Consider the following 288,358-nt stretch of genomic DNA (forward strand, 5'->3'; position numbering starts at 1 on the left):
CCTATACAAAACGAGCATCCAGCTATGGGGAAAAGAGGAAACAAAACAGAAATGGGTGAACTCCCGCTTTAAAGCGGTTGTATGGTCTTCTTTTTTTTTTACTTTTACCCACAGGTAACCGAAAATCGGTCGTTCAGACAGTTCTTTCGTTTTTCGGCCAGTTAATGGGCACAAAATCGATAATCGTTGGGACGTTTTTGAGCCGAAAAAACGAAGGACGCATTTGGAAATTTTCTGCCGAATGAACAATAAAATCGGAAGGTTAATCCGTTTACCATCCAAACTTTCTGCACTAGGCATATGTAAAAAAAAACAACCAATTTTTTTTTTATTTATGTCCACTGAACGATTTATTGGTCATTACATGATGGCACTATCGTTTGCGCTCACGACCGAACGTTCGTTTTTCGAAAATTCGTTCGGACGATTTTTCGTGGAGTGTATGGCCAGCATAAGCCTATAATAAGGCTTACCTGTAGGTAAAAAAAATATCTCCTAAACCTTTAGGCCACGTACACACGGTCGGTCAAAACCGATGAAAACGGACTGAAGGACCTTTTCATCGGTCCAAACCGATCGTGTGTGGGCCCCATCGGTCAGTTATCCTTCGGCCAAAAAATTTAGAACTTGCTTTAAAATTGAACCGATGGACGCCTAACCGATCGGTCAAAACCGATGGTTAGTATGCAAAAGCATCGGTTAAAGGTCCACGCGTGCTCGGAGTCGAGTCGACGCATGCTTGGAAGCATTGAACTTAGTTTTTTTCAGCACGTCGTGTTTTACATCACCGCGTTCTGACACGATCGGTTTTTAACCTATGGTGTGTAGGCACATCAGACCATCAGTCAGCTTCATCGGTGAATTGATGAAACGGTCCTTCAGTCCGTTCTCATCGGATGGACTGATCGTGTGTACAGAGCTTTATGGTTTAGGAGATATTCCCCTCGCAATTAGCCGCTGAATGCAGCGGCGCATGCGCACAGGGGATTTTTGGCTTAAGGCTCAGCAGATGCCGGAAAGAAGTCTCCCACGTGCATGTACGGGAGTGACGACATTGCGGCTCCAGCCACTCACAGCGCTGGAGCCGCGATACCCGGAAGACACGCCGAGGCAACATGTCAGCTACCTCGGCGTGGACCAGGTAAGTTACCAACGCCTTGTTCTAAAATAAGTATTTCATAATGAGCTAGTATGCGGTGCATACTAGCTCATTATGCCTTTTACTTTACAGGGTTAAAAAAAAAAAGTTCAGCGGGTATACAACCGCTTTAAGGGAGAAGGATAAGAAATTAATTAGGGTTGATTAGGGTAAAATAAGGGTTAAAAATAAATGTTAAAAAAAAAAATTGTGCGTTGTCAGGTTCATATCTGGCAACTTAGGATTGGCGGTCAGAATCACCATGATTCTGCCCCCGATTCCAAATCGCACTGCAATAGTGGCAAAATGCATTTCACGTGTTTGGGTACCATTCATTTAAGGCACCTTAAAAGCGGTGCAGTTTTGGCATTATTGTCGTGTGAATTACGCAACAAACCACAACACGCAAAGCTTGTCGTCCAAAAGAAGCTCCTGCTCCTTTTTGGGCGACAAGCTTCATGCAATGAGGATTGCAGCTGGAATATTGTGTGACAATCACGCCAAACCGCACCACATTTGAGGTGCTGGTAAAAATGAATGGCATCCAAATGTGCGTTGTGCGTTTTGCCACTATTGCAGTGCACATGCAGGTGGAAACTCATCCCTTGGATTTGCAAAGGAATAAAATTGAGACGATACAAAAGTAACAATGGTACTTTGTATCTCTATATATTCCGTCTGAACAACATTTATAAACAATGGGGTAGATTCAAAGAGCAATTGCGTCTGCGTAACCATAGTTACGCAGCGCAATTGCTTACCTGCGCCGGCGTTACGAATGCTCCTTATTCAGGAACCTCGTTACGCCGACTGCAGCCTAAGAAATGACTGGCATAAGGCTCCTTATGCCGTCATATCGTAGGCTGCATTCTTACGCAGGCCGCTAGGTGGCGTTCCCGTTGTGGTCAGCGTATAGTATGCAAATTGCATACTAACGCCGATTCACAACCCTACGCGAGCCCTGCGTATGCAGTTTATGTCGTTTGCGTATGTCGGTTTTTGCGTAAGGCTGCTCCTGCTATTAGCAGGGGCAGCCAATGCTACATATACCCGTCGTTCCCGCATCGCGAAATTTGAAATTTACGTCGTTTGAGTAAGTGAATCGTGAATGGAGCTGGACGCCATTCACGTTCACTTTGAAGCAAATGACGTCCTTGCGACGTCATTTACCGCAATGCACGTCGGGAAAGTTTCCCGACGAAGCATGCGCACTACGCTCGGCGCGGGAACGCGCCTAATTTAAGTGATCCACGCCCCCTACGGGATCATTTAAATTGCGCGCGCTTACGCCGGGCATTTTGCCCGAGCGCCCACGCAATTTACGGAGCTACTGTGCAAATCTAACTGAATCTACCCCAATGTTACTTTGTATCTTTCTAATGTTTTTCATATACACTTCTATTTTATTATCCAAACATTTGTGATTCAATCAAAACAATCATAAAATAATCTAATGGAATAGCCATAACTTTCCTGCTGATTGTATTAACCCATTCAGCCCCTTCCGAATTTAACCCCTTCCTGACCAGGCCACTTTTTGCGGTCCGGCACTGCGTTGCATTAACTGGAAATTGCGCGGTCGTGCGACGTGGCAAACAAACAAAATCAACATCCTTTTGTCCTACAAATAGAGCTTTCTTTTGGTGGTATTTGATCACCTCTGCGGTTTATATTTTTTGCACTATAAACAAAAAAAGTGCGCTAATTTTGAAAAAAAAAGCAACATTTTTTTTCTCACATTAGGCCAATATGTATTCTTCTATACATTTTTGGTAAAAAAAAAAATCGCAATAAACGTATATTGATTGGTTTGCACAAAAGTTATAGGGCCAGATTCACAAAGAATTGCCCTGGCGCAGCGTATCAGAGATACGAGATACGATATGCCGCCGTATCTTACCTGGTGGAATTACGAATCCAGGAAGATTTTGTGCTGTAAGTTACGGCGGCGTAGTGTATTTCTCGGCACGTATTTCAAATTGGGCGGGGGCGTGATTAATTTAAATGAAGCGCGTCCCCGCGCCGATTGATCTCTAGCGACGACGTAAGAGAATGCAACGGCACCTTCGTGGATCGTCGGAAAAAGCTAATTTGCATACCCGACGTGGAAAACGACGCGAACTCCACCCAGCGGGCGCCGAAGTATTGCACCTACGATCCGAAGGCGTACGAAGCCGTACGCCTGTCTGATCGAAGCCAGAAGCCGTCGTATCTTGGTTTGAGGATTCAAACTAAAGATACGACGCGGCAAACTTGAAAGTACGCAGGTGTATCAGTAGATACGCCGGCGTACTCTCACTGTGAATCTGGCCCATAGCGCCTACAAAATATGGGATAGATTTATGGCATTTTTTTTTTTATATCAGTAATGGAGACGATCTGCAATTTTTATCGTGATTGCGACATTATGGCGGACACATTGGACACTTTTGATGCTATTTTGGGACCATTGTCATTTATACAGCGATCAGTACTATAAAAATGCTCAGAAGCCACTTTGGCATCATGTGGCAGGTCGCCTCAGCAAGGGCCAAGCCCCACCCTCTCCACCGTATTACCAGAGTCCCAAGATGAGGCGTGGGGTTGGTGGTGTGTGGAATATTTGACTCTAAGATTAGAGTGATGTCCCCTGTGGAGCTGCAAAAAATATATAAATAATGCAAAGAAGGAGCATCTTTCCTTGTTTGATGAAACTGTATGTACTGCTGCTGAGGACACCGATGGGTACATCTGTTTCCTGCAGACAGACCTTTCAAAATGAAAACTGTCCCCAGGAAATGGGAGTGAATGGTGACCCTACTATGGACTAGTTTTATCTCATCAATATCTTTTTTTGTAAGCGAGTTCTCCAGAACTGAACACAGTATTGTAAATGAGGTCTAACTAAAGATCTACTGTAATTAGAGGAGTCAGGACCTCCTTTTTCCTGCTGGTGACCCCTCTAGTTATAAGATCTATATAGAGGAATCAGGACTAGGGAAGAGCTTCATATTCGAGTCGAACTCATGTTCGACTCGAACATCGTATGTTCGATCGTTCGTTGAAATACGAACAAAACGGGTTGTTCGCGCCAAATACGAGTTACGTTTCACAGACCATAATTCACTGCGGTATCGCTGGCTGATGATTGGCCAAGCATGCACTATGACCTGCATGCTTGGCCAATCACAGCTTGCAAAAAAACGGAGAGCCATAATTGGCCAAAGCCAGGGTGGCTTTGGCCAATTATGGCTCAGGGGGTTTAGTACACGCCCCACACTATAAAAGGCCGCCTGCAGGTCGGCCTTGTGTAGTGTGTTGCTGCGGTTAAGAGAGGACAGAGAGAGTGTCATTTTTTTGCAGGTAGATAGAGCAGGCAGGCAGGCTAGTCAGTTAATGTTACAGTGTGTAGAGGATATATATACATCCCAGCAGTGTCATCTTAAGAGCATTATAGGCCCCCGGGCAATACAGTGCACTGGGGCCCTGTCTACACAATTATGCACGAGAATTACTGACAAAAATCATAACATTTACTGGCAGAACCACATTTTTTACTGGCACTGCAAAAAAAGTACCTAAAATTACAGTTTTCAGTGCCCAACAATGCAAATGTCAGTATTTAAACTAGAAACATATAGCTAGTGCTATTAGAAATGTGTTTAAGTTAAACAAAAGTAAAAAAAAAAAAAAATTTCTTCATTGACATGAAGGTCAGGTTACTATAACCCAGCCAGCACAGAGTTTCCTCTTACATCAGAGTCTGCAGGATTCCCCCTTACAGTGAAAGGGAACTCTTATGTAAAGGGGAATGCTGCAGATCATGATCTAAGGGGGGAACTCCGATGTGGAGGGGGGCTATGGTGACCAGAGACAACCTTATATCAGAGTCCACTGCTTTCTCTTTCCCACTTACATCAGGGTCCGCAGACTGAGTTCCCCCTTGCATTGTAAGGGGGAATCCTGCAGACTCTGATGTGTGGGGTACTCTGGAGACCAGAGACCACCTTCCTTAGATTAAATACACTAAGGTAAGGGGGGTCACTAATATAGCAGGGGGAACCTTTATATCAGTGCCCCCTTACATTTTTGCATTCACTCCCCCCTTACATCAGCAACCCCCCGCACTCGTGGAGGACCGGATCTTCTCTGTGATTTCCGCGAACTGGGCATGGGCAGTTCTAACCCGTCACTCTCCATAATTATTTACTGGGGTTGCTGGGCAGCCGGTGGGGCCCCCAGGCAAGCGGGGCCCCCGGGCAACTTCCCAGCGTGCCCAATGGAAAAGATGGCCCTGCATCCCAGGTGTTGTACATATATTTATACACTGTATAGTTTAGCTAGATTAGTTCTTCCTTATTTACTGGCAGGCAGGTGATTGTGCTAGCTGCAGTATTCTTACGTGGTTTATTGCCTGTGTGCTCTGTAGTTTGCACCTAAAGCTCCTTGGTGTGTACTGGCTGTGTGCTCTGTAGTTTGCACCTAAAGATTCAGGAGCAGTGATTTTAATGATGCTTAAATAATAAAAAGAAAAAAAGAAAAATTATTTTAAATATTGTACCTGCTGGGTGTCTATAGTATGCCTGTGAAAAGTCCTGAAAAAAAACGACCGTTTTTAAAACTTTTTTTCCATTGATACATGTTCCCTGGGGCAAGACCCGGGTTCTCAAAGACGTTTTACGACAATAACTTGCATATTAGGCTTTAAAATGAGCACTTTTGAATTCGAACGTTCGAGTCCCATAGACGTCAATGGGGTTCTAAATGTTTGCGCGAATGTTCGGTCCGTTCGAAGGTTCTGGTGCGAACTGAACGGGGGGGTGTTCGGCTCATCCCTATTCAGGACCTGCTTCCTCCTGATTCTGGCAGATGATGGCAATTATAAACAATATGAACATGACCATATATGGTCAATGACATCATTGTATCCCTTGATGTCATTGACCAATATGGTCAATGACCACAATGTTTTGGGAGGGGCCTGACACTTTTTTTTGCACTAGATTCCCCCTTAAAATCCATACCAGGCATGAATTGTCTGGTATAGAATTTGGGGGTCCCCCTGCTGCTTTAGAGGGAAATTTTGCATAGTGTCCCCTTAGCATTCATATCTGACCTAAAGTCACCCTTAAAATTCATATCAGACCTGAAGGGTTTAGTATCAATTGGGGGGAACCCCACACCATTTTTTTTGGCTGTTGATTCCCGGCCAAGTATGTGAATGGGGTTGATGATACAGTTGTATGCAAAAGTTTAGGAACCCCTGACAATTTCCAGGATTGTCATTTATAAATATTTGGGTGTTTGGATCAGCAATTTCATTTTGATCTATCAAATAACTGAAAGACACAGTAATATTTCAGTAGTGAAATTAGGTTTATTGGATTAACAGAAAATGCGCAATATGCATCAAAACGAAATTAGACAGGTGCATAAATTTGGGCACCCCAACAGAAAAATCACATCAATATTTAGTAGAGCCTCCTTAAAGCGGGGGTTCACCCTAAAACAGCAATAGAGCGTTGCATCCAGCATACTGCTGACATGTACAGTATGCTGGATTTTGTTTTTTTGTGCCGCTGTACTTATGGTCTTATGGTATTTTCACGGGGCTTCCGGGTTCTCGCTCCCCCGGGGGCGTTCCTTAGGTGATTGACAATCGGGTAAAGCGCGTCATCGCCCTCCGAAAACATCCGAGGGGGACTCGGCACTTTACGGCACCTGCGCAGTCGGCTCTACACGGCAGGCGCAGGTGCCAGATAGCGCCGTAAAGAGCCAAGTCCCCGTCGGCATTTTCGGAAGGCGATGACGCGCTTTACCCGAACGTCATTCGTCTCCTGGGAGGATCAACACTCACTCCCAGGAGACATTGCGCAGAGCTCCCCATCGGGGAAAAGGAGCGACACGCCCACTCCCCGCAAGGAAGAAGACCCGGAAGTGCGGCTGAAGACAGGTAAGTGTACACATTAAAAAAAATGACAACGCTACAAGACTTTATTAAGGCTAGAGATAGGTTAGCAAAAAAGTTAATTTTGAGGGTGAACCTCCGCTTTAAAGCGGGGTTTCACCCCCAAAACATTTTTTAACATTAGATTCAGGAGAGTTGTTAGAATCACAATCGGGTGTTTTTTTTTAATCGTTTCCGTACATACCGTTTTATAGATATATGTTCACCGCGGCTTCCGGGTATAATCTGCGGGACTGGGCATTTCTAATTGATTGACATGCTTCCGACCGTCGCATACAGCGCGTCACGAGTTGCCGAAAGAAGCCGGACTGCGAGTCGGCTCTATAAGGCGTCTGCGCACCGACGTTTGGCTTCTTTCAGCAACTTGTGACGCGCTGTATGTGCTGGTCGGAAGCATGCCAATCAATTAGGAACGCCCAGTCCCGCAGATTATACCCGGAAGCCGCGGTGAACATATATCTATAAAACGGTATGTACAACAACGATATAAAAAAAAACACCCGATTGTCATTCTAACAACTCGCCTGAATCTAATGTTAAAAAAAATTTTTTGGCCCTAACAAGAACTGTGCCTGTGGACTTCCATTTCCTCACTGTGTTCCTCACTGTGGACACTGACAGCTTATATCTCTGCAATAACTTTTTGTAGCCTTCCCCTAAAACATAATGTAGAACAATCTTTGTTTTCAGGTCATTTGAGAGTTGTTTTGAGGCCCCCATGTTGCCACTCTTCAGAGGAGAGTCAAAGAGAACAACAACTTGCAATTGGCCACCTTAAATTAATCAGGCTGCATTAATGGGCACTGGTGGGGCTGCATTACTGGGCACTGCTGTGGCTGCATTATTGGGCAATGGTGTGACTGCGCTGATGGGCACTGATGGTCACTGGTGAGGCTGCATTAATGGGCACTGGTGTGGCCGCACTGATAGGTACTGGTGTGTCTGTATTAGGCCTTGTACACACGGTCGGACCAAACCGATAAGAATGAACCGAAGTTCAGTTTCATCGGACCAAACCGACCGTGTGTATAGGCCATCGGTCTGTTTTCCTTCAGTCGAAAATTTTAAAACATGCTTCAAAACCGAACCGATGGACCGCTGCCCCATCGGACCAAACCGATGGTTAGTACAGAAAAGCATCAGTTCAAAACCCGCGCATGCTCAGAATCAAGTCGACGCATGCTTGGAAGCATTGAACTTCGTTTTATTCAGCACATCGTGTGTTTTACGTCACCACGTTCTGACCCGATCGGATTTTGGACTGACGGTGTGTACTCATATCAGGCCGTACGGCCACTTCAGAGGTGAACCGATGAAAACAGTCCCACGGACCAGTCACATCGGTTTGGTCCGACCGTGTGTACGGGGCCTTAATCAGGGCCGGATTAACAAGGGGGCTGATGGAGCTGCAGCTCCAGGCCCCTTTCTCAAGATAGGCCCATTTGCCCAAAAAAAACAAAAAAACTTTGGGGGGTTGTAGCTCGACGACCAGAGGTCACAGAAACCCCACATTTGGGGGGGTAAGCAGTTGAAGACCTACCCCACAACTGGTCAAAATATGGGACGGCTATCATTTATGGTTCCGGAGATACGGGCCTGCTTGCACAGCCTGTCAGAAGCTACATTCAGAGCGGCCAATATAAATACAAGCTGACACACTGCAGCAGACTGATAGGATCACAGTGCTTATAATAATTATTTGTATATTACTCATGGTAATTAACCCCTTGCCACCCAGGCCAATTCTGACACTTCTCTACTACATGTAAAAATCATCATTTGTTTTTTGCTAGAAAATGACTCTATGGTGGTCTTTGCACTTTTTATGTTGCACGGTATAGAGCTGCACGATTCTGGCTAAAATGAGAATTGCAATTTTTTTGCTTAGAAGATAGATCACGATTCTCTCACGATTGTTGCGGCGTAACATCATCTTTCACATTAAAACAAAAAAACAAACAAAAAAAAATGGGCTAACTTCACTGTTTTGTTTTTATGGTTTTTATTATTCATTGAAGTGGGAAAATGCAGTGTGACATAACATATTGCAGCAATAGCCATTGTATTCCCTAGAGTCTCTGCTAAAATATATATAATGTTTGGCGGTTCCAAGTAATTTTCTAGCAAATAATATTGCTTTCTAACTTAAGAAACAAGTGTTGGACTTTAAGTGGTTAAATTTAGTTACAATGTTAGTTAGTTACAATGTTTCATTTTGTTTACAAACTTGGCAGACTGCCCAGATTTTTTCTTTACACACAGAAGTTTATCCCTTTGATCTAAGAAGGAAGTGTCAGTTACAATGTTTCCTGTTAAAAACTTGGCAGACTGCCCGGATATTTTCATTTGATAGCTGAAAGTCTCTCCACTTGTTATACGAAAGAATCAGCAAACTCTGCATTGGAGATCGTCAGGGGGGTTTGAATCGAGATCACGATTTTTTTAACGATTAATTGTGCAGCTCTAGCACGGTATTTGCGCAGCAATTCTTCAAAAATGTTTAAAAAAAAAAAAATTATTCATTAAAAAAACAGTTAGTTAGTTAAGTTAGCACAATTTTTTTGGTATCCTAAGCGATGCTTTACATTTTTTTAGGTTACATGTTTAGAGTTACAGAGGAGGTCTAGTACTAGAATTATTGTTCTCGCTCTAACGATCGTGGCGTATGTAACCTGTGTGTATCTGGCTCTGATACTACCCGTGCCTACCCAGCCACTGACTAGTATCTCTCCCCATCCTGTCCCCACACACCCTCTCACCTGCTGACCTGTGGATGGGGGAATCACTCCGTCAGTGTTATTGTGTTCTGCCAGTGAGTACAATGATCAGTGTTGCTAACTATAGCTGGCAGCACTGATTGTTTTGGGAAAAACCTAACAGGCTGGTTGTACTCAAGTCGATTAATAGATTGACTTGTGTAAAACCAGCTAGCCCATACATAGATCGACTATGGCTGGTTTCTGCATATTTGGCGTCATTTCAATCCATGTATGACCCGCTTAACCACTACGCAGTTCCTAAATATCCTTCCACTTCTGTACATAGTGCTCACTGTCATACTCTCCACACTCCTCTCCTGTACATAGTGCCCACTGTCATACTCTCCACACTTCTCTCCTATACATAGTGCCCACTGTCATACCCTACACACTCCTCTCCTGTACATAGTGCCCACTGTCATACCCTCCACACTCCTCTCCTATACAGAGCGCCCACTGTCATACCCTTCACACTCCTCTCCTGTATATAGTGCCTGCTCTCATACACTTCTCTCCTGTACATAGTGCCCACTGTCGCACCCTCCACACTCCTCTCCTGTACATACTGCTCACTGTCATACCCTCCACACTCCTCTCCTATACATAGTGCCCACTGTCATACCCTCCACACTCCTCTCCTATACATAGTGTTCACTGTCATACCCTCCACACTCCTCTCCTATACATATCGTTCACTGTCATACCCTCCACACTCCTCTCCTGTACATAGTGCCCACTGTCATACCCTCCACACTCCTCTCCTATACATAGTGTTCACTGTCATACCCTCCACTCTCCTCTCCTATACATATTGCCCACTATCATACCGTCTACATTCCTCTCCTGTACATAATGCCCACTGTCATACCCTCCACACTCCTCTCCTGTACATATTGCCCAATCATACCCTCCACACTTCTCTCTGGTACATACTACCCTCTGTCATACCCCCACACTCTTCCTGTACATACTGCCCATTGTCATACCCTTCACACTCCTCTCCTGTACATAGTGCCTTTTGCCGTACCCTTTGCACTCCTCTCCTGTACATAGTGCCCACTGTTAGACCCTCCACATTCCTCTCCCTCACCTGCACATACTTCCCACTTATATACCGCCCATACTCCTCCCCTATGTCGCTTACTCACAAAAACAGTTCTTTAAAATTATACTGAATATCCTCAATGTTACCAGCTCTAGAATAGACACACTTTTGTTAGTTTAACTAAAGGAAATCTCAGTTCTCATATTTGTTCAGCCCCATTATTAGTACTCCTTTAATTGTGTGACTACTACTATGATGTATAGAGGAACATCGGGGATCTCAGCTACTCTAAATATAGCACTTATATAAAAAAGTGTCCCTGAAAATATTTTTTAAATGTTGGCAACTGTGCACTTAGGCACTGCCCAAGGGCCACCGTCCACCGGGTCAGTAGGGGGCCCCATGAGAGGCTCCTGGGATCCTGTGATAATAAAGCGGTAGTAAACTTTCCTGACATTACTACTTTTTAGAGGCCCTGGGTAGGTTATGCCACAACGTACAAGTATGCACAGCATATTAGCACATTAGTGTACACTTACATTTTCAGACTGAGCCCTCCAGTGCTGCGCTGTGATGAATCAGGCAGGGCCCGGGCGCTTACATCTTCACCCGGTCTTCCTTCTGGGTTCTGTGCCATTGGTCACTTGCCTTGGCCGGGCTGCGTTCATGTCATTCCCACGCATTTATTTATTATTTATAAAAGGCCCCACCAAAATCCTCAGCACCAGGACTATGATGTTCTTAATCTGGCCCTGGCCTTAATGGGCACTGGTGTGGCTGCATTAATGAGCAGTGGTGTGGCTGCATTAATGGACACTGGTGTGGCTGTGCTGTTGGGCACTGAGCAGGCTGCAATAATGGGCACTGGTGTGGCTGTGCTGATGGGCACTGATCAGGCGGCATTAATGGGCACTGGTGTGGCTGCATTAATGGAAGCGGGTGAGGCTGCATTAATGGGCACTGGTTTGGCTGCACTGATGGGTACTGGTGAGGCTGCATTAATGGGCACTGGTGTGGTTATGCCCTGTCCTATGCCCAACAGTGGAATGTTTTTACTTATGTTTTTTTGTGCAATTGAGTATAGTTTATATGCTGTTTTTGTGCGTGTTTTCAAAATTAAAGTGGATGAAGTCCAGGGAATTTTTTTGTCCCTGTCCAGCCTACTAATGATAACTATAGATCTACACTATATAGGGGAATCAGAACCACTTTCCTCTGTAGTGATGCAAACAAAAGTCCAATTCTTGTGGACATGACGGTGGAAGATACAATCATATTATTACAGACGGCTCTGTCTACTTTTGTTACGTATCTAGATGACTTCACTCTCGTTTTTAGAATTAGCCGTCACAAATGAGGTGTCCCCCTCCACCCCTTATAAAAGGTTTAGCTGCACCCGTCACAGGAGAACATAAATAGAACCTCTTCATAGCTGGCAGATTTAAGAAGTGGACACATCTGACTCTGCACGAAGGTCAGAGACAAACTGGGACATTAACGAGAGCTGATCTCAGCTGTCAGCCACCCAACGCTGCCTGGACCTACAACTTTCCCTGCCACTGTGGTTCTGTTCTCCGTACCACCACATTCACCATGAATGTTGTGCCCTGTGCCCGCTGCGGATATGGGGTGTACCCAGCGGAGAAGATTAACTGCATCGACCAGGTCAGTGCCTGTTCTGGTGTCTCTTCCTCCTATGTATTGGTGACCACGTTGTATGGAAGTGCAGAATTGTATCCACTTGTATCTCCTATCTGAAGTTTGTCTGTCTAGAAATGGTTTAGTGTTCATATTATTTAGAAAGAAAGAAAGAAAGGAAGGAAGGAAGGAAGGAAGGAAGGAAGGAAGGAAGGAGAAAGGAATGGGAAAGGAAGGAGGGAGAAATAAAGAGGAAAGGAAGGGGGATGGAAGTGGGAAGAAAGAGAGAGAGAGAGAGAGAGAGAGAGAGAGAGAGAAAAGAAATGGGGAAGAAAGAAAGAGGAAAGGAAGGGCAAAGGAAGGGTGGCGAAAGAAAGAAGGAAGGAAGGAAGAAGCGAAAATAAAGATAGAAAGGAAGAAAGAAAGAAGAAAGGAAAGGAAGGAAGGGGGAATGAAGGGGGAGAAAGAAATAAGAGGGAAGGAAGGGGAAAGGAATGGGAAGGGAGGGGGAAGAAATATAGAAGGAATGGAGGGGAAAGCAAGGGGGAAGAAAGAAAGAGGGAAGGAAGGGGAAAGGAAGGGGGAAGAAAGAAAGAGGGGAAGGGAAGGGTGAAGAAAGAAAGAGACAAAGGAATGGGAAAAAAGAAAGAAAGAGGGAACGCAGGGGAAAAGAAGGGGAAAGAAAGAAAGAAAGAAAGAAAGAAAGAAAGAAAGAAAGAAAGAAAGAAAGAAAGAAAGAAAGAAAGAAAGAAAGAAAGAAAGAAAGAAAGAAAGAAAGAAAGGAAAAAAAGAAAGAAAAAAAAGAGAGAATGGAAGGAAAGGGGAAGGAATGGGGAAGAAAGAAAGAGGAAAGGAAGGAAGGAAAGAAGGGAGGGAAAAGAAAGATAGAAAGGAAGAAAGGAAAGGGAAAGGGAGGAATGGGTAAGGAAGGGGGAAGGAAGGGGGAGAAAGAAATAAAGAGGGAAGGAAGGGGAAAGGAATGGGAAAGGGAAGGGGAACAAATATAGAAGGAATGGAGGGGACAGGAAGGGGGAAGAAAGAAAGAGAAAGAAAGAGGGAAGAATTGGGAAAAGAAGGGAAGAAAGAAAGAGGGAAAAGGAAGGGAAGGGGGAAGAAAGAAAGAGGGAAAAGGAAGGGAAGGGGGAAGAAAAAAAGAGGAGATGAAGGGGAAAGGAAGGGAAAATAAAGAAAGAAAGAGGGAAGGAAGGGGACAGGAAGGGTGAAAAAAGAAAGAGGAAAGGAAGAAAAAAAGAAAGAAAGAAAGAAAGAGAAAAGGAAGGAAGGGGGAAGAAAACAAATGAATGTGCACTTACTGTTATACATTGCATTGCTCCTAGTTATCTCTGAGGACTACAGAAGACCTCCCACTTATGTTATAGTGATGGGGAGTGGGGGAGGTATTCTGTAGTTCTAACACATGGCCTGTCATAGACTGCTCCCACATAGGTACAGTGAGTGAGTAATGTCAGCCTCGGACATAAACTGTTACTGGCAGAACAAACAGGTAAAATTAAAGGGGAAAAGACAGAAAATGTAGTTGGGTTTAGATACATTGTATAGTGTATTTTCACCCTACCCCTTTAAAAAAAAAGAAAAAAAAAACCTGCACACCTGGTGGTGTGTTGTGCACATTTCAGATATTCATCCACCCACTGTACTGCTGAGATCCTCTTCTCTTCTGACAGCGCTCAGTCCCACGCCACCATGTTTTGGTGTGACATCATTACGAGGCTGCCTCCTGATGACACACCGCTAGGCCTGCCCCCTGCTCCTTTGCTGAATGAAAGGCTATACCTCTTAGGATATGTGATGTGTCTCAGGAGGAAATGGAAGCATGGTGCACATCATTCGCCTCGGAAAGGAGGGGCAGGCTTGACAAATAGTAAAGAAAAAAGGTAATAAAGAAAAGTGCTATCAGTGTAGAGCAGGGGTCTTCAAACTTTCTAAACAATGGGCCAGTATACTGTCCTTCGGACTTTACAGGGGCTGGACTGTGGCCATTGGGAGTAGAAATTATCCTGGTGTTAGTGGGATTAAACAATGCATCATTGGTGTCAGTGGGAGAAATAGTGCCCCATTGTTGGTGTCAGTGGAAGGAATAGTGTCTTGTATCAGTGAAGGAGAAGTGCACCAAGGGCTAGATGAAGGCAAGCAAAGGGCTGCATCCAGCCTCTGGGCCGCAGTTTGGAGACCCCTGGTGTAGAGGACCGGAGGATATATATATATATATATATACATATATATATATACATATATATATATATATATATATATATATATATATATATATATATATATATATATATATATATATATATATATATACTGTCACAGCTGGCCCCTGCTTTTGAAAATGCTAGTTGCCTGGATTTTATTCTGATCCAGTGGTTTGATGCGTCTTGTGTCATTGGTCTAAAATGAGTACAGGGTCAGGACTGGGACTTAGGGGTTTATTTATATATATATATATATATAAAAAAATTGCAGTGCAAATGCCTCAGCAGTCATACAGTCATCACAAATAATCCCCATAATGGCCCGGATTCAGGTAGAATTGCGCATTATTTACGGAGGCGCAGGGCAACGTTTTTGCCCTGCGCCCCCGCAAATTTGCTGCGCTGCCCTTGATTCACGGAGCAGAAGCTCCGTAAATTGCGCGGGCGCGCCGGCAAAATGCCCGGCGCAAGCGCGCGCAATTTAAATGATCCCGTAGGGGGCGGGAATCATTTAAATTAGGCGCGCTCCCGCGCCGATCGTAGAGCGCATGCTCCGTCGGGAAACTTTCCCGACGTGCATTGCGGCAAATGACGTCGCAAGGACGTCATTTGCTTCAAAGTGAACGTGAATGGCGTCCAGCGCCATTCACGAATCACTTACGCAAACTACGTAAAATTCAAATTTTGCGACGCGGGAACGACGGGTATACGTAACATTGGCTGCCCCTGCTAATAGCAGGGGCAGCCTTACGCAAAAACCGCCGTACGGAAACTACGTAAATTGCGTACGCAGGGCTCGCGCAACGTTGTGAATCGGTGTTAGTATGCAATTTGCATACTATACGCAGAGCACAACGGGAACGCCACCTAGCGATCATCGCAAGAATGCAGCCTAAGATATGCGGGCATAAGAGCCTTATGCCGCGCAGATCTTAGGCTGCAGTCGGCGTAACGAGGTTCCTGAATCAGGAGCATTCGTAACGCCGGAGCAAGTAAGCAATTGCGCTGTGTAACCTATGGTTACACAGGCGCAATTGCTTCTTGAATCCACCCCAATGTGTCTAATATGTGGTTTTTCTATGTTCATCAGCTCTACCTAATGGCCATCATGCAGTATTTTGCTGATGTGGTTTTTACACAAAACATCACATTATGGCCACTAGATGGTACTGACGATCATAGGAAATACAATATTAGACCCATTATGGGGATTAATAATTCATTCGTAAAGCAAATGTAATCTATCTATCTATCTATATATATATATACACACTATGGGCCGGATTCACAGACAGCGGCGCATATTTCTGCTGGCGTAGTGCATCTCATATGCGCTACGCCAACGTAACACAGAGAGGCAAGCACAGTATTCACAAAGCACTTGCTCCCAACGTTGCGCCGGCGTAACGTAAAATCGTAGGCGTAAGCCGGCCTAATTCAAAGTAGGTGGAAGTGGGCGTGATCCATTTAAATGAAGCGTGACCCCATGCAAATGATGGGCCGAACGAACGGCCCGTGGACGCATCCCAGTGCATATGCACAGAATCACGTCGAAACTACTCCCTAAGATACGACGGATCAATGCCTACGACGGGAACGTAACCTACGCCCAGCCCTATTCACGTACTACTACGTAAACGACGTAAAATACGACGGCTGTTCCCTGGTCCATACCTTTGCATTAGTTGCGCCTCATAGATGGGGAATAACTTTACGCCGGACGTAAGCCTTACATAAACCGCGTATATTAATGCGCCGGGCGCAAGTACGTTCGTGAATCGGCGTATCTCACTCATTTGCATATTCGAATCGTAAATCAATGGTAGCGCCCCTTGCGGCCAGCGTAAATATGCGCTCACGATACGACGGCGTAGGAAACTTACGTCGGTCGGATGAAGCCTATTTACAGGCGTATCTTGCTTTCAAAGTCAGGCGAATAGATACGATGGCGCATATGTGCACTTACGCAGCGTATCTCGAGATACGTTGGCGTAAGTGCTACGTGAATCCGGGCCTATATTAAAAAACCTATTGGGACCCCTGCCTTTACACGCACATGAACTACTTTAATGACATCCCAGTCTTAGTCCGTAGGGTTCAATATTGAGTTGGCCCCCCCTTTACAGCTATAACAGCTTCAACTCTTCTGGGAAGGCCGTCCACAAGACCTTCTCGTCCAACATCAGTGCCTGACCTCACAAATGCGCTTCTGGAAGAATGGTCAAACATTCCCATAGACACACTCCTAAACCTTGTCTTCCCAGAAGAGTTGAAGCTGTTATATTGTAGCTGCAAAGGGTGGGCCAACACTTCTAGATTGTAAAACTGTAACAAGCAGGGCCCTCTGAGCCCTCTAGTATTGATTTGTATTGTAAGTGTACTGTCTGCGCCCATGTTGTAAAGCGACGTGCACATGTAGGTGCTATATAAATCCTGTATAATAATAATATTAACTCAATATTGAACCCCACGGACTAAGATTGGGATGCCATTAAAGTTAATGGCCCAGATTCAGGTAGATTTGAGCAATATTTGCGTGGGCAAAGAGCAAAGATTTTTCTCTGCGCCCACGCAAATATTTCGAGTTGCCCAGCGAATCACGGAGCAGTAGCTCCGTAAATTGCGCGTGCGCTATGCTAATTAGCCCTGCGTAAGGGCGCCTAATGTAAATGATCCCGCCGGGGGCGGGAATCATTTAAATTAGGCGCGCTCCCGCGCCGAGCGAACAGCGCATGCTCCATCGGGAAACTTTCCCGACGTGCATTGCGGCAAATGACGTCGCAAGGACGTCATTTGCTTCTAAGTGAACGTGAATGGCGTCCAGCGCCATTCACGAATCACTTACGTAAACGACGTGAAATTTAAATTTCACGAGCGGGAAGCGCAGCTATACTTTAGCATCGGTTGCCCCTGCTATTAGCAGGAGCAACCTTGCGCTAAAGTTTCCGTACGGAAACTCCGTACCTTGCGTGCGCAGGGCCCGCGCAACTTTTGTGAATCGGTGGTAGTATGCAATTTGCATACTATACGCCGATCACAATGGCCGCGCCCCCTAGCGGCCAACGCAAGAATGCAGCCTGGTATGTGAAGGCATAAGGAGGCTTATGTCTGTCAGATCCTAGGCTGCAGTCGGTGTAACGAGGTTCCTGAATTAGGAGCACTCGTTACACCGGAGCAAGTAAGCCCTTGCGCCGCGCAACCTATGGTTGCGCGGGCGCAAGTGCTTCTTGAATCTGGCCCAATGTGTGTGTAAAGGCAGGCGTCCCAATACTTTTGGCAATATAGTGTGTGTATATCTATCCATCTCTTATGCCTTGTACACACGATCGGTTTTCCCAGCGGTAAAAAGTCTGCGGGAAAACCGAGAACCTGCTCGGTAGCTTTTTCCCCTTCACAAAACTGCCATGAGAGCTTTGGTCGGGAAACTCAGCCGATATGCTCCCATTGGATTCCCGGCTGTTTTCCTGTCGGGAAAACTGCGATGGAGCATACACACAGCCGGTTTTCCCGGCCAAAAGCTATCATGGCAGTTTTTCCGACAGCAAAAATAGTCGTATGTACTATGCATCAGTGTTGAAGCCCAGGGAACAACATCATGATAAGATTGGTCAGACTGGAACACTCGGGGCTGGATTCACAAAGAGTTACGCCGGTGTATCAGTAGATACGCCGACGTAACTCGGAATCTAAGCCCGTCGTAAGTTTAAGTGTATGTTCAAACTGAGATACACTTAAACCTAGATAAGATACGACGGCCTGCGCCGTCGTATCTTAGGGTGCAATTTTTCCGCTGGCCGCTAGGTGGCGCTTCCGTTGATTTTGGCGTAGAATATGTAAATGACTAGATACGCCGATTCACGAACGTACATTTGCCAGTTGCAGTAAAGATACGCCGTTTCCGTAAGAGATACGCCGCGTAAAGATAAAGCTGCCCCCTAGGTGGCATAGCCAATGTTAAGTATGGCCGTCATTCCCGCGTCAAAATGTAAAAATTTTACATCGTTTGCGTAAGTCGTCCGTGAATGGGGCTGGACGTAATTTACATTCACGTCGAAACCAATACGTCCTTGCGGCGTACTTTGGAGCAATGCACACTGGGATATGTACACGGACGGCGCATGCGCCGTTCGTAAAAAACGTCAATCACGTCGGGTCACCAATCATTTACATAAAACACGCCCCCTCATCCTCATTTGAATTAGGCGCGCTTACGCCGGCCCCATTTACGCTACGCCGCCGCAAGTTAGGAGGCAAGTGCTTTGTGAATACAGCACTTGCCTCTCTGACTTAAGGCGGCGTAGCGTAAATACGATACGCTACGCGGCCGTAACAATGCGCCGATCTACGTGAATCCAGCCCTCTGTGTTTCTTTCAGAAAAAGTTTAAAGCCTCGTACACACGACCGGTTTTCCAGAACCTGCTCTTTATTTTCCCACCGGGATTCCCGGCGGTTTTAAACCCGGCAGTTTTCTTTTGGGGAAGCACTGCGAAGGAGCATACACGGATTCCCGGCCAAAGCTCTCCCCGCAGTTTTCCCGACGAGAAAACCTCTCGTGTGTACACAGGGAAAGTTACCGAACAGGTTCTCGGTTTTCCCGTCGGGATTCCCGGCGGACTTTATACCGCTGGGAATCCCGGTCGTGTGTACAGGGCTTTAGGCTACTTTCACACTGGGGTGGTGGGGCGTCAGCGGTAAAGCGCCACTAGTTTTAGCAGCGATTTACCATTGTTTTAGCAACGCTTTTTGGCTGTTAGTGGGACGCATTTAACCCCCGCTAGCGGCTGAAGAAGGGGTCAATATCTCCCGTCTAGCGCCGCTGCTGAAGCACTTTGCAGGTTCTTCAGCAGAGCTGCCCATTAATTTCAGTGGACAGGGGCGGTGGAGGAGCAGTCTATACACCCCTGCCGCCACCGCCGCAAAGATGCAGCTTGCGGGAGTGTATCCTGCAAGCGCACCGCTCCAGTGTGAAAGCACTCAGACTCTTACACTGGAGCGACAAAAGAGATGCTTTATCTTTAGCAATAAAACGCCTGTAAAGCGCCTCAGTGTGAAAGTGGCCCTAAGTATGCTGCATAGATTGCGGCTATCATTGTAGCAGTGCTGACTACTACAGTGATTGTTGGCTTCCTCAGCGGCCCATCAGGGATGAGATATGAAAACTTACACTGTGCCAAGCTGGACCAATAGCCAATGCAATAAAAATCATTCCTGGAGTTCAGCTTTAAACCCCAGGCTGGTAGTACAGGAAGAGCAGGGTTCCCTTGTAGTCCGGTTCCTGGATCTGCGCAGAGCGTCTATTTCTGTCCCGGCCCTCTGTGTATCTGGCCAACTTCTTCCAGCTGCTTCCCCCCCCCCCCCCCCGTACACCTGATATATGATATGCTGCATAGGACGCTCTGCAACATGCGCTCCACTAAAACATAGAACTTTTGCATTTATTGGGAACTTCTGGGGTGCATCAATAGATACTCTGTATAGATATTTATTGACTATTAGAGGGGTCCCCAGCAATAGGAAGGAGGTCCTGATTCCTCTATATAGATCATTAGTTATCACTAAAGGGGTTTCTAGCAGAAGAAGGAGGTCTTGAATCCTCAATATAGTTCTTTAGTTATCACTAGAGGGGTCACCAGCAGAAGGAAGGAGGTCCTGATCCCTCCATATACCGTAGATCTTTACTTATCACTAGAGGGAGGTCTTCATTTCCTCTATGTAGATCTTTCGTTTTTACTGGAAGGGTTCCAAGCATTCCCTAGTGTATCCAAAACGAAAAAAGTTTAGGTATGCTTTAACCAGTTTTGGACACTGGGCATGCTAAACACGCCCCCCCTAAAAAATCTTAGTTGAAGTCAGTGGTGGCTGGTGCTCAACATTTTTTGGGGGGGCGCAAACAAACTGAAAAAAAAAAAAAACATCAATTGCAGCCACTGTGCCCATCAAACACAGCCACTGTGCCATCAAAAGCAGACACTGTGCCATCAAACACAGCCACTGTGCCATCAAAAGCATACACTGTGCCATCAAATGCAGCCACTGTGCCATCAAATGCAGCCACTGTGCCCATCAAACGCAGCCACTGTGCCATCAAACACAGCCACTATGCCATCAAATGCAGCCACTGTGCCCATCAAATGCAGCCACTGTGCCATCAAACACAGCCACTGTGCCATCTAACACAGCCACTGTGCCATCTAACACAGCCACTGTGCCATCAAATGCAGCCACTGTGCCCATCAAATGCAGCCACTGTGCCCATAAATTGCCGCTACTGTGCTAATCAATTGACACTACTGTGCCCATCAATTGCTGCCAGTGTGCTCATCAATTGCCGCTACTGTGCCCATCCATTGCTGCCAGTGTGCATCCCCCGCCCAGCACTTACCTTGTCTCGGTGGGGCAGCGGGTCCTGTCGGCAGGCGCCGAGCATTGTCCGGTGTCCTCCAGGGCCCCGGATGGCAACCCCCTTTTTTTTACTTATTTTTTTTATAAAGAGAAATGTAGAAGTTGTCACCACTGATCTCCTTCTGAAAACGCTAGTTGCCTGCCAAGCTGATCCTCAGGTTTCAACAGTTACTGATTAAACTACCCTCTTTTCCTCCTCTCCAGACCTGGCACAAGGCGTGCTTCCACTGCGAAGTCTGCAAAATGATCCTGACCGTCAACAACTTCGTCAGTCACCAGAAGAAGCCATATTGCCAGGCGTAAGTCAAATGTTTAGGCTGATAGTAGCCATGTGTCCATTGTGTGCAACCTTAAATTTGATGTAAGCTCTAATGGAATGATATTTAGTTTGCTCTGTGCACTGTGTATCACAAACATGTTTTTTTATATAAACTTGTACGTTACATCTCAGCACTGCTAATCTCCTGTAGTATCTTTGCAGCCACTTCCTGTCTACATGTACAGCCAGGGCCAAAAAATTTGAGAATGATACAAATATTAATTTTTACAAAGTCTGCTGCTTCAGTGTTTTTAGATCTTTTTGTCAGATGTTCCTATGGTATACTGAAGTATAATTACAAGCATTTCATAAGTGTCAAAGGCTTTTATTGACAATTACATTAGGTTTATACAAAGAGTCAATATTTGCAGTGGTGACCCTTCTTTTTCAAGACCTCTGCAATTCTCCCTGGCATGCTGCCAATCAACTTCTGGACCACATACTGACTGATGGAAGCCCATTATTGTATCATCAATGCTTGGAGTTTGTCACAATTTGAGTTTTTTTTTTTTTTCACCTGCCTCTTGAGGATTGACCACAAGTTCTCAATGGGATTAAGGTCTGGGGAGTTTCCTGGCCATGGACCCAAAATTGTTATGTTTTGCTCCCCCAGCCACTTAGTCATGGGCATCCGCTCCATAGGGCAAGGGGGGGCAATTGACCCCCACTGGAAAATCGAGAAGGTGTTCAAGAGTCTAGCGGCCGCGGGCTGTCTGAGCGGTCTCGGCCCGGATGTCACACAGGCACAGCGAGCAGAGTGAAGCCGCCTCCACCTCCGGTGTTTATGTGTACACAGGGGGAGGGAACCTGCTGTGCCTGTGCCGCGCTGATGGCTGATCTGAGTTACTGAATGGGATGGGGGGAGGGGGGTCCGTCTGTGCTGAAGGGAGGTCTGTGCAGAATGGAGGGGTCTGTGCGGAATAGGGGGGTCTGTGCTGAAGGGGGGTCCATCTGTGCTGAATGTAGGGGTATGTGCAGAATAGGGGGTCTGTGCAGAATAGGGGGGTCCATCTGTGCTGAATGGAGGGGTCTGTGCTGAAGGGGGGTCTGTACATTCTCTAGGCTATATTTATATGGGCATGGAGTGAAGCTGAATTATCTCAAGAGCTATTTCACACTGCCAGCTGACCGCGTTATCGGTAAAGCGCCACTAAAAAGCGGCGCTTACCATCGTTTTAGCTGCGCTATTCGGCCACTAGCGGAACGCTTTTAACCCCGTTAGCGTTTTAAGAAAGGGTTAAATTGGCATAACACAGGACTGATGGTAGCGCTCACCTTTTCTTCTCTGGACAAGGTTTTTCCCGGGAAGCCCCACACGATCGGAAAGGGGATTCATCAGAGAAAATGACTTTCCCCCAGTCCTCAGCAGTCCAATCCCTGGACCTTTTGCAGAATATCAGCCTGTCCCTGATGTTTCTCCTGGAGAGAAGTGTCTTCTTTTCTGCCCTTCTTGACACCAGGTCATCCTCCAGAAGTCTTCTCCTCACTGTGTATATATGCAAATTACCATCAAAAAAACTGAGGCAGCAGACTTTGTTAAAATGGATATTTGTGTCATTCTCAAAACTTTTGGCTACGGCTGTAGGTGGCATTTCTCAGGGCTGGATTCCTGATAGTGACTGTGTGTTAAAACAGTCATTTATAGTCTCCACCAGAAGCCTGTGTGACAGGGTGACAATGCAGGAGCTCAGTTGGCAGACAGGGGCAGAGTGTTGTCACCTTATGACAGGAAGTGCCTGATCATGGACCTTTACAGCAGGATCGTCAGGGATTATTTTGGTGCCCGTTCACGCTAGAATGCATTGCTGGAAACCCTTGCGATCTGCAGCGGGTTTCAATATAATGTTAATGGCACCAGGTCGCCAACGCAATGCATTAGACTGCACCAGATTGCATGGTACAAAAGTACCATGTGATCCAGCTGCAGTGCGGTGCAATTTCAGCCTATTAGCTGGGTGCCCATAAAAACTGGGTATCCGCCCCCCCCCCCCCCAAAATGACATGCCAAATGTGGGGTCACCATCACTTAAAGTGGAAGTTCCACAACACTGCAAAACATATTACACACGTTACTGAACCTGGAAGAGTGCAAGTTACCATAATGCCAAAGTGTACATGGGCCCTAAAGAAACTGGCCCGGATTCAGAGAGCAATTGCGCCTGCGTAACCATAGTTACGCAGCGCAATTGCTTACTTGCCCCGGCGTATCGAATGCTCCTGATTCAGGAACCTCGATACGCCGACTGCAGCCTAAGAAATGACTGGCATAAGGCTCTTATGCCCTCATATCTTAGGCTGCATTCTTACGCAGGCCGCTAGGTTGTGGTCAGCTTATAGTATGCAAATTGCATACTAACGCCGATTCACAACCCTACGGGAGCCCTGCGTACGCAGTTTACGTCGTTTGCGTACGTTGGTTTTTGCGTAAGGCTGCCCCTGCTATTAGCAGGGGCAGCCAATGCTACGTATACCCGTCGTTCCCGCGTCGCGAAATTTGAAATGTACGTTGTTTGCGTAAGTGAATCGTGAATGGCGCTGGACGCCATTCACGTTCACTTTGAAGCAAATGACGTCCTTGCGACGTCATTTACCGCAATGCACGTCGGAAAAGTTTCCAGACGGAGCATGCGCACTACGCTCTGCGCGGTAACGCGCCTAATTTAAATGATCCACGCCCCCTACGGGATCATTTAAATTGCGCGCGCTTACGCCGGGCATTTTGCCGGTGCGCCCACGCAATTTACGGAGCTACTGCTCCGTGAATCAAGGGTAGAGCAGATAATTTGCGGGGGCGCAGGGCAAAAACAGTGCCCTGCGCCTCCGTAAAAACTGCGCAAATCTACCTAAATCTACCCCATTGTTTTGTGTGTCATTGACCTGGAACAAGCATTAGCATCCAGTATAAGACATCTAGAAACACACATATACTTACGTGTCAGGCTGTCCTTCAATTTGGTTTCCCCAAAAGGTTGGAGGACAGAAGACAGCCATCTAGGAGACCATGAGTGTTTATAGGGGGTGGTAGTAAGGAACAAATTAAATGTATTGTAACCTGGGCTTTTTTTCAGCTGTAACTTGGTGGAACTCAGTTCCACCACCTCTGGCTCAGGCCCTCCGCTCCCTGCTCACCATTGTCACTTGTAAACACAAAAGTTCAGCTTCTGTGTTTACAAGTGAACGCTTGTCTCCCAATGGCTGCCAAAGGTCTGATCTCCTGAGCGGCTCCCACTGAATGCAGGATGGGGGACAAGGAAGATGCAGGTGCCTGCTGTGCAGTGCAGATGCCAACACCCCAGCTGAATACAGCAACAAAAGTAAGACATGTGGAAGATGGTGGAGCATTTAAGGAGAGGGGAGAAGATGGGGTAGGGGGATTGCACACCAAGGTCAGCAGAAGAGGAGTGAAAGTGAGATGTGGATGGGGGATGCAGAGGTAAGCAGTTGTGGAAGAAGACTGAACGCTGCACTTTGTGTGTAGTGCACCCCTGAACTCTGCACTCTGTGTAACCCCCCAGAACTCTGCACTCTGTGTAACCCCCCCAGAACTCTGCACTCTGTGTAACCCCCCCCAGAACTCTGCACTCTGTGTAATCCCCCCAGAACTCTGCACTCTGTGTTACCCCCCCCAGAACTCTGCACTCTGTGTTACTCCCCCCATAACTCTGCACTCTGTGTAACCCCCCCCCAGAACTCTGCACTCTGTGTAACCCCCCAGAACTCTGCACTCTGTGTAACCCCCCAGAACTCTGCACTCTGTGTAACCCCCCCAGAACTCTGCACTCTGTGTAACCCCCCCCCAGAACTCTGCACTCTGTGTAATCCCCCCAGAACTCTGCACTCTGTGTTCCCCCCCCCCCCAGAACTCTGCACTCTGTGTTACCCCCCCATAACTCTGCACTCTGTGTAACCCCCCCCCCAGAACTCTGCACTCTGTGTAACCCCCCCCAGAACTCTGCACTCTGTGTAACCCCCCCCAGAACTCTGCACTCTGTGTAATCCCCCCAGAACTCTGCACTCTGTGTTACCCCCCCCCAGAACTCTGCACTCTGTGTTACCCCCCAGAACTCTGCACTCTGTGTTACCCCCCCCAGAACTCTGCACTCTGTGTAACCCCCCCAGAACTCTGCACTCTGTGTAACCCCCCCAACTCTGCACTCTGTGTAACCCCCCCAGAACTCTGCACTCTGTGTAACCCCCCCAGAACTCTGCACTCTGTGTAACCCCCCCAAAACTCTGCACTCTGTGTAACCCCCCCAGAACTCTGCACTCTGTGTAACCCCACCCAGAACTCTGCACTCCGTGTAACCCCCCCAGAACTCTGCACTCTGTGTCCCCCCCCCCCAGAACTCTGCACTCTGTGTAACCCCCCAGAACTCTGCACTCTGTGTTACCCCCCCCCCCCCCGAACTCTGCACTCTGTGTAACTCCCCAGAACTCTGCACTCTGTGTACCCCCCCCAGAACTCTGCACTCTGTGTTACCCCCCCCCCCCCCAGAACTCTGCACTCTGTGTAACTCCCCAGAACTCTGCACTCTGTGTACCCCCCCAGAACTCTGCACTCTGTGTACCCCCCCAGAACTCTGCACTCTGTGTAACCCCCCCAGAACTCTGCAATCTGCACATAATGCACTCTTGATATTTAATGCCCCTTGAACACCCTCCCACATTGAAAGGTGTGAGTGTGGAGGGGAGAATTTTTTGGGGAGGGGGGGGGGGTCGTGGTTGAGTTCCTGCATCTATTTTCTGAGAAAAAAAAGCCCTGATTGTAACTGTAATGGAACACTGAGCTGAGTCACACCTCCAAGATGGAGGGAATGTCGCACAGCATTCCGTACACATACAGATCTGGTTACAGATCAGAAGGCTGAGTCCACCTGATCCTCTGTCTTCCAGTGTTTTCTGGAATACACAACCCCAGGGCTGCCTCAGACTTCCCACACATTACTTTGTTTTCATGGGTGTACAGTACAGTATATAAAGGTGCTTTGAATAACTTCATTCACCAAATTAAAAAAAATTTAAGAAAAAAATAAATCAACTTTTTGTTGAAAACCCAATTCATAAACCTTGCAGTCATTTTTAGTTTGATCAGAAATGATGGAAGACACACACTTGAATCAGGGCGAGATCTAGCCTATCTGATCTGGTGGTGCAGTATAAAGAGTCAAGCCTCGTACACACGATAGGTTAAACCGATAAAAACAGTCTGAAGGAACGTTTTCATCAGTCCAAACCGATCGTGTGTAGGCCCTATGGGTTATTTAACCTTAGGTTAAAAAAATGGCAACTTGCTTTAAAATTTAACCTATGGATGGTAACCGATAGGTCAAAGCTAGGGTTGTCCTGATACCACTTTTTTAGGACCGAGTACTTTTTTTCATGTACTCGCCGATACCGATTACCGATACTTTTTTTTAAATGCAGCCTTGTCCCTAAATGCAGCCTTGTCCCTAAATGCAGCCTTGTACCTAGATGCAGCCTTGTCCCTAAATGCAGCCTTGTACCTAGATGCAGCCTTGTACCTAGATGCAGCCTTGTCCCTAAATTCAGCCATGTCCCTAAATTCAGCCATGTCCCTAAATTCAGCCATGTCCCTAAATGCAGCCATGTCCCTGATGCAGCCATGTCCCTGATGCAGCCATGTCCCTGATGCAGCCATGTCCCTGATGCAGCCATGTCCCTAATGCAGCCTTGTCTCCCCTAAGACAAAGCCAAGTCCCCCCCCTCCCGCCGCTGCCGACATCTAGTTAATTTGCGCTGGGAGAACACAACAGCTTTCATTTGAATAGCTGTGTGTTCCCGGCCGCGCCTCGTCTTATATAGACACTCCCCCTTGCCCGGGCACTTTGATAGACAGATCACCCGTCCAATCCTTGGACGGATGATCTGTCTGTCAAAGTTTCTGGGCAAGGGGGAGTGTCTATACATGAGGCGCGGTGGGGAACACACAGCTATTCAAATGAAAGCTGTTGTGTTCTCCAGCGCAAATTAACTAGATGTCGGCAGCGGCGGGGGGGGGGGGACTTGGCTTTGTCTTAGGGGACTAGGCGGCAGCGGCAGCAGCTCTCCTCCATATGAGGACTGCTCTGCTCCGCTCTCCACCCCCTCTCCACCCCCTCTCCACCCCCACTCCACCCCCTCTCCACCCGCACTGCACCAGCTCTCGGGAAAAAAAAGTATCGGGTCAGGCATCAGGAGCATTTGCGCGAGTACAAGTACTCGCACAAATGCTCAGTATCGGTCCCGATACCGATACTAGTATCAGTATCGGGACAACCCTAGTCAAACCGATCGTTAGTATGCAAAACCATCGGTTAAAAACCTGCGCATGCTCAGAATCAAGTCGACGCATGCTTGGAAGCATTGAACTTCGTTTTTTTCAGCACGTCGTTGTGTTTTACGTCACCGCGTTCTGACACGATCGGTTATTTAACCTATGGTGTGTACGCATGACGGACCATCAGTCAGCTTCATTGGTTAACCTAGGACAACGATCCTTCAGACCATTTTCATCGGATGGACTGATCGTGTGTACGTGGCTTCAGGGGGCACAATATCAACAGGATAATATAAATGCAGGGAACCAGTATTCCCCATCCACTCACTTCTGTACCATAAGTTCCAACCTAGAAACAACAGGTAGTGCAGAGGGGGAACAGAGAACACTAGTATGTATTAGACTGTCATTAGATGATTAAACAAAACATGTGTCCCCTTACATCAGGTGTCCCTATCAGAGTCCCCTCTTACATTAGCTGTCCACATCAGAGTGCCCCCTTTAATCAATTATGCCCATCAGAGTGCCCCCTTAAATCAATTATTCCCATCGGAGTTCCCCCTTAAATCAATTATCCCCATCAGAGACCCCTCTTAAAGCGGATGTGCCACGGGAACAAAATATTAAAAGCCAGCAGCTACAAATACTGCAGCTGCTGACTTTTAATATTAGGACACTTACCTGTCCTGGAGTCCAGCGCCGATCGCAGCAGAGCACGAGCGATCGCTCGTCACTCTGCTGCTCCCCCCGCCATCCACGCTGAGGGAACCAGGAAGTGAAGCGCTGCGGCTTCACTGCCCGGTTCCCTACGGCGCATGCGCGAGTCGCGCTGCGCCCGCCGATTGGCTCACACGCTGTGTGCTGGGAGCCGAGTGTTCCCAGCACACAACGGGCGAAAGACGGGATGTGACGGAATGCCCGTCTTTTGCCCGTATCGTGTGGCCGGAAGTGGGTGCAAATACCTGTCTTTAGACAGGTATCTGCACCCCCCTCCCCCCTGAAAGGTGTCAAATGTGACACCGGAGGGGGGGAGGGTTCCGATCAGCGGGACTCCACTTTAGGGTGGAGAACCGCTTTAAATCAATTATCCCCATCGGAGTGCCCCCTTACATCAGGTGTCCCCATTGGAATTCCAGGAAATTGGTTAAAAAGCACCATAGGTATCCTGATATGTGATACAATGTTGTATCAACACAGGGAGGGGTACACTACTGACTCACCGTATATATTCGGTGGTGTTACTCCCTTCAACTCCCAAACACTATTGATACTGTCCCAAAAAAGGGGGGGGGAAACCCCAAAAGGAATTCATGAAACAGGAAGGGAATAAGGAAACCGCAGTTTCACCCTCAGTGGAAAAACTTTATTGAATGGAGTGATAACAAAAAGCACAATTTCACAGACTACATGATAATAAAAAGTTAAGAGACAACGTGGTCACTTAAAGCGGAGGTTCACCCTAAGAACATGTATTTAACATTCCATTCAGCATAATTCCAACATTTACACTATGCCGTTTTTTTTTTTGCTATACATACGTCCGGTATTTTCCACCCGGCTTCCGTGTTTTCACTCCCGCGGGAGTAGGCGTTCGTATGCAGAGGCTAGATGATTGACGCCTTGTGAAAAACTTCCCCCCAGCGCATAAAGGCGCGTCACCAGTTTTCCAAAAGTAGCCGGCTCTATACGGCGCCTGCGCAGTCAGCTCTACACGGCAGGCGCAGGCGCCGTATAGAGCCGACTAGCAGTTCGACTACTTTCGGAAAACTGGTGGACGCGCCTTATGCGCCGGGTGGAAGTTTTTCACAAGGCGTCAATCATCTAGCCTCTGCATACGAACGCCTACTACCGCGGGAGTGAAAACCCGGAAGCCGGGTGGAAAATACCGGACGGTATGTATAGCAAAAAAAAAAAAAAAATGGCATAGTGTAAATGTTGGAATTATGCTGAATGGAATGTTAAATACATGTTTTTAGGGTGAACCTCCGCTTTAATATCACAAACATTTCTCATGTTCACACTGTCTGAGTAAAATGGCAAAAGTACAAATATGCTGCCAATGAGAGGCCAGGTAAGGTGAAATAGCAGGAAACCACAGTGGTATCTGCCTATAGCAGGCACTACAGTGCGGACGTCTGCACACACCATTAACCGAAAGCCTGATCAAAATAGCTAGTGTCCAACATTAATAGAAGATGTGGGGTTCTCCCTTAACCTGGGCAAGTTGGCAGCACCAGCTTTGCTGAAGACAAGCAGACTAAGGACATGGATTACTGGAACCATGTCCTGTGGTCGGATGAGACCAAGATAAACTTATTTGGGTCAGATGGTGTCAAGCGTGTGGGGGAGCAACCAGGTGAGGAGTTCAAAGACAAGTGTGTCTTGCCTACAGTGAAGTATGGTGGTGGGAGTGTCATGGTCTGGGGCTACATGAGTGCTGCCGGCACTGGGGAGCTACAGATCATTGAGGGAACCATGAATGCCAACATGTAATGTGACATACTGAAGCAGAGCATGATCCCCTCCCTTCAGAGACTGGGCCGCAGGGCAGTATTCCAACACGATAACGTCCCCAAACACACCTCCAAGACGACCACTGCCATGCTAAAGAAGCTGAGGGTAAAGGTGATGGACTGGCCAAGCATGTCTCCAGACCTAAACCCTACTGAGCATCTGTGGGGTATCCTCAAATGGAAGGTGGAGGAGCGCAAGGTCTCTAACATCCACCAGCTCTGTGATGTCATCATGGGGGAGTGGAAGAGGACTCCAGTGGCACCTGGTGAACTCCATGCCCAAGAGGGTTGAGGCAGTGCTGGAAAATAATAGTGGGCACAGAAAATATTGACACTTTGGGCCCAATTTGGACATTTTCACTTAGGGGTGTACTCACTTTTGTTGCCAGCGGTTTGGATTTCTTCAGAATAACAAAAGGTAGGAATCTGCAACAAAGTTTGTTAAAATCCATGCAATGTACATAGATCACCCCAGAGGGGAATGTTTTTTTCTCAATAAAAGTGGAGTTACTCTTTAAGTAACGTCAGCGGTACACTCAATACTCTCATAGCAGAAATGGAATGTTCCAAAGGATGTGTTTAGGGGTGAAACAGATATTATCTTTACAGATTTGATTTCACAAAGAAAAATGAACAAAGAAATCAGAAATGTAACATATGATCCCCAGATCTAGGAGATTGATGTCTAATTAGAAATGATACACTTGTGATTGTGATACAAATGTTTCTCTTCTCTTTCCAGGCACAACCCAAAGATTAATACATTTACCAGTGTGTATGATACCCCCCTCAACATGAACGCCAAGAAGCAGTCAGAGGCCGTCAGTGAGGTCAGTGATGGGAAAATATACAATTTAGAGGAGATGGAAGGACAAACCGGATGGCATTTAGGTCTCTCCCACACGGGCAACAGGGGGCAGTAAAGAGAAGAGGTCGATCCTTTTCTTTACTGCCCCCAAATGTCAATCTAAACAGCAGCTGGAGGTGCATTGTGTATTGTGTACAGGGCTGTCTTTAATGCTGATTGGACCCTGGGCAAAAATGTTCTCCCCCCCCCCCCCCCCATGCAATTTTGCTGTCCACCTACTCTGAGACATACAATAAATATCAGCTAGACTTCAAATCAGTTTACTGTATCAGATCAGGCAGTGATTGCGATTGGTTGCCAGAGGTTACAGCATACAGGGATGGACTGGTTATTGGGACTACAGGGAGTTTCCCGGTGGGCCGATGGCTCAGTGGGCCGGCTTCAGTGACAGCAGACCACCGCCCCCCTCCGCTCCTCTGTCTCTCCCTTCCTGCAGCGCTCACCTGGGGGGAACAGAGACGCAGGGGGAGGACCAGAGGAGCATGGGGGATGACAGAGGAGCACGGGGGAGGGGACAGACAGCTGACTCAACAGCTATGGCCTGGGAGTTTCTCACTTCTGCCTAATCTTGTCCCATGGGGGGGGGGGGGGGGGCACCGGACTGATTCTTTGCCCCGGGTGAAATAATGTCTAGCTTCCCCACTGGTACTGCCTATAAGAGGACCAGTACCAGCCGTTCTACTCTGATAAAGTAGAATGGCTAGTGAAAAGGGGGGGAGGCTTGGGTGGCCGGGGGGGTTGGTGCGGGAGTTGTCCGGCCGCCATGGGAGAAACCTGTCAAAGTGGGCCAGTCTGGATGAAGTCCAGGCCCAAATTTTTGTCCCAGTCCAGCCCTGGCAGCATATCATTACCACTTACAGACTAGTTGCTAGAGGTTACAGCACACATTACGGCTCACTGATTAGTTGCTAGAGGTTACAGCACACATTACGGCTCACTGATTAGTTGCTAGAGGTTAAAGCACATGATTTCTTCTTGTTGATTGGTTGCTAAAAATTACTGTACAGTAATACTGCTCACTAATTGGTTGCTAGAGGTTATAGCACATCATCTCTTCACTGCAGAGGGGCATGACATACATATGAATGCCGCCTATATTTACATATGAATGCCGCCGGCCTCAGCTATTTACATATGAATGCTCCCGTTATTTACATTCGAATGACGGTTATTTACATGTAAACACAGGGGGCCAGATTGAGCACGGATTTACGCCAGCGTATCTATAGATACACCGCATAAATTCAAAGCTGCGCCGGCGTATCTTCTTTCTGTATTCAGAAAGCAAGATACGCCGACATTAGCCTAAGATCTGACTGGCGTAAGTCTCTTACGCCGTCGTATCTTCGGGTCCATATTTACGCTGGCCGCTAGGTGGCGCTTCTGTCATTTTCGGCGAAGAATATGCAAATGACCTAGATACGCCGATTCACAAATTTACATACGCCCGGCGCTATTTTTTTACGTCGTTTACGTTAGGCTTTTTCGGCGTAAAGTTACTCCTGCTATTAGGAGGCGCACGCAATGTTAAGTATGGACGTCGTTCCCGCGTCAAATTTTGAATTTTTTATGTCGTTTGCGTAAGTCGTTCGCGAATAGGGCTGGACGTAATTTACGTTCACGTCGAAAGCAATGACGATTTGCGGCGGAATTTCGAGCATGCGCACTGGGATTCTTTCACTAAAGGCGCATGCGCCGTTCTTAAAAAACGTAAAATACGCGGGGTCACCATTAATTTGAATAAAACACGCCCACATCATCCCCATTTGAATTAGGCGGGCTTACGCCGGCCCACATACGTTACGCCGCCGTAACTTAGGGCGCAAGTTCTTTATGAATACGGAATTTGCGCCCTATTTTACGGCGGCGTCATGTATAGGAGATGCGTTACGCCGGCACATCTTTACGCTGGGCTACCTGAATCTGGCCCAGAATCTGCAGGTGAGTCATCTGTACACAACAATAGGGCAGAGCTTGTCAGCATTAGTAGCAGCACTTCACACTGGGATATCAGGACACAGCACATGATTAAAACTTCAAAGGACAAGAGAATGTAAACTGGGATAGTTGGCAAGTATGAGGCAGCTGCTTTGGGCCCCACAACAATGACAGGGCCCAGGGAAGCTGTCTCTTTTGCCCTGCCTTAAAGACGGCCCTGATTGTGTATTGTGTATGCTTTGCTCTGTGGTGTGATAAAAATTAAACAGTATATAGCGCTTAGCAGGAAAAACTACTACCAAGGTTACCTATTTAAAGTGATTGTAAACAATTACCTTGTAAAATAACCAATTCAGTTTAAAATGGAAATGCAAAATTTTTTTACAAACATTTATAGACAATTAGCTAGATTCAGGTAGAGTTAGGTCGGCGTATCAGTAGATACGCCGACCTAACTCGGAATCTATGCCGACCTATGTTTAAGTGTATTCTCAAACAGAGACGCGCTTAAACATATCTAAGATACGACGGCTTGCGCCGTCCTATCTTAGGGTGCAATATTTAGGCTGGCCACTAGGTGGTGCTTCCATTGTGGTCGGCGTAGAATATGTAAATCACTAGATACGCCTATTCACGAACGTACGCCCGGCCGACGCAGTACTGATACACCGTTTACATAACGCTTTATCAGGCCTAAAGTTATTCCAACAAATAGTTGGAATAGTAATGTTAAAGTATGGCCGCCGTTCCCGCTTCGAAATTCGAAAATTTTAGGTTGTTTGCGTAAGTCGTCCGTGAATAGGGATTTACGCCATTTACATCCACGTCTAAATCAATAGGCCTGTGCGGCGTACTTAGCCGCAATGCACACTGGGAAATGTAGGCGGATGGCGCATGCGCCGTTCCAAAAAAAACAAAACATGCACAGCTTCACCAAATTCTGAGTGCTCCAGTTCTAGTAAATCTCCCCCAAAGTGATCTGTGTGTAAAGTGTTTGCTAAAAATGTGACGTGCGGCTCCAACGAAACTCACTACATACCTTTTTTTATAGAACTATTTTGTATGATGTAGCGCCATCTACTGGCCAAAATTCCCTTTTTTTTTCCTGCATCTCCTATCTCGGTAAAGATCCTCTGGCGGAGGCTCTTTACCACGTGATCAGCCGTGTCTAATCACGGCTGATCACGATGTAAACAGGAAGAGCCGTTGATCGCGAGTAGAGGAGAGATGATCGGCGGCTCTCCTGACAGGGGGGGTTCGCGCTAATTGTTTATCAGCGCAGCCCCCCCTCAGGTGCCCACACTAGACCACCAGGGAAGGGGGAGCGCCAGGACCTGATGACTGAAAGGGCCACCAGGGAAGGGGGCAACATGTGGATGGCCAGGTACATCCCCCATGGCCATCCACATGTCAAAAAATAGACACAATAGATGCCAATCAGTTCCCACAAATGGGCACTGACTGGCAACATGGGCACTGATTGGCAAAATAGTAAATAAACAAGTGCCACCCCCCAGTGTCCATCAGTGCCACCTATGAGTGCCCATCAGTGCCACCTATGAGTGCCCATCAATGCCGCCTATGAGTGCCCATCAATGCCGCCTATGAGTGCCCATCAGTTCCGCCTATGAGTGCCCATCAGTGCCGCCTATGAGTGCCCATCAGTGCCGCATACTAGTGCCGCCTATCAGTGCTGCCTATCGGTGCCCATCAGATGCCAATCAGTTCCCACAAATGGGCACTGACTGCAAACATGGGCACTGATTGGCAAAATAGTAAATAAACAAGTGCCACCCCTCAGTGTCCATCAGTGCCACCCCTCAGTGTCCATTAGTGCCACCCATAAGTAACCATCAGTGCCACCTATGAGTTCCCATCAGTGCCACCTATGAGTGCCCATCAATGCCGCCTTCTGAGTGCCCATTAGTGCCGCCTATGAGTGCCCATCAGTGCCGCATACCAGCGCCACCAATCAGTGCCGCGTATCAGTGCTGCCTATCGGTGCCCATCAGTGCCACCTCATCGGTGCCCATCAGTGCCACCTCATCGGTGCCCGTAATTGAAAAAGAAAACGTACTTATTTACAAAAAAATTAACAAAAAAAAAAAAAACTTTTTTTTTCAAAAAGTCTCTTTTTAGTTGATGCGCAAAAAATAGAAATCGCAGAGGTGATCGAATACCACCAAAAGAAAGCTCTATTTGTGGGAACAAAATAATAAAAAAATTGTTTGGGTACAGTGTAGCATGACCGCGCAATTGTCATTCAAAGTGCGACAGCGCTGAAAGCTGAAAATTGGCTTGGGCAGGAAGGTGCGTAAGTGCCCGGTACGCAAGTGGTTAATTATTTGAAAGTATGAATTGAACTTTTCATTGAATAAGGTAAGCGCTGTCTGTTTCCCCCTGGTGGTTACATCTGGTACATATGAATTAGGCGCCGGGAACACGAATCCATTGCAGATTGGTGAAAACGATCGCGCTTTCCATCAGACTGAAGCACGGAATCCACTTTTGTGGCATCATGCGCCCCAATGGTGCAGAACTATGTAGTGTGTGGTCATGATGGGAATGCTGGCGTGATCCTCCAGACGTGTAACAATGTCCTCTCTGGTGGTTACACAACAGCTGCGGCCAGACATAATAATGAGGCTCGGGGGTCCTCAGTCTTGCTTCCCTCTCGCAGGCCGCCAGTGTTCTGGAATGTTCCCGGTATTCCCGGCTATTTTTATTTCATGGCTGAGATGTGAGAGCGGTTATTTACAGATCTCAGGCAATATCCGTCCCCGCTCTCCACTTCCAGCTCCTGTTCCTGTCAATCACTCTTCAGGCATCAGTCACCCAACACCAGGGGCGGGCGCTGCGTTATATGCCACCTCTCGAAAAATACCTGCCAACTGCCTCCTTTTCCTGACAAAAAGACATAAGAGGCAGCCGCCCTGGGACCATTAAAGCTTGAAGATCGCTAAACATGGATTATATTGCCCTTTGGAGTGGACGTGTCAGTGGGGCAGATTCAGATAGAGATACGACAGCGTATCTCCTGATACGCCGTCGTATCTCTGCGTTCCGTCGGTCGTATCTATGCGCCTGATTCATAGAATCAGTTCCGCATAGATCTCCCTAAGATCCGCCAGGTGTAAGTGACTTACGCCGTCGGATCTTAGGCTGCAATCTCACGCTGGCCGCTAGGTGGCGCTTCCGTTTGTATATGCGAGGAATATGCAAATGAGGAGTTACGCCGATTCAGAAAGGAACGACCGCCCGGCGCATTTTTTTTGCGTTCGGCTTTTTCCGGCGGAAAGTTACCCCTGCTATATGCGGCGTATCCCATGTTAAGCATGGCCGTCGTTCCCGGGTCGAATTTTGATTTTTTTGTACGTCGTTTGCGTAAGTCGTTCGCAAATACGGATGAACGTAATTTACGTTCACGTCGAAACCAATGACGTCCTAGCGACGTCATTTGGAGCAATGCACGCTGGGAAATTTAGCGGACAGCGCATGCGCAGTTCGTTCGGCGCGGGGACCCGCCTGATTTAAATTTTACGCGCCCCCTAGCCGCGGAATTTGAATTCCGCCGGGGGATTTACGATACACCGCCGCAACTTTAGAGGCAAGTGCTTTCTGAATAAGGCACTTGCCTCAAAAACTTGCGGCGGCGTAACGTAAATCAGATAGGTTACGCGGATCTAAAGATCCGCTAACCTATCTGAATCTGGCCCAATATCTTTACAAGTCTGCGGGAATAGTTTCTAGATATATCATAATATACAGCAACAATATCATTTTTTAGGACAGCTCCACCTTTTTTCATGTAGGTTTCCACTACTGCGTCCTAAAAGTCGCACAATTTTGCTGCGATTTTTGCCGCAATTTTGCTGAGACTTGAAGCAATGCCTGTTTATTCTTGAGGTCTATGGACCTTAACCACTTAAGGACCCATTAACGCCGATATACATCGGCAGAATGGCACGGCTGGGCATATCCATGTACATGTACGTGGCCCTTTTAACCCAGCCGTGGGGTCGCGGGCGCATGCACGCGACCCGGTCCGAAGCTCTGTGACCGTGGCTGCGGGACTCGCGGACCCGATCGCCGCTGGAGTCCCGCGATCGGTCCCCGGAGCTGAAGAATGGGGAGAGCTGTATGTAAACACGGCTTCCCCGTTCTTCACTGTGGCGCTGACATCGATCAAGTGTTCAGTTTTATAGGGAACCACAATCGATGACATCAGACCTACAGCCACACCCCCCCACAGTTAGAAACATAAATTAGGTCATACATAAGCCCTTCAGCGCCCCTTGTGGTTAACTCCCAAACTGCAATTGTCATTTTCACAGTAAACAATGCATTTTAAATGCATTTTTTGCTGTGAAAATGACAATGGTCCCAAAAATGTGTCAAAAAGTGTCCGCCATAATGTCGCAGTCACGAAAAAAATCGCTGATCACCGCCATTAGTAGTAAAAAAAAAAAAAAAATTATAAAAATGCAATAAAACTATCCCCTTTTTTGTAAATGCTTTAAATTTTGCGCAAACCAATCGATAAACGCTTATTGCGATTTTTTTTTACCAAAAATAGGTAGAAGAATACGTATCGGCCTAAACTGAGGAAAAAAAATAATGTTTTAGATATTTTTGGGGGATATTTATTATAGAAAAAAGTAAAAAATATTGAATTTTTTTCAAAATTTTCGCTCTATTTTTGTTTATAGCGCAAAAAATAAAAACCGCAGAGGTGATCAAATACCACCAAAAGAAAGCTCTATTTGTGGGGAAAAAAGGACGCCAATTTTGTTTGGGAGCCACGTCGCACGATCACGCAATTGTCAGTGCCGAATCGCAAAAACTGACCGGGTCCTTTAGCTGCCTAAAGGTCCGGGGCTTAAGTGGTTAAAGGGGTTGTAAGGGTAACATTTTTTTTCCTAAACAGCTTCCTTTACCTTAGTGCAGTCCTCCTTCACTTACCTCATCCTTCCATTTTGCTTTTAAATGTCCTTATTTCTTCTGAGAAATCCTCACTTCCTGTACTTCTGTCTGTAACTCCACACAGTAATGCAAGGCTTTCTCCCTGGTGTGGAGTGTCGTGCTCGCCCCCTGCCTTGGACTACAGGAGAGTCAGGACCAGGGCCGGTACAAGGCAGGGGCGGGCGGGGCGAGTGCCCTGGGCGCTACCATTCCGTATAGGAGGGGGGCGCAGTTCTGACAAACAGGCAGCCGCGACCGCCGCCCGCCAGACCAGTACACTTGTGTGTCTAGTACTAGTAGTAAGCACGGGCAGCGGCTGCCGAGTGCGCTCCTCACCTCCTGGCTCCCTTTCCTCTTTGTTTACTAACTCCCCCTATGGAGTCAGTTGGTCCATTCCAGCGTCGTGAGCCGCGTGACGTCACGGCCGGAGGCGGGCTGAGAGAGAGGGAGGACTCGGAGCAGCACTGCGCAGGGAGCTGTGTCTGCTGAGCTGGCAACTGGCAAGGACTAGTCACGAGGAGCCAGAGCGTGCCTAGGAACCTAGCAGCAGTGTGCTACGCTAAAGTACTGCAAAGAAGACTTATTGACTACTAAAAAGTAAGCAGAACAGAACAGAACCTGTTAAAGCAAGTAATTAACTACTTACCCCCCGGACCATATTGCTGGTCAAAGACCAGAGCACTTTTTGCGATTCGGGACTGCGACGCTTTAACTGACAATTGCGCGGTCGTGCGACGTGGCTCCCAAACAAAATTGGCGTCCTTTTTTTCCCCACAAATAGAGCTTTCTTTTGGTGGTATTTGATCACCTCTGCGGTTTTTATTTTTTGCGCCATAAACAAAAATAGAGCGACAATTTTGAAAAAAAATAATATTTTTTACATTTTGCTGTAATAAATATCCCCCAAAAATATATAAAAAAATTTTTTTTTCCTTAGTTTAGGCCGATACGTATTCTTCTACATATTTTTCGTAAAAAAAATCGCAATAAGCGTTTATTGATTGGTTTGCGCAAAAGTTATAGCGTTTACAAAATAGGGGGTATTTTTATGGCATTTTTATTAATATATTTTTTTTACTAGTAATGGCGGCGATCAGCGATTTTTTTTCGTTACTGCGACATTATGGCGGACACTTCGGACACTTTTGACAAATTTTTGGGACCATTGGCATTTTTATAGCGATCAGTGCTATAAAAATGCATTAGATTACTATAAAAATGCCATTGGCAGTGAAGGGGTTAACACTAGGGGGCAAGGAAGGGGTTAAGTATGTCCCTGGGTGTGTTCTTACTGTGGGGGGGGGTGGCCTCACTAGGGGAAACACTAATCTTCTGTTCATACGTTGTATGAACAGAAGATCAGCATTTCCCCCGCTGACAGAACCGGGAGCTGTGTGTTTACACACACAGCTCCCGGTTCCCGCTCTGTAACGAGCGATCGCGTGTGCCCGGCGGCGATCGCGCCCGCCGGGCACACGCACGGGAGTCGGGGGCGAGCGGGCGGCGCGCACGCGCCCCCTAGTGGCGGCTATACGATAGGACATATAGCTACGGGCTTTCGCCCAGGAGAGCCGACCTGCCGCCGTATAATGACGGTGGCTGGTCGGCTAGTGGTTAAATGACTGTATTGGGGGGGGGGGGGGGGGTAAGCTGACTGAGGTGATCAGCACTTTGTGTTATTTTGAATCATGCCTTCTCTGACTAGCAAAAAAAAAAATCATCAATTGCAGCCTCACTATGCCACCAAACGCAGCCACTGTGCCAACACACGCAGCCACTGTACCATCAATTGTCGCCACTGTGCCAATCACACGCAGCCACTGTGCCAACACACGCAGCCACTGTGCCCATCACACGCAGCCACTGTGCCAACACACGCAGCCACTGTGCCATCAATTGTCGCCACTGTGCCAATCACACGCAGCCACTGTGCCCATCACATGCAGCCACTGTGCCAACACACGCAGCCACTGTGCCATCAATTGTCGCCACTGTGCCAACACACGCAGCCACTGTACCATCAATTGTCGCCACTGTGCCAATCACACGCAGCCACTGTGCCAACACACTCAGCCACTGTGCCCATCACACACAGCCACTGTGCCAACACACGCAGCCACTGTGCCATCAATTGTCGCCACTGTGGCAATCACACGCAGCCACTGTGCCCATCACACGCAGCCACTGTGCCCATCACACGCAGCCACTGTGCCCATCACACGCAGCCACTGTGCCAATACACGATCAATTGTTGCCAGTTTGCCCCATCAATTGCCGCCAGTGTGCCCATCAATTGCCGCCAGTGTGCCCATCAATTGCCGCCAGTGTGCCCATCAATTGCAATCAACGCAGCCACTGTGCCCATCACACGCAGCCACTGTGCCCATCACACACAGCCAGTGTGCCGATCAAACGCAGCCACTGTGCCATCTAACACAGCCGCTGAGTGGCTGTGTTTGATGGCACAGTGGCTGCGTTTGATCGGCACACTGGCGGCAATTGATGGGGCAAACTGGCAACAATTGATGGTTACAGACTGTAACCATCAATTGTTGCCAGTTTGCCCCATCAATTTCCGCCAGTGTGCTGCCAGTGTGCCCATCAATTGCCGCCAGTGTGCCCATCAATTGCCGCCAGTGTGCCCATCAATTGCAATCAACGCAGCCACTGTGCCCATCACACGCAGCCACTGTGCCCATCACACGCAGCCACTGTGCCCATCAAACGCAGCCACTGTGCCATCTAACACAGCCACTCAGCTGTGCCATCACTGATGGCACAGTGGCTGCGTTTTATGGGCATACTGGCAGCACACTGGCGGCAATTGATGGGGCAAACTGGCAACAATTGATGGTTACAGACTGTGTGCTGCCAGTGTGCCCATCAATTGCCACCAGTGTGCTAGTGGAGGAGGCTGACTGAGGTGACCAGCACTTTGTTAATAAAAAATGGCAGATAAAAAACGGGGGTGGGGGGGGGGGTGGGGGGGCGCAGTTTGCCATCTTCGCCCTGGGCACCAAATGGCCTTGTCCCAGCACTGGTCAGGACGCCCACTAACACACAGCTCCTTTCTCTATCTGCAATGTAGAGAGCATCTTGACTCTCCTGTATTCCAGGGGAGGGGGAGAGCACGACACTCCATAGCTCCCAACTGTCCCTGATTTGGAGCAATGTCCCTCATTCCTCCTCATTTGTCCCTCATTTTGGTCTGATTTATATAGATGTATATAAAATGGACTTGTTATCTATAAAACAGTGTTTTACATTGCTAAACCTTTCATCCAATTTCTAAGTTGCTGCATTTGTAAATTCCAAAAGCCAATATAAAGGAATAGTAGTGGTAAAAAAAAGTACTTGTGGGTACTATGTGGGTACTTGTGGGTACTACAGCAGGGGGCGTGGCAAGGGGTGTGTCCTATGCCTGTATACTTTTGCTGATAGGTGTCCCTCATTTCCATCTCAAAAAGTTGGGAGGTGTGCACACGATTTACATGATTGTGTCATCTCTTAGCTGCCACCTCAGTCCAAGAAGGCAATGGTAACTCCGGATGATGCCTGAACAAAGATGGTCCAGTCCTTACCAGATGCACATACCTACCTTCTCCTCACTCCATGCAGCTCTGTCCAACCAAGAAGAGGAATGCCTAATAATCACTGTGCTTCCCACGTGACAGCGCTAGGTCTTGGTAATTGGCGGTTCTAGCACCCAGCACTGTCACATGGGGAAGGGGAAGAACCCTCAGTCCTGTAGAAGCTGTAACTTAGAGCTTACACAGGGATTGCCCTACTTCCTACTAAAGAATGTAGTAATGGGATTGCAAAGGTAAGGCTAGGCGCACACCTAGTACACCCGTATGTGTGTACTAGGCATTTAGGATTAAGGTCTGGAGACTGGACATCGATATTGATCAGTCACTGTGAGAGGATGGAAAGCTGAAAGTGTGTGGCAAAGGGGGCACACAGGGGGGCCCGGGCAGAAGGGGGAATTAGACAAGAGGGGGTGATAACTGTGGCAGGGAGGCAAAATTACTGGAAATGATCCCCCTGTGTGGTTCTCCCTGCAGCAGCTGAAAGATGACCTCTCTTGCTTGCTTTCAGCTGCTGCAGGGTGCGCCACACAGGGGATCAGTTCTAGTAATTGCCCCCCACCACAATGATCACCCCCTTCTGTCCAGGATCCTATTCTGCTGCTGCCTGGGCCCCCCTGCTGAACTGATGAGACCTGCGTCCTATACAGTAGGCTTGGCTTTACCCCCTTATCAGCAGCCTTGTGTGTGGAGGACAAGACCTGTATTTATTACTTTACTGATTCAGAGAAAACTCAAGTCCCCCACCCAGGGCCATCTTAATAGCATCATGGGCCCCCAATTTCAGGGCAGCGTGGGCTCAAAGACCAGATGCTTTGGGGAAAGTGCAGGGGCCCCTCAGGTGTGCCCTCTTATTAAGACAGCCCTGCCCCCACCCTGCCAGACAGGGTGAGCTTTGGGTAAAACTGAGGACTGGATGGACAGAAATACAAATCCCTTGGCAGGCAATACAGCTCTCCTATATGTAGATCATGATTGTAATTGTTCAGCTCTCAAGCCCTGTACACACGATCGGATATCTGATGGAATCTAATCCGATGGATTTTTTCATCAGATATCCGATGAAGCTGACTTTCATCAGTCTTGCCTACACACCATCGGTTAAAAATCCGACCGTGTCCAGGCCCGGATTTCCCACAAGGCCACTGAGGCCAGGCCTTGGGGCGGCAGGGCTCCAAGGGGCGGCAGCGGCATGGAGTCCCCCAATGCCTGGAACATACAGTTAAGGGCGGTAAGTTATGGGGGAATCCGCTCGCTCGTTAACAAGTGATTGCGGCGATGTCCTTGAAAGCACTTGTAAAATATGTGCTCCCGTCTGTCCTCCCCTCTCCCCCCCCCACCCCACATACCTCTCTCTGCTGGCTCTGTCCCTGGGACTCCGTCCTCCCCCCGGCCACAGAGTCTGTCTCCTGTCCCTGCTGCCGATGTACACAGTGAGAGGGGAGAGCTGTGCTCTTCCCATCTCAGCTGTGACAGGAGTTCTAGCATAGTGCTAGGACTCCTGTTTTGGAGGAGACAGGGTCAATAAAGTGAACATGTCACCTCCAATTGCTATCACACAGGAAATGTTTTTCTCCTGTGTGATAGCAAAAAAGTTAAGTGAAAAAAAATTGATAACAAATAAATAAATAATAAGAAATAATAATTAAATTAATAAAATAAAAAAGGAAAGAATAAGAAAATTATACAAAAATTAAAAAAAGTAAGCGACAAGCTACAAATAAATAAAAATAAAAAAAGTGATAAAAAAAGTAAAAAAACATATTTGAACTAACTGTGCCGCACATTCTCCGTTGATTTGGGGGGGGGGGGTTCGGTTGGCAGGGAGGGGGTGCATTGTGGAACCTGGCCTTGGGGCGGCAGGGAGAGCAAATCCGGCCCTGCCAACGCGGTGACGTAAAACACTATAACGTGCTGAGAAAAATGAAGTTCAATGCTTCCGAGCATGCGTCGACTTGATTCTGAGCATGCATGGATTTTTGACCGATGGATTTCCCCACAGACGATCGTTTTTTTTCTATCGGTTTTTTAACCATAAGAAAAATCTAAAACAGGTTCTAATTTTTTTCACCGATGGGAGAAAAAAACGATGGGGCCCCACACACGATTGGTTCGTCCGATGAAAACGGTCCATCGGTCCGATCGTGTGTACAGGGCTTTAGTGACAATGTTGCTGGGTCCTCTATGGCAGGGATCCTCAAACTATGGCCCTCCAGCTGTTGCGGAACTACACATCCCATGAGGCATTATAAAGCTCTGACATTCACAGACATGACTAGGCATGATGGGAATTGTAGTTCCTGTACAACTGGAGGGCCGTAGTTTGAAGACCCCTGCTCTATGGGTAAATCACAGGATAACTTCAATGTAAAGTATATTATCATTGTGCATTATGTTTTTGAAACCTTATTTCCATTTGATTTGTACACATGCAGGCCTTTCTGAGTTCACTTTTCCTAATTTTATGTTTTGGCAGATTAAATACCGGGAAGATGGCGAGCGCTATAAATCGGTTTTCCACTGGGATATGAAGTCCAGTGTCCATGAACAGAGCTACAACATGGAGAAGATGGTTAGTTGGGCACACTAAGTGCTGGGAGACCCCAAGCCTTGGTATCCATCTCTGTATCTCCTGTGAACATCCTCTGCTCATTATTGTATCTTCTTTATCCACAGAAAGCCTATGAAGAAGGAAAATCCTGGTTCTCCGATATTGACCCAGACATGGTCCAAATGGAGCAGGCTCAGAAGACTCTAAACGATGTAAGATTCTCACATCTCAAACATTCGACTATCAAGGTGTATTGGGTGGTCATACAAACAGTCAAGTTGTCTCTTGACACAGGGGCCGTTGTGTGACAGAATACTGATGTGTGAAATGAAGATGAAGGCTGTCATACAAGACATAACTTGTATGACCCAATAATTTAAAGAGCCAAGGCTGCTTGAGGCCCAGGCAATTCCATAAACATAGGTAAAAAAAAAAGGGGGGAAGGAGGGGGAGGGACTTTCACGGCACTGATAAGAAACCAGGTAAGTGTAAAAAACAAAATGTATTTACATAAAACGGTTTACATGATAAAAACATTTGGGAACAGACCCCACAAATCAACATTGGGTATACAACCAATTATGACAGATAGGTGGAGCCAAAAGGCCTCGACCGGTTTCGCGGCAATTCCGCTTCTTCAGGAGGATTCTAAAAGATAGTAGTGACATAGAATCCTCCTGAAGAAGCGGCATTGCCACGAAACCGGTTCGAGGCCTTTTGGCTCCACCTATCTGTCATAATTGGTTGTATACCCAATGTTGATTTGTGGGGTCTGTTCCCAAATGTTTTTAACATGTAAACCGTTTTATGTAAATACATTTTGTTTTTTACACTTACCTGGTTTCTTATCATTGCCGTGAAAGTCCCTCCCCCCTTTTTTTGACCTATGTTTATGGAATTGCCTGGGCCTCAAGCAGCCTTGGCTCTTTAAATTATTGGGTCATACAAGTTATATACTAACTGGGATGTTGGCACAATTAAAATAGTTGTATCATTAGTCTAATTGAGGCAATACTCACCCCTTTCGACTGTCATACAAGACACTTTATATGAAGTCTATGGCCAACAGGTTCATTGTTGGACAGCAGGATGGAGTTATCTGTCAGGCTATGGTTCGCCATAGACCCCATACCCCATCACTCATCAATGTTCCGTCACACAATAGTTACTAGACATGTGCGTTCCCGTTCGTAACGAATGGATTTTCGTACGAATTTGTTAGTTTTCGTACATTCGCATCAATTCGAACATCTGAAAAGCTGAAAGACCCAAAATACGAAAATCCAGGAAATACGAATAAGCGAAATAACGAACAAGCGAAAATACGAACGTACGATTGGACAATCTTACTAAAATACGAAACATCGAAAAAGCAAAAGAACGAAAATGACATCTATAACGAACGATTTGCATATTTCCGTATTTTAAATCCTTTGTCTGTTCGTATTTTCATTCGTATGTTCGTATTTTCATTCGTGTGTTTTGTAAATCCGTTTCTTCGTCTGTTCGTAAATTTGTGTACTTGTATCTTTCTTTCGAATGGGCACTGGGCAGTGTAGTTAGTGAGTGATTACTTAATATCTTAGCCAATCAGCTTATCTCTTTTGTGCCGAGTCACATTGTACAGTGTAAAGCCTCGTACACACGATCGGACTTCAAACAAACTTTTCCGTGGATTTTTGTCTGAAGGGAGTTGGCCGGACTTTTGAAACTGAAAAAGTTTGTCCGATAGAGCGTACACACGGTCTGATTTTTTGGAAAACGATCATTTTGACGTTTGTTGGCAAAAAGTCCGACCGTATGTACGGGGCTTAAGAGAAAGTATATCCTTATATGGATTAGCCGCGTGTTGCTATGTATTTACGAAAGTACAAAATTACGAATCCATTAAATGAAAATTATTATCTAACAAAATTACGAATTTCGAATCAACGAAAATAAATTAGACAGAATTACGAATCATTCAGTATAATTGAAAATAAAACTGTTACGAAAATACGAACGGGTCCGAATAGGAAAACTTGAGTCTTACGAAATTACGAATCTTTATGAATCTATGGAAGGAGACGAAACGGAACAAAAAAATAAGAACATTTTTGTTGTGCACATGTCTAATAGTTAACTGTGTCAAGAGGCAACTTAAAGTGGAAGTAAACCCTCCTATCATTTTCAGCCAAGGAAGCTGCCATCTTGGCCTCTGTTTAATCTTCAACTGCCATGGTGCTGCACATGTGATCAGTTATGACACCAGCCATTGGATAGTTTGACAGTTTGGTAGAGAGCACAACCAATGAAACAGTTACATTTCTGGCACATGCCATAAATGTAACTGTTTCATCCATGGGTTTACTTCCGCTTTAAATGCCAACTAATACACCTTGATAATTATTTACATTCTTTGCAAATGGTGTTCATTAAAAATTAGAGCAATAATTGTTTTTTGTTTTGTTTTTTTGTTTTTTATCGCACAGCTTATAGGCATGTCAAAATTACTATTTTCATGAATTTTTATGGGAATTTTTTGTAAATTTTTGCCAAATTGTAAATATCTTTTGAGCAGTTTCTCCACTCATACTTCTTGGTAGTACTAACAAATCAATTTTATATGATTAGTCAGATTTGATTTATTGTTTTGTCTTTGCAATGGTGAAGAGTATAGGGACTAGGATCGAATGCTATAGGCTTCTCTTGGGTTTAGAGGTAAATGGTGGACCAAGACACTACAATAAAGCTCAGGCTCTGGTTGGCACATTGGGATTTATTTACTAAAGGAAAATCCACTTTGCACTACAAGTGCACTTGGAAGTGCAGTCGCTTTTGATCTGAGGGGAAGATCTGAAATGAGGGGAATCTCAGCTGATTTTATCATCCAGTCATGTACAAGCAACAATGCTGTTTTTTTATTTCCTTGCATGTCCCCCTCAGATCTACAGCGAGTGCACTTCCAAGTGCACTTGTAGTGCAAAGTGGATTTGCCTTTAGTAAATAAACCCCATTGTGTTTTTTATGCAGAGAAGGGAAAAGCTGTGGATGACATTGACCACAAGGGATGAGCCACCACAGTTTCAGTATCTCTCCTTACCTTGCTTGACTAGAATTCCCATAACTGCAGGTTTTCTTCAAAGCCTTTCTCAATTTTTTTTAACATGTTTTTGCGATTTGGCACTGCATCGCTTTAACTGACAATTGCGCGGTCGTGCGACGTGGCTCCCAAACAAAATTGGCGTCCTTTTTTTCCCCACGAATAGAGCTTTCTTTTGGTGGTATTTGATCACCTCTGCGATTTTTATTTTTTGCGCTATAAACAAAAATAGAGCGTCAATTTTGAAAAAAAAATCAATATTTTTTACTTTTTGCTATAATAAATATGCCCCAAAAAATATATATATATATAAAAAAAAAATTTCCTCAGTTTAGGCCAATACGTATTCTTCTACCTATTTTTGGTAAAAAAAATCGCAATAAGCGTTTATTGGTTGGCGCAAAATTTATAGCGTTTTACTACTAATGGCGGCTATCAGCGTTTTTTTCGTGACTGCGACATTATGGCGGACACTTCGGACAATTTTGACACATTTTTTGGACCATTGTCATTTTCACAGCAAAAAATGCATTTAAAATGCATTGTTTACTGTGAAAATGACAATTGCAGTTTGGGAGTTAACCACAAGGGGGCGCTGATGGGGTTATGTGTGACCTCATCTGTGTTTCTAACTGTAGGGGGGTGTGGCTGTAGGTGTGACATCATCGATTGTGATTCCCTATATAAGGGAACACACGATCGAACACACGATCGATGACGGCGCCACAGTGTTTACACACAGCTGTCCCCGTTCTTCAGCTCCGGGGACCGATCACGGGACTCCAGCGGCGATCGGGTCCGTGGGTCCCGCGGTCACGGTCACGGAGCTTTGGACCGGATCGCGGGAGGGCACTTAAAGAGGACGTACCTGTACGTGCTTGTGCCCAGCCCTGACATTCTGCTGACGTATATGTGCAGGAGGCGGTCCTTAAGTGGTTAAATGATAGAGACAGAATTTCATTCAAAAATCCAGAAAAAAACACATGATACAAATGCTATCAATTAAGTTGCAGTTCAAGTCGTGTTTTGCTTGGGGATCAACTACTTATTTTACTCACTGAACTGCAACATTTGTATCATGTGTTTTGTCTGGATTTTTGGTTGATATTCTGTCTCTAGCATTTAAAATACACCTATGATAAAAATGATAGACTCTTCATTTTTTTTTGTAAGTGTGCAAACTTACAAAATCTTCAGGGGATTAAATAATAATTTTCCCCACTTGTATGTCTGATGCTAAATCAGTGTGTAATATTATGCAGATCTTGCATTGATACTGGAAAACCAAGGTTCAGTGGCCCGTAATTACATTAGTGTCCTCTCTTACCAGGTACAATACACAGAAGAGTTTGAGCAACAGACAAGAAAAGGAAGCTTCCCGGCCATGATAACTCCAGCTTACCAGACTGCCAGAAAGGCCGGTCACCTGGCCAGCAATGTAAGTAGAAACGTGCAATTCGTTTAGTTTCTAATTCGTTTTTTAACGAAAATTCGGAAATTCGTTAATTCCAAATTTTCATATTACCAAATTTTTTTATTTCTGAATTTTCGGACTTCCGAAAATTTTGAATTTCCAAATTTTCGCATTTCCGAAAATTCGAATTTCCGAATTTTCGTATTTACGAATTTTTCAATTTCCGAATTTTCGGACTTCTGAAATTTCGAATTTCCGAATTTTTTAATTTCCGAATTTTCGGATTTCCAAATTTTTTCATTTTCGTATTTCCAAATTTTGGAAATTCGGATTTTCGGAAATGTGAAAATACGAACATTTTTTTTATTTTTTTTTATTTTTAGAAATTCTAAATTTCGAAAATTAAAAATTTCGAAAATTCGGAATTTTGAAAATTGAAAAATTTGAAATTTCGAAATTGTAACATTCAAAAATCTAAAGTTCGAAAAGGGAGGATGGGTAGAGCCCCCCAAAAACTGTATATGACAAGATAACTTACGATGTGTGCATTGGAGGCATGGCATGGAGGATCATGAGCCACCCAAGAGCATCAGTGTCGAAAACTGAGAGGGCATGTACTAGGCGGCGACCATCACAGAAGGCTGTCCAGGCAGCCCTGAGCCCCCCGAGCATCTTCTATTTTCTAAATAGGTTACTTTAAGCATTGTTGGTTCACTTACCTTTTCCTTCAATTTCCCTTCTAAATGTTTTTTCTTCTTTTTTTCTTTGTCTGAATTTCTCACTTCCTGTTTCTCCTCAGTAAGCTGTTCTAAATGACCTTCCACCGCTCGGATGATGGTGGAAAGCTTACTGAGTAGAAACAGGAAGTGAGAAATTCCAACAAAGAAAAAAAACATTTAGAAGGGAAATCGAAGGAAAAGGTAAGGGAACCAACAATGCACTAGCTTAAAGGAACCTATTTAGAAAATAAAAGATGAACCTTTACAACCCCTTTAAGTCTTCCTGGGCCACTGTATGGAGTATGGTCTCCCCATTCACTGTGTTAGGGGTGGTCTCACTGGTCATAGTGTTGGAAGTGGTACGCCTACTCACTATGTTCAGGATACTCCCTTTGTTCACTGTATTGGAAAAGGTCTCTTGGGCCACTATGTTGTAGGTGTTCGTTTTGGTCATTGTTTTGGAGGCAGTCTCTCTGAACACTGTATTGAGTGTGGTAAAACAAATCACTGTGTTGGGGGTGTATACTGTCTCAAATATGGTCACCTGTGAGGTCACTATATTGGAGGTAGTCTCCCTGGTCACCAAAATAGGGTAGGTGTTCCCAGGCACCATGTTGGAGATCTCCCCACTAAATATGATGGAGGCGGTCTCTTTGAACACTAGGTTGGAAGCGGTCTCCTTGATTACAAAGCTGGATGTTGTGTCCCCTGTCACTGTGTTGGAGGCATTCTCCTCGGTTACTATTTTGGAGATGTTGTCCATTGTCAGTGTGCTGAAGGTGGTATCCTCAGTCACTATATTAGAGGTGGTCTACCCGGTCGCTGTGTTCTGGAAGATGTCCATGATCTCCATGGTCAATGTGTCTGTGTTGGTCTTCCTGGTTACTATGTTGCAAATAGTCTCCCTGGTCACTAGGTTGGAGGTGGTCTCCCTGGTCACTAGGTTGCAGGTGGTCTCTCTGGCCACTGGGTTAGAGGTAGTTATCCAGGTCACTAGGTTGGGGGCAGTCTCCCTGGTCGCTAGGTTGGAGGTGATCATCCCAGCCAATATGTTGGAGATTGTCTTCCTGGTCATTATGTTAAAGATGGTCTCTCTAGTTTCTATGTTGGAGGTGGTCTTGCTGATCTCTGTGTTGAAGGACGTGTCTCTGATTACTATTTTGGAGGCAGTGTCCCCGATCAGTGTCTTAGAGTGGCCACCAAGTTGGAGGAGGTGTCCCTAGTCAACATGTTGGAGGTGGTCTCCCTGGTAACTATTTTGAAGGTGGTCTCCTTAGTTTCTATGTTGGGGGTGGTCTCTCTAATCTCTATATTGGAGATGGCCTCCCTGATCTCTATGATGGAGGTGGTCTCCTTAGTTTCTATGTTGGGGGTGGTCTCTCTAATCTCTATATTGGAGATGGTCTCTCTGATCTCTATGATGGAGGTGGTTTTCCTGTTCTCTGTGGTGGAGGCAGTGTCCCCAATCACTGTCTTTCTGGTGGTCATTAAGTTGGCAAAGGTTTTCCTGGTCACCACCATGATGAGGTTGGTCTCCCTGGTAACTATTTTGAAGGTGGTCTCCTTAGTTTTTATGTTGGAGATGGTCTCCCTGATCTCTGTGTTTGACGGTGGTCACTAAGTTGGTCGAGGTTTCCCTGGTCACTACATTGGAGGTAGCATCCCCAAGCAATGTGTTGGGGGTGGTCACTATGCTAGAGGTGGTCTCCCTAGTAACTGTTTTGGAAAAGGTCTCCCTAGTTTCTATGTTGGAATTGATAACCCTGATCTCTATGTTGGAGGTGATATCCTTCAATTACTATGTCGGAGTCAGTCTCCCCGATCACTATGTTGGGGGTTGCCTCTTTCCCATGATGACTTTGTTTAGCACAGTCCCCTGCTCACTGTGCTGTTATAATGGTTTGTTCTGTTTATCCAGAGACTATCTCTCTTGTGCACTTACTGTCTTCATTCTTGCAACAGTTGGAATACAAGCGCGGTCATGAAGAACGTATCTCTCAGTACAGCAGCGTAGTGGACACCAAAGATATTTTGCACGCCAAGGCCAGCGGACAAAACCTGAGTGATGTGAGTCCTAATCAATAATATGAAGGTCTGTCCCAATGATTTCCTTGGTTATATATGTGTTCCTTGTCTCGGATCTATAGGTGAAATACACAGAAGACTATGAGGAGCAGCGGGGAAAAGGCAGCTTCCCGGCAATGATTACACCTGGCTACCAGATTGCCAAGAAAGCCAATGAGCTAGCCAGCGAAGTGAGTTATAACTTAGATTAGACTGTTCTTGTTTTGTTAAATAAGCAGCAGTGGTGGGAATGTAAATTGTGACTGCGACTTTATGGCGGACACTTTTGACACATTTTTGGGACCATTGTCATTTTTACAGCGAACAGTGCTATAAAAATGCACTGATTACTGTAAAAATTACACTGGCAGTGAAGGGGTTAACCACTAGGTGACGCTGAAGGGGTTACGCCAGTACTAGGGAGTGATCCTTACTGTTAGGGGGCTACGAGTGACAGTGTCACTAGTCAGAATAGGGGAATGCCTTGTTTACAAAGGCATCCCCCAGTTCTGCCTTTGCCGACCGCAATCACGGGCCGCCCGGGAACATCGAGTTCCCGGGACCTGCGAGCACACTCACGAGGCAAGCAAATTTAAAGGTACGCCCATTTCCTGCCCGTGCCATTGTGTCGACGTACATCTGCGGCAGTCTGCAAGTGGTTAACAAAAATTCAATTTAGTATCATGCATACAGATGATGGCCAGTAGGGCGCTGTACATAGCTTCCTGAAAACATCACAGGACCCTGTCGCAGTACTCAAGCAATGAGCTGGCTCTTGGGAGGAGTTATGCAAATATCAAAATGCCTTGATGGGAAAGTGTCAGTCTGGAGGGGTAGGCCGTATTTGCAAGCAGTGGGGTAGATTCAGGTAGGGGCGCGCACTGATACGGCGGCGCAGAGTATCGTCTTTACGCTACGCCGCCAGAAATTACAGGAGCAAGCGCTGTATTCACGAAGCACTTGCTCTGTAATTTGCGGTGGCGTAGCGTAAAAGGGGCCGGCGTAAGCACGCGTAATTCAAATGATCCGATAGGGGGCGTGGATCATTTAAACGCCGAACGTAATGCGCATGCGCAGTCCCTAAAATTTCCCGACGTGCATTGCGCTAAATTACGTCATTGGTTTCGATGTGAACGTAAATGGCGTCCAGCGCCATTCACGGACGACTTACGCAAACAACGTAAAATTTTCAAATCGCGATGCTGGAACGATGTGCATACTTAACATTGGCTGCGCCTCCTAATAGCAGGAGCAACGTTACGACGAAAACGAGTTACGCAAACTACGTAAAAAATACCGCCGGGCGCACGTACGTTTGTGAATCGGCGTAAGTATGTAATTTGCATACTCTACGCTGACAACTACGGAAGCGCCACCTAGCGGCCAGCGTGAGCATGCACCCTAAGATACGACGGCGTAAGAGCCTTATGCCAGTCGTATCTTAGGCTAATGTCGGCGTATCTAGCTTTCTGAATACAGAAAATAGATACGCTGGCGTAGCTTTGAATTTACGTGGCGTATCTATGGATACACCGGCGTAAATCGTTTGTGAATCTACCCCAGTGACCACATGTGATGCTAAGCTTCCATGATTGAAAGATCTGAAATCCAATGAATGAAAGGGGCGGGTCAGAGACAGCCAGGCTGGGGAGAAAAGGTCCATCTAGGTTAGGGGTAGGCAATCTGGGACCCTCCAGCTGTTGCACTACAAATTTCATCATGCCTCTGGGACTAATTGTAACTGCCAGCCTTGCAATGCCTCATGGGAAATGTAGTTCCATAACAGCTAGGTGGGGGGGGGGGGGCAGGTTGCTTACCCCTGATCTAGATGATATTGGATGTTCTCCAGCCATTAAATGAGGCAGACTTTGGTAGGGGTCTCCAAACTTTATAAACAGAGGGCCAGTTTACTGATTTTGAGGGACTGTCCCTGATTTAGAACAATGTCCCTATTTCCTCCTGATTTTGGTCTGATCTTTATAGTTGTATATAAAATATATAAAATGCACTTCAGACTTTTGGGGGGATGGACTATAGCTATTGGGAGTAGAAAAGGTCCTGCTGTCATTGGGAAAAAACAATGCCCTATATTTGGTGTCAGTGGAAGGAATTGTGACCCTTCATTGGGGTCGGTGTGGAGGGAATAATGCCCCATTGTTCTATTGTTGGTATCAGTGAATGAAATAGTGTCCCAAGGGCCAGATAAAAGCAAGCAAAGGGCTTTATCTGGCCCCCGGGTGGAGACCACTGATCTATGGGGTTGATTTACTAAAACTGAAGAGTGCAAGGTCTGGTTCAGCTGTGCATGAAAGCTTAGAATGTCAGCTTGTTCAATTAACCGCTTAAGGGCCGCCTCCTGCACATATACGTCGGCAGAATGGCACGGCTGGGCACAAGCACGTACAGGTACGTCCTCTTTAAGTGCCCAGCCGGTCCGAAGCTCCGTGACCGTGGGACCCGCGGACCCGATCGCCGCTGGAGTCCCGCGACCGGTCCCCGGTGCTGAAGAACGGTGAGAGCCGCGTGTAAACACAGCTTCCCCGTTCTTCACTGTGGCGCCGTCATCGATCGTGTGATCCCTTTTATAGGAAAACATAATCAATGACGTCACACCTACAGACACACCCCCCCTACAGTTAACAGAAACACAAATGAGGTCACACTTAACCCCTTCAGCGCCCCTTTGTGGTTAACTCCCAAACAGCAATTGTCATTTTCACAGTAAACAATGCATTTTTAATGCATTTTTTGCTGTGAAAATTACAATGGTGCCAATAATGTGTCAAAATTGTCTGAAGTGTCCGCCATAATGTCGCAGTCATGAAAAAAAATCGCTGATCGCCGCCATTAGTAGTAAAAAAAAAATAATTAATAAAAATGCAATAAAACTATCCCCTATTTTGTAAACGCTATAAATTTTGCGCAAACCAATCGATAAATGCTTATTGCATTTTTTTTTTTACCAAAAATAGGTAGAAGAATACGTATCGGCCTAAACTGAGAAAAAAAAATAATGTTTTATATATTTTTGGGGGATATTTATTATAGCAAAAAGTAAAAAATATTGATTTTTTTTCAAAATTGTCGCTATATTTTTGTTTATAGCGCAAAAAATAAAAACCGCAGAGGTGATCAAATACCACCAAAAGAACGCTCTATTTGTGGGAAAAAAAGGACGCCAATTTTGTTTGGGAGCCACGTCGCACGACCGTGCAATTGTCAGTTAAAGCGACGCAGTGCCGAATCGCAAAAACTGGCCAGGTCCTTTAGCTGCCTAAAGGTCCGGGTCTTAAGTGGTTAAAGTGACACTAAAAGTTCATTTTTTTTAAAATAATAAACATGTCATACTTAAAGTTCGTTTTGCACAGAGTGGCCCCAATCCACCTGTTTTGGGGTCCCACGGCGGCTCTCGCAGCTCCTCCCTGCATTTGATAACCCCCTAGGAGAAGCGCTCTCCCAAGGGGGTTACCTTACGGCCCATGTCACACACTCTGCGTCCATAGCCGTCGGGTGTAGGACTCGGCCCCGCCCTCCGGCACCCACGTCATTGGATTTGATTGACAGCAGCAAGAGCCAATGGCTGCGCTGCTATGAATCTATCCAGTGAAGAGCCGAGAAGCCATGGAGAGAGCGACGCGGGATCGCACCCATGGAAATTCGGGGCTCAGGTAAGTAAATTGGTGGAGCTGGGGGGCCAGATAGCGCAGGTGTTTTTTCACCTTCATGCATCCTATGAAACACGTAGGTTTACAACCCCATTAAGCTTTGATAATACAACCTGGAAGCTGATTGGTTTCTATGCAGAGCTGCACCAGATTTTGCACTCTCCAGTTTTAGTAAATCCATCCCTATCTGACATACTGCAGCTTCTAATGCACATTGTGAAAAGCTCACAGTGTGCAGTTAAACCAGAGTAAGTAATTTCAGCCCAGGAGAGGAGCCGGTACAACTGTACAAGACTAAAGGGAAGGTCTGAGTTAAGCTTTAAATGACTTTATGGTGACATCAGGTGCAAACAATTTTTATCGGAGTTCCCCTTAAAATGTTGCTTGTAACTTTCCAGAGGGCTCCGGTGAACTGCCGCCGCCGCTGTCACTGTGTGATTTCCTATCGGAAGATCCGTCCAGCCCTCCATTTGTTGCCGGCCAAGTTCTGAGCACATCAACCGTGCGCAATTCACCAGAGCCCCCTTCAAACGCCAATCTCCCCCTCCGTCCCCCCTTAGGGCAAGACAGCTGGCAGCCCACCACGGCGCAAACCGTGCCGCCGTCCCGGCCTGCCAGCGTGGGGGCCAACGTTTCCTGAATGTGACAGCGTGCGGACAAATGATACGTGTCACCCGAGATCAGGAATCGCAGCCCCCCCCCCCCCAGGTCGTCACGTCCCGCGGCACAGAGCCTTTCTCCCGTTCCATCTAATGTTGGCCGCCTGGCATTTACATTTTACTGACGTTTATTCTCTCTTGTCTCGGCGCCAGGTGAAATATCACCAGCGATATCACAGGGAGATGAAGGGGAAAGCGAGCGCGACAGATGTGGCGTTTACTAAACAAACTGCAGATGAGCTGAGCCAGGTACGTGACACCCAGCGGGACCGGCGGAGCTGTCAATCTTTGGATGCAACCACCTGTCTGTCACCCCCACCTCCTCCCGTCCCGCCAATCCCCTCCGGTCTTTACAGAAATCAAACACGAATCAAAGTCACAATTCGTCGTCTTTGATAGGATCTTACAAGCCTTCGCCGCGACACACATCCTGAAATCAAATAATCCACTAATGGTTCGTCTTCCCCTGACACCCATCAATGGTTCCAATCCTGCACCCCACACCCTCTACCTTTCCCTCTCCTGACTTCTAAGCCCCCGGGGATGTTGGTTGGAATCCCACCTGAGATTTCTCGCAGTGTCATTTGGCCGCTCCACCCCCAAATGCAATTCCAATGTTTGGTGGATAATGGGGAGCTAAACTATCTTATATACCGTATTTATCGGGGTATTGCGCGCTCTGGCGTATAGCGCGCACCCCTAAAGTGGACCCGCATTCCTGTAAAAAAAAACATTTTAGTACTTACAGTTTTGGTGTCTTGCGCGGCGTCCATCGTCGGCCTCGTCGGGTCCGGCGTCCATCTGCGGCTTCGGGTGTCCTCTTCGTCGGGTCCGGCGTCCTTCTGCGGTGTCCTCCCCGCTTTCCCGCGCCGAGTTTGAACACTGCGACGGCATATACCGAGCGCAGTACACTAGTGTATAGTCGGGCAGGCTCGGCTACTCGAGCCTGCCTGACTATACACGAGTGTACTGCGCTCGGTATATGCCGGCGCAGTGTTCAAACTCGGCGTGGGAAAGCGGGTATCAGCGTATATCGCGCACCCGATTTTGCCCTGATTTTCAGGGCAAAAAAGTGTGCGGTATACGCTGATAAATACGGTATCTATTGATAAGATCCCTGTGCATCCGCACACCTTCTGTGTACTGACTGAGGAGGTCTCAGGTGGGCACGACTGCCCTGCCCATTACGTGGCGCTCTCACATCCCTATAATCAGGGCCGTCTTTAATGTTGACCCTGGGGAAAAAAAATCTTGGGCCCCCCCCCATCATGCAATTTTGCTCTCCACCTGCTCTGAAACATACAATAAATATCAGCTAGACTTAAAATCAGTTTACTGTATCAGATCAGGCAGTGATTGCGATGGGTTGCCAGAGGTTACAGCATATCATTACCACTTATTGACTGGTTGCTAGAGGTTACAGCACACATTACGGCTCACTGATTAGTTGCTAGAGGTTACAGCACATGATTTCTTCTTGTTGATTGGTTGCTAGAGATTACTGTACAGTAATACTACTCGCTGATTGGTTGCTAGAGGCTACAGCACATAATCTCTTCACTGCAGAGGGGCATGATATACATATGAATGCCGCCGGCCTCAGCTATCTACATATGAATGTGGTCGCTATTTACATATGAATGCTCCCCTTATTTGCATATGAATGACGGTTATTTACATGTAAACACAGGGTCTACAGGTGAGTCATCTGTACATAATAGGGCAGAGTTGGGAAGCACTTCACACTGAGAAATCAGGACACAGCAAAGGACTAAAACTTCAAGGGACAAGGCAATGTAAACTGGGATAGTTGGCAAGTATGAGGCAGGTGCTTTGGGTCCCACAACAATGACAGGGCCCAGGGCAGCTTCCCCTTTGCCCTGCCTTAAAGACGACCCTGCCTATAATGAGCTTCTGTGCCCATTATGTGGGATTCCCACCATCCCTATAACGAGCTTACTGGTCTACACACCTGCTGTACCCATTATGAGAGGTTCCATACCTATAATGAGCTCCTGGGTTTATACACCTACTGTACCCATTATGAGAGGTTCCCACCATTCATATAATGAGCTCCTATGTTTACACACTTGCTGTACCCATTATGAGGGGTTCCCACTATTTCCTGTGCTGAATTCCTGGGTCAGTACACCTGCTGTTCCCATTATGAGAGGTTCCCATAATCTATGTAATAAGCTCCTGGGTTCACACACTTACTGTACCCATTATGAGAGGTTTCCACCACACCTATAATAAACTCCTGGGTTTACACACCTGCTGCACCCAATGGGGGTTCCCACCATCCCTATAATGAGCATATAGGGTTCTACACACACCTGGTGGGAACCCATTATAATGTGTCCATTATGAGAGGTTCCCATCATCCCTGAATTGATTTCCTGGGTCTGTACACCTGCTGTGCCCATTATGAGGGGCTCACACCACCCCTGTGCTGAATTCCCAGGTCTGTACACCTGCTGTGCCCATTATGAGGGGCTCACACCACCCCAGTGCTGAATTCCCAGGTCTATACACCTGCTGTGCCCATAATGAGGGGTTCCCACTATTTCCTGTGCTGAGTTCCTGGGTCAGTACACCTGCTGTGCCCATTATGAAAGGTTGCCACCATCCCTGCACAAGGTTTCAGGGTCTGCACACCGGCTGTGCCCATTATGAGGGGTTCCCACTATTTCCTGTGCTGAGTTCCTGGGTCAGTACACCTGCTGTGCCCATTATGAGAGGTTGCCACCATCCCTGCACAAGGTTTCAGGGTCTGCACACCGGCTGTGCCCATTATGAGGTGTTCCCACTATTTCCTGTGCTGAGTTCCTGGGTCAGTACACCTGCTGTACTCACTATAAGGGGTTCCCACCATCCCAGGGCTGAGTTCTTGGGCCTATACAGCTGTGTCTTCATGAGAGGTTCCCACCCCTCCACGATGCTGAGTTTTCAAGTCTGCACACCTGCTGTGCTCATTATAATGCATTCCCACTATGCCTGAAAGGCCTTCAGCCCCGGTTCACATTGCTGCGACTTTTCATGCGACTTCTGACACCTAAAGTCGGATGACAATTAAAAACCCATTTATTTAATTTTCGGCCATTCCAATCAATCCGACTCAAGTCGCAGCAACTTTTAAAAAGGTTCCTGTGCTACTTTCATGTGGCTTGAGTGTAAAAGACTCCTCAAGTCGCATGAAAGTCACAAGTACGTCACACTGCATAGTTGCACTTGAAATCACATGACAATGGGGGTCGCAGCAATGTGAACAAAGCCTCAAGGATCTGCAGAATCTAAAACATTTCCAGGCGTGTTGGATGACCATTCCCCTGCCACACTTTGTGGTTCCATCCACTGATCCCTATGTCAGTGCTGTGTCCTCTAGTGACGTAGGGACCAGTGGATGGTACCACAACGTTCAATGGGAAGTCAGCATCCAACACACCTGGAACAGTCCTATTAAATACTAAAGGTCCCTTGGGAACTGAAGAGAGCGATGATTGAAGTCACCACCAGCAGACAGAGAAGTATTCTCCACCTTCTTTAGCACTACAAATAAAAACTATAGTGACAGTCATAATATTCATTTTGATGCATTCCGGTGCATCCCCCACGTATTTGCGCTTTCCATACGTTTTACCATAGCTGTGCCATTGCATTAGGCTGTGAACCACAAAGCTCAAACACACATGCACATAAGAGGAGTAGACAGTGTCAGTAGACCAGTGAACAGTGTCAGTAGGGATGAGGTTGGTGTCAACAGTTTTTTTTTTATTATTTTATTCTGTTTTTATTTTTTACAATTTTTTTTATTATTTTTACAACAATATTTTATTATTATTATTATAATTTTTTTTTTTTTTACAGTTTGTTAGGAGCCTCATTGAGGGGCTTTGGTGAAATAGCAAAGAAAGGGACTCAGGACAGAGATTTCCCAGTCCCTTTCTCTGTAGCCTAAGCTGCCACAGTGGTAGAGGCCCTCAGCAGTCAAAATATTCATCACACAGGGTGATCAGGGTGTGCCCAGGCACACCCTGTGCGCACGTCTATGCGCTTTACTGCGTTCCAAGCAGAAAAAATGCAGCATGTTCTGCTTTTGTTGACTGCACTGGAACACACTACACTGGTGTGAACTAGGGTCATTGGAATACAAGGAAAACACAGTCCATGCGTTTTTGATGCAGAATAAAAACGCACTGGACTTCATCTATTTATCTCTTGGCACTGAAAACTTTTCCTCTGTAGAATAAGCATCTAATGCTGGTTCAGTCCAGATGGCATAGCATGGAGAGGATTCCTTTTTTGTTCCATGATCCTGCAGGCTTCCTACCCACTGGTATACAGTAGCTACTAGCTACTTCTTTTCTCCGGTCATGTGATCACTCCCTTGCTGCCATCATTACGTACAAAGTATTCCTCTGCATTACATCCTAAATGAGCATGAAATCAATTATACAGGGGGAGAGGTAGGGGACCCACATAGAAATATTATATAACTCTATAACTGTAACGCAGCTTTAAAGGAAACATTTTCCTGGAGAAAGACAGAGGCTGCTTTTGTGGACCACTTCTTCCGATAATGCTAGTTACCTGGCCAACATGCTAATCCTCTGGCTTTGAAACTTTGAGCCACTGACCCAGAACCACTATGCAGATCACAGAATATGACTTTCCTCTAACATTCACTTTTTTTTAAGAAGGAGGTCAGCATCATAACCCGCCCCCCCCCCAATTTATATATATATATTGTGACAGGAAGTCAGGTAAATCTGTGGGTGTTGTCACAGACAGGACATACATTTCTGCCTTGTTTAGACAATACACCAATTGTTATTAGGCGTCGGCTGCAAAAGTAGTCAGAAAAGGGCGTTGGAAAACTTCAGCTGTTCAGAATGAGGCAATTAAGGCCTCTATAAGTAATCCAGAGAATTACCACTGAATTGCTGCATCCTGAGGCTTTGTGAGTAAGGAGAGCAGTAGCTGAAAGTCTTCTGAGGAGGTGAGGTGGTGTTTGATTTTTCTGTGTGATAAAAATCAAAAAGAGACTATTGTTTTTCTGCTGTATGACCAGCAGTGTCTGCCCAGCAGTAGGCTGTGCCAGACTCCCTAGGTTCCTGTGTGGTGAAGGTAGATGGCCCAAGTGGCCAGGGTTTATTTTATGTTTGATTTTGTTTATGCTGTTTGGATGCTTGCACTTGTTTCCAGCAAGATGGAAGAATAAACCAAAATCTTTGTTTTCAACCGTCTTCGACTGCCTGTCTGTATAAATTCAGTGTGTGGTGAACCCATTCAGTGGGTCACACACCCCGCTACCGAGCTAACCCCTTACAATATATATATATATATATATATATATATATATATATATATATTGCATTTTACCATTCCTTCGATGCAGCAATCACATCTATAGACTGATAAACTGAAATATACTGTGATACATTTATTTTTATTTTTTATTATTAGTTTTATTGAGAAGTTTTCGAAGTATAAACAGATTGTAAAACTGTATATAAGGTACAGAAAAGAGATATGGTCACAACAAACGTCTGACATAAACAGTATCAATGTACATCAGGTATTGGTTACAACTGTAATCAAAACTTGAGGATAAAGAAACACCAATTAGAGAGAAGAAAATTAGCGTAAGTTAAGACTAATGCCGCGTACACACGGTCGTTTTTTGTGATGAAATAAAACAACGTTTTAAAAAACGTCATTTATAATGATCGTGTGTGTGGGCAAAACGTAATTTTTTGTCTTCTGAAAAACGACCAAAAATAAATTCGAACACGCTTCAATTTTTTATGTCGTTTTTCAAAATGTCGTTTTTTGTGTCATTTAAAATGATAGTGTGTGGGCTAAAACGACGTTTAAAACAAAGTTTTTAAACCTGCGCATGCTCAGAAGCAAGTTATGACGCGAGCTTGAATGGAACAGAGTGCTGTCCTACGTGCTGAACGTAACCGCTCTTTGCTAGAGCATTTTGAAAAAACGATGGTGTGTGGGCAACATAGTTTTTTAAAATGAAGTTTGAAAAACGTCGTTTTTTTTCATGAGAAAAAACAACGTTTTTTTACAAGACAAAAAATTACCGTGTGTACGCGGCATAAGATAATAAGACAGTTTAATGTACTGAGTCACTTTTAATTGAGCCACCAGATGGCGCCTCTGGGTGCTTTTAGCGTGTATCCTATACTGCTTTGTAGGTAGAACCTTCTGATACTGGAAGTAGTGTATAGTAAGAACTATGGGCAATTGTGCAACATTTTTTTGAAAACTGTAACAATATCATTTCTCCTAAAACTTTATATAAGGCTCGGTTCACACATAAGCGATACAGGAACCAGCGCAATTCCTGTGCGTGTTCCCGCACCGCATATGAGTCACAGGCAGTTCACACCGCTACGGGTGTCAATAGAAAGTTAATAACACCCCCAGATCGGTTAGCAGATTGCAATGCAAACTGTCAAATGGTAGAAGAATCAGATTGCATAGGTGTGAAGACCCATGCGATTCGATTTCAGTGCGGACCAAAAAAGGGTCCTGCACCAATTTGGTGATAATGCAATTTCAGCCATACAGTTTGTATGGCTAAATTCACATCACACAGACATCGGATGTGATCTGCACAGCAATGCGAATCACATGCAATGTCTGTTATCGCACAAGTGCGAACCCAGCCTGAAAGAAACAATCACTTTCCACAGCAAGCCACCTAAATTAAATGCAAGAGTGCAGGTTACCAATCCACAATAATAAAATAAATAAACAAAATCAAGAGCACCTTTCTATTATCTTTGTAACAAAAATAAAACAAAGAAACAACATATTATAAAATGTATCCTTTTGTACATAATCCTCTTTGCATCCCTGATGTACTGTATTTAAAAAATAAACAAATAATTCAATAAATACATCCTCCTAGAGTACTGGGGCCAGATTCAGAAAGAATGGCTTAAGTTTAGGCGGGCGTAGCGTATCTCATGTACACTACGCCGCCGTAACTTAGAGAGGCGAGTACCGTATTCACAAAGAACTTGCGCCCTAAGTTACGGCGGCGTAGCGTAAATGGGCTGTCGTAAAGCCGCGTAATTCAAAGTAGGCTGGTAGGGGGCGTGTTGTATGGAAATGAATCGTGACCCCACGTAAATGACGCGCCTAACGAACGGCGCATTCACGCGCATGCTCAGTATCACGTCAAATTTTCTCCCTAAGTTACGCCGGCTCAATGCTTAGTCGACGTGAACGTAACCTACGCCCATCCCCATTCACGTACGACTTACGCAAACGACGTAAAATACGACGCTGTTCCGACCTCCATACCTTAACATGACTTACCCCTGCTTTATGAGGGGTAAAGTTACGCCGGTCGTATGCCTTACGGAAACATACGTATTTTAATACGCCAGGCGCAAGTACGTTCGTGAATCAGCGTATCTAGCTCATTTGCATATTCGACGCGGAAATATACGGAAGCCCCCCTAGCGGCCAGCGTAAATATGCACCTAAGATACGACGGCGTAAGAGACTTACGTCAGACGTATCTTAGACAAATTCTGGCGTATCTGATTCTTTGAATCAGGAGCCGAGATACGACGCCTCACATTCGGACTTACTAAGTCCTTTGTGAATCTGGCCCCTAGAGTCTTATGCCCCTTTCACACGGGGTGGATCAGTAACGTAAATCTCCACTTGATCAGCGGGGATCGCTCCGTTGATCCCCGCTGAGCCGACGGCTGACAGGGCGGTCCCCGCACACTATGCAGGGACCGCCCTGTCTTTTCTCCGCTCTCCCCTATGGGGGGTTCAGATGAACACAGACCGTCTGTCCGTGTTCATCCGAGCCGCAGACGGAAGGAAAAATAGGGTTTACTTCCGTCTACAGAATCGGATCATTGTGGAGGCGGGTGAGATCGGGTGTCAGCGGGTGTTCAACCGCTGACATCCGCGATCTCATAGGGACCAATGTATGTCCCTTTTTTATCCGCAAACGGATGGATGAAAAAGCGGACATACGGTCCACAGGTGTGAAAGGGGCCTAAATTGCAAATCAATGTGCAGGGATGAATAAGTACTGCATGTCTTTAGGCATAAGAAAGGTGACAGTTTTTTGGGGGTGAGCTGTTTGTGGGAGCACAGGGTGCTATTGAAGTGGAATAGCACACAGTGAATGAAGAGGATAATAATTCTTAAGAAGACACACACAGACTGTTGATTTGCAAAAACCTGGATTTTTATTATTTTATATGATCTGGAGTCATAGTCTTTTGATTTTTTAGTTCATACATCACAAGTATGTTTATGCACAAAGTGATACATTTTGTATTACGTTGTTTTTTTTTGCTTTTTTTGATATGTACACAGCACAGGAATGGTGGGAACCCCTCATAATGGGCACAGCAGGTGTATAGAGTCAGGAACTCAGCACAAGGATGGTGGAACACCTCATAATGGGTACAAAAGGTCTACAGGCCTGAAAACTACAAAACAAAAAAAACTGTGCTGGTGTTATGGACTATATACAGTGTCCTTCTATCAAAAAAAAGTACTTATGATGTGAAAAAATGGTGAGTCACATATGAACACCACAAAATGCAAATACACAACTGTAACAGAAGTGTAATTATACAAAAATTTATATCACAAGCAGTCCATATACTGATAAGGACGTCTAATCCAGACGAAACGCGTTGAGGCGGGTACTTTTGATTGTTTTGTAACTTCTGGTGATGTCATGTCCTGGCGGTGTTATGAATGCCACTTCTGGTTCCTGAGGCATTGGTGACAATCTTCCCCCATAGTGAGCAGCGTGAATACACTTAGTCCTGTTTTATGAGCACAAATACAAGTGAGGCCTTAGAACTCAGCACAAGGATGGCGGTAACCCCTCATAATCTTGTGGTGAATGCTCGCACACTATCACTTTAAATAGAACTTGCGCCCTTAGTTACGGCAGCGTAACGTATGTTTTTGCGGCGTAAGTCCGCCTAATTCAAATGGGGATGTTGGGGGCGTGTTTTATTTAAATTTTACTTGACCCCTCGCGTTTTTCACGTTTTTTTGAACGGCGCATGCGCCGTCCGTAAAATATCCCAGTGTGCATTGCTCCAAATTACATCGCATTACGTATTGGATTCGACGTGAACGTAAATGACGTACAGCAGTATTCGCGAACGACTTACGCAAACAACGTAAAAATTTCAAAACTCGGCGCGGAAACGACGGCCATACTTAACATTAGCTACGCCTCATATAGCAGGGGTAACTATACGCCGAAAAAAGCCGAACGTGAACGACGTAAAAAAATGTGCCGGCGGGACGTACGTTTCTGATTTGGTGTATCTAGCTCATTTGCATATTCCTCGCGGAACTATACGCCACCTAGCGGCCACCGTGATTATGCAGCCTAAGATACGACGGTGTAAGACACTTACACCAGTCGGATCTTAGGGATATCTATGCGTAACTGATTCTCTGAATCAGGCGCATAGATACGACCGACCGCACTCAGAGGATATGATGGCGTATCAGGAGATACGCCGTCGTATCTCGTTTCTGAATCCGGCCCCCTGTGTGTATAGTGACCCCTCTCCCCTGTGGTGTGCACAGTACATGCATATAATGTAATACTTGTGATTGGATTTGGCTTCTGATTTTGATCGGTTCTTCTCCCTGCAGGAATATGACGAGGAGCAGGAGGAGTACAGAGGGAAGGGCAGTTTCCCAGCGATGATCACCCCTGCCTACCTCAATGCCAAGAAGGCCAACGAGTTCATCAGTGATGTGCGTATTCTTTAAATTAGTAGGCCAACCCTACCCCATCCTCTAAATTTCACTGAGACTCTAATGGTGGCCACACATACTTTGATTTTTTTATCCAACTGATGTTCAATATGATCAAAACCAACAAATCTGCAATCAAACAAAAAGCCATAGCTTTCTTCTGATCGATTTAAACTCTACTTAGATCAGATTCGATTGAATTGAGTCACCAGGCCAGGATGGAAAATTATTGATCGTTTCCCATCGATTGGCAGGTCTGAGATGCTTTATTCATACAATCAATCTAATTATGAGATTACATATTGGAAATAGAAAGTTAAGATCATATCTTAACTATCAATGGAAATCCACTTCCCAGTATGTGTCATATTAATAAAATGGGTCGAAGGCACCCTAAGGCCACCATACGGCGTGGATGGAGGAATCTCCCCTGCTGGCTATTGTATTCAGATGGCCGGCGCCCACGGCTGTCTGAAAAACTAAACAGTGGTTGCATCTAATTTAAAGTAATTACTGTTACTTATTTTTCACTTTTGTTCAGTTGGGTGGTGCCAACCTATGGCTGCAATTCTGGCAATTTCCAATCAGCCAAAATTCAAGCCAAGTATGGCAGATTTTAATATGAGATAATTTCTTTGGTATGACCAGTGGCGGCCCATCCATCCATGTGTCTGGCCCCCTGATCTACACGAAGGGCACCGGACGCATGGATTACAATCAGGGCACGAAAAAAAGGAGATGGTTTTCCCTAAAAATCCATCTCAGACAGTTATCCTTGAAGAGGATCTGTTATGGATTTTATGGGGGACCTACACAATAAACAGTACAAAAAGAAAACAGTATGGGGCCCAAGTTCATAGCAGATCCTTATCAAAACATGCAGGAAAAGCAAAGGGGGCACTGAGCATGCTTAGGGTTAGGACCACTGTAAGAGGTAGGCTCAGTGCTAGTTTTAATATTACTGTGTTTCCCTGAAAATAAGACCTACCCTGAAAATAAGACCTAGCACTATTTTCCAGGAGGGCTGCAATATAAGCCCTACTCCAAAAAAAGCTCTAGTTTTAAGTGCTTGTCTGCTTTTTGGGGAAAACACAGTATAATCCTCTGTTACAGCGGTGTGCAGCATGCTGTGTGTGCGTCTCTGATCTCCTGACTGTCCGGGGGGATCTTGGCCCCCCTCTCTGCAGTGTTTAGAGGGGAGAACACAGCTCCGGGCAGGTGATGGAAGCGCAGAGTGGCAATATACGATAAGGGTGTTTGCACAGTTGAATTGCAGCAGCACCTTTTGCATTATATGATCCTTTTACTGATATGCTCATACTGAGGATTCCAGCGTGGCACGCCCTACCCTGAAAATAAGCCCTAGTGTGTTTTTGGTGTCCAAGATTAATATAAGACCCGGGCTTATTTTCGGGGAAACACAGTAGAGGTAGGGTAAGAATTAGGCTCAGTGTCCAGGTGAGTGTTAGAGATAAGGGGCCATTCATATACAGTTAGGTCTATATATATTTGGACCCAGGTACAATTTTAGTTTTTTCAGGTATTTGCCAAAACATATTCATGCTATAGTTATATAATGGATATGGGCTGAAGATGCACGCTCTCAGGTTTAATTTGAGGGATAGGGTTTAGGAATTACAGCTCTTAATAATAGTCACCCTCCCTTTTTCAAGGCACCAAATGTAATTGGACATATGAGTCAATCACCTGATCTCAACCCAATTGAGCATTTCATTTGCTGAAGGCAAAACTAAAGGCAGAAAGACCCACAAAGAAAGAACAACTGAAGACAGCTGCAGTCAGAGCCTGGCAAAGCATAAGAAATGAGGAAACCGAGTCCAGTGGCGGCTGGTGCTCCAAATTTTTGGGGGGGCGCAAACAAAAAAAAAACAATTGCAGCCTCACTGTGCCCATCATACACAGCTACTGTGCCCATCAATTGCAGCCACTGTGCCCATCAAAGGCAGCCACTGTGCCCATCATACACAGCTACTGTGCCCATCAATTGTCACCACTGTGCCATCAATTGTCGCCACTGTGCCATGCCATCAAACACAGCCACTGTGCCAATCAACTGTCACCACTGTGCCATGCCATTACACACAGCCACTGTGCTATCAATTGTCACCACTGTGCCCATCAATTGTTGTCACCACTGTGCCATGCCAAACGCAGCCACTGTGCCATGCCATCAAACGTTACCACTGTGCCCATCAATTGTTGTCACCACTGTGCCCATCAATTGTTGTCACCACTGTGCCCATCAATTGTTGTCACCACTGTGCCCATCAATTGTTGTCACCACTGTGCCCATCAATTGTACTCGTCACTGTGCCCATCAATTGTACTCGCCACTGTGCCCTGTTAAATGCTGCCAGCCTGCCACTGTGCCCTGTATTATGCCCCCTCCCCATTTCAGCCCGGCACTTACCTTTTTGGGGTCAGCCATCCTGCTTCCACCGTCCCTCGATGTCTTCTCCCACCCTCGATGACGCTTCAGCCAATCAGGTTACCAGGTTACCAGAACCGGTGAACCTGATTGGCTGAGACGCCTGTCAGTCTTATACAAGGAGCGCATCCCTAGTGCGTTCCTTGTATAAGCTTCCGGGACCCGAGGACTGTACTCGGAAAAGCCTATCAGAGCCGTTGGCTCTGATAGGCACTTCCGTACAGCCAACCAACTGCCGTTATTCAGATGGCCGGACATGAGCGCCGACCATCTGAATAGAGCAGCGGCAGCGGCGATAACATAGATTTGTGCAATGCATGAATCTATGTTATTAGACTCAGTGGCGGTGAGAGCCAGAGGGGGCGGCGCTCCAGCGCCCTCTATGGATGAACCGCCACTGACCCAGTCTCTGGTAATGTCCATGGGTTCCAGACTTCAGGCAGTCATTCCCAGTAAAGGATTCTCAACAAAATATTAAAAATTAACAATTTATTAATGAATATATTGATTTGTCCAATTACATTTGAGCCCCTGAAAATGGGGGGACTGTGTATAAAAGTGGTTGCAGTTCCTAAAATTTGTACTTGATATTTATGTTCAACCACTTGAATTAAAGCTGAAAGTCTGCACCTCAAATTCATTTGGATTTTTTGATTTTATATGGACCTTATGCCCCGTACACACACAATTGGAATTTCCGATGGACTTTTTCCGTCACATTTTCCGATCGTGTGTGACCCCATCGGAGATTTTTCATTGGAAATTCCGATGAATTCCATCAGAGTTTAGGTATAGAACATGTTCTATATTTTTCCGATGGAATTCCATCGTGTTTACGCGGCATAAGTGTAGATGTCACCAGTGGCGGTTCGTCCATAGAGGGCGCTGGAGCGCCGCCCCCTCTGGCTCTCACCGCCACTGAGTCAAATAACATAGATTCATGCATTGCACGAATCTATGTTATTTTCGCCGCTGTTATTCAGATGGTCGGCGCTCAATGTCCGGCCATCTGAATAACGCCAGCTGGTTGGCTGTAGGGAAATGTCTATCAAAGCCAACGGCTCTGATAGGCTTTCCCAATACAGCCCCCGGGTCCCGGAATCTTATTCTCGGAGCGCACAGACTGTACGCCCCTTGAATAAGATGACAGGCGCCTCAGCCAATCAGGTTGGCCGGTTCTGGCTACCTGTAACCTGATTGGCTGAGACGCCTGTCAGTCATCGAGGGCGGGAGAAGACATCGTGGGACGTGGATGCCTGACTCCAGTAAAGGTAAGTGCCGGGCGGGGGGGGGGAGGAAGAACGCAATTTACAGGGCACACGGCACAGTGGGGACAATTGGCACAGCGGCGACCATTAAAGGGCACAGTGGCTGCATTTAATGGCATGGCACAGTGGTGACAATGTATGGCACAGGGGCTGCGTTTAATGGCATGGCACAGTGGTGACAATGTATGGCACAGTGGCTGCGTTTAATGGCATGGCACAGTGGTGACAATGGATGGCACAGTGACTGCGTTTAATGGCATGGCACAGTGGTGACAATGTATGGCACAGGGGCTGCGTTTGATGGCATGGCACAGTGGTGACAATGGATGGCACAGTGACTGCGTTTAATGGCATGGCACAGTGGTGACAATGTATGGCACAGGGGCTGCGTTTGATGGCATGGCACAGTGGTGACAATGTATGGCACAGTGGCTGCGTTTAATGGCATGGCACAGTGGTGACAATGGATGGCACAGTGGTGACAATGGATGGCACAGTGGCTGCGTTTAATGGCATGGCACAGTGGTGACAATGTATGGCACAGTGGCTGCGTTTAATGGCATGGCACAGTGGTGACAATGTATGGCACAGTGGTGACAATGGATGGCACAGTGGTGACAATGGATGGCACAGTGGCTGCGTTAAATGGCATGGCACAGTGGTGACAATGTATGGCACAGTGGCTGCGTTTAATGGCATGGCACAGTGGTGACAATGGATGGCACAGTGACTGCGTTTAATGGCATGGCACAGTGGTGCGAATTGATGGCACAGTGACTGCATTTGATGGCATGGCACAGTGACTGCGTTTAATGGCATGGCACAGTGGTGCGAATTGATGGCACAGTGGCTGCATTTGATGGCATGTAACAGTGGCTGCGTTTGGGCACAGTGAGACTGCAATTTTTTTTTCCTTTGCGCCCCCCCAAAAATTTTGAGCACCAGCCGCCACTGGATGTCACACAAATAGCCTCTATATGTGATATAACCCAATAATTTCATTGCAGAATCTAAAGACTTGTTGAGAAACCTGACAGTTTTTAGATGCAGGACTTGCCCTGTATGTAAACCCACCAATGGACTACATGTCCCAGCATCCTGCTGTATTGTTTTTCCATCCGCTCTATAACATTCTGCTCCTCCCTCACATGTGGCTGATGCCCCTTTAGTTCTCTTATTGCTCGTATCTGACAATCACTGACAGTTTGATTTCCTCCTCAGATAAAATATAAAAAGGATCTTTCCAAGATGAGAGGGCCGGCCCACTACCACTCTCTGACCACCGACGACAACCTGACCATGAAGCGAGCGCAAAATGTGAACAAACTGGTCAGCGAGGTAAAGTGGTGTACATTCTTATAGCTCTGACATATTCTGCAGTGCTGTACAGAGAACTTTGAGCCAATCGCATCAGTCACAGCACCAGAAGAGCTCATGCTCTATTGTCCCTCCACAGTCATGCACAATTATTATTATATATTAGTATATAGCTTTGATTTATTCCACAGTGCTGTACAGAAAACACATCAGCTTCTTTACCAGAGGAGCTTACACTCTAATGTCCCCACCACATGTCACGTCTGACATTTTTACAATGCTATACAGAGAACCCTTACATCAGTCCCTGTATTAGAGGAGCTTACACTCGAATGGACAAGATCCACGTACATCCGCGCATATATAGGCGGGCGTAGCGCATCTCATTTACGCTACACCGCCGCAACTTAGAGAGGCAAGTGCTGTATTCTCAAAGCACTTGCGTCCTAAGTTACGGCAGCGTATCGTAAATGTGCCGGCGTAAGCGCGCGTAATTCAAATTGTGAATAGGTGGGCGTGTTTTATGCTAATACATCGTGACCCGACGTGATTGATGTTTTGAACGAACGCCGCATGCGCCGTCCGTGGGGTATCCCAGTGCGCATGCGTGAAATCACTTTGCAAATAGTCAATGCTTTCGACGTGAACGTAACTTACGCAAAGCCCCATTAGCGAACGATTTACGCAAACGACGTAAACGACAGGAAATTCGACGCTGTCCCGACGTCCATACTTAAAGCGGAGCTCCACCCTAAAGTGTAACTCAAGCTGATCGGAACCCGCCCCCCCTCAGGTGTCACATTTGACACCTTTCAGGGGGGAGGGGGGTGCAGATACCTGTCTAAAGACAGGTATTTGCACCCACTTCCGGCCACACGCTCGGGCACAAGACGGTTTTTCCTGACTTCCCGTCTGTCCCCCGTTGTGTGCTGGGAACACTAGGCTCCCAGCACACAGCGTGTGAGCCAATCGGCGGGCGCAGCGCGACTCGCGCATGCGCTGTAGGGAACCGGGTAGTGAAGCCGGAGCGCTTCACTTCCTGGTTCCCTCACTGAGGATGGCGGGGGAAGCAGCAGAGAGACGAGCGATCGCTCATCCTCTGCTGCGGACGGCGCTGGACTCCAGGACAGGTAAGTGTCCTAATATTAAAAGTCAGCAGCTGCAGTATTTGTAGCTGCTGGCTTTTAATATTTTTTTTTACTGGCACATCCGCTTTAACATTGTGTACGCCTCATAGAGGCAGGGGTAACATTACGCCGAAAAAAGCCTTTTGAGGAAAGTACGTTTGAGGATCGGCGTATCTAGCTAATTTGCATACTCGACACGGAAGCGCCACCTAGCGGCCAGCGTAAATATGCACCTTAGATCCGACGGCGTACTAAGACTAAGACGTACGTCAGTCGGATCTAGCCCAGATTCAGGCGTATCTTGTTTTGTGGATACAAAACAAAGATACGACTGCGCATCGTAGAACTTACGCGGCGTATCAATAGATACGCCGCCGTAAGTTCTTTGAGGATCTGGCCCTAATGTCTCCATCACAGTCACACACATTATTATTACATTTTTATATGGCTCTGACATATTCCACAGTGCTGCACAGAGAACACTGAGCCAGTCACATTAGTCCCCGCGCCAGAGGAACTTGCACTCTAATGTCCATGTTCACTTAGAATACATTTTTCTCTGTATTTTCAGGTGGGATACAGGAAGGACCTGGAGCACAGTAAAGGACATAGTATAAACTACTGTGAGACCCCCCAGTTCCAGAACGATAACAAGATCTCCAAGTTCACCAGTGATGTAAGCATTGCACCCCCCCCCCCCCCCAGCGGTTCCCGATCTGCGTAACCTCACAAATCTCAACCAGGGAATAAGCAATGTCTATAGCTGATAAGCTGCGGCTCTTGAGGCTCCTACTTACCGTGCACCCCCCTGATATAGAACATGCTGTTATAATAAACACAATGGCCTTTGCCTCTTCCCCGCAAACAATTGTTTAATCCGCTGTTACCTCTCCTTAATTAGAGTTAATTCCTCCCCGGTGAGTTTTCTAAGGGGGAGTCATTCCATTCATTCTTGTTAATTACTGTACCGTCTCTTCGCTCTCGCAAAGCAGAGGGAATTTCTGCTGCCGGAGAGGAAATGTTATTTTCGCAGATTTTCCCTCTTCTGGGAGGATTTGGGAGTTTACTCTCTGCACGCTCAACTATAATGAATACCATTTCATCGGTTATTTTAATCTCAATTTGTTGTGGTGTTTTATAAGTAGAACACCCGTTTTTTGAAGGGGCACTCCTCCCCAGAACAGTGTTTCTGATATTTAAAAAAAAATGGGATTTAAATCACCTGACAGTTTCCTCTATCTATTGGATACTCTCTGCATTGAGTTAGTGGGTGTGCACACCTGCTGTGCCCATTATGATGGGTTTCCACCATCCCTGTGCTGAGCTTCTAGGTCATCACACCTGCTGTGCCCACATTATAAGTGGTACCTGCTATCTCTGTGCTGAGTCTCCAGGTCTATAATATATATATAATGTGCATCCCAGTCTTAGGGCCATATTCTGAGTAGAGTTACGACGGTGTATCTCAGGAAACTCTGTCGTATCTCTCTTTTTTGGCCCGGGTATCTATGCGAGTGATTCCTAGAATCATTTTCGCATAGATACACTGAAGATCCGACATGTGTAAGTCACTTACACTGTCGGATCTTAAATGTAATTTCCCAGCCGGCCGCTAGGTGGCGTTTACGTTCAGGTCTCATTTGTTTATGCAAATGAGCCTGATACGCCGATTCCCGAACGAAATCGCGTCGCGTAACCGTTGCTTACGTCGTTTGCGTAAGCGTAAGGTTACCCCTGCTATATGAGGGGTAACCTTACGCCAGTCCCACGTATGCCATGTTAAGTATGGCGTCGGGTCCGCGTCGTCTTTTCCCGTTGGGTACGTCGTTTCCCCCAAGTCGTTCTTGAATACGACTTTACGTCAATGACGCACACGTCGGCGTCATTGACGTTTTCCGCCGAGAACTGGAGCATGCGCACTGGGCTATTTTTAGCCTGGCGCATGCGCAGTTCGTTCGAAATGGGGGCGCGCTTAATTTAAATATAAGCCGCCCCCTTTGAAATATACGCGGGGATACGCCGGGCCTTTTACACTACGCCTCTGCAAACTACGGAGCAAGTGCTTTAGGAATACGGCACTTGCTCCAGTAAGTTGCGGCGGCGTAGTGTAAATAGCTTACGCGATGCCGCCGCAGAAAGTATGTGAATATGGCCCTTAGTGCATAGTATTGATTTGGCGCACCCTTTGCAGCTATAGCAACTTCAGCTCCTCTGGGAAGGCTGTCCACAGGGTTTAGGAGTGTGTCTATAGGAATGTATGACCATTCTTCCAGAAGTGCATTTGTAAGGTCAGGGACTGATGTTGGACGAGAAGGCCTGGCTTGCAGTCTCTGCTTTAATCCATTCCAAAGATGTTCTATTGGGTTGAGGTCAGGACTCAGGCCAGTCAAATTCCTTCACCCCAAACTCGCTCATCCATGTCTTTATGGACCTTGCTTTGTACACTGGTGCGCAGTCATGTTGGAACAGGAAGGGGCCATCCCCAAACAGTTCCCTCAAAGTTGGGGGCATGAAATTGTCCAAAATGTCTTTGTATGCTGATGCCTTAAGAGTTCCCTTCACTGGAACTAAGGGGCCCAACAGCTGAAAAAAAACCCCACACCATAATCCCCCCTCCACCAAATGATTTGGACCAGCGCACAAAGCAAGGTCCATAAAGACATGGATAAGCAAGTTTGGGGTGGAGGAACTGACCTCCACCCAATAGAACACCTTTGGGATGAATTAGAGCGGAGACTGTGAGCCAGGTCTTCTTGTCCAACATCAGCGCCTGACCTCACAAATGCTCTTCTGGAAGAATGCTCAAACATTCCCATAGACACACTCCTAAACCTTGTGGACAGCCTTCCCAGGAGAGTTGAAGCTGTTATAAATGTAAAAGGTGGGCCAACTCCATATTGAACCCTACGGGCTAAGACTGGGATGAAATTAAAATTCATGTGTGTGTAAAGGCAGGTGTCCCAATACTTTTGGTAATATAGGATAGATAGATTGGTAGATAGTAGAGCTGCACGATTCTGGCTAAAATGAGAATCACGATTCTCTCACGATTCTTACAGCGTAACAAAATCTTTCACATTAAAACAAAAAAAAAATTGGGCTAACTTTACTGTTTCGTTTTTTTATTTTTATTTATTCAAGTGTATTTTTTCCCCAACAATTTTGTTTGAAAGACCGTGTGACATAAAATATTACAGCAATTGCCATTTTATTCCCTAGGGTCTCTGCTAAAATATATATAATGTTTGGGGGTTCCAAGTAATTTTCTAGCAAAAAATTTAGATTTTAACTTAAAGGGGTTGTAAAGGTAAAAAATGTTTTCCCTAAATAGCTTCCTTTACCTTAGTGCAGTTCTCCTTCACTTACCTCATCCTTCCATTTTGCTTTTTAACCACTTGACAACTGGGCACTTAAACACCCTTAATAACCAGACCAATTTTCAGCTTTCGGTGCTCTCACATTTTGAATGACAATAACTCAGTCATACAACACTGTAACCAAATGAAATTTTTGTCCTTTTTTTCCCCACAAATAGAGCTTTCTTTTGGTGGTATTTGATCACCTCTGCGGTTTTTATTTTTTTCGCTATAAATGAAAAAAGAACGAAAATTTTGTAAAAAAATGAATTTTTTTTCATTTCTATTATAACATTTTGCAAAAAATGAATTTTTCTTCATAAATTTGGCCTAAAATGTATACTGCTACATATCTTTGGTTAAAAAAAAAAAAAATTGGGTTATTATTTAGTCTGGGTGAAAGTTATAGGGTCTACAAGCTATGGTACCAATTACTGAAAATGTATCAATTTGATCACATCTGAAGTACTGACGGCCTTTCTCATTTCTTGAGACCCTAACATGCCAGAAAAGTACAAATACCCCCTAAATGACCCCTTTTTGGAAAGAAGACATTCCAAGGTATTTAGAAAGAGGCATGGTGAGTTTTTTGAAGTTGTAATTTTTTCCCACAATTCTTTTCAAAATCAAGTTTTTTTTTATTTTTATTTTTTTTCCACAAAAGTTTCATATTAGCAGGTTATTTCTCGCACACAGCATATTCATACCACAAAATACACCCCAAAACACATTCTGCTATTCCTCCCGAGTATGGCAATACCACATGTGTGAGACTTTTACATAGCGTGGCCACATACAGAGGCCCAACATGCAGGGAGCACCATCAGGCGTTCTGGAGCACCCAGACCAGTTCTGACATTCCTCTCCTACATGTAAAAATCATCATTTATTTGCTAGAAAATTACATAGAACCCCAAAACATTATATATGCTTTTTTAGCAAAGACCCTAGAGAATACAATGGCGGTCGTTGCAACTTTTTATCGCGCATGGTATTTGCACAGCAATTTTTCGAACGCATTTTTTTGGGAAATAAAACAGTTTTGTGCTTTTTTAAAAAAAAAACATTAAAGTTAGCCCAATGTTTTTGCATAATATGAAAGATGAAGTTACGCCGAGTAAATAGATACCCAACATGTCACCCTTCAATATTGCACACGCTTGTGGAATGGCGCCAAACTTCGCTACTTAAAAATCCCCATAGGCGACGTTTTAAATGTTTTTACTGGTTACATGTTTTTAGTTACAGAGGAGGTCTAGGGCCAAAATGATTGCTCTCGCTCTAACGTTCGCATCGATACCCCACATGTGTGGTTTGAACACCGTTTTCATATGTGGGCGGGACTTACGTACACATTCGCTTCTGTATACGAGCACGCGGGAACAGGGGCGCTTTAAATATTTTTATTTTATTTTTATTGTTCATTTTACTTTATTTATTTTAGTTTGACACGTTTTTCCCCAAAAATAAATGTTTTGTTCACTTTTATTCCAATTACAAGGAATGTAAACATCCCTTGTAATAGGAATATAGCATGACAGGTCCTCTTTACAGTGAGATGTGGGGTCAATAAGACCCCACATCTCACCTCTAGGCTGGGAAGCCTGAAAAAAAACAAAAAAAAAAAAAAACGATCCTGGCTTCGATCGCAGCGGTGAGTCAGAAGAAGCACCGGAGGGCGAAGGGAGTGGGGACGTCCACTTTTGCCTCCCGTAAGAACGATCAAGAGGCGGAACAGCCGCCATGATCGTTCTTATGGTGTAGGGAATCGCTGGCTGAAAAAAATGATATCTGAATGATGCCTGTAGCTGCAGGCATCATTTAGATATCCCTGCACAAAGTCAAGGACCTCATATGACGTGGGCGGGAAGTGGTTAAAACACATTTTTTTCTGGGTATTGCAGAGTATTGGCCGGGGTATTGCAAAGTATTGGTGTTGGGGTATTGCAGAGTATTGGTGTTGGGGTATTGCAGAGTATTGGTGCGGGGGTATTGCAGAGTATTGGTGCGGGGGTATTGCAAAGTATTGGCCGGGGTATTGCAAAGTATTGGTGCGGGGGTATTGCAGAGTATGGTGCGGGGGTATTGCAGAGTATTGTGTGGGGGGTATTGCAGAGTATTGTGTGGAGGGTATTGCAGAGTATTGTGCGGGGGTATTGCAGAGTATTGTGTGGGGGGTATTGCAAAGTATTGGTGCGGGGGTATTGCAGAGTATGGTGCGGGGGTATTGCAGAGTATGGTGCGGGGGTATTGCAGAGTATTGTGTGGGGGGTATTGCAGAGTATTGTGTGGAGGGTATTGCAGAGTATTGTGCGGGGGGTATTGCAGAGTATTGTGCGGGGGTATTGCAGAGTATTGTGCGGGGGGTATTGCAGAGTATTGTGCGGGGGGTATTGCAAAGTATTGGTGCGGGGGTATTGCAGAGTATGGTGCGGGGGTATTGCAGAGTATTGTGTGGGGGGTATTGCAGAGTATTGCGCGGGGGTTTTGCAGAGTATTGCGCGGGGGTTTTGCAGAGTATTGCGCGGGGGTTTTGCAGAGTATTGCACGGGGGTTTTGCAGAGTATTGCGCGGGGGGTATTGCAGAGTATTGCGCGGGGGGTATTGCAGATTATTGCGCAGGGGGTATTGCAGAGTAATTGCGCAGGGAAGGCAGAGCATTGCAGAGTATTGCGCAGGGAAGGCAGAGTATTGCAGGGGTTAATGCAGAGTATTGCACAGGGAAGGAAGAGTATTGCAGGGGGTTAATGCAGAGTATTGCACAGGGAAGGAAGAGTATCTCAGGGGGTTAATGCAGAGTATTGCACAGGGAAGGAAGAGTATTGCAGGGGGTTAATGCAGAGTATTGCACAGGGAAGGCAGAGTATTGCAGGGGTTAATGCAGAGTATTGCACAGGGAAGGAAGAGTATTGCAGGGGTTAATGCAGAGTATTGCACAGGGAAGGAAGAGTATTGCAGGGGGTTAATGCAGAGTATTGCACAGGGAAGGCAGAGTATTGCAGGGGTTAATGCAGAGTATTGCACAGGGAAGGAAGAGTATCTCAGGGGGTTAATGCAGAGTATTGCACAGGGAAGGCAGAGTATTGCAGGGGTTAATGCAGGGATGGCTGAGCAGGGATGGATGGATCTGTGACTGCAATAGTCACAGATCCATCCCACACTGCTGCTGCCATCCGCGCTCTCCTCTCACACTGTACCGATCGGTACAGCGAGAGGAGGGAGGAACCGGCGTCATCAAATGACGCCGGTTTGTTTACCTGTGATCGCGCCGTCATTGGACGGCGCGATCACATGGTAAAAGACCGCGGTTGTCGGTCAGTTACCGAGATCTGTGTAGCGCCGGGTCTCATAGACCCGGCGCGCACAGAATTTTAGTGTGCGCGCCCGAGGCGGCGCGCATTACTGCTTCTGGTGGGCGCCGTTAAATAACGGCGACCCCCAGTTAAGCAACCACCTTGCCGCCGTTATATGACGGCGGCTGGTGGTTAAGTGGTTAATGTCCTTATTTCTTCTGAGAAATCCTCACTTCCTGTTCTTCTGTCTGTAACTCCACACAGTAATGCGAGGCTTTCTCCCTGGTGTGGAGAAAGTCTCTTGAGGGGGGGGGGGGGCGAGCAGGAGTGTCAGAACACTCTCTACTTTGCAGATAGAGAAAGGAGCTGTGTGTTAGGCCTCGTACACACGACCAAGTTTCTCGGCAAAAACCAGCAAGAAACTTGCTGTTTTTTTTTTTTTGCCGAGGAAACCGGTCGTGTGTACACTTTTCGACGAGGAAACTGTCGAGGAACTCGTCGAGCCAAAAAGAGAGCATGTCTTCTTTTTCCTCAACGGGAATGGGGAAATTTGGCTCGCCGAGATCCTCGACAGCCTAACAAGGTACTCGACGAGCAAAACGATTTGTTTTGTCCGTCGAGTTTCTCGGTCCTGTGTACGAGGCTTTAGTGGGCATCCTGACTCTCCTGCTCGCCCCCTCAAGAGGCTTTCTCCACACAAATGTAAAGGATGTCCAAGTGGATTTTGTTCACTTTGAAGAGATTTTCACTTACTTCCTGCTGTGTCACTAAAATAAGAAGTAAAGGAAAGGCTTTGGACACAGACAAGAAAAAAAAAAAAAAAAGAAGAAAAATGTACATAGAGGGCTCGTGCCCACTGCAGCTAAAAAAAAAAAAGCTGCTTTTGCAGGCATTTCAGCTTTTATTTCTCTGCTTAAAATGTTAATTAATACAAATAATAATACCTCTGCCGGGTTAGCTTCACTGGGTAGGCATCTAAATTGTTATTTCTATCTATCTATATTTCAGTGGGTAGGAAATTTCTGGGCCAGATTCACAGAAGAAATACGCCGGAGTATCTACTGATACTCCGGCGTATTTTCAAATTTGCCGCATCGTATCTTAATTTGTGATTCACAAACAAGATACGACGGCATTTGGCTAAGATCCGACAGGCTTACGGCTTCGTACGCCTTCGGATCTTAGGCTGCAATACTTCGGCCGCCACTGGGTGGAGTTCGCGTCGTTTTCCAGCGTCGGGTATGCAAATTAGCTTTTACGGCTATCCACGAAGGTACTCGCGTGCGTTACGTCGTCGCAAGTCGTTTTTTCCCTTCGCAAAGTTAAGCCTGTTTTTTCATGGCTTAACTTTAGACCAGCCATGTTAAAGTATGGCCGTCGTTCCCGCGTCAATTTTTTTTATTTTTTTGTGTAAGTACGTTACGCACGTCGCCATTCACAAACACGTTGGGGCGCCGTAATTTCGCGCAAAACACGGCGGGAAATTTCCAAACGGAGCATGCGCTTCGGCGCGGGAACGCGCCTAATTTAAATGGTACACGCCCCATTTGAATTAGGCGGGCTTGCGCCGGACGGCTTTACGCTACGCCGCCGAAAGTTTACACGCAAGTGCTTGGTGAATCAGGCACTTGCGCTGAAAACTTGCGGCGGTGTAACGTAAAGACGATACATTACGCCGCCGGATTTGTACCTGAATCTGGCCCTCTATCTCTATCCAAACAAAAATAAACTGTCTTGACTAGAGATACATTGTAACTTTTGTGGATTAAATTTGTTTTTTTATTATTAATATTATTATTATTATTATTATTATTATTAGGTTTTAGAAATAAATACAGAAACAAAGTTAGATTACAATATAACACAAAATAAGAAGGGGATTCCTGCAAGTAGAATTTAAAAGAACAATACAGAATAAAAATAAAAGGGAACGGTATTTGACAGCATATAATAAGATAAACAAATATAAACAATTTGTATGTAAATTATAGTAAATAATAACAAGGAAATAAAACAACAGCCTTGGAAAAGAAATAATGCATCCAACAAAGTACATAGAAAATATATAAGGACAACTAATATGAGGAAAAGGAGTTCTTACGTTTTAGTTTTCATGGGCCAGATTCTCAGTGGAGATACGACGGCGTATCTCCTGATATGCCATCGTATCTCTGAGTTCCGCCGTCGTATCTATGCGCCTGATTCATAGAATCAGTTACGCATTGATTTCCCTTAGATCCGACAGGCGTAAGTCTCTTACGCCGTCAGATCGTAACTGCATATTTACGCTGGCCGCTAGGGGCGTGTACGCTGATTTACGCGTCAAAATATGTAAATCAGCTAGATACGTGAATTCACGAACGTACGCTCGGCCGGCGCAGTACAGTTACGCCGCTTACGTTAGGCTTTTCCCGGCGTATAGTTACCCCTGCTATATGGTGGCGTAAGTGCGGCGTTCCAATGTTAAGTATGGCCGTCGTTCCCGCATCGAAATTTTAAAAAGTTACGTTGTTTGCGTAAGTCGTCCGTGAATGGGGCTGGACGTCATTTGCGTTCACGTCGAAACCAATGACGTCCTTGCGGAGAATTAGGAGCAATGCACACTGGGAAATTCCATGGACGGCGCATGCGCCGTTCGGGGAAAAACGTCAATCACGTCGGGTCACAGAACATTAACATAAAACACGCCCCCCTGTCCCACATTTGAATTAGGCGGGCTTACGCCGGCCGATTTACGCTACGCCGCCGCAACTTACGGAACAAGTTCTTTGAGAATACAGCACTTGCCCGTCTAAGTTGCGGAGGCGTAACGTAAATCGGATACGTTACTCCGCCGCAAAGATACTCGGATCTACGTGAATCTACCCCCATGTTTTCTGGCAGTGTCCAGAAGCTTACTAGAAAAGGCAAAGAATTACAGAAAAAAAAGAGGACACTGTCAGTAACTGACTCATTACACAAATATATCAGTTCAATATAAAATTAAATAAAAAAAAAGCTCTATTAAAATACATTTGAATTCAGATATAGAAGGATGAAAATTTTGAATTTTCAATGCATTAGGCCTCGTACACACGACCGTTTTCCTCGACAGAATCCATCAAGAAACTTGTTGGCAGAGCTTTTTTGCCGAGGAAAAAGGTCGTGTGTATGGCCTCGTACAGACGACCGAGAAACTCGATGGAAAAGACACATCGTTTTCCTCGACGAGTTCCTTGTCAGGCTTGTGGAGAAACTTGACAAGCTTTCTTTGCGTACACACTGTCAAGACCAAATCTCGTCGTTCTCAAACGCGGTGACGTACAACACGTACACCGGCAGGGGAAGTTCGATTCCACTGGCGCCACCCTTGGGGCTGCTTTTGCTAATCTCATGTTACTGCGTGTTAAGTAAAAGTTTGGTAAGAGACGATTCGCGCTTTTCAGACTGTTACAGCGTGACAAATGTGCTATCTCCATTACAAACGCTACTTTTACCGAAGGTGCGCTCCCGTCTCATACTTTATTTTGAGCATGCGCGGGTTTCTTAGCATACACACAAACGTGTTTCTCGTCGAAAACCAGCCCGGCGAGGAAATTGAAACTCCCGTTGAGGAAAAAGAGAACTTGTTCTCTTTTTTCCTCGTCGAGTTCCTCGACAGTTTTCTCGATGAAAAGCACACACACGACCGTTTTCCTCAGCAAAAAAGCTCTCCCACCAAGTTTCTTGATGGATTCTGTCGGGGAAACCGGTCGTGTGTACGAGGCCTCAGTATTATTATTTTCCTACCTTAAAGTGTTTTTCAACCCACAACAATAAAGTCTGTGGGGTAGATTCAGGTAGGGGCGCGCACTGATACGGCGGCGCAGCGTATCGTCTTTACACTACGCCGCCGTAAATTACAAGAGCAAGCGCTGTATTCACGAAGCACTTGCTCCATAATTTGCGGCGGCGTAGCGTAAAAGGGGCCGGCGTAAGCGCGTGTAATTCAAATGATCCGGTAGGGGCGTGGATCATTTAAATTAGGCGCGTTCCCGCGCCGAACGTACTGCGCATGCGCCGTCCCTAAAATTTCCCAATGTGCATTGCGCTGAATGACGTCGCAAGGACGTCATTGGTTTAGACATGAACGTAAATGGCATCCAGCGCCATTCACGGACGACTTACGCAAACGACGTAAAATTTTCAAATCGCGACGCGGGAAAGACGTCCATACCATTGGCTATCCTAATAGCAGGAGCAGCCTTACGCCGAAAACGAGTTACGCAAACGACATAAAAAACTACCGCCGGGCGCACGTACGTTTATGAATCGGCGTAAGTATGTGATTTGCATACTCTACGCTGACAACTACAGAAGCGCCACCTAGCGGCCAGCGTGAGAATGCACCCTAAGATACGACGGCGTAAGAGACTTATGCCAGTCATATCTTAGGCTAATGCCGGCGTATCTAGCTTTCTGAATACAGAAAATAGATACGCCGGAGTAGCTTTGAATTTACGCGGCGTATCTATGGATACGCCAGCGTAAATCGTTCCTGAATCTACCCCCGTATATGCAGTAAAGCATTCTTGTTATACTCACTGTGGAACCTAAGGGGTAGTCCTCCACGTAGTGTAAAAATCCTGTTTGATCCTGTCTTCTCTGATCTTCCCCTTCTTCCACTGACCCCAAACAATCTCCTGATAAGACAGAGCCTTTGGAGTCACGCTGCACATGCTCAGTTTGGTGTGTTTTGCTAGAGAATTGTTTTCTTCTTGGGAGAGTGCATGTGATCAACACAGAGCCAATCAGCACTGTCCAGACAGAGGGTCAGGGGTCATGCAGCCTCATAGGACAGTCATAGTAGAATGAAAACTCCTCCTACAAGCTTTAACCAAACACTGATAGATGTCACAAGACTGCTATATACTGGTCATGAGAAAAGGTATTTAGCAGTTAATATTTACTAAAATAACTGTGTTTCCATGTTCTGCGTATTTTGGGAGACCAGATATCTTGCAGCCAGCAGGGTCCTGAGGTTAGTAACACTTTAAAGCGGAGGTCCACACAAAAAGTGAACCTCCGCTTTTTATACCCCTCCCCCCTGTGTCACATTTGGCACCTTTCAGGGAGTAGGGGGTGCAGATACCTGTATAATACAGGTGTTTGCACCCACTTCCGGGCATAGCTCCCCACAGAATCTGCGGATATCTACACCACTCCCCCCCCCGCTTTAGGGACCAGTGTAGATGCACAGCGTGACTCGCGCATGCGCAGTAGGGAAACGGGCAGTGAAGCCGTAACGCTTCACTTCCTGTTTCCCTCACCGAGGATGGCGGCGGGGCAGCCGAGAGACGAGCGATTGCTTGGCTTCAGCTGCCGACATCGCGGGCACCCCCTGGACAGGTAAGTGTCCATTTATTAAAAGTCAGCAGCTGCAATATTTGTAGCTGCTGGCTTTTAATATTTTTTGTTTAGGTGGACCTCCGCTTTAAGATGTAATTTTGGTCTATTATATGATGATTACATTTGAATCCTTGGAGGTTTTATGTTTATTTATATATCTTTCCCCCTCGCCCCTGTAGCTGAAATATAAGGAAAAGTACCAGACTCAGATGAAGGGTCACTATGATGGCGTGGGGATGGACCGGCGCATGATGCACGCCATGAAGGCCGGGAATCTTGCCAGCAATGTGAGTACATTAACTACCAACCACAAGTCAATCAGATTATTAAATGTTGAAGCAACAGCTTGATGAACACACAGATATCTGACAGTAAGCTCATAGGGCCAGATTCCCCAAAAAGAGATACGACGGCGTTTCTTCTGATACGCCGTCGTATCTCTGTTTCTATCTATGCGACTGATTCATAGAATCAGTTACGCATAGATATCCCTAAGATCCGACAGGTGTAATAGTTTTACACTGTCAGATCTTAGGATGCAATACCTCGGCCGCCGCTGGGGGGAGTTCGCATCGTAAACCAGCGTCGGGTATGCAAATTAGTAGTTACGGCGATCCACAATGGTTTTTCGCGTTCGCTACATCGCTGCTAGTCAAGTTTCCCGTCGCAAAGTTAGTCGTCGTTTTTGCTGCCTTAACTTTACACAGCACACGTATGTGCTGTATAAAGTATGGCCGTCATTCCCGCGTCGAATTTCAAATTTTTTACTTCTTGCATAAGACGTCCGGGAATACGAAAGTACTCTACGCACGTCGCCGTTCGAAAAAATGACGTCACTTCGCGCAAAGCACGGCGGGAAATTCAAAAGGGAGCATGCGCAGTGGGTCCGGCGCGGGAGCGCGCCTAATTTAAATGGCGCACGCCCCTTTGAATTACGCGGGCTTACGCCGGAGGCCGCCGGCGTAGGTTTTCATTGCAAGTGCTTTGTGATTCAGGCACTTGCGATGAAATCTTGCGGCGGTGTAACGTATCTACGATATGTTACGCCAAAGTGTTCCCACAAAGTTGGGAGCATAACATTTTTGAAAATGTCTTGGTATGCTGACGCCTTAGCAGTTCCCTTCACTGGATTCACATCGAAAACAATAACGTCCTTGCGACGTCATTTGGAGCAATGCACCCTGGGAGTTTTGACGGACGGGGCAATGTGCAGTTCGTTCGGCGCGGGGACACGCTTCATTTAAATTAAACACGCCCCCTACTCGCCGCATTTGAATTCTGCGCCCTTACCCCGCGAGAGATACACTACGCCGCCGTAACTTACGGCGCAAATTCTTTCAGGATTCAAAGAAAAGCAAAGTAAGTAAGTAAGTAAGTTACAGCGGCGTAGCGTATCTCACATACGCTGTGCCCACGCAGATGTATGTGGATCTGCCCCCATGTGTTTATTTAAAGGCAGGCGTCCCAATACTGGCACTCAGGGATTGATAAGTGACACATGTATCTGTTCATTTCTATTGAAAGCTGTATGAGTGACTGTAACCTGTGTGTCCTGCAGTTGTCCTATAAGTCAGACAAGAATGACGTTGCTGATGGCGAGTATAATTACCCGGCTGACCTCGCCCCGTCTTATCAGACCACCAAGAAGCTGGAGCCATTGAAGGATGTAAGTCCCAGCGCATATCTGCTCAGATTCCCATATAAGCGACACTTTCCAACATGATAATATTGTCATAAATTCCATACATTGTCTTTGCTGAGAAAAAAAAGTGGCATTCATCACTAATAATTCTTAACACACTGCATGTGAATTGAGTTTGGTGGTCTCAGCCCGGCTCCCGGTGGGTGTGCTATGCGAGGTAAGCCTGCGCTCAGTACGCCCACCCCCCTCCCACAAAAAACACCACACTTACACGCACTCGAAATTGGGTTAACATGCACGCACTTTGACCACGCGGTCTCTAAAAAGAGAGGCGAAAGAACTAATGGGGCTGGTTGAGCGGGCTAATCCTCTCACTCCCTTATAGGGCGTCCCTCTGCCCGTTGGGCTTCAAAGAGGAGCAGGTAGGGCGGGCTGTGTGGGAGGACCCCCTCACACACCCGCCATTGCCACCCGGGGCATGGAGAAAGGTGGCAGATTGCCTCTGGGGGAGGCCTGCCTACTCCCAACTCCTGCAGTCTGGCTCCTCTCTCTCGTACACGCACAAAATACACTTTAAAAAAAAAAGTTATCCTCGACGTCCAGTCCAGTGACTTTGCCTAGGCTGAGATGATGTCATCAGTCTACTGCAGGAAGGAGGAAGCATTTCCTCAGTCTCCTCTAATGATCAGACTGCAACATCAATGTAACTTTGTTGCAAGGTAAGAGGCTGTTTGTTTACAGTACATTCCCTTGTCAATTGGGAATCCCTGACAGCGGAATATTCCCAGCAAGGATGAGTCATTGGTTGTTAGGATATTGGTGGGTGCTGGCTGTCCATAGATGAGTCTTTTTTTATTTTTTTGTTCCAACCAGTGGATTGGCTGAACCAGCCAAATTTAATCCATGTATGGCTGATTTAAAGCGGGAGTTCACCCATAAAAAATGTTTACCCTTAGATTGATGCTCATTTTGTCTAGGGAAATCGGCTAGTTGTTTTAAAATCGAAGCAGTACTTACCGTTATAGAGAGCGATCTTCTCCGCCGCTTCCGGGTATGGGTCTTCAGGACTGGGCGTTCCTATTTTGATTGACAGGCTTCCGACAGGCTTCCGACGGTCGCATACAGCGCGTCACGAGTTGCCGAAAGTAGCCGAACGTCGGTGCGCAGGCGCCGTATAGAGCGGCACCGACGTTCGGCTTCTTTCGGCAACTCGTGACGCGCTGTATGCAATGGTCGGAAGGCTGTCAATCAAATAGGAACACCCAGTCCCGAAGACCATACCCGGAAGCGGCGGAGAACATCGATCTCTAAAACGGAAAGTACTGCATTGATTTAAAAAAAAAAAACACCTGATTCTGCGTCCCGTAATTAGCCTCAATCTAATGTTAAATTTTTTTTTCGGGTGAACCCCCCGCTTTAACCACTTAAAGCAGAGGTTCACCCTAAAACAATTATATACCATTCCAACCAGCATACTGCCGACATGTACAGTATGCTGTTTTTTTTTTGCTATACATACCGTTTTAACGTTCTTTTTCTTTTCTGACTCCCGCGGAGAATTGGCGTTCCTATGAAGAGGCGTAGATGATTGACGTGCGGCTAAGGCGCGTCACGCGTTCCAAAAATAGCCAAACTGGGACTCGGCTGTCTACGGCGCCTGTGCAGTCAGCTCCTAGTCTGTGCGCAAGCGCCGTATAGCGCTGTATAGAGCCGAGTCCTAGTCCAGCTATTTTCAGAACGCGTGACGCGCCTTAGCCGCACGTCAATCATCTACACCTCCTCATAGGAACGCCTATTCATAGGAACGCCTATTCCCCGCGGGAGTCAGAAAAGAAAAAGTACAATAAAACGGTATGTACAGCAAAAAAAAAAACAGCATACTGTACATGTCGGCAGTACGCTGGTTGGAATGGTATATAATTGTTTTAGGGTGAACCTCCGCTTTAAGGACCGCCCCTCCACAATGTACTGCGGATCTGCAGCCTGTACAACCAAAGCTATGTACTGGTACGTAATTTCCGGTTTCTGGGTTTAGGGTGAGCGCAGTGTGCACCCCACCTGCTGTGATTGCATACAGTGGGAATCTGCTGATCGGCTGTGTCCATTTACACCCCAGCGTAGATCGAAGCTCCAAAATGCTGGAGGAGAAAAAAATCAATTATTCTCTATGGGGTTGGTTCACATCTCAACTCCAAATCACCTGAACCCAAATGCCTGAGCTTTTTTTGTAACTCATATTGGACAGACTTGCGCGCTTTTGACGCATTTTTATTCTCATAGAAATTAACGTAAACGTGCGATTTGCGCATTTTGTTTGCTTTTTGTGTGTTTTCTGCTCAAATAAAAAAACAAAACAAAAACAAAATTCGAAATAATATATGAATAAATAAATGTAAAATAAATACACAAATAACTAAAAATAATAATAAATAAATAATAATAATTAACCCCTAACCTTAACCTTAATGTATTAAATACATCATTATTATTATTATTATTATTACTACTATTATTATTATCATTATTATTATTATTATTATTATTAATAATAATAATAAAAAACACCCAAACCTGAAAAATAATAATAATATGTTTTATTGTTATTATTATTATTATTATTATTATTATTATTATTATTATTATTATTATTATTATTATTATTATTATCATTATTATTAATAGTAATTATAATTTATTTATTTAGTTTGTGTTAGAATTAGGGTGTTTATTTGTTCTTATTTTATTATTTTAAAAAGTTAGGGGGTTCAGGTTAGGGGTTCATTATTTATTTATTATTACATAGTATTCATTTATTGTATTTATTTATTTATGATTTTTTATTTATTCATGTATTATTATTATTATTAGTAGTAGTAGTAGTAGTAGTATTAACACCCTAACCCCAGATATATATATAGAACAATAAATAAAAAACATGCTAACCCAAACCCTAATTATTATTATTATTTTAGGTACTTATATAGCACTGTCAATAATCCCTAATCCTAACCTTAACTCTAACCCACAGGTGTCAAACACAAGGCTCGCGGGCCGAATCCGGCCCTCCATGCCATTTCATGTGGCCCTTGCACCTCTCCTGCAGCTGCAGGAGAGCTCCAGTCCTCCTCTGGCCCTCCTCCAGACCCTTACTTTCTGCTTTCAAGCAATGCATCCAGCTTCTTCCCTGCAGCAGCATAAGGAAAGGGGGGTGCACTGTGATGTAAGGGAGAGTGGGGGACACAACTTCTGATGGTGGGGTGGCTCTTGACATCTAATGTAAGGGGAGGGGATGCGCTGGACATCTAATCTTACAGATACAACCGGCCCTTTTGAGGACAATCATAATGCTGATGCGGCCCACAAGGAAATTGAGTTTGACACCCCTGTCTAACCCCTTACCGTAACAAAAAAAAATGAAAAATTATAATATTTGAATATTATATTATTATTATTATTATTATTATTATTATTATTATTAATAATAAAAAAGGAAATAAAAGCTGATGAAAGAGCTAAAAAAGCTGAAAACCCTAGCAACAAATGATGCATCAGATGATAGTTTTCTCTGTTGGTTAATAAAAAAAGCCATAAAATAACACCGGAACAATGCTTAAAGATGCTATGCTGAGGTGTGAATGAAGCCTTATTGCTGGATAAAAAGGCCCACAGTAGAAAAGTTAAAGGGATTGTAAAGGAATTATTTTTTCCCTAAATAGCTTCCTTTACCTTAGTGCATTCCTCATCCTTCCATTTTGCTTTTAAATGTCCTTATTTCTTCTGAGAAATCCTCACTTCCTGTTCTTTTGTCTGTAACTACACACCGTAATGCAAGGCTTTCTCCCTGGTGTAGAGAAAGCCTCTTGAGGGGGCAAACAGGAGTGTCAGGACACCCACTAACACACAGCTCCTTTCTCTATCTGCAAAGTAGAGAGTGTCCTGACTTGTCTGCTCGCCCCCTCCCCCCTCAAGAGGCTTTCTCCACACCAGGGAGCAAGCCTCGCATTACGGTGTGTAGTTACAGACAGAAGAACAGGAAGTGAGGATTTCTCAGAAGAAATAAGGACATTTAAAAGCAAAATGGAAGGATGAGGTAAGTGAAGGAGGACCGCACTAAGGTAATGGAAGCTATTTAGGGGAAAAAAAATGTTCCTTTACAACCCCTTTAAAATTGCTGTGCTCTATGGAGGGTGTAGAGAGCTGGACTAGTTAAAATACGGAATAGCAAACAAGCAAAAAGTGAAAGACTTGTCACAGAGATGACTGGTAAATGTTAAAATATTAAACAAAAATGTGTTTCCTTTTCATTAAAAAATAAATAAAATAAAAAAGGACGGTAATGTGTTACAATTTATCTAACTCTGCTATTAATATAAAATATAGGAAGCACAAGAAGGACGTGAGATTTTTTCCCCACAAGCCATAACGCCAGGGATGTTAATTGAATCCATTATTTTTTCTAACAGAGCGAAGCTTGCTGAGACGGAGCCGCACGTCCAGGAAAATTGTTGTGTTTAATTAGATTAGAAAGTCCGCCAGACAATTTAATTCCTCTTTAGTAGCGTTCCGTGTTCAAATGGCCGTTTTTCCCCGCAGGTACACTACCGTCAGAGCATCGACAAGTTGAAGTACAGCTCTGTAACGGATACACCGGAGATTGTGCAGGCCAAGGTCAATGCCCAGCAGCTGAGCGACGTAAGTGGCTGGCTTGTTGTGTTGTCTGCTGATAAGGTGTGCGGCAGATCCCCACTCTAAATCCCTCACGTTCTGTGCGCGGCGCTGATAACGCCAAGCGCAAATTGCCAGAGGGGTTAACGATGGACATGGGCTTCCCGAACTAGATCTCACCCTTTACAAATCTTTTGCGATATAATTTGGAGCGATTATGTATATACATACATACATACACACACAGGGGTAGATTCAGGTAGATTGGCTTATTTTTCTGCGGGCGTAGCGTATCTCAGATACGCTACGCCGCCGTAACTTAGTGAGGCAGGTTCTGTATTCACCAAGAACCTGCGCCCTAAGTTACAGCGGCGTAGTGTAAATCCGCCTAATTCAAATTGTGAAGAGGTGGGCGTGTTTTATGCAAATAAAACATGACCCCACGTAAATGACATTTTTGACTAACGGCGCATGCGCCGTCCGTAAAAGTAACCCAGTGCGCATGCTCCAAATTAACCCACAAAAAGCCAATGCTTTCGACGTGAACGTAAATTACGCACAGCCCCATTCACGGACTACTTACGCAAACGACGTAAAATTTTCAAAATTCGACGCGGGAACGACGTCCATACTTAACATAGGATACGCCTCATATAGCAGGGGTAACTTTATGCCGGAAAAAGCCTAACGTAAACGACGTAAAAAAATGCGCCTGGCGGACGTACGTTTCTGAATCGGCGTATCTACCTAATTTACATATTCCTTGCGTAAATCGACGGAAGCGCCACCTAGCGGCCAGCGTAAATATGCAACTAAGATAAGACGGCGTAAGAGACTTACGCTGGTCGTATCTTAGAGGAATTCTGGTGTATCTGATTCTTTGAATCAGGCGCCAGGATACGACACTTCACACTCAGAGATACGACGGCGTATCTGGAGATACGCCATCGTATCTCCTATGTGAATCTGGCCCACAGTATATATGAAGGCTCTACCAAAAGTAATGCAAAACTTGGCATTACTTTTTTATTAACCACTTCAGCTCCGGAAGAATTTACCCCCTTCCTGACCAGAGCACTTTTTGCGATTCGGCACTTTGACAATTGCGCGGTCGTGCGACGCTATACCCAAACACAATTGACATCATTTTTTCTCCACAAATAGAGCTTTCTTTTGGTGGTAATTGATCACCTCTGCGTTTTATTTTTTGTGCTATAAACAAAAAAAGAGCGTAAATTTTTTTTTAAAAAAAGCAATACAGTATTTTTTACTTTTTGCTATAATACATTTTTTTTTCCCTCAGATTATGCCGATATGCATTCTTCTTCATATTTTTGTTAAAAATAAAATCGCAATAAGTGTGTATTGATTGATTTGCGCAAAAGTTATAGGGCCAGATTCACGTAGGAGAGCGTATCTTTGTGCGGGGTAAGCGTATCCTATTTACGCTATGCCTCCGCAACTTAGACAGGCAAGTGCAGTATTCACAAAGCACTTGCTCCGTAAGTTGCGGCGGCGTAGTGTAAATCGGCCGGCGTAAGCCTGCGTAATTCAAATGTGGAAGAGGTGGTCGTGTTTTATTAAAATGAGCCGTGACCCCATGCAAATGAAGCGCCGATCGTACCGCGCTTGCGTGCGCATGCTCAGTATCACGTCGAATTTACGCCCTAAGATACATCAGGCCCAATGCCTGTGACGTGAACGTAACCTACGCACAGCCCCATTCACGTACGACTTACGTAAACAACGTAAAAAGATACGCTTGCCGACGTCCATACTTTTCATTGGCTGCGCCTCATATAGCAGGGGTAACTTTACGCCGGACGTAAGCCTAACGTAAACGGCGTAGCGGGCGCAAGTACGTTCGTGAATCGGCGTATCTACCTAATTTACATATTCGATGCGTAAATCTATGGAAGCGCCCCTTGCGGCCAGCGTAAATATGCACCCAAGATACGACGGCGTAGGAGACTTACGCCGCTCGTATCGTGGCCAAATCTATGCGTAACTGATTCTAAGAATCAGGAGCATAAATACGACGGCTCACATTCGGACGTACGACGGCGTACGTGGAGATACGCCGTCGTAAGTCCACTGTGAATCTGGCCCATAGCGTCTACAAAATAGGGGATAGAATTAGGGCATTTTTATTAATAATAATGGCAGCGATCTGCGATTTTTATCATGACTGCAACATTTTGTCGGACACTTTTGGCGCTATTTTGGGACTATTGTGATTTATACAGCGATCAGTGCTATAAAAATGCACTGATTGCTGTGTAAATGACACTGGCAGGGAAGGGGTTAAACACTAGGGGGCGAGGAAGGGGTTAAGTGTGTCCTAGGGAGTGATTTTAACTGTGCTCTAGCTGGGCTACGAGTGACAAAACAGTGATCACTGATCCTGATCACAGGGAGCAGTAGATCACTGTCCTGTCACAAGGCAGAACAGGGAAATGCCTGGTTTACAAAGGCATCTCCCCGTTCTGCAGCTCCGTGACACGATCGCGGGACCCCGGCGGACATCGAGTCCATGGTTCCCGCGGGCAGGGTCAGGTACAGGTACGTTGCTTAGCCCAGCCATTCTGCCAACATATATGATTGTTAGGCGGTCTGCAAGTGGTTAACTTACACAGGTTTTTCAAATTTCCCGTGTCGGTAGTCTTCCTCTATAGTAACTCTTGTTTTTCCTTTTCATTCCAGGTAAATAATGGATTCCAAGCAGAAGCAATGTGCTGTCATTGAGTTCCTGACGAAGGAGGGGTGCAGGCTGTCCAACATCCACAGAAGGCTACATAACGTTTATGAACATGACACCAGCGACAAGAGCAATGGCTTTCATTAATGACTCTTGTCAATGGTGCCCATACATGTTCTGTAGCCTTCTATGGATGTCGGAAAGCCTGCACCCCTCCTTCGTCAGGAACTCAATGACACCACATTGCTTCTGCTTGGAATCCATTATTTACCTGCAATAAAAAAAGAGTTATTATACAGAAAGAGATACTCTACCACTATAAGAAACCTACGTTAATAAAGTTATGCCCACTTTTGCATTAATCTTGGTGTGTGTGTGTGTGTGTGTGTGTGTGTGTGTGTGTATGTGTGTATATATATATATATATATATATATATATATATACACACACACCCACACACTATATTACCAAAAGTATTGGGACGCTTGCCTTTACACACACATGAACTTTAATGGCATTCTTAGTCTGTAGGGTTCAAATATTGAGTTGGCCCACCCTTTGCAGCTATAACAGCTTCAACTCTTCTGGGAAGGCTGTCCACAAGGTTTAGGAGTGTGTCTATGGGAATGTTTGACCATTCTTCCAGAAGCACATTTGTGAGGTCAGGCACTGATGCTGGACGAGAAGCCATTGCTCGCAGTCTCCGCTCTAATTCATCCCAAAGGTGTTCTATCTGGTTGAGGTCAGGACTCTGTGCAGGCCAGTCAAGTTCCTCCACTCTAAACTTGCTCATAAATGTCTTCATGAACCTTTGCTTTGTGCACTGGTGCGCAGTCATGTTGGAACAGGACGGGGCCGTCCCCAAACTGTTCCCAAAAAGTTGGAAGCATGAAATTGTCAAAAATGTTTTGGTATGCTGACCCCTTAAGAGTTCCCTTCCCTCCCTTACTCTACCAAAAATGAAAAAAAAAAAAAAAAAAAGTGTTGTCTATAGTTCTACTTTAAGCACAAATTTTCTGCAAATTTTATGGAGAGGATTAAGAAGATATAACCATGCCAATGGTGCAGCAGAAAACATAGCTCAGTGAGGAAGGTTTGTGGTCCAGGATGATAGGACAGTGAAAATTAGAAGCAGCAACCCCCCCCCCCCCAGTTGTGGAATGCCGGCCGCCCGCATACCGGAAGCAGTGCAGCCGCTTTATGGGGGAGCTAGACTAATTTGCCCAGTCAACCACATAAGACTGGCGCTACACTAACAGTGTACTGTAGCACAAGCCGGCGGGAACTCTTTCCATGCTGCCCCCCTGCAAAGTGCTGCCCTAGGCCTGGGACTTGTTGGCCTAGGCCAGGATACAGCGTTCATGTAAGGACAGGCGTCCCAATGCTTTTGACAATATAGTGTGTGTATTTGGTGTGTGTATATATATATATATATATATATATATATATATATATATATATATATATATATATATATATATATATATATATATATATAATTACCAGTATATATATATATATATATATAATTACCAGTATATACATTGATTTTTTTGTTCAACAATCTAAAACAAATGTTGAATAAAAAGACAGTAGTAGCAAAAAATAAACACATTAATATAACTGTGTTTACAGTGCCAATAAAGCATAATTTTAACTTTTTATTGACTTTTTCTGTTTTCTTATTAGTTGAATTATAGAGCGGCATATGAGAAATCCAAAACACATTATACACTTTCTCAAGATGTACCAGAAATGAGGAAAGCAAAAGCCAACACTGAACTGTACAGTGAGGTAAGTACTGGAACTGATATGATATACAGGAAGGTAGGTGGTGACACCTAAAACTCCCAAGTGGACAAGAATAAACCCAGACAGTTTTTTACCCTTACTATAGACTACCATACTATATAAATATATTATCTCCTTAAATCTTCAAATCATAGTTTGTGTTTTTTTCATTTGTATATTGATTTTCAACATAAGAATATGTAGTAGAAAAACGTTACAAAAGTTTTTTATGGCGCAATTCTATCTAAAATGTTATTGAAGCAATGACATACATGCCTCTGGGAGGGTATTGCCATAGATTAAAATATATCTCCACACAGGGAGGAGTAAATATTGTTGTCTAGAAGTATAAGAGGAACTCGTCGGAAAAGACACATCGTTTTCCTCGACGAGTTCCTTGTTAGGCTTGTCGAGAAACTTGACAAGCTTGCTTTGCGTACACACTGTCAAGACCAAATCTCCTCATTCTCAAACGTGGTGACGTACAACACATACAATGGCAGGGGAAGTTCGATTCCACTGGCACAACCCTTGGGGCTGCTTTTGCTAATCTCATGTTACTGCGTGTTAAGTAAAAGTTTGGTGAGAGACGATTTGCACTTTTCAGACTGTTACAGCGTGACGAATGTGCTATCTCCATTACAAACGCTACTTTTACCGAAGGTGCGTTACCGTCTCATACTTTATTCTGAGCATGCGCGGGTTTCTAAGCATACATACACACTAGGGTTGTCCCGATACCACTTTTTTAGGACTGAGTACGAGTACCGATACTTTTTTTCAAGTAGTCGCCAATACCGAATACCGATACTTTTTTAAAAATGTGTCCCCAAATGCAGCGATGTCCCCCGACAGATGCAGCCATGTATCCCCCCATCCAGCCATTGTCTCCCCCCATCCAGCCATTGTCTCCCCCCCATCCAGCCATTGTCTCCCCCCCATCCAGCCATTGTCTCCCCCCCATCCAGCCATTGTCTCCCCCCATGCAGCAATGTATCCCCCATCCAGCCATTGTCTCCCCCCATCCAGCCATGTCTCCCCCCATCCAGCCATTGTCTCCCCCCATCCAGCCATTGTCTCCCCCCATGCAGCAATGTATCCCCCCATCCAGCCATTGTCACCACCCATCCAGCAATGTATCCCCCCATCCAGCCATTGTCTCCCCCCATCCAGCCATTGTCACCCCCCATCCAGCCATTGTCTCCCCCCATCCAGCCATGTCTCCCCCCCATCCAGCCATTGTCACCCCCCATGCAGCCATTGTCACCCCCCATGCAGCCATTGTCACCCCCCATGCAGCCATTGTCACCCCCCATGCAGCCATTGTCTCCCCCCATCCAGCCATTGTCACCCCCCATCCAGCCATTGTCTCCCCCCATCCAGCCATTGTCTCCCCCCATCCAGCCATTGTCACCCCCCATGCAGCCATTGTCACCCCCCATGCAGCCATTGTCACCCCCCATGCAGCCATTGTCACCCCCCATGCAGCCATTGTCTCCCCCCATGCAGCCATTGTCACCCCCCCATGCAGCCATTGTCACCCCCCATGCAGCCGTTGTCACCCCCCATGCAGCCATTGTCACCCCCCATGCAGCCATTGTCATCCCGCATGCAGCCATTGTCACCCCCCATGCAGCAATGTATCCCCCCATCCAGCCATTGTCACCCCCCCATCCAGCAATGTATCCCCCCATGCAGCCATTGTCACCCCCCATGCAGCCATTGTCACCCCCCATGCAGCCATTGTCACCCCCCATGCAGCCATGTCTCCCCCCTTATCCAGCCATGTGTGTCTCCCCCCATCCAGCCATGTGTGTCTCCCCCCATCCAGCCATGTGTGTCTCCCCCCATCCAGCCATGTGTGTCTCCCCCCATCCAGCCATGTGTGTCTCCCCCCATCCAGCCATGTGTGTCTCCCCCCATCCAGCCATGTGTGTCTCCCCCCATCCAGCCATGTGTGTCTCCCCCCCATCCAGCCATGTGTGTCTCCCCCCCATCCAGCCATGTGTGTCTCCCCCCATCCAGCCATGTGTGTCTCCCCCCATCCAGCCATGTGTGTCTCCCCCCATCCAGCCATGTGTGTCTCCCCCCATCCAGCCATGTGTGTCTCCCCCCATCCAGCCATGTGTCCCCCCCATATGCAGCCATGTGTGTCTCCCCCCATCCAGCCGTGTGTCTCCCCCCATCCAGCCATGTGTGTCTCCCCCCATCCAGCCATGTGTCCCCCCCATATGCAGCCATGTGTGTCTCCCCCCATCCAGCCGTGTGTCTCCCCCCATCCAGCCATGTGTCCCCCCCATATGCAGCCATGGCCCGCTTACCTGCTACCGCCGACTGTGTAAAGTACTACGGCCGGCCAGGAACATTACAGCTTTGAATAGCTTTGTAATGATTGGCGCCACGCTGCGTGTATAGACACTCCCCCTCGCTCGGGATTGGACAGTTCACCCGAGCAAGGGGGAGTGTCTATGCGTGGCGCAAATCATTACAGCTATTCAAAGCTGTAATGTTCCCGCCCGTATTACACAGTCAGCGGCGTAACGGCGGCGGCGGCGCGGCGCGGGGGGGGTTAAGTATTCTATTTGTGTATCGGGGCGGGGTATCGGCGTCTGACTACCGCCGAAAAAACTCGGAATCGGTCCCGACCCTAATACACACAAACGTGTTTCTCGTCGAAAACCAGCCCGACGAGGAGCCCGACGAGGAACACGACGAGGAAATTGAGACTCCCGACGAAGGAAAAAGAGAACTTTTTCTCTTTTTTCCTCGTCGAGTTCCTCGACAGTTTCCTCGATGAAAAACGTACACACGACAAAAAAGCTCCGCCACCAAGTTTCTTGATGGATTCTGTCGAGGAAAACGGTCGTGTGTACGAGGCCTGACAGTAGCAGTTGTAAATCACGGGTGAAAAATTCCCAGAGGCACTCAAGTCAAAACACAAATCGAAACTAACAAACCAGTATAACAGACCATGAAGTATTTATGTTTAAATCATGGTGGCCAGGTGTCCCTCCTCCACCATAGATAAACATGTAACATTTCTGGAAATTTTGAAGTCATGTTTGGTGGCAGCTGTGACATGAAGGAGGAGTCAAAATTGGGACCTGGTCAGCTTAAGTGAGATATTATTTAGCAAGGCAATCGGTGGATCGGGCTGCGTATCGGCATTAAACAATTTGGTAAGAATCATGAGAATTTCAGCCCAAAAGGATCGGACCGCAGGTAAGGTCCACCAGATGTAGAGGTATGAGCCGGAATCCACACAGCCTCTCAAGCCAACTGGCATGTAGCCAGGGACATATTTCGCTATATTTTTGGACACCAGACACCATACATAAACTTTAATGGCATCCCAGTCTTCAATATTGAGTTGCCCAAACAAGTAAAAGGAATGAGCTGGCAACTTTGTAGTCCATATAGAAATTTTAATGGTTGGTTACAAAAAGTGACAGCTTATGCGTTTTTGCAACAGCCATAGTCGTTGCTATGAGTTGCCGGCCCAATCCTTTTACTTGTTTCTGCTATAGTGTGTGTGTTCCCTGCTGTGTGCGCTGTCTCTCTTAAAACTTATTGGGCCAGATTCACAAAGAGATACGACGGTGTATCTCCAGATACACCATCGTATCTCTGACTTACACTGGTCCTATCTATGCGCCTGATTCATAGAATCAGTTACGCATAGATATGGCTAAGATCCGACAGGTGTAACAGTGTTACACTATCGGATCTTATTTTCAATTTAAAAATGGAGCCGGGGGCGTTCCCGCTGATTTACGTTGAATAATATATAAATCAGCGAGATACGCAAATTCACGAACGTACGCGGACCCGACGCAGTCTTCTTACGACGTTTCCGTAGCGGCGTTCCCGGCGTATACTTACCCCTGCTTCTATGAGGCGCAGCCAATGTTAAGTATAGCCGTCGTTCCCACGTCGAATTTGAATTTTTTTACGTCGTTTGCGTAAGTCGTTCTCGAATACGGATGTACGTCGTTTACGTAAGCGTCAAAACCACTGACGTCCTAGCGACGTCAGTGGGAGCAATGCACGCCGGGAAATTCCCCGGACGGCGCATGCGCATTTAAATCGGCGCGGGAACGCGCCTGATTTAAATAGTACACTCCCCCTAGCCGCGGAATTTGCATTCCGCCGGGGGAGTTACGATCTGCCGCCGCAAGTTTGGAGGTAAGTGGTTTGTGAATTACCCACTTGCCTCCAAAACTTGCGGGAGCGGATCTTAAATCACGTAGATCGGGCGGATCTATAGATCCGCTGATCTACGTGAATCTGGCCCATTGAGTTGGCGCACCCTTTGCAGCCATAAAAGTTACAACTCTTCTGGGAAGGGTATCCACAAGGATTAGGAGTGTGTCTATGGGAATGTTTGACCATTCTTCCAGTAGTACATTTGTGAGGTCGGGCACTAATGTGGACAAGAAGGGTTGCTGAGGCGCATTGCAGGCGGTATTAACCCTTTATCGGTCGCTAGCTGGGGGTTAATATCGCACCGCTAGCGGCCGAATCCCGCGGCAATTACGACGGTATAGCGCTGCTATTTTTAGCGGCGCTATACTGCCACATCGCCTCAGTGTGAAAGGGGCCTTACTAAAACTGGAGCACACAGAATCTGGTGCAGCTGTGCAAAGTAACCAATCAGCTTCCAACTCCAGCTTGTTCAATTAAGCTTTGACAATAAAACCTAGAAGCTGATTGGTTACAATGCACAACTGCACCAGATTCTTTGTACCAGTTTTAGTAAATCTTCCCCACCGTGTTTGACAGGTAATATGTCTGGGAATGTTTCAGTGACTCCAATTTTGCTTGTTTTTATCCTCCTTTGTAGAACAAATATAAGGAAGAATGGCAGAAGACTAAAGGTCAGAACATTGAGATGAAAATGGATTCTATGTCCATTTCCTCTGCCAAAGCTTCAGGAGACCTTGCAAGTGATGTAAGTAAATATTGAAGATGCCAGGGCATCTCTTGGAGGTTGTAGAAATGATCATTCTCAGATCTATTTAATTACAGTTCATTTGGGGAATGATCTTATATCCATGGAATGTCTGCGATCCCTGTCTGCGATCCCTGTGGACACCTCTGGCATTTTTACCCAGAGGGGGAGAAAACTGGTCACCCAAATGAAATTTCCTTGCCAATTGATTTACTCCAGGGGTGACTACTGAGGATGTAAACATAAATGCTTAGGGGCAGATTCACGTACTTGCGCTGCGGCGTAACGTATGTCATTTACGTTACACCGCCGCAAGTTTTAAGCGCAAGTGCTTGATTCACAAAGCACTTGCCTGTAAACTTGCGGCGGCGTAACATAAATCCGTCCGGCGCAAGCCCGCCTAATTCCAATGGGGCGTGTACCATTTAAATTAGGCGCGTTCCCACGCCGAACGTTCTGCGCATGCTCCGTTAGGAAATTTCCCGCCGTGCTTTGGGCGAAATTACGGCGCCCTGACGTGTATTTTGAACGGCGACGTGCGTTACGTCCTTTCGTATTCCCGGACGTCTTACGCAAAAAAAAAAATAATAATTAAATTCGATGCGGGAACGACGGCCATACTTTAACATGGCTGGTCTAATTTTACACCACCTAAATAGCAGGTTTAACTTTACGATGGGAAAAGCCGACTAGCGACGACGTAAGAGAATGCGACAAACGCGCGTACCGTCATGGATCGCCGTAATCAGCTAATTAGCATACCCGACGTGGAAAACGACGCGAACTCCACCCAGCGGGCGCCAAAGTATTACACCTAGGATCCGAAGGCGTAGGAAGCCGTACGCCTGTCGGATGGAGGCCAAAAGCCGTCGTATCTTGGTTTGAGAATTCAAACTAAAGATACGATGCGGCAAATTTGAATCAGTAGATACTCCGGCGTATTTCTTCTGTGAATCTGCCCCTTAGTCAGTATACTTATGTCACAGTCATTGTATGGGACAATGGTGGACGATCTTCTCAGCATGACCAACCTAATTATAGCTTCACTGGTACGTGTTAGGCCTCGTACACACGATCGGTTAAACAGAGGACAATGGTCTGATGGACCGTTTTCATCGGTCAAAACCGATCGTGTGTGGGCCCCATAGGTTATTTAACCATCAGTTAAAAAAAAGCCAACTTACTTTTAATTCCTAACCGATAGGTCAAAACCGATCGTTAGTAGGCACGACCATCGGTTAAAAATCCACGCATGCTCAGAATCAAGTCGACGCATGCTTGGAAGCATTGAACTTCATTTTTTTCAGCACGTCGTTGTGTTTTACGTCACAGCGTTCTGACACGCTCGGTTATTTAACCGATTGTGTGTGGGCGCGACAGACCATCAGTCAGCTTTATCGGTTAACCGATGAGAAGGTCCTTCAGACCGTTCTCATCGGATGGACTGATCGTGTCTACGAGGCTTTAATGCTGCCAAGCCTAATGGATTGCAAGACTGGTTCAGGGAGGGCAACATTTTCCTTACAGATACCGCTGGAAAGTTACCCAAAGGCCAATGGCCACCTAGCCCTGGCTATTTCATAAGTAAACCATCAACCATCTGATGAGAACCTTGTAAAAGCCTTATTATTCGTTCCTAGTGTATGCCTTCCATAATACTAAAGTACAGTGGTGCTATCAAAAAAGTATATATACAATCACATTTAAATTATGCTAAAAAACACTTATAAGGAGAATAACTAAATTCAGAAAACACCCAGGCCCGGATTCTCGTACGAGTTACGCCGGTGTATCTCCAGATACGCCGTCGTAACTCCGAGTCCGAGCCGTCGTATCTATGCGCCTGATTCTTAGAATCAGTTACGCATAGATTTGTATTAGATCCGACCGGCGTAAGTCTCTTACGCCGTCGTATCTTAACTGCATATTTACGCTGGCCGCTAGGGGCGTGTACGCTGATTTACGCCTAGAAATATGTAAATCAGCTAGATATGCCAATTCACTAACGTACGCCTGGCCGACGCAGTAGAGATACACCTTTTAGGTTGGGCTTTTCCCGGCGTAAAGTTACCCCTGCTATATGAGGCGTAGATGAGGCGTACCAATGTTTTCCCGCATCTAATTTTTAAAATTTTACGTCGTTTGCGCAAGCCGTTCGCAAATAGGGCTGGGCCTCATTTACGTTCACGTCGAAAGCATTGGCTTCTTGCGGGTTAATTTGGAGCATGCGCACTGGGATACTTTCACGGACGGCGCATGCGCCATTCGTAAAAAGCGTCATTTACGTGGGGTCACATTAAATTTACATAACACACGCCCACATCTACCACATTTGAATTAGGTGGGCTTACGCCGGCCTATTTACGCTACGCCGCCGTAACTTTGGTTTGAGAATACGGCACTTGCCTGTCAAAGTTGCGGAGGCGTAACATAAATAGGATACGTTACGCCCGCACAAAGATACGTGCTTCTACGTGAATCCGGGCCCCAGTGTCCACTCATGTATCAAAAAAAAAATATTTGACATTAAAAAGTCACATTTTCAGTCTTTATGGAATATAAGTTCTCAATAACTGTAACTTGTCCACATCACATGACACCACGTGGTCGGTGTCACCAATTCTCAATAGGACACTCACTCACCGGGATTAAATGCTTTCATTCTCATGATAGGCATTAGGCCTCGTACACACGGCCGAGGAACTCGACGTGCCAAACACATCGAGTTCCTCGGCCAGTTCAGCACTGAAGCCGCCGAGGAGCTCGGCGGGGCGAGAGCTCCCATAGAACAACGAGGAAATAGAGAACATGTTCTCTACTTCCTCGCCGAGGTCCTCGTCGGCTTCCTCGGCCGAAAGTGTACACACGGCCGGGTTTCTCGGCAGAATTCAGCCAGAAACTCGGTCGGAAGCTGAATTCTGCCGAGGAAACTGGTCGTGTGTACGGGGCCTGAGAAGCTTTGTCTACTTCACCATTGGGATTCTCCAAATCCACTTAGCCAAACCAGCTATATTTCACTCATAGGAAAAGAAGAAAGGAACTCTATTAGTGCAATAACATTAAAAACACCATTTATTATTTCTCCACCTTAATTAAAAACCTACTCACAAGCAAACCTTCTTTTGTGCCTTAATAATTACAAAGCCACTACAGTGTCCTGATATAGTTAGTCAGGCCAACAATCTTAGCTTCTCACTGAACGTCTCTCCATCACTTCTAGAACGTCACTTCTAGTCATATGTGATGCATTACTTCCGGTTGCCATAGAGCAAGTTCCGACACGTTTCATCATCACGGGGATTATTCCTTATTTTTGTGTGACCAGTAATTCAATAAACAATTAAGAATAAAGTGTAATTTGTTCCAGAGTACAAAAAGAGCTTGGTCCACTCTTGGGTTTATATCGCATTCCCTAACTTCCTACCCTGGTGACATTTGTAAAATTCCGAAGAATAAAGAAGAACACCCAATCCAAAGAGTGGGCAAAGTCGGACTTTGAGGCACGTGGAAGTATAAGAAATATAATTTATTACAATAGATATAAAATGTACAATAACAATGGTATAATGGAATGTGGGTAAATTACAATCACAATACAACCATCTGGATCAAAATTGTATGGATAGTGAGTAAATCCTATTGAAGTCGCCTACGCGTTTCACCGTGGGGGCTTCTTCAGGACGAGCAGGGGCTGGGGCACACACGGACGCTGCGCTGCTAAAAAGCATGTTATCAGAGGATCCCTGCTATTTAGGACACTTTGGCTATCCTAGGCTCTTAGTTATTGAGCTGCTCTCTGCCCCAGTTTTTAAGTCCCCCGGTGGACTGTCCAGGGGGGATTTGCTCTTCGACCACACCCCCCTTCCTTATGTCTGCCCTTCCATACTTATGGATTGAAGCACTCATTCGTTGATGTCATCTTAGACACATATGGCCTGGACTACTGATGACCCTCCCCGATACCATTAAAAGTGACTTGTTAATCATCTCACATCATCGGCAGATATTCTGTCTAATACTGGATATTTCCTGGATGGATGTACGCACTGTAGTGCATCAGATTGTGAAACAATAGCTGTATATCAGCACAAATCCTGTTTTTTCGTCCTGAAGAAGCCCCCACGGTGAAACGCGTAGGCGACTTCAATAGGATTTACTCACTATCCATACAATTTTGATCCAGATGGTTGTATTGTGATTGTAATTTACCCACATTCCATTATACCATTGTTATTGTACATTTTATATCTATTGTAATAAATTATATTTTTTATACTTCCACGTGCCTCAAAGTCCGACTTTGCCCACTCTTTGGATTGGGTGTTCTTCTTTATTCTTATCACTACGGATGTGGCCAATGTGAGTGCTTCCCTTGTGTATCTTGTCTTTTTCTATTCCCCCCCCCCCCTATCCCTTTCCCATACTAAACCCTCCCCCCTCTCCTTTTTCCCCCCCTTCCCCCCCCCTTTCTCCCCTCTTACCCTTTTCTTCTTTCTTCTCTTTCTCTGTTTCCCCCTCTTTCCCTCCCCCTCTTCCCTTTTCTTTCCCACTCTTTCTCTTTTTCTTTACCCCAGTTTAGTGTTTTTCCATTCCCTTTCATTCCCCTTCCCCATTTTCTATCTATTTGTAAAGTTCCCTCTCTGGAATGTGTACGTGATATAGTGACAGACATTGATGGTGTCCCTGGTATAGTGTATTCTTCAAGAATATATAAAGAATGCATTCTGGAGAGGGCAAAAATAAAGTTCAGCTGCCATTAGTGCCCTAGATCAGTGGTCATCAACCCTGTCCTCAGGGCCCACTAACAATCCAGGTTTGCAAGATAACTGAAATACATCACAGGTGATATCATTTGCTGCTCAGTGATTGCAGTATTCTAGTCTGCATCTCCCCGAGGTAATACATAAAACCTGGCCTGTTAGTGGGCCCTGAGGACAGGGTTGATCAGGGCCGATCCTAGGTAGGGTTCACAGGGTGGGTTGCACCCAGGCGCCTGCAGAGGTGGGGGCACCAAAGTGCCAGAGTTCTCCCCTCCCTCCTTCTCTCCTTGTTTGTGCTCGTCTAGTGTTCTGAGCATAGGTGTGTGTCTGTATAGAACTGATGTGTGAGCATAGGGCAGCCCGTCCAGCCTGGCAGTGCTCGGCGGAGGGGCCGCTCCTCTTCCTGACCTTCCAGAGGGTTCTAGCTTTCAATGGCTGCTGAGTGCTGATGTGCAGGAATGAATTCCCCACACTGGGAGTCTTGGATCCTGCACCGTCTCCACCAACTCCAGTTGGAATGCCTCCCCCTCCCATCTCTATCTCGGGCTGCACAGAGAACCGAGGTGAGTCACAGTGTTCAGTGTGCTGTGTGCTGTGTGCCATGTGCTGGAGGATGGCATCCCCAACATCCAGGGCTGTATCCTGGCCTAGGCCAACAAGGCCTAGGGCAGCACGTTGCAGGGGGGCAGCACGGAAAGAGTCCCCGCCGGTTTGCGCTATTAGTGTAGCACTGTTAGTGTAGCACCAGACTTATGGGGCGGACTGGGCAGAGAGGCAAGCATCCTGCAACTGTAGGGGGGGGCGGAGCTTCTAATTTTGACTGTCCTATCATCCTGGACCACAAACCTTCCTCACTGTGCTACATATTTTCTGCTGTACCATTGGCATGGTTATATCTTTTTAGTCCTCTCCATAAAATTATCAGAATTTTCTGCCTAAAATAGAACTATAGGCAACACTTTTTTTTTTCATTTTGGATAGAGTAAGGGTAAGGGAAGGGCAGGTATTTAACAGCAAGGGGTGTGGCCTTGACAGGAAGGGGTGGGTTATATTTAAATTAGGGGTGCACGAGTTTAGTCAGGCCTAGGGCAGCACAAAACCTAAATACATCACTGCCAGCATCCCTTTACATGTGCTCTGGGCTGCCCCTGCTCTAGATGTTTTATGGCATGGTAGATTGCACAGGATACACAGCCCCTGCCCATTCCTGTGCATCAGTAGTCCATCCTACAGATGTGATGTATAATGAGATGTACCAAGAGCCCTTTTACACTGACAGTGCTGGGGTGTTGGCGGTAAATGGGGAGGAGTTAGTAAAATGACCACACCCATGTGGGGCACCAGAAATATTTCTGCACCCAGGCGCATGTGACCCTAGGATCGGCCATGGGGTTGATGACCACTGCCCTAGATGACACAAGTACAGGAAGTGAGGAGAAATATCTCAAACAGGAGCATGGTCAGAAATAACAACGTAACTCATACCCGCTTCAACCAAAGCTTTAAAAGGGTTTGAAACTCCAGTTTGTGGCCAGTTTATGGTCTCTAGAATCGTTGGCCTATGTTAAAGATTTGATAATAATGTCTGTGTGTGCAAAGCCCAATCTTTCATCAAGAGCTAAGAATGTTACAGACGTGGTGCACAGCTTTTCATCTCTATCTTCTCCTCTACAGATCAAATACAAAGAGGAATATGAAAAAGGTAAAGGCAAAGCGGCAGCAAACAGCGACTCCAGACTCCTCCACTCCATGCAAGTTGGGAAACTGAATAGCGAGGTAACGGAACGGTCCCAATTCTTACATAAAGTTCACTATATCAGGCCCGTGACATTTATACATTGTTTGTGATTACTTTGTAGATATCCTACAAGAAAGGCTTCGAGGAGAGTAAGGCTCAGTTCCACCTACCGATGGACATGGTCAACATCACTCATGCCAAGAAGGCCCAGTCGCTTGCTAGCGACCTGGATTATCGCACTAGGCTGCATGAATACACCATTCCTTCTGAGGACATGAAAGTGACATGGGCCAAGAAGGCATATGACCTACAAAGTGAGGTGAGATATGTGTCTGGTACACAGGGCTGCCATCAGGGGGGTACAGGCAGTACACCTGTAAGGGGCCCGGATGGCAATCCCCCTTTTTTTTTTTAGGGGTCCGGAGGTTCCCAGGGGCCCGGAGGCCCACAGGGCCCCGGATATAATTATATATATATCTATATATATATATATATATATATATATATATATATATATATATATAATTATTATTATTATTATTATTATTATTATTAAAGGGCCCAGAAGTCCCCAGGGCCCCGGATGGCAACCCCCCTTTTTTTATAAAATGTTTTTTTTATTTATTTTATATATATATATATATATATATATATATATATATATATATATATATATATATATATATATATATATATATATATATATATATTTTATTAAAGGGCTCAGAGGTCCCCATGTGACAAACCCCCTTTATTTTATTTTTTTATAAATGTTTTTTTTTAATTTTTGTTTATATATCCAGGGGCCTGGATGGCAACCCCCTTTTTTTATTTTTTATAAATGTTTATTTTATTTTTTTTATATATATTTTTTTTATTTATTTTTTTATTAAAGGGCCCAGGGGTTTCTTTTATTTTTATTTATTTTTGTTAAAGGGCCCAGAGGTCCCAGATGGCAACCCTCCTTTATTTGTATTTTCTTTTTATAAAAAAAAATAATTTGTGTGTGTATGTGTGTATATATATATATATATATATATATATATATATATATATATATATATATATATATATACACATATATATATATATATATATATATATATATGTATATATATATATTTTTTTTATTAAAGGGCCCAGAGGTCCCCATGGCTCCAGATGGCAACCCCCCTGTTTTAAAAATAAATAAATATATCTTTTTTATTTCTTTTTTTCTTTTTATTAAAGGGCCCAGAGGTCGTTCCCAGGGCTACCCCCCTTTTTTTTATATATATTTTTCTTTATTTCCTCTTTTTTGTAAAGGGCCCCCCCCGCTTCACAATTTTAGGCGGCAGCACCCCCCCCCCCCCCCCGGTTCTCTGCTCCAGGAGGGCCCATACCTGAAGCTGTGTAAGGGGCCCCATAATTCCTGCTGGTACATTACTATTCCTAAATTTAGAGGAGGGAGGCAGAATAATGGAAATGTGACATGAAGTCTTTACTCTGAAGTAATTAAATCACAGCTTTGCAAAGGTGCACCCTGCCAGATTAATTGCCAGGCAATAATAAGAGGTGCGACACAAAGCACTTGGATATGTGGGTTTAAAAGCAACACAACACAACTAGCAGCACCCCAAAGAGGCCAAATACTGCATAACTTAATTGCATTTGTGGAGCATATGTTGTCATATATTCTTACATTTATTTCTGTCTGTGTTTCTTATAAAATATGGAATACTTCTAAATAAAAATAATATTAATTATTGCAACACTAACATTTAATTAATGACCCGCTGTAGCTTCAGTACAAGTCTGATCTGGCGTGGATGAAAGGAGTCGGATGGATAACAGAGGGAAGTTTGAACGTGAAACAGGCTAAAAAGGCTGGAGATATCATTAGTGAGGTGAGTTGGACCCTCTCAGTATTGTCTTGGAAATTTTGTTTACCAGGCTTATTTGCCCCTTGTGACAGCAATAAATGAAAAAAAAAAAAACATTTAAAATAAATAAATAAACATTCGAAAAAATATATAAAATTATCCCTGTCTCCCCCAAAGATGCACGTAAATGTAATTGTGTGCATAGGTCCAGTACGCAGGGCTCAACATTTAAAGTCCTGAGCTACTAGCCCCTAAACACACCCTCATAAATTATCTCATGAAATTACACTTAAATGTTTTAAGCAGCATTATGTTACAAAAAAATTAATAAATTAACAACAACTTTATCAGTGCAGCCTCACCTGTGCCCATCAGTGCAGCCTCTACCCATCAATGCAGCCTCCCCTGTCCCTGACAATGCAGCCTAACCTGTGCCCAACAATTCAGCCTAGCCTGTGCCCAACAATCAGGGCCGCCATCAGGGGGGTACAGACAGTACACCTGCAAGAGGCCCAGAGGTCCTCAGGCCCCCGGATGGCTACCCCCCTTTTTTTTATTAAAAAAAATAAAAAAAAATTATATTATTTCTTTTTTTCCCTTTATATCTATATTAAAGGGCTCAGAGGTCCCCAGGGCCCCGGATTGCTACCCCCCTTTTTTTATATATATATAAATGTTTATTTTATTTTTTTGTTTATATATTTTTTTTTATTAAAGGGCCCAGAGGTTTATTTATTTTTTATTTTTATTAAAGTGCCCAGAGGTCCCGGATGACAACCCCCCTTTTTTTGTAATTTCTTTTCATAAAAAAAACAAATATTAAAGGGCCCAGAGGTCCCCAGGGCCCCAGATGGCAACCCCCCTTTTTAAAAAAATATATTTTTTAGATATATTTTTTTATTTCTTTTTTTCATTTTATTAAAGGCCCCAGAAGTCCCCAGGGCCCCGGATGGCTACCCCCCTTTTTTATATATATATTTTTCTTTATTTTTGTAAAGGCCCCCCCCCCCCGCTTCTCAATTTCAGTTCTCTGCTCCAGGGGGCCCATGCCTGAAGCTGTGTAAGGGGCCCCATAATTCCTGATGGCGGCCCTGCCAAGAATGCAGCCTCACCTGTGCCCAACAATGCAGCCTTACTGCTCATCAATGCTCCTGGTGGTCTTTTGGTGTGGTCTTTTAAAGTGGTTGAAAAACCCTTACCTAATCCCAGTGAAGTGACAGGCCTCAGGTGATACACAGAGATTAAACAAATCCTTCTACATAAGTTGTAGCTGTTTATCTGCAGTCTTCTCTTCTCTACATCCCTTCAAAATTCAGAATTTATACAGCTCGTCTGAGCTGTAAGAAAAAGCTGATTGGAGGAAAGGAGCACACCCCCCTTCACACAGGAACAGAGCTGAGGCTGTCACTCAGCTGGAGATCCCTCCCCATCACCTTTTTTCTCTTGGTGTCAGGAAAACTTGACAGAAGGGATTCATGCTGATAGCAGAGGAAGGAAGCAGCGGACAGAATTAACACTTAGTGCTCTTGATTGAGACAAGTACACACTATAGCGAGATATGCTTTCTTCATATTTCATGTCTGTGGTTTGCAACGATTGCCATTTTATTCTCTAGGGTTGATGCTAATTTTTATATATATATATTCTAGAAAAAAATACTGATTTAAACTGTTAAACAGAATGTTCCAGAAAAGGCCTGGTCTTCAAGTTGTAAAGTCAGAAGTTTTTTTTATCTTAATGCATTCTTTGCATTAGGATAACAAGCCTTCTGTTTGCAGCAGCTGCCTCAACCCCCTTAATACCTTACCAGCGATGTCCATGATTGTCTCGGCCATCCGATGCTCTCCCTCCTGATTGGCTGAGACACAGCAGAGGTGCCATTGGCTCCTGCTGCTGTCAATCAAAGTCAATCAGGAGAGAGAGAGATGGGCAGGGCCACAGCTCCTTGTCTGAATGGACACAGGTAGCTGTGACTCGGCTCGAGTGCCCCCTTAGCAAGCTGCTTGCAGTGGGGACACTCGACAGGAGGGAGGGGCCAGGAGCACAGAAGAGGGACCCGAGAAGAAGAGGATTCTGCTGATATGTGCAAAACCACTGCAACAGGGGAGGTAAGTATAACATGTTCGTTGTTTTTATAGAAAAAAAAACCACTAGGCTTTACAATCACTTTAAGGATTTTGACAATTAAACTTTAAGTGTTCTCATTTTCTTTCAGAAAAAATATCGCCAGAAAGCCGACACCTTAAAATTTACCAGCATTGCGGACACCCCAGACATCAAGCATGCCAAAAAGAGCCAGGAGCTGCAAAGCGATGTGAGTACACCGGAATGATGTGAACGCAGACAGATAATACAGACTGAAGGTATAAAAACAGTTGGTTATCCATGTCTACTAGGCATTGACATTGGCAGTAAACTGGTCTTCACAGGTAAAGTGCATGTCAGTACATCACTGCAATACATTTCCCCATTTGCCAAAATTAGCCAAAGATGTCCACAGTGCTCCCTCAAATCCATTGGTCATTATGGCAAACAAAGTGTTGGACACACCTACCACTCTCACTGTTGGGGTCAGACTTGGAGATAGACAAGCCTGGTGCGATGAAGATGGCTGTATATGATTTGAAGTGACTCATTGGCTTATGTCTTACAGATTGTCTACAAGTCAAGTATGGAGGACCTCCTGCACCACTACACCATGCACAAAGACGAGCCTGTCTTCCTGCAGGCCAGAATCAATGCCGCCAATATCAGTGAGGTAAGTCCCCCATACATATGTATGTGTTGTGTAGAATCAATGTTTAAAATGTCCAAAATGTCACAGCTGTCACAAGAACTGGAATAGAGGGGAAATCTTCCAATTGGGATACCTGTTCTGGTGACAACTGTCTAAGGGAGGATTTCCGTCTGTCTGTCTATCTATCTATTTATCTTGCTTCTCCCTATTTATATCTAATTCTCTTCCTCTCTCCTTGGATGGTGCGGAGCAGAAGCGGTATAAGAGCAGTTGGGAGAAGCAGAAGGAAAGGGGATTTGAGTTGCGTTTGGATTCATTGTCCATCCTCACAGCCAAAGCCAAGCGAGATCTGTCCAGTGATGTAAGTACAAAGCTATTTGCTTCCCCAGAGCTAGGAGTAGTTATAATCTCGAGGTAAAAGTGGTACAAGACGGAAGCTTTTGTCCTAATTGCAAAAGCATGATGAGCTAGTATGCATAGCATAAAACATGCAAAAACGAAACTGAAACTGTAGGTACATTATATGATTGTTTTTTTATCTATTTTTAATAATTTTAAAAGGAATCAGTTAATTATTATGGCCCAGATTCTCAAAGACTTACGACGGCGTATCTCCAGATACGCCGTCGTAAGTCCGAATGGCCACCGTCGTATCTATGCGCCTGATTCATAGAATCAGTTACGTATTGATTTGGCCAAGATACGAGCGGCGTAAGTCTCCTACGCCGTCGTATCTTGGGGTGCATATTTACGCTGGCCGATAGGTGGCGCTTCCGTTGATTTCCGCATCGAATATGTAAATGAGCAAGATACGCCGATTCACGAACGTACGTATGCCCGTCGCAATTAGTTACGCCGTTTATGTAAGACATACGCCGGCGTAAAGATAAAGCTGGTCTCTAGGTGGCGCAGCCCATGCAAGCTATAGACGTCGGAACAAACGTATCTTTTTACGTCGTTTCCTAAAGTGGTACGTGAATGGGGCTGTGCGTAGGTTACGTTCACGTCACAGGCATTGAGCCGGCGTATCTTTGGACGTAAATACGACGTGATACTGAGCATGCGCGCGCATGCGCCGTTCATTCCGCCATGCATCTACATGGGGTCACGCTTAATTTAAATACAACACGCCCACGACCTGCCTACTTTGAATTACGCGCGTTTACGCCGGCCGATTTACACTACGCCGCCGTAACTTAGGACGCAAGTGCTTTGTGAATACAGCACTTGCCTCTCTAAGTAGCGGCGGCGTATCGTAAATAAGATTCGCTACGCCCGCACAACGTAAAGCCACCCTACGTGAATCTAGGCCTATGTCTCTATACCCTGTAAACAGTCATTTCAGCAAAAAAAAAATCAGAAAAGGGGCAAATACTTTTTCACAGCTATATATGTATATATATATATATATATATATATATATATATATATATATATATATATATATATATATATATATATGAAAACTTGTATACAAAGATAATTCAGTTTGAACCTGAATTTTATCCAAAACCAATGGGGAATTTTTTTATTTTTTTTTGCTTGGCGTGTTTAAAGGCTTGTTCGTACCATGTGGGGGGGGACCTGCATTTATCTGCAATGATTAAAGCAAGCTCGCTGCTAGGGCAGAAAGAAAACAATTAGGTATGAAAATAGCAATGTGCATTTTACTGTTATTTTGTGTTTCTTAACTCATAACAGTAAATTTCACCCAAAAATTCGAAAAAAGCAATACAAATGCAAGTGTCATTTTTTTTTTATTTAATATATTATTTAATATATATATATATATATATATATATATATATATATATATATATATATATATATATATATATATATATATATATATAAATATAAATAAAAACATAAAATTAAACATAATTTATAAACTTTTTTTTCTGTCTTTTACTTTTAAAAAAAAAAATGTAATCCCTATTGGATTCCCCCTTTTTATTTTTACTCAAATTGCAAGAAATATATATATATATATATATATATATATATATATATATATATATATATATATATATATATATATATATATTTCTTGCAATTTGAGTAAAAAAAAAAAAAGAAAACAAAGGGGGCATCCAATAGGGATTTAATTTTTTTTTGCAACAGTACACAGTTTCTGTATTTGCTTTTATGTTTATTTAACTGTTATCTTATGTTGCGATTTATCAGTAAATTGTGTTCTGTCTTTTTCATGTGGTATATTGTACTGAAATTGCTATTTAAAAAAAAAACAATATACACAAACAAGCAAAAAATAAAAAAGATAAAGGCATTTATTTACGGTCAGAGAGCGAGTAAATGAATGGGGATTTACAGATGAAACTCGGAAAATTTGAATATCGTGCAAAAGTTCATTTATTTCACTAATGCAACTTAAAAGGTGAAACTAATATATGAGATAGATTAATTACATGCAAAGCAAGTTAGTTCAAGCCGTGATTTGTCATAATTGTGATGATTATGGCTTACAGCTCATGAAAACCCCAAATCCACAATCTCCGAAGATTAGAATATTGTGAAAGGTGCAATATTCTAGGATCAAAGTGTCCCACACTAATCGGCTAATTAAGCCATAACGCCTACAAAGGGTTCCTGAGCCTTTAAATGGTCTCTCAGTCTGGTTCAGTAGGAATCACAATCATGGGAAAGACTGTTGACCTGACAGTTGTGCAGAAAACCATCATTGCCGCTCTCCATAAGGAGGGAAAGCCTCAAAAGGTAATTGAAGAAGAAGTTGTATGTTCCCAAAGTGCTGTATCAAATCACATTAATAGAAAGTTATGTGAAAGAGAAAAGTGTGGAAGAAAAAGGTGCACAAGCAGCAGGGATGACCGTAGCCTGGAGAGGATTGTCAGGAAAAGGCCATTGAAAAGTGTTGGGGACTTTCACAAGGAGTGGACTGAGGCTGGAGTCATTGCATTAAGAGCCACCACACACAGATGGATCCCGGACATGGGCTTCAAATGTCGTATTCCTCTCCCCTGAACAACAAACAACGTCAGAAGCGTCTTACCTGGGATAAAGAAAAACAGACCTGGTCTGGTGCTCAGTGGTCCAAAGTCCTCTTTTCTGATGAGAGCAAATTTTGCATCTCATTTGGAAGCCAAGGACCCGGAGTATGGAGGAAGAATGGAGAGGCACACACGGCAAGATGCTTGAAGTCCAGTGTGAAGTTTCCACAGTCTGTGTTGATTTGGGGAGCCATGTCATCTGCTGGCGTTGGTCCACTGTGCTTCATTAAGTCCGGGGTCAACGCAGCCGTCTACCAGGAGATTTTGGAGCACTTCATGCTTCCTTCCGCAGACGAGCTCTATGGGGATGCTGACTTCATTTTCCAGCAGGACTTGGCACCTGCCCACACTGCCAAAAGCACCAAAACCTGGTTTAATGACCATGGGATTACTGTGCTTGATTGGCCAGCAAACTCGCCTGACCTGAACCCCATGGAGAATCTATGAGGCATTGCCAAGAGAAAGATGAGAGACAAGAGACCGAACAATGCAGAAGAGCTGAAGGCCGCTATTGAAGCATCCTGGTCTTCCATAACACCTCAGAAAGACCACAGGCTGATAGCTTCCATGCCACGCCGCATTGAGGCAATAATTGCTGCAAAACCAAATACTGAGTACATATGCATGCTTCTACTTTTCAGAGGTCCGATATTATTCTATGTACAATCCTTGTTTTATTGATTGCATGTAATATTCAAATTTTCTGAGATTGTGGATTTGGGGTTTTCATGAGCTGTAAGCCATAATCATCACAATTATGACAAATCACGGCTTTAACTATATTGCTTTGCATGTAATGAGTCTACCTCATATATTAGTTTCACCTTTTAAATTGCATTAGTGAAATAAATGAACTTTTGCACGATATTCAAATTTTTCGAGTTTCACCTGTATAATATAAGGGACTCTATAAATAGCTTTTTACCATACGGGGGTGACCTGCTGAGCAGTCCAAAATACCCTTTTACCTGTTTAGTGGAAATATGGGAACAAGTCAATTTGCTAAGCCAGATACTAGCGGAGCTAAGCTCTCTCAATCAGTGTTAACTATTTTTAATCTTTATGCTGGTATTATTAGTAAATATATAGGAAGGTATATTATAAAAATTTGTGTTTTAAGTTTGTAGTGCTCAGATACAGTTTAGTTCCATTTTAAGGCCCAGATTCACAACCGAGATACGCCGTCGTATCTCCAGATACGCCGTCGTATCTCTGCGTTGTGCCGTCGTATCTATGCGCCTGATTCTTAGAATCAGTTACGCATAGATAGCTGTTAGATCCGACAGGCGTAAGTCTCTTACGCCATCGGATCGTAACTGCATTTTTACGCTGGCCGCTAGGTGGCGCTTCCTTTGAATTCCGCGTCGGGTATGCAAATGAGCTAGATACGCAAATTTTCAAACGTACGCCCGGCCGACGCAGTAAAGTTACGCCGTTTACGTTAGGCTTTTCCCGGCGTATAGTTGCCCCTGCTATATGGTGGCATAAGTGCGGCGTAACAATGATAAGTATGGCCGTCATTCCCACGTCGAAATTTGAAAAAGTTACGTCGTTTGCGTAAGTCGTCCGTGAATGGGGCTGGACGTCATTTACATTCACGTCGAAACCAATGACGTCCTTGCGGCGAACTTTGGAGCAATGCACACTGGGAAATTCCACGGTCGGGAAAAACATCAATCACGCCGGGTCACAGTGCATTTACATAAAACACGCCTCCCTGATCCAAATTTGAATTAGGCGGGCTTACGTCGGCCGATTTACGCTACGCCGCCGCAACTTACAGAGCAAGTGCTTTGAGAATACAGCACTTGCCCGTCTAAGTTGTGGCGGCGTAACGTAAATCGGATACGTTACGCCGCCGCAGAGATACGCCGCTGGACGTGAATCTGGGCCACAGTGTTCAGTGCTCAGTGTTGACTGACTGTAATTTTTGTCATATACTATAATAGGGGATGCTTATCACTCTGTAGAAAAGCAGAAAACCTAAATGGGGAACTAATGAAAAGTGTCAGAGACTGGTTCTCTCTCAACCCGTGACATTGCCCATAGCAACCAATCAGCTTCTATCATTGACTGAAAAAAACTCAAATAATATTCCATTTGTTCTTTGCAGATAAAGTACAGAGAAGAATATGAGAAGACCAAGGGGAAGCTGATTGGGGTTCAGGCTGCAGATGGAGACTCTAAAATGTCGCACTCGCTCCAGATGACAAAAATGCAGAGTGACCTGGAATACAAGCGTGCCTTCGAGGAGACAGATAAACGGTGCCATATGTCCATGGACATGCTAGAAATGGCACATGCCACCATGGCACAGGCCCTGGCAACTGGTCAGGGTTACAGGACATTCCTCCACCACTACAGTGCCCTGCCAACCGACATGAAGGTGCAGTGGGCAAAGAAGGCATATAGGCTACAGAGTGATGTAAGTATAGAAAGCAAGTAACCGTCCCTCACTTAATTCATGTTTATAGATTTGGCAGATCTACAGTACTGGGTTGATTCACTAATACTGGAGACTGCAAAATCTGGTGCAGCTCTGCAAAGAAACCAATCAGCTTCCAGGCTTTTTGCCAAAGCTTATTTGAACAAGCTGAAGTTAGAAACGGATTGTCTACCATGCACAGCTGCGCCAGATTTTGTGGTCGTAAACCGTCGTGTTTTTTCACCTTAATGCATCTTATGCATTAAGGTGAAAAAACACCTTGCACTCTGCGGCCCCCCAGTGCCCCCTCGTTTTACTTACCTGAGCCCCGAACTTCCGTGGGCTTGTTCCCACGTCGTTTTTCCAAAAGGCTTAAAGGCTCTTCATTGGTTAGATTGATAGCAGCGCAGCTATTGGCTCCCGCTGCTGTCAATCAAATAAATGATAAGGTGCGCCAGGGGGCGGGGCCAAGTCATACACTTGGCGGCTATGGCCGCCGAGTGTATCACACAGAAGCGCGCCCGCAAGGTAACCCCCTCGGGAGATCGCTTCCCAGAGGGGATTAGCTCGGGGAGGAGCCGCGAAAGCCGCCGTGGGACCCCAGAAGAGGACGATCGGGGCCACTCTGTGCAAAACGAATTGCACAGTGTAGGTAAGTATGAAATGTTTGTTTAAAAAAAAACTGAACCCATACAACCCCTTTAAGTTTTTCTCTGCATGCCATCATTGCTTTATCACCTAGCCTTTTAGTGTTTAGATCTTAAAGGGGTTGTAAAGGTTCCTTTTTTTATTTTTTTATAGCAAACATGTCATACTTACCTCCTCTGTGCAAGGGTTTTGCACAGAGTGGGCCCAATCCTCCTCTTCTGGGATCCCCCAGCGGTTTATGGGTTGGAGAGTTGGGAGGGGCATTGGGAAAAAACATGAAAAGGATTCTGAAATATTCTTATCGTCCCTTCTATTTTCCCTGCAGAACCAGTATAAATCGGACCTGAAATGGATGAGGGGAGTTGGCTGGATTACCGAGGGATCGCTTGATGTGTTACAGGCAAAGAAAGCATCTGAGCTCATCAGTGAGGTGAGAAACAGAAAATATCTCTACCGCTATGATTGCTGCAATCTTTAAATATCTCCCCTCATTACTACCTTATGGTCTTATGACCAGTATTGGTTCAGCCACAAATACTAACCACACCACCTACTTTTAAAGATAAAACGTTTTCTTTATCATGCCACATATCCTACCTGCCACATACCGCAACACCCCAATTGCTGTTGACACTAGAACTGACGCCAATTCTGCCATCACCTCCACCTCAGTCATGGCCAACCCTTCTATCGCTACTGCATAATACCATCATGTCCAACATACCTACTGCCACCACTACTATCACCTCAACACTGCCACTACTGCCACCATTTCTACCTCATATCACTACTAACGCTACCATCCCTAACGTATTACTATTAATGCTGGTTTCCAGGGCCACCATTAGAAATTGTGGGTCCCAATACAGACACCCCCAATTATAGACCCCTCTCCCAGCCTAACCCACCAGTACAGACCCACTCCAGTACATATGCCCCAGTACAGAGTTCCCCAGTGCAAAACCTCCCAATGCAAAACCTCCATAGTACAGACCTGTTACCAATCAGAGTAAGGGAAGTCCTCCATACTGTGCCACGTGGCCAGTGCAGAGGAGGAGTCCTCCTTTAGCTCTGAACTGCTGTACTCAGACAGGCAGAAGCAGTGCTGCAAAATAGCACCGCTTCTGCCTGTTGTCTGTTTGACAGCAAAACAAAAAGTAAACATGTTGAGCAAAGTACCCAATGCAAATTGTACACTCCGTCCCTAAGTATGCCATTACCCAGGCCCCATCACTTCAGCTGCAAGGCCCGGGCAGTTTTGCCAACCTACCAGATTGAAATTTACTGACATTTCACAAAAGTTACTAAATTAAATTTTTAGGTGCAAATTTCAGTATTTAGGCTACAAACAAGTACGCTAGGCAAATAGCAATGTGATTTAAGGTAGATATTAAGGTAAAAAAACATATTTTTGTTATTTTCCATATAATAAGGGCAAATTATTTAGTCACATCACCCCCTGCCTCCATCCCCCTCTGCCACCAACACCCCCTGCCTTCACCCCCCTCTGCGGTGCCACAATCTTCCTCTGCCTCCAATCTCCCTCTGCCTCCAATCTCCCCCAGGCCCCTTGCCTCCAATCATACCCTGCCTCCATGGTCCCCTGCCTCCATCCCCCTCTGCGGTGCCACCAACAACACCTGTCTCCATCCCCCACCCTCTGTGGTGCCACCATCACCTCCTGCCTCCAATCTCCCCCTGCCTCCATTGCCCCTGCCTCCATCCCCCTCTGTGGTGCCACCACAGCCACCCTCACCCCCTGCCTCCAATCACCCCCTGCCTCCAATCTCCATGCGCAGTTCCAAGTCGAACCGATCTCTGCTATTTTTACTGGCACATTCCCGCAACCACGGATATTTATGAACGAGGAAAAAAAGTGCCAGTTTTTACGAACTGTCCGTAAAAATACGGACGGTTGGCAACACTGGGCCCGGGGCTAGGGAGGGAGCTATTTAGTTCTTTTCAGTATCAGGCGGGGTAATCTTCCATGCAACAGCTCTTGACAATTACATTAAAGCTCCGGCCTGTCCCAAAGAATTGATATAGAAGAAGAGATCAGAGTTTTAATTCAGTTGCAAGAGCCATGAAAGATTATTCCACCTGCTCCCGAAAATGAATAAATAGACCCCTCTTTGTCCTTGGTCTCTGCTGCTGAACTGTTGGGGAGCTTTTATTTAATAGCTGGGAGCCATGATCCCTGGAATTATTGTGCGTGTGCACAAAAGGTATTTGAAGATTTTCTCTTACCATGGGCCCCCTTCTGAACTGATGCGGCCTGGACCCTATACAGAGTGGGCCGACTCTTCTCTGCTATCAGCAGCCCTACTTATTTCAATATCAGTCGCAACTGAAACAACAAGTACCATAGTGGCCAGAATTCAATCTCCAACCAGAACACATAAACTCATTTTTTCCTATCAAGCAAAATATTTGAACAGTCTTTTTTTGTGTGTAAAAGTGATATTAGACAAGCATATTTGCATTGTATCTAATGCAGTGTATACATTTACCACCTCTGCATGTGTTCACAGCAATAGGACAACAACAAATAAACTACTACTACTACTACTACTACTACTACTACTACTACTACTACTACTACTACTACTACTACTACTACTACTTTGAATAATTACCTTCTGTGAATGAGCCCCAGTGACAACTGTATTTTAAGTTTCTTATTATCTTGCATTGCACAGAAGTCGTACAGGCAGCTGCCATCGGCTCTGAAGTTCACCAGCATCCAGGACACGCCAGAGATGATTCAGGCCCGGATCAGCTACGATCAGGCAGTGGATGTAAGTCTGGAAATTGGCCATTTAGATCTTCATGTGTCTTTTCTGAATGTTACCTGTATACATTCCATGGCTCCCAAACCCAACTGGGAAAAGGCTGTCCAGGGAACAGAGACCACAGGGGGCTCCATATCACGTTTAGGGATCACTGAAGCATGAGGTCTGAATGGGCCCTAAAATAATGGTACTAATGAAGAGACAAGAACAGATTCTGGGTCCTGTTCTATTTAATCTCTATGTAAGTGATATAACTAAAGGCTTGTTGGGCAAGGTATGTCTTTTATTCTGATGACACAAAGGTGTGTAGGGTTGATATCCCTGTAGGTGTCTGTAACATGGAACATGATTTGGCACTGCTAAAAAAAAATTGGTCAAACAGGGGAGACTGCAGTTCAATGTTTCTAAATGTAAAATAATGCATCCAGGGAAAAATAATCATCTGAGAGAGTACAACATTGGGGATGCAGAGTTAGCCAGCACTACAGAGGGGGTACTTATTTCAGATGATTGCAAAATGAGCAAACAGTGTGACCGGGCTGTAGGAAAGGGGAATATAATTCTAGGATGCATCACTAGAGGAGTCACCAGCAGGAAGAAAGAGGTCCTGATTCCCCTATACTAGTGGTCTCCAAACTGCGGCCAGAGGGCTGGACGCGGCCCTTTGCTCACCTTTATCCAGCCCTTGGGGCACTTTTCCTCCCACTGATCCAAAACACAATTCCTCCCACTGACACCAACGCTGGGACACTATTCCTCCCACTGACACCAACACTGGGACACTATTCCTCCCACTGATACCAACGCTGGGGCACTATTCCTCCCACTGATACCATGCTGGGGCACTATTCCTCCCACTGACACCAACGCTGGGGGAATATTCCTCCCACTGACACCAACACTGGGACACTATTCCTCCCACTGACACCAACACTGGGACACTATTCCTCCCACTGACACCAACGCTGGGGGAATATTCCTCCCACTGACACCAACACTGGGACACTATTCCTCCCACTGACACCAACGCTGGTGAACTGTTCCTTCATATGACACCAACAATGGGGCACTATTCCTCCCACTGACACCATTGATGGGGCACTATTTGTCCCACTGACACCAACGCTGGGGCACTATTCCTCCCACTGACACCAACACTGGAACACTGTTCCTCCCACTGACACCAACGATGGGACAATATTTCTACCACTGACACCAATGATGGGCACTTTTCTTCCCACTGACACCAACAATGGGGCACTATTCCTCCTACTGACACCAATGATGGGGCCCTGTTCCTCCTACTGACACCAATGATGGGGTACTATTCCTCCCACTGACACCAATGATGAGGCACTATTCCTCCCACTGACACCAACGATGGGACACTATTTCTTACACAAAGATGCACTCTTTACTCCCACTGATTCTAGGAAAATGTCAAATTGCAATGGCCACATTCTGGACCCCCTAAAGTCTGAAGGACAGTAAACTGGCCCTTTGTTTAGAAAGTTTGGAGACCCTGCCCTAATATAGACCAGACCTCATTTAGAATATAGTGTCCAGTTCTGGAGAACTTACTTACAGAAAGATATTAATAAAATAGAACAAGTAACTTAAAAGGTACAGTCTGGAGGAAAGAAGGGAAAAGGGAGACATGATTGAAAGCTTTAAATATATCAGGGGGGTGAATAAAGTTCAGGAGGGCAGTTTTTTTTAATGTAAAACCAAAAAAATCAAGAACGTGGGGACATGACCTCAAACTAACTGGAGGAAAGTTCAAAACTAATTTTAGAAAGTATGATTTTACCGAAAGGGTGGTTAATGATTGGAATAAACTTCCAGCAGAGGTAGCGAGACAGTCGAGTAGTAGAGTAGTCAACAGTAAATGGCTTCAAACATGTTTGGGACAAACATAGATCGATAGTGAGACAATAAAGTGTACAAAGAAAAAAAAAACAAAGCACATAAAAAAAAGAAGAAAAATGGGCAGACTTGATGGACCACTAATGCCCCGTACACATGATTGATTTCCCCGTCGGAAAAACTGCAATGTGAGCTTTTCGTTGGGAATCCCAAACGTGTGTATGCTCCATCTGACTTTTTCCCTACAGGAAAACTGCCGGTGAAAAAAAGAGAGCAGGATCTCTTTTTTCCCATCAGGAAAAAAAATCCTAGCGGGAAAACCGTTCGTCTGTATGCTTTTCCGACGGGAAAAAAAACATGCATGCTCGGAAACAATTTGATTCATGCTCAGAAGCATAGAACTTAATTTTGTCGGCTCGTCGTAGTCTTTTACGTCACCGCGTTCTTGGCAGTCAAAAGGCAGGCTTGGGAGGAATTCCGTCGGGAAAACCATTGTTTTTTTTTTCCGAAGAGGAAACCGCTCGTGTGCACGGGGCATTAGTCTTTTTCTGGCGTCACTTTTCTATGTTTAGGATGGATGAATAGTGCGTAGTTAAATATTTGGGCCCATTCAGACCTTGTTGGCTTGGTGCATTGCATTAATGCATATGAATGAATGAATGAATGAATGAAAAACTTATATAGCGCGGCACATGCGAACTGAATCGCCTCTGGGCGCTAGTTGTTCGTGTCTCAAGACATCAGAAGAGCAGAGTTTTGATCTGCTTTCTGAAAGACAGGTGGTTTTCCTCCAACCGAATGCTGGTTGGTAAAGCGTTCCATAGCCTAGGACCTTGAAAAGCAAACCTTCTTTCTCCTTTGGACTTGTATTTGGTTTTTGGAACCTTGACCAGATTTTGGTCGGTGGATCGCAGAATGCGGTTGGAATTGTGAGGTTTGATCTTGTCGCAAAGATATTGCGGAGCCTTCCCATGGATGCACTTATGTGTCAGGCAGAGTGCTTTGAATGCAATTCTGTCTTTCACTGGCAACCAGTGAAGGGTTCTCAGCGAAGGTGAGATTGATTCCCATGATTTTTTCCCAGTCACAAGTCTGGCGGCCGTATTCTGTACGACTTGTAGACGAGCGATTTGGTACTTAGGGAGCCCGAGGTAAAGGGCATTTGCATAGTCCAGTCTGGAATTCACAATTGTTCCCACCACGACTGCTACGTCTTCTTTGCGGATAAATGGAATAAGTCTGCGTAGTAGGCGCAAGAGATGGTGCGATCCGCTGACTACAGCCCCTATTTGTGCGTCCATTGTCATGAAGGTGTCAAAAATGACTCCTAGACTTTTGACTTTGGAGCTAGGGGAGATGATTTGTCCCAGAATGGGCAGTGGTGTCCAGTTTGTTGCCAGTTGACTCTTTCGACTGGCGTGAAACATAAAAAGTTCTGTTTTAGAGCTGTTGAGTTTAAGATAACTCTTAGTCATCCAGTTTTCTATTGAAGAGAGACATTTCTCTAAACTGAGATGATGATCCTTTTTGTTGCAGATACGAAAATACAGTTGCGTATCGTCTGCATAAGAGTGATAAAGTAGTTCTTGGCTACTGATAATATCAAAAAGAGGACGAAGATAGATGTTGAACAGCACCGGTGATAGGGGGGATCCTTGGGGGACCCCGCATGGCACTGTGCGTTTTTCCGACGTGAAAGATCCCAGTTTCACTGTTTGTGATCGGTTTCCAAGAAAAGAGGAAAACCATGGTAGCTCACCTTCTGCGACTCTGGCTACCTCTGCTAGTCGCCTCAGTAACAATTTGTGGTCTACTGTGTCGAAGGCTGCGCTTAGGTCCAGCAGAACCAGGAGACAGGATTCTCCTTCATCTGCGGCCTCGAGGGCATCGTCCCATATTTTAAGTAAGGCCGTTTCCGTCCCGTGTCCGGGACGGAAACCTGATTGAAATGGATCAAGTAAATGGATGGAGTACAGCGCTCAGGGTGTTTGCACACAACAATCAACTAAAGGGTTAAAAATTAATAAAAATAATAATAAAAATAAAATTGGTTGAAAGAATCGATTAGTTTAAAATAAAAACACATTGGGGATATGTAGTATGGTAGTTCATATCAGAAATCCTTGATAGGTTCAGTCCCAGCAAAAACGCCTAAAAAGGCTGTGGTGGATGAAAATGAAAGTAAGGAACTGATGTGGTTAAAGGCAGTAGTTCAGGGCTGCTATCCGGGAGCGAAGCCAGCTCGGTGTATACAAGAGAAAAACAAAAGAAAGAAGCGCCTCTGAGTATACTGCTTTTAATTTAAAACATAAAAATATATCCAGCACTTACATCAAAGTAGTATGGTGCAGTCGTGGAAGCTGGCGTGCATCTATGTCAGACAGTCCGCAAAGCGTGAGATGTGGGCAGCCGGAGAGAGCCGGGGGGAGAAACGGCTAAGTCCTAGTTGTTATGCCGCTGCTGGGCAATGGAATCATCAGCTGTTGCGTGACGTCAGGTCGGACGGAGGCTGAGGGGGACCACAACGCGTTTCAGAGCCTGCGCACGGAGAAGACCAGCGCGCTCCTTTTTCAAGTGTAATGAATGGAAGACAGAGCTCATATTTTAAACAGTCATGTGGTTCGTGCCGACCAATGGGCATACAAGGATAACGAGCAAATAGAAATAAATGGAATTGCTTGGTTGAAACTGACAGCGGGACAAAGATTATATATATATATACTTAAACTGGAAAAGTATAATCTAAATAAGGTGAAGATTAAATGATTATCTATATGTGCATAGTGAAAGCAGCTATATAGTGCGGGAAGCATGATTAAACAGGTTAAAAGATAAAAGCCACGTATTAAAAACATTGGACACTAGAGGGCCGCCAGAGTAAAAATATATATAGAGCTAGTGCCTCAGTTTAAAGTTATATTATAATAGGAATGCTTATAAGGGGCGTTGCTTCGGGTAGTGGCAATAAGACCCGCAAAGCTGTGATGAGACAAATATAAATATAAAAATGACATGAGATTAAATGTAAATATAAATAAGAATTAATCATATCAAAAAATAATAAGTAATAAAATACAATATAAAGACAAGTAGGAACAATCATTGAGCATATCAGGCTTAAGTGTAAATGGAAGCTGATACGTGATAAAGTATAAGGGGATATGGGGGGTGGGAGGGGGGGGGGGGGAAAGAGAAAAGAAAAATAGGCATGTAGGTGGGGCTGCATACATAAACACACATATGCATGCATCCACATATACATGTTGAGATGTAATAACACAGTGAAGTTTAAAATGTAAAGAATATATATATTTGGATATTTAAAGAATGGCGTTAACATCTAGTTCTTCGTTGAGGCCGAGAGGAGAGAGACAATCAAGAGTAAATATCCAGAAAGTCTCGCGTTCGCACAGTCTGGAAAAACGCTCAGCCTCAGAGAGGCCCCTAGGTATGGATTCAATGACCCATACCCGTAGGCCCTCCGTAGACCGGTCGTGATGCTCCAGGAAATGGCGAGGCACACTATGTTCGTCACATCCAGCCTCAACGAAGCGTCGGTGTGCACCAAACCGCTGTCTCAAAGGGTTGATGGTGCGACCAACATAAAGTAGTTTACAGGGGCATGTAATACAGTACACCACATAGTCGCTGGAACAATTGTGAAAATTGTCCAGCGAGTATGATTTACCTCTATGGAAGAAATCTTTTTGGCCATGAGTGACAAATGGACAGGTTTTGCACCTGGGTTTGTTGCACCTGTACATCCCTTTAAGTGGGATCAGACAGGTGGAATCTAACGGTTTAAGACTTTTTAACCTACTGGGTGCTATCTTATTTTTGAGTGTAGGAGCTCTTCTGTAAGTTACTTTAGGTTTATCACACAAGGTAGTAGCTAAGTGGGGGTCCTATTTAAGTATGTTCCAATGTTTTGAAAGGATTTGTTCCATTTTTTTGTATTGTCCATGGAAACCGGTGATAAAACGCACAGCAGGTTTTTCTGGTGATTTAACAGTTTTGGGTTTTTTTCCGGGGAGAAAGATGTTGTAAGCGTGATCTATTAATGATTCGGGATATCCTTTTTCAAGGAATTTTTGTTTTAAATGAGCACTTTGGAGGATATAGTCGCTATCTTTGGTACAGTTTTGGCGTAATCGGCAGAATTGGCCTTTGGGTATGTTTTTAACCCATAATGGATGATGACAACTATCATAATGCAGGTAAGAATTTCCTGCAGTAGGTTTAGTGTAGTTGCGGACGAATATATTGTTGTGTTCGTGACATAATTCTAGGTCGAGAAAGGCCAGAGATTCCTGATTCCACACGAAAGAGAAAGAGAGTCCTAACTGATTGACATTACAGTGATCGACAAAACTATTCACCAAATTGGGGGGACCGTCCCAGATGATCACAATGTCGTCGATGTATCGGCCGTAAAAAATGATGTGTCTTGAAAAAGGGTTGTCTTTCCATATGGCTAGGTTCTCCCAAAGACCCATGGTCAGGTTGGCATAGGAAGGGGCAAAATTTGCCCCCATAGCTGTCCCATGGGTCTGTAGGTAGAAGTCGCCTTCAAAATGGAAATAATTGTGATTAAGGCAAAAGGAGGTAGCCTCTAGAATGAAGGCCATCTGTTTTGAATTAAGCAGGGGATCAGAGAATAAGAATTCCTGTATCGCACGAAGGCCAATATTATGGGGAATGGAAGTGTATAAGGAATTGACATCCAAAGACAACCAGGAGTAGTTCTCCTGCCAAGCATACGGGGACAAGAGTTCCATGAGATGTATAGAATCACGTATGTACGATGGGAGTTTCTGTGCTAGGGGCTGCAGGAAAGAATCTATGTATAATGAAAAGCCACTGGTTACACTGTTCATAGAGGCAACGATAGGCCTACCGGGTGGATATAATGAATCTTTATGAACCTTTGGTAGGTGGTAAAAATATGGGGTGCTATAGAAGTCTTTTCGTAGAAAAGCTGCTTCTTTCTTGTCAATGACTAGGTCAACTGTGGCTTGTGAGATAAGAGTGTCGGCTTCTTCACGGAAAAGGGGGAGAGGATCAATTGTTAGTTTTTTATAAGTGTTAGTGTCGGCTAGTAATCTCAAGGCTTCAAGCACATAGGTCTGTCTGTCCTGGATTACGATGCCTCCACCCTTATCAGCTGGTTTGATTATGAGGTCAGGATTGTTGAGGAAACGTTTGAGGGACGCTCTCTCTCCTGATTTAAGGTTAAAATTGTGGTGTTTATTTAAGAGGGCTGACTGTTGGCATAGCTGTTGGAATTCAGCGAACACTACTCTATAGAATGATTCTAGATACGGTCCCTTCGATTTTATAGGGAAAAATAGTGATTTGGGTTTGAAGGATGTATGTATAATGGGTGGTGAGGTAACCAGGTGTTGAGTGAGTAAATGAAAGTCAAGCTCAGAGTTAAACTCGCCATCGTCTACGAGCAATGGGCTCATGTGGGACGTTTCATGAAGAGAGAGATTTATAGTAGTCTCATTGGAAATGGAGATAGGTGAAGACTCTTTCGATAACAAGGTGTCCTTAAGGGATTGTATATGGTAAAATCTCTTGAGGGTAAGATTCCTAATAAATTTATTAAGATCTTTAAATAATTGAAATGGATTGGGTTGGATAGTGGGGGAGAAAGTTAGTCCCCTACTCAATAGTGCGGAATCTTCAGGAGACAATATGTGAGAGGACAAATTAAATAACTTTATAGTTTTTGCTGTTTGGCACTCAGGGTGATGTTTTCTACGTCCTCCCCTGCATCCTCGTCTATGTGTTTTCTTTTTAGCCGGTGTTTGGAGTGGGGACCCTTTTCTAAAAAAGGCGAAAATGACAACGAGGTGGAGTATGATGGTATTTCCTCTCTATTAAAATCGCCTAAGATTAAGTCAAATGGGGTGGATGGGGGAACATCTGGAGTAACAAAATTAGTACCTATATTGGTGATATTAGAAGAGGAACTAGGTGCAATGCCAGGATTAGTGGTGCATGGTACAACGGTATCAGTGGAGGAGATATTGGATGTTAAAATTACAGAGGACACTGTTTCACCAAGTATAGGAATAGAAGTGGAGGTAGACGGAGATGCTATAGGTTGGATTGATGGCCTATTTCTCTGTCTATGTATAGGTTGGGCCCTTTGGGGTAACGGGCGGGCTCTACAAGGTGTAGTGGAAGTACTGTGCACAGGTATATCTGTGTGTTTTAAAGCTACACGTGGAATTATTTTAGAATACGGTAAGATGGACATAAGAGCTGGTATAGGGGAATTGTTCTTCCATGAGAAGATCTTATTTTGACGATAATCGTCTAAATCCCTATGAAATTTACCCAATTTAGTTTTAATGAGAAAATTCTCGTGAGTTTTGGTGTTCTTTTTCAGGGTCTCTAGCCAAGTTGGTGGAAGTTTTTGTTGGAGTGATGTAATTTCTAACGAAACCATCTGTGTGTGATGTACTAACTCATCATATTTAATGTGTCTTTGACTGATGAGTACTCCTATTAATTTATTAGTGCAGAACTCAGCTATTCCTTCCCACTCTGCATTGTGGGAGACATCTAAGAAGGAACAGGTCTTGAGAATTCTCAAGCCTCTGGGAGAGATTTTATATTCTAGATATTTTTTGAGAAAAAACTCATCCCACCATTGTGTGTTAGTGGAATTGATGAGTCTTTCTAATTTTTTGAATTTGCCACAGAGGGAGTATCTATCGGGGCGAGAAAGTTTAGAGGAATCACAAAAAAGGTCAGAGGGCAGACTAGTATATAGGGTATCTAAAACATCATATTTATGGTATTCTATTTCATTGATTAGTTCCATCTGGTCAGAATATAATGTATATATTAAGGACTGGGGTTTGGGATAATAAGTCTAAAATTATGAATAGCTAGAAGGTTTTTTGGTCAGCAAAGGCACAAAGATGCTGTTAAAATAATGAGCAATGTCCTAAAATACCAAAGGGTGAAAGGTTCTATCTATATATAAAAAATAGTAGTCATTGACTGGGCATGACGAATGGAAGATAATTACTAGGGAATAATTACTAATAAGATGACAGTCGGACAATCAAACCTAGCTGCTATACAAGACTTCAAGGAAAAACAGAAACAAATGGATGGAGTACAGCGCTCAGGGTGTTTGCACACAACAATCAACTAAAGGGTTAAAAATTAATAAAAATAATAATAAAAATAAAATTGGTTGAAAGAATCGATTAGTTTAAAATAAAAACACATTGGGGATATGTAGTATGGTAGTTCATATCAGAAATCCTTGATAGGTTCAGTCCCAGCAAAAACGCCTAAAAAGGCTGTGGTGGATGAAAATGAAAGTAAGGAACTGATGTGGTTAAAGGCAGTAGTTCAGGGCTGCTATCCGGGAGCGAAGCCAGCTCGGTGTATACAAGAGAAAAACAAAAGAAAGAAGCGCCTCTGAGTATACTGCTTTTAATTTAAAACATAAAAATATATCCAGCACTTACATCAAAGTAGTATGGTGCAGTCGTGGAAGCTGGCGTGCATCTATGTCAGACAGTCCGCAAAGCGTGAGATGTGGGCAGCCGGAGAGAGCCGGGGGGAGAAACGGCTAAGTCCTAGTTGTTATGCCGCTGCTGGGCAATGGAATCATCAGCTGTTGCGCTGTACTCCATCCATTTGTTTCTGTTTTTCCTTGAAGTCTTGTATAGCAGCTAGGTTTGATTGTCCGACTGTCATCTTATTAGTAATTATTCCCCAGTAATTATCTTCCATTCGTCATGCCCAGTCAATGACTACTATTTTTTATATATAGATAGAACCTTTCACCCTTTGGTATTTTAGGACATTGCTCATTATTTTAACAGCATCTTTGTGCCTTTGCTGACCAAAAAACCTTCTAGCTATTCATAATTTTAGACTTATTATCCCAAACCCCAGTCCTTAATATATACATTATATTCTGACCAGATGGAACTAATCAATGAAATAGAATACCATAAATATGATGTTTTAGATACCCTATATACTAGTCTGCCCTCTGACCTTTTTTGTGATTCCTCTAAACTTTCTCGCCCCGATAGATACTCCCTCTGTGGCAAATTCAAAAAATTAGAAAGACTCATCAATTCCACTAACACACAATGGTGGGATGAGTTTTTTCTCAAAAAATATCTAGAATATAAAATCTCTCCCAGAGGCTTGAGAATTCTCAAGACCTGTTCCTTCTTAGATGTCTCCCACAATGCAGAGTGGGAAGGAATAGCTGAGTTCTGCACTAATAAATTAATAGGAGTACTCATCAGTCAAAGACACATTAAATATGATGAGTTAGTACATCACACACAGATGGTTTCGTTAGAAATTACATCACTCCAACAAAAACTTCCACCAACTTGGCTAGAGACCCTGAAAAAGAACACCAAAACTCACGAGAATTTTCTCATTAAAACTAAATTGGGTAAATTTCATAGGGATTTAGACGATTATCGTCAAAATAAGATCTTCTCATGGAAGAACAATTCCCCTATACCAGCTCTTATGTCCATCTTACCGTATTCTAAAATAATTCCACGTGTAGCTTTAAAACACACAGATATACCTGTGCACAGTACTTCCACTACACCTTGTAGAGCCCGCCCGTTACCCCAAAGGGCCCAACCTATACATAGACAGAGAAATAGGCCATCAATCCAACCTATAGCATCTCCGTCTACCTCCACTTCTATTCCTATACTTGGTGAAACAGTGTCCTCTGTAATTTTAACATCCAATATCTCCTCCACTGATACCGTTGTACCATGCACCACTAATCCTGGCATTGCACCTAGTTCCTCTTCTAATATCACCAATATAGGTACTAATTTTGTTACTCCAGATGTTCCCCCATCCACCCCATTTGACTTAATCTTAGGCGATTTTAATAGAGAGGAAATACCATCATACTCCACCTCGTTGTCATTTTCGCCTTTTTTAGAAAAGGGTCCCCACTCCAAACACCGGCTAAAAAGAAAACACATAGACGAGGATGCAGGGGAGGACGTAGAAAACATCACCCTGAGTGCCAAACAGCAAAAACTATAAAGTTATTTAATTTGTCCTCTCACATATTGTCTCCTGAAGATTCCGCACTATTGAGTAGGGGACTAACTTTCTCCCCCACTATCCAACCCAATCCATTTCAATTATTTAAAGATCTTAATAAATTTATTAGGAATCTTACCCTCAAGAGATTTTACCATATACAATCCCTTAAGGACACCTTGTTATCGAAAGAGTCTTCACCTATCTCCATTTCCAATGAGACTACTATAAATCTCTCTCTTCATGAAACGTCCCACATGAGCCCATTGCTCGTAGACGATGGCGAGTTTAACTCTGAGCTTGACTTTCATTTACTCACTCAACACCTGGTTACCTCACCACCCATTATACATACATCCTTCAAACCCAAATCACTATTTTTCCCTATAAAATCGAAGGGACCGTATCTAGAATCATTCTATAGAGTAGTGTTCGCTGAATTCCAACAGCTATGCCAACAGTCAGCCCTCTTAAATAAACACCACAATTTTAACCTTAAATCAGGAGAGAGAGCGTCCCTCAAACGTTTCCTCAACAATCCTGACCTCATAATCAAACCAGCTGATAAGGGTGGAGGCATCGTAATCCAGGACAGACAGACCTATGTGCTTGAAGCCTTGAGATTACTAGCCGACACTAACACTTATAAAAAACTAACAATTGATCCTCTCCCCCTTTTCCGTGAAGAAGCCGACACTCTTATCTCACAAGCCACAGTTGACCTAGTCATTGACAAGAAAGAAGCAGCTTTTCTACGAAAAGACTTCTATAGCACCCCATATTTTTACCACCTACCAAAGGTTCATAAAGATTCATTATATCCACCCGGTAGGCCTATCGTTGCCTCTATGAACAGTGTAACCAGTGGCTTTTCATTATACATAGATTCTTTCCTGCAGCCCCTAGCACAGAAACTCCCATCGTACATACGTGATTCTATACATCTCATGGAACTCTTGTCCCCGTATGCTTGGCAGGAGAACTACTCCTGGTTGTCTTTGGATGTCAATTCCTTATACACTTCCATTCCCCATAATATTGGCCTTCGTGCGATACAGGAATTCTTATTCTCTGATCCCCTGCTTAATTCAAAACAGATGGCCTTCATTCTAGAGGCTACCTCCTTTTGCCTTAATCACAATTATTTCCATTTTGAAGGCGACTTCTACCTACAGACCCATGGGACAGCTATGGGGGCAAATTTTGCCCCTTCCTATGCCAACCTGACCATGGGTCTTTGGGAGAACCTAGCCATATGGAAAGACAACCCTTTTTCAAGACACATCATTTTTTACGGCCGATACATCGACGACATTGTGATCATCTGGGACGGTCCCCCCAATTTGGTGAATAGTTTTGTCGATCACTGTAATGTCAATCAGTTAGGACTCTCTTTCTCTTTCGTGTGGAATCAGGAATCTCTGGCCTTTCTCGACCTAGAATTATGTCACGAACACAACAATATATTCGTCCGCAACTACACTAAACCTACTGCAGGAAATTCTTACCTGCATTATGATAGTTGTCATCATCCATTATGGGTTAAAAACATACCCAAAGGCCAATTCTGCCGATTACGCCAAAACTGTACCAAAGATAGCGACTATATCCTCCAAAGTGCTCATTTAAAACAAAAATTCCTTGAAAAAGGATATCCCGAATCATTAATAGATCACGCTTACAACATCTTTCTCCCCGGAAAAAAACCCAAAACTGTTAAATCACCAGAAAAACCTGCTGTGCGTTTTATCACCGGTTTCCATGGACAATACAAAAAAATGGAACAAATCCTTTCAAAACATTGGAACATACTTAAACAGGACCCCCACTTAGCTACTACCTTGTGTGATAAACCTAAAGTAACTTACAGAAGAGCTCCTACACTCAAAAATAAGATAGCACCCAGTAGGTTAAAAAGTCTTAAACCGTTAGATTCCACCTGTCTGATCCCACTTAAAGGGATGTACAGGTGCAACAAACCCAGGTGCAAAACCTGTCCATTTGTCACTCATGGCCAAAAAGATTTCTTCCATAGAGGTAAATCATACTCGCTGGACAATTTTCACAATTGTTCCAGCGACTATGTGGTGTACTGTATTACATGCCCCTGTAAACTACTTTATGTTGGTCGCACCATCAACCCTTTGAGACAGCGGTTTGGTGCACACCGACGCTTCGTTGAGGCTGGATGTGACGAACATAGTGTGCCTCGCCATTTCCTGGAGCATCACGACCGGTCTACGGAGGGCCTACGGGTATGGGTCATTGAATCCATACCTAGGGGCCTCTCTGAGGCTGAGCGTTTTTCCAGACTGTGCGAACGCGAGACTTTCTGGATATTTACTCTTGATTGTCTCTCTCCTCTCGGCCTCAACGAAGAACTAGATGTTAACGCCATTCTTTAAATATCCAAATATATATATTCTTTACATTTTAAACTTCACTGTGTTATTACATCTCAACATGTATATGTGGATGCATGCATATGTGTGTTTATGTATGCAGCCCCACCTACATGCCTATTTTTCTTTTCTCTTTCCCCCCCCCCCCTCCCACCCCCCATATCCCCTTATACTTTATCACGTATCAGCTTCCATTTACACTTAAGCCTGATATGCTCAATGATTGTTCCTACTTGTCTTTATATTGTATTTTATTACTTATTATTTTTTGATATGATTAATTCTTATTTATATTTACATTTAATCTCATGTCATTTTTATATTTATATTTGTCTCATCACAGCTTTGCGGGTCTTATTGCCACTACCCGAAGCAACGCCCCTTATAAGCATTCCTATTATAATATAACTTTAAACTGAGGCACTAGCTCTATATATATTTTTACTCTGGCGGCCCTCTAGTGTCCAATGTTTTTAATACGTGGCTTTTATCTTTTAACCTGTTTAATCATGCTTCCCGCACTATATAGCTGCTTTCACTATGCACATATAGATAATCATTTAATCTTCACCTTATTTAGATTATACTTTTCCAGTTTAAGTATATATATATATAATCTTTGTCCCGCTGTCAGTTTCAACCAAGCAATTCCATTTATTTCTATTTGCTCGTTATCCTTGTATGCCCATTGGTCGGCACGAACCACATGACTGTTTAAAATATGAGCTCTGTCTTCCATTCATTACACTTGAAAAAGGAGCGCGCTGGTCTTCTCCGTGCGCAGGCTCTGAAACGCGTTGTGGTCCCCCTCAGCCTCCGTCCGACCTGACGTCACGCAACAGCTGATGATTCCATTGCCCAGCAGCGGCATAACAACTAGGACTTAGCCGTTTCTCCCCCCGGCTCTCTCCGGCTGCCCACATCTCACGCTTTGCGGACTGTCTGACATAGATGCACGCCAGCTTCCACGACTGCACCATACTACTTTGATGTAAGTGCTGGATATATTTTTATGTTTTAAATTAAAAGCAGTATACTCAGAGGCGCTTCTTTCTTTTGTTTTTGAAATGGATCAAGTAGGTTGTGGGTATCCAGATGCTGTTGCAGCTGTTGTACCACTACTTTCTCCATTATCTTGGAGAGAACATTTAGGCCTGTTATGGGGCGGCGGTGAGTTGGGTCCTTGGGATCCAATTTAGGTTTTTTCAAGATGGGCTGGATTGTGCCCTCTTTCAGCAAGGATGGGACTATGCCTTCCTTAAATGACTGATTTATAAGCTGTGTGATGGGAGGCGCCAGGATGTCGGCACATTCCTTCAGTAGCTTGGTGGGAATGAGGTCATTGGGTGCTGTGCTGTTCCGCAACGCACCAATGATATTTTTGGTGGTATCGACGGAGATTGGTTCCAGAATGAACTTTGTTGATTGTAGAAGGTTTCTGTTGGTGTTTTGTAGTTGATGGAAGGGGGGGCTGAGGGGAGTATTGTTTTGCAGAATACTTACCCGGATTCTTTCAATTTTGTTGATGAAGAAATCCGATAGTTCATTACAGAACTCTTGGGTGTCTGAAGTGGGGACTTCAAGACATCCCGGATTCATGGTCTGGGTGACCATCCTGAAGAGTTCTCGGGGGCGGTTCATGGCGCTGTTAATCACCATGGAAAAATGATGTTTTTTGGCTTTGAAGATTTCTTTGTGATATCGTGTTTTTATTGCCTTGTAGATGGTGAGGCGATCTTCTGAAGGGCTTCTTTTCCAGGCGGCTTCCGCCCTTCTGCGCTCTTGCTTCAGTAGCGACAGCTGGTTGTTGAACCAGCCGGACTTTTTTTCCCGGATGCGGACTTTGCGTTTTGGTGCTACTAAGTCGGCTGACTGTAGCAGAGCTGCATTTATGGCATCCAGTGTATCTGAGGCTGCTAACTGAGGATGAATAGCCACAATTCGGTTTCCCAGGGTAGATTTGAAGAGTTCCGAGTGGAGCTTCTTCTGAGATCTAGCCCAGTGTATTGTCACCGGCTTGGGTGCTTTTATAACTGGTGGAATTTTGGAAATTGTGAAACTAATTGCATGGTGGTCTGTCCATGGCAAAGGTTCATTTCCCAAAATGTTTATTTTCAGATTTTGTCTGAAAATTAGGTCGAGTGTGTGACCTGAAGCATGCGTGGGTCCGCATATAAGTTGCTGTAGTCCTAACCCTTCCAGGTGATCGATGCAGGCATCCGCAATGGGATCCTGTGAGGAGTTGGCCCACAGATTGAAGTCCCCGAGCAGCAAAAGATGTTTGCTGTTAAGGGTATAAGTGGATATGAACTCCGTTAATGATGGTAGGAGCTGCGATTTTGGCCCAGGTGGCCTATAGCAGAGGAGAATGTGAACAGTCTCCTGGGAGTTAGTTTGAAGTTGAAGAGTAAGGGTTTCCATAAATGGAAGAGGATTTTGAAGGACCGGCTTAGTGATTGCAATATGAAACTTATGAATCACCGCAAGGCCTCCTCCTCTTTGCCCTATTCTGTTTTCCGTTAAGATGCGATAATTTTCTGGCACCAATTCTCCGAGAATGGTGTTGCAGTCGTCTGAAAGCCAGCTTTCTGTAATAAAGAGGCAGTCTAGATCGTTTTGTAGTAAGAAATCGTGGATTTCTGATCGGTGTTTTACTGCCGATCTTGTGTTAATCAAAGCACATGATATGTGCTTGAGCTGTGTTGAATGGTTGAAATTTTTGATGGTCGATCGTCGATCGAATCTCAAAAGTTGATCTATTTTTAAGGCCTTTTTGGTGACGGCTGGTAATACTGTTGCGAATTGTCTCAGACCCCAAATAGTTTCTGCAGAGTATCGCATTTTAACCATTGTTGCCAGTCACCGGGGAGGGGGGTGCAGGTGTTTGCGTGATAATTGAGAGAAGATTCGCTGAATCCTCACTCTTGGCTTTTGGTCCAGAGGAAGGCAAAAAAAACCCTGGCCGTGCTGGCCAATGTGCTGCGGCAGGGAAAAAAATTCCTTCCTGACCCCTGAAAGGCGATCGGATCAATCCCTGGATCAAACACTGTTAGATTGTGGAGGGGAAAAAGGGGGGATGCGGGGTGTCACTGTTGCTGGGGTGTACCAAGATGGCCGCCAGACAAAACACAGGACCCAGGCTTGGGGGGGCTGTCAGCTGGGTAAAAAGCTGATTGTGCCGATCTGGTTGCTGATCGGGGGATGGTGGGGTCCTTCAGGGATGCTGGGGAATAGTCCTGAGAAATCTGCACTGTTTGGTGGCGTGTGCAGGGTGTATGGTCGGCGCGCCGGTAGGCCGCGGCTGAAGCCGCGGACTTTCCTAAGGCGCGGCGGCCGCGAAAAGGACTAGGCTGGCGCGGGCGTGTAAAAAACGCCAAAATACGCCGAAAATTCACCCAGGGGGGGTGGCTGGGGGCCACCACAATCGTGGGTGGCCGTACGGGCGGCGATGCCGAGAGAAAGCGGGGCAGAGAGCCGCAGTGAGGGGCCTGTGTGACGGCTGTCCTGAGAAGGACGGCCGTCAATGGTTCCCCAGGATGGCAGGCCCTGAGAGACAGGGTCTTACCTGCGGAGAAGAGGGAGTCCACGGGGAGAGAGGAGCTGGTTCCTGGTTCCTGGGAGCTGCGGTTTACCTCGTGCAGCACAAGGTATGCAGAGCCTGCCTAGCTTCTGACTGCCAGGTCCGGGTGAGAGCAGGCTCGTGCGGAAGGTCCGGAGCGCCCTACTCCACCACTGACACTGACTGACTGACTGACTGACTGTGACTGAGCTGGGTATGGGTTAAGCTTGTTACTATCGGGCCCCTTACAGGTGTAATGCAACAAAAAAAAAAAAAACGGGAGGGGGGCCGGCCGGGCCTGTAAGGGGCCCTGGGGACCATTGGGCCCTTTACAGGCGTAATGCAAAAAATAAATAAAACAATAAAAAAAAAAAAGGGAGGGGGCCAGCCGGGCCCCTGGGGACCATCGGGCCCCTTTCAGGTGTAGTGCCTGTACCCCCCTGATGGCGGCCCTGGTTGGAGGTGCGTTGGCATACCATTCAAAATGTGTAAGTAAGTGTATTTCTATTTAAAGCCCATAGAACCCATACCAAAACACTTTTATTTACACTCCTCTGTTGATTCCACGGCATTTCCCCAAAATGTCTCAGTTTTTTTGGAAATTTGAGGGAAACCTCTAATGTCACTCCCAGCAGCTCCTCTCCTCCAGTAATCTGATATATTTGTGTTTTCATATCTGGTATCTATTTCCACAGAGCAAATACAAAGAGCAGGGGGAGAACATCAAGCACAGATATACCTCCACTGCTGAGCTGCCTGAACTCCTGCAAGCAAAACTCAATGCGCTGAACATTAGCGAGGCAAGTACCTCAATATTTTTTTTTTTTATCAAAAGGAACTTTATTGAGAAATCAATAATAGAGAAACAGTACAGAATTCCATATCGATACATATTATGCTGATGCACCTTGCATTTGGTATACAGCACCATCGGCACATAATCATATTACATCCGCATAAGATTCAGCAACAATGGAATACACTAGGTCACAGAGTAACTGAAACAACCAAGGCCCCTGGTGGGAGGACCCAGCCCATTCACTACCGCAGCCTATTTACATAAGTAAACGAAGTACCTCACTCTAATTGGTGAGCACATAGGCCATGGTAGCAATATTTTATGGCAGGGGTGGCAGATTGGCCCTTTTACCTTTGTAGCCCACCCTGACCCCCAAAGGCATATGGGAAACTTCAGAGGCAGGCTTGGTTAGAACTTCACCTCAAAGTGTAGCCCTTGGCATAGTGAATCAATGTCAGGCACTTTTCAGAGAAAACAAGAAGAGAAGGTTAGGGCACAGAACAAACTCCTGGGAGAGAAGGTTAGGGCGCAGGACACCTAATACTGTGGCAGACTCCAGAAGGTGGACAAAGAGTACTTACAGCCTTCCAGTTCCCAGATAGAAAACCCTTTAAGTGGATGGTTTTGCTACCGGCCCATCTGGAAGAGGTCACCACGCTTTAGTTGAGGACTAAACATCTTCCCTGGATCCCACTTAGGTTGAAGTTCTTCCATGGCTCTACGAGCCCCCTTGCTTAACATTATAGGCCTCAAATCCAGCCCGCTGTCCTGTCACATGGTCACCCTCTACGGGCAGCAAGCCTAAGAAGATCAGGCAAACAACTGCATCCCTCCCCTAGGCAGGAGGCCTTACTGACTCCCCAAGGCCACTCCTGAATGTCAATACCTTCTCCCTGCCTGCTACTTTGGCAATTTATTTTCCTGGCCAACAACTAGGAGGTTCAAGTGTTTATATTGCAACCTCCCATACTACTGCCAGGGATATTAGCAGGGCCATGGCTGAATCAGTGAAAAAAAAACAAGCTTACTTACCGACCAGCTTGCAGACAACCAATTAAACCTGTCTAACAGTATGCGTTAAAAACAGGGGTTTAGTCCGCACTCATTTGCAAATGCATGCGTAAGCCACAGAGCCTCGCCACAGCACCCTGGTATCTGTGGTACCAAACGCTAACTAATGAGTGTCCAACAGTGGAGGCACATGCATTGTGATGAATAGGTGAAGGCAGGTGGATGGAAGGGGAGCCCACCCCTTCTTAACCTCCCTGGCGGTATGATTCTTTCAGATCTTTGGTGCTGAAAGCGGTACAATTGTTTTCCATGGAAATTTGGCGTTTTATATTGTAGGCCTGTAATTCTTAGGAATAACTCACTTAAATCTGTCCAAACAAGAGTCTAGTAGACATCCTGGGTATGAAAGTTTAAAACACAAAATCATAAATTATAATATAATAAATAACTATAAATAATAACAAATAATATAATAATAATAATTATTCAATGTAATTAAATCAAAAACACTGAAATGTGCTCAGTTGCAGAATTGTCGCTGCCATTACTTTCAGTGTTTGATGATGAATTTCCCCACAAATCGCTATCACTCAATTCTGCAAGTGATTCTAATTTATTATCGCTGTTTTCTAGCTGCTCTAAACTTTTGACATAAAGGGACACTTTTTGGTTGCTATGGACAATCTCCAGTTTCCAGGCAGTAAAAAATATGTATTTATAATATAAAAGTGCATGCAGGTCACTGGACAGACCTCTGCAATTCTCCCGGGCATGCTGTCAGTCAACTTCTGGGCCACATCCTGACTGATGGAAGCCCATTCTTCCATAATCAATGTTTGGAGTTTGTCAGAATTTGTTGTTTTTTTTGTTCACCTGCCTCTTGATTGACCACAAGTTCTCAATGGGATTAAGGTCTGGGGAGTTTCCTGGCCATGGACCCAAAATGTTGATGTTTTGTTCCTACGGGAAAAACTACGGGCGTCTACAAAATAGGGCATAGTTTTATGGCATTTTTATTAATATTTTGTTTTACTAGTAGTGGCGGCGATCTGCGATTTTTATCGGTACTGCGACATTATGGTGGACACATCGGACACTTTTGACAAAATTTTGGGACCATTGTCATTTTTACAGCGAACAGTGCTATAAAAATGCACTGATTACTGTGAAAATGTCACTGGCAGGGAATGGGTTAACATTTGGGGGCAATCAAGGGGTTAATTATGTTCCCTAAAGTGTGTTCTAACTGAAGGGGGGGTGGGACTGACTACAGGAAATGACAGATCGCTGTTCATAGTTTGTATGAACATACGACCAATCATTTCTCCCCCTGTCACGAGCGATCGCGGGTGCCCGGCGGTGATCGCTCCCGCCGACACTCGCATTGGCAAGGGGGGCGACCGCCTCCTGCGGCATGCGCGTGCCCCTAGTGGCCACAGAGCGACGTCACGTTATATTACTTGAGTAAAACTGCGGCGGGCGGTTGGCAATTTTTTTTTTAAATCGGATCATTTTTATTGCTGTTGCAAGGAATGTAAACATCCCTTGTGACAGTAATAGTCAGTGACAGGTATTCTTTATGGAGGAATCTGGGGTCTATAAGAACCCAAATCCCTGCTTTGCACTTAAAAGTATTCAAAACGCCAAAATCAGCATTTTGGAGTACTAGGGATTTTTTTTAAATCGGCGCCATTGGCAGCCGAGTAAACTGGAAGTGATGTCATGTTCTTTTATTTTCTATTTTGTTCTGTTTTACTCTATTATATTCTATTCTTTTATTTTCTTTTATATTCTTTTCTATTCCTTTAATTTCTATTAAATTTTATTCTCTTTGGAAATTGGAAAACTATTCGAATTTGAAAACAAAATGTTTTTGAATTTGAAAAATATTCTAATCGATTCTAATACGATTTTTTTGTCTGATTTTTATTTTTTTTTCAGTTTTTTCACATTTGTTTAAATTTGGTACTTTTGTAAAATTTCAATTCGGAACGAAACAAACTGCACATGTCTCTGAACCAAGGATCAGGTTAACAGAACCACAAAACAAGTTGCCAATGGCAGCTTCCTTGGGCCAGATTCACAAAAGAGATACGACGGCGTTTCTCCTGATACGCTGTCGTATCTCTGTTTCTATCTATGCGACTGATTCATAGAATCAGTTACGCATAGATATCCCTAAGATCCGACAGGTGTAATTGTTTTACACTGTCGGATCTTAGGATGCAGTACTGCGGCCGCCGCTGGGGGGAGTTCGCGTCGTAAACCAGCGTCGGGTATGCAAATTAGGAGTTACGGCGGATCCACAACGGATTTTCGCGTTCACTACGTCGCTGCTAGTCTAGTTTCCCGTCGCAAAGTTAGTCGTTTTTTTTGGTGCCCTAACTTTAGTCAGCAAGTGTATTGCTGTCTAAAGTATGGGCGTCGTTCCGCGTCGAAATTTAAAATTTAACGTCGTTTGCGTAAGCCGTCCGGGAATACGGAAGTACGCTACGCGCGTCGCCGTTCTAAAAAAAATTACGTCACTTCGCGCAAAGCACGGCGGGAGTTAGGAAACGGAGCATGCGCAGTAGGTCCGGCGCGGGCGCGCGCCTAATTTAAATGTTAGCCGCCCATTCGATTTGGCCCGCCTTGCGCCGGACGCATTTATGATACACCGCCGCAAGTTTCCAGGTAAGTGCTTTGTGGATCGAGCACTAAACCTGAAAACTTACGGCGGTGTAACTTAAATGGCTTAAGTTTCCAAAGGCGCAATTGTACGTGAATCTGGCCCCTTGTTCCTATGTTGACAGGTCCCCTTTAATCACAGCCATTTTTTTCTTAGCGGGAGAAGGACTGCAGAGTGAATTCACATTTAATTACATCAAATTGTTTATTTCTCCATCAGACACGCTACAAGGAGTCATGGATCCGTCAGAGGGACGGAGGATACAAGCTGAAGCTGGACGCCCTCCCCTTCCAGGCTGCAAAGGCATCTGGGGAAATAATTAGTGAAGTGAGTTTTCCTTATACATTATGCATCCCAGGGTGAGATAAATCAGCAATCTCTAGACTCCCTGTATAGCATTAAAGTTAAACAAGTGAACAAAAATCCCTCTAGGTCTGCTCTCTGCTGTGAAAGAACTTACTGCAAAATACTCACCTGCTTCTGTTCTGTAGATACAGAGACAGAGGGCCAGATTCTCATACTTTTGCGGCGGGCGTAGCGTAAGCCATTTACACTACGCCGCCGCAACTTACTGGAGCAAGTGCCGTATTCCTCAAGCACTTGCTCCGTAGTTTGCGGCGGCGTAGTGTAAAAGGCCCGGCGTATCCCCGCGTAAGGGGGCGGCTTGTATTTAAATTATGCTGATCGAACTGCGCATGCGCCGGGCTTAAAATAGCCCAGTGCGCATGCTCCAGTTCTCGACGGAAAACGTCAATGACGCCGACGTGTGCGTCATTGACGTAAAGTCGTATTCAAGAACGACTTAGGAAAACGACGTACCCGACGGGAAAAGACGACGCGGACCCAACGCCATACTTAACATGGCATACGGCAGACTGGCGTAAGGTTACCCCTCATATAGCAGGGGTAACCTTACGCTTACACAAACGACGTAAGCGACGGCTACGCAAATCAAATTCGTTCGGGAATCGGCGTATCAGGCTCATTTGCATAAACAAATGAGACCTGAACTTAAACGCCACCTAGCGGCCGGCGGCGAATTAAATTTAAGATCCGACAGTGTAAGTCACTTACACCTGTCGGATCTTGGCCGTATCTATGCATCTAGGAATCACTCGCATAGATACCCGGGGCCAAAAAACAGAGATACAACGGTGTTTCCTGAGTTACACCATCGTAACTCTGCTGAGAATCTGGCCCAGACTATTCTACTGCTGAAATGCTGAGTATCTGCTGATCACATGATCAGTCCTGAAGGGGGGGGCACTGCAAATTCCGACAAGAAAAGTCTGATGTGAGCTTTTGAACGGAAATTCCGACCCTGTGAATGCTCCATCGGACTTTTGCTGTTGGAAAATCCGATCATCTGTAGCAATTCAGACGCGCAAAATTCCGACGCATGCTCGGAAACAATTTGACACATGCTCGGAAGCATTGAACTTAATTTTCTTAACTCGTCGTAGTGTTGTACGTCACCGCGTTCCTGAAGGTCGAGAGTTCAGAGAACTTTTGTGTTACCGTGTGTATGCAAGCCAAGTTTGAGTGGAATTCCATTGGAAAAACCATCCAAGGTTTTTCTGATGGAAAAAAACGATCGTGTGTACGCGACATTAGTCTGTAGGGTTCATTATTGAGTTGACCCACCCTGTGCAGCTATAACAGCTTCAGCTCTTCTGGGAAGGCTGCCCACAAGGTTTAGGAGTGTGTCTATGGGGATGTTTGACCATTCTTCCATAAGCCCATTTGTGAGGTCAGGGCAGCACTGATGTTGGACCAGAAGGCCTGACTCGCAGTCTCCACTCTGATTCATCTCAAAGAGGTATCTATCAGGTGGAGGTCAGGACTCTGTACAGGACAGTCAAGTTTCTCCACCCCAAACTCGCTCATCCATGTCTTTATGAACCTTGCTCCAAAGGGTCCATAGCCCTGCCTTGGACATTACATCAAGGAACAGCCTACCAGTGGAGTGTCATCTGCTGGGGGAACTGGGGATCAGGTAAATTAAAGTGCAAAATCTCTCCCCTAGACTAAACAAGCAAATAACCATTGCAGTGCCGGTGAATGGTCATTTTTACATTTCATGGGCTTTATGAAATGTATTTAGTGATCTGTGTTCTGATTTGTTTTTTCAGTATAAATATAAGGCGGATTTTGAAAAGTCTAAAGGAAAGGTGATCAATCTTCGGAGACTGGAAGATGACCTGAACCTCTCACACTCTGTCCATGCCTCTTCTCTGCTCAGTGAGGTAAGTCACCCCACTTCTCTGGCCACCTTCCAACATCATCTGCCTATTCAAGAAGGGGGTCCTATAGGATGGGGAGGGTCGATGGTACATGGTCAAGGCCAAGTCTCAAAAGATATCAACAAAGGCCTGGGGAATGCCCAGGAAAGAACCAAGCCTACTTACCGACCAGCTCGCAGACAACCAATTAACCTGTCTAACAGTATGCGTTAAAAACAGGGGTTTTGTCCGCACACATTTGCAAACGCATGCGTGAGCCACAGAGCCACGTCACGGCACCCTGGAGTCTGTGGTCCTAACACTAAACTATGAGGCCCAGATTCTCAAAGGGCTTACGACAGCGCAGCGCCATGTACGCCGTCGTAAGTCCTAATCTGGCCCGTCGTATCTATGCGACTGATTCTTAGAATCAGTTACGCATAGATATCTATTAGATCCGACAGGCGTAAGTCTCTTACGCCGTCGGATATTAACTGCAATTTTTTTTTTGGCCCGCTAGGTGGCGCTTCCGTCGATTTCCCCGTTGAGTATGCAAATTAGCTAGATACGCGAATTCCCGAACGTACGCACGGCCGACGCAGTAAAGTTACGACGTTTGCGTTAGGCTTTTCCCAGGGTAAAGTTGCCCCTGGCTCTATGAGGCGCAACCAATGTTAAGTATGGCTGTCGTTCCCGCTATGAAATTTGAAAAGTTACGTCGTTTGCGTAAGTCATCCGTGAATGGGGCTGGACGCCATTTACGTTCACGTCGAAACCAATGACGTCCTTGCGACGTCATTTGGAGCAATGCACCCTGGGATATTTTACGGACGGCGCATGCGCAGTTCGTTCGGCACGGGAACGCGCTTTATTTAAATGCTACACGCCACCTACCCGCCGAATTTGAATTCCGCCGGGTGATTTACGTTACGCCGCTGCAACTTTACACGTAAGTGCTTTGTGAATAAAGCACTTGCCTGAAAAACTTGCGGGGCGTAACGTAAATCAGATACGTTACGCCCGCCCATTTTTACGCAAATCTAAGAGAATCTGGGCCTGAGTGTCCCTACAATGGAGGCACATGCATTCTGATGGATAGATGAGGACAGGTGGACTGAAGGGCAGCCCATCCCTTCTTAAAGGTACAGGAGCACACCAGACGCCATGCATGTAGCACAATGGCTGCAAAGGTGCTGGTGCACTGCTGGACCAATACAAACACCAAAGGTGAAACAGACATGTCCACCGCCCTCATCTATAGCTGGCCATAGCAGTAAACAGCATTGAAAGGCTGAAACAGATATCAACAAAGGCCTGGGGAATGCCCAGGAAAAACCAAGTCTCAAAAGATACCTCAGCTAAGCCAAGGTGTCTGTTTCTCCATCGTAAAGTAAATCCAAGGCAAAACAGGTTTTACTCTTATTGTTACCCTGTTTAGAAGATTGGTATAAGTTCTAAGTCACTTCGATGAGAGCTTATGCAGGGCTGAGAATTCTTTACCCACCCCCAATGGGCAACTGGCCACTCTGTCACTGACTGATGCATTGTGGGGGTAAGTCACATGTTCCCCATACTGAGGAGTACTGCATATTACCCTTTTGCTGGCATTTAGGTGAACCTATTTCTTTCTCGTAATGGGTCAGACACAGGTTCACTTTAGGGGAAGGACAACACTATTTAGAACAGTGGTTCTCAACCTTCTAGTACTGTGACCCCTTGATAACATTTCCCAAGTTGTGGGGACCCCTAACGGTAAAATAATTTTTGTAGCATGATTTGTCAGCACCCAAGGCAAGACAAGTAATTTGCGCCCCTAACCCACAGACATTTATCGCTAACTGAGTCCTTTTTAATGGCAACTATAATCACGGGTAGTGTTACTCACTGTGTCTCCGGCTTCACTGTGTCTCTGACTTTGTAGTGTCGTAGCAGTGACACCTATGCCGAAATCAGGAGATAGGGTCTCCTCCAGCGCCTCCCACTTTACTTTCCTCTCCAGTTAGCTGACCTCTAGTCTTTGCCCCGCAGCCATGCCGTGAACTGAATGAGCACCTGTGAAGAGGCTGAGTGGGTGGCCGCGGGCTCCAGGGACAGCCCAGCTGGGCGGCCACAGGATCCAGGGATAGTCCTGGGAGAGTGCTGTGGGCTTCAGGAACAGCCCAGGATTCGGTGACCCCTGGCAAATCATTATTCGACCCCCGATGGGGTCCCGACTCCCAGGTTGAGAACCACTGATTTAGAAGCTGAAGTTATTTACACATTGTTACACCTGTCACAAGGGGTGGGCAGGAGGGAGAGAAGCCCTGGGTGCAGTGGTAGGACCAGATCAGTGATTGTCAACAAGTGGGCCACAGCTTCATGTCGGTTCTGAAAGCTACTCTTTTCTGCTCTTTGGACTACTAGTGAATTTCATCACACTAGTGACCCCCACTCTGAGCTCTCTCCCTCTTCTAAGCCAGCCTAAGGTTCCACTCCTCCTACCTATCAGCTTGTAGAACACTCCCACTGAAAACCTGATTTCAGATACCATGTACCAACTCCATATATGTGAACACTTCACTAATATACTAACATTAGGGGGAAATCTGTAAACTGAATGCTTCCTGTATGATACAGAGAGTCACAAGGACTGTTTGGTCTAGGCAATGTCTTAAAGAGTGCCTCAGCTCAGTCAAGCTTCTTCCCAAAAACCTCTGAATTGTGACTCTGCACTGCCATATCTCCACACAGGTTCAGTACAAGAAAGGCTTCGAGAAGAGCTGCTCTCAGTTCCACTTACCAATGGACATGGTGAATCTGGTGCACGCTAAGAAGGCCCAAGCTTTGGTCAGCGATCAGGATTACAGGCACCTGCTCCACCATTACACGACGATGTCTGACGACCTGCGGCTGCTGACTGCTAAGAGAGCCTACGAGCTGCAGAGCGAGGTATGTTTACAGCAACTGTGATTAAACAAATTGAGTAAAATATTAAACGTCTTTACCTCCTGCCTAGAGAAATCAGATGACTTGATTTTGAAGCAAATTTATTTGCCAAAATTTTGTCAGAATTTGATCTCTAATTTTAGGCTTTCAAATTACCATTACAAAAGTGTAAGGCCTCGTACACACGACCGAGAATCTCGTCGTAAATGAAACGTTGTTTTCCGCGACGAGTTTCTTGTCAGGCTTGTCGAGAATTTTGTCAAGCTTTCTTTGCATACACACTGTCAAGACAAAATCTCGTCGTTCTCAAACGTGGAGACGTACAACACGTACGACCAGTGTTGCTCATCTTACTTTAAAAAAGTAATTAGTTACAGTTACAAATTACTTCTCCGAAAAAGTAATTGCGTTAGTGACTAAGGGCCAGATTCACGTAGAATCGCGGCGGCGTAACGTATCCTAGATACGTTACACCGCCGCAATTTTTCATCGCAAGTGCCTGATTCACCAAGCACTTGTGATGAAAACTACGCAGGCGGCCTCCGGCGCAAGGCGGGCCAATTCAAATGGGCGTGTGCCATTTAAATTAGGCGAGCTCACGCGTGCGCATGCTCCGTTTCTTAACTCCCGCCGTGCTTTGCGCGCCGTGACGTCATGTTTTTGAACGGTGACGCACGTAGCGTACTTTTGTATACCCGGACGGCTTGCGCAAACAACGTTAAATTTTGAATTTCGACGCGGGAACGACGGCCATACTTTAGACAGCAATACACTTGCTGACTAAAGTTAGGGCACCAAAAAAAACTAACTAACTTTGCGACGGGAAACTAGACTAGCGGCGACGTAGCGAACGCGAAAAACCGTTGTGGATCCGCCGTAACTCCTAATTTGCATACCCGACGCTGGTTTACGACGCAAACTCCCCCCAGCGGCGGCCGCGGTACTGCATCCTAAGATCCAACAGTGTAAAACAATTACACCTGTCGGATCTTAGGGATATCTATGCGTATGAATCAGTCGCATAGATATAAACAGAGATACGACGGCGTATCAGGAGAAACGCCGTCGTATCTCATTTGTGAATCTGGCCCTCAGTTACTACATTGAAAAAGTAATTAGTTACTCAGCAAAGTAACTGTGACTTTTTTTTTATAGTCTACAATGCAATTACGTTCTATAAGTTATAGAACGTAATTGCATTGTAGAATAGCCCAGCAATACTGTACAATATCATCACACTCCACCTCCACATGCCCAGCAATACTGTACAATATCATCACACTCCACCTCCACATGCCCGGCAGCAATACTGTACAATATCATCACACTCCACCTCCACATGCCCAGCAATACTGTACAATATCATCACACTCCACCTCCACATGCCCAGCAATACTGTGCAATGTCATCACACTCCACCTCCACATGCCCAGCAATACTGTACAATATCATCACACTCCACCTCCACATGCCCAGCAATACTGTACAATATCATCACACTCCACCTCCACATGCCCAGCAATACTGTGCAATGTCATCACACTCCACCTCCACATGCCCAGGCACTTTTCAGTCTGTTACAGAGTGACTAATGTATCTCCATTACGAACGCTACTTTTACCGAAGGTGCCCACCTGTCTCAAACTTTATTCTGAGCATGCGCAGGTTTCTAAGCATACACACGAACGTGTTTCTCGTCGTAAACCAGCCCGACGAGAAACACGACGAGGAAATTGAGACTCCCGACGAGAAAAAAGAGAACATGTTCTCTTTTTTTCTCGTCGAGATCCACAACAGTTTTCTCGACGAAAAACATACACACGACCGTTTTCCTTGGCAAAAAAGCTCTGCCAGCTTTTTTCTTGATGGATTTTGTCGAGGAAAACGGTTGTGTGTACGAGGCCTCAGAGCATGAAGCACTCCTGCCTGTGAGGCCCTGTAAACAAACTAATGTGATTTTCGAGAACATGCTGTTATAGGGGTCACTTGACTTTGTTTATAAACAAGGGTTAGGGTCAGTGGCGGCTGGTGCTCAGAATTTTTGGGGGGCGCAAACAACCGCAGAGAACAGGCTGTAGTCTACTCTCTGCTGACGTCACCAATGTCAGTCCAGGCTTCGCGTCATCACGACAATGGAAGTCAGGAGCCGCCAGGTGCCTGGACTGACACCCCGCTCAGGTCATCACTGAGAGCCTGAACCGGCCACCACATCCACAGCTCAGCACTCCAGTGAGCAAGAAGGGTGCAGAGCGGAGAACTGCTGATTGACAGTCACCAGCTCTCTGCTCGGGGAGCTGTTAGAACCGAGTGATCGGCGATGTTCGATCGCTCGGTTCTCAGTGCAGAGGCGCAGAGGGACAGATGCAGCATCAAACTGATTCTGCATCCACCTAGGTAAGTATGAATATGGAAAAAAACCCGAACCCATACTTCTCTTTTAATGCTCCAAATGCAAGTTCTTTTTTAACCATACAATGTAACATTTTATTTTTCCATCTGGTTGGCAGAACCGTTACAGGTCTGACCTGAATTTTATGAGAGGCGTGGGCTGCATCATCCCAGGATCTATGGACATTGAGGAAAAGAAGAGGGCATCTGGCCTGATCAGCGAGGTAATGATTTTACTTGTGATTATATCTAAAGCGTGAACTTTTTTTGGTACTTTTTATGATGTGGTGAAGGCTCAGAACCCCTGTCATGAAAAAGTAATAGAACATCCAAAATTTTAGACACTGGGTTTGCGTGTCCATAAAAACTTCAACAATGTACAAAGGGCATTTATAGTATGCCCTGTCCTTCCACCATGCTGCTGCTCTACCCAGCTGTCAAAATGACAGCTGAGAATTGCTGTGTAAATACAGCAGTTGTAAAAATAAATGACTTTCTGATACAGTGTTTATAAACAATGTTTAGGCAGAGATAAAGAGATGCAAAGTAACGATGATATCTTTTTATCTATCTGTTGCATTCATCTGCATATGAAAGTGATAGGCTGTAATCTGCATATGATGACAGTTAAGCCCTGGTTCACGCAAGGCAGAGGCATGATGGGAATTGTAGTTTTGCAACAGCTGGAGGGCCGCCAGTTTGAGACCCCTGGGCAAAAGTAACCTAACAAGTAAAAAAAAAAAAATACTTAAAACATCTTCCTTTTTAACACCTTATTAACTCTTAGGCCCGGTACACACGAGCAAACATGTACGATAAAACCGGTCCGTCGGACCGTTTTCACCGTACATGCCTGCCAGAGGGCTTCTGTACGATGGTTGTACTAACCATCGTACAGAAGTCCGCGCGTAAACAATACGCGGGGCGTGTCCGCGTCGTCGCCGCGACGATGACGCGGCTTCCACGCATGCGTCGAAGTCATTCGACGCATGCGAGGGACGGCGGGCGCTCGGACATGTACGGTAGGTCTGTACTGACGAACGTACATGTCCGAGCGGGCAGGATTCCAGCGGACGGTTTTAAAACACGTCCAGGAATATTTGCCCGCTGGGAAAAGGCCTGGCGGGCAAATGTTTGCTGGAATTCGGCCCGCTCGCGCCTACACACGACCGAACATGTATGCTGAAACTGGCCCGCGGACCAGTTTCAGCATACATGTTTGGTCGTGTGTACGGGGCCTTACTTTCCTTCCTCCCCTTAACTATTATTTTCATGCTGATTTTTTATCTTTTTTTCCCCCTAACTTTAAATATTCTACTTTTTTTTTGCATTTTTATTTTTATGGTCATTAAATTTGAAAAGGTTAAAGAAATTTTTTTTTTATTTAATTTGTAAATTACTTTGCAATGCTTCATCTCAAAATAACAATTTTACATAAATTTTAAACAGGACAAACTATAGAGTAAAATGTATATTTGTAATCTACAATAGCAAAATTTTTTTTTTTTTAACTGACACCGACCAAAGTAGAAAAAGTGTGTATGTTTTAGAAGACAGTATAGCCAAGAGAAAGCCTTTTTTTGTCCTAAAAAATATATATATATACGGTAACGTATCTTAAATAATGTAAAATGTATTGCAGACAAAAAGGCCCATAACAAAAATATAAAAATCGCTCTGGTCCATAGAGGTTGTACAGGTTTGAGAGCGGAACTGTTTCACTGACAACTGTCTAATGCCCCGTACACACGATCAGACCTTTGTCCGACCAAATTCACATCGGAATTCTGACGGAATTCCATCGGAGGAAAAGAGAACATGTTCTCAATGTAAACTCCGATGGAATTACATACACACGGTCGGAATTTCCAATGGAAAAAGTCAGTCGGACTATTTCCATCGGAAATTCCGATCGTGTGTACGAGGCATAAGAGGAAATCTTCAAATCCTGTTGTGTATCAGGATAGCAGAAAAAATCGTGCAAAAACACACAGCAAAAAATAAAATAAAAACAAGTTACCTACATCCCTGGATCTAGCTTAAAGTATGTAGTGAAAATCTAAAAGTTTTATTTAAAAATGTCATTAGCGTGTTGATGAGGAAGGAGGGGCGAGCCAGGGAAGTCAAACTATAAACTGATTAAACTTCAGCTTTAATATCTGAAGGCTTCACTCTCCAATTCTTATCTTTCGGACTGCAGACCAAATACCGACAACAGCCCTGCCAGCTGAAATACACGACAATCACCGACTCTGTGGACCTTCTGCATGCCAAGTTCAGCAACAAGATAACCAATGAGGTAAGAGGTACCACCGGATTCCCACCAATCATTCGGCCTCTGAGCACATTTTTATTAATATTAGTTTTCAAAAATTAGTAATACTGTATATTGCATATTTCAAAACAGTATTCTTCTGTGTCAGGTTGCATGGCCAGATGCACATTTTGTATTGCGATAACGCTGGATAAGATGTATATTTTACCACATGCTCTATAATGCCCAGTGTAACGGAACCCCAAATGGGACAGGGGTTAAATCCGTTCACGATATTCCATTATATGTCTCTTTATTTCCTGGCTCAATCTGTGCCCAAAAGTCACTCCTGTTACACCCAGATAATTGCACTGTGTTCGGGTGCCAGTCATTTTGAATGGCATCCCAATTTACATTTGGGTTGGTTGTTAAGCCAGTTCCTGCCACATGGCCTACTGCACATTTTAGGTGATGGAGGGTTCAATACCTAAATGTCACCACCACTCCATGTTCATACTCCATGGCCTTCAGTCCTCAAACTAGACCACCATTATCTTGACTGGAACCAAGTCCCGTTCCGCTAAGGCCTTGTACACACGATGGGACAAAACCGATGAAAACGGACTGAAGTTCAGTTTCATCGGTCCAAATCGACCGTGTGTGGGCCCCATCGGTCAGTTGTCCTTCGGTCCAAAAAAAGAGTACTTGCTTTAAAATTGAACCGATGGACGCCTAACCGATAGGTCAAAACTGGTCGTTAGTACGCGCTACCATCGGTTCAAAATCCATGCATGCTCAGACTAAATGAGGGGACGAGAGCACTCGTTCTTGTAAAACTAGCGTTCGTTTTGGAAATAGCACATTCATCACGCTGTAACAGACAGAAAAGCACGAATCGTCTTTTACTAATACAAAATCAGCTAAAGCAGCCCCAAGGGTGGCGCCATTGGATTTGAACTTCCCCTTTATAGTGCCGTCGTACGTGGTTTACGTGTCCACGTTCTGACATGATCGTTTTTTAAACTGATGGTGTGTAGGCACATCAGACCATCAGTCAGCTTCATCGGTTAACCGATGAAAACGGTCCTTCGGACCGTTCTCGTCGGATGGACTGATCGTGTGTACGCGGCATAAGGCTTCCAGCTCTCCTGGCTCAGCCACTCTGGAAAATGGTCCCAAAGGAGAAAACTGCCCAGTAGGCCTTTACATGTTTTCAAAGCAGCCCCCACTAGGGCAAGCTAACATCTTCACTTCACTCCACCAAATTCTCTAACTTCTCTCAACCTCCAAAACGTAGCTACTGTAGATCCCTCTTTATTTTCCCTGACTCTTCCCAAAGTATGGCCAAAACTATGGTGTCAACCTAGAAATAGCACAACAAACCAGAGGGGGCCCTTTACCTGATATATACAACACCTTGCCAACCCCTCACAGCCGCCATGATCTGCCTGCACAGTGACTTAGTGACTATTAGCCAGATTCAGGTAGAGATATATTTAAGTGTATTCTCAAATTGGGATACGCTTAAATGTTGCTAAGATACGATTATGTTGCTAAGAGTCTTTCTACGCTGTCGTATCTTAGCTGTCTATTTACACTGGCCGCTAGGGGCGTGTACGCTGATTTACGCCTAGAAATGTAAATCAGCGCGATACGCCTATTCACGAACGTACGATTGCCTGTCGCAGCAAAGATACGCCGTTTATGTAAGGCGTTTTCAGGCGTAAAGATAAACCACCAAAAAGATGGCACAGCCAATGTTAAGTATAGACGTCGGAACTGCGTCGAATTTTTCAAATTTTACGTTGTTTGCTTAAGTCGTCCGTGAATGGAGCTGGCCGTAATTTACGTTCACGTCATGCTTAATTTACATAAAACACGCCCACCTCTTCCACATTTGAATTAGGCGCGCTTACGCCGGCACATTTACACTACGCCGCCGTAACTTAGGACGCAAGTTGTTTGTGAATACTGCACTTGCCTCTCTAACTTACGGCGGCGTAGCGTATATGAGATACGCTACGCCTGCCTAAAGTTAGGCACGTCTACCTGAATCGGGCTATATATCAATAGGTCTAAAATGGGTCTGAAAACAAAATGGATTTATTTTTATTTTTTGGTTATTTGTGCATTGATGAGGGGGGAAAGGGGAACCCAATCCTATTATATTACATGTAAGAGATTACATTATTTACTAACAATGTGATTTCCTTTCCAGCGACTCTATAAAGCAGCCGGCGAAGACATTCTTCATCATTACACCACCATTTTGGAATTACCGGAGCACATCCGTGCCAAACTCAATGCTGCCAATCTCAGCGATGTGAGTGAGCCGACCTCAGAATTTTTTGCATAATAACAGTTCATAATACAGTGGAACCTCGGATTGCAAGTAACGCGGTTAACGAGCATTTCACAATACGAGCACTGTATTTTAAAAAATGTCAACTCGGTTTATGAGTGTTGTCTCGCAAAACGAGCAGGAGTCAGGCCAAAGCGGTGTGCAGTACCGCGTTTGGCCTGAGGTGGGGGGGCACCGGAGCCGAGCGGAGCCAAACGGCGCCTATCACAGCTGATCGGCACCGTTCGGAGATACCCGAGGACAGCACGGCTGACCTTGGCAAACCTCGGGAACTGAGTCTTTCCGAGGTTTGCAGAGGTGTTCTCGGACCTTTCTGGCCGTTTCTGAGGCTCTCCGGCGTCCCCACCTTTGGTCGCCTGTGGTATTGCATGTTATTGAAGTCAATGCGGGAAAAAAAATATTTTAGTTTCCATTGACTTCAGTGGGGAAACTCGCTTTGATATGCAAGTACTTTGGATTACGAGCATTCTCCTGGAACGGATTATGCTCATAATCCGAGGTTCCACTGTACATCCATTGAGAGCATTCAGATATAAAGGGTCATTCCCTCTAAAAATTATATTTAGTTACAAGTTGAAATTGGTGGACTGACTCAGCCCCTGGCTTCTTATGTGTCTTGGATGCTTCTATATTGGAATGAGATTTGCTCCTGTCCACCTGGGAATTTTTGGTGTCTCTGCCCAGCTTTGTGTATCCTACACCCCCCATGAGGTATTTCTTTGAGTGTCCTAGATCCTCCTGTTACATTCTCCCATAATATGAAATTATTAAATAATCCAGCAGGGATGTTGAGAACTCATCACGGAGAAAGTGGGAGCTCCTCATAATGGGCACAGCAGGGGTACAGACTCACAAACCCAACGCAAGGATGTGGAACCCCTCACAGTGGGCTCAGCAGATGTACGGATACAGGAATTCAACACAGGGATGACGAGAACCCCTTGTAATGGGCACAGCAGGTGTGGAGATCTAGGAATTCAGTGCAGGGATAGAGGAATAATAGGCACAGCAGGTTTGCAGACCTGGGAACTCGGCATAGAGATGGTGGAAACTCCCATAATGGGTGCAGCTGGTGTGCTACCTGGGAACACAGCACAGAATGATGGGAAACCACTTCTGGTTCTCCAGTTGTTTATATGCCACCTCTTCACTTCTCTCCAGCAAATACAAGGTATTCAATTGGCCAGATGTTTTGAATACGTGTTTCCTCTATTACACATGAATGTTTCTCCCAGTGTCTTGTATGTCCTGTCATATAAGTCTTCATAGACTTCAAAATGGGGTACTTGTCGGATAGATTGGACCCCACTAATTGCCTTCTTTGTTGCATGCAATGTTTGGGCTTAGGCTCTTGTTTGACTTGCATTGATTTCCTTGGTAGGTGACAGCAGTGGGGGCAGAGTGCTAGGTGGTCTATGAGCACTGGGTGATCTGCTTTTTTGCATCCCATGCCCAAAGAGACCTAATTTGGCTGGCAATAGGTAGGGATTGGGACTTCTGATCTACATTGGTTACACATCAATACATAGATAGGGAAACCCAGATTCTTGCTGAGTTGTGTTTACTGTATGACTGTATTGCTGTATCTGATTATGACTCACATACTGTATTGACAGATAAAATATCGAGAATCCTGGCTCAATGCGAGGGCTCAGGGCCACAAGCTGACCATGGATGCACTCCAGTTCCAAACTGCCAAGTCCTCGGGTAAAATCGCTAGTGATGTGAGTACAACATGGTGAAAAATACGGAAAAATCTAGCATGTGTTTAGTACATGTCTACAATTGTAACATTTTAGCTGGAAACATCTTGACCTGGCTTCTTCTTGTCACCCTCTAGCTGCTCCATGTTTTCATCATTGTGTTATGAATACTGGTTTGTAAGTTTTCTATTTAGTGGTCATATGTACAGGTGAAACCCGAAAAATTTGAATATCGAGCAAAAGTTCATTTATTTCACAAATGCAACTTAAAAGGTGAAACTAATATATGAGGTAGACTCATTACATGCAAAGCAAGATAGTTCAAGCCGTGATTTGTTATAGTTGTGATGATTATGGCTTACAGCTCATGAAAACCCCAAATCAACAATCTCAGAAAATTTGAATATTACATGCAATCAATAAAACAAGGATTGTACATAGAATAATATCGGACCTCTGAAAAGTAGAAGCATGCATATGTACTCAGTACTTGGTTTGGGCCCCTTTTGCAGCAATTATTGCCTCAATGTGGCGTGGCATGGAATCTATCCGTCTGTGGCACTGCTGAGGTCTTATGGAAGACCAGGATGCTTTAATAGCGGCCTTCAGCTCTTCTGCATTGTTCGGTCTCATGTCTCTCATCTTTCTCTTGGCAATGCCCCATAGATTCTCTATGGGGTTCAGGTCAGGCGAGTTTGCTGACCAATCAAGCACAGTAATTCCACGGTCAATGAACCAGGTTTTGGTGCTTTTGGCAGCGTAGGCAGGTGCCAAGTCCTGCTGGAAAATGAAGTCAGCATCCCCATAGAGCTCGTCTCGCGGAAGGAAGCATGAAGTGCTCCAAAATCTCCTGGTAGACGGCTGCGGTGACCCTGAACTTAATGAAGCACAGTGGACCAACACCAGCCGATGACACGGCTCCCCAAATCATCACTGACTGTGGAAACTTCACACTGGACTTCAAGCATCTTGCAGTGTGTGCCTCTCCATTCTTCCTCCATACTCCGGGTCCTTGGTTTCCAAATGAGATGCAAAATTTGCTCTCATCAGAAAAGAGGACTTTGGACCACTGAGCACCCGGCCAGGTGTGTTTTTTTTTAGCCCAGAATATTGCCTAGAATATTGCACCTTTTCACAATATTCCAATTTTCTGAGATTGTGGATTTGGGGTTTTCATGAGCTGTAAGCCATAATCAGGGCTCAAGTCCTGCAGGAACGAAGTTCCTGCACTTTTTTCACAGCAGGAACCCAGTTCCCTTTGCAGGACTAGAGCAGCTGAGAGCAGCTGAGCCAATCCTTCACTAAGCGGCGATGCCTAGCTCGAGTCACTGTCAGGGGCAGGCAAACCTTAGTAATCCTTAATGTTACTGGCTGCTTCCTGTATATGGATTTATCGGGGTAGTGTGCGGGTATTCCGTCACTTCCTCGATGCCGCAATGTCTCCTGGGAGCTTTTGTCACTGTTCCCAGGAGACATTGCGGAGGTCTGCCAGGAGTTATCACGGGACCTCGCTTGATTCACACAGTGTCCTACTGTGCCGCCGATCTCTGTTCCCTGCAACGTTACGACGCACGGGAGCGGAGAACGGCGCCAAATTAAAAAAAGTAAACAAACACATTACATACAGTATACTGTAATCTTATAGATTACAGTACTGTATGTAAAAAAATACACACCCCCCTTGTCCCCAGTGGTCTGCCCAGTGCCCTACATGTACTTTTATAGAATAAAACATTTTCTTTCTGCCTGAAAACTGTAGATTGTCCATAGCAACCAAAAGTGTCCCTTTATGTCAAAAATGGTTTTAGAGCAGCTAGAAAACAGCGATAATAAATTATAATCACTTGCAGAATTGTGCGATAGCGATTTGTGGGGAAATTCGTCATAAAAAAATAAAAGTAATGACAGCGACAATTCTGCAACTGAGCAAATTTCAGTGATTTTGAGTTGATTCCATTATTGAATAATTTTTATTATAAATATATTATTATTTGTTATAATTATTTATAATTATTTATTATATTATAATTTATAATTTTGCTTTTAAAAAAAATTCATACCCGGGATGCCTACTAGACTCTTGTTTGGTCAGATTTAAATGAGTTATTCCTAAGAATTACAGGCCTACAGTATAAAACGCCAAATTTCCTTGCAAATAATGGTACCCCTTTCAGCACCTTTTTTCTGAAATAATCATACCGCCAGGGAGGTTAAGAGAAGCAGTAAAGCACAGTCATTGTGTAGGGACACTAAGCAGGAAGCAGTCTGTGTAGTGAGCATATACATATATCATCCCCTAATAATATTTACATTAATTGAATTCTATCTTCCTTTTGTAAAAATCTATTAATGAACACCAACAAAAAATTCAAAGAAATGAATGAATTTTATTGATGCCCCCCTTTCTAGAACTCCATATAAAGATACTCTGGTGGGGTGAGTGTAATATTAATTAGTGTGATCTTCCTCCACAGTGCACATACAAACATGAATACATCTCGGAGAAAGGAAAGCTTATAGGCTCTCGGAGCATTCTGGATGACCCCAAGATGCTGCATTGCCTTCGTGTTGCCAAGTTGCAAAGCGAGCGCCAGTACAAACTGGATTCCCAGCACCTCCGCTCGCAGTACCACCTCTCCTCCGACATGCTGGACCTGGTCCATGCAAAGAGAGCCCAGGCGCTGGCCAGTGACCAGGACTACAAGGTGCTACTCCATCATTACACATCAGAACCAGAGGACATGAAGCTCCAGTGGGCCAAGAGGGCTCACCAACTGCAGAGTGAGGTACACACTACACAGATCACTGGTTTATAAAATGGAAGTGTAGCACTCAACCCAGCAGGAACTGTTGATTTATACAGATACGCAAACTATTATGGGCCTGATTACATCAGCAACTAAAATGACTGGTGGCTTTAACTTTAGTAGCAGTCTTTTGAAAATATACAAGTCAATGGGGACCCTAGATCCTTCAGTAGAAACCCCCCAGTTACAAATGTTTTCTTTAAAAGAGAGACTATTTGGGGCCAGTGATTCAACAGTAGCAGGTTCCCTGTTACAATGGATGCTTTATACCTCGATTGATGGCCCTGGATACTGCAGTAGCAGCCTCCTATTGGAATGTGTCCTCTGAATATAGGAGTGTAGTCACAAGTACCTTTAACCACTTGCTTACTGGGCACATATACCCCCCTCCTGCCCAGGTGAAATTTCAGCTTTCGGCACTGCATCGCTTTAACTAACAATTGCGCGGTCGTGCGACGTGGCTCCCAAACAAAATTGACGTCCTTTTTTCCCCACAAGTAGAGCTTTCTTTTGGTGGTATTTGATCGCCTGTGCGGTTTTTATTTTTTGCGCTATAAACAAAAAAGTGAGACAATTTTGAAAAAAATACAATATTTTTTACTTCTTGCTATAATAAATATCCCAATTTAAAAAAAAAATAACATTTTTTTTTCTCAGTTTAGGCCGATACGTATTCTTCTACATATTTTTGGTAAAAAAAAAAAAAAAAATCGCAATAAGCGACTGGTTTGCGCAAAAGTTATAGCGCTTACAAAATAGGGGACAGAATTATTTTTTTTTAATTATTTTTTTTACTAGAAATGGCGGCGATCTGCGATTTTTAATGGACTGCGACGTTATGGCGGACACATCGGACACATTTTTGGCGCCATTCACATTTATACTGCGATCAGTGCTATAAATATGCACTAATTACAGTATAAATGTGACTGGCATTGAAGGGGTTAACACTAGGGGGTGAGGAAGGGGTTAAATGTATCCCTGCTTAGTGTTCTAACTGTAGGTGGAGGGGGGGTGACTGGGGGGGTGACCGATCTGTGTCCCTACGTACAAGGGACACAGATCCGTCTCCTCTCCAGAGACAGCACCGCTGTCTCTGTGTAAAACGGCAATGAGAGATGATCTCATATGTTTACATATGAGATCCTCTCTCATTGGCCGCACAGATCGCCTCGCGAACGGCCACTCTGATTGGCCGTTCGCGGCGATCTGTAATTGGCTGTGTCCGAGGGACACGGCCAACACAGATTTTCCCCGCAGCGCGCTCTGGAGCGCGCGCGGGGACCGCCCTAAGGGGCGGCCGTCAATTGACGGCGGTTTGGAAATTGGGATCCGCACTGTAGCCGTCAATTGACGGCAGGCGGATCCCAAGTGGTTAAAGAGTTGAGTAATGAGGTCTTCATGCTGGGAGGTATGAGTACTTGCAGGTATGCAGATTCTGCAAAATGCAGGGATAGTTGGGGCCAGGGCTGGACTGGGACAAAAATTTGGCCCTGGACTTCATCCAGACTGGCCCACTTCACCCCCGGCCACCCAAGCCCCCTCTCCCCCTTCACTAGCCACTAGCCATTCTACTTTATTAGCGTAGACCAGCTGGTACTGGTACTCTTATAGGCAGTACCAGTGGGGAAGCTAGACATTATTTCACCCGGGGCAAAGAATCAGTTCGGTGCCCCCCCTTATGGGACAAGATTAGGCAGAAGTGAGAAACTCCCAGGCCATACGTAGCTGTTGAGTCAGCTGTCTGTCCCCTCCCCCATGCTCCTCTGTCGTCCCCCCTGCTCCTCTGGTCCTCCCCCTGCTTCTCTGTTCCCCCCAGGTGAGCGCTGCGGGAAGGGAGAGACAGGGGAGCGGAGGGGGGTGGCGGTCCGCTGTCACTGAAGCCGGCCCACTGAGCCATCGGCCCACCGGGAAACTCCCTGTAGTCCCAATGGCCAGTCCATCCCTGGTTGGGGCTCCTAGTAATGGGCACAGCAGGTGTTCAGACATACTGTAGGAACTCAATGCATATATAGTGAGAAACACTAATAATGGCCACAACAGGTGTGCAAAGCCAGGAACTATGTGCAGGGATATTAAGGACCCTTGTAATGAGCATATCAGGTGTGTGGACCTGGGAACTTGATACGGCAAAGTTTGGAATATCACAGAATGGGAACAGAAGGGCCCGGATTCACAAAGCACTTACGCCGACGTATCTCAAGATACGCCGCGTAAGTGTAACTATGCGCCGTCGTATCTGTGCACCGTGCCCACAATCTGAGATACGCCTAAAAATAGGCTTCCTACGACCGACGTAACTTGCCTACGCCGTCGTATCGTGGGCGCATTTGCCTCTCCCATAGATTTTCTGTGCACATATGCAAATGAGGGAGATACGCCAATTCACAAGCGTAGTTGCGCCCGGCGCATCATATACGCGGTTTGCGTAAGTCGTTCGTCCGGCGTAAAGTTATTCCCCATATAGGAGGCGCAACTCATGCAAAGGTATGGACCAGGGAACACAAGCCGTCGTATCTTTTGTCGTTTACGTTGTACGTGAGTATGACTAGACGTAGGTTACGTTCATGTCGAAGACAGTGATTCGACATATCTTAGGCAGTTGTCTCGACGTGATTCTGAGCATGCGCACTGGGATGCGGCCACAGGACGGCGCATGCGCCGTTCATTTTAAGTAAGTGGCGCTTGGCCCATCATTTGCATGGGGTCACGCCTCATTAGCATGGCTCACGCCCACTTCCACCTACACCGGCTTACGCCGAGGAAATCCAGCGTATCTTTAACAGCGAGTGGGAGCAAGTGCTTTGTGAATCCAGTGCTTGTCTCTGTGCGCTGCGCCGGCGTAGCGTAAAAGAGATACGCTACGGCGGCATAAATATGCGCCGATGTCTATGAATCCGGGCCAAGGTGTTCAGACCTAGGAACTCAACACAAGGATGGTGGGCACCTCTCATAATGGCTACAGCAAGTGTTCAGACCAAGAAACCCAGTGCAGGGATGGTGGGAGCCCCTCATAATAGGCACAGAAGGTGTGCAAACCAGGAGTTTAGCACAGGGAAAGTGGTAACCCTTCATAATAGGGAGATAAAGCGTGCAGACCCAGGAACTCAGTGTAGGAAGGGCGAGCCCTTATAATGGACAATAATATGACCCCTCATAATGGACCAACAGGTGTGCAGACCCAGGTACTCAGCACATGGAGTCTCTGGAAGATAGAAGAGACTGTTAGGTGTTTGAAAAATTAATAATAAGTATTACTTACAAACTCTGGGCCAGATTCTCAAAAGAGATATGACGGCGTATCTCCAGATACGCCGTCGTATCTCTGAGTCGCGCCGTCGTATCTTAGAATCTTAGAATCAGTTACGCATAGATTTCCCTTAGATCCAACAGGCGTAAGTCTCTTACGCCATCGGATCGTAACTGTATTTTCACGCTGACCGCTAGGGGCGTGTATGCTGATTTACGCATCGAAATATGTAAATCAGCAAGATACGCAAATTCACGAATGTACGCCCGGCTGACGCAGTACATTTACGCCGTTTATGTTAGGCTTTTCCCGGCGTATAGTTACCCCTGCTATATGGTGGCGTAAGTGCGGCGTACCAATGTTAAGTATGGCTGTCGTTCCCGCGAAGAAATATGAAAATTTTGCGTTGTTTGCGTAACTAGTCCGTGAATGGGGCTGGACGTAATTTACCCCCACGTCAAAACCAATACGTCCTTGCGGCGTATTAGGAGATTTCCACGGACGGCGCATGCGGCGTTCGTGAAAAACGACAATCACGTCGGGCCACAGAAAATTAACATAAAACACGCCCCCCTGTCCCACATTTGAATTATGCGGGCTTACGCCGGCCGATTTACGCTACGACGCCGCAACTTACGGAGCAAGTGCTTTGAGAATACTGGGCCAGATTCACGGAACAGATACGACGGCGTATCTCCTGATACGCCGTTGTATCTCTGGGAGTATCTATGCGACTGATTCATAGAATCAGTTACGCATAGATAGCCCTAAGATCCGACAGGTGTAATTGACTTACACCGTCGGATCTTAGGATGCAGTACTTCGGCCGCCACTGGGTGGAGTTTGCGTCGTTTTCCCGTGTCGGGTATGCAAATTAGGTTTTACGGCGATCCACAACGGTTTTCGCGTTCGTTACGTCGTCGCTAGTAATTTTTTCCTGTCGCAAAGTTAAGCCTGCTTTAACATTGCTTAACTTTAGATGAGCCATGTTAAAGTATGGCCGTCGTTCCCGGGTCGAATTTCGAATTTTTTTTTTTTTTTTTTTTGCGTAAGACGTCCGGGAATACGAAAGTACGTTACGCATGTCGCCGTTCAAAAAAATGATGTCACTTTGCGCAAAGCACGGTGGTAATTTCCAAACGGAGCATGCGCAGTACGTCCGGTGCGGGAGCGCGCCTAATTTAAATGGTACACGCCCCATTTGAATTGGGCGGGCTTGTGCCGGATGCCTTTACGTTACACCGCCGTAAGTTTACACGCAAGTGCTTGGTGAATCAGGCACTTGTGCTGAAAACTTGCGGCGGTGTAACGTATAGACGATACGTTACGCGGCCGCAAGTATATGTGAATCTGGCCCACTGTACTTGGCCGTCTAAGTTGCCGAGGCGTAACGTAAATCAGATACGATACGCTCGCACAAAGTTAGGCGCGGCTATAAGAATCTGGGCCTCTTTTTTTTTTTTCTTGAAACAACTGCACCAATCCCATTACAAACTTCGCATTCACAGTACTACCTAATTGAGTTCGCTCTTCAATATCAGAATGTGAGTTTCTTAGAACAGGTTGAACTTAAAGGACTTTGTCAGAACTTTGTTTCGCAATACTTGGGAAAGTGGGACACTTTTACTTTTTACTCCACTTTAATGACTTGTTCACTAACTATTTCAGCACGTTACGCCCTGAAACAGACAAAGCGTGACAGCTAAAAGTTCGCCCCGCTGAATACTGTTACTGTGCGATTGTCGGCATTGAGTTTATTAGCAGGAATAAGGTCCTGTAATTGCAGCGAGATGACACTTTACATAGCGCAGGAGTGAAGTGATTAGCGTCCCCATTATTAATTAAGCTCTGTGAAAATAATACAACACAAGGAATTCTTGATGGGGAGAAACAAGCTCGCTTAATTCACTTGAGGTCTCTCTCTCATATCAGACATGATTTATTATTTACCGAAGTGTCGTGTGAACAAATGCAAACAGCTTCACTCTCTGAGGTTTGATGTGCATGGAAAATGAATAAGATCCAATTAAATTATTAATACAGATCAAAGACACTCTTTATACCTCTAATCATCTTGGATTGAAAGTATATCGTGCTGGAAAATGGATATCACACACTTCCAATCTAGCTGGAAATGGCAACTTACCACAAGATTTCTCCTCAATGGCTTTCACACCTTTGGAGAAGGTATTTGAGGAGCACCTGTTTACTAGAGACGGGTGACATCAATGAGACGCATCATATTCATGAGAATGCAAACTGCCCATTCCTCAGAGACCACTAAAATAACTACAACTTTTCATATTCATGAGAATGCCGCCTATCCATTGGCTAGAGACTGGTGACATCACTGGGAACACAACCTACCCTTTAACTAGAGACCATTGACATCGCTGAGACACTTCTAGGTAGATTCACAAAGAGTTAGGCCGGCTTATCAGTAGATAAGCCGACCTAACTCTGAATCTACGCCGGCATTTGTTTAAGTGTATTCTCTAACAGAGATACACTTAAACATATCTAAGATAGGACGGCTTGCGCCGTCCTATATTAGATTGCAATGTTTTGGCTGACCGCTAGGTGGCGCTTCCATTGCGGCCGGCGTAGATTATGTAAATTAGCTTTTACGACGATTCCCGAACGAACGCGAGCCCGCCGCAGTCGATTAACGTAGTTTCCGTAAGGCCTTAGGCGGCCTAAAGTTATTCCACCTATGAGGTGGAATAACAATGTTAAAGTATGGCCGCCGTTCCCGCCGCGAGGTTCGAATTTTTTACGTCGTTTGCGTAAGTCGTCCGCGAATCGGGAGTTACGTCGTTTACGTCCGCGTCTAAATCAATAGGCCCATACGGCCTACTTAGCCGCAATGCGCACTGGGAAATGTAGTCGCCCGGCGCATGTGCAGTGTCAAAAAACGTAAAAAAACGTGAGGTCAAGCCTCATTTCCATACAACACGCCTCCCTCCAAGTCATTTGAATTAGGCGCCCTTACGCCCGCTCGTTTTAGGCTACACCGCTGTAGATTAGCAGGTAAGTAGATTGTGAATCACTACTAGCCTAACTAATTTACGGCGGTGTAGCCTAAAAAGGCTAGGCTAGGCCGCCCTAAATTTAGGCCAATGTGTGTGAATCTACCTATTCATATTCATAAGAACACAGCCTATCTGCTCACTAAAGATCAGTGACATCACCAAGATGCTTTAAATTCATGAAAACGCAGCCAAACCATTCCTAGAGACCAGTGACATCACCAAGAGACTTCAACGTTAAGAGTGAAGCCTATCCATTGGCTAGAGACCAGTAGCCTCTTTGAAATGCTTTATATTCATGAGAAGGAACCTATCCATTCACTGAAAACATCACAGAGACTCTATGTGCTTATGAGAATGCATCCTATCCATTGACTAGAGAACAATGACATCACCAAGATGCTTTATGATCATGAAAACTTAGCCTATCCATTCACTGTAGACCTCACTCTTCATATTGATGAGATCACATTATTATTATTATTATTATTGACTAATGACTGGAGACCAGTGACTTCACCAATGCTTCAGATTCATAAAAACAGTCTATAGTATCCATTCACTGGTGACCGGTGGCATCACCAAGACTCTTAATATTCATGAGAATGCAGCCTAGCCATTGACTAGTGACCAGTAGGGGTGTTTTGGAAGTGCCTATTAGAGCCAACAGACTTCCTGATTAGAGCCTGCTGGCTCTAATAGACTTCCCTGTTTAAACAGTGCTGTGTTGGGTAAGTGCCGGTGCATTGCCACGAAATGAGATTTGCCATGGAATGAGATGGTCCGCCTCCATCACATCCTATTGGCTCACTCCTGTCACGTGACATATTTAAACGTCAAGTATTGACGCAAACATCAGTCTCAGCTAGGCTATCATAGGGAGAGGATCTCCTCTCCCTGTGATCGCTGAAGCTGCACGGAGCTGGTGTGTGTTGGTATTCAGTGACAGGCAGAGCCCGGGGACACTGTACACTAGTTACCAGGCAGCTTCTGCCTGTGATTGGCTGTGCGGAGGTCAGGGGCCGGTGTGTGGAGCTCAGCTGTGAGGCTGCTGAGGGGAGGGAGCTGGGACAATAACAGCAGCATAGAGAGCGGAGTGTACAGAGCAGTGTGTCCGCTCTCCTTCACTCATGAGCACAGCCCGGTGCATTGCCACAAAATGAGAGCTCCGTGCAGCTTCAGCTATCATAGGGAGAGAAGATCCTCTCCCTATGATAGCCTAGCTGAGACTGATGTTTGCGTCGATACTTGACGTTTAAATATGTCACGTGACAGGAGTGAGCCAATAGGATGTGATGGAGGCGGACCATCTCATTCCATGGCAAATCTAATTTCGTGGCAATGCACCGGGCGGGGAAAATTGGCTGCATTTGATGGGGAAAACTGGCATCAACTGGCGGCATTTGATGGGGCAAACTGGCGGCATTTGATGGGGCAAACTGGCGGCATTTGATGGGGCAAACTGGCGGCAATTAATGGCTTTGGCTGTGTTTGATGGCACAGTGGCTGTGTTTGATGGCACAGTGGTGACAAATGATGAGGACAGTGGCTGCATTTGATGGCACAGTGGTGGCAATTGATGGGCATAGTAGCTGCGTTTGATGGGCACAGTGGCTGCAATTGATGAGTTTTTTTTTCAGTTTGTTTGCGCCCCCCCCCCCCCCCCAAAAAAAAAATTGAGCACCAACCACCACTGCAGCCTACACATTATGGGCCAGATTCACAGAAGAGATACGACGGCGTTTCTCTGAAACGCTGTCGTATCTATCAGAGTATCTATGCGACTGATTCATAGAATCAGTTACGCATAGATAGCCCTTAGATCCGACAGGTGTAATTGTCTTACACCGTCGGATCTTAGGATGCAGTACCTCGGCCGCCACTGGGTGGAGTTTGCGTCGTATTCCAGCGTTTGGTATACAAATTAGCAGTTACGGCGATCCACGAAGGTTTTTCCCGTTGTTACATCGGCGCAAGTCTTAGTTTCCCGCCGCAAAGTTAGGGGTGCTATTAACATGGTGTTACTCCACCATGTTAAAGTATGCCCGTCGTTCCCACGTCGCTTTTGAATTTTTTTTTTTTTCCGACGTAAGTACGTTACGCGTGTCGCAATTCACAAACACGTTGGGCCGCCGTAAGTTCGCGCAAAGCACGTCGGGAAAATTGCGAACGGAGCATGCGCAGTACGTCCGGTGCGGGAGCGCGCCTAATTTAAATGGTACCCGCCCCATTTGAATTGGGCGGGCTTGCGCCGGACGTGTTTACGATACACCGCAAGTTTACAGGTAAGTGCTTTGTGGATCGGGCACTTACACTGAAAACTTGCGGCGGTGTAACGTAAACAGGTTACGTTACACGGCCGCAATTCTACGTGAATCTGGCCCTATGTTCAGACCCGTGATATGAAACGGTGCAGAATAGTTGGGTTTAATCAATAAATGTACAGGCTAAGTGAGAGACCACCTGTCACATGGAATATCCCTTTAAATGTCTACTTTGCCTGGATAAAGGGGATCTTATGGCTTTTGACATGAATAATAAATCAGTATCTCATTTATTTTCTGCGCACATTACCAGTGTTAAATAAATATGTGAGTGAAAGCCAGCTGTAATGATTATACAATAAATATTTATTCCCCCCGTGCCACACTTGGCGCAGTGGGCCCTGTTCTCTCTATTATTCAATGGCTCTGGTTTACAAAGAAGGAATGATGTTTGATGTCTGTTCCTTTGGGGAAATTCTATTAAACCTAATTATCCCATTCTTCTTCTTCTGCAGGCTCGCTACAAATCGGACTTAAACTTTATGAGGGGAGTCGGCTGGGAGGCATCGGGGTCTCCACAGATCGAGGGCGCCAAGAAGGCCGGAGAGCTCATCAGTGAGGTCTGTATTAACTGTGAAAAGAGAGCGCAACAGCATCCATATTTATAAAGTCTATTGTCCACTTCCTGATATGGAACATTCCACATTATTAGACATTGACTTTGCCTGTATCTTTTTTTTAAAATTCAGATTGGTGACTGATTACAATTTCTGTTGGGTAGCTTGTATATGTTATAGCGCCCCCTGGCAGGTGACATAAGCTTATCCATGGCATGAAATCTAGGCATCAGTTTGTTTATACCAGAGCTCCTGATGGTTACTCCTGGTTTACTTTACTGCACACTGACACAAGGTTATGGCCCTCAGGATTGCCCTACCAGAGGGTGGTTGGAACAGAGAGGCTATGGTATATGACAGTAGTCAGGTTTAGGCAGGCTAGGCAAGAGAGTAGAGTCTGAGCAGAGGTCTGGGCAGGCGATCAGCAAGAGAGTAGTCAGGTCAACCATGCATGGCAACAAACAGACAACTGGCGGGAAGTTATTAAAGCTCTTTAGTTCTCAGGTGTCAGGATCACGTGTGCTCCTTTTCCTCATTCCAGCATCCAGGGTTTTTGCTATGGCACTCTCCTTGTCTGTCTGTCTACCTGTAGGGTGATTAATGTGATCAGTCTCTGGGTGGAAACTAGGGATGAGCTTCGAGTTCGAATATAATTGGAAGTCCTGGTAGGGTTTCTAAGAGTTCTGAAGGACCTGCCTGGGATCCTGAGTGTACCATAACAGTAAGATAGTGTAGCGCTACCCCCGAAGGAGCCGCTGGTTGATTTGGGACCGGCCTACCAAATTACCCTGGCAGTGTAACTGTGAGAATAGCAGCAGTGAGTGAAGGTCCAGACATCCAATAAAGAGTTTTCAATGCTTTATTGTCCAGGCCAAACACAGCCAACATCAACACACATTGGGAAGGTCAAGGTTAATGAAGGAAGAAAAAGAACCATGCAGTATCAGGCCTGGATATAGAATGGAGCAATCAACACTGCTCTGTATAGAACCAACTTTGCTACACGTCGCCACTCTGCTTGGAGTGGACAAAGTGCCCCCGGACAGACCCCTATGATAGGCCTGGCAGCCGAAGCATCACTCTGAACTGTCTGGGAGGAACAGGTCTGTCTCACAGACCCGGCTCTAGGCCCTCTGCTACAGGCCAATTTCAATAAAGGACTTAGGTGAATAGAGAGCATCTCCTCCCAGCAGACTTTTTCCTAAACAGGCCCCCGGATGACAGCAATCATACCTGTCAGAGGTCCGGACACCCGATCCCAGACTGGGATTCTCTCAATGGATTCTGGAACCCAGCGAAACACTGGAGTGCCCTTTCTCCTCCGGATGAGGGTCAATGCAGTCTTGAGCTTTGGCCAGGCGGGCCGCGCTGGCGGGGTCCATGGATGCGCGTACCCTGAAGGTGGGTACCGCACCTGGAACGGGACCCTGCAAAAAGTTTAACACATGACCCCTGTCACAGATATACTCTCCCCCAGCATGCCCCGCAAAGGAAAAACTCCTCCAATCGGCTGCTGGGGAAAACCCGCTCTGCCAGAACCCCTCTGGCGCCAATTGCTGGCCAGGGGTGGTGTTACACCCCTGGACCACAGACTCACTCAGTGGACATTTCTGGGATGACAGAGGTCCCAGAATTTGAACAAATCACAAATGGGAGCAACATAACTCTCCCATTCCCCACTAACTTTAGCGTAGTGCCCATGCTGAAAGAAAGAGGGTGCTACAACTGCAATGCATAATATCACAAGGGAAGAAAACTGCAATGGAAAAGTACAAGTCTAGCTAAATCAAGAGCAAAACATTTGTCTCTGACAGGACACAGATCAGGTGTCTACCCAACTGTTGTATCTAGAAATGAGCATCTAACTTCTGAAAACTTGATTCTGCAGCAGATTTGCCAAGAGATTTCCCATTATTTCCTAAACAGATTTTTTTTGCTGTGGTTGGGTTGTAAATCTTTGGTTATGATGCTGACAACTTGATTTATGTTTTACAGACCAAATACCGTCAGAGCCCGGGATCGATAGGGTTTACCGCAGTCACCGACTCTCCTGGATTGCTTCATGCAAAGAACAGCTACCTCCAATGCAGCGATGTAAGACCCTCTTCCTGCTACTGTTGAAAGAGATTACATGTGTTAATAAGGGATACAGTGAAACCTTGGATTATGAGCATAATCCGTTCCAGGAGAATTCTTGTAATCCAAAGCACTCGCATATCAAAGCGATTTTTCCCCATAGAAGTCAATGGAAATGAAAATAATTTGTTCTGCATTGACTTCAATGGCATACAATACCGCATGTGGCCAGAGGTTGGGGGGGGGGGGGGCCGGAGAGCCATGGAAACACTTGGAAAGGCCCAAGGATAACTCAGCTTGGAAACACCAGAGAACGGAGTATTTCTGAGTTTCCAAACCTTATTTTTGTCCTGCAGAATTTCAGTTTTTCTGACCTCTGCTTGTGCATTGTACAGTAAAAATGTTGAATGATTTCATTTCGTAGCACCAGATGATATTGCCTTTCCATGTTTATTTTCATGAGATTTCTGTTTGTGTTTTCCAGAGATTGTATAAATCTGGAGATCAGGAATCTCGGCACCAGTACACTCTACCTCCAGATCACCCTGACTTCATACGGGCGCGAATCAACGCTTCGCAAATAAGTGACGTAAGTACCATTGGGACCAAGATCCCATGCTATGCAATAAAATCTCAGCAAGGGTTCTAATTCGTCCCTACTCTATCCAAAGCCAGAACATTTTATTTTTTTATCTTTACATACAGTTTAATCAATAAAAACATTATTCAAATTCAAGTCACATACACACTAATTAATAAAAATGTATGAAAGTTCAAGTCCCGTACAATTTTATGATTAAAAAAATATAAAAATGTAAGTGGCATATGTTTTTTTTAATCAATTCAAAAAAAATCAACTCACAAACAATTAATAAAAGTATATAATATTCAAGTCACACACACACACACTAATTAGAAATTCAACACACTTAGTGCTAGATTCGGGTAGGGGGACGTAAATTTGTGTGGGCGTAGCGTATGTTATTTACGCTACGCCGCCGCAATTTAGAGAGGCAAGTGCAGTATTCACAAAGCACTTGCTCCGTAAGTTGCGGCGGCGTAGTGTAAATCTGCCGGCGTAAGCGTGCCGAATTCAAATTGTTAAGAGGTGGGCGTGTTTTATGCAAATAAAACATGACACCACGTAAATGACGTTTCTCACGAACGGCGCATGCGCCGACCGTGAACGTATCCCAGTGCGCATGCTCCTAATCATGTCGCAAATAGTCAATGCTTTCGACGTGAACGTAATTTACACAAAGCCCTATTCGCGAACGACTTACGCAAACGACGTAAAATTTACAAAATTCGACGCGGGAACGACGTCCATACTTAACATTGGCTATGCCTCATATAGCAGGAGTAACGTTACGCCGGAAAAAGCCTTACGCAAACAACGTAAAAAAATCCGCCGGGCGCACGTACGTTTCTGAATCGGCGTATCCAGCTCATTTGCATATTCTACGCTGAAATCGACGGAAGCGTCACCTAGCGGCCAGCGTAAATATGCAACTAAGATACGACGGCGCAAGAGACTTACGCCACTCGTATCTTAGCCTAATTTAGGCGTATCTGGTTTCCAGAATACGCTTAAATTTACGACGGCGCAGATTCAGAGTTACGACGGCGTATCTACTGATACGCCGGCGTAACTGTCTCTGAATCTAGCCCATACTGTACATTTAATTAATAAGTACATATAAATTCAACACACATAGACTTTAATAAAAAATAGATAAAAATATGAGTCACATACTTTTTAATTAATGAAAAAAATCAACTCATTAATACAAAAAAGATAGAAAATAATTTTTTCACATAATTTTATTTGGGATGCCATTAAAGTTCATGTGCGTGTAAAGGAAGGTGTCCCAATACTTTTGAAAATATAGTGTATGTTTATAACCGAAACATTTTATTTTCATTAGGGTTTTTTTTTTCTGTCTGTGACTCCATTGAGAAGATTTTGCCTGATATCCTATCCCTGTAAGACCCATTGAAAAACAAAAACATTGCAGGAAATTCCAACCCTTCACCACCCATGCTGTCCATGCCTTCCTGTGCCAGTGACAACCCCCTCTGTTATTTCTACTGAGATGTCACAGGGTCAGAAAGTGATGAAAAACTCTTGAAAAGAGTCACAGATCAAAATTGTCTAAATCCATTAATCATGTGTATTCTTCCTGGAATCTCTGTGTGATTTGTGTATTTCCTCCAGATCTGTGCAGTAATCCAGTGTGAGACTTTTCCTGTAATAAAGACCGCTCACTGCTGTTCTCTCTCCTTGTGCAGAGTGACTGGTCTTGTCTTCACCCCCTCCTGTAGTTGTCTTCAGGCAGCCTCTAGTGGGTGGAGCCTGCTGGGCCCCTCCCACAGCCATGCACAGGCTATGAACAGCACAGTGATGATGTCACTGCTACAGTCAATGGGAAGGCATTTGTTACACAGAAAGGGGATTTATATCCTTTATGGCTAGTGAGGGATATATATACTAATATATATATAACTTTTTGTGTTTTTCAGTTTTAATTCTTCAGTATAATTTAACGGTTTGATTTTTTCCTGCAAATCATTAGAAAGCCTACAAGACGCTGTGGGAGCAGTCCAGGGCAGCCGGTTATGACCTGAGACTGGACGCCATTCCCTTCCAAACCGCCAAAGCCTCCCGAGAGATCGCCAGTGATGTAAGTGAACAATTCCGGATGAAACTAGGTTTGATTCCAATGGATGAGATTAGTTAGTGGGAGTTCTTACTGAAGAGATGGTAGATCTAAAGCCCAACTGCGTCCTTTTTTTCTAGTTTTGGATGAAATGGAGAAAGGTTAGAACCATGTGTTATGTTTTTATTGATGCTAGTGTGCTTTCCCCTAATGTCATGCCTTTGGTGTCACCAAGATAAGAAATAAGAGGAAGCCTTTATAGTGAAAACCCCAAATAGGTACACATGCTAAAGAAGTTGTAAACCCTTACATATACTCAAGTGGTGAAGCGACTGGCCTGAGATCATACACAGGAATGAAACAAATCACCCTACATACGTTGTACCTGTTTATCTGCAGTCTTCTCTCCTCTACATCAGTTCAAAGTCCAGAATTTACACAGCATTTCTGAGCTTTCAGAAAGCAGGGGGTGGGGAGAGAGGAAGGAGTTGGCATACAGAATTGACACTCAGTGCTCTGGATTGATACAAGCACACACTATACAGTGCCTTGCAGAAGTATTCACCCCCTTGGCTTTTTACCTATTTTGTTACATTACAGCCTTTAGTTCAATGTTTTTTAATCTGAATGATATGTGATGGATCAGAACACAATAGTCTAAGTTGGTGAAGTAAAATTTGAAAAATATATACATAAAATGTGCATTTGTTATCAAGCCCATAAAAAGCTCCGGTGCAACCAATTACCTTCAGAAGTCACATAATTAGTGAAATGATGTCCACCTGTGTGCAATCTCAGCGTCACTTGATCTGTCATTACATATACACACCTTTCTGAAAGGCCCCAGAGGCTGCAACACCTAAGCAAGAGGCACCACTAACCAAACACTGCCATGAAGACCAAGAAACTCCCCAAACAAGTAATGGAAAATGTTGTTGAGAAGTACAAGTCAGGGTTCGGTTATAAAAAAACATCCAAATCTTTGATGATCCCTAGGAGCACCATCAACTTCTATCATAACCAAATGGAAAGAACATGGCACAACAGCAAACCTGCCAAGAGACAGCCGCACACCAAAACTCACGGGTCGGGCAAGGAGGGCATTAATCAGAGATTCAGCACAGAGACCTACGGTAACACTGGAGGAGCTGCAGAGTTCCACAGCAGAGACTGGAGTATCTGTACATAGGATGACAATAAGCCGTACGCTCCATCGAGTTGGGCTTTATGGCAGAGTGGCCAGAATAAAGCCATTACTTTCAGCAAAAAAAACAAAATGGCACGTTTTGAGTTTGGGAAAAGGAATTTGGGAGACTCTCAAAATGTATGGAGGAAGGTGCTCTGGTCTGATGAGACAAAAAAATTAAACTTTTTGGCCATCAAAGAAAACTCTGTCTGACGCAAACCCAACACATCACATCACCCAAAGAACACCATCCCCACCGTGAAACATGGTGGTGGCAGCATCATGCTGTGGGGACGTTTTTCAGCAGTCGGGACTGGGAAACTGGTCAGAGTTGAGGGAAAGATGGATGGTGCTAAATACAGGGATATTCTTGAGCAAAACCTGTACCACTCTGTGTGTGATTTGATGCTAGGATGGAGGTTCACCTTCCAGCAGGACAATAACCCCAAACACACTGCTAAAGCAACACTTGAGTGGTTTAAGGGGAAACATGTAAATGTGTTGGAATGGCCTAGTCAAAGCCCAGACCTTAATCCAATAGACTTAAAGATTGCTGTTCACAAGCGCAAACCATCCAACTTGAAGGAGCTGGAGCAGTTTTGCAAGGAGGAATGGGCAAAAATCCCAGTGGTAAGATGTGACAAGCTCATAGAGACTTATCCAAAGCGACTTGGAGCTGTGATAGCCACACAAGGTGGCTCTACAAAGTATTGACTTTAGGGGGGTGAATAGTTATGCACATTGACTTTTTTTATGTTATTTTGTCCTATTTGTTGTTTGCTTCACAATAAAAATAAAATAAAAAAATCTTCAAAGTTGTGGGCATGTTCTGTAAATTTAATGATGCAAATCCTCAAACAATCCACGTTAATTCCAGGTTGTGAGGCAACAAAGCACGAAAAATGCCAAGGGGGTGAATACTTTTGCAAGGCACTGTAGAAAGATATGCTTTGTTCCTATTTCATGTCTGACTTGAAATCGTTGTGTTCTCTGCAGTTTCGTTACAAAGAAGCCTTCGTCAAGGAGAGGGGACATCAAATCGGTTTCCGCAGCATTATTGACGACCCCAAGACGCAGCACGTGATGAAGGTCGGCAAACTTCAGAGCGACCGCGAGTACAAGAGGCACTCAGAGGAAACCAGGTCGCAGGTCCACACGCACCTGAACCAACCAGGATTTATCCAGGCCAAAAGGAGCCAGGAGCAAGCCAGCAACGTCAACTACCGCCAGCACTTCCACCAGTACACGTGTGACCCGCAGCAGCTCACGCTAAAACACGCCAAGCAAGCGCACAGTCTGCAGAGCGACGTACGTACCATCAACAGCCATTTATTATGAGGGGTCTATTTAATTTCATAATTGTTCTTTGTGTCTTTTTTGACTGGCAGTTAGGAGGTGATATCACATTTCCTCACTGCCTGTTTTAAACTCCCAAATGCAAATCCCTCAAGGTAATGGCATGGCGAGCCCACTTAAATGCACATAGAACCAAGTATAATTACAGTAAAACCTTGGATTGCGAACATAATTTGTTCCGGAAACATGCTTGTAATCCAAAGCACTTGTATATCAAAGCTAATTTCCCAATAAGAAATAATGGAAACTCAGATGATTCGTTCCTCAACCATTTACTCACAAGTCCTTCAGTTTATAGTCCATATAAAAAGATTATAGCAATGTGACCAGGTTGTGTAACCATAAAATGTCCACAAATGGAAGCCTCCGTAAGGGGATTGGAAGCAAAATCCAGCAGGAGCTACAGAGTATAAAAGAGAAAAAGGGCGCCTCTAAGTGCAGCAATATGTTGCTAAATGTTCAGGGGCAGACTGACCATTGAGTCACTCGGGCACTACCCGAGGGCCCCGTGCCACTAGGGGGCCCCATCAGGGTTGCCAGGCTCAATAAAACCAGGGACAGTATGTAAAAATCTGTGTTTTTGAGATTTTAGCTGCCCCGACTCTGCACTGCCTCCTGGCATGGTGGCCATCTGTAAGCCCGGGGGCCCCATGAGTTGTCAGTCCGCCCCTGTAAGGGGCTGCACAGAGGAAGGTGTGGGCATAGGGAGGGGTGAGCACAGAGGGAGGGGCTGCACAGAGGAAGGCGTGGACATAGGGAGGGGTGAGCACAGAGGGAGGGGCTGCACAGAGGAAGGCGTAGGCATAGGGAGGGGTGAGCACAGAGGGAGGGGCTGCACAGAGGAAGGTGTGAGCACAGAGGAAGGGGCTGCACAGAGGAAGGTGTGGGCATAGGGAGGGGTAAACAAAGAGGGAGGGGCTGCACAGAGGAAGGTGTGGGCATAGGGAGGGGTGAGCACAGAGGGAGGGGCTGCACAGAGGAAGGCGTAGGCATAGGGAGGGGTGAACACAGAGGGAGGGGCTGCACAGAGGAACGGTGGGCATAGAGAGGGGTGAGCTCAGAGGGAGGGGCTGCACAAAGGAAGGCGTGGGCATAAGGAGGGGTGAAGGCATTTTCATATTTGCATAACTCCGCCCAAGAGCCATCCCACTGCTTCAGGACTGAGGGTAGGGGGCTGTGATGTTTTCTGGAAGCTATGTACAACACCCTACTGGCCCCTTCCACCCAGCCATGATCACCCTTTGCATAGAGAAGCACACAGGCCAGTTTCAGTACAGGAGAGGAGCCTGTACTAATGTTAATTTCGTAGACTAATATATTTTCATTTACTAAATTAATACTATTTTAGTCTACTAAAATATAACTAAAACTAAAACAATTCAGATGACAAAATACGACTAAAACTAAAATGGAAAAATCTAATAACATGTTATTATTTATAGTATTAAGGTTTGAACATGCATTACAGACACAGATTTAGCCCTTGTGATATATACAGTATATATATATTAGGGATGTCCCGATACCGATACTAGTACCGGTATTGGTACCGATACCGAGCATTTACCCAAGTACTTGTACTCGGGGGAAATGCTCTGATGCTTCACCCGATACTTGGGCAGTCAGGGGCGATCGGAGCGGCAGGGGAGTTACAAGCACTGATCTGCCCCCTTTTCAGCTGTTTTAGTGAAAGTTATAGAGCGGTGATCGGTGCTTGTAACTTCCCCCAAAGCCGCACCGATCACTGCTGACTGTCCCCGTGCTGTCCCGCTCTGTGCAGCTCTCCCCCCTCTGTGTAGCTCTCCCCCTTTGTGCTCCGTGCAGCTCTCCCCCTCCATGTAGCTCTCCCCCTCCGTGATCCGTGTAGCTCTCCCCCCTCCGTGTAGCTCTACCCCCTCCGTGTAGCTCTCCCCCCTCCGTGCAGCTCTCCACCCTCTGTGGCAGCTCCCCCCCCTCCGTGATCCGTGCAGCTTCCCCCCTCCATGATCCGTGCTCTCCCCCCTCCGTGTAGCTCTCCCCCTCCGTGCAGCTCTCCACCCTCTGTGTAGCTCTCCCCCTTTGTGCTCCGTGCAGCTCTCCCCCTCCATGTAGCTCTCCCCCTCCGTGATCCGTGTAGCTCTACCCCCTCCGTGTAGCTCTACCCCCTCCGTGTAGCTCTCCACCCTCTGTGTAAACATTTGGGGGGAAGAGGGGATGGGGGTATGCGCAAGTCTGATCCAGTGAACAATGAATATATGTGGGATCGCTCATCAATGATGGGAGTGGGGCCGTAACCATTAGCATATGTTGAAGAATTAGCAGATAAAAAAGATCAGTGGTAAGAAAAGATGAAAATTGGCCTTAGATAAGGTCAAAAGGTTTATTCTAGTGATTTAAATAATCAAATAGGATCAAATTCAAATATCATGACACAGTTTAAAAGAACATGGTATTAATTACCTAATATCTGACCATGTGTTCATGGTCAGATATTAGGTAATTAATACCATGTTCTTTTAAACTGTGTCGTGATATTTGAATTTGATCCTATTTGATTATTTAAATCACTAGAATAAACCTTTTGATACCATATCTTGAGTTTATCATTATTAGGACCAGGATCATTATAGTGTGGCCTATAGTAACCCCTTTCCTTCCATGACCTTATCTAAGGCCAATTTTCATCTTTTCTTACCACTGATCTTTTTTATCTGCAAATTCTTCTCCACCCTCTGTGGCAGCTCCCCCCCCCCCCTCCGTGATCCGTGCAGCTTCCCCCCTCCATGATCCGTGCAGCTCTCCCCCCTCCGTGTAGCTCTCCCCCTCCGTGCAGCTCTCCACCCTCTGTGGCAGCTACCCCCTCCGTGATCCGTGTAGCTCTCCCACTCCGTGATCCATGCAGCTCTCCCCCTCCATGATCCGTGTAGCTCTCACCCTCCATGATCCGTGTAGCTCTTCCCCTCCGTGATCCGTGCGGCTCTCCCCCTCCGTGATCCGTGCAGCTCTCCCTCTCCGTGATCCGTGCAGCTCTCCCCCCTCCGTGTAGCTCTCCCACTCCGTGATCTGTGTAGCTCTCCCCCCTCCATGTAGCTCTCCCCCTCTGTGATCAGGCTCCCGCTAAATCCGGCTCCTACCTTTTCAGAATAAACAGAGTCAGTGATCACTGACTCTGTCATTCACATAACTGAGCATTGTAATCTGTGTTTACTATGCTTCAGTTTATGAATGGAGAGGAGCTTCTCTCCATTCATTTTAGCTGAGACTGCAGAGAAAGGGACTGGGAAATCTGTGTCCTTAGTCCCTTAGTCTCAAAGGGGAGATGTCAGGGGTCTGTTAAGACCCCTGATATCTCACCAAAGCCCTCCAACATATATATGCATATATGTATTCAGTTTCGTTTTAGTCATAGTCCTTTGACTAAAACTTAATTGAATACAGTAAAACCTTGGTTTGAGAGTAACTTGGTTTGAGAGCGTTTTGCAAGACAAGCAAAATGTTTTAATAAATTTTGCCTTGATATACAAGCGATGTCTTGATATAAGAGTAGCGTCATGTCACAACTGAGTATAAAAAAGAAGAGGAGCCACTAAACTATGAATAAAACTAAAATGGCATTATAGTCAAAAGACTATAGCTAAAACTAAATCGAAGTTTGATGTCAAAATGATATCCTGTACCGGATATAAAGTGAAGTATATAATGAAAACAGAAAAGTTTTATTTACAAAATGTCATTAACATGTCGATGAGGGGTGAAAGGAGGAACCGAAGACGGTACAATATAAGTAGATTAAGCTTAAAGCGGAGTTCCAGACAAAAATGGAACTTCCTCTTTTTGGAACCCTCCAGGTATTTGCACCCACTTCTGGGCACAGACTCCACCCCCCCCCCCCCCGCTGTCTCCTGGGAAACACACATGTCCCAGAAGAGAGCGGGGACTAGTGAGGGCGCTCCGCGCTACTCGGGCATGCGCAGTAGGGAACCGGGCAGTGAATCCGCAACACTTCACTTCCTGATTCCCTCACCGAGGATGGCGGCGGGGGCAGCCGAGAGATGAGCGATTGCTCATCCTCAGCTGCCGACATCGCAGGCGCCCTGGACAGGTAAGTGTCCATTTTTTTTAAAGTCAACAGCTGCAGTATTTGTAGCTGCTGGCTTTTAAAAAAAATAATAATCGGGAGGACCTCCGCTTTAAGCAGATCTCAAATCTGTCTTCAGTCCTCACAGACAGTTCACGTTTCTTCAATATCCTCACAAGGGCGCAAGGAACTGTAGCCAAGAGTGTGTTGGGAAATATGGATGTAGACGACTTATCAATAACTTCTTGAGGTGCAAAATGACCCTAAATTAGGACATTGGGGACACCTCAGACCTGTAGACTTTAGTGACAGATTATATTAGGTTCAGTTCACTTTAACACAGGGTAAGGATTTTTATTTTCAGCCACGTGACTGTCATTTTGAAATCTCATTGGCTTCAGCTAAAAATAACTGTCACAATTTAAAGGATCAAAATAAGTGTCCTTATACTGGCGTGTGAACTTTGTGAATTGAGCCTATTGTGTGTGCAGGAGGGACGTTGTTTATTCCTTAATTATATATTTTCTGCTTTTTTTGCAGGTAAAATACAAGGCCGACCTCAACTGGATGAAGGGTGTGGGCTGGACCCCTCCCGGGTATTACAAGGTGGAACTTGCCCGTCGGGCAGCAGAATTAGCAAATGCTCAGGACGTGGAGGCACAATTAGCTTCAGAGGTAATGAACCCAAAATACATTTTTAGATAATTTGGCTAAATGTATTTTAAACTTGTCATGACCTGTGGAGAAGGGTTGTTCCTAAAATGTTAGTATACGTACCTTTCCTATGCCACCATGATGGAGTTAGTCTTTGCGAAGAGGAACCAAATATAAAAAGTTCTGGTAAATTGGTTTTCCATGCTTTACAGTATATCTGTCACGCCTACCACTTTGGAGATCCAACACTGGGTCTCCTCTCTGACACACGGTTGTCAACATTTCTGGGTTTTAACTGAAGTGCCGGCGCAGCAATCAGTCAAGAGACAGATCTTCTGATTGGTACCGAAATGCAAAGCATGTCTTAGTGATCAGGCAATGCATCACCACACGTTAGATGAGCCCCAGGCTTCAGCCTCAAGTCTTTGCTCCTCTGTTCCAGCCTCTGGGTACCCTGTGTCTTCTAGTGTTGTGTTACCTGTGTTGTGGCTCCCACTAACTCTTGAGCCTCCAGTGTCATCTGGTGTCTCTGTGCCCCCCTCTCCCCTGTACACTTCCATAACCCTAAGTGTACCCCAGAGCTTTCTATGCCACCTAGTGGCCTCTGTGACTCCAATGCAGCCCAGGAGTATCCAGTGCCATCTACTGAACCCTCCAAATTAAGTGCACCCCAGGGCATTCAGTGTAATTTAGTGACCCCTGTGGGCCCTGTGACTCCAGTGCAGCCCAGAGTGTCAAGCGTAACCTGTGTATCTGATGAAATCCTGAGCATCCAGTGTAATTTAGTGGCTCCTGTGACCCCCAATGGAGCCCAGAGTATCCAGTGTCACCTATTAAACCCAGTGTGCTCCCACTCTGGGACACCGCACAGCAATCTGTGTAATCTAATGACCTTTGTGGGCCAGGGCCCTGTGACTCCAGTACAACCCAGAGTATCCTGTGCCATCTAGTGACTCCAATGTGCCCCCGTCCACTTGCGACTCCAGTGCACTCCAGAGCATCCTGTGCCACTTAATGACTCCTATGACTCCAGTGCAGCCCCGAGTATTCAGTAATCCAGTGACTCCTGCGTAGACCGTGTGGCTGCAGTGCAGCCCAGAGTACCCAGTGTCATCTAGTGACCCCAGTTGGCCCCTGTGCAACCGTGACTCTAGTGCTCTCCAGAGCATCCTGTGCCATTTACTTACTTCTGTGACTCCAGTCCAGCCCAGAGTATCCAGTCATCTAGTGACCCCAGTGTACTTCTATGAACCCATATTATGTGTCATCTTATGACCGCTGTGTCTCCAGTGCAACCCAGAGTATTCCGTGTTAACTAGTGATCCTGTGACTCCAGTGCACCCTAGACAAGGGTCTCAAACTCAAATTACCTGAGGGCCACAAGACGAGTTTTCATATGCCATGGGGGGCCGCATGCAAACTTTCAAACTTCAAAAACAACAGTACTGGTGTCAGTGAACGCATTATTAACCCCCCAGCACTGGTGTCAGTGGATGCATTATTAACCCTGACCACTACACTGCACACTGACCACTACACACTAACCACTACACACTGACCACTACACACTGACCACTGCACACCGACCACTGCACACCGACCACTACACTGCACACTGACCACTACACTGCACACTGACCACTACACTGCACACTACACTGACCACTACACTGCACACTACGCACTGACCACTGAACACTACACACTGACCACTACACTACACAATGACCACTACACTGCACACTGACCACTACACACCCCACTGACCACTACACTACACACTGACCGCTCACCATCAGGGCCCAGCACATCAGGTCACAGAGCCCAGCACATCAGGTCACAGGGCACAGCGCACATCAGGGTACAGGGCACAGCGCACATCAGGGCACAGCGCACTTCAGGGTACAGAGCCCAGCACATCAGGGTACAGAGCCCAGCACATCAGGGTACAGGGCACAGCACATCAGGGTACAGAGCCCAGCATATCAGAGCACAGCACAACAGGCCACATCAGGGTACGGGGCATGGCAAGGCACATCAGGACAAGGCACATGGCACATCAGGGCACAACACATCAGGACAGGGCACATGGCACATCAGGGTACATAGCCCAGCACATCAGGGTACAGAGCCCAGCACATCAGGGTACATGGGGCACATCAGGGTACATGGGGCACATGGGCCACATCAGGGTACATTGGGGAAACAATCAGGGCACATCAGGGTACATGGGGCACATGAGGGCACAATCAGGGTACATTGGGCACATCAGGGTACATTGGGCACATCAGGGCACATGGGGCACATCAGGGCACATCAGAGCACATGGGGCACATCAGGGCACATGGAGCACAATCAGGGCACATGGGGCACAATCAGGGCACATGGGGCACAATCAGGGCACATGGGGCACAATCAGGGTACATGGGGAACATGAGGGCACACTCAGGGTGCATGGGGCACATCAGGGTACATGGGGAACATGACGTCACAATCAGGGTACATGGGGCACATGACGGCACAATCAGGGTACATGGGGCACATCAGAGCACATGGGGCACATAGGCCACATCAGGGTACATGGGGCACATCAGGGCACATGGAGCACAATCAGGGCACATCAGGGTACATAGGGCACATGAGGGCACAATCGGAGTACATGGGGCACATCAGGGTACATGGGGCACATCAGGGTACATGGGGAACATGAGGGCACACTCAGTACATGGGGAACATGAGGGCACACTCAGGGTACCTGGGGAACATGAGGGCACACTCATTGTACATGGGGCACATGAGGGCACACTTAGGGTACATGAGGGTACATGGGGCGCATGAGGGCACAATCAGGGCACATGAGGGGTACATGAGGACCCAGAGTACATGGGGCACAGGTCAGCGTTTACTTGTGGTTTTCTTCACATGCAGAGTAAAGCAGGAAGCGTCTGTCATAAGTTCACTTCTCTCTCATGTCACGCTGCGGCTGTTCCCCACCCCCCGGCGGCCCCCCACTCTCTTCTCGTCCATCCCAGGTGATATCACAAGCAAATAGGGATGGACTAGAAGAGAGGGGGGGCCGCCGGGGGCGGGGAGCAGCCGCAGCGTGACATGACAAACAAGTGAACTTATTACAGACGCTTCCTGCACTACTCTGCATGTGAAGAAAATCTACTCCCCCCACTTCGGCGGCACCCCCCGCCCTGCCTGCGGGCCATTTAGAACCGGTCCGCGGGCCGCAAATGACCCGCGGGCCGGTACTTTGAGACCCCTGCCCTAAAACATTGTTTGTCATCTAGTGAATCCAGTGGGCCCAGTGACTACAAATATAACCCTGAGCATCCTGTATTATCTAGTGATTCCAGTGCACCCTATTCACCCCTTGGCCTTGACTCCAAGAGCACCCCAGAACTCTCTGTATATACTGTATAACCACTACCGCACAACCTTCAAAGGCTCCGTGGGGCCAGTGGCTTACTACAACTTGAGAGTCAGCCATAGAGATCAGTGGGCCGATCAAACTTCTCAGTTGAATTTGATGGCCAAGCAGCTCATTCATGTCTATGGCTGACCTTGTGCCGCTATAAGAAGTCAATGCCATTGAGGTCTCCAAGGAGGTCCAGGCAGGGTAAAGATTGATGGCTTTTGTACTCTGTATTACTCTACAGAATTCATCTTCGCTATGTTAAAGAAAAATAATAATTCAGAAACGCATTTATCAGCGCATCTCATTTTCCATTTCCCTCATTGTCTTCAGGATGAACGGGATTTGCAGTCTCCCCAGCAGGCTGGTGTAAACCCTGACGCATCAGAAATCCTACACGTGAAGCGGCGGAAGGCTGTACCAATAAGGAAATAAGTGGATTCCGTCTCGGACATATCACAGTTGGGATGTAGATCCCGTGGCCCTGCTTGCTCTTCTCTGCACTATGGAATTGGTTGTTATATTGAACTGGCCCCAGATGTTACAATCTGATCCTACAGTCTCCTTCACACTTACCACCAGGGCGTCCCCAACTGGAAAAAAATGGAATGGAATTATTAAGGCAGCCCTTGTACCTCATAGGTGGTCAACCTAAAAGAGATTGTACAATCAGATCGTAATATGTCTGTAGTTGGAATGTACTGGTACAATCTGTATTAAGTGTAAAACGTTGTTTTATTGGGTGGAAGGCAACACTTTCTTCATTGACCCACATCAAGCACACAATGCGCCAGCTACCAACTTCTGCTATGGAGGCCTTAAGTGCCTTATCATCCCTCCTCCAGACCTCCAACAACAAGTTCCAGGATTAGGACCGTTTGGCTTTTCATTATCATAGGACTGGCGGGATCAGTTGTGAACTAGAAGCAATGGAACTGATAAAAGTCATTTGTAGAATTTTGATTTGTTTGTACTGAATAAATTTGATCAATACAGACGGTGTCTGTCCTGTATGACTGTTGATATGAAGAGGCGTGCGCTTGGTTAACAGATTTCAGAGATTGCAATCATTAAACGCCAAAAACAGTGGCCGGGATTCAGAAAGGACTTACGACGACGTATCTCCAGATACGCCGTCGTAAGTCCAAATGTGCGCCGTCGTATCTATACGCTTTTTCAGGAAAGCAGATACGCCTGAATTTTGGCAAGATACGACCGACGTAAGTCTCCTACGCCGTCGTATCTTGGGTGCATATTTACGCCGGCCGCTAGGGGCGCTTCCGTTGATATACGCGTCGAATATGTAAATGAGCTAGATACGCCGATTCACGAACGTACTTGCGCCCGTCGCAGTAAGCTACGCCGTTTACGTAAGGCGTACGTCCGGCGTAGTTTTACCCCTCATAAAGCAGGGGTAAATCATGTTAAGGTATGGACGTCGGAAACGTCGGAACAGCTGTCGTATTTTACGTTGTTTATGTAAGTCGTACGTGAATGGGGCTGGGCGTAGGTTACGTTCACGTCGCATGAATGGACCTGGCGTATCTTAGGGAGTAAATTCGACGGGACTCTGAGCATGCGCGCGCATGCGCCGTTCGTTTGGCCATGCATTTACATGGGGTCACGCTTCATTATTTTATTTTTTTAAAGTGTATTTTGTGCGTGTACTCGAGAGAGGAGCCGGACTGCAGGATTTGGGAGTAGGCAGGCCTCCCCCAGAGGCAATCTGCCACCTGCCCTGGGTGGCAATGGCGGGTGTGTGAGGGGGTCCTCCCACACAGCCCGCCCTACCTGCTCCGCTTTGAAGCCCAACGGGGCAGAGGGACTCTCTATAAGGGAGTGAGAGGATCTAGCCCGCTCAACCAGCCCCGTTAGTCCTTCGCCTCTCTTTTTAGAGACCGCGTGGTCAAAGTGCGTGCATGTTAACCCAATTTCGAGTGCGTGTAAGTGTGGTGGTTTTTGCGGGAGGGGGATGGGCGTACTAAGCGCAAGCTTACCTCGCATAGCACACCCACCGGGAGCCGGGCTGAGACCACCAAACTCAATTCACATGTAGTGAGACCGGGATCCGAACCTCTAGCTGCAGAGGTGAATGGCTTGTCAGCGCAGTGCCAATCGCGTTGAGCCACCACAGCTCCCGTCACGCTTCATTATAATACAACACGCCCACTGCCTTGCTCCTGATCCGCCGTCGTATCTGTGAGAGCCGACGGTCGTATCTGTGAGATCCCACGGTCGGATCTATGCGACTGATTCATAAGAATCAGTTCCGCATAGATCTCCCTTACATCCGACTGGTGTAAGTGACTTACACCAGTCGAATCTTAGGCTGCAATCTCCCGCCGGCCGCTAGGTGTCGTCGCTTTTTTTTACGCGTCGGATATGCAAATGAGGAGAACCGCCGATTTAAGTCCGTACGCCCGCCCGTCGCTTTTTTTTAACGTCGTTTGCGTTCGGCTTTTTCCGGCGGATAGCTACCCCTGCTATATGAGGGGTAGCTAATGTTAAGTATGGCCGTCGTTCCCGCGCCGAGATTCAAATTTTTACGTCATTTGCGTAAGTCGATCGGGAATACCGATGGCCGCAATTGACGTACCCGCCGCTAACAATGACGTCCTAGCGACGTCATTTGGAGCATGCGCCCTGGGATATTTTGCCGGCGGCGCATGCGCAGTTAAATCGGCGCCTGATTTGAATTGTACACTCCCCCTAGCCGCGGAATTTGCATTCCGCCGGGGGGAGTTACGATCCAACGGTGCAATTTGCGAGGTAAGTGCTTGATGAATACTGCACTAGCCTCGCTAAATTGCACCGGCGGATCGTAAAACACGTAGATCTAGCGGATCTAAAGAAGAATCTGGCCCCATATTTACATTTACGTTTTAGCTATTTTATGTCCTAAAAAAACATTTGTGTTGTGTGTAGCAAGTGACAAATAATGTTTGTATGTATCTTTAGGATTGGCTATTGCATGCTGATTGCAGAATATTGTTGTCTTTCCGGTTTTTTTTTTTATTGTGTTTCAATTACAATGAAAACAATACAATACCTTCTATGGTGCTTCCCAATATACATAAAATTACATAACAAGTGTGGCCCTTCACGGGCCTAAAACTGACATTGTCCAGTACTTTGTTATTTCCTGTGTTCACTGATGCCTATAAATCTTCCAGGTAAAGTCCCAGTGTGCCCACAAGGGTGGCGCTATAGTATAAGTTGTATTATACTCATAATTACAGTTCTATGGATTTGCTTTGATGTTCTCTTTGATCCAAGGAATGAATCTGTAGACATGGGAATAGACCCCTGGCTTGTCTTTCTCGCCGCACTTTTCTCCCCAGCTAACCACGCCGGCGACTTGAACCACTCCGTTCTGTTCACAGGCAAGGGGTCCACCGGAGTCACCCTGGAGGGTACACAAGAGGGAATTAGAGGGTTGTGTGTATCGATGTTAATGGTATATTCAAGAGGGATTGGGAAGAAAGGCACAATTGTTGTCCATTGCCAGCAAACAGGTTACACGGACAGTAAGAGCAGGGTCGTCTTTAAGGCAGGGCCATGTCATTGTTGTGGGGCCCGTATCAGCTGCCTCATACTTGCCATCTATCCCATTTTAAATGCCCTTGTCCCTTGAAGTTTTAGTCCTGTGCTGTGTCCTGATATCTCAGTGTAAAGTGCTGCTACTAATGTTGCCCAGCTCTGCCCTATTATTGTGTACAGATGGCTCACCTGCAGACCCTGGGCTAGATTCAGAGAGAATTTACGCCGGCGTATCTATAGATACGCCGTGTAAATTCAAATCTGCGCCGGCGTATCTTCTTTCTGTATTCAGAAAGCAAGATACGCCGACATTAGCCTAAGATGCGACTGGCGTAAGTCTCTTACACCGTCGTATCTTAGGGTGCATATTTACGCTGGCTGCTAGGTGGCGCTTCCGCCATTTTCGGCGTAGAATATGCAAATGACCTAGATACGCCGATTCACAAATTTACGTACGCCCGGCGCTATTTTTTTACGCCGTTTACGTTAGGCTTTTTCGGCGTAAGGTTACTCCTGCTATTAGGAGGCGCACGCAATGTTAAGTATGGCCAACGTTCCTGTGTCGAAATTTTAATTTTTTACATCGTTTGCGTAAGTCGTTCGCGAATAGGGCTGGACGAAATTTACGTTCACGTCGAAACCAATGACGTCCTTGCGGCGTACTTTGGAGCAATGCACACTGGGAAATTCCACGGACGGCGCATGCGCCGTTCGGGAAAAACGTCAATCACGTCGGGTCACCAAGAATTAACATAAAACACGCCCCCTCATCCACATTTGAATTACGCGCGCTTACGCCGGCCCCATTTACGATACGCCGCCGTAACTTAGAAGGCAAGTGCTTTGTGAATACAGCACTTGCCTCTCTAACTTACGGCAGTGTAGCGTAAATACGATACGCTGCGCCGCCGTAACTATGCACGCCCCTACCTGAATCTAGCCCCAGGTGTTTACATGTAAATAACCCTCATTCATATGTAAATAGTGGCGGGATTCATATGTAAATAGCTATGACCGGCAGCATTCATATGTATATCATGCTCCTCTGCAGTGAAGGGGTCTGAAGGTACTTGAGACAATGTAATAGTGAGACTTACCTGACAAGCGTCAACTCCCCCTTCAGGTACTCCGGCACACAGCATACTCTGGTCGATAAATTTCCCGTACATTGCGGGGTTGGTGCAGTTGGCTTCAGAGATGACTTGGACCGTGGCTTCCAGCAAGTGGTTGATGAAACCTGCATCAGAACACAGTTAGATAATATTAATCCTGGAATTGGGTTTGTACACAGGAGCCATTGTATTGGCCTCCATGGATTTGTGTCCACCAACCTAATTGGCAGATCCTATTATGAGGAGAACGAGCAAATATCTGTGGGAAATACTGTCTTAAAGTAGTTGTAAACCTAGTGAAGTGACTGGCCTCAAGTGATACATGGGGATAAAACAAATCCTCCTGCATATGTTGTGCTTGTTTATCTACAGCCATCTTTCCCCTACTTTTATTCAAAGTGCAGAATTTACACAGGACCTCATAGCTCTGAAAAGCAGGGGGCGGAGAGCTGAAGTTACATCAGTGGGTAGAGCTCTGAGAGCTGATTGGAGGGAAGGACACACCCATTTTCACACAGCACAGGAGGAACAGAGCTGAGGCTGTCACTCCCTCCCCTGACACCTTTTTTCTCTTGGTGTCAGGTAACCTGCAAAAAAAATTAAAGCGTCGCCTATGGAGATTTTTAAGAACCGAAGTTTGACGCCATTCCATGAGTGTGCGCAATTTTAAAGCGTGACATATTAGGTATCTATTTACTCGGCGTAACATCATATTTCACATTATACAAAAAAATTGGGCTAACTTTACTGTTTTGTTATTTTTTAATTCATGAAACCGTTTTTTTTCCCCCAAAAAAAAGGAGTTTGAAAAATGATTCCGTGCGAGAAAAAAAAGTTGCAATGACCGACATTTTATTCCCTAGTGTGTCTGCTAAAAAAAAAATATATAATGTTTGGGGGTTCTGATTAACCACTAGCCGACCAGCCACCGTCATTATACGGCGGCAGGTCGGCTCTCCTGGGCGAGAGCCCGTAGCTATACGTCCTATCGTATAGCCGCCACTAGGGGGCGCGTGCGCACGCCCCCCGCTCGCCCCCGACTCCCGTGCGTGTGCCCGGCGGTCACATTCCCCGCCGGGCACACGCGATCGCTCGTTACAGAGCGGGGACCGGGAGCTGTGTGTGTAAACACACAGCTCCCGGTCCTGTCAGCGGGGGAAACGCTGATCTTCTGTTCATACAATGTATGAACAGAAGATCAGTGTTTCCCCTAGTGAGGCCACCCCCCCCCCCACAGTAAGAACACACAAGGGACATACTTAACCCCTTCCCCGCCCCCTAGTGTTAACCCCTTCACTGCCAGTGGCATTTTTATAGTAATCTAATGCATTTTTATAGCACTGATCGCTATAAAAATGCCAATGGTCCCAAAAATTTGTCAAAAGTGTCCGAAGTGTCCGCCATAATGTCGCAGTAATGAAAAAAAATCGCTGATCGCCGCCATTACTAGTAAAAAAAATATATTAATAAAAATGCCATAAAAATACCCCCTATTTTGTAAACGCTATAACTTTTGCGCAAACCAATCAATAAACGCTTATTGCGATTTTTTTTACGAAAAATATGTAGACGAATACGTATCGGCCTAAACTAAGGAAAAAAAAATGTTTTTATATATTTTTGGGGGATATTTATTACAGCAAAATGTAAAAAATATTATTTTTTTTCAAAATTGTCGCTCTATTTTTGTTTATGGCGCAAAAAATAAAAACCGCAGAGGTGATCAAATACCACCAAAAGAAAGCTATATTTGTGGGAAAAAAAGGACGCCAATTTTGTTTGGGAGCCACGTCGCACGACCGCGCAATTGTCAGTTAAAGCGTCGCAGTCCCGAATCGCAAAAAGTGCTCTGGTCTTTGACCAGCAATATGGTCCGGGGGGTAAGTAGTTAATTTTCTAGCAAAAAATTTGCATGAAGGAGAGAAGTGCCAAAATAGGCCCCGGTTGTCGAATTTGCTGCGAACACCCCAAATTGTTCGCTATTCGGCGAACAGGCGAACACCCGATGTTTGAGTCAAACTTATGTTCAACTCGAACATCGGGCTCATCCCTAGCTGATAGTGGAGGAATGAAGCAGCAGACAGAAATGACACTCAGTGCTCTGGATTGAGACAAGTCCACACTATAGAGGATATGCTTTGTTCATATTTCATATCTGAGCTTTACAACCACTTTAGGTACAGTCATGTGCTTAGATAGCACCATCGTTGTTCAACAATCATCCAGGGTCACCATCTATTGCCTGGACTGAGACTGCCCAGACATGTAAATCATGGTACCTATGCAGTTCTTGGCTGTGTTCACAAATGTCTGATTCAGGCCAGCCCCTGCTGCTGACTCTCACCTTGTGACTTGCTACTAAATTACAATGTTGCAGTCTGCATAGTTGCCAACATTTGAAAAAAAATTCCAGGGACACTTTGCAGCACAGCTATTAATTAATTACCACACTCACTTCCCCGAAGCTCCACCCACTCCGCAGTATGTACAGGAGAGGGGGAGTGCAGAGGGTATGATGGGGGCAGTATGTACAGGAGAGGAGGAGTGCAGAGGGTATGATGGGGCAGTGTGTACAGGAGAGGAGGAGTGCAGAGGGTATGCTGGGGCAGTGTGTACAGGAGAGGAGGAGTGCAGAGGGTATGATGGGGCAGTGTGTACAGGAGAGGAGGAGTGCAGAGGGTATGATGGGGGCAGTGTGTACAGGAGAGGAGGAGTGCAGAGGGTATGATGGGGGCAGTGTGTACAGGAGAGGAGGAGGGGTGCAGAGGGTATGCTGGGGCAGTATGTACAGGAGAGGAGGAGGAGTGCAGAGGGTATGCTGGGGCAGTATGTACAGGAGAGGAGGAGGGGTGCAGAGGGTATGATGGGGCAGTATGTACAGGAGAGGAGGAGTGCAGAGGGTATGATGGGGGCAGTGTGTACAGGAGAGGAGGAGGGGTGCAGAGGGTATGCTGGGGCAGTATGTACAGGAGAGGAGGAGGGGTGCAGAGGGTATGCTGGGGGCACTATGTACAGGAGAGGAGGAGGAGTGCAGAGGGTATGATGGGGGCAGTGTGTACAGGAGAGGAGGAGGGGTGCAGAGGGTATGCTGGGGCAGTATGTACAGGAGAGGAGGAGGGGTGCAGAGGGTATGCTGGGGGCACTATGTACACGAGAGCAGGAGGAGTGCAGAGGGTATGATGGGGGCAGTGTGTACAGCAGAGGAGGAGTGCAGAGGGTATGATGGGGCAGTGTGTACAGCAGAGGAGGAGTGCAGAGGGTATGATGGGGCAGTGTGTACAGGAGAGGAGGAGTGCAGAGGGTATGATGGGGGCAGTATGTACAGAAGAGGAGGAGGAGTGCAGAGGGTATGCTGGGGCAGTATGTACAGGAGAGGAGGAGTGCAGAGGGTATGCTGGGGCAGTATGTACAGGAGAGGAGGAGTGCAGAGGGTATGCTGGGGCAGTATGTACAGGAGAGGAGGAGTGCAGAGGGTATGCTGGGGCAGTATGTACAGGAGAGGAGGAGTGCAGAGGGTATGATGGGCACAGTTAGTACAGGAGAGGAGTTTGGAGGGTATGGCGGTGGCATAATGGGGAGGGATTTCTTGTGGTGTCTATGGGGTAATCAGGAAGTGATGTTGGGAAGATAAGGGAAGGAAAGTGACCATGGAATGATGTCCCTCAGCGGGGGGGGGGGGGGGGGGGTAGGAAGCAGCTTGGAGTGATGTCTGTATGATGTGATCTGGGGGTGATGCAACCTGGGGGCAGTATGTACAGGAGAGGGGGACTGAGAAGTGGTCAGATAGCGATAATGGTCAGATATAATAAAAAAAAAAACTCATCCACTAAAAACAATGAATCATACAACAGTACTAGATGTAAGTACAGATCTATGTAATCCAGTTTATAGCACTCTGTATCCAATCCAATTGCTCAGACTAGATAATGTGGAGTCATTTATAGCCATTCATGTAACCTGTGTGAGTTCACACCTCTGATTGCACAGACCCAGAACCTGTATACATGTACAATCAGAGGTGTGAACTCACCACATACACACACAGGTTACATGAATGGCTATAAATGACCCCACATTATCTAGTCTGAGCAATTGGATTGGATGATGTTTGCACAGAGTGTTCATGCTTAGAAGTGATCTGTCAAAATGTGTTTGGGCTGCAGACCTCACCCTGCCCCCTCCCCTCCCCCACACTCAAACTCACTATCTCCCCCGATTCTTCTCCTAAGAAAAAATCTCCTTGAAAGTGTGTACTACTATCCACCCTAGGAAACTTCTCCCAGAAAAGTTCAGCTCACTCACCTCCTCCCTTCCTCTGGCCAGCCGACAGGAGCTACAGTGAGCTCCGCCCCCAAGGTCTCACAGCAAACCGCGCTGCTGATTGGAGGGGGAGGCTGAGTCAGAGATAACAAGGACCCCGCACAGTACGAGACTGGAAGGAGGGGAGGGGACAGAGAGGAGCTTTGCATCCCAAACACACACCGCAGGCTCAGGTCCCTGCTGAGACCCAGAAGCCGCACCTGCCTTCCCCAATAGCCGGGACAAGTCCCGGCAGGCTAAATTAGCTGGGACTAGGTCCCAAATAACGGGACTGTCCCTTTAAAAACGGGACAGTTGGCAAGTATGAGTCTGATCACCGGGGGAGAGGAGACTGAGGAAATGCTCCCTCATGCCTGCAGTAGACTGATGGCATCATCTCTGCCTAGGCAATATCACTAAATTGTAGTTCAAGAATGGCTTTTTAATGATATTGTATCGGAGAAATGATACCTTTGCTGTATATTGTAACATGGCAGGAATTTATCCCTGCAGACTGGTGAAGTTACTGACAGGTCCACTTTAAGAAAAACAACAAAGACAAATTTAAAATGTAAAAACAAAAATGCAGCCAAACTTTCAGAGTGTAATATTGCGACCTTTTTTTTTCTGTTCTGGTTACTCGAGATGTTAACTCACCTCTCTCTGTTCTTCCCCACCCAGAGATGGCGCACATCTTTCCAGGGGGAAATTCCAAGTCTGGTAAACATGCCGTCTTCACAAAACGCGTCTCCCTGGCGCATTTCCCCTTCACCTTCTTCAGTTTCATAAGAGCTGTATGTAGAAAAAAAACAAAACTGAATCATTAATCATATTAATCCCAAATGGGAATGGGGAAATTGTAATCATATCTGGTGGGAGGGGCCGACAGGGTGCTGTACATAGCCTCCTGAAAACATCACAGCACCTTTGATGGGGAAATGGTATATTTTATATTTCCTTGTTTTTGTTGGCTCATACTGTGGCTCACTAATGAATTCTGAGCCTTCAAATCTTGGTTAGGGGCCATAAAAGGACAAAGTCTGCTTACTCATGTGTGACTGTAAACTGACCAAGTCCTTGAAGGGTCAAATTGCAAAGGGAGTTGCCTATTCCTTATACACAAGTCTAAATTCTACAGTTACCACTTGGAACATTTAGTCTCATATCCAGAGCTGCATCATGTAACATGCATGCGTCTGATCAGATTACTGGCCACGCCTTTATGGGGGACTCCGTGGCGAAACAGCATCTTTAGTTGAGTATTCTTATGTTTCTTATGTTCTTGTCATATTTTCTTTATCTGTCTTATACATCTGTCACTACATTTATATATATATATATTGGATATAAAGAGCCTACACGCCCCTGTTAAAATGTCAGGTTTCTCTGATGTAAAAAAATCTGACATTAATAAATCATTTCAGAACTTTTTCCACCTTTAACCACTTAAGCCCCGGACCTTTAGGCAGCTAAATGCCCAGGCCAGATTTTGCGATTCGGCACTGCGTCGCATTACTGGCAAATGCGCGGTCGTGCGACGTGGCTCCCAAACAAAATTGCCGTCCTTTTTTCCCCACAAATAGAGCTTTCTTTTGGTGGTATTTGATCACATACGGCTCTCCCCGTTCTTCAGCTCCGGGGAGCTATCGCGAGGGGGCGGCTATAAACGTCCCGGATCGCTCCACGCGGGTTACCGACCGCCGCATGTACCGGGGGGGGGGGGAGTCCCTTAAACTAATACATTGTTGAAGCATCTTTTGATTTTATTACAGCACTCAGTCTTTTTGGGTATGAGTCTATCGGCATGGCACATCTTGACTTGCCAATATTTGCCCACTCTTCTTTGCAAAAACACTCCAAATCTGTCAGATTGTGAGGGCATCTCCTGTGCACAGCCCTGTTCAGATCACCCCACAGATTTTCAAACAGATTCAGGTCTGGGCTCTGGCTGGGCCATTCCAAAATATTAATCTTCTTCTGGTGAAGCCATTCCTTTGTTGATTTGGATGTATGCTTTGGGTCAGGGCCGGCCCTACCATAGGACCCGATGGTACCATTGTACCAGGCAGCACTTTCAGGGGGGCAGCAAATTCCTGCCCGCACGCCATCCCATTCCGCCAGCTCCGCTCTCCACTCCACTGTGGGGCTAATTGCCGCCTGACTGCTCCTCCCGTTCCGCTCTCCACTCCACTGTGGGGTTAATTGCATGAATAGAGCCATAACAGGTCCTTATTATATTCCTATACATGTAAACAACCATAACAGGTCCTCTTTATACTCCTATATACATGTATAGAGCCATGATAGATCCACTTTAGTTATCATGATATAAAATAATGGATGTGGGGGCATTTTAGTGGGCGCAATTTTTTTTGGGGGGGGGGCAGCATTTCATTCTTGGTACCAGGCAGCACAATGTCTTGGGCTGGCACTGCTTTGGGTTGTTGTCATGCTGAAAGAGGAAGTTCCTCTTTCTATCAGAAAGGTTTTGTGCCAATATTGACTGGTCTTTGTTCCAGCTGAAGAAAAACAGCTCCAGAGCATGATGCTGCCACCACCATGCTTCACAGTGGGTATGGTGTGCTTTTGGTGATGTGCAGTATTGTTTTTGCACCAAACATATCTTTTGGAATTATGGCCAAAAAGTCCAACCTTGGTTTCATCAGACCATAACACATTTTCCCACATGGTTTTAGGAGACTTCAGATGTGTTTTTGCAAAATTTAGCGGGGCATGGATGTTTTTCTTCATAAGAAAAGGCTTCCATCTTGCCATTCTACCCCATAGCCCAGACATATGAAGAATACAGGAGATTGTTGTCACATGTACCACACAGCCAGTACTTGCCAGATATTCCTGCAGCTCCTTTAATGTTGCTGTAGGCCTCTTGGCAGCCTCCCTGACCAGTTTTCTTCTCATCTTTTCATTAATTTTGGAGGGACGTACAGTTCTTGGTAATGTCACTGTTGTGCCATATTTTCTTCACTTGATAATAACTTGATGATGATGACTGTCTTAACGGTGTTCCATGGTATATCTAATGCCTTGGAAATTCTTTTGTACCCTTCTCCTGACTGTGACTAAGAAAATGTCGGGAAAGACCTACTAGAACAGCTAAACTTTATCTGGGGTTAATCAGAGGCACTTTAAATGATGGCAAGTGTGCACTGACGCCTATTTACCATGAGATTGAGACATGAGATTGAATGTGATTGCTTAGTTCGGAACACGACTACATCCGCAGTTATAAGAGGGTGTGCACTCTTATACAACCACATTATTTTAGTTTTTTAGTTTTACTCCCCCCCAAAAGATTTCAGTTTGTTTTTCAACTGAGTTGTACAGTTTATAGGTCACATTAAAGGTGGAAAAAGTTCAAATTATTTATCTTTGTCTTATTTTTTTACATCACAGAAACCTGACTTTTTATATCACTGTATATATATTTGTGTGATCTCTCTCTTTACACATAACTCATACAACCCCAAAAACTTAAACTATCACATGACCGTGATACAATAACCCTGTCTCTGTACTCCTCTCAAGAGCCCTCAGCCTTGATGCAAGCAGTGGAGGAGTATTACAAATATAAGGCCCCGTACTCACGACCAAACATGTCTGCTGAAACTGGTCCGCAGACCAGTTTCAGCAGACATGTTTGGCCGTGTGTTGGCCCGAGCGGACCATTTTGGGACGGATCGGACAGGTTTCCAGCGGACAACTGTTTCCCGGACTTGTTTTAAAACAGTCCGCTGGAAACCTGTCCGCCCGGACATGTACGGTCGTCTGTACAGACCTACCGTACATGTCCTGCCGCCCGCATCCCTCGCATGCGTCGAATGACTTCGACGCATGCGTGGAAGAATTTTTAAGGCGGCCCGCCCACGTCGCCGCGTCATTGTTGCGGCGACACCGCGTCATCGACGCGGCGACACCGCGGACACGCCCCGCGTAATGTTTACGCGCGGGCTTCTGTTCGATGGTGTGTATAGCCATCGAACAGAAGTCCCCGGGCAGTCCCCGGCCAGACATGTCCGATGGAAACGGTCTGCAGACCGTTTTCATCGGACATGTCCTGCCGTGAGTACTCGGCCTTAAAATGCTTCTATGGGTGGATGTCAGTCTGAAGGAGTTGCCATTCCTACGCAGGCTTTGTTAGCATGCAGACCACCATAAGTAAGGCTAGGGTTGCCACCTGTCCGGGATTCACCCAGACAGTTCTGGGTTTGGAATCATGCATCCAGGTTTCAGACTGCCTGAAACCCAGACACATTATTCAGACCGGACTATGGCTCCCAGATGCATCTGGATGAGAGGTGCTGACTGCCTAGGGGTGAGTGAGCTCACCATCCATCCCTTTCTGTGACTGAAGGTTCCCCCTTCTCTCTCCTGCCTCTGAGTGAGTACACAAAAGCCCTGTATACACAATCGGAATTTCCAACGGAAAAAGTCAGACGGACGTTTTCCATCGGAAATTCCGACCGTGTGTATGCCCCTTCGGACTTTTTTCCAAGGAATTCCATCAGAGTTTAGATAGAGAACATGTTCTCTTTTATTCCAATGGAATTCCGTCGGAATTCCGATGTACGTTGGCCAGGCAAACGCCTGATCGTGTGTACGGGGCATAAGGTAAATCAGGTTCTCAGAGCACCCCTTACATCAGAGTTATCCTTTACACCATAGGCCACAGTTTTCCCTCTTACATCAGAGTTCTCAGTGTTCCCCCTTAAATCAGGGTTCCCAGAGCATCCCTTATGTTGAAGTCCCCAGAGTTCTCCCCTTACAGTGAAAGTGAAAGGGAACTCTGCAAATTCAGATGTAAAAGGAGAACTCTGTGGACTCTGATGTAAAGGGGACTTTTTTTTATTAACATCATAAGATTAGAAATGTTATTTAATAGCAAAATATATGTATAGTTTTTACTATAAAAAAAAATTACTGTGTGCTGCTAAAGTGCTCGGGTTTGACTTGAAGAAAAGGTGGCAACCCTAGGTAAGGCCCACATCTGATGCTGAGCCTCTATGAAAGAACTGAAAGCCAATGAAAGCAGCGGGCCAGGGACAGTTAAGACTGGATGGCTGTACTCACCATCAGATCGAAATCCGCGCGGAATCCATCCGCGGTGACGTGCGCGACGCTGAAGGGTAAAGACTTCCACACATGCGTCGAATCATTACGACGCATGCGAGGGAGGGGAGCGGACGGATCGATCCGGTGAGTCTGTACAGACCACCGGATCAATCCGCTGGACAGGATTCAAGCGGATAGATTTCTTAGCATGCTAAGAAATTTTTATCCGCTTGAAATCCGTCGGCTGGATTTTTATCCGCCGATAAATGTCCGCTAGGCCGTACACACGACCGGATCTATCCGCTGGAACTGATCTGCGGATAAATCCCAGCGGATAGATCCGGTCGTGTGTACAAGGCCTGGAGAGGAAAAAGCTAGATAATGTTGGATGTCCTCCATCCAGTAAAAAGGACAGGCTCTATCTGACGTGCTGCAGCTTTCTAATGCACATTGTGAGAAGCTTACAGTGTGCAGTGAAATCAGAGTAATTAATTTCAGTACAGGAGAGGAACTTGTACAACTGTGATTGACTGAAGAGAAGGCTGGAGGTCAGATTTGAATAATTGTAAACAATTTATCAAATTAAAACAATCACACAAACCTTAACCCCAAAAACAATTAAAAAAGGTAATCTCCATACATTTCACAAGGCATGAAGGAGTCAGTCAGAAAGATCTTCCTAAGCCCTGGTTCACACTGGGTACGATTTGGAACGATTTGAGATGCGATTTGACATGTCAAATCGCATCTCAAATCGGCGGCAATTGTCGGCAATGGCACTGTCCTAATCAGTGCGACGCCGCATCTGCGATTTCAAAAAGTAGTTCCTGTACTACTTTTTGCGATTTCGGGCCGCGATTTACATTAAATTGCGGCCGAAATCGCGGCAAAATCGCAGCCGCGAAATCGCGGTAAAATCGCGCATTTTACCGCAATTTTGAATTCGCAGCAGTGTGAACCTAGGCTCACACAATTTTTACATTTAATTTCAAAACAGACACAAATTCTAGAGCTTAAACTAAGCACAGCTCTATTACACCTCCAGAAGGGTCACCCACCGAAATCGTAGTGCAGGCTGTAGGATCCCTCTAAAAAGTTGTCGTGTATGATGATCTTCTCCACCTCCAGCGCCTGCTCCGTACTCTCATTCTTATTTAAATCAGATTTTCCCAGGAACACTTTCCAGAGACTCGGCAGTGGTCTGCGTGAAAGAGAAATAATTCTATATGTAGACGTGGGGGCAGCTTTATTGGTTCATTACATATGCAGGCAATGCTTCCTTCTAAGTGACTGTGTGATATTCCTCTATCCCAGGAAAGCCTAAATCTGGCTGCAGATGGTGGGATTTTCTTTCCTGCAACCACAATTTCCCCATAAACACAGCTAATGGGAGAATCCCTTCCGCGGAGCTATTGTGTTCTTTTGGCAGGGAGGCCCCAGAGAGTCGTCCCCGCCGGGAGAACACAGTGGTTATTGCTAGCGACTATAGCCACTGCCAATAATCACATGAAAAACCCAACATGCTGGTTGTACCCAAGTCAATCGATGGATCAACACAGGTGCAATCAGCCTGCTCATACATGGTTCTAATCTCGGCTGGTTCAGCAGTCTATGGCCGTCTCAAAGTGATTGTAAAGGCAGTGGCCCGGATTCAGAGAGAATTCACGCCGGCGTATCCATAGATACGCCGCGTAAATTCAAATCTGCGCTGCCGTATCTTCTTTCTGTATTCAGAAAGCAAGATACGCCGATATTAGCCTAAGATACGACTGGCATAAGTCTCTTACGCCGTCGTATCTTAGGGTGCATTCTCACGCTGGCCGCTAGGTGGCGCTCCCGTAGTTTTCAGCGTAGAGTATGCAAATTACCTAGTTACGCCGATTCACAAACGTACGTGCGCCCGGCGGTAGTTTTTTACGTAGTTTGCGTAAGTCGTTTTCGTCGTAACATTGCTCTTGCTATTAGGTGGCGCAGCCAATGTTAAGTATGGACGTCGTTCCTGCTTCGAAATTTGAATTTTTAACGTCGTTTGCGTAAGTCGTTCGCGAATAGGGCTGGACGTAATTTACGTTCACGTCGAAACCAATACGTACTCGGGAGCATTGCACACTGGGATATGTACATGGACGGCGCATGCGCCGTTCGTACAAAACGTCAATCACGTCAGGTCATCATCGATTTACATAAAACACGCCCCCCCCCCTTCCACATTTGAATTCCGGCCCCATTTACGCTACGCCGCCGCAACTTACGGAGCAAGTGCTTTGTGAATACTGCACTTGCTCCTGTAAGTTGCGTCGGCGTAGCGTAAATACAATACGCTGCGCCGCCGTAACTTAAAGCGCAGCTACGTGAATCTACCCCAGTGTTTTTTTTTGTATCTTAATGCAGCACCCCCCTAATACTTACCTGAGCTCCATGCAAATCCAGCGATGTTGCAGGAGTGTCTCGGCTGCCTGGGACTCCACTCCACATTGTCTGACACAACAGCGCAGTACCATTGGCTCCCACTGCTGTCAATCGAAGTCTGTCAGCCAATAAGGAGAGACAGGAGGAGGGGCCAGGGCACAGCTCCATGCCTGAATGGACACACAGAGCTGTGACTTGGCTTGGGTGCCCCCATAGCAAGCTGCTTGCTGTGGGGGCATTCAACAGGAGTGAGGGTCCAGGAGTAGCAGCGTGGGCCCCCGAGAAGAGGAGGATCTGGGCTGCTGTGTGCAAAACCATTACACAGAGTAGGTAAATATAACATGTTTATTATTTTTAACTGATTTTGGTATCAATTTAAGGGTATGGTCACACCACATGTGGTGGTACTGCATTGGCTGACTACTCCAGCACAGTCCTATTGCATTGGCAAGGCAAAATTCCTTGTCTACAATTTGCCCAGTCAACACCACTGCATTGTGATGGTGTGCAGGCATGGCACACTAAAAGAAAAGTACTGTATGAAGCATTTTTTTTTAGCACAGTGCAGTGGAAGGCAATCCACTGCCTTGCACCAGGCAGCCAGCACTTGAACTTTATGAAATTTCTCAATAAAATGTACGTAAAAAAAAAAGGAAACGGCACTGAATACCAGCCGCAGTATTGCAAATCAGCCGCTAGTGTGAACTAGCCCTAAAACGTTAAAGCCTAAGTTTAGTGTGATGCAAGGAAGGTGCCCTTTAACACTTGTACAATGCACATATTTGTTGGGTTGCCGATGTTTCTGTACTGAGAGTGTGCTTCCAACACATTGACTGAGCTGTCATAGACAGCACCCGGTCTTTAGTAATGATCAGGAGGCAATGCCCGACCATGAGACCACTGTGACAGCCATCGGGTTATAGCCCAGTTAAAGGGATGCTGGTGTGGGGGCAGGAAGGGGTTAAAAAAAATCAGCACAAGGAGCAGTACTTATATTTAACAATTGTCACAATAAAACATTTTGTATCGATGCTTCCCCATACTACTAATAAATGGAAAATGGTAACAATTATTTACCTTCATTTTACTTTGCTGGTACCAATCTATGGCAGCATAATTGCCTATTTCCATCCATATGTATGTTGCCATGTTGGCGCCAAGAAAATGAAAATTGAATCAAATACGTATAATAATTTTCCTTTCCTGGCACCAATCCATGTGAGCGGAAGTACTATGCCATGCTGGTGCAAGGAAATTCGTTTTTTTTTGTCTGTGTCCCTTTTGGCAAGATTTCCCATGATTTCCTGTTCTCACAGGGGCTAATGGGAAATCTCCCAAACGGGGTCAGAGATGGCAATAGAAGCTCTATGGCTTTCCCCATTCTACCCAAAAACAAATAAAAAGGCTTGGCTATAGTTAAGCTGGGTATACCTTAGGCCCCTTTCACACTTGTACAACTTGTCCTATGACTTGGGACTGCAAAGTCGCATGAAAAGTCGTTCCCCATGATTTTCAATGACAACCATTCATATTAGTACAACTTCAAGTCGTGTTGACTTCAAAGTAGTCCCTGCACTACTTTGGTTCAACTTTGATGCGAGTTCAGGTTCATAGAACTCAAGTCTCCCTGAAATCATGTCAAAATCACGGCCACAAAATTGCACAACTTTGAAGTCGCGGTAGTGTGAAAGGGGCCTTACAAGAATTTAGGTCAACATTTTTTGTTGTAAGAACATTCATTCATTTTTCTAATTCTGTGCTGCTAGGGGGCCCCTCAGAACTCTTATAGACACTAATCTGTGTTTCCCTATTGCCTTGTTATATCAGTGATCTCTACCAGTCTTGTGTAATTTGTTCCCAGTCAATGATTTTCTTGAAGCATGATCCAGGTCTCCTATATCATGTTTCTAGTCTCTGCAGTTTCCTGCAGCATGTCAGCAGTCTTTGACCATCTCTTGTACATCATATATTGGCTGCAGTTTCTGACCACTCTTGTATAATGTCCATAGTCTCTGTCATAGGCGTGCGCACAGGGTGTGCCTGGTGTGCCCAGGCACACCCTAATCACCCCATGTGCATTAGTGTTATCGCTCTGTGTAGCAACAGGAAAATGGGAAAGATCTCCTTCTTACCGGTTTTGCCATAAGAGAAGTGTTTATGCTCTTCTCTTTCACTGTGCCAGCAGGGAGATCAATGTGCCAGGGGCATGTATATGTAGATACATACACATGCATGTGTGTTTGAGCTTAAGGGTGCACACCCTAAAGCATTAGGCTGCGCACACCTATGGTCTCTATCCATCTCTTGTATGATGCCTGCAGTCCCTGACCATCTCTTGCCTCATGCTTGCAGTCTTCCTGTAATAATCCCACAGTTTCTGACCATCTCTTATATAGTCTTTGACTAGATCCTGTTTTGTGTCTGCTGTCTCTGAGACTTATTATTCACTTAGATTTATGTGCAGCCTTTTGTTGATATGGAGGGCCATGCTTGAGGCCCCCATATCAAGAAAGTTGACCACCACTGTTCTAAGCGGTGTCACACTGACAGTCATTTTTGACCACAGTGACCAAAGGATTCGAAGGAGCAGGTTGGAAATTTTCTTAAACGTGCAAATTTCTAACCGTGTATGTGGTTATTGTTTTGGTCCATGTATTCCAAAATGTTATGTTAAAAGCAGTCAAACTACTTTAAAATTACATTCAAATGTACTGCAAATTTTAATTTTAAATAAAATTCTACCAGTGTATACCTAGCTTTAGGCTTTGACACTCAACCGGATAGGACCTAGAGAGCGGGAGAACAATGTGGTTGCTGGTACTCACAATGGTTTCACACAGTGGGCAGCCGTCAGAATCCAGCACTCGGCTATCAGAGTGCCACCACACAAATGGCCCGGGGGATACTCGCCGTAAGACTCCTTCAGCTGCAGCGAAGCCAACCAAGGGTGGTTTCCTGGTTGTGTCCTCTTCCCCCCGATGATCCTGCCACGGCTGAGTAAAGGCATCTCTCTCATTCCACATGTGGAGAACGAAGAATTCACTTTGACTGTTGTGCTGGGGATGGTCGTGGTTTTGGGTGGCTTCAAGATCACAGTGATGTTAGGGCTCAAACCTGGAATCTTCTTTTCTTTTCATTAAAACAAGATTTGAAAATCATTAAACTGAATTTCTGAATGCTCTAAATAGAAATGAAAGAACTTTTAAATCTGTGAAGACATTATCTGTTACATTCCTCTTCGGATGTGGCATTGAATAATACAGACATTTTTTATAGGTCAGAATTGCAACAAGTGCGTTAAACAATTTATATTTACATTAAAGGCACTTTCACACTGGGGCGGCGGGGTGTCAGCAGTAAATCGCTGATAGTTTTAGCGGCACTTAACTGTCATTTTAGCTTTTCGACCGCTGTGCGGGGTGCTTTTAACCCCCGCTAGTGGCCGAGAAAGGGTAAAAAGCACCCACAAAGCGCCGCTGTTAAAACGCTTTGCAGGCACTTCGGCAGCACTGGCCATTGATTTCAATAGCAGGGGCATTTTAGGAGTGGTGTATTCACCATTCCCGCAATACCTTAAAGATGCTGCTTGCAGGACTTTTTTTCCAATCCTACAAGCGCACCAATCCAGTGTGGAAGCACTCGAGGCTCTCACACTGGAGTTGCAGGGGAGGCGTTTTTCAGGTGCTATTTTTGCTATTTTTAGCCCTTTAGCTCCTGAAAAACACCTCAGTGTGAACGGAGCATAAACGTGTGGTGGAGGCTACTGTGTGTGCTGGTGGTTAGGCCCCTATCACATGGGTATTTCTTTTTCATTCTTCCGTTCTATCAGGTTTTTTTGCTCCCTTGTGACGTCATTGACCCAGAATGCACCTGGTCGATGATGTCATCCAGGGGCATCATCGGGTGGCCCCGTCCCTTGCTTCAAACTCTCAGACGGTGGAGCAGGCAGACGTTGGTAGCCTTCATCGTGAGCAAAGCATTTTTTCCCCTTTTTTTCAGGTCAGTGGTGGGCATCGTGATTGACGATGGATATACGCCGGGGACATTTATTTTTTTATAAAAGCAAGTGTCAAAAACTGTCTGTGTTTTTATTTATTTTGACACTTTTTTTGGTGAATGAGTGTTAATATGTACCCCATACGCCTTCACATGGGAGGGGATCTGGGAGCCCCGTTGTTAAAGGAGGCTTCCAGGTTCTGATAAGCCCCCTGCCCACAGACCCCCACAACCACCAGCCAGGGTTATAGGCATGTGGCCTGGTGTGGTTCAGAAGGGGATGGTGCCCCCCCCCCTTCCTGACCTGCCAGGCTGCATGCTTGAATAATAGTCTAGTATGGATTATAAAAGGACCCCACTGCTGTTTTTAAAAAAAAATGATTGCTGACAATTGTTTTTACTTTCAGCTGTCAGCAGGGAACCCCACTGACAGCTGCGGAGTCATCGGTTCTTGGAACAAAAGGACCGTTTGTCTGTTGCCATCCATTTAGGTCCGCTTCCATTTTTGAAACTGAAGAAAAATAGGGATTTCTTTTGTTACAAAAAAACGGGTCTTAACGAAGGCAGATATCAGCGGATGTCAACAGATGATCATCCTTTAACATCCGCTTGCCAATAGGAATACATGGGTGTCTGTTTTTCATTCATTAACAGACAGAAGAAAAATGGACAAACGTAACGCCCGTGTGAAAGCTGCCATAGATTGTTTTTTTACAAGACGAAAAATCTCTTCATAGGGTGAGGCTGATGTGCTGGGGATGGTCGCGGATTAAGGCGGCTTCACAGTTGCAGTGATGTCAGGGAAGAAAACTGCAATCTTCTTTTCAAAATTGTTAAGCTGAATTTCTGTTACATTCCTGTCTGGATGTGGCAGTGAGTAATACAGACATTTTTTTTAAAGGTCAGAATTACAACACCAGGTGCTGTGAACGATGCGTTTTTTTAACTTAATGTGCGGTGAAAGCTTCTGTGTGTGCTGGTGCTTAGATTGCTGTTAATTGAGCTGAAAAATCTCTGTGCAGGGTAAAGCTGAGAGTGTAGTCTTCACAAGTACTAACCATTGCCATCTCTATCCAACCAAAAATTTGGCATTAGATATATTCTTGAAGGGAATGGGTTTTCCTAAACCAAGCAGCCAATCAGGGAGCAAGCTATAACATAAATACATACCAATGGGACAGGTGTGAACTTCGCATGCGTCCCATTTCAATTTCTTCTTCTCATTCAGGTAATAGCACCATGGTTTTTCCGCTGCATCAGGATTCCTGTGTGGATGTGACAGAAGTAAGACTTGGAGGTACATACAGTACATCAACCAGCTAGGCATGACCCAATAAATACAAGCTAGCTACAAAGGGTAGCACCACCACAGCCTGAAAATTCCGGGCTGGAACCACACTTCCAAAAAAAAACCCCACACATAATTACTGTATACAACTGTACTCCTCTGAGGAGCCCTCAGTTCTGGTGCAATCAGTAGGCAGACTCTTGGGAGAAGTTATGATACCTTGATGGGTGGATGTCAGTCTGGAATGTGTTCATAGGCAGGCTGTATTTGTATGCAGGCTACCTAACCTTAAAGTGGAGTTCCACCCATTTTTTTATGTTTGTCTGTGCTGCATGCTCTAATCTCATAGTGTTCAGAATGGACAATTTTTATTTAATTTGTTGCTTGTAAATACCTTTATTTTGTAGTCCTTCATTACTTCCTCCTCCTTATTTGCCTAGGCTATTTGCAAGGGTTTCTGGGATAGGCATCATGTTTCCCAGTAGTCCTTGCAAACCTGACTGAAACCTATTACATTGCTTGTGCACTGAGCATGTGCGAGATATGCAAAGCTGAAATCCAGGAAGTCATACAGTCTGGCTTCATGATGCCCACACTTAAGATGGGCACTGTCTATTTCTAGATTATAAACTATCTAAATGCTGTAACAACCTAACAAAACGGACCTTAGTTTACAGACTAACTTTACTAGAATACATTAAGCTTGTGTATTACAGGGGTATTTATATTTAAAAAGTGAAGTTGTGGGTGGAACTCCCCTTTAAGTAATACCCACATGTGATTTTGAGCCTCTGTGATTAGAACTGAAATCCAGTAAACAAAAGGGGTGGACGAGGGACAGCCAGGCTGGCAAGGAAAGGGCTAGATGATCCTGCACACCCTCCAGCCAGGAAATGTGGCAGGCTGTATCTGACTTGCTGCAGCTTATAATGCACTTTATGCAGTAAAATCAGAGTAAACTATTTCAGTACTGGAGAGGAGCCTATGTAATGTGCAAGACTAAAGGGAAGGCTGGAGGTCAGATTTAAACAATTATAAACAATTGATCAAATTAAAATAATCATACAAACCCTAACCCAAAAAAACAATAAAAAAGGGTAAACTTCATACATTTCACAAGGAAGCATATTTCTTTTCAAAAACAGATTTATGACACAAATATGTAATTCTGTATGTGTTTCAAAATGGCCACTGAACAGGGAAAGACCTGGGCCAACAGTGCCATGATGTATACAACATACCACAAAATCTAATGTGATCATCAAGTTCTAAGGAACACATACGTGAGTAGCGCCCGCATATGTAAACGGTATTCAAACCACACATGTGAGGTATCGCCGCGATCGTTAGAGCGAGAGCAATAATTCTAGCTCTAAACCTCCTCTGAAACGCAAAACATGCAACCTGTAGAATTTTTTAAACGTCGCCTATGGAGATTTTAAAGGGTAAATGTTTGTCGGCATTCCACGAGCGGACGCAATTTTGAAGCGTGACATGTTGGGTATGAATTTACTCGGCGTAACATTATCTTTCACAATTTAAAAAAAATTGGGATAACTTTACTGTTGTCTTATTTTTTCATTTAAAAAAGTGTATTTTTTTCCCAAAAAAGTGCGCTTGTAAGACCGCTGCCCAAATACGGCGTGACAGAAAGTATTGCAACGATCGCCATTTTATTCTCCAGGGTGTTAGAATAAAAAATTTATATAATGTTTGGGGGTTCTAATTAGAGGAAAGGAGATGGCAGTGAAAATAGTGAAAAATTACATTAGAATTGCTGTTTAACTTGTAATGCCAACGGCCACCACCAGATGGCACCAGCACACAGAAGGAAGAGCTTGGGACTTCACAAGGCCGCAAAGCCGCTGCCTCAATTACCGGCCGTCGCGGGCCCGCCGCGATCGTGTGGCGGGGGAGGTGGGGGTGCACGGAGACACAGGATCCTGTGCCTCCGCGGCAGCCGGTAATTGAGGCCTTATAGGCCTTATAGGCCGCAAAGCCGCGGCCTCAATTACTGGCGGGCGCAGGCGCCAGGTCAAAATTTCTTGTCGCAATTGCGACCTGGCGCTCGGATATTGTCGACCCCTGGGTTACGGTACCCCTGCACTCTCCATTTCGGGACCTCAGCTAGAAAGTTATCACCACCATAGTTCTTGACTTATTTCCTAGGCATCTTGGCGTTTAAAGGTGTTTTCACCCACCATGGTGTGATGCCATTCCGATTACTGCATTCTCTGTATTATAAAGTGAATCCAGCAGGGATGGAGGGAACTTCTCATAATGGCCACAACAGGTGTGAAGAGCCAGAATCTAAGGACAAAGAAGTCACCACTGGAGTTCCTGAAAAAACATGAGGTGGCTTTTCTCTCTGTCATCTACTAAAAAGTGAAGCATTAGTTTTAGGAGGACAGATGCTTTCATTTCTAGAGTGTTAGAAGAAGTAGTGTTAGCAGTCAGCCATTGATAAGTAAACCTACCGGCAAAAGTTGTGCTCCCCAATCCCGTGCTGCCAGATGTCTGGAATGAAGGCGTTGATATTCTCTCTACTCAAATGGTAAGAATCCCAGGGCAGGCAGTTGTGTCCAGTCTCTGTGCGACTGACATGACCACGGTATCGAAATCCGTTGTTTCGGAAGCAGTCATGTGACTCTGGAGAACATTTTGATATGTTGTGTTAAACATAAAAGGAGTAAAATACATCTCTAAATGAATACCCCCTGGCCATGTATAACCCGGTCCAAAATAGCATAAAAATCTTGACCATTTAAGCAAAACTCAAGCAATAGTCTCTTGGCTGAACGGAAAAAGAATCATGAATGGATTGTTTTCGTTCATGGTTGCATACAAAGATACAATTAATTTGACATAAGCTATTTTTTTGCCCGACATTTGCACAAACCTTACTATGGTCACCATAACAGCAGGTAGATGCTACAGAATGGGGGATGAGGCACATCATCATCATACTATCATGGAGAAAACAGTAGTGGGTGGTTGCATACGGTTTTCTAACCGGTTTCATTGCTTTTCTTCCCTACTAAGATCATTCAGTTAAGGGATGTCTGCTGCCAGCACAGATAATGAATTGAAAACCAATGGAGATTAGGTGATGAACATTTCATGTTATGGCCACCTCCAGCAAAAGTCTTGATTCCCAGACACTGGAAATCGAAGGATATTCCTTCCATCCCGGAATATTCACCAAATGGAGGAAACTGTAGCAATTGCCAGGGAATCGTCGGAAAAATTCAATCAGACATGGTTACCCTGGGTGACGTTCAAGAATTCTGATCAATATTCACAACTCGATTCGGGATGAGATTGGTGTCTTGGCTTTGATCATTTCCTTTTCACTCTTCTTGGTAGGTAGAAGACGTTAGATGGTCCGTTCACTACGTTGTCTTTGCCCCCCCCCCCCTTTTTTCTTCTTTTTTTTTCTCTCTTCTCTCTCTCTCTCTCTTTCTTTCTTTCCTTTTTTCTTAGCATTAGCTAGTAGCGGGTAATATCCTAGATAGTGATGTTTCCTTTTACTTTTCTTTGTTATAAGATATAAAGGTTGCTTACTTTCAGAGTATGTATTTGACATGTTTTGACTATGTACTATTGTGTGGTACTAAGGTACCCTGGCTGTAATTTGTACTCTGATTATTCTTTTTTCTAATAAAAAAGAGTATGATATGTTATGGCCACCTTAATCATGGAATCTCCAGACACTCATTTCCTTTTTATACCCATTAGAGAAATACAATTATGTTGAAAATAAAGAACCATTTGTATTATAATAATAATTAGTACATACACACCTATTTCACAAAACTTCCCTTTGTGACTCTTCGTACAGACACAGGCAAACTTGTTGAGCCCCTTCGCCACACAGGTTCCTCCGTTCTTACACGGGTTCTGCTTGCAGACTTCTTCCACTGACACAAAAAAGAGGAGCATTATCATACAAAAGGTAGACTCTACAAATCCAAGGAATAACTTCAATGTGTTGAATTTCCACAATAGTTGAGAAGAAATTTTGCCAAGGTGAAGGGAAATTTCCTCTAATGCCCCGTACACACGGTCGGAATTTCCGACAAGAAAAGTCCGATGTGAGCTTTTGGTCGGAAATTCCGACCGTGTGTAGGCTTCATCTGACTTTTCCTGTTGGAATTTCCGCCCCAAATAAATTTGAGAGCAGGTTCTCAAATTTTCAGACGGAAAAAATTCCGTCATTGGTTGCCTGTAAAAGACTGAATCACCTTCAAGGCACTCTGTCTAACGCAAGCGTGTTCAAGGAAATGCCCCCCAATATCTATGCGAAAAACTAAAAGCTCACTACCCCAATCGCGTTCTGCGATCCACCAACCAAAATCTACTCCAGATACAAGTGCAAAGGAGAACGAAGATTTGCAGTCCAAGGACCTAGACTATGGAACGCTCTACCAACCATCATCCGACTGGAGGTGAACTACTTGGCCTTCAGAAGAAAAATCATAACCCATCTTTTCTTAGGACGAAAAAAAAAAAACGTTTACTCAGGGAATGGATACTAAGCGCCCAGAGGCGATTCAGTTCGCATTTTTTGCGCTATATAAGTTTCTCACTCACTCAAAAAATTCCAATCGGAAATTCCGATCTTCTGTAGAAATTCCGACGTGCAAAATTCCCACGCATACTCGGAAACAATTTGACGCATACTCGGAACCAATGAACTTAATTTTCTCGGCTCATCGTAGTGTTGTACATCACAGCGTTCTTGACGGTCGAAAGTTCAGAGAACTTTTATGTGACCGTGTGTATGCAAGCCAAGCATGAGCGGAATTCTGTCTGAAAAACCATCCAAGGTTTTTCCAACTGGAAATCTGATTGTATGTACGCGGCATTAGAGAGTTGTCACTGGAACAAGTGTCCCCATTGGGATCTTTCTAGTGGTCTCCAGGACTAGTGGTAAGGGGAAACATAACCCTGCCATACACTAAAATAAAAAACAAAAGAGCTAAACCACTGGGTAGCCACATCACAACACCTTCTCTATCCTGTATGCTAATTAGACATATGCACGCTGGAAATTTTTGGTTAGTTTCGGATGCAATCATTCATTGAAGAATTTTGTTTTGTCATATTCGTTATGTTGAACTGATTCTTTTTCGGAAGCCGATGTTTCCATCAGCTGTCGGGTACTGCCGCCGCGATTGCTGGTAGGGGAACCCAGTAATGAAGCACATGCACAAAGCACCGCTGCACTCTCCTACTGGCCCGGCGCCGGGCGAAGGAGGAGGGAGCCGAGTTGCTGATGTAATGTGCCCCAGAAGTGGGGAAGGGTACCTGTCACAGACAGGTATCCGCTCCCCCAAAAGGTGTCTAATGTGGCACCGGAGGGGGGGAGACAAATGAGCGGAAGTTCCACTTTTGGGTGGAACTCCGCTTTAAGAAACAAAACTCCAGGGCCGATCCTACGGTCACAGACGCCTGGGTGAAGAAATATTTCTGGCGCCCCCTAGATGGGCGTGGTCATCTTACTAACTCCTCCCCTTTACAAATGTTTCTTTGGCTACGACTCAAACACAGAGATGCTCCCATAAGAAGTCTTCATTAGTGTCCCCCATCAGAGTCCCCCCCAGCAGGTGTCCCCCATCAGAGCCCCCCAGCAGAGCCCCCCCACATCAGGTGTCCCCATAGATCAGTACTTGTCCAATAGATCCCTGTAGCTCGGGCACGCTGGGAGCAGAAGCACATTACAGGGGGCGGGGCATACGTGGCATCTTTGGTTACTTGGAGGGTGGCACTCGAAAAAGCATTTCTGGGAGTGCACAGGATGATTGGCAGCAACTTTGGCGCTTCGGCGCCCCCACCTCTGTGGCGCCTGGGTGCAGAGCACCCCGTGCACCCTGCCTAGGATCGGCCCTGCAAAACGCACATGTCTAGTCTTAATGGTGGTAGGCCTAGGGTGAGTAGGAAGCAGCTGTCATTTCTCTACTCTTCCCAAGCTTAGACACTTTTTGTGCAACATTTTCAAGCTCCATCAATATCAGTTTGGGAGGGGAAGGTCGTATTTTGACATCTTTGCTTTGGGTGCCAATGGAACTTGTCCCAGAACTGTCTACTGTATGTTACATGAAGTTAACAATTTGTGCAATTTTAAAAGTCATAAGCAAATCATACCTAGGTTGCAGGACAGTCCGTGATGTGGGTAATGGCATCGACACTTGTAGTAAGGAGCCAGTTTCTTTAGGACACACTCTCCATTGGGGCATGTGGTATTTTTACACGGGCGAATGACTACAATCAAATATAAATGAGATTTCATTTTTAACACAATGAAGAGCAGACATTTTCTGTGGGACATCAAGATTCCAACACCAAATTTTTAGGAACAAATATAAAGAAGTTTATTTGATAGCCACTAATTTATATTAAATCCCAACTGACCTTTCAGTTTAAATAGTAATAGAAATTTGGGGTGCTTCAAAACAAAAGGTGTCCAATATCTAAAAAAAAAAGTTCCATGGAACCCTAGGATTCCTTCAGAGGTTGCTACGGGTTCCACGATCTGTGGCTGAGTGGCTCCCATATGATGGTGCCTGCATAATCCTGGGGCCGACACCATTTGACAGTGTCAGCAGTATTACACCAATTATCTTTTTTGCTGTCTGTAAGGCTGCGTACACACGACCGGACATGTCCGCTGAAACTGGTCCGCGGACCAGTTTCCGCGGACATGTCCCACCGTGTGTACGGCCTAGCGGACAGGTTTCCAGCGGACAAAAGTTTCTTAGCATGCTAAGAAACTTATCCGGTGGAAACCTGTCCGTCGGACATGTCCGATGGTTAGTACACCTAACCATCGGACCCAAATCCCCCGCATGCGTCAAAGTGATTCAACGCATGCGTGGAAGCATTGAACCTGCCTACAAGCTCGTCATCTCAGCCTAGGCAAAGTCACTGGAATGGAGCTCAAGGGTGTTTTTTTAACAATAAAAGTTGGAGCATTTCTGAGAAATTATACTATTACTGTATTACGAGCATAATCCGTTCAAGGAGAATGCTCGTAATCCAAAGTACTCGCATATCAAAGCGAGTTTCCCCATTGAAGTCAATGGAAATGAAAATAATTAGTTCTGCATTGACTTAAATGGCATGCAATACCGCATGCGGCCAGAGGAGAGGGGGGAGGGCGGAGAGCCTCAGAAACAGACAGAAAGGCCAGAGGACAGCTCGGCTGACCTCGGCAAACCTCGGAAAGGCTCAGGAACATAGTATTTCTGAGTCTTTCCGAGCATTTCTGAACGGCTCCGAACAGAGCCGATCGGCTACGATTGGCACCGTTCGGCTTCGCTAGGCTCCGGCGCCCCCCACCTCAGGCCAAACGCGGTACTGCACACCGCTTTGGCCTAAATCCTGCTCGTATTGCGAGACAACACAGTGCTCGTATTGTGAAATGCTCGTTAACCGCGTTACTCGCAATCCGAGGTTCCACTGTATATTTTGACAAGGAACATATTCATGCAAACTTGTAGTCACTGAAAATTGTGATTATTCTTCTCTCACCTTTCTCACAGTTTAATCCGATAAAGAATTCGGTGCAGCGGCACATGTATCCCCGTTCGGTAGCCACACATGTCCCATGGTTAAAGCACGGCTGCGATAGGCAGGGATCTATGGAAAATCGAATGGCACAAAACACAGATTTTCTACACTGAATTTCTTTCACAACAATATTTATCAGTCTGACTCCTAAAACTTGTGGACAGCCTCCCCAGAAGAGATGAAGCTGTTATAGCTACAAAGGGGGGGCCAACTCAATATTGAACCCTATGGACTAAGACTGGGATGCCATTATAGTTCATGTGTGTGTAAAGGCAGGCGTCTCAATACTTTTGGCAATATACGGTACCTTGAAAAAGTATTTATACCCCACAACATTTTCCACATTTTGTCATGTTACAACCAAAAACGGAAATGTATTTTATTGGGATTTTATGTGATAGACCAACACAAAGTGGCACATAATTGTGAAGTGGAAGGAAAATTCAGCCCCCTTTACTCTGATACCCCTAACTAAAATCTAGTGGAAGCAATTGCCTTCAGAAGTCACGTAATTAGTAAATAGAGTCCACCTGTGTGCATTGAATCTCAGTATAAATACAGCTGTTCTGTGAAGCCCTCAGGGTTTTTTTTTAAAGAACCTTCATGAACAAACAACATCATGAAGGCCAAGGAACACACCAGACAGGTCAGGGATAAAGATGTGGGGAAGTTTAAAGCAGGGTTAGGTTATACAAAAATATCCAAAGCTTTGAACATTTTACTGAGCATTGTTCAATCCATCATCCGAAAATGGAAAGAGTATGGCATAACTGCAAACCTACCAAGACATGGCCGTCCACCTAAACTGACAGGCCGGGCAAAGAGAGCATTAATCAGAGACTCCAAAGACATGCTGGTAGGTTAATCAGATCCTATCTAAAAAAATGGCCTAGTATATGTATGGATGTGTGTTAGGGACCTTGGGTTGTAAGCTCCCTGAGGGTAGGGACTGATGTGAATGTACAATGTATATGTAAAGCGCTGCGTAAATTGACGGCGCTATATAAGTACCTGAAATAAATAAATCAGAGATGCAATCAAATGGCCCATGTTAACTCTGGAGGAGCTGCAGAGATCTACAGCTCAGGTGGGAGAATCTGTCCACAACTATTAGTCGTGCTCTCCACAAATCTGACCTTTATGGAAGAGTGACAAGAAGAAAGCCATTGTTGAAAGAAAGCCATAAGAAGTCCTGTTTGCAGTTTGTGAGAAGCCATGTGGGGGACACAGCAAACATGTGGAAGAAGGTGCTCTGGTCAGATAAGACCAAATTTTTACTTTTTGACCTAAAAGCAAAACGATATGTGTGGCAGAAAACTAACACTGCACATCACCCTGAACACACCATCCTCACTGTGAAACATGGTGGTGGCAGCATCATGCTGTGGTTGATGGGAAGATGTATGGAGCCAAATACAGGGCGATCTTAGAAGAAAATCTGTTAGAGTCTGCAAAAGACTTGAGACTGTGGCGAAGGTTCACCTTCCAACAGGACAACGACCCCAAAGATACAGCCAGAGCTACAATGGAATGGTTTAGATCAAAGCATATTCATGTGTTAGAATGGCCCAATCAAAGTCTAGACCTAAATCCAATTGAGAATCTGTGGCAAGACTTGAAAATTGCTGTTCACAGACGCTCTCCATCCAATCAGAGAGAGCTTGAGATATTTTGCAAAGAAGAATGGGCAAAAATGTCTCTCTGTAGATGTGTAAAGCTGGTTGAGACGCCCTCAAAAAGGCTTGCAGCTGTAATTGCAGCGAAAGGAGGTTCTACAAAATATTGACTTTTTACATATTTTTTTGTAAAAAAAAATTGAAAACCATTTATCATTTTCTTCCCACTTCAATATTTGTTTTGGTCTTTTACATAAAATCCCAATAAAATACATTTACGTTTTAGGTTGTAACATGACAAACTGTGGAACATTTTTTGCTGGGGGTCTATTATTGCCGGGTAGGGGGACTTTATGTTGATGGAGGGGGGGGGGGGGGTCAATTGTTGCTTGAAGGGATCTATTGTTGGGGGAGGGATCAATTGCTGCTGGCTTCTTGGAGATGCTTGAGGGAGGTCTATGGTTGATGCTGTGGATATATTGTTTATGGGGGGGGGGGGGTCTGTTGCTGGGGTGGATCTATTGGGCCGGATTCAGATAGGTTAGCGGATCTTTAGATCCGCGTAACCTATCTGATTTACGATCCGCCGCCGCAAGTTTTTGAGGCGAGTGCTTAATTCAGAAAGCACTTACCTCAAAAATGCTCATTTGCATATTCGACGCGTAAAAGACACGGAAGCGCCACCTAACGGCCAGCCTGGAATTGCAGCCTAAAATCCGACGGTGTAAGTCACTTACACCTGTCGGATCTTAGGGATATCTATGCGTAACTGATTCTATGAATCAGTCGCATAGATACGACCGGCCGGCCTTGGAGATACGACGGCGTATCTCCTATCTGAATCGGGCCCACTGTTGCTAAGTGGGTCTTGAGATGCTGGGGAGGATCTGCTTTTGATGGTGGGGCTATTGTTGCTGACTGCAGGGAATCTATTTTACTGCCTTTCTTGTTATCATTGACAAATTCCATACAAATTACTTAGCATCACAAAATACTAAAAGGGGCAATACTAGGAGGTGGGCAGAGGGTGGAACCAAGGGACACTGCTCAGAGGTGGGTGAGGGGCGGACACAAGGGGTCAATTGCAAGGGGGACTACCTGCACCTATTCTGTGAGAAAAAAAAAAAAAACTGAATATATATTTTTTGCCATTATATAAAACAGAATATTCATCGGTCTGATATTATGGGAAATGTTTGGTACCCTCTATTCCATCATAGTAATACTGGCTCAGGGCGTACAAATTCTCTGCAATGCGTTCCTCCAGTTCTTTCAAAATACCTGCAGAAGATAAAGAGCAACATGTCAGGACCAAAACTGTGGTATGCAACCTATGAATTCTGGCCAAAACTGTGCTTTATTATCTGCAGACAAATACTTAAATCTCCCTATGGAGTCCAGTCATAGAATTTATAAGCCCTGATGAAGGAGGGGAGTCTAAATCCCGGAAATGTGTTGGATATTGGAAATGTGTTGTGCTGTCTTGTTACATGCAAATTCTAATAATAAACCCTTCCCGCCTGCCCTGGCGTCCCTTTAAAAGGTTCTGAACGATTGGCAATCAGGTGGGCACTGTGATTGGCCATCACAATGGTCACATGTTTGGGAGCCTGAAGCCACCCTCTACTGATCGTTAGTGGGGACCAAGAGCTGTCTCTGACATCAGACGCACAGCGACACATCTGTGCATTAAAGTCCACCCTTTTGCTGCTGTAAATATGTGATATGCTATTGGTAAGAGGTTTAAAGATTTTGGACTCTTATATCTTATGCTCTCATTAAACTCTACAGTTCACTGTCAGTAGGCATGTGCAAAAGGGAAAAATGTGTTTTGTTTCGTTTTAATTCGTTATTTAATTAATTTCGTTAAGTTAGATTTGTTACATGTGTTAAATTCGTTTTCGGAATTCGTTCGTTTTCGAAAAATCGGATTCGACCGGATTCGATAATATTTCAATCGGATTCGAAAACAAATTCTATTCGAAAACAAATTCGAATGAAAATTGAAAGCAAATTTTAATCAAAATCTAAAAAATATAAATCGATTTCTAAAAAAGAATACAATAAAATAGAATATAAAATAATAAAACAATAGAATGAAAATCAAAGAATAGTAAAGAACAGAATGGAATTTAATAGAATGTAATCAAATACAATAGAATATGACCTGGCTTCTTCTATCTATCTTCTATCTATCTTCCATTTTTTGAAATTCGAAATTCATATAGAATGAACTCAAATTCGAATAGAAAAATATTAGAAGAGTAGAATAATAAAAAATATATATATATATATATATATATATATATATATATATATATATATATATATATATATATATATATATATTTTTTTTTTCTGCTCTATTCTAATATGTTTCTATTTGAATTTGAGTTCATTCTATATGAATTTCGAATTTCAGAAAATGGAAGATAGATAGAAGATAGATAGAAGAAGCCAGGTCATATTCTATTGTATTTGATTACATTCTATTAAATTCCATTCTGTTCTTTACTATTCTTTGATTTTCATTCTATTGTTTTATTATTTTATATTCTATTTTATTGTATTCTTTTTTAGAAATCGATTTATATTTTTTAGATTTTAATTCAAACTTGCTTTCAATTTTCATTCGAATTTGTTTTCGAATAGAATTTGTTTTCGATGTTCGTTCGAACTTCGTCCGCGGGTTTTCGATTTGAAAACGTTTGTTCGGATTCGGTAAATTCGTTAATATTAAAATTCGGGAATTCGTATGCATCCAAATGAACGAAACAAAATGCACATGCCTAACTGTCAGTGGCATGGCTTTGTTTAGCAACAAAGTCATGTAATCACCATGCTGGCACAATACTGAATACGCCATAAAATGCTGCTAGAGGATAGAGTTATACAAGAGGGTTATTTACCGTGATGGCGATGATGATGACGGGTTTGACGATGATGCTGTGGAGAGAAAAAACAAAAGTATTTTTAAACCACGCCTCTGGCTCCAATTACGTGCTTCAAACCCCCCCCCCCCTTTCAAATCCATGCATTCGACACCCCTGCATGTAGATCCTAGTGAAGGGGCCAAATTGGGGTCTATACAGAAAAGTTTTTAGCAAGATCCAAATCTTGCCAATGGTGGATTTTATAGAATAGGTAACACATTTGAAAGAGTTTTGGGTGCTGCACACCCCGATTGAATAGAATTGAATTGGAGATCCCTCATGTTTTTTTTTAGCAGCAAGGTATTGTATAAAACAAGTAACAAGTTGTTTATATGAAAAAAATATATATATTTTTATTCCATGTATAAAAAGTATCAAAAACGAAAGGGAATAGAGCATAATTATATGTGAGTCATAAAAGGCAATTACTGGTAGTAACAAATGGGAAACGAAAAAAAATTATACTGACAGTAAATTATAATGTAAGTATAATTTTTTTCTTTTCTCATACAGAACATATTTCCCTGAAGAAGACCGTTAACCATAAACTTTTGGTTGAAACGCGTAGGGATTTATATATGTGGAATTTCATATGAATTCATTGTTCTAATTTTGAGTCCATGTGTCAAATGTTCCTTTATTTATGAGATATGTTCTTGATGTTATGACCAGTAATTGCCTTTTATGACTCCCATGTAATTATGCTCTATTCCCTTTTGTTTTTAATACTTTTATACATGGAATAAAAAAAATATATTTTTTATATAAACAACTTGTTACTTGTTTTATACAATACCTTGCTGCTAAAAAAAAAAAAACATGAGGGATCTCCCATTCAATGGTGACATGGTAAACATGAGACCAAAAGACATAGGGCCAGATCCACGTAGCGGATCGTAATTTTATTCCGGCGTAGCGTATTGTCGTAACGCTACGCCGCCGCAACTTTGAGAGGCAAGTGCTGTATTCACAAAGCACTTGCCTCTAAAGTTACGGCAGGGTAGCGTAAATCTGACAGCGTAAGGGCGCGGAATTCAAATGTTAAAGATGTAGGCGTGTTTTATGTTAATTTTACTTGACCCAACGTAAATTAAGTTTTTTTTGAACAGCGCATGCGCCGTCCGTGGGGGTATCCCAGTGCGCATGCTCCAAATGAACCTGCAACAAGCCAATGCTTTCGACGTGAACGTCATTCTACGCAAAGCCCTATTCGCGAACGACTTACAGAAACGACGTAAACATTTCTAAATTTGACGCAGGAACGACGTCCATACTTAACATAGGATGCGCCTCATATAGCAGGGGTAACTATACGCCGAAAAAAGCCTTACGGAAACTACGTAAAAAAATGCGCCGGCCGGACGTACGTTCGTGGATCGCCGTATCTAGCTAATTTGCATACTCAACGCGGAAATCGACGGAAGCGCCACCTAGCGCCCAGCGTAAATATGCACCTTAGATCCGATGGCGTACACCAGTCGGATCTAGCCCTGCATCAGACGTATCTTGTTTTGTGGATACAAAACAAAGATACGCCGGAGCAACTTAGCAGTTACGCGGCGTATCAATAGATACGCCAGCGTAACTGCTTCGTGGATCTGGCCCATTGTTTAAATATAAAACATCTATATGTATTATTGTCAAGTTAAAAACATACTAGTACAGCATAAAAACTGAAAAAATTGTTGCAATACTTAAAACAAAGATATGCAACATGACATTCTGGCTCCTGTATATACCCTTCAAACAATAGACACAAATTGGGATCAGGAAGAAGGAATATTTCATAGATCAGACCAAAATGAGGCACAAATGAGGAGGAAAGAGGGACAGAGTGTCCCAAATGAGGAGGAAAGAGGGACAGACTGTCCCTGATTTTTTCCAAATCAGGGACAGTCCCTCGAAATCAGGGACAGTTGGGAGCTATGTATTCAGACAGTGGGGATACTTCCCCACCATCAGAATACAATGATCAGCAGCACTGATCGTTCAGGAAAACCCTGACAGGCTGGATATACACAAGTTGATGGATTGATTGATTAACTTGTGTACAACCATCCTGCCCATACATGGTTTGAAATTCAGTCAGTGGAGGAGACACCATGGTGAAAATGGGGGCATGCTTACAAAAAAAAAAATGTAATAAAAAAAGTGAATTAAAAAAAAAGTTGTTTCCAATTGCGGAAGATGGGAGGCTTGGAGGGATTAAAAGAGCTGAGCTTGAGTGAAAGTTCACTTAAAGCGGAGCTCCACCCTAAAGTGGAACTGCCGCTGATCGGAACCCTCCCCCCCTCCGGTGTCACATTTGACACCTTTAAGGGGGGAGGGGGGTGCAGATACCTGTCTAAAGACAGGTATTTGCACCCACTTCCGGCCACACAGTCTCGGGCAGACTGCTGGCATGACGTCAGCTCCCGTCCCCCGTTGTGTTCTGGGAACACTCGGCTCCCAGTACACAGCAGGAGCCAATCGGCAGGCGTAGCGCGACTCGCGCAAAATGCACCGTAGAGAACCAGGCAGAGAAGCCAGAGCGCTTCACTTCCTGGTTCCCTCACCGAGGATGGCGGTGGGAGGGGGCAGCAGAGTGACAAGCGATCGCTCGTCCTCTGCTGCGGACGGCGCTGGACTCCAGGACAGGTAAGTGTCCTAATATTAAGGCCCCGTACACACCATAGAATCTATCCGCAGATAAATCCCATCGAATGGGTTTCAGCGGATAGATTCTATGGTGTGTACACTCCGGCGGATATTTATCCGCGGATATTTCCGAATTCCAGCAGATAAATATTTGTCGACATGCACAGAATATCTATCCGCTGGAATCGGATCCCACGGATGGATCCGCTCGTCTGTACAGACTCACCGGATCCATCCGTCCAAAGGGATTCCCCGCACGCGTCGTAATGATTTGATGCATGCGTGGAATTCCTTATATGACAGCGTCGCGCCCATCGCGCGTCATAATCGCGGCGACGGCGCGACACGTCATCGCCAGAGGATTTCAGCGCGGATTTCAATGCGATGGTGTGTACACTCCATCGCATGAAAATCCGCCGAAATCCTCGTGACGATTTATCTGCGGAAACGGTCCGCTGGACTGTATTCGCGGATAAATTCTCTCGTGTGTATGGGGCCTAAAAGTCAGCAGCTGCAGTATTTGTAGCTGCTGGCTTTTAATATTTTTTTTTCAGCGGAGCTCCGCTTTAAAACCAATATAAATACATACAGAGGCCAATTGGACACCATCCGTATATGCCCGGATAAGGGTCTGGTATGGATTTTGGGTGGGACCCCACCTAAGGCTGAAACTCACACCCGGGGGGCGGGGGGGGGGGGAGTGGGGGCTGAAGGGTTGGCTAAATAATAACTGCCCAGACTATCCAATTGTATTCGCCAAATGTATCGAAAATAGCAGCAATACATGAAGGCCAAAACTGCCACCACTTCTGATATTAGCAACAAAACAATTGGTGAGATAACAAAAATTGATTCAGAATTTTCTCCCCACCGATGGTTGTATTTTGTACAAATTCCCGACATACTTTTTATATAAACTGGATTGAAATGTGGTGCTGGTAATTTAGTTAAAAAAAATGGTAGAATTGAACCAAAAAATGGACCATGGTAAAAATGTAGTGGACCCTGATGAAAATTTGATGGACCCTGATGAGACTTTGATAGACCCTGGTGTAGATACATTTTCTTACCTGGTCCCCCCCCCCCCCCCCGACATATATACATTGTACAATAAAGACGTTTGGACAGTCATACCCTCAACCACATTCGTCAAACCCCAGTTCCAATGGATCCCTAATACTTACAGAGGATGACGCAACGGTCAGAAGGGAAAGGATCCCGATGAGCTGAGTGGGGCTCATGGCTGGCCAGGTCCTTCTTCTCCAATGCACACGGTACAGAGTCTATGTTGACCTGGACAGTTTACACACCCCTTGTGTCCAACCTCCTTTACATTAGTAAACAAAGGATCCAATGGAGGGGGTGGTCAGTCCCACCTGAATGTCAACGTGTAAGTACAAGTCCTGGAACAGGGCAGATCCTCCATTCCTTGCTGTGAGGGCTCTTTAGAAAAATTAGCACAATAATTGATAGTGTTTTGCTGCGCTCCATCCTATGCTGTTTCTTTCCCTCCCTTCTATCAGGTTTCACAATAGTGCACTGCAGCAATGTAATTAAAAAATCAACACTGCCCTCAGGAAAGTTCACTCTTTAGGAAAGATAATCAGCTATTTCATTAAGCCCTCATTCACATTTACTGCGGCTTTGAAATTGTGCGACTTCATCTAAAATCGGACAATTTCAAATGTCGGTGCCACTTTGGGTGCGACTTGGAAGACATTTGTGCAGCTTCATGCACAGATGTCTATTGAAGTCGCACCTGAAAACGCCAAAAGTGGTGCAGGAACTACTTTTTCAAATCGGTGTGGCACAGCAAAGTCAGTGTCGCACCGATTTGAACAGTGTCATTGCCGGCAATAGGCTGCAACATGTCATGCGATTTGACCTGGGCGGGGCCGAGTGATACAGTCGGTGGCTGTCTGGTATGGATTTTTGGGGGGGACCCCACGCCATTTTTTTTTTACATTTTGGTGCAGGGTTCCCCTTAAAATCTATACCAGACCCTTAGGTCTGGTATGGATTTTTGTGGGGAACCCCACAGCATTTTTTAAAAAAATGGCGCGGGGTTCCCCTTAATATCAATACCAGACCTGAAGGACCCCACGTTTTTTTTTTGGTTGCTGTTTTTTTCAATGACTTTGATCTGTATTGCCAATTCATGAATTGTAGTTTTAAATTACTTTTTTCCTTTAGAACTTACATTTTGTGCAGGGACATTTCTAAACATTCGATACTTTACAGGCATACTATACACACCCCACCAGGCACGAAATTTAAAGGAATATTTCACTTTTATTGTTTCACTTTAAGCATTATTAAATTCACTGCTCCCGAAAAAACAGCCGTTTTTTAAAACTTTATTTGCATTGGTACATGTCCCCTGGGGCAGGACCAGGGTCCCCAAAAACTTTTTATGTCAATAACTTGCATATTAACCTTTAAAATTAGCACTCAAAACTAGCATCAGGAGGCTCATCCTAGGAAATATACTAGGCAGCCACTGGCATGCAAGGAAGTGGCTGCAAAGTGGTTGCAAGAGATCTGCAGCACAGAGATGCAACAACTGATAAAAAGGCAATCATTTTTAATCTGCAGCTTTCATTAAAATATGTGCAGGTGATCCTGCCATGAAGATCCTAGATTAAGCACTTCCTGTTTTAGGGTGACACCACTCTGTCCTTGTTTCCCAATTGTGCTCCTGCATTGTCTGAGGCTACAGGCACCCACTCTAATGTACAATACACAGGCATGACCCAGTGCTGGGAAAAGCAATGATGGCTTTACTGGAGTGCATGAAGACAGGGAGTGGCTGTGAAGAGGCAGCAGGAGACCAGCAGCGCTGCAGCATATGACGAAAGAACGGGTGAAAACAGGAATTTGTTACTAGATATTTAAACATAGATTTACTACAGCTTTCATAACTATAATCCCTGCCATAAGGTTCAGGGTTCAGTCATTTCCTTATATAGCATAACAACACTGGGCCAGATCCATGAAGACTTACGACAGGCGTATCAGTAGATACGCCGTCGTAAGTCCGAATCCCCGCCGTCGCAACTTTAAGCGTATTCTCAAACTGAGATTCGCTTTAATGTTGCTAAGATACGGCCGGCGTAAGTCTCCTACGCCGTCGTATCTTAACTGCATATTTACGCTGGCCGCTAGGTGCCGTTTCTGTTGATTTCCACGTCGAGTATGCAAATTAGCTAGATACGGCGATCCACGAACGTACGTCCGGCTGGCGCATTTTTTACGTCGTTTCCGCAAGGCTTTTTTGGACGTATAGTTACCCCTGATATATGAGGTGTATCCTATGTTAAGTATGGCCGTCGTTCCCGCGTCGAAATTTGAAAAATTTACGTCGCTTGCGTAAGTCGTTTGCGAATAGTCTGTACAGACTCACCGGATCAGTCCGTCCGCTCCCATCCCTCGCATGCGTCGTAATGATTCGACGCATGCGTGGAAGTATTTACCTTCCAGGGTCGCGCACGTCGCTGTGTCATCGTCGTGGCGACGGCGCGGCCACGTCACCGCGGATGTATTCTGCGGGGATTTCGATCTGATGGTGTGTACAGCCATCAGATCCAAATCCGCCAGAGGATTTATCCGCTGGAAACGGTCCGGCGGACCGTTTCCAGCGGAAATCCTCTCGTGTGTACAAGGCCCTAGACTTCCTACACTTTATGCTCTGCCCAAGATACATAAAAACATGGAATTTCCTCCTGGTCGTCCAATAGTTTCTGGCAATGGTTGCCTCACGGAGCCAGCCAGTAAACTTATGCCGTGTACACACGACTGTTTTCGGGATGTAAAAAATGATTTTTTTTTTAATGTCATAAAAAACGACCGTGTGTGGGCTCAAGAGCATTTTTCACGACGTAAAAAATGGGCATTAAAAATTTAGAACATGCTCTAAATTTTCACGTCGTTTTTAACGTCGTAAAAAATGGTCGCGTGTGCACTTTAACGACGTGAAAAAACCATGCATGCTCAGAAGCAAGTTATGAGACGGGAGCGCTCGTTCTGGCAAAACTAGCGTTCGTAATGGAGATAGCACATTCATCACGCTGTAACAGACTGAAAAGCGCGCCAAACTTTTACTAACACAAAATCAGCAAAAGCAGCCCCAAGGGTGGTGCCATCCGAATGGAACTTCCCCTTTATAGTGCCGTCGTACGTGTTGTACGTCACCACGCTTTGCTAGAGCATTTTTTTTTCACGATCGTGTGTGGGCAACGTCGTTTTAATGATGAAGTTGGAAAAAACAACGTTTTTTTCTAGAGGCTGAAAACGTTGTTTTTTACATGCCGAAAATCGATCGTGTGTACGCGGCATTAGACTTTTAAATAAAATGGCATTTTAGTTTTATTCCCATTTTAGTCTTGACTAAAATGCCATTTTAGTTTTAGTCGTATTCTAGTCATCTCAATTGTTTTAGTTTTAGTCGTAATTTAGTCGACTAAAATAGTTTTCATTTAGTTGACTAAAATGTTTTAGTCATTTTAGTCGACGGAATTAACATTGTGTTCTACCACTGTTTTGTCCGTTTATGAAGCAGTGAAGAGCGGTGATCCCAAGGATCACCACTGATCACAGCCCATAAACAGTTTATGAAATAGATAATCGGGGGGAGAAGTGTTTGAACTTGTTCTCCTGCAGATTATCTCTACACACAGTGAAGTCTCATAGACTGACACAGTAATGGCCAGTTTATGAAGCTGTGATCTGAGCTCTTCACTGGTGATTTGTGTCAGAATTCACACTCCCTGATTCACCATCTCAGAGCTGGTGAAGTGGGGAGTGAAGAGGGAATCCCAGGGGTTCTGAGGAGGAAGGAGGAAGATTTTTAACTTCCTTCAGCCCTGGTTCACACTGGGTACGATTTGGAACGATTTGAGATGCGATTTGACATGTCAAATCGCATCTCAAATTCGCGGCAATTGTCGGCAATGGCACTGTCCTAATCAGTGCGACGCCGCATCTGCGATTTCAAAAAGTAGTTCCTGTACTACTTTTTGCGATTTCGGGCCGCGATTTACATTAAATTGCGGCCGAAATCGTGGCCGCGAAATCGCGGTAAAATCGCGCATTTTACCGCGATTTTGAATTCGCAGCAGTGTGAACCTAGGCTAAACCTGTGTGAAGTTGGCACCCCATGTTTGTAAAATCTGAATAAAAATATTCCATTCGTTTGTGCTGGTTTGTGCCGCTAAAACGAGCATTTGTGCCGGTTTGGTTTCTGAGATATTAAACATCCAATTTAATGCAAGCCCCGCCCACTTTGCACCCCATGTTGCTGAATTTTAAAAAAAACGGCGCCATTCGTTTGTGCCGCGTTTGTGCTGGTTTGTGCCGCAAAAAGAAACGTTTGTGCCGCTTTGGTTCCGGAGATATTGAGCGTTATATTTTCTGTAACCCCGCCCCCTTTGCACCCCATGTTGCTGAATTAAAAAAAAAACTGCGCCATTCGTTTGTGCCGCGTTTGTGCTGGTTTGTGCCGCAAAAAGAAACGTTTGTGCCGCTTTGGTTACGGAGATATTGAGCGACACAAACGTTTCTTTTTGCGGCACAAACCATCACAAACGCGGCACAAACGAATGGCGCCGTTTTTTTTAAAATTCAGCAACATGGGGTGCAAAGTGGGCGGGGTTACAGAAAATATAACGCTCAATATCTCCGGAACCAAAACGGCACAAACGTTTCTTTTTGCGGCACAAACCAGCACAAACGCGGCACAAACGAATGGCGCAGTTTTTTTTTAAATTCAGCAACATGGGGTGCAAAGTGGGCGGGGCTTGCATTAAATTGAATGTTTAATATCTCAGAAACCAAACCTGCACAAACGCTCGTTTTAGCGGCACAAACCAGCACAAACGCGGCACAAACGAATGGTATATTTTTATTCAGATTTTACAAACATGGGGTGCCAACTTCACACAGGTCTTCCTTCAACCTCGTTCAGACCCCCCAACACTGTAACCATGTCCCCCTGTAATTTTTATGTGTATACATATATATATATATAAAATGTATACATGTACATATATATAATGTGTGTGTATATACATGTATATACAATGTGTGTGTATACATATATATATTACGCAGGGGGACTCGTTATTTTAATTACATTAACCACGCCGTCTTTCAGTGAACTGAGCGGTGATAATTTATCACTGCTCAATAAACTGACATCTCCGTATTTCTGTGAATTTCTGGTCCGTTCTCCAGTGTTTGAAGCGTTGGTAGATCACTTCACTCCTCCAAGGGTGAAGCGATCTTCTCCGCTTCATAAACAGGCACACAGAGGAGAAAAATCTTCACCGTGAATGCCGGAGAAAGAAGCAGTGAATAGATTTCACTGCTTCATAAACGGACACCTGTATAAGCTGACCTATGAGAGCAAAAACTGTCCTAAAAAATGTGATAAAGTCTGGTCACAATGTATCGATGCGAATGGCCCAAGGCCCTAGGGCTCGTTGTGAAGTCCTAGATGACACCATTGTGCTTCGAATTTTGTGCTGTTGATTTTGCTGACCTCATACCATGCTCCTCCCCCCCTACCTTTCCACACCCCCCCCCCCCATCCCACTCCACCCTGGGGTGGCATGATGGATGCCATTGTCACAATGTTCAATCTGTCTACTGCTGCGTCTCACTCATGGACACTTATTATCAGTTTAATCTGATTCATTGTCTCTGTTCCTGTAACCTTATGCATATATAGACTGTCTGTGTCATTGTCATTTCTCATAATTCTCAATAAAACCTATTTTCTGTTAAAAAAAAAAAGTCCAAGGGGATTATTCTAGTGCTATGCACGCGCTTTTCTTTTCTCCTTACATACATCAAAGCAAATGACACTTTAGCAAATATAACTACACTGTGCCTCAGCAGGGAATGTCCTTGGACTTTGTTGTGACATCAACAGAAGGTTGTATAACCAGCCACACTCCGCTACAGCTGCCTGGGACTTGTCTGGGACATCATGTTCATGGCGTTCAATGACACTAAACTAAAAAAAAAAAAATCTCAGAAATGTACCTTCTTTTCCTCCAAATCCTTAAATTCCTTCTTTTTTTTTGTCTGCTCGTCTGTACGGGGCCTAAGATATCGATTTGTGTCGCTAAAGTCTGTCCCTGCTGGAAACGCCAACCTCTCCCTACACTGACAAAAAGTATATGAATGTATTAGACACCTATATACTGCACAGCAAGTAGCACACCTATACCAGTCCTTAAAATTACTTTTGTGGACCTTTTAGATAGCTATTTGATAGAATATAGCCTGTCCCTGCTCCAAACAGCACCTTCTCCCTACACTGACAAAAAGCAGAATGTAAGATCAGGTCTATTTATAAGGTAGGGGGTATGTCCATGTGCTGAAATGTCTCAATTGGCTGTCCTGCACCACCTGATGGATGTGTCATAGGTCAAAGTTCTTACCCATGTAACATTGCGGACCGCCGCGAACATCACCAGATGTCTCCTGGTTTGTCGGACCACGAACATGCAAAGTTCGCCGCGAAACGACCACGGGCGAACCGGCAGGCCATCTCTACTAGGGACTAAGAACTATGGACAATGGATTATGGAATATAGACTAGAGCAGGCATGTCCAAAGTCCGGCCCGCGGGCTAATCACAGCCCGTATCACAGCCCGTGTTCCGGTTTTGAACGCCTGGTTATTTAGTCATATATATCTTTTGTGGCCCCCGACGATCTCCCAGTGCTGGGGCCACAAAAGATGTATTTGCCTCAGGAGGAGGCGGGACGAGCGCTGTGCACACAGGAGAATTTCCTGTTTACGGGCGGCCTCTGTAATAGGAAGTCCCGTCTCCGGCGCTGCCATTGGACAACTGTTCTGTCCATCAAAGGAGGCGGGACTTTCTCTTAAAGACAGGAGATTCTCCTGTAGGTCATCTTTGGCGCTCGTGAGTGCAATGGTGAGTGCTTTCCTGGCAATGGTAAGTGCATTCCTGGTAATGGTGGGTGCTGCATTCCTGGCAATGGTGGGTGCTGCATTCCTGGCAATTGGAGGTGCTGCATTCATGGCAATGGTGGGTCTGTGGATGGACACTTGTGAGGCTGCAGATGAGCATTGACCCTTATTTATTTAAAATTATTATTTTGTTCCCTGAAACGTCGCTTTTAAAGTGAAGGTGAGTATAATATACGCCATTAAATACAATGGCCCGGATTCACGTAGCACTTACACAGACGTATCTACAGATACACCGCGTAAGTGTAAATGTGCGCCGTCGTATCTATGCGCCGTGCCCGTAGAACTAGATACGCCTGAAAATAGGCTTCCTCCGGCCGATGTAACTTTCCTACGCCGGCGTATCTTGGGCGCATATTTACGCTGGCCACCTCATTGCAAATATGCAAATGAGTGAGATACGCCGATTCACGAACGTACTTGCGCCCGGCGCATAATATACGCGGTTTATGTAAGGCTTATGTCCGGCGTAAAGTTAAGCCTCAAAAAGCAGGTGTAAGTCATGTTAAGGTATGGACCAGGGAACAACAGTCGTTTTTTACGTCGTTTACGTAGTAGTACGTGAATAGGGCTGGGCGTAGGTTACGTTCACATCGTAGGCAGTGATCCGACGTATCTTAGGGAGTATTTCCGACGTGATTCTGAGCATGCGCACTGGGATGCGTCCACGGGACGGCGCATGCGCCGTTCGTTCGGCCCATCATTTGCACTAAGAACTATGGACAATAGACTAGGAACTATTAACTAGAAACTATGGACTAAGAGCTGTGGTGAAGGGACTATGGACTAGGGTAGGGGTGGGCAACCTTTCAGAGGTGAAGATTCAGAGCTCCTTTTTTTTGTTTAAGCATTTTACTAACAGGGCCTAACTAAATACCCTGTTTCTCCGAAAATAAGCCCTACCCCGAAAATAAGACCTAGCGTGAGTTTCTCGGATGGCTGCAATATAAGCCCTACCCCAAAAATAAGCCCTAGTTAAAGTCCTTGTAAAAACATGTAATCCGTTCTGTAAAAAAATTATATAATGTGCAGTGTGTCTCCCTTTTGTAACTTTATTGTGGAAAATACTTTATTTACAGCACTGCTGGGCGCTCACGTGACCCGCCGGAGCTCTTCTCCTCTCCTCCCGGCTGATATCAGCTCTTTTTTTTTCAATAAAACTTTATTAAGCCCCTACCCACTGCAGTACTCAGAGTGGGGCTGACGTCATTGGGGTTCTTGGCCCCTCCCTCTGCAGTATTTGGAGTAGGGAAGAAGAGCTCCAGCGGGTCACGTGAGTGGCAAGCGGCACTGTAAATAAGGTATTTTCCACAATAATGTTACACAAGGAGACACACTGCACATGATATTATCTTTTTACAGAACGGATTACATCATTTTATGAGGTCTTTAAACAAAGGTTTATTTTTGGGATTACAGAATTTCACAATGCTGACTCCAGAGCTGACAGGGGGAGAAACTTTTTTGTACATACCATAAACAAATAAGACATCCCCTGAAAATAAGCCCTAGTGTGTTTTTTGTAGCCAGAATTAATATAAGACCCGGTCTTATTTTCGGGGAAACACGGTAGTAAGGAAAACTTTAAAAATATATAATAAAATGTCACTTTAAAAATATAAACGTAGCCTACCTTATACAGTGCCTTGAAAAAGTATTCACACCCCTTGACATTTTCTACATTTTGTCACGTTACAACTAAAATCTTAAATGTATTTTATTGGGATTTCATGTGATAGACCAACACAAAGTGGCACATAATTGTGAAGTGGAAGGAAAACGATAAATGGTTTTCAAAATGTTTTACATATAAATATGTGAAAAGTGAGGTGTACATTTGTATAGCGCCCCCCTGAGTAGAACCACCTTTCACTGCAATTACAGCTGCAAGTCTTTTGGGGGATGTCTCTACCAGCTTTTTACATCTAGAGAGTGAAATAAGGCAAACACAGGGACACACGTGAGTGACACGATGTGCAGGACGTCATATGACCAGTGGTGGCCGCTTCATTAGGGGCGCTGTCCCCTAATCCATGCGCCAGGCCACTTATCTACATGCAGTCTGAGGCTATAATTAGCTTAACCACTTAAGACCCGGACCAAAATGCAGCTAAAGGACCTTGCCCCTTTTTGCGATTCGGCACTGCGTTGCTTTAACTGACAATTGCACGGTCGTGCGACGTGGCTCCCAAACAAAATTGGCGTCCTTTTTTCCCCACAAATAGAGCTTTCTTTTGGTGGTATTTGATCACCTCTGTGGTTTTTATTTTTTGTGCTATAAACAAAAATAGAGCGACAATTTTGAAAAAAATTCAATATTTTTTCCTTTTTGCTATAATAAATATCCCCCAAAAATATATAAAAAACATTTTTTTTCCTCAGTTTAGGCCGATACGTATTCTTCTACCTATTTTTGGTAAAAAAAATCGCAATAAGTGTTTATCGGTTGGTTTGCGCAAAATTTATAGCGTTTACAAAATAGGGGATTGTTTTATTGCATTTTTATAATTTTTTTTTTTTTACTACTAATGGCGGCGATTAGCGATTTTTTTCATGACTGCGACATTATGGCGGACACTTCAGACAATTTTGACACATTTTTGGGACCATTGTAATTTTCACAGCAAAAAATGCATTTAAAATGCATGACTATGGTATAACAGATGTGCAATTAAACCGTATTATTACCCCTACTACCCAAAACCAACCTTCTTCCCATTAAATGGAGACCACACCAGTTGTTGGGTAAAATAATAGGCCGTAGCAGCCTTATTTTTATTAAAGATAATAATTTAACAATTTTAACATAAACAACACACCTGTCCTATAACTAACTGACGTTGGTCTCTGCAGGCGAAAGCCTGTAACTGTAACACTATAAATATATATAAACATATATATACACAAACTCAAACCCTGTATATATATAAACATATATATACAATTAACTCCTCAATTGCACTGCGGTCTCTCGTGCCCTTCTGTCAGGCCTCAAGCCGATGCGTGCTCAGAGACCCTCCCGACCGCAGTGCACCATACCGTTCCCTCCAGGTAACCTCCGTTATCTGGGACCCATCCTTTTTCCTGTCACCGACAGGTCTTAACTCCCTTATTTTCCGGCTCCTCCTTCACCCGCAGAGACCAAAACCACGCCACAGCACCCAAGGGTAAAACCTTATCCTTGGGTGCCCCTCCACACCCTAATGGCCCTCTGAATCCCGTCTTGCAAGCCCAAGAACCACATGTCTATCCCAACTGACGTGAGATGCACCCCATCCCCTCGTAAATACCTCCATGTTTCTTCCTCCAGCTCCATGTGGCGCTCCACCAGCCCCCCGTTCCGAGCCATGAACCTGCCCACATCCCGGTTGATCTTCCTTCGGGCCCGGTTGATCCTGCTTACTGACCTTGCTAACCTCCAGGCGGTCCGAGCAACAATGTCAGACCAAACTATAACCGTACCCGGAAACTCCGTCCTCAACCTTAGGATATCAAACTTAATATCCCTGGTGACATCGAGCATCGATCTGACCCCCCAGGTCGTTACCTCCGACATGTAACAATAGTACATCGGGAGGCCGGTCCAGCCGTGCAAAACGATGCACTTCAGGAACCATTCTGCCCCAAAGCATCCCCGGGACCCCCAGCCAGCGCACACAGGCTTCCTCCCTTGGGAAGCCCAGTTGCCAACCATCCGGCCTAACATCAGCCCGCCTTGCTCCCCATACTACATATGAGTGGCCCAGGATCCACACCAAGGCCGGGGTACCATCTGAAAGAAAGATATACAAGAAAGAACCGGGTAACTCACAGCACACCAACACACTGACTCCCACATTTCAAACATGATACACACCATGCACTTGTCCCCCCCCCTCCTCCCTATCAGGGATTAACTATCCAACAGATGAGGGCGGACGTAGCTCCTAAATCTCCTAGATTCCCACCTGCCGATTTGCTTCACCACCTCTACTCCCAAACCGCATCTATGTGCTTCAGTTGCCGCACCAATGCGGAAGGAGTGAGAAGAAAAACTTTTCTCATCCACTCCCCCCGCACGGAGCCCCTTTTTAAAAAAATGGTAACAAATTGGTACCTGGAAAGGGGGGACCCATCACCATGTATCAAAAAGGAACCCTCTGCCCCCGGGCGCATGTCAAGAAACGCCCGAACCGCCCCGACCGGGCACAGCGTAGACCCCGGCAGGGCAAATAGTAGAACCTCTCGTCCCTTTCCCATCTGATCCGTTTTTGACTTGCGCAGCCAAAGCGACACCCTGTCTCGCCCACAACTTACCTCTTGATAACTCAGGCCGCTTGGCCTCTTCTTCGATGGGCTCACCAACTCCCCTATCCTGAAGGCCCCAAAGAACGCCAATATGAACGCCACCATGAACGCTGACTCGTACTCCGAGGAACAAATACCCGGCAACTGCCCCACCAAACCTTGCAGCACCGAGAACGAAACCGGGCGCCTAACATCCCGGGTCATACGAGCTTTCCTATACCCCTTGAGCGCCTGCCTAACCCAAAAATCCTTGGTGAAATCTTGGCAACCCCGCAACTTGAACAGGAACGCCAAACCCGCCATCTTCTGATTTAGTACCGATACTGACACCCCATCCTCCATGCATCTGGCCACCCAATAAAATAACAAACCTCGCACGTCCGGCCCACAAGGATCAATCGCCGCCCAGGTAGCCAAAGACTCCCACTCTTGCCATACCTTACTGTACGCCACCCATGTGGCTTCACTCACTGACTTTCTGAGCCAACCAGAGATCACTCCAACGCAATCCGCCACAGCTCCTCTGGACAAGGCACTCCGTGTTGTTCCGATCCCGGCACCAACTCTCGGAACCTGTCCCACTGAAAACGAGATAAGGCGACAGCAATGACGTTCTCCACTCCCGGTATATGAACTGCATGAATAAATACATTCCTTTGCAGACATCTCAGCACAAGGTGTTGCAGCAATCGCACCACCGGTGGCGAGGATGCCGACACCCGGTTAATCGCCTGCACCACTCCCAGGTTGTCACAGTGAAATCTCACCTTTTTATCCCTAAACTCTGCCCCCCACAGTTCCACCGCCAGAACCACTGGAAACAATTCCAGCAGGACCAGGTTCCTTGTAAACCCTGCTTCCACCCAGCTGACCGGCCACGGGCCCGCGCTCCACCTGCCCCGGAAAAAAGCTCCGAAGCCTGTGGACCCCGCAGCATCCGTGTATAACTCCAAGTCAAAATTGCTGACAGGGCCCGTCATCCATAAAGCCCTCCCGTTAAACTCCTCCAAAAATGAATGCCATACCCGTAGGTCCTCTCTGTGTATTTTTTGTAAGCTAACAAAATGTGTAGGAGCCACCACCCCCGCTGTGCTAGCCGACAGCCGCCGACAAAAAACCCGCCCCATTGGCAAAATGCGGCACGCAAAGTTCAGCTTCCCCAGCAATGACTGGAGCTCCTTAAGTCGAACTTTGCGCACCCCTACCATGCCCTTTATTTCAGCCTTAAGCGCCACTACCTTATCTTCTGGCAACCTGCATTCCATGACTTCGGAATCCAAAGTGATCCCTAGAAAAGTCATGACCGTGCGCGGCCCCTCTGTCTTCTCAGGGGCCAGCGGAACCCCAAAACTCTCCGCCACGTGTTCCAGGGTGGCCAGGAGCACTGACGCCACCCTGGAAGAAGCCGGCCCTACGCACAGAAAGTCATCCAGATAATGGATAACCGAATTCACTCTCGACACGTCCCGCACCACCCATTCCAAAAAAGAGCTAAACGTTTCAAAGAACGCACAGGAGATAGAACACCCCATGGGAAGGCACCGGTCAACGTAGAACTGTCCTTCCCAGTGGCATCCCAACAGCCTAAAGCTGTCCGGGTGAACCGGCAGCAGCCGAAATGCCGCCTCCACATCCGTCTTTGCCATTAACGCCCCTTGCCCATATCGCCTAACCCAGTGCACCGCCGCATCAAACGATGTGTAACTGACCGAACAAGCCTCCGGATCAATGGCATCATTGACCGACCCACCCTTCGGAAACGACAGATGGTGTATTAGCCTGAACTTGTTAGGTTCTTTTTTGGGCACCACCCCCAGCAGAGAGACCACCAAGTCCGCCAAAGGTGCTACCCCAAAAGGACCTGCCATGCGCCCCAGAGCCACCTCCTTTCTCAGTTTCTCCGAAACCACGTCCGGATGAAGTAACGCAGACCGTAAATTTCGTGGCACCGGGGGAACAACCCCCAGCTCACACGGAATCAAAAACCCCACTGAAAAACCCCTCTCCAACATAGCCACCACCCTTCTATCCGGATATCTGCCGAGAAACGGCCGCATCTTTTCCACCTTCACCGGCGTCGTCCCTCTTGTGAGCAAACTCCCCGGTACGGCCCCTGATCTGCTTAAAACACTTGGACTGCGGGTGGGAGCCACCGCAGCCCGAGCACTCGTGTTTGTACCAACAGGCACCCCCGAACTTGCGAGAGCCCGCATTAAATTGCCAACACACCCCTTTTGCTCTGCCGGCCGGTTGCCCCTGGGAACTGGAACCCCCGGCCCCCCCTGGAAATAACTGCCCTGGAGCCCTGGCCGCTGTCATCAAGCATAACCACAAGTTCATGTCTTTTTGATTCCAACGCAGGTCAGGCCGGACCGCCATCCTCTGCCTAAACTGTTCGTCGTACCTAAGCCACGCCGAGCCCCCATACACCCTGTGAGCCTCCCCAATGGCATTCTGGTAAATAAACAGACCTAAACAACATTCCGGCTTCTTTTCCCCCACTACACATGCCAGTATGCTAAATGCCTGTAACCAATTGGCGAACGTACGCGGGATCAGCCGGTACCTGCGCCTCTCCTCTTCCTCTTTCTTGGATTCGTCCGGTTTCCCCCTATCCAAATTAAATTTTTCTAACGGGAGCAAAGAAAAAATCTCCACATACTCACCCTTCCAGATCTTTTCCCTGACTTCAGACTTGAGATGAGTCCCTAGAGATGCTTCATAGCAAAGATATATCTCACATTTCGCCGCATCTGCCAAGCGGATAATTTCCTGTCTGGCAGCAGTGTCCCCGGCCCCTTTTCCATCCCCTGCCGTCGTTGGAGCCACCACACTGGCCTGAGCCACCACAGGCGGCACCACCGGGGGAGTCACCGAGTCCCCAGCCTGTGGAGCCGTTGAGGTTGCTGTAGCGGCCGGGGCCGCGGGGGCTACCACCGGTGGGGGCAAGCTTGCCACCACCAGCGGAGCCGCCGGCGCCGCCGGAGCCACCACCACACTCGGCCCCCCCCCCCGCGGAAGCCGCCCATGCCGCCGCCGGACCTGGCGCCGCCCCCCCCCGTGCTCTCAAACCTGCCCACCAGTTCTTTCATGCACGCCAAGAAACCCGCAAATCCCCCCGCCAAACCCGCCGCCCCCCCCCCCGCCTGACACATTGCCAAGGGGCGGGGACCCGCCCCCCGCCGACAGAAACACACCGGGCACCCCTACCCCCCACTGCCACTCTGCCCCCCCACATTCAAATGCACAGCAGGAGAATAAGGTGAATTTGACTTACCCGGCTGCCTAGGGTTAGAACCACTAGCCGACCCGATCACCTCCACCGCAGCTGCCCCCCGCCGGGGGGGTGGTTCCTCATCAGACTCCGAAAGCTCCCCTTCGGACCGGAGCGTAGCAGGCTCATCCGACACTTCCGACAACTCACCAGGGGAAGGATCCCTGGCGGCCGCAGGCCTGGCGTCCGACCGCCCGCCAGACCCGTTCGCCGTTTTCGCCGTCGCCTTCCGTGGGCCAGGGGGTGGGACCCCAGCCCCGTCAACCGCTACCACGCAGTTCACTGCCGCCACCGCCACATCTGGAGACAGGCCGCCGGCTGCGGAGGTGTCTGGCCTGGCGGTCGTGCTCCTAGGTCTCCCCCGCAGAGGCGCCGACCCCCGCGTAACAACGCGAGGGGCGGGGCCCGCAACTTCAGACTCCACTCGCCGCGCGGGTGCCGCGGCCGCCCCAGGACTGGCGGAGCGGCTGCCCGCAGAACCCCGTCCGCGCTGGGGATTCCTCCCGGACCCCCCCCCCAGAATTCTTGGCCGCACGCTTCGCGGGGGGGCCCGGAGGGGCCCGAGGATCGGGATTCCCAAAGTGACGCTGGGCTCTTGGGGACGAATCCGGAGAAAACCGCTCCGGAGGCCTAGACCTGCGAGCTTGTGCCGACGCGCGTCCCCCCTCGTTCGCTGGTGCGGGAGCAACCCCCAGTATGGGCCGCAGTTGATCCCGCAGCCAGTCAGGTCCATGGGCAGCTGCTTCAGCCTGCAGCTGGGCCCAAATAGCAGCAAGGTCAGACATACCTGTTGCTCTGAACTTTTCAGCTCACTGTGCTTGCCCAGGGGCGGGAAGAGCCCCTTTTATGACCTCCTCTCTCCTCCCCCTCAACCCCTCACAGCCAATGGTTAATTTTCACTGATAACCCAGTCATGGGGGCCCTACTCTGAGTCACTGTGCTCCTGGATCCGGGCCTGCTTTGTTTATTGTGAAAATGACAATTGCAGTTTGGGAGTTAAGCACAGGGGGCGCTGATGGGGTTATGTGTGACCTCAAGTGTGTTTACAACTGTAGGGGGGTGTGGCTGTAGGTGTGATGTCATCGATTGTGTCTCCCCTATAAAAGGGATCACACGATCGATGACGCCGCCACAGTGAAGAACGGGGAAGCCGTGTTTACATACAGCATGTCCCGGGGACAGCTCCGGGGACCGATCGCAGGACTCCAGCGGCGATCGGGTCCACGAGTCCCGCGGTCACGGTCACGGAGCTTCGGACCGGGTCATGGGAGCGTGCCGTGGGTGCGCGCCCCCGACCCCACGGCTGGGCTTAAAGGACAACGTACATATACGTTGATGTGCCCAGCCGTGCCATTCTGCCGACGTATATTGGCGTGAAGGGGTCGTTAAGTGGTTAAAAAAGAGTGGGCATGGGGCGCAGAAGCTGCCGAGGAGGAGACACAGCAGGAAGCCACCCCAAGCTGGGTGGGGTAAGTGCAGGGCTAACGGGCGAGCAAAGGCGGGGGGGGGGGGTTGGTCCACCCTTTGTCCTGGCCCTGGGATAAACAAGCGATCAGGATATATCATATAATTTCCTCTCCACCCATCAAACACCTTTAAAAAGTATTCTGAATGTGGAGCAGCCCACAGATTTGACGCCCTGGCTTTAAGGGCTTAAAGATTAATACACACTTTACAATCTGATTACACACTCCTTTGTTATACAGACACCAACAAATAAGTCTCCAATTCATCAATTCAGTTTGAATCCAGTCAGGTAGCCCTACGCATTGCATAGTGTTAGTACATCTAAAGATCATCCTACAATCAGATTGTACATGCATCCCTGACCTCAGTTCTACTGAACACCTCAAGGATAAATTGGAATGCCAGTTGTGACATATTAGACAATTGTGCACTTCAAACCTTGTTTGAGGAAGGCCCTTTTCTCTTCTAGCATGATTGTGCTCCTATGTACAAAGCCAGCTCCATAAAGACATGTAGGTAGATTCAGAAAGAGTTAGGCCGGCTTATCAGTAGATAAGCCGACCTAACTCAAAATCTACGCCGACTTATGTTTAAGTGTATGCTCAATCAGAGACACACTTAAACATATCTAAGATACGACGGCTTGCGCCGTCCTATCTTAGGTTGCAATATTTTTGCTGGCCGCTAGGTGGCGCTTCCATTGCGGTTGGCGTAGAATATGTAAATTAGTAGATACCCCGATTCACGAACGTACGCCCGCCCGACGCAGTACTTTTATGCCGTTTACGTTAGAGATAGGCCGCGTAAAGTTAGAGCTAGGCCCTAGTTGGAATAGTAATGTTAAGTATGGCCGCCGTTCCCGCGTCAAAATTCCAATTTTTTTACGTCGTTTGCGTAAGTCGTCCGTGAATCGGGATTTATGTCGTTTACGTCCACGTCGAAATCAATAGGCCCGTGCGGCGTACTTAGCCGCAATGCACACCGGGAAATGTAGGCGCCCGGCGCATGCGCAGTTCTAAAAAAACGTCAAAAACGTAAGGTCAAGTCCCATTGACATAAAACACGCCCCCTTACACACATTTGAATATGGCGCGCTTACGCCCGCCCGATTTAGTCTACGCCGCCGTAACTTAGCAGGCAAGTACATTGTGAATCATGTACTTGCCTAGCTAACTGACGGTGGCGTAGCCTAAACACGCTAAGCTACGCCGCCGCAAGTTTAAGGCAATCTACCTGAATCTACCTAATGGTTTTACCAGTTTGGTGTGTAGGAACTGGAGTGTCCTGCACAGAGCCCTGACCTCAACCCTGCTGAACATCTTTGGGATGCATTAGAACACCGATTCATAAGCCATGTCTTCTCATCCAGATTCAGTACCTGACCTCACAAATGGGGACAAACTCCCTCAAGAGAGTGGAGGCTGTTCTACAGCATCTGCAAAGGGGGGCAACTCCATATTAATGGCCATGGGTTTGGAATTGGATGTCCACGTAGAGTATATGTGTAGCGCCGTACTTTATGGTACTGATGCTATTTAAATTTAAGGTTAGATCAGAGTGTAGTTATACTCTGATCCAAATTGTTAGTTGTAAAATAGGGTCTCTGTCTCAGCTTGGCTGTGCTGTAGGCTTATTCTGTTGTACTGGGGTGTTCTTCCAGCCCCGGTGTTGCAGGTGGCAGCAGTGGAGTCAAGGTTTGGGTGCTCTTTCCCAGCAGCCAATCAGGAGGGTTTGACCTCGCTGTGCATGCTGGGGAGGGGTATTTCTGGGGCAAACGCCATTGGTTCTGGGTCTTCTTCGTCCAGTGTGGCACCCACCTTTAGGGTGGTCACACCATGGCGCCCCAGTGTTATGGCCTACCTGGCCGGAGCGTGCGTGCCACGCTATGTTCTTTTGTTCCGGAGCCATGCTGGCCCGGAGCATCTGAACAGCGACGGGGACCCAGTGAGTGACTGGGTTCCCACCTTTGAAGATCCCAAACTGTACTGCTGTTCGGTGGGGAGTCAGTCTGAGGAGCGCCATTGAGAGGCTGGCGGTCCAAAAGGCCAGGAATCGAGGTAGCCGGACACTGAGGGATTGATCACCTGTCAGTCGGTACCTGGGCGACAAGCTGAAGGAGATACAGACGTAACTCATCCAAGGAGGCATATCTCCAAGAATTCAATCCAGAAGGAGGCTTGTGGCAGAAGTACCTTTCTGAAGCTCACCGAGGGGAGTCTGTGGCAGAGACTTTCTCCTCAAGTTCAAGTTCACCAAGGAGGGTCTGTGGCAGAGAGTTTATCCTGAAATTGGCCGAGTGATACTCCGGCTGCCAGGTCAGTGAGAGAGGCCTGCTTGGGTACGCTAAACTCACTCCAGCGGGAGTGGCGCAGAGAAGTGTTATGTTTGGGAACAGGACTGTTTCCTTATCATAAAGCCTGAATCTGCTGTTCTCCCTTCTTCTTCAACTTTACTTTTTTACTTCCTCACCACAAGTTATTGTTTTTACCCGGCTGGGTAATGAAAAGCATAGCAAAGAGCACCTGTCGTGGACATTCCTTTACTTCCACTATATGCAATACGCATCATTCAACCCTTGGAATTCGGAGGAGCCAAGAGGTAATACGCCGCCCAAACATCCAGCAGCTCCTCCGGGGGTAATGCTACATATGTAAGTATCAGTACTATGGTCTGTACAGCCACCTTTGTTATACAGTGTGACATTGCGAGGCCCTGCCACTTTGGAAATGTAGGTGAAAATGACACCGGATTCTAAAGCAGTGTTTTTGTTTTATCTCTGGATTCTGGATTCCCGGATCGAGGCCTGGAGCTTAAAGGTTCCAAAGTGTACTGTGTGGGTTGGAACATTTAATCCTTTGTCTGGATTTTACCTGGTGACTGCAGCCTGTGTGAGTACACAGGTGTGCAGCGCTGTTGTATACTCCAGCCTGAGGATAGCCCAGGGCTCCTTATTTGGAGACAAGAGATCTCACCCATAGGTCAGAGGAGCCCCAGCTAAGAGTCAAGGGACAGAAGGTCCCAACCAGGGTCAGAGGAGCTCCAGCCAGGAGACAAGGCACAGAAGGTCCCAACTAGGGGGCCAGAAGAGCCCCAGCCAGTAGTCAGCAGACAGTAGGTCCCAACCAGGGGTCAGAGGAGCCCCAGACAAGAGTAAGGGCACAGAAGATCCCAATCAGGGGTCAAAGAAACCCCAACCAGGAGTCAGGGGATAGAAGGTCCCAACCAGGGCTCAGAGGATCCCCAGCCAGGAGCCAGCAGACAGTAGGCCCCAACCAAGGGTCAGAGGAGCTCCAGCCAGGAGTCAGGAGACAGAAGTCCCAATGGGGGGTCAGAGGAGCCCCAACCAGGAGTGAGGGGACAGAAGTCCCAATGGGGGGTCAGAGGAGCCCCAACCAGGAGTCAGGGGACAGAAGGTCCCAACTAGAGGTCAGAGGAGTCCCAGACAGGAGTCAGGGGACAGAAGATCCCAAATCAGGGATCAAAGAAACCCCAACCAGGAGTCAGGGGACAGAAGGTCCCAACCAGGTCTCAGAGGAGCCCCAGCCAGGAGTCAAGGAACTGAAGGTCCCAATCAGGGGTCAGGGGAGCCCCAGTCAGGAGACAGAAGGTCCTAAACCAGGGGTCAGAGGAACCCCAACCAGGAGTCAAGGAACTGAAGGTCCCAAGCAAGGGTCAGAGGCGCTCCAGTCAGGGGACAGGGATGCCCCAGGTAGCAGCCAGGAGACAGCAGGTCTCCAGCAGGAGTCAGATGGGCTTCTATTTGGGTGTCAGATGAACCCCTATCCAGATGCCAGGAGTGGACCATCCAGCAGGGATCTTCAACAAAAGGCTGTGTGAGCCAAACGAACCAGAGGAGCTGGACAACACAGTCAGAGGGACTGGTAAGAAGAGCAGCAGTGCTGCTGACAAGGGAGCCAGGTGGTTTTGCATTTTCAGTTGACTGTTGATATGGATGGTGGAAACCCCTGCGTAGGCAACTGATGTTATGTGAACTTTCCGTTTTGTTCAATAGAAGTGGGGTACCGACTAGTGCAACTCATTGGGAAAGCACCTACCACAGGAGTATAATCACCCTAATACCACAATGGGTAAAGAAGTTATTAAAAGGATAGCATCATCAATCATAAAATGCACACATACCTATATTGGGTCACTGTGATAAAAGTATCAGGTATTAGGGTGATATGGCCTCCTGGGAGGTGACTTATGCAGCTGATTTTGACAAGAAGACCTGGCTCACAATTGGTGTTCAACTTTTTCCCCAAAAAAGTTGGACATTTTTTTGGTTGGAACCGTCGCTCAGTTTATCTCTAGACCACTAGAGGGCAATATTGTACCAGAGAAATAGAAACCCCATGAAATCTCAAATTCTCTTACCTGCTCTGCACAAACCTTAGATGCCAGACATCTGAGGCTCGAATTCAGCTTTACGAATTGGGCATTTATCAAAACCGCGGGCGACCATTGGGGAATGAGCTGTGTATCTTACACCTGTACGCTACAAAGTTAAGATGAATATGTTGTTTTTTGCAATATACTCTGCAGAATTAAACAAAGTTTAATGCACACCTACAACAGTTAGTTTTGTTCTTGTACATTTAATAATGAAGGATATCTCTGAAAACCGGTAAAACATTAAAGTGATGTAGTTTTCACTGGGAGTAAAGAAAAAAAAAAAAGTTTACAAACACGTTCACAAAAAGTCAATTTTTTTTTTGCTTATTGATTAATAATCCACTTTTGCATCTGTATCAACTTGACAACAGCTGCCATTATTTTTCTGTAAAACTCGGGGAAAAAGTTTGTTTATTTGTGGACAAAAGAAAATGCGAATGTGTCTAATATTTTATTACAGTAAAACTTGTTTTTGCTTCTATGAGTCTATCGCTGTATGTCAGTTTAATGGAACGAGGCCAATCAAACTAAAACTAACAATACATTTCTAACAAAAGTGATTCATGTAAAGCAGAACTTCAGGCTAAGCAGCGCTAATGTGAAGACCTGCTCACCATGTGAGGATTCTCTAGGGGGCAGTAATGAGCAATGAAGTATTTAAAGCAGAGGTTCACCCAAAAAATTAATTTTTAACATTATATAAAGCCGAGTGGTCCTAATGACAATCGGCTGTTTTGTTTTTTCCCCCCCCCCGTACATACCGTATTTTCACCGCCGCTTCCGGGTATGTCTTCTGCGGGACTGGGCGTTCCTAATTGATTGACAGGCTTCCGACCGTCGCATACTGCGCGTCACGAGTTGCCGAAATAAATGTAAAAAAAAAACATTTTAAAATGTATTAAAACATGGACGGTGTTAGTAGGGCAGTGGACATGTCAGTAGGGCAGAGGTTGGTGTCAGTAGTTTTTTATTTTTATTATTTTATTTTTGTATTATTTTTTTACAACTTTTTTAGGAGCCCCATTGGGTGGTTTGGTGAAATATCAGCAGGGGAAATCTGCGCCGCACAGGGTGATTAGGGTGTGCCCGGGCATATCGGGCACACCCCCTGCGCACGCCTATGTTTATGTCACATAGCGAAATGGTGAAACGCCAGATTAAGGATTTATTTTAAATTTAGGAGATTTGTATATACATCACAAAATATACAAGGGAAAAATTGTAACATTAAAGTGGATGTAAACCCCCCAAAAAAATTTTTTTTGGATGTCACAATGTAGAGAATAAGATTTCCTATCATCTGTGCCCAGTCTTGCCACACAGAGTTAATTCAGCTCTGAGCAATCCTCTTTTATAGTTCAGTGAAAATTAACAGACTTCCAGATAAAAACCTGTCTAAATAAAAAGTCCTTTCGGTCCCCTTGCTTCGAGTGACATACATTGCCTCTCACAATGAACTGTGGATCACCCCCCATATTTTGATAAACATCCAGGAATGTGCATGTGTCCAAGCTAGTGCACGAGATATGTAAAAACACTGTCACTCGAAGCAAGGGGATGAAAAGGACTTTTTATTTAGACAGGTTTTTATCTGGAAGTCTGTTAATTTTCACTGAACAATAAAAGAGGATTGCTCAGAGCTGGATTAACTATGTGTGGCAAGACTGGGCACAGATGATAGGAAATCGTATTCTCTACATTGTCACATCAAAAAATAAATAAATACACTTTAAGGTAGAATCAAGTTGGTGTTTAAACAGACCAAAATTAGCACGATAGCAACATTTTCAAAGGTTTGTGGTCAACAGAATGACAGTTTATTAATACTGAGATAAAATTACACACAGGTGGACTCTATTTTAGGTGACTTCTGAAGGCAATTGGTTCCACTAGATTTTAGTTAGAGGTATCAGAGTAACGGCTTTTTCCCTCGAGCGGACCATATGTCCGCTTTTTCATCCATCCATGTACAGATGAAAAAGGGACATACATTGGTCTCTATGATCTCGCCCGGTGCCGCAATGATCCGATTCTGCAGACGGAGGAAAACCCTATTTCTATTTCCGCCCACAGTTTCTTATTTGCTGTGTAATCCCGCGCGTGCGCAGTAAGTTCACTAGTCAAGCCTCTTCTTGGGGAGGAAATATCTGCCTAACCATTCCGGGGTGTCGGGGCTGACATCAACAGGAAATGACGCAGCCCCGACATAAACAAAAAATTTTTCCGGCAGGGTCTCGGCTTGCCAGATTTAACGAGGAAACGGCGCATGCACGTATCGACGTCATCACTCGGCAATATAGCGATACCAGGAAAAGGAAGCAGGTAGGCAAAAAAAACACATTGCAATTATGAGGAGACGTAATTACATGGAAAGTTAGAGATTTGGATCGGATCGGGTGAATATGGACAGACGGTCCGTGTTCATCCGATCCCCCCATATAGGAGAGCGGAGAAAAGACAGGGCGGTCCCTGCACAGTGTGTGGTGACCGCCCTGTCATCTGCCGGCTCAGCGGGGATCAACTGAGCAAGCAAAGGTTCACGGGGTGGATCATTACCACACCACATTTTTCAGATATTTATTTGTAAAAAAAAAAAATGAAAACCATTTATCATTTTCCTTCCACTTTACAATTATGTGCCACTTTGTGTTGGTCTATCACATAAAATCCCAATATAATACATTTAGGTTTTAGGTTGTAACATGACAAAATGTGGAACATTTCAAGGGGTATGAATACTTTTTTAAGGCACTGTACATAGTTTCAAGACACCAATCTATGCAGTTCAACCTGTGTACTTGGTGTATGTGCATTCATGTCAGCGTGTGTTCATGTCGATAATCATTCCTGTGTATTGTGTTCACTAAGATGCACGTCCAAGAGTCTTTGAAAGCTATTAATGCTTCCTGCTGACACCACCAATTGTGGAAGAGAGTTCCACATTCTTAACCTCCCTGGCGGTATGATTCTGTCTGGAATTACGTACCAAAAGCGGTACATTTTTTTTCATGGAAATTTGGTGATATGTATTATAGGCCTGCAATTCTTAGTAATTACTTACTTAAACCTGACCAAAACAAGACTCTAGTAGACATTCCAGATGTGATAAATTTGAAACACAAACACATGAATTATAATTAATCAATAATATAATTTTATTCAACAAAGCAATGAAAAATAAAGAAATTAGTCAAAGAAAGAAATTCAATACACATGCATAGTGTGAAACACTTTGAAGCAAGGAAATAGACAAAGTCCGACATTGCAATCTGGGCAATAGTACCTTGATTCTTTTCGGACTTTTTTCCCATTTTCATCCCTCTTGGAGCAGCAAACGACGCACATCCTGGTAGGCGCTAACTTTCGTGCGGTTGGCGGTACAGATTCCAAAAAATGATGACCTGTCAGGCGCTCTGGATTCCCAACGTCAACAGAGCGTCGTCCGTGTCTGTTAGCAGACACTGATGCCGTCGGGTGATTGATAAAGATCTGCTCAGCCACCTTCCATATAAAGTCCGAATGAACAAGAGGTATGTTCGTGTTTTCTTTGTAAAGGATATAGGCGTTCCAAAGACATTGTTCAAGGAGATGCCTAAAAATCTTTTTATAGTACTTCTTTTGTTGTTTTCGCATCGCCGGGTAAAATGTCATCGCCTGATCGGCTCGGTCGACACCTCCCATTGTGTGGTTATAGTCGATCACGACTTGTGGTTTCAGCACTTCTTTTCCATATTTTGTGCGGACCATGGCAGTGGAGGTGCTGTGCACGGTGCTCATGAGACACACGTCCTTTTTGTCTCGCCAGCGCATTGCCATCATTTTGCCCTTTTGAAAGGCAACCATCTCTCCTTTTTTTATGTTTTTCTTGCCAAACGTAGATGGCATGTCACGCCGGTTTGGCCTCACGGTACCATACCCGTCCGTTTTATTGAGGAGCAAAACCTCATAAAGTTCTGGTGACGTGTAAAAATTGTCTGTTGTCACGCAGTATCCCTGGTTCAGCAATGGGTCCAGCAGTGACAGGACAGAAGATGTGGCCATCCCATAGCGGCTGTACCTGGGATTGAATTTGGTACCTTTCCCGGTGTAAATTACCGAATTCCATATATAGCCGGTGGATGATTCACATAGCATGTAAAATTTTATGGCGAAGTGCAGGTTTTTCATTATTAGTGAAAAGCGATACTCGGACATCACAGTGCCAAAAAACGGAGTGGCCAGCATCTTATTGGTGGTCCAGTACCACTTCTGGAGCGGTTTGCCCACCACCCCCTGAAGGATGATGAGTCCCAAAAAATTCCAAATGTCCTCCTCGGTGACCGGTTCCCATTTTCTGGACCTGGAAAATCTGCCACGCAGCGTAGCAGATTGCTGATCGTGGTAGCGATTGGTCTCCGTCACAATTTGTAAAATGACCTCCTCAGATAAAAAGAGTTTCAAATACGCCATAGGGTTGTCGGCCTCCACATCTACCTTCATCCCAGGAGATCCAGTAAATCGGAACCTCGGGGGCGCTGTCTGGTCCGCATCGCTGTCTATAGGGCACCAAGTGCGCAAATCACTCAGGTCAGGTGCGGGATCATCTGCGGCGTCACTTTCTATATCAGTGTCAGTGTCAGATCCAGATGATAAATCTCCATATGATTCACTGTCGCTCTGATCTGCGAGCAACTCCGTGTCGCTGCCGCTATCGCTGTCGCTCAGCTGGTCCAAAAGCGCATTTGGAGGACAGCTCTTTTTTGATGCCATTTTTTATATGGTTTTATAAGGTTTTATATGTCAGCAATGACAATGGCAAGGGGCAATGAAAGGGCACTCTGTCAGTTTTCAAAGTGATACAGTGTAATCCTCTCAGATTACATTGTATCACCACCTTTTTATGTGTTTGTGTTGGTGCAACATTTGAATTTCCCTCCCAGTTCCGTTCCCATGCACCATTGCGGTGCAGGGAACGGAACCAGGAAGTCAGATGACTGATGGACGGCGCGGTGTGTGTCTCGGCGGCGATCACAGCAATGATAGATCATCGCTGGATCGCCTGGACAAGGTAAGGAACACCGCTGCGCTCTCTGCACATTCACCCCGAGCGTGACTCGGGCTAACCGATCGTAACATAAAAAACCAGCCCCGAGTCACGCTCGGGTTTACCGCTCAGAGGGTTAACACCCTTTTCTTTTTTTATTGATTGATTTGACTATTAAAATTTACTTCATTTTGTGGTGCATCTAAATCAGATCAGGAGAGGGCTCATCCAGTCTCCACATGCACCTCTGTAGAATCAGATCATCTGTAATAGGGATCAACTATATCAGCAAGCAATAGATCACTGTGGGGACACTATTTATGGTGACAACCAGGGATTCCCTCACTCCGGAGGAATCTCCACTCACTTCCTGTTTTGGTTATGGGACAGGAAGTGAAGGGAAATCTCCCCTATGGGGACACAGAGGGCAAAAAAAGGGACAGGAGTTATAACCCTCCCTTATGCCCTGTACACACAACGGAGGTTTCCGTCAGAATAAACTCCGACAGGTTTTTCTGACGGAATTCCGTTCAAGCTGTCTAACATACACATGGACACACCAAATTCCGACCGTCAAAAACGCGGTGACGTACAACACTACGACGAGCCTAGAAAAATTAAGTTCAATGCTTCCGAGCATGCGTCAAATTGTTTTCTCCATCGGAGTTCCATACAGACGAACGGAATGTTCTCTTTCTAACTCCGTCGGAATTTCCGACAGAAAAAGTCCACACGGTCGGAATATCCGATGAAAAAATTCCGTCTGACTTTTTCCATCGGAAATTCCGATCGTGTGTACGATTACTCTATCCAAAATGTAAAAAAAAAGGCGTTTGGTTCTATCTTGAAGTCACTGAGGTGGATGTGTACATTGTCCTGGGCTCAGGTTTCCCATCAATGATAAGCAATAAAAATGTTTTATAAGAGGGAGAAAATGAACCTTTTATTTATTTTATATTGTCCCAAAACACTGCATGAGATCTGTGATTCCTTAAAGTGGAGTCCCACCCATTTAAAAGTCAGCAGCTACAAAAATTGTAACTGCTGACTTTTAAAATAATCACACTTGCTTGTTCCACCTTCCAGCGTTGTGGGCGTACGAAGCCCCGTTCCACTCCACGTCCTCTCTGCGGTGCCGGCATTCTAACTGTGGGCGGCCGGCTGTGGCTTCACAGCCGGATGCGCATTGTGCATGTGATTGGTCGGGCAATCTTCTGGGACCTGTGACGTGTCCCAGAAGATTGCAGGGAGGGAGGGGGAGAGGCGAACTTCCTTCCGGCGCCGCAGAGCCCCGGGGAGAAAGTGGGAGCTGGGTGCCCCTAAAAACTGGGTATCCGCCCCCCCCAAAAAAAATTACATGCCAAATGTGGCATGTTAGGAGGTGACCATCACTTAAAGCGGAAGTTCCATTTTTGGGTGTGTAACAGAATGACCCGGGACAAACAGAGACTTTGGAAGGATGAGGGGTACTCCTGTGCCAGCATCATTAATAACTCTTATGTCTAGGGTCACCTTATGTCCGATAGGGCCATAGGGTGACTGAGAAATTATATCCTAAATTACAGGACAGGGGACATTACTGATAGCTCATATTGCAGGAGATATTGCAAAGTGTTGGTTTATTCTATGACTCATCTCTCTGTGTAGACTGTTGACATGCTAATTGAGTCTGTCTAAAGATGTGGATTTAGGGGTATTCATTGTGTGATGGTGTTTTGTTTGAATTCTGTTAATGAAGGAATGTGACTTCTCAGGTGCAGTGATTAGATCATGATAATTGTAGGCCGGCGCCGAGATGTCTGGAATGTTTAGCAATTAGCCATCTGAAGGTGTATTGAAGCCCCCCCCAGGGTGTGGGTGGAGAGTTTGATTGTTCCTGTGATCACTGAAGCATGCCTTGAAAACTGTATATAAACTTGAGAGCTAACCATTAAAGTTGTCATACATTTGAAACCAGTAACGGACCAGTAACGGAGCAAGTCTCATTATTCTGGGAAATGGGATGTCTGTTGGACGGTTGGAGTGTCAGATGAGCTGTCGTGGGTTGATGGAAGGTCGTAGACGGTGGTGACCGTTACAGGGTGGAACTCCGCTTTGACTCACACTTCCAAAAAATACAACCAAAGCTACTTAACCTATTTAATTAACCCAATACACCACTCACCAATGGGGTGTTGTCATTTTAGCCATACAACTAAGCTAACAAAAAGATAACCATAGCTCCCTGATTTGGAGTGACTATCCCTGATTTGGAGAAATGTCCCTCTGTCCCTCTTTCCTCCTCATTTGTGCCTCATTTTGGCCTGATTTATATAGATGTATATAAAATACACTTTTTATCTATCAAAAAGTGTTTTCCAGAGCTAAACCTTTCATCTGATTTCTAAATTGCTGCATTTGTAAATTTCAAAAGCCAATATAAAGGAATAGTAGCAGTAAAAAAAAAAAAAAAAAACACTTGTGCATTTAACTAATCATTTTTATTATTTTTTTTGGTATAATTTGGTATACACACCCAGGTGTGTGGCGGGGTGTGTGTCCTATGCCAACATACTTTTTCTGATAGGTGTTCCTCGTTCCCATCCCCAAATTTTGGGAGGTATGAGATAACCCCTATAACAAGAGACAGCGGTAATACAGTTGCTATTACTATTACAAAAGTTCAGTGGTTGCGTTATCATTAAATATTTTATTTAGTCATAATAGTTATTTTTTTAAATAAAAAAATGACCTACAGATAAAAAGGTGTGTGTATAAACCCTCAACCTCAAGGGAACACACAAGCCACAATGGTGATACATATCATACACACCTTTCACACTTTCAAAAATGAACTGTCGGGATTCTTAACGGCATCCTAAATGCGCGTTAGTGGACTCGTGTTTCGGTGTACATTTTGCCGTGGGACAAACGCACCACAAACACGCCAAAAGTTGGGATGAAAAAAACACGTGACGCTCCACTTCTGTTGTGCATAGGGCAGCCCATTCAAGTGAAGGGACTTTCCCGTATGTGACCTGCAGAAACGTGTCAAATACATGGGGGGAAAAAAACATGAATTGGAGCCTCAGGCCTACAAGATATTATTGAATAGGGTCTGTACAGTATTCTCCATTTAATAATAAAAATTATAAAATAAAGAAAAAATAACAAAATGATATATATATACAGTATATACACAATATGTAAAGAAAAAAAGAAGGACAAAATATATGCAATATTATTTTTTATTATTATTATTATTATTATTATACAGGATTTATATAGCTTCAACAGTTTGCGCAGCGCTTTACAACATTACAGACAGTACAGTTACAATAACATTCTATACCGGAGGGATCAGAGGGCCCTGCTCATTAGAGCTTACAATCTAGAAGGGAGGGTCAAGTGATAAAAATAGTAATAGCTGTGGGAGATGAGCTAATGTAAAAAAAAATAAGTATCGTTGTTAGGTGGGTGCAGAATAAGCTTCTCTGGAGAGAAGGGGTTTCAGGGATTGTCTAAAAGTGAACAGAGTAGGAGATAGTCAGACAGATAGGGGTAGGGAGTTCCACAAGATGGGAGAAGCTCGGGAAAAGTCCTGGAGGAGAGCATTGGAGGTAATGACTAGGGAGGGAGCAAGAGATCAGGAGGGCTTTGGAAGAATGAAGAGAACGAGTATGCCACGTACACACGATCTGAATTTCCGACAACAAATGTTTGATGGGAGCTTGTTGTCGGAAATTTAGACTGTGTGTATGCTCAATCGGACATTTTCTGTCGGGATTTTCGACAACAAAAATTTGAGAACTGTTTCTCAAATTTTCCGACAACAAAATCCGTTCTCGTAAATTCTGAGCGTGTGTAGACAATTCCTACGCACAAAATTCCACGCATGCTCTGAATCAAGTACGAGACGGAAGTGCTCGGTCTGGTAAAACTAGTGTTTGTAATGGTGATAGCACATTCATCACGCTGCAAATGTTTTAATCTTTTAATGCAGCGCATTCTCTTCTTCTTTATAATGCCAGAATAATGAAGTTGTTTTGCTGCTGATATTCACACAGAGTTCTGACAAACTGGTTTCTCCGAGACTCCGAGAGATCAGGAACAGCAGCAGATGACATATAAGCGCGAATCGTCTCTCACCAAACCTCTACTAACACGAGATTAGCAGAAGGAGCCTAAAGGCTGGCGTGCTTGGTATTGAACTTCCCTTTTATAGTGCCGTTGTAGTGTTGTACGTGGCCAAGTTCTTGGCAATCGGAATTTCCAACAACATTTGTGCGATCTTGTGTATGCAAGACAAGTTTGAGCCGACATCCATTGGAAAAAAATCCACGGTGTTGTTGCCGGAATGTCCGATCCTGTGTACGCGGCATTAGGTTAGTATTTTGAAATCAGGCTAGTGATGTAGCTGGCAGAAGAGTTGTGGATGGCATTGTAAGTTGTTGTTAGTACTTTTATTCGTTGGGCGAGTGGCAGCCAATAGAGGGATTGGCGGAGAGGGGTGGCAGACACTAAATGGTTGGTAAGGTGGATGAGCCTGGCAACAGCATTCATGATGGGCTAAAGAGGGGATAGTCTATGTAAAGGTAATCCCGTGAGGAGGGAGTTGCAGTAGTGAACTAATGACTGTGGCGTCATTGGTTAGGAAAGGGCGTATTTTGGGCATATGTAGTAAGAAAAAATAAGAACAATATATGGACGCCGGGCAAGACACCGACGAGGGGCATTCAAACTGTAAGTATTTTCTTTTTTTCAGGAAATTTCCCTTCCAGGTTGGGGGTGCGCGCTATACGCCGGGGCGCGCTATACGAAGATAAATACGGTAATTAATTTTACTTTATTTTTTATTTTTACACTGTCCCCTTATTTTATTTATTTTTTATCACTTTTATTACTATTACAAGGAATGTAATCATCCCTTGTAATATAAATAAGCATAACAGGTCCTCTTTATTTAGAGATCTGGGGTCAAAAAGACCCCAGAGCTCTCATTTACCTTTAAAAGCAAAATAATTTTATTTTTTTGACACTTTGACTATATTAAAAAAAAAAAATTCTTTAACCGCTTGCCTACCAGCCGCCGTCATTATACTGCGGCAGGTCGTCACGATCCCGCGAGACGTCGTAGCTGTAGGTCAACTTCTCTAAGCGTGATAGCAGGCGCGTGCACTGTTGGAGGCGCGCGCTCGCTGCACAGCGGGGGTGCCAATGCTCGTGACTGGCAGTCCCGATGACCACTGGCCACGAGCGATCCTTGTTCTGTTCTGAGAGGAGAGACAGATTGTGAGTCCCTAATAGCTAGGAATCACGATCCGTCATCTCCTATTTTCAGTCCCCTCCCCTACAGTTAGAACACACACTAGGAAACACAGTGAACCCCTTGATCGCCCCCTAGTGTTAAATCCTTCCCTGCCAATGACATTTACATTTGCATTTTTATAGCACTGATCGCTGCATAAATGCCAATGGTCCCAAAATTGTGTCAAAAGTGTCCGATGTGTGCGCTATAATGTCGCAGTCCTGGTAAAAAAATCACAGATCGCCGCCATTACTAGTAAAAAAAATGCCATAAACCTATCCCCTATTTGTAGGCGCTATAACTTTTGCGCAAACCAATCAATATACCCTTTTTGCAATTTGTATTACCAAAAATATGTAGAAGAATACATATCGTCCTAAACTGACGAAAATAAAAATTGGGGATATTTATTATACCAAAAAGTATAAAATATTGTGTTTTTTTTTTCAAAATTGTCGCCCCTTTTTTGTTTTTTAGCGCAAAAAAATAAAAACTGCACAGATGATCAAATACCACCAAAAAAAAAAGCTCTATTTGTGGGGAAAAAAGGACATAAATTGTGCTTGGGTACAGCGTTGCACGACGTGCAACTGTCAGTTAAAGCGACGAAAGTGCCGTATTTCGCAAAAAATGGCCTGGTCATTGAGCAGCCAAATCAAACTGGACTGAAGTGGTTAAAGTGTAAGTCCACTCTAACACTAAAATCCCTGGCCCAGATTCTCAAAAGGCTTACGACGGCACAACGCCATGTACGCCGTCATAAGTCCTAATCTGGGCCGTCGTATCTATGCTACTGATTCTTAGAATCAGTTACGCATAGATATCCATTAGATCCGATAGGCGTAAGGCTCTTACGCTGTCGGATCTTAAATGCAATTATTTTTTTTGCCGCTAGGTGTCGCCTCTGTCGTTTTCCGCGTCGAGTATGCAAATTAGCTAAATACGCGAATTCCCGAATGTACGCGCGGTCGACGCACTGAAGTTACGACGTTTACGTTAGGTTTGTGTGGCGTAAAGTTGCCCCTGCAATATGAGGGGCAACCAATGTTAAGTATGGCCGTCGTTCCCGCATCGAAATTTATTAAAATAACGTTGTTTGCGTAAGTCGTCCGTGAATGGGGCTGGACGCCATTTACGTTCACGTCGAAACCAATGACATCCTTGCGACGTCATTTGGAGCAATGCACCCTGGGATATTTTTCGGACAGCGCATGCGCAGTACTTAATTTAAATGCTCCACGCCCCCTACCCGGCTAATTTTAATTAGTCGGGCTTGCGCCGGGTGATTTACGCTACGCCGCCGCAACTTTACATGCAAGTTCTTTGTGAATAAAGCACTTGCCTGTAAAACTTGCGGCGGCGTAACGTAAATGAGATACGTTACGCCCGTGGTGTTTTACGCCCATCTACGAGAATCTGGGCCCCTACATCTATAGACATCCACAATCTAACACTAACATATCTAACCCTGTAAAGAAGAAATCGTTGTCCCGAGATCTGTCCCGATCCGATCTCCAGTGGCAGAAGCTCTGCAGAGGACACAGCCAACAACCACTGTGAAATGAATGGGAAGTGACATCACCCATAGAGTTACTATGGGGGTTCTGTTGGTGGATTTTTCCTCTGCACCAACCTCTACAGCGAAACTGTGACTGACAGCTCAGCATGGGATCGAGTCAGATCGGATTCAAAAAAGGTATGTATACTGATTTCTTCTTTACAGGGTTAGATAGGTTAGTGTTAGATTTTGGATGTCTGTAGATGCAGGGATTTTAGTGTTAGGGTAGACTTCTACTTAAAGCGGGAGTTCACCCGAAAAAAATTTTTTAACATTAGATTGATGCTCATTTTGTCAATGGGAATCGGGTAGTTTTTTTAAAATCGAAGCAGTTTGACAGGCTTCCGACGGTCGCATACATCGCGTCACGAGTAGCCGAAAGAAGCCGAACGTCAGTGCGGCTCTATACGGCGCCTGCGCACCGACGTTCGGCTACTTTCAGAAAATCGTGACGCGATAAATGCGACCGTCGGAAGCTGGTCGGAAGCCTGTCAATCAAATAGGAACGCCCAGTCCCACAGCCCATACCCGGAAGCGGCGGAGAAGATCGCTCTCTAAAACGGTAAGTACTGCTTCGATTTTAAAAAAAAACACCCGATTCCCCTTGACAAAATGAGCATCAATCTAATGTTAAAAATTAACTTTTCGGGTGAACCTCCACTTTAAAGTAGGGTGACCAGACATCCCTAGTTTGCCGGGACAGTGTCCCCGGACCAAGTCTGTCCCTGGTTTTGTCCCCGAAATTGGATTTGAACAGGGGCTGGGGGAAATTTCAAAGACAGTCAGTGCAGAATTAACAAAAAAAATAAATCTGAATTACACACATTTCCATTATTTCTGCCCCTTTCTGACATTTAACCCTTTGATTGCCCTAGATGTTATCCCCTTCCCAGCCAGTGTCATTAGTACAGTACAGTCTATTAGTGCCATTGGTTCCCACTCCTGGAATTTCAGACAAATGTTCGATGTGAGCTTGTTGTCGGAAAATACGACCGTGTGTAGGCTCCATCGGACATTTGCTGTCGGAATTTCCGACAACAAATGTTTGAGAGTTGGTTCTCAATTTTTCCGACAACAAAAGTTCTGACCTTGTGTACACAATTCATCGCACAAAAATCCTACGCATGCTAGAAATCAATTTGACGCATGCTCGGAATCATTGAACTTAATTTTTCTCGGCTCGTCGTAGTGTCACCGCGTTCTTGACGTTCGGAATTTACGACAAATTTCAACAAGTTTTAGTCAACATCTGTTGGAAAAAAATCCACGGTTTTGTTGTCGGAATGTCCAATCGTATGTACGTGACAAAAGTGTCACTTAGTGCCCGATTTGTCTGCCACAATATCGCAGTATCACAATATATCCAGCTATGAGTCGCTGATTGCCGCCATTACTAGTATATAAAAAAAATGTCCCCGGATTTAATTTAAAAAATCTGGTCACCTTAACTTTTTTTTTTTTTTTGTTTACAATGGTCACCTTAACTTTAAGCCAGAGAACCGGAAGTGACATCAGATGTCACTCCGACCCTTCAAGGGCATAGAGCCAAGTGGGGGCCATCTTGCCCTCACTTGACTTCCTGCTTAGTTATTGGACAGATATTGCATCGCTTCCGAATTTACCGGTGACTCCAGTTAACCCGGAAACGACTGGAAATCAGCAGGGGGAGGGGCACCTCTTCCACTACCTCTAAAAGTGATCCTGTAGCGATTCCGTTCCTGGGATCACTTTGATCCAATGCCAAATCGCACACAAAAAAGAATGATACTGGGATTATGGCAGCAAGTCGTCATTGCTTTAGACGTGAAAGTAACTTACGTACAGCCCTATTCGCGAACGACTTACGCAAACGACGTAAAATTTTCAAAACTTGACGCGGGAACGACGTCCATACTTAACATTGGCTACGCCTCATATAGCAGAGGTAACTTTACGCCAAAAAAAGCCTAACGTAAACGACGTAAAAAAATGCGCCGGCCAGACGTACGTTTCTGAATCGGCGTATCTACCTAATTAGCATATTCATCATGTAACTATACGGAAGCGCCACCTAGCGGCCAGCCTAAATATGCAGCCTAAGATACGACGGTGTAGGACACTTACGCCGGTCGGATCCTAGGGAAATCTATGCGTAACTGATTCTCTGAATCAGTCGCATAGTTACGACCACGCACACTCAGAGATACGACGGCGTATCCGGAGATACGCCGTCGTATCTCCTTTCTAAATCTGGCCCTGTGTGTGTTTATATACACTATCAGGGCCGCCATCAGGGGGTACAGGCAGTACACCTGTAAGGGGCCCAGTGGTCCCCAGGGCCCCGGATTGCATCCCCCTTTTTTTTTTTTCGTCAGCACTCAAAGCCCCCCCCGACCTCTAAGGGGCCCGGTGGTCCCCGGATGGCATCCCCCCTTTTTTTTTGTTTGTCAGCACCCAAAGCCCCCCCACTTCTCAACTTGCGTCACCCCCCGCTTCTCAGCTTGCGACACTCCCCCCCGCTTCTCAATCTGCGGCGGCAGCACCCCAACCCCCCGCCAGTTCTCTGCTCCAGGGGGCCCATGCCTGAAGCTGTTTAATGGGCCCTGTACACTATATATACTGTATAACATCTTCAATCAAATTCCTGCATATGACACTTTTCCCACACATTGGAGATTTCCAAATACAGAGTTATTTTCCTCCACGTCCCATGTATTAAAATTCACACTAAAGTTCTGCAATGCCCTGACCCCTCCATACACCACATTTAATGCTGATCCATTACGTTATATATATATATAAACGGCATAAAAAAAAATTGAATGAGAGATTTTTTTTTTCTTTCTCTAGACACACAACAAAATTTAAACATACTGTATAAACCATCCAGCTCTTGGATGAGATGAAATAAATCAGTGTCATTTATCAGGCACTGTAGGGAATTTTATAAATCCAGGTGTATGGGATTTTTACTGTTTGGTTTATTGTCTGAATATTTACTGGTTATACACATGAACCTAGCCAGCATTAATATTAACCCCTTCACTTTAACAAATCATGTTTGATAAATGTAAAGTATTGTTTCTGAGAGCTAAAAAACATGCAAATTTATACAATCCAGGAGCTGCTGGGTGAGTCAAGGGAGAAAGATCTTGCTGATCAGAGACATAATATAATATAGTATAATAGACATAAGTATAATATAATAAAAAGATGAACTTCTCTTATTTTTCCCATTTTGACCAGAAAAATATGCCATTGAACGTGTTTTGTGCAAAAAGCAGAGAAAGAGAGCCTGGAAATCAGTTTTAATTTTAAAATGTATATTTAAAATCTCTGGTGTTGGGCTTAAAGTGGTTGTAAATGCACAAAAAAAACAAACAAAAACCTGCAATACAAAGGCATATTATACGCATAGCATACCAGCTCGTGATGAAATACTCACCTTAGATTGAAGCCCCCGGAGCAGTCCCCGTACATCGCGGGCTTTGGCTCTGTGATTGGCCGCGATGACATCACTCCCGCACATATGCGTGGGAGCCGCCAGTAACGGCACGTCAGCTAAAGCAACGGCACGAACGAGACGTTGCTTCAGTGCGCATGTGCAGATGGCGTCTGCACATGCTGATACAGGGGGATATCTTTTAAACCGTGCAGGTTTAGGAGATATCCACGCTAGCTACAGGTAAGCCTTATTATAGGCTTACCTGTAGTAAAAAGTGGATTGTAAGGGTTTACAACCACTTTAAATAAGAGCCCTCAATGCCAATATGCACAGTTTACAGCAAGTAAGTTACTTTCTAGTATAAAAAGAGGTATAGGGGTTGATTTACCAACTAAAAATAGGCTAATCACTTTGCAAGGGAAATAGTGACGGATTAACAATTAGGCAGGGAAGGCCTATCGGCCCCACACCATTTAAGGGCCTGTGACAACAGATTAAAATAGTATTACAATTAAGCTTTCTTAAATTGCTTACAAAAAATAGAAAAAATAATCAATTTAACCTCTTTCCCACAGCGCTATAGACAAAACACGTCTACAGCGCGGTCGAGTTGTTCTGGGAGGACGTCCTCCCAGAATCCTCCTCTCGCGCGCCCCCTGGGGCACGCTCCCGGAATCATCCGTGAGCGACGGGTCTAGAAGACCCGGCGCATCACGGATCACGGTAAATTGCCGCTGATAGCGGCCGTTTACCGTGTGATCGCTCCGTCAAATGACGGAGCGATCACTTGTAAACAAACCGGCGTCATGTGATGACGCCGGTTCCTCTCCCGATCTGTACAGTGTGAGAGGAGTGCAATACTCTGCAATACCCCCAATACTCTGCAATACCCCCAATACTCTGCAATACACCCAATACTCTGCAATACCCCAATACTCTGCAATACCACCAATACTCTGCAATACCCCCAATACTCTGCAATACCCCAATATTCTGCAATACCACCAATACTCTGCAATACCCCCAATACTCCGCAATACCACAATACTCCGCAATACCCCAATACTCCGCAATACCCCAATACTCCGCAATTCCCTGCAATACTCCAATACCTTGCAATACGTCGCCTATGGGGATTTTTAAGTAGCGAAGTTCGGCGCCATTCCACGAGCGTGTGCATTCTTGAAGGGTGACATGTTGGGTATCTATTTACTCGGCGTAACTTCATTTTTCATATTATGCAAAAACATTGGGCTAACTTTACTGTTTTTTTTTTTTTTTAGCACAAAACAGTTTTTTTGAAAAAACAAGCGTTCAAAAAATTGCTGCGAAAATACTTTGCAAGATAAAAAGTTGTAATGGCCGCCATTGTATTCTCTAGGGTCTTTGCTAAAAAAACATATATAATGTTTTGGGTTTCTATGTAATTTTCAAACAAATAAATGATGATTTTTCCATGTAGGAGAGGAATGTCAGAATTGGTCTGGGTGTTCCAGAACGCCTGATGGTGCTCCCTGCATGTTGGGCCTCTGTATGTGGCCACGCTATATAAAAGTCTCACACATGTGGCATCGCCATACTCGGAAGGAATAGCAGAATGTGTTTTGGGGTGTAATTTGTGGCATGCATATGCGGTGTGTGAGAAATAACCTGCTAATATGACAGAAACGAGAATTATTATTATTTTTTTTACAGAATTTTCAGTGTTTTTTCTTTTATAGCGCAAAAAAATAGAAAACCCAGAGGTGATCAAATACCACCAAAAGAAAGCTCTATTTGTGGGAAAAAAAGGAAAAAAAATCAGATGGGCACAATGTTGCATGACTGAGTAATTGTCATTCAAATTGTGAAAGCACCGAAAGATGAACATTGGTCTGGTTAGGAAGGGGGTTTAAGTGCCCAGTGGTCAAGTGGTTAAAGAAACAAAAGCTACATGTTAAAGACAATCAAAAATAGAAAAAATAAAATAAGAGAAAATATTGTATTAATGTAATATACCCAATAACAACTTACAGTGCATAAACCATGGACATCAGGTTCACATTACAGTCTTAAAAGCTCATCTACTTTGAGCTGTCAGTCTGTAAAAAAAATTGGTGCAACCTACGTACGTGTAATATACAGTAGTGGTCATCTCCATCCAGTTTCTGAAGTGCACACGTCTTGGTTCAACGCTTTCCCACTAACGTGTGCATGAGAATCCTTCAGACACCTGCGAGGGGGGACCACCAGGTTTCGATTGCCTACAAAGTTTAATCTGGCACTGAAGGGAAGTTGCAATTTTCAAGGGACTTTGCCCCACAGCTTAGTGAATGTGAAGAATATTTAAGCACTTACAAGGAAAAAAAATAATAAATTTTGCTTGCACATGATTACAGTGATTCCTCGTTTCACAAATGCTTCTGTTCATGAACAACTCGCTTCGCGAACAGTAGAGTTCACAAAAAATTGTTTTGGTACGCAAATTACGCTTTGGTTTTATGAACAAGAGCCACGGCCATCTTCCCTGCTCTAAAACGGGGTCGCGACTTCCTGTAGGTGAGATTGCGGTCACAGAGAGACACTGAAAGTGTACTGTGAAGACACTTACAATATTAAAAAGCATTTTGGTGTGCTTTTTAGCACATACTGTACAGTACTTTACAGTACATCCCTGTGCACACTTGCTGCAAAGCTTTTTTGTGTGCTTTTTAGCACATACTGTACTGTACCGGACATCAAGTATGGCTCCAAAGAAAATTCAGAGCAAGCATGGTGGTAAGAAGAAAGTGCGGAGCAGTAATGAAGGTAACAAGACTCTTCAGAGCAAGCATGGTGGTAAGAAGAGTGGTGACAAGAATGTGTAGAGTGGAAATGCAGGTGACAAGAATGTACAGAGTGGAAATGCAGGTGACAAGAATGTGTAGAGTGGAAATGCAGGTGACAAAAATGTGCAGAGCGGAAATGCAGGTGACAAGAATGTGTAGAGTGGAAATGCAGGTGACAAAAATGTGCAGAGTGGAAATGCAGGTGACAAAAATGTGCAGAGCAGAAATGCAGGTGACAAGAATGTGCCGAGCAGAAATGCAGGTGACAAGAATGTGCAGAGCAGAAATGCAGGTGACAAGAATGTGCAGAGCGGAAATTGCAAGAACAAGGTTGTGATGAAAATAACCATTGAGCTGAAGAAGGAAATTGTAGAAAAGCACGACTGTGGTATTCGTGTGATTGATCTGGCCTCGGAGTACAAGATGGCAAAGTCGATAATCTCAACTATTTTGAAGAAGAAAGCTACCATTAAAGGAGCTGATGTGACAAAAGGAATAACAATGTTAACCACGCAGAGGACGCAAGTGCTGGAAGAGGTGGAAATAATTTTGCTAGTGTGGTTGAATGAGAAACAGCTGGCAGGTCATAGCGCTATGATCTGTGAAAAAGCCAAGAAATTGCACAGTGATTTACTGTAAAAACAACCCTCTACAAGTGCAGCAAGTGAAGAATTTAAAGTCAATATAGTGTGGTTTATAAAATTCCACAGGAGAAGTGGCACCCACAGTGTGACAAGACATGATGAGTCTTCCAGTTATGACAAGGCCAGTGCATTAGCCTACAAGAAAGAATTTGCGGAATTCATGAAGACAGAAGGATACGTCGCTCAACAAGTGTTCAACTGTGGTGAAACAGGGCTCTTCTGGAAAAAGATGCCTAAAAGAACATATATCACGCAGGAGGAAAATGCACTGCCAGGGCACAAGCCAATGAAGGACAGATTGACCCTTTTGCTGTCTGCGAAAGCATCGATCTGAAGATTAAGCCACTACTGGTGTACCTTTCCCAGGCCCCTTGTGCATTCAGGGAATAGAATGTGAACAAGGCCAGAGCGCCTGTCATGTGGAGGGCCAATGCGAAAGTTTGGGTCACAAGGCAATTGTTCTTAGAATGACTGCACCAGGTGTCTGTGGGGTCATTTCAGCCAGTCAAACAATGCCACTGCTCAGCTGTCTGACATTCAAAGGAAATGCAACCTGCCTATCAACTGCCTCATTTGTGACATGCCCACCAGGTGGAACTCAACTTTGGCAATGCTGCATCGGCTGTACACACAGCAGAGGTCCATCAATGAGTACCTGTGCGGGTAGGGCAGCAGGACAGGGTCAGTGGACATTGGCTTCTTTTTGCCACACCAGTGGCTACTGATCAAGGATGCATGCATTGTCCTGTCACCATTTGAGAAGGGCACAAGGATGGTGAGCATTGAAAATGCATCAGTGACACTGTCTCTCTAGTCTTCCTGCTGGAACACACGCTTCGTGGAATCATGGACAGGACACTTGAGGCAGAACTGCGGGAGGAAGAGGAGAACCTCTCAAGGCCCCCCTTTATCCCGATAGCATTCCTGCTGGGCCACCAAACACACAGAAAGAAGAGGAGGAGGAGGAGGAATGTGTCAGCATGGATGTAGTGGATTACACGCAGCAGTCTTCAAGGGATGGTTTTCAGTCCCCAGAAACCCAAGGAGTTATACGTGGCTGGGAGGAGGTAGTTAAGGATAATGTGATCCTTAGTGACCCAGAGGACTCAGAATAGAATGCGTCTGCAAACTTACGCTGCAAGGCCTCTCTAAATCTGCAAAGCCTGCAAAAGGACCCTAGGATTTAGTGGTTAGTGGTATCAAGGAGAGGGATCATTACTGGCTGGCAACCCTACTTGATCCATGTTACAAGGGTAAAGTTGCACAACTCAACCTGCCTTCGCAGAGGGAGCAGAGGATGAAACATCTTCAGGAGGCCTTGAAGAAAAGTTTGTGTAACGCATTTCCAGACCCTGGGAGGTTACCATTTCCTGCTGGAAAGTTACCTTGCTCTCATCCGGGATGTTTTTCTAAATTGGGTTTCTGTCGGTCCTGGACTGTCCTGTGGGTCATTATGTGTTCCAGAGATGTAGTTCCATCTCTGGATGGCAGGTGGCGCCAGAGGGGTCCAGGAGGAGCAGCTTTTCTCCAGCAGCCAATTGGAGGAGTGTTTCCCTCGCGGGGCATGCTGGGGGAGGGTATTTCTGTGACAGACGCAATTTTTTGGGGTTCTTCGCTCGTTCCTGGTTCCAGGTGCGGCACCCACCTTTAGGGTGTGCGCACATCACGGGCCCTGGCCTGGCACGTGCCACGCAGAGTTCTTGACTTTGGGCCCTCATGGCCTGGAGCAATTGAGGCTGCGAAGGGACCCCAGTCACTTACTGGGTTCCAGATTCTGTGAGGAAGATCCCAAGCGAGTTGTGCTGTTCGGTGGGGAGTCGGTCTGAGCCCGGAGGCAGGTGATCCGACAGGGCTTAGACGAACCATCGGGGATCTGGATGACCGGACACTGGCAGGTTGTATGCTGCAAACTGTCAGTCGGTGACCCCAAACCATCAAGTCTACCTGAGGAAGATTCAGGCAAGATTGTGTTACTGGGAGGATTCGCTCTAACGTTAATGTTCCTGAGTTCTGGGCCTGTGGCAGAGGTCTCACTACTAATCCTAGTTCTACCAGAGACTTGTTCCTTCCCAGAAGTTCTAGTGATGCTCCGGCTGCCAGGCCTGTGAGATGGACCTGTCCGGGGGCACTATACCCACTCCGGCTGGGGTGGCGACGAAGTAAAGATTGCTACTGTAAGCAGGACTGCTTCAATCTATCCATAGGCCTGAATCTGCAAAGTTCTCTCCTTTCACCAACCTATCCTCTCTACCTCAAGTTGATTGTTGGTCGTGTTGGGCCAGAAATAAAGCATTGAAAACGTCACCCTGTTGTCTGGACATTCCATCACTACTCTCACCATCATCCTCATCCCGAGACACATCACAGAGGTAACATAATTACGCCGATCCCAAATCTAACCAGCAGCTCCTGAGGGGGTAGCGCTATACTCAGACCTGGATTTCCCACAAAGCCACCGAGGTCAGGCCTTCGGGCGGCAGTGCGCCGAGGGGCAGCAGCGGCATGGAGTCCCCAAACGCCCAGAACAATGACATACAGTTAAGGGCGGTAAGTTGCTTTCTAGCAAGACTAAATGTAGTCTGGGGGAATCCGCTCGCTCGTTAACAAGTGATTGCGGTGATGTTGCCAAAATCACTTGTAAAATGTGTGCTGCCGTCCGTCCTCGGTTGGCGGGGAGGGGGTGCATTGCGGAACCTGGACTTGGGGTGGCAGGGAGAGCAAATCCGGCCCTGGCTACACTTAATATGCAGAAAGGTCTTTTCCTTTTGGTTTTCTTTTATGGTTACTTGCCTGTTGATGCAGACCATCCAGCAGTGAAAAAACAACCGGCCTTTTCTTTTCACCTCTGTTGCAGTTTTGTCACTCAGCACTCAAGTGAAAAATGATGTAAGAGGCACTTGGGGGCCACATTCAGTTCAGATCCTTAAAGTGTTGGAGGGTGGGCCATGCCAAAGTATATGTTCAACAATCAGAGGAAATGTTGTATTACATTGTAAGACTTTTCTGGACACTGACAAGACATCTTGTGCTCATTAATTATCGCGTCTCAGCACTTTCAAGCGTTCTTTTCAAAGCGGCGAGTTTTCTTTCAGCGACTCTTATCACAGCAAGATATCAGACAAACATTCCATACTGTTTACAGACAATAGTTTGGAAAATAAAACAGTCAAGGTACTGCAAGATGATTCATTCCCAGTCATTAATGAAAAAAGTATCATGCATTTAAAGCAGACCTCTCAGTAACTTTACAAATGTGCATGAATAAACTTGAATATACAGCAATACTATCAATTTCCAGAAAAGTTCTACCTTTAATCATTAAAAAGCCATCCTTAAAGAGGACATTCAGGCTACACCCTTTCATTTTTTCTCTAACTATACCCCTGTTTACTGGCAGGCAATGTCTGCATAGTTTGGATACTTACAGTGAGGAAAATAATGCAATAAATGAAGGGTCTATAATTTTATCATAGGTGTATTGTAAATGATAGAGACTGGAATATCAACCAAAAATCCAGAAAAAACACATGACACAAATGTTATTATTGACTTGCAGTTCAGTGAGTAAAATAAGTATTTGAACCCCAAGCAAAACATGACTTGGTGGAGAAACCCTTGTTGGCAAACACAGAGGTAAGACATTTCTTGTAGTTGGTTACCAGGTTTGCACACATCTAAGGAGTGATTTTGGTCCACTCTTTTTTACCGATCTTATTTAACCACCTCCTTACTGGGCAATTAAACCCCCTTCCTGCCCAGAGGACTTTTTGCGATTCGGCACTGCGTCTCTTTAACTGACAATTGCGCGGTCGTGCGACGTGGCTCCCAAACAAAATTTACGTCCTTTTCTTCCCACAAATAGAGCTTTCTTTTGGTGGTATTTGATCACCTCTGCGTTTTTTATTTTTTGCGCTATAAACAAAAATAGAGCGACAATTTTGAAAAAAAATAAAAATTTTTTACTTGTTGCTATAATAAATAGCTAAAAAAAAAATTAAATTTTTTTTTATCCTCAGTCTAGGCCGATACGCATTCTACATATTTTTAGTAAAAAAATGTTTTAAAAAATCACAATAAGCGACTGGTTTGCGCAAAAGTTATAGCGCCTACAAAATAAGGGACATAATTATTAATTTTTATTCTTTTTTTTTTACTAGTAATGGCGGCGATCTGCAATTTTTATTGGGACTGCGACATTATGGCGGACACATCGGACACTTTTGACACATTTTTGGCACCATTCACATTTATACAGTAATCAGTGCTATAAATATGCACTAATTACTGTATAAATGTGACTGGCAGGGAAGGGGTTAACACTAGGGGGTGAGGAAGGGGTTAAATGTATTCCCTATATAGTGTTCTAACTGTGGGGGAAGGGGGGTGACTGGGGGAGGTGACCGATCTGTGTCTCTATGTACAAGAGACACAGATCGGTCTCCTCTCTCCCTGACAGCACCGCTGTCTGTGAGAGCCAGCAATGAGAAATGATCTCATATGTAAACATATGAGATCATCTCTCATTGGCTGCACAGATCGCCTAGCAAACGGCCACTTCGATTGGCCGTTCACATCGATCTGTGATTGGCTGTGTCCAAGGGACACGGCCAGCACAGAAGTTCCCCACTGCGCGCTCGTGAGGGCGCGCGGGGAACGCGGAAAGGGGCGGAAGTCAAATGACGGTGCCCCAGAGAAGTAGAACCACCCTGCGGCCGTACATAGTCGTACGCCCGTCGGGAAGTGGTTAAAATCTTAAGGTTGGTTCTTAGCTGTCGCTTGGCAACTTGAAGTTTTAGCTCCCTCTATAAATTTTCTATAGGATTAGGCCTCGTAGACACATGATCGGTTAACCAGAGGACAACGATCTGAAGGACCGTTTTCATCGGTCAAAACCGATCGTGTGTGGGCCCCATAGGTTATTTAACCATAGGTTAAAAAAAGCCAACTTGCTTTAAAATGTAACCGATGGATTGGTAACCGATAGGTCAAAACCGATCGTTGGTAGGCACAACCATCGGTTAAAAACCCATGCATGCTCAGATTAAATTAGGGGACGGGAGCGCTCGTTCTTGTAAAACTCGCGTTCGTTTTGGAGATGGCACATTCTACATTTGTAAAATGAGTGCCTTGTTTATTGCAGCGCATTTTTTTCTTCGTTCTATTGCTAGAATAAACACGTTTTTTTGCTGATGCTATTTAGACAGAGTTCTCCCATACTGACTTCTTTTACTTCTTTTATTTCTTGCTTGTGATATCATTTTTTTATTTTTTTTTTAGAAAGGCAGATCTCCAAAATAATTTGTTGTACTCCACATATATATATATATATATTTTTTGGAGAACTTTCATTTATTTATTTTTTCTCAAGTTATCACAACAATGCCCCCCCCCCCCCCCTCAAGGAGGTTGTGTCCTTTGTTAAATACACATTGTATTTCGGAAATGGTTGATGGCTATTTACCAGAAAAACACAATAGACAAGTATTTAACTTAAATTAAATCTCCATTTATTCTGGATAAAAACAAATCAACCTGAAGGGCAACAATTGACCAATCAGCCAAATATATGCAGACTTTGGACACCAAAGGCACATTCCACCATGATCAACAACAAAATCAAGAACATCAGGAGTCCCTCTAATTTGGGTCACAATGTGCTCCCCAAATCCAAGATATCAGAAGCAGCAGCAGATGTCATACATGACCCCAAGCTGTGGTACTACAACAACCTCATTTTTATGGCAAATCAGCTTAAAGCCAGGGAATCACTTTCTGGTCTTCCTTGCAGCCTTCCTTCCACGGCTCCTTGCAGGTGGTGGAAATGTGGCAGCAGGAGGAGGAGGAGACTGGGCCGGGTCTCAGTCAGCAGGCCCCTTCTTCCCCTCTGTATCACAGATGCTATCAGATCATGGGCCAGGCCCCTTTGTCGCTGCTCCATTGCTTGCAGCTCGTTTGAAATGTATGAAGCTGTAGCCCTCAACAGGGTTAAGGTGGACCCTCATGATTTCAGCTGCCTCCCTAATAATGCGCAGAGACTCCTCCTCCAGCTGGGACATGAGTTTATGTTTTTTGGTTGGGCGCATCTGGGGCGGAGGCACCTGTGACACAGTGCTGCCCCTGGGCCTGGGCATCTGTTGACTGCCACTCGGCCCAGCCTCCTCCTGTCTGCCACTCACCCCTTCCTCCTTCTGGCTGACACATTCCTGAGCCTCCTCCTCTTGGCTAATCTCTTCCTGTGTCTAAAAAAGGGACATGTTTTTTTTTTGGCTTCATCAAACACACACATTTTAAAGCTCATGACTGTTGAATTTTTTTGGTTGTTTTTTTGGTACATTGAACAGACTCTCATTCTGAGCCCTGCAGTTGGAATCCCTGTCACTATATTTTCTGGCCACGACTTTTGTTTGGGTTTTCAAGCTTTCATTTTGGTTCAAAATACCTCTCGTTCAACCAAAAATTATTTGTGGCCAAGAAATATGTTGTAAACTACTATACCTGACTGTAGATGTTCAGATCTGGCTCCCCAATCTCAGCCTGCTCCTCGGCATCCTCTGCAGGAGTGGGTGGAACAGTGGAAGGAACACTGGAGGGAACGGTGGAGGGAAGGGTGGAAGGAAGACTGGAAAGTGATTCTCTGTCCTTGATCTGATTGTCCAGAAAACTGAGGTGTTTATAGTACCACAGCTTGGGCTCCTGTACTTCATCTGCTGCTGCTCCTGACCTCCGAGAAGCACGGACCTGTATCAAACGCTTCTTGTAAGCATTCCTCATGTTATTGATTTTATTGCTTAACATGGTGGAAGTTAGCTCTGGTATCCAGGTCTGCATATAAGTGACCAAGTGGGCAATTGTTGGCCGTCGAACATTCTTGTTAGAATAGGATAGATTTTTGATTTCCCACAGGTTTTTAAAAGTGCATTATTTGTCGATGAATCGCATCATATTCTCTGGCTTAAAATTCCTTTGCCAGGGCCCGTTGTCGCTCATCCTTTTTCTGCAGCTGGTCAGCAAGGTAGGTGCTGTAGTCCTCAACAGGGTTAAGGGGGCCCTCGTGATTTCAGCTGCCTCCCTAATGTCCTGCAGACACTCTTCCTCCAGCTGGGACATGCGCCTCGGTCTTTTTTGTTTTTTGGATTTAAAGAAATATGGTCTGGCATAGCAATGGCCCCCCTACCAGTGAAGTACTCAACATATATATCATGGGCATCTCGAGCAGTTCGGGGGGGCAATCCAGTATGGCCAGTGTCCAGGCCAGTCAGGTTCTCAGATGATTGTCTGGCCTCAGGCCCAATGTTTGAAAGAAAAATGCAGCAGGAAAAATGACAGTGTTCAGTTTATAGTCCGCCATGTGGATGGATGTCTGGAACAGGCAGATTCGTCTGGCCATTATCATGAAGGCATTTTCGACAACATTCCGGGCTCTGGCCAGCCGGTAATTCAAAACCCTCCTCTCCGGCGTGAGAGTTCTCTGGGGAAACAGCCTCATAAGGTGTGGTCCAAGCCCAATAGCTTCGTCCGCAACAAAAAACACAAAAGGGAGTCCCTCCACATTGTCTTCAACCCGTGGCAGCGCCAGGCCACCAGTCTGGAGACGGTGGGCAAACTCCATCTGCGCAAAGACTCCACCGTCGGACATCCGGCCGTTCTTCCCCACGTCCACATACAAAAACTTGTACTGTGCCGACACCATCAACACAATACTATGAAAACCTTTGTAGTTGAAATTGTATGACCCCGAACGGGGTGGCTGCACTATGCGGACGTGTTTCCCATCTCTTGCCCCTCCGCAGTTAAAGAAGTCATACAGCTGGGCCAATTGGGAAGCCACAGTCTGCCATTCCTGTGGCGAGGAAGGAAACTGTGGAGTCAAACAAAAATACAAATTAGTACTTTGGCACATAAACATTGCAATCACAAAGCAAAAGACATCATTGTCCAACATCAGTATAACATTTATTAGTGGAGTGCTAATTACATGCCAGAACTACAATAGGCCAAATTATCAGACTCCTCACCCCTCTGATGGGCCATTAAAAATTTTAAGGGGGGGGGGTTGAACTACAATGGAGCAGACAAAACAAAAGTTGTAAACAGACTAGACTAGGTGTGTTTGGGCCTAGGATAGCATGCTGGACAGGTTAGTAAAGGGAAATATGCATGTAGGCCAAAAAAGGAGCTTTGAAAGCTTACAACATGCATGGGGACAAGGGGGACATTCACAGCATATTACAATCATGGTAATTAGGTAATGATGCAAGAAATACAAGACATTAGCATACATTAAAGACATATATAGATTGTGATGTGAAAGGAGACAACTTACCTTAATATAGACCTTCTGTATCACTTGTATGATGGCAGAACACTTGAAACAGAAAGCACCCCAAAGACAGAAAGACCTGTAAAGGACGCACTTGAAAAAACAGATACGAGCGGACAGGAAGGCTCTGCAAAACAGAAACGACCTGACTGCAAGCACTGAATGCCAAATATGAACCCACAAGAACAAACTAAACCCGAGAATAAGATCTGCAAAGCACGGAGACTGAAAAGCGCAAATCGGCTCTAACCAAACTTTCACTAACACGCGGTAACACAAAATCAGCAAAAGCAGCGCCAAGGGTGACGCCAAGGGCTTTGGCCTTCCCCTTTATAGTGCCGTCGTACGTGGTTTACGTGTCCGCGTTCTGACACGATTGGTTATTTAACCGATGGTGTGTGGGCGCGACGGACCATCAGTCAGCTTCATCGGTTAACCTATGACAACTGTCCTTCAGACCATTCTCATCGGATGGACTGATCGTGTGTACGAGGCTTTAAGGTCTGGAGACTGGATAGGCCACTCCATGATCTTAATATGCTTCTTCTTGAGCCACTCCTTTGTTACCTTGGTGGAATGTTTTGGTTCATTGTCATGCTGAAAGACCCATCCATAACCCATCTTCAGTGTTCTGGCTGAGGGAAGAAGGTTCTCATCCAAGATTTTACAATACATTGCCCCTCAATGTGGTAAAGTCAGTTTATACCTTTAGCAGAGAAACAGCCCCAAAGCATAATGTTTTCACCTCCATACTTGACTGTAGGGATGGTGTTCTTAGGGTCATAATCAGCATTTTTCTTCCTCCAGATACGGTGAGTCGTCTTTCGCAAGAAGGCAGATGCACAGTTATGCCAATGAACATCTAACTGATTCAGAAAAGGATTGGGAGCAAGTACTGTGGTCAGATGAGACCAAAATTGAGCTCTTTGGCATTAACTCGGCTCAGCATGTTTGGAGTCAAACACGCTACAGTCAAGCAGTTTGCTGAAGACAAGCAGACTAAGGACATGGATTACTGGAACCATGTTCTGTGGTCTGATGAGACCAAGCTAAACTTATTAGGTTCAGATGGTTTCAAGCGTGTGTGGCGGCAACCAGGTGAGGAGTACAAAGACAAGTGTGTCTTGTCTACAGTCAAGCATGGTGGTGGGAGTGTCATGGTCTGGGGCTGCATCAGTGCAGCCGGCATTGGGGAGCTACAGTTCATTGAGGGAACCATGAATGCCAACATGTACTGTGACATACTGGAGCAGAGCATGATCCCCTCCCTTTCGGAGACTGGGCTGCAGGGCAGTATTCCAACATAACGACCCCAAACACACCTCCAAGATGACCACTGCCTTGCTAAAGAAGCTGAGGGTAAAGATGATGGACTGGCCAAGCATGTCTTTAGACCTAAACCCTATTGAGCATCTGTGGGGTATTCTCAAATGGAAGGTGGAGAGCGCAAAGTCTCTGACATCTCCCAGTTCCACGATGTCGTCATTGAGGACTCCAGTGGCAATCTGTGATACTCTGCTGAATTCCATGCCCAAGAGGGTTAAGGCAGTGCTGGAAAATAATGGTGGCCACAAAATATTGACACTTTGGGCCCAATTTGGACATTTTCACTTAGGGGTGTTCTCACTTGTTGCCAGTGGTTTAGGCCTCGTACACACGACCGAACATGTCTGCTGACACTGGTCCGTCGGACCAGTTTCTGCGGACATGTTCGGTCATGTGTACGGCCGACCGGACAATTTTCCGGCGGATCGGACATGTTTCCAGCGGACAAATGTTTCTTAGCATGCTAAGAAACATGTCCGCTGGAAGCCTGTCCGTCGGACATGTTCGGTCGTCTGTACGACTCACCGGACATGTCCGCTCGGCCAAAAGCCCTCGCATGCGTCGAAGTGATTCGACGCATGCGTGGAAGCATTGACCTTCCAGGGTCGCGCACGTCGCCGCGTCATCATCGCGGACACAGCGTGGCCACGTCACCGCGTATCCTGTCCGCGGGAAATTTGGTCTGATGGTGTGTACAGCCATCAGACCAAATGATCCCAGCGGACATGTCCGATGAAAACGGTCCGAGGACCGTTTTCATCAGACAGATCCGGTCGTGTGTACGAGGCCTTAGACATTAATGGCCGTGTGTTGTGATATTTTGAGGAGACAGTAAATTTACACTGTAAGGCCCCGTACACACACGGCCGAGGAACTCGACGTGCCAAACACATCGAGTTCCTCGGCCAGTTCAGCCCTGAAGCCGCCGAGGAGCTCGGCGGGCCGAGAGCTCCCATAGAACAACGAGGAAATAGAGAACATGTTCTCTATTTCCTCGTCGAGCTCCTCGTCGGCTTCCTCGGCGAAATTGTACACACGGCCGGGTTTCTCGGGCAGAATTCAGCCAGAAACTCGGTCGGAAGCTGAATTCTGCCGAGGAAACTGGTCGTGTGTACGGGGCCTTATACAATCTGTACACTCACTACTTTACATTGTAGCAAAGTGTAATTTCTTCAGCGCTGTCACATAAAAAAAGATATAATAAAATATTTACAAAAATGTGAGAAGTGTGCTCACTTTTGTGAGATTCTGTATATAAAGGGAAGAGGTGGGGATAGTAGTGACATCATTGACCCAATATAGCCATAGCCATGATTTGGTCAATGCCATAACCTAAAAATGGACAGTAATCATATTTGGGCAGTGATGTCCCTGCTATCTCCACTCCTTTACTTACGTGGCTGCGGTTTCATGGCAATATAAGTCAATGTGCCAGTGACAGCGGCGGTTTGTAGGGACCCGCTGATTTCTTAGGAACCTTTGGTAGTGGGAAGTTGTCATATATAGAAGCAGAAATGCCACTTCTATATAATGCACAAGGGGCCAAAGAGGCAAATATTCAGGCATTCATCTGAACACCTGGACAGCCAAGTTCAATCCAAGCCTAGATTCACACATAAAGAGGACGTGTACTGTGGAAGCTATGGTCAAAAAGGCAAGACATAAGACCAGTCACCAGTATTGCCTGTGGGCTTCCTACAGCTGATCTTTTACCATTACTGATTTACCATGCCATGTTCTGCACTGTTTTTCAGGAGTGGGCCATCTGAGCGGGACTTTGTTTCCACTTGCTACAGCTGCCCCCCTGATGATGGTGATCTAATGACTGGTGATCTGATGACTGGTGGGGTAATGATGAAGGAGCAGCAGGAGAGGTGGCACAAGAGCAATCCCACAAAATGGATGAAGCAGAGAAATCCTTGCACTGCAAGTCCTCTGGTACAGTTACCTCTCCAGCAACAAGAACATTAGGCAGCACAATAGTCACATCACCAAATCTCACTACAAGTATGAGAGTGCCTTACATGATCTCACAATGCAGATATACAGCTATGAGGCTAGAGTGCCTAGGCACAGGAAGTGTACTGCTACTTAGGCCGCGTACACACAATCAGTCCATCCGATGAGAACGGTCCGAAGGACCGTTCTCATCGGTTAATCGATGAAGCTGACTGACGGTCCGTCGCGCCCACACACCATCGGTTAAATAACTGATCATGTCCGAACGCGGACACGTAAACCACGTACAACGGCACTATAAAGGGGAAGGCCAAAGCCCTTGGCCCCACCCTTGGTGCTGCTTTTGCTGATTCTGTGTTACCGCGTGTTAGTGAAAGTTTGGTTAGAGCCGATTCGCTCTTTTCAGTCTCTGTGCTTTGCAGATCTTATTCTCGGGTTTAGTTTGTTCTTGTGGGTTCATATTTGGCATTCAGTGCTTGCAGTCAGGTCGTTTCTGTTTTGCAGAGCCTTCCTGTCTGCTCGTATCTGTTTTTTCAAGTGCGTACTTTACAGGTCTTTCTGTCTTTGGGGTGCTTTCTGTTTCAAGTGTTCTGCCATCATACAAGTGATACAGAAGGTCTATATCATCGGTTAATCAATGAAGCTGACTGATGGTCTGATGTGCCTACACACCATCAGTTAAAAAAACGATCGAGTCCAACGCGGCGACGTAAAACACAACGACGCGCTGAGAAAAAGTGAAGTTCAATGCTTCCAAGCATGCGTCGACTTGATTCTGAGCATGCGCGGGTTTTTAACCGATGCTTTTGCATACTAACCGTCGGGTTTGACCTATCGGTTAGGCGTCCATCGGTTCAATTTTAAAGCAAGTTCTAAAATTTTTGACCGAAGGATAACTGACCGATGGGGCCCACACACTATCGGTTTGGACCGATGAAACGGTCCTTCAGTCCGTTTCCATCGGTTTTGACCGACCGTGTGTACGTGGCCTTACAGGTGATACTCGAAAAATTTGAATGTCGTGCAAAAGTTCATTTATTTTACTAATGCAACTTAAAAGGTGAAACTAATATATGAGGTAGACTCATTACATGCAAAGCAAGATAGTTCAAGCCGTGATTTGTCATAATTGTGATGATTATGTCTTACAGCTCATGAAAACCCCAAATCCACAATCTCATAAAATTTGAATGTTACATGCAATCAATAAAACAAGGATTGTACATAGAACAATATCGGATCTCTGAAAAGTAGAAGCATGCATATGTACTCAGTACTTGGTTTGGGCCCCTTTTGCAGCAATTACTGCCTCAATGCAGTGTGGCATGGAAGCTATCAGCCCGTGGCACTGCTGAGGTGTTATGGAAGACCAGGATGCTTCAATAGCGGCCTTCAGCTCTTTTGCATTGTTCGGTCTCATGTCTCTCATCTTTCTCTTGGCAATGCCCCATAGATTAACTATGGGGTTTGGGTCAGGCGAGTTTGCTGGACAATCAAGCACAGCAATCATTGAACCAGGTTTTGGTGCTTTTGGCAGTGTGGGGAGGTGCCAAGTCCTGCTGGAAAATGAAGTCAGCATCCCCATAGAGCTCATCTGCGGAAGGAAGCATGAATACTCCAAGATCTCCTGGTAGACGGCTGCGTTGACCCTGAACTTAATGAAGCACAGTGGACCAACACCAGCAGATGATACGGCTCCCCAAATCATCACTGACTGTGGAAACTTCACACTGGACTTCAAGCATCTTGCAGTGTGTGCCTCTCCATTCTTCCTCCATACTCTGGGTCCTTGGTTTCCAAATGAGATGAAAAAATTAGCTCTCATCAGAAAAGAGGACTTTGGACCACTGAGCACCAGACCAGGTGTGTTTTTCTTTATCCCAGGTAAGACGCATCTGACGTTGTTTGTTTAGGAGTGACTTGACAAGAGGAATACGACATTTGAAGCCCATGTCCAGGATCCGTCTGTGTGTGATGGCTCTTGATGCACTGACTCCAGCCTCAGTCCGCTCCTTGTGAAAGTCCCCAACACTTTTAAATGGCCTTTTCCTGACAATCCTCTCCAGGCTGTGGTCATCCCTGCTGCTTGTGCACATTTTTCTTCCACACTATTCCCTTACACATAACTTTCTATTAATGTGCTTTGATACAGCACTTTGGGAACATCCAACTTCTTCTTCAATTACCTTTTGAGGCTTTCCCTCCTTATGGATGGTGTCAATGATGGTTTTCTGAACAACTGTCAGGTCAGCAGTTTTTCCCATGATTGTGATTCCTACTGAACCAGACTGAGAGACCATTTAAAGGCTCAGGAACCCTTTGCAGGTGTTATGGCTTAATTAGCCGATTAGTGTGGGACACTTTGATCCTAGAATATTGCACCTTTTCACAATATTCTAATTTTCTGAGATTGTGGATTTGGGTTTTTCATGAGCTGTAAGCCATAATCACTACAATTATGACAAATCATGGCTTGAACTATCTTTCTTTGCATGTAATGAGTCTATCTCATATATTAGTTTCACCTTTTAAGTTGCATTAGTGAAATAAATGAACTTTTGCACGATATTCAAATTTTTCGAGTATCACCTGTATGTAGCACTACCCCTAAAGGGCCGCTGAATTTTAAATCCCCCTATTCCTGCAAAGCCAGGCAACATACATTTTCTCACTTGCATCCAGGCACAGAAGCCAGTCCTTGGCTTGTTTTTGTTGTTTTATTAGGGGAATAACAACTTGGATAGGGCTGAGGGGTTATGGGATGCCCAAAACTGAATACAAATATATGAGATTACACACTTCTCTATATACTGCTTGCAGGAAAGAAAAATGGATTCCAGACTGTACTCCCTCCAGAAGAGTTTCAGTCCTTACAGGATTAGTAGCCAATTCCCAAACTGCTGACAGGAGCTCTGTGTCCCCTTGGTGCAACCGGTGAAGTCCCTACTGTTTGTAAGAGTTCTATGTCCCACCTTTCTGCCTTGAAAAGTGTCCCAGAGCAAAGGATGTAGGTTAGCTATGACACTGTCCCATGAAAGCTTGCAAAATATTGAATCTGACAGTCTTCTCCATTGTTGGCCCTGCTGTTCATGCCTCCTGCTGTACAGGTCTTCCCATGCTGGACAGATCCCCCTTTCCAGCCTCCTCTCCTTCCTTTCTCAGCTCCAGCCTGGAGGCAGAGCCCCCCAGCAATTAGGTCCCCTCCCAGGCCTCATGATCCTCAGCCCAGCCCTCCATCCTCCAACCAGAAACAACAACCCACTAGCCAGGCTCTTCAATATTTAAAGGCCCATCCAACCAGCTTGCCAGGCCTTCTGCCCAGGGATAGGTCAGATTCTCATAAATATGCAGATTACTGTCCCGTCACCTCGGCCCACTAGCTTCTAGAACTTTCTGGTTGTTTCTAGAACCAGGGGGAGGTGCCAAAATCCTGACCTGTAGAGCCCTCCAGCCTAACATAAATTTGAACCCACAGCAATTACCCAAACTCACTTAAGCTACTGTGAGTCAGTTACATTTTCCTCACATCTTTGTACACTAGAGGGTGCTACACTTATAAGAAGGAATTCAGGACACGAAGATTGATTTTTCTGAATAATGCTAAGGTACTATTATGATTTCTATATCACTCTTTACGTCTAGAGGAAAAGAGATTTCACCTCCAAATACGGAAAGGTTTTTTCACAGTAAGAGCTGTGAAAATGTGGAACAGACTCCCTCCAGAGGTGGTTCTGGCCAGCTCAGTAGATTGCTTTAAGAAAGGCCTGGATTCTTTCCTAAATGTACAGAATATAACTGAGTACTAAGATTTGTAGGTAAAGTTGATCCAGGGTAAATCCGATTGCCTCTCGGGGGATCAGGAAGGAATTTTTTCCCCTGCTGTAGCAAATTGGATCATGCTCTGCTGGGGTTTTTTTGCCTTCCTCTGGATCAACTGTGGGTATGGAGTTGGGTGTATAGGATTTTACTGTGTTTTTTATTTTGTTTTTTTTTATTTTTTGTGGTTGAACTGGATGGACTTGTGTCTTTTTTCAACCTGACTAACTATGTAACTATGTAACTATGTTATAGGACAGAAAATCTCCACGTGTTGATCTCAGGCCCACTTTGAGGTAAATTAAGTGGACTTCATGATTTTGGCACAGCTGCATTGCTTACCAGATAGCAGATAGCACTGATTACTTGTTTTTAACTTTAACGGTTTAGGCCCCTGGTGCCTAACCGGGGGCCCTTTGGCACTTTGTGTGTGTGGCCCTTGGGGTCCCTGTAGACACCAATCTGTGTTTCCCTATAGCCCAGCAGTCTCATGTAACGTGTCTCCAGTCTATGTTTGTCTCCTGAAGTATGTACCACTCCTATAGCATTTTCAATCTCTGAACATCTCCTTTATCATGTCTGAAGTCTCTTACTATCTCCTGTACCATGTCTTTAGTCGCTGACCATCTCCTGTATCATGTCTGCAGTCTCTGACCATCTCCCCTATCATGTCTGCAGTCCCTGACCATGTCCCCTATCATGTCTGCAGTCTCTAACCATCTCCCCTATCATGTCTGCAGTCTCTGACCATCTTCTGTATCATGTCTGCAGTCTCTGACCATCTCCTGTACCATGTCTGCAGTGTCCAGACGAAGCTACGCAAGTCATTTGCGAAACGCGTTGACGTCACACGCTCAGACGTCGGACACACACACACCCCTTACCAGCTGGGACCAGGTGTGGGAGGGAGCGCTAAACCCGACAAGAAACCGATGATATCATCGTCAGCCTGCTGGATACCAGCACGTACACACGCTAGTATACCAGCACTCCAGACAATCTGATCCAGTGTCACGGAGATATTGATCTATATGAGGGTTATCCCTCGAGACGGTACCTTTTCACAAGGTGTATACTGTGTTTGATCGTGCTACTCAAAGCCTTATTAAGGAGCCATATATATGATCTATATATGTAGGATAAATCCTCTCAAAAGATATGGAGAATCTCCAACACAGCCCATCAACTCTAAACACGTGGATGTGGTAAGATCGTTCCACTAATTACTGTTTCAACACTAAACTGCCTTGATTCGAACTGGTTGCATCTTGAACTACACTTCAGAGTTGTACCTCTTTCCAGGAACGATATTGTGTCCAGTTACATCTATGATCTACGAGCGAGACTACCCAGAAATATGACCTAGCGGTCTACTATTTATTATGCTATAAACAGTTTTGTTTCTAGTCTCACTCGCTACTTTTGAGGACACTCTCATTTTTATTGCCGATAGGTCTATAGCTCTCCAATCATAGGATATTTTCCTCCCCATTTACGGGCCCTGACATTTGATGTATGCACAGACCATCACCAATGGAATTTATACTATCACAGAAAATATCAATCACATAAGGTGGTTTTCTTGGGTAGTTAGCTGCTCCCCCCTCCCTGCAGTGTCACCTCTATGGTTTGCTCACCATTTATTTGGCTATGCCAATACAAATATGTTTATAACTTTTTCATTAAATTAACTAATAAGGGAATTTCCCCGGTGAGTCACCACAGAAGTGATACTTTTTGTGTCCGGACTGTCTGAGTCTTATTGTTATATGTCTGTTATTGTTTTACGTTTGTTTGTCTGATAACTTCACAACCGCTATTGCGGGAGCTTCTTGTTTCATCAAATAGCTCTGCCACATTTTCAATTTGTATTTACAGTTGATCGATTTTAATCATGTTATGTAACTAATTAATAATCCATTAAATTTAATATTTTTGCATAAATTGAGTATAGTCCGTATTTTGCCTACAGTAGCCTCTCGCCCAGAGGTAACCTTACCCTTTAGGGTCACCGTCTGGGCATCTTGTATATATTTTCAGTTGGTCTTTTGGCTATGGCAAAAACCCTTTAAATTTTAGGGTGGTCTTCTCTGCATTATTGGTTACTTCATACATTAGGTCAGTGCATGGGACACTTTTCTTTTTCTATTTTGTGAACCATGTCTGCAGTCTCTGACCATCTCTTATAATATGCCCATAGTCCTTGGCCTGGATTCAGAGAGCAATTGCGCCTGCGTAACCATCGTTACGCAGCGCAATTGCTTACTTGCGCTGGCGTAACGAATGCTCCTGATTCAGGAACCTCGTTACGCCGACTGCAGCCTAAGATATGCGTGGCATAAGGCTCTTATGCCCGCATATCTTAGGCTGCATTCTTGCGATGGCCGCTAGGTGGCGTTCCCGTTGTGCTCAGCGTATAGTATGCAAATTGCATACTAACGCCGATTCACAACGTTACGCGAGCCCTGCGTACGCAGTTTACGTCGTTTGCGTACGGCGGTTTTCGCGTAAGGCTGCCCCTGCTATTAGCAGGGGCAGCCAATGTTACGTATACCCATCGTTCCCGATGGGTATTTTACGTAGTTTGCGTAAGTAATTTGTGAATGGCGCTGGACGCCATTCACGTTCACTTTGAAGCAAATGACGTCCTTGCGACGTCATTTGCCGCAATGCACGTCGGCAAAGTTTCCCGACGGAGCATGCGCTCTACGCTCGGCGCGGGAACGCGCCTAATTTAAATGATTCCCGCCCCCTACGGGATCATTTAAATTGCGCGCGCTTACGCCGGGCATTTTGCCGGAGCGCAACGCAATTTACGGAGCTACTGCTCCGTGAATCGCGGGTAGCGCAGAAAATTTGCGGGGGCGCAGGGCAAAAAAGTTGCCCTGTGCCTCCGTAAAAAAAGCGCAAAAGGTACCTGAATCTAGCCCCTTGATTATATCCTGTTGTGTGCTAAATTCAATCCTAACCTTTACTCTAGCTCTAAAGCTAACTCTTTGTTTGTAAACAAAGTCACGTGATTGCCATATCAGCGTTGGTAATAAACAAAACCATGATAAACAGTGATGGGGATATTTTTAATGGTAATTTCTCCTAGCAATGCTATATGGCAATAAAGTTGGGTGAACAGTTAAGGCCAAGCAAAAGTTCGGACCAAATATCACCTATTAGGGCAAATATCCCGCCGAGCGCCCCCACAATAAACTGTGCATTCTAAGCCCTAAATGGGCAAAGCTTTTCCCAATCAGGGCATAGGGAATAGCTGGTTGTTAAGGAGCGGGTTTGGAAGCTGGTTGCAGCATCCTTAACAACGGATGAGTCATCAGTTGTCAATGGGCTTCCCCACTGACAGCTGAATGAAAAATCTGAAAAAAACAGCTTGGGGTCCCCTCCCAATCTATACCAGCCTTTTTGGGTCTGGTATGGATTTTTAGGGGAGCCCCATGCCAAAAAAAATAGCACCCCCCCAAAATTCATAACAGACCCTTATCGAAGCATGCAGCCCGGCAGGCCAGGGAAGGGTGTGACAAGTGAGCGCCCCCTCCCCTCCTGAGCCATGCCACATGCCCTCAACATGGGGGGTACATGCTGGATTGGTGACATCACAAGGGGCGCTGCCACCAGTCGACATCGCCAGGTGGCTTTGCTCCTTACCTATATAAGAACTGTCAGATGGTGGAGCAGGCACACGACGGTTAGTCTAGAAGTTTTCTTTTCTTTTATCATGGCCGCCGGTGGTGTCGTCAACATTTATTTTTATTTTTAATAAAGGAATTGTCAAAGACTGTGTGTTTGCTATTATTACTTTTTTGACACTTTTTTGGTGAATGGGTAAGGGTACCCCTTACTCATACACATAGGGGGAAGCAGGATCTGGGGGCCCCCTTGTTAAAGGGGGCTTCCAGTTTCTGATAAGCCCCCTGCCAACAGACCCCCACAACCACAGCCCAGGGTTCTTGGAAAGAGGCCCTCGTGGGACCCCGCAACGTTTTTTTTATTTTGGCATGGGGTGCCCCTTAACCACTTAAGCCCCTGACCAAAATGCAGGTAAAGGACCAGGCCCCTTTTTTGCGATTCGGCACTGCGTCGCTTTAACTGACAATTGCGCGGTCGTGCGACGTGGCTCCCAAACAAAATTGGCTTCCTTTTTTACCCACAAATAGAGCTTTCTTTTGGTGGTATTTGATCACCTCTGCGGTTTTTATTTTTTGCGCTATAAACAAAAATAGAGCAACAATTTTGAAAAAAATGCAATATTTTTTACTTTTTGCTATAATAAATCCCCCAAAAATATATAAAAAATAGTTTTTTTCTTCAGTTTAGGTCGATACGTATTCTTCTACATATTTTTGGTAAAAAAAAATTGCAATAAGTGTTTATCGGTTGGTTTGCGCAAAATTTATAGCGTTTACAAAATAGGGCATAGTTTTATTGCATTTTTATTATTTTTTTTTTCTTACTACTAATGGCGGCGATCGGCGATTTTTTTGTGACTGCGACATTATGGCGGACACTTCGGACAATTTTGACACATTTTTGGGACCATTGTCATTTTCACAGCAAAAAATGCATTTACGATTAGTGTTGAGCAGAATACGCCATATTCGATTTCGCGATATATCTCGAATATATAGTCAAATATTCGAGATATATTCGCTAAATTCGAATATTCGTGATATTTTATCGAAATGAAATGATTGCGAATTTTCGCTATTGCGAATGCGAAAATAATTGCGAATTTTCGATAACTGCGGTAGGAGCACTCTGATTGGCTCAGAATATTTGTGATATTTTATCGAAATTTCGCAAAATGCGAATGCGATATTGATGGCGAAATTTCGACAACAGCGCTAGGAGCCCTCTGATTGGCTCAGAATATTCGTGATATTTTACAATACAAAATAATTGCGAATATTCGGCAAATGCGGAAGGAGCACTCTGATTGGCTCAGAATATTCTTGATATTTTACAATACAAAATAATTGCGAAATTTCGACAAATGCGGAAGGAGCACTCTGATTGGCTCAGAATATTCGTGATATTTTACAATACAAAATAATTGCGAATATTCGGCAAATGCGGAAGGAGCACTCTGATTGGCTCAGAATATTCTTGATATTTTACAATACAAAATAATTGCGAATATTCGGCAAATGCGGAAGGAGCACTCTGATTGGCTCAGAATATTCGTGATATTTTACAATAGAAAATAAAAAGTGTTTTGCATTGGTGGTGATTCTTTACTCTATCCATCTGTCACAGCCGTTTGTCAATCAAACACCTTGAAGATTGAACACGTTCATGCTGCATGCTTTGGACTTTTTTTCACTTCACATATCAAAGACATTTTTATGAAAGATTATTTTTCTATTATTGGGACTATATTTCTTTATATATTTGTTTCACTGTGTATTTCACAAGTTATTTGCGCTTGCTTATTTTATAATTTGCCCACATGTCTTGTCACTAGACATATTTTTTATTCTTGTAGAGCGACTCCATTTTCTGTCTTGTATTAATTTATGTTGTATAACATTTTTGAGTTGCTGCTGTATTCTCCCCTTTTTTTAAGGTATGCGCAATTTTTTCCTTCTTACAAAAAAAAATAATATCAAACATACAAATATTCATAACAGAAACATACACAAAGCCCCCCCCTTTTGCATCAGAGACAATCAGAGTTCTCCTACCACAGTTATCGAAAATTCGCAATCATTTTCGCATTCGCATTAGCGAAAATTCGCAATTTTTTTTTTTTCATATTCGGCAACATAAAAGGATCGCCTCAGCTTAGCTACTCGGCCCAGGGTCTCTAATCATACCAGCAATGCTTTTAGACGTCGATAGGATGTGATCTGTTTTAAAAATAAAATTGAAAAAATGCGAATATTCGGAATTGCGAATATTCAACGCGAAATTCGAAATATATCGCGAATACTCGAATATGCCATATTCGAGCCGAATATTCACAATACGAATATTCGTGAGCAACACTATTTACGATGCATTGTTTATTGTTGAAATGACAGTTGCAGTTTGGGAGTTAACCACAGGGGGCGCTGAAGGGGTTATGTTTCACCTAATGTGTGTTTACAACTGTAGGGGGGTGTGGCTGTAGGAGTGACGTCATCGATTGTGTCTCCCTATAAAGGGGATGACACGATCGATGCAGCCGCCACAGTGAAGCACGGGGAAGCCGTGTTTATAGCGGCTATCCCCGTTCTTCAGTTCCGGGGACCGATCGCGGGACCCCAGTTGCGATCGGGTCCCAGAGCTTCGGACCGGGTCGCGGGCGCGCGCCGCGACCCACGGCTGGGTAGATGTACAGGACGTGCCGGTACGTGCATCTGCCCAGCCGTGCCATTCTGCTGACATATATTTACAGGTGGCGGTCCTTAAGTGGTTAAAATCCATACCAGACCCAAAGGGCCTGGTATGGATTAGGGGGGGGGACCCCCACGCCATTTTTTTCCGATTTTTCTATTGCCGGCAATGGTATTGTATTGCCAGAAATTTAAATGTAATTTTTTTCCTTTATAAATGTCAGTTTTGCTTCAGTAGGTTCTATACACGATACAGATGTGTCACTTTACAGGCAGGCTAAGGGGACCCCCTGGCACTATTTTTAAAGGAATTTTATTTTTTCACTTTAAAGCTGTGGTTCACCCTCCTTAACATCATTATAGCATTACATTCGGCATCGTAGCGCGAGCTACAGTATCCCCGTACTCACTGTGCTATTGATCATTGAAGATTCCGACTCCCGCGGGGAATGGGCGTGCCTATGGAGAGGGAGGATGATTGACGGCCGGCTCTGGCACGTCACGCTCCCCGAAGACAGCCGGAGTAGGTCTCGGCTCTTCACGGCGCCTGCGCACAGGAGAAGCGTGACGTGCCAGGGCCGGCCGTCAATCACCTTCTCTCACCATAGGAACGCCCATTCCCCGGAATCTTCAATATGGAATAGCACAGTGAGTACGGGGATAAAAAATGTAAGACCGGCATACTGTAGCTCGCGCTACGATGCCGAATGTAATGGTAGAATAAAAATTTTTTTTTTTTTTTTTTTAATAGGGTGACCCCCGCTTTAAGCATAATTAAAATCACTGCTCATTTAAAAACTATGGGCCATATTCTCATAGAAGTTACGATGGAGTATCTCAGGATACTCCATCGTATCTCCCTTTTTTGGCCCGTGTATCTATGCGACTGATTCTTAGAATCATTTTCAAATAGATACACTTAAGATCCGCCATCTGTAAGTCACTTACACTGGCGGATCTTAAATGTAATGACGCCGACCGCCGCTAGATGGCATTTACGTGAAGGACTCATTTGCGTATGCAAATGATCCTTCTACGCCGATTCCTGAACGAGTTTGCGTCGCGTAACCGTCGCTAACGTCGTTTGCGTAAGCGGAAACTTACTCCTGCAATATGAGGAGTAAGTTTCCGCAAGTCCCACGTAGGCCATGTTACGGATGGCGTCGGGTCCGCGTCGTGTTTTTTCGTCGGGTACGTCGTTTCCGTAAGTCGTTCTTGAATACGACTTTACGTCAATGACGCACACGTCGGCGTCATTGACGTTTTCCGCCGAGAACTGGAGCATGTGCACTGGGCTTTTTGAAGCCCGGCGCATGCGCAGTTCATTAGAATCGGGGGCGCGCTTAATTTGAATACAAACCGCCCCCTTGGAGATCCGCCAGGCTACGCCGGGGCATTTACACTCCGCCGTCCCAACTTACGGAGCAAGTGTTTGGGGAATACAACACTTGCTCCTGTAAGTTGGGACAGCGGAGTGTAAGTGCCTTAAGCGCAGTCCGCGGATTTTTAGAGAGAATATGGGCCTATATTTTTTAAATTAGATGTCCCCGAGGGCAATACTCAAGGTCCACAATAAGCAATAAGCATATAAGCCTTCAAAATGGGCACTTTTGATTTTTCAAGTTCGGGTTCCATAGTCTAGGCTGTTTTCACATCAAAATCTCAATCTACCACCCATTCCTGCAAGAAACACATCCAGTGACCACTAACATTTGGGTGGACTGACTTTTTAAATCATAAAAATGTAAAAAAAAAAAAAAAGGTGAAAAAACACCCAGTGTTCTCTGCAACAACAAGTCGATTGCAAGATCTTGGGGCAAAGGTCTTCTATTTAAATATGACAAGCTGACCATCCAATCAGCTGCGTATAAATTATGAAATAATGGCTTGAGGCCCAAACACAGGCTGGCGGAGCAAAGCCTTCTGACTGACACCCAGGTGCGATTTCATAAACTTCCACCATCCATTAGCTGTGACACTTCACAGCTTTTTCGACTCCTTCAAGGAATGGCAAAAAAAAAAAATATGGATAATGAGGAATTTATAAAGTGAATCCTGTTCATCTCATATTTTACTCATGTTTTAACAAGATTTGAATAGATGCTAAAGACATGCAAGGAGGATGTCATTATTTCGACATGACGGTACGTTAAGATGAAACCATGTCAGATCGCGCAAGATTAAAGAATCCCAACGCACAGGAAAGAATTACTCCTGTACATCTGTTTAGCAGTAATATATTTCCTTCTTACAGAATGGAACTATCACCGGAGCTAATGGCAGGAAATGTGTATTTAAGAGTGTCAGTCAAGGGATTCAATGATGGAAAAAAATATATATATTTTTTTGTGCGGCTTAATCTGTATCTTGAAATTCAGCAAAAAAAAAAAAAATATTCCAACAATTAAATAATGGGTCAAATTAGAGTTAACTTCCTGAACTGTGAACATCAATTTATTTATCGTGTTATAAATGATAATTAGAAGTGCTTAATAGGTATGTGGTCATAAACGAATACAAATTAGCAAGCCGAAGAATTTGAAAGTATACTTTTAAATTGCTAAAATTTTATATACACACACATATATATATATATATATATATATATATATATATATATATATATATATATATATATATATATATATATATATATATATATATATAACTGTTTCTTTCTCTTTTTTTCTTTTTTTTTTTAACCCCACAGTTAAAAAAATAATTTAATAACCAATGATGGACCTTAAAAAAAAAAATTTTTTTCATTGATATTTAAAAATTATTAACTCAACTTATGTCATTTGTTTCCTTTTTTTTTATATAGTTTGTTTAATAAAACAATCTAAATAACTGATCTTAAAATTAAAAGTTTTCATTCATAAAAAATTAAAATTCAACTAAGTCTAATAAATTAAGAAAAAATATAATTTTTGTGCCATGTATCTATCTATCTATCTATCTATCTATATTTTTTTTCTTGTTATTTTTTCACCTCCGTTTCTTACAATAAAAATATCAAAATAATCATTGATGGACTTTAAAAAAAAAAAAATAATTCCATTCAAAATGAAAAAGTATTATTTCAATGGTTGCAAATTCAAATCCAACTAAGTCTGCTCAATACCAATTTTGCTCCTGTTATTGTTAACAGTTCTGCCCTAATCAATTAAGCAAGTATATGATTTTTATTAGTTGAAAGTTAAAATGACATTATCGTAGAAGACCTAAAGATTCTGGTTACTAATTACGCCACCTTAGACAGGCCATCTACAGCGAATGACAATTTTTATTTAATATTTGGAAAGCCTCTAGGAAGAAGGCAATTAAAAAAAAAAAAAGACAAGACCATGCATTATTTAAATTTTCTTTGCAAGCAAGTTGCATCTCAAGAGATTTGAGTTTATTTATTTTTCCCTGCAATTTGGCATGAAGGAAACATGCCACGAATGTATTTTTATTTGCTATGTGCTGTTTCTCTGTGAGCTGCTGGCCGATAGTGATAAGGTTTTTTAGCATTCGGAGATGAAAGCTGTATAGAGGAATTATTTCCACACTGAAATGTGGCTGTCAGTTATCCTGGGAGCCTCGTTATGTGGGGATGTATATGGGGGGATGCTTGGAGCGGATAAATATTTTGTTTCAATCTTCATTGCGGTTCCCTTGCCGACATAAGTACACGGTAAACGCACAATGGCGACATTCTGCATTTGAGGCACAATATGCTACCTTACAAGTAAGTATGGCATTGTCTCTTAATAATATAACAGTTGTGTTTTGCTACATATAATTCTTTTATAAAAGAAAATGCTAAATCTTTTGAAAACTAGTCAAAAAAAAGTTCACATTACCATTGATTTGACTATGACCACCCTCCCTTTTCCCGGACATGAACTAGAAATAGGGGGCCAGATTCACAGACAAATACGTTGCTCTCCCGCGGCGTAACATATCTGATTTACGTTACACCGCCGCAGGTTTACAGCGTAAGTGCCTGATTCACAAAGCTCTTACCTGTAAACTTGCGGCGGTGTAACGTAAATCCGCTCGGCGCAAGCCCGCCTAATTCAAATGGGGCGGTCACCATTTAAATTAGGAGCGTTCCCGCGCCGAACGTTCTGCGCATGCCCCGTGTTAAAATTTCCCGACGTGCTTTGCGCAAAATTACGGCGCCCCAACGTTTTTTTGAATGGCGACATGCGTTACGGCGTTTCGTATTCCCGGACGTCTTACGCAAAAAAAAAATCTAAATTTAACGCGGGAACGACGGCCATACTTTAACATGGCTGATCTAAAGATAAGCCATGTTAAAGCAGGTGTAACTTTGCGACGGGAAAAACCGACGAGCGACGACGTACGAGATTGCGACGAACGCGCGGATCTTCGTGGATCGCCGTAACTAGTCATTTGCATATTCTACGCCGACCGCTATGGAATCGCCACCTAGCGGCCGGCCTAGAATTGCATCCTAAGATCCGACGGTGTAAGTCAATTACACCTGTCGGATCTTAGGGCTATCTATGCGTAACTGATTCTATGAATCAGCCGCATAGTTCGGAACGGGCGGATCACAGAGATACGACGGCATATCAGGAGATACGCCGTCGTATCTCTTCTGTGAATCTGGCCCAGGGTTCTCAGAACACTATGCCCTAGTTTGAGCATCTGAACCCCTTACTAATTTACACTGATGGTCCTGTAACCCACCTCAGAGTTCCTGGCCTTCTCATTCTTTGACTGGAGGTCAAACAATAAAAAAACATGTAGAAACTTTCCAATTACCTCACGGAGTTACGTTCCTCGCCCACTGTCAATCTTCATGGCATGTCTTAGCCAATCAGGAAGTAGTATACATCTTTATTGGGTATAGGTAACTGCACTCTCCCACCTATACCCAAGAGGATACCACAGAGGAAGCCACTACTGTCCAAAAAAAAAACATTTCTGCACGTTTACAGTTTGCACAAGAGCCCCTGGATGTTCCACAGCAGTACTGGCAAAATATTCTGTGGACAGATGAAACCAAAGTTGAGTTGTTTGGAAGAAACACACAAGACTTTTAGCTGGATTCAGGTATGCGGGCGCATCCTTACGGCGGCGTAGCGTATCGTATTTACACTACGCCGCCGTAAGTTAGCAAGGCAAGTACTGTATTCACAAAGTACTTGCCTGCTAAGTTACGGCGGCGTATCGTAAATGGGGCCGGCGTAAGCGCGCCTAATTCAAATGAGGATGTGGGGGGCGTGTTTTATGTATATGAAGTGTGACTTGACGTGATTGACGTTTTTTATGAATGGCACATGCGCCGTCCGTGTACATATCCCAGTGTGCAATATACGGACGTATTGGTTTCGACGTGGACGTAAATTACGCCCAGCCCTATTCACGGACGACTTACGCAAACAACGTAAAATTTACAAATTTCGACGCGGGAACGACGGCCATACTTAACATTACTAGTACAGCTATTTGATGGAATAACTTTACGCCTGAAAATGCCTTACGTAAACGGCGTATCTGTACTGCGTCGGCCGGGCGTACGTTCGTGAATCGGCGTATCTAGTGATTTACATATTCTACGCTGACCGCAATGGAAGCACCACCTAGCGGCCAGCCTAAAAATTACACTTTAAGATACGAGGGGGTAAGACACTTACGCCGCTCGTATCTTAGCCTAATTTAAGCGTATCTGAATCTGCCTGTGCGGAGAAAAAGAGACACGGCACACCAACATCAAAACCTCATCCCAACTGTGAAGTATGGTGGTGGGGGCATCATGGTTTGGGGCAGCTTTGCTGCCTCAGGGTCTGGACGGATTGCTATCATCGAAGGAAAAATTCATTCCCAAGTTTATCAAGACATTTTGCAGGAGAACTTAAGGCCATCTGTTCACCAGCTGAAGCTCTACAGAAGATGGGTGTTGCAACAGGACAACGACCCAAAGCATAGAAGTAAATCAACAACAGAATGGCTTAAACAGAAGAAAATACGCCTTCTGGAGTGGCCCATTTAGAGTCCTGACCTCAACCCGATTGAGATGCTGTGGCATGACCTCTAGAAAGCGATTCACACCAAACAACCCAAGAATATTGCTGAACTGAAACAGTTCTGTAAAGAGGAATGGTCAAGAATTACTCCTGACCGTTGTGCACGTCTGATCTGCAACTACAGGAAACGTTTGGTTGAAGTTATTGCTGCCAAAGGAGGTTCAACCAGTTATTAAATCCAAAGATTTAACATACTTTTTCCACCTGCACTGTGAATGTTTACATGGTGTGTTCAATAAAAACATGGTAACATTTAATTCATTGTGTGTTATTAGTTTAGGCCAGCCTTTTTCAACCAGTGTGCCGCGGCACACTGGTGTGCCGTCAGAGGTTCTCAGGTGTGCCGCGGGGGTCAGTGGAGAGAAGGCTGTCAGATGAGCTCTCCTGCCGAACTGTGAGAAGCTCTGTCGGCTTCAAAAATGAAAGTAAAGTGCAGAGGAGTGTGCTGTGCTCTCTGCTTCCCCCTAGAGTGCAGTACCCGGCTAAAGAGTAATCTGAAAAGGTACTGAGCTAGAAGCTACATTATTATTTTTTTAAATGGCTTTATACATGTGTCTGTGTGTGTGTGTGTGCACATGTGACTGTCTGTCTGTATGTGTGTGTGCACATGTGACTGTATGTGTGTGTGTGCACATGTGACTGTCTGTCTGTATGTGTGTGTGTGCACATGTGACTGTCTGTCTGTATGTGTGTGTGTGCACATGTGACTGTCTGTCTGTATGTGTGTGTGTGCGCATGTGACTGTCTGTCTATATGTGTGTGTGTGTGTGTGCATGTAGACTGTCTGTCTGTATGTGTGTGTGTGCGCACATGTGACTGTCTGTATGTGTGTGTGTGTGTGCGCGCATGTGACTGTCTGTCTGTATGTGTGTGTGCGCACATGTGACTGTCTGTATGTATGTGTGTGTGCGCATGTGACTGTCTGTCTGTATGTGTGTGTGCACATGTGACTGTCTGTCTGTGTGTGTGTGTGCGTGTGTATGTATGTATGTATGTATGTATGTATGTATCAGGGTTGCCAACTTTCAGTAAATTTACAAAGAGTTTGTAAAATCCATACTTTTTGCATTTGTCCATGAATGTCAGTTACAGACATGCAGCCTACATGTCCGCAATGGACATTCAAGGACAGATGAAAAAAGTACGGATTTTACAAACTTCGTAAATTTACTGAAAGTTGGCAACCCTGGTATGTATGTATGTATGTATGTGTATGCATGTGTAAGCCTGTGTCTGTAGTCTGTATGTATGTTACTTTTAATCCTGCCCCCCCCCATTCCTGTACCATGACAATGGATTTTGTAGGGCTTGTTTGATAGCAAGGACTGCTGCTTCTCTGAAAAGCAATCCATGCACAGATCGCTTTTCAGAGGCATTTGACAGGCCGTAAAGAGGCATTATGTTGCCTCTTTACTACCTGTTTTAAGCCCGTAAATGCAGCATCACTACACCGCAACCGTGCAAAGCACACAGTTGCGGGGTAGTTGCAGTGCACCCCCATTCACCCTCGGTATACCTCCAGTTGCAGCCACAGCATGTGAACACCCCAGCTGCTGCCTCTGCAGCTAAAGGTAGAGAAGTTGGGGGTGGTAAAAACGGCTCAACCATGTGGTTTTACCGCCCCTTTGACATGTTAACAAGCCCTTGGTTCACATCTGTGCAGCTGCATGTAGGGCAGACCATTCATTTCAATGGGCTTCTGTACCCACAAAAATGCAGGGAAACAAGTCCCCAACCTTCTTCTTTTTTTTTTTATTGCACTGCAGCAAAAGCACCCCACATTTTCCAATGTGTGGGTGTACCATTAAGAATTAATGGTACCCCTAAAGAGCAGAGCATTTTTCTGTGTGTCAG

The 288,358-nt window shown here is 45.3% G+C and overlaps 2 protein-coding genes across 2 annotated transcripts; one reads left to right on the top strand and one right to left on the bottom strand.

Moving 5' to 3' along the window:
* The first annotated feature begins 12,297 nt into the window (after positions 1-12,297).
* LOC120946832 (nebulin related anchoring protein) lies at positions 12,298-183,074 on the top strand. Its single transcript, XM_040361581.1, has 42 exons — positions 12,298-12,554; positions 21,351-21,445; positions 30,998-31,085; positions 44,087-44,182; positions 44,287-44,373; positions 48,574-48,681; positions 51,339-51,443; positions 51,524-51,631; positions 55,918-56,013; positions 65,446-65,550; positions 70,489-70,605; positions 72,283-72,387; positions 83,907-84,014; positions 85,286-85,393; positions 89,963-90,061; positions 94,423-94,527; positions 99,368-99,475; positions 105,910-106,011; positions 106,095-106,292; positions 107,755-107,859; positions 110,051-110,149; positions 110,489-110,593; positions 110,826-110,933; positions 115,715-116,026; positions 117,000-117,104; positions 119,374-119,472; positions 137,064-137,168; positions 141,066-141,173; positions 142,979-143,092; positions 145,799-145,996; positions 148,501-148,605; positions 150,582-150,680; positions 152,854-152,958; positions 154,614-154,721; positions 157,175-157,486; positions 166,566-166,670; positions 168,663-168,761; positions 169,228-169,332; positions 171,320-171,427; positions 173,586-173,897; positions 178,543-178,677; positions 182,411-183,074. The coding sequence occupies exons 1-42, from the start codon at positions 12,483-12,485 to the stop codon at positions 182,510-182,512; spliced, it is 5,163 nt and encodes a 1,720-aa protein (XP_040217515.1). The 5' UTR covers positions 12,298-12,482; the 3' UTR covers positions 182,513-183,074.
* A 2,013-nt stretch (positions 183,075-185,087) lies between these two features.
* On the bottom strand, positions 185,088-219,853 carry HABP2 (hyaluronan binding protein 2). The gene is made up of 13 exons (XM_040361582.1): positions 219,734-219,853; positions 215,889-215,925; positions 214,183-214,260; positions 211,325-211,432; positions 209,939-210,055; positions 207,595-207,711; positions 206,269-206,440; positions 203,674-203,768; positions 201,333-201,636; positions 197,157-197,299; positions 191,686-191,820; positions 186,715-186,854; positions 185,088-185,483 (listed from the first exon to the last, which is right to left on the bottom strand). Exons 1-13 carry the CDS (start codon positions 219,788-219,790, stop codon positions 185,319-185,321), a joined length of 1,668 nt encoding a protein of 555 aa, XP_040217516.1. The 5' UTR covers positions 219,791-219,853; the 3' UTR covers positions 185,088-185,318.
* Between the last annotated feature and the right edge of the window lie 68,505 nt (positions 219,854-288,358).

Source organism: Rana temporaria, chromosome 8, assembly GCF_905171775.1.
Source record: "Rana temporaria chromosome 8, aRanTem1.1, whole genome shotgun sequence".
In the NCBI taxonomy this organism is placed as follows: Eukaryota; Metazoa; Chordata; class Amphibia; order Anura; family Ranidae; genus Rana; species Rana temporaria.

Bases quoted from the DNA above. Each gene is read 5' to 3' on its own strand.
- HABP2 (XM_040361582.1), bottom strand. From the start codon at position 219,790: ATGAGCCCCACTCAGCTCATCGGGATCCTTTCCCTTCTGACCGTTGCG. The intron at 215,926-219,733 runs GTAAGTATTAGG...TTCTCTCCACAG, and splicing joins TGACCGTTGCGTCATCCTCT to CATCATCGTCAAACCCGTCA. The intron at 214,261-215,888 runs GTAAATAACCCT...TATCTTCTGCAG, and splicing joins TCATCATCATCGCCATCACG to GTATTTTGAAAGAACTGGAG.
- LOC120946832 (XM_040361581.1), top strand. From the start codon at position 12,483: ATGAATGTTGTGCCCTGTGCCCGCTGCGGATATGGGGTGTACCCAGCG. The intron at 148,606-150,581 runs GTAATGATTTTA...TTCGGACTGCAG, and splicing joins CATCTGGCCTGATCAGCGAG to ACCAAATACCGACAACAGCC. The intron at 178,678-182,410 runs GTAATGAACCCA...CATTGTCTTCAG, and splicing joins AGGCACAATTAGCTTCAGAG to GATGAACGGGATTTGCAGTC.